Genomic DNA, 288,358 nt, shown 5'->3' with positions numbered 1-288,358 from the left:
ACACCTTTTCAGGATGGCCTGAGGCTTTCCCGTGTCGTACCACTAAAGCAGGGGAGGTAGTGAAAATGTTATTAAAAGAAATCATACCAAGATTTAGGGTACCAGAAGGGTTTTCTTCAGATAGGGGACCTCATTTTATAGCAGAAATAGTACAACAAATCTCAAAAATACTACAAATTAAATGGGACTTACATACCCCCTGGAGGCCACAATCCAGTGGAAAAGTGGAAAGAATGAATCAAACAATTAAGAGACAGGTAGGAAAATTGTGTCAGGAGACTCAGATGAAATGGACTGATGTTTTACCTCTGGCATTATTAAGAACCAGAATAACCCCAAGGGTTAGGGAGAAAGTTAGTCCATTTGAGATTCTGTATGGCAAACCTTACACTGTAAATTTAACTGGAAATGAAATTCAAATGCACGTTAAGGGTGATCAAATTTTAAGTGATTATCTCTTGTCTATGGCAAAGGTTCTTCTCTCCGTAGGTACATCCAGTTATACTTTTAGATTACACCCGAGTGAAAGCAGTACCTCGAGAGACGTGGAAAGCTGAACAAGTTCAACCTCTAAAGTTAAAAATATATAAAGATATATGAGATGTATTAGAAGCGAATCGGTTTTAAATTTAGATTGTATTCAGGGAAAAAATGCTTTAATCTGATTGTTAGGAATAGGGTTAATATTGTTGTTACGGTATCTCTGTAAAAATGATGTTCTCCTTAACAACCAGGGGAGAAATGTGGTGGTTAGTTTTTCTAGGTTACCTGAGCCAAACAATTAAAGGGAATCAGGAAGGATTTTGGAGTCACAATCTCCATTTGGAAGTAATTACGAAATCTATGAAGATAGTTAACCAGAGGGATTGCTGGGTGTGTACCCACTTCCCTGAACTTTCCAACAAGGGCTTCCCACTAATTGGAGTGCCTATGAAACAACGAAACAGGAATGGGAAGTCCAGAGGGTGACAGGAGATTATTATCAATGTATCCAAAGATGTAATAATAGTAATAAATGGTGGGAGAAAACTATACTTTATGGAAAGCAACCGATCAACTGTACTGGAGCCATTAAGGTAGGAGGTCATAAAGATTGCTCTCGGATACCTGAATAGGTTATAAGTGGCCAAGTAAGGAACTAAATGGGTGGCGTGTTCCAAAAGGTAGTGGATGGTATTGGTTGTGTGGAAACAAGGCACGAAAAGTGCTACCTCCTAATTGGTCAGGGACATGTACTTTAGGGGCAATAATCCCTAATGTTACTATAAGAAAAGAATTGAGTAATAAATACCAAAAATCCTGGCTAAGAACATTCATAAGGAGACAAAAGAGGGTCAATAATCCTTTAATAGATCGACCTACTAGGTTGCAGTCATTCGTAAGGTGGCTGTTTCCACAACTGGGAGTGAGTGAACTTGAAAAAGCAATAGTAAATATTTCAGCAGTTATTGAAAAAAATAGGGAATAAAACCTCTGATGCCACTGCAGCTTTACAAGAGGAGGTTTCAGAAATTGCGAAAATAACTACCCAAAACAGGATGGCTCTAGATATGTTATTGGCATCTCAGGGAGGAGTATGTACAATAATAAATACTAGTTGCTGTGTATATGTGGATCAAAGCGGGAGAATTTCTACCGATCTAAATGAAATCTGGAAGCAGACTGAAATCTTACATGGGGTTCAGAAAGAGGATACCTCTTTTGGATTTGAAGAAACATGGAAATGGTTGACTTCCTGGTTCCCTGACGTGAGCTCATGGGTTAGAAAGTGTTTAACAATTTTGGGAATGGTGTTAGTAGTTTTTGTATGCGTTTATGTAGTGATTCAATGCATTTGTAGATGTTGTACAAAATTAATATGGGAAAGATTTTAAAAGAGTGAGACTAATATGAAAATGATCATATAAGTCTCAAAGGGGGGAATTGTTACAAGACAACCCTGGGAAGCTCAGAAGGAATGCGTGAACTAGGTAGATTAGGATAACTTCTAACATTAAGTCTGAAGTGGTCTAGAGGTAGCCACTTAGGTAAAACTTGCTTCATGAGTAGCTAAATTTGCTGAAGCCTTAGGCCACACTCCTAGTTCAGTAAGAAAGGGCCCCAGAGCTGGTGCAGGCTGGAAAGATAAGGGAGTTACAAGCAGTTTGCATTCCTGTGCCCCACACTCCGAAAGGGAGGATGTCAAGGCTTTGAAATAAGGCCTGCTTGGGCACCAGGACCTTGGGAAGCAAAACCTCCTCTCACTGCTGAAACAATGTTAATTAAGGGGTCTGGACTATCTCCCCCTTGTCAGGACTTTGGGAGATAACACCTACTGTCCCTGCTGGGGCAGTGTTAATTGATCTCCCCTCATCAGGACCTTGGGAGACAGGGGTGGGACCCGGGGAATGAAGAAATCACTAACCAATCAGTGTAAAAGGGAAAATTGCAAATCTGGCAATTTGTTTGTATAAATGCTACTTGAAAAGTTGGGGGGGGGTTGTGTGTGCTTGATTTGTGGGAAACGACCGAGCACCCAGGCTTGTGCAACTCTGAAATAAATAAGCAAATGTCTCTCCTGAGTGTGTAATTATTGGCTTATTGCACACCAGGCAACGAATCCACTTTTCGGACAACAGCAGCAGCCTCAGTGCCTGATATACGAGGGGCAGGCCAGTGCCTGCTGGCTGTGCTTGTGAGGTCACAGCAGCCTCACAGCCACAGTGCTTAATAGGCGAGTGGCAGGATCCTGTAAGCCAGCTTTTTTTGTGAGGTTAGAGCACTCTCATTGCCTCATAGGCCAGTGGCAGACCCCTGTTTGCTGGCTGTGCTTGTGAAGTCAAAGCAGTCCCAGTGCCTGATACACCAGGGGCAGGGCCCTGGCTGCATTCTGTGCTTGTGAGGTCACATTTGTCTCAGTGCTTCACAAGGCAGTGGCAGTCCCCTGGCTGTGCTTGTGAGGTCACAGCAGCCTCCATGCCCTATACGCCAGTGGCAGGCCAATGGATGATGGCTGTGCTTGTGAGGTCACAATAACCTCAGGGCCTGATAGGCCAGTGTCAGCTTCCTGGGTGCTGGCTGTGCTTGTGAAGTCAAAGCAGTCCCAGTGCATCATACACCAGGGGCATCCCCTGGCTGCTGGCGGTGCTTGTGAGGTCACAGCAGCCTCAGTGCCTCCTAGGCCAGTGTCAGGCTCATGGCTGCTTTCTGTGCTTGTGAGGTCACAGCAGCCTGAGTGCCTACTAGGCCAGGGGCAGGCTCCTGGCTGCTCGCTGTGCTTGTGAGGTCACAGCAGCCTCAGTGCTTCTCAGGGCAGTGGCAGGCTCCTGGCTGCTGGCTGGGCTTGTCAGGTGACAGCAGCCTCCGTGCCTCCTAGGCCAGTGGCATGCTCCTGGCTGCTCCTGTGCTTGTGAGGTCACAGCAGCCTCTGTGCCTCCTAGGCCACTGGCTAGCTCATGGCTGCTGGCTGAGCTTGTGAGGTCACAGCAGCCTCAGTGCCTCATAAGCCAGTGGCAGGCCCCTGACTGCTGGCTGTGCTTGTGAGGTCAAAGCAGCCTCTGTGCCTCCTAGGCAGTGGCAGTCCCCTGGCTGCTGGTTGTGCTTTTGAGGTCACAGCAGCCTCAGTGCCTCCTATGGCAGTGGCAGGCTCCTGGCTGCTGGCTGTGCTTGGGACGTCACAGCAGCCTCCGTGCCTCCAAGGCCAGTGGCAGGCTCATGGTTGCTCCTGTGCTTGTGAGGTCACAGCAGCCTCAGTGCCTCCTAGGCCAGTGGCAGGCTCATGGCTGCTGGCTGTGCTTGTGAGGTCACAGCAGCCTCAGTGACTCATAGGTTAGTCTACAGCGCCCCCTGCTGGCTGTGTTTGTGAGGTCACAGCAGCCTCAGTGCCTCCGAGGACATTGTCAGGCTCATGGCTGCTGGCTGTGCTTGTGAGGTCACAGCAGCCTCCGTGCCCTTTATGGCAGTGGCAGGCCCGTGACAGTGTGCTGTGCTTGTGAATAATTTGTAGTACAGAGGATCCGACAATGAAGGATAATCCTCTTTTTGCGAATCTGAAGGGCTATAAAGACCTGCTCTCTCTTGGCATGGCTCGGGCAACAGTTTGTGGTTTTTTAGGGGCGGCACTAATTGCGGCCCGGTGGGGTAGGCAAGGTGATAAAAAGACCATTGAGTCCTTGGGAGAACACATAAGAAACTCCCAGAGTCGAGCCAAAGAGACAATCGAGTTCTTGCAAGACTCCCGGAGTCGAGCCAAAGAGACAGTTGAGTCTTTGCAAGAACAGGTAAGAAACTTGCAAAGTCAACTCACTGCGGAGCGCAACCATACTCAGCGGCTTCACATAATCTTATCAGACTCACTAGACCGAGAGAGAATCCTGCGGTCTGAATTGGAAGAAAACAGGCGGGGCGTTGATGATAGTGAACCGGGATTCTCGAATTTGGCCGAACTAGACGGAAAACAGGCATCTGATCTAAAATCCATATATCCAATTAAAGAATTAGAAGACAGCAGGAACTGCTTTTATCCTGGAGATGGGAATGTAGTAATGAGACCCTTGATTAAAACGGAAACCACTGATAATGGTCAGGGGGGTATTCAACGACGTACCACGCGTATTATCCCCTATTCCCCTCAGGACTTGGCTAAAATACAGGAAAAATACTCCCGGGGCTCCCGGGAAACTGAAACTGAGTATGTGTGGAGAGTCTCCCTCACCGGGGGGGATCGCATTCTGCTGAGCGAAGATGAAGCTAGAGGATATTGGGGACCCAGAGTCTTTCTAACCACAAATGATAACAGGGAACCATGGTCCTTGACCCAGAGGGTAGCCTACTGGGCAGGAGGATTAGACCCAATGGAAAGAGGAGACCCTTTTTCTATTAAAACACCCACAGCGGGCCACATTCTGGAAAGCGTGCAGAAAACTGCTTGCCTCCAATTGATGCATGACCGTTTGCTGCTTCCGCAGCAGCCCTCCCCCATGCAGTGTGTGGCAGACCCCGAGAGGTCACATCCTCTGATCAGGGGACTTCCTGATGCTTTAAAACTATATGCTGTTCAGCTGCAAGACCGATTACGAACTCCCCGACCGAGACGAAGGGGAGGCCCCCCCGACATGACTTGGGGGGAGGTGGCACAGGAGCTAATTAATTACGGAAGGCGTATGGGATTCACTGGCCGGGGGAAACAAAGCATAAAGCAGAAATAAGAAGAGTTGAGGAAAGTGGGAGGCAATATAAATCCCTGCAACACCCACATCCTGGGAAACCGGTACGGGTGTTGGATAGCAGGAGACAATTATTATGGGCAGAAGGCATTTCAAAGGGAATTCCCAGAGAAGTCATGGATAGGTTACCAACTCCCAACCTGGAAGGTTTGGTAAGAAGTTGGGACAGGATAAGGGGAACCCCATCTTCCTCAAACCCCAGAGTTCCTCCTCCCTTATCCCAAGACCCCGTCTGCACCCCAGGACTCTTAAAACGAACCCTGAGACCGCACAATCCCGGATGGGCGCGACGAATATCTGATGCAGTAACTAAAGTCAATGGACGATGGGGAGTAAATGGCTGCCCCAGACTCGCTGCTTTTTGCCCTAATCCTCCATCCCTCTTACCTGGGACTGGGGAGAATAAGAAACCGAGGAATCCCTTGTATTACCCAGGACAACCGGTTCTAGTGGACTTACCCACTGTGGGACAAATACCTCTAGTACTAAAAGCTTCAAAAAATCTGTATGCATGGGTAGCTACTGATGCCCATGGGAAAGATCATAGAATCCATGCCAGGTGGATCCTCCCTTCCTTTTAGGTCAACAATGTAAAAGGAAGAGGGCACTGGGGAAGACTTGTCTTATGTTGAGCTTGAGTGTCCTCAACGATACTACCTGTGGTAGTTATAACAGTTATTTTTATCATTTTTTGTAATTGTGTGCTGCGATCATAATTAGCTTTATTGTTGAAAACACAACAGCCAAGAATGGCATTCTTAACCTGTGTTGGAAAGATACTTCTTGTCTTAATGTGCTTATATGTGCTATGGCAAACCTACCACCAGAATACACTTCTGGGGCTTGGTATTGTGCCGGCCGAATAGGTGATGGGGCAACCACCTTCTTCAGCCCTCTGGGCAACAGAGATGCAACTTACTTTCAATTCCCACCAGGGATAAACAGGCCATTTGCTCAGGGCATTGGAGCTAAGAAGGGGCATTACTGGATATGCAGGCACACAGCATATACATTTTTACCCACGGGGTGGTTGGGAATTTGTTATATAGGGATTATCAGACCTTTGTTTTTCCTTTTGCCAGAAACAAGTGGACCTCGGTTAGGCATAAAGGTATATGATAACCTTGGAGACAGAAGTGTTGCCTGTAAGACGCGATCCATTAAGGGAAATTTGGGCGGGACGCAAAAATGGGGAAATAATCAGACTACAAGCGGCTCTAGAAATTATTACCAACAAAACCGCTGACACGATAGATCTTCTAACTTGGCAATCCCAACAGATGCGCACGGCAATCCTTCAGCACCACATGGTTTTTAGATTACCTGTTAGCTGAAGAGGGAGAAGTGTGTGGGAAATTAAATATTCCTAACTGTTGTTTGGAAATAGATGATGTAGGCGAAGTAGTTCTCCAGTTAACCAAAGATATCAGAAAAATAGCCCACGTCCCCGTCCAAACCTGGAATGGCTGGAGTGGCGATTTGTAGTCCTGGTTACTGGGGGCACCGTGGGTGAAACAGTTAATATTGTATTTGTTAGGTGCAGTTGCCGCCTTAATGTTCTTGTATAATTCCTTGCTTTGTTCAATTAATCGGACATGTTGTGTCAAATATGCAATTTGTTCCTACCACCTTGCCGGACGGCATAAAGAAAATCCGTGCCATCCATTGGCCGTGGCCAACCACAGTACCCATCATTTCCCAGTTTCTCCTGAAGGAGGAAATTGCATATTGACATCCACAGCGCATTTGCCAGCTGTTTTATGCCTATTGTAACAATCCTACCTCATTAACTCAGTTTTGATGTCTGTTTTGTAAAGTTAAATGTTGTTGAAGTTGTTAAAGAATAAGCTTGCATTGAGCAAGACCTCTGTTTAATCACTGTTAAGCACTTTATTTTTTACCCAAACCCATGTTGTTCCCACGACTTCCCCCCCGTCCCTAATTCTCTCTCCTTTCCTTCCTTGCTTGCTTGCTTGCTTTCTCTCTCTCTCTCTCCTGCTGCCAAGCTGCAATGTTGAGACACGGGGTGGTGTAGAGGACCGGTACTAAATGCGGTTTTGTCTTGACATTGCTGCTGCTGCTGCAAAGCTGCCGCTGCCAAGGTGTGTCGGGCAATGCCGCGCTGGCGCCCCCGGGAGCCGTCTGCGAAGTAAACAACCTCGTGCACCTGCACGGGGTAAAAAGGGTGCGAAAAGGGCAGAAGGGCGTCTCTAGGGCACGAACCGCACGTACTCATTTGCCATCTGTGCATGAGCAGGAGACCCCCAGATACCCCAGCCCATTTCTGGAAGGTTCCGAGAGGGCGGACTGCGCATGACGGTTAATCTGCATGGGAAGCGAGGAAGCACCTCCCAGAGGCCGGGCAAGAACCTATAAAAACTGCAGACTGTGTGAATGGGGGGGCTTGCTTGCGACGACTGAAGAACTCGAGCAGAGTCAGCGGAACCAGACGGGAGCTTCCCCCCTCTGCCCCCCCGCCCCGCCGCAAGGACTCCCAAAAGAAGAGGACCAACGGGACGCCGCTGGATCCACGGGTGGTGATATCTTTCTCTCTCTCTTCCCCTTTTCCTCTCTTTTTCCCTAAACGTGTGACGCGGGACATGTCTCGTTAGTTGATTCCATTTTGCCTTAATAAATCTTAAACTGGTTGGCTGGTGTCGTTTTCACCTTAATTGAGTGCAAGGGCATCACGAACTTGGTCGTTGGTCCTAAGGGGAGGGAGGTCGTCCTGAACGACTCCTTTCGGGCCGCGACACGTGTCTGATAGGTCACTGGCAGGCCCATAGCTGCTGGCTGTGCTTGTGAGGTCACAGCAGTCCTATAGCCTGATAGGCCAGTGGGATGGCTCCTGGCTGTTGGCTGTCCTTGTGAGGTCACAGCAGCCTCAGTGCCTGATAGGCCAGTTTGAGGCCAATGACTGCTGGGTGGGCTTGTGAGGTCACAGCAGCCTCAGTGCCTCATAGGCGAGAGAGAGGCCCCTGGCTGCTGGCTGTGTTTGTGAGTGTTAAAGAATAGTGAATTGAAACTCTCTAGAAATAGCTGCTTAGCACAACTTACATAAAACTTGCTTAGCATGAGTGGCTAGATTTGCTGAAGCCTTAGGCTGCATGTGGGAAAAGTAACGAATCTTTACCTAGTTTAATAAAAAATAGTGCCTCAGAGCTCATTCAGGCTGGGAAAATAAGGAAGCCACACGCAGTCTGCGCTCCTGTGTCTCCGACTCCGAGAGGGAAGACGCCAAAACAATTGGGAAAATAAGACCTTGGGAAACAGCCGCCAGACCCAACAAAAACAGAGGTACAACCATCATCAGAGACTGCAAAAAAACAAAAAAAAGGAGAAAACCAGCTTGCCTCAGAAAGATGATGAGACCCAATCAGGAGCAGGAGACCCCAGACCAAAAAATTACTATTGGGCTAACTACCGCGTGAGGGGTGGGAAATGGAAGTCGAAAAGACTATAATTACCCAGGATTTGTTTATGTTAGGGTCCCTCTTAGGAGGCACCCAGCTCGAGCTGTAATTACGGTACGCGCGTGATTAAAATTATCTGATTTGTTTTGATTTGCCTCTGAACTTTACTTGCGGGAACCTAGGGTTGAGCCCTGTTATGGTGGCCGACAGGCCTAATTTCCATAACAGTTTGGCACCCCACATGGGACCCTAGGCGACCACTGTTGGGGCCTCTCATCTCCAAACAATCATCTGGCGCCATCGGGTGAGTTCACCTGGGATCTTTGGCACCGAGAGGCACCGAGAAGGTGAGTCTTAAACTCCCGCCTAAATTCTAAATTCTGGTCTGGTAACAGTGCACTGAAAGGGTACGCGGACTGATCACCGTAAGGCGTACCAGGTGTGTGGGGGGGGTACGCGGGCTGGCCACTGTAAGGCATACCAGGGGGACAGGTAGGAGTCCCATCCCCAGGATTAGAGTGGGTTTTAAGTCCCAGCTCGGTCCGGCCGGAGGAGGGTTGTGCAGCCTGATCAGCATAAGGCGCACTGCAAAACTGTAAGACTGAAATCTAGAGTCACCGTGACTGGTGTGAGTGTAAACAGCACTGTGTGTTTGTGTGTGTGTGTGTGTGTGTGTGTGTGTGTGTGCGTGTAGCCTGGGAACCGATTGGGGCACCCGTCGGCTGAGAAGCCGCCTGCTGCGAAGGGACAGCAGTCCTAGCAGTTAAAGACTCGGGTGGTGTGAGTGCAGTTCCCAGAGAGCGAGAGAAAGAGAGGGAGAGAAATAGTGTGTGTGATCACACCAGCTACAGGGACTGGTGTTACCGGGAAGGAAGTGCACTGCCTGATTTGCTTAAGACGCACTTTTCAGGAACTCAGTATGGGAAATAATTTCGGCATAGAAAAGGGAACGCCCTTAGCCGAAATTTTGGTAAACTGGAGTAAGATTGATGGTACCAAAAATTTAGGGAGAAAAAGGTTAGTCCAACTATGTCAGGAGGATTGGCCGTTCCTGACTAAGGAAGGTAATCTGGCAGAGCGATGGCCACCCCAGGGGTCCTTCAGTTACCAGGAACTAACTTTCCTGCGTCATCATTTGCAGAATAGGTTCCCCAGACAAATGGATTACTGGTATGTATGGGACAACTGGGCATTTGCTAGACGAAAGGAGGCGCCTAGGAAAGAGAGACTCTTTCCTCAGAATGCTGTAAGTACCGCAGCTGCTGAAACGCTTGTGGAAACTATTCCACCCTATGCTCTACCCTCTGCTTCAGCTTCCCTACACCCCCACTTGCCTTCCGCCCCCGCCTTTCAAGCTCCTCTGGAAGGCCTTCCTGTGCCAGGAGTGCCCCCACCCGGTCTGGAAGGGGTACCTCGGGTCACCACAACACGAGTTTACCGACCCTGGAGACCCCAAGATTTAATTATATGGAGTCAACGGCTCCCCAGACTTAGGGATGATCCAGAAAGAGTGTTACAAATCATAAGGGGAATTATGCGGGCGTATGACCCTACCTGGGGAGATGTACAAATGCTCCTTGAATCTGTGTTCACTCCAGATGAAAGGTGCTCAATTTTGGATGCAAACCGCCGTTGGGCAGCAGAGGGGTGTGTTGGGGCTGCTCAAACAGCCTGGCCAGCTGTGGACCCCGGATGGAATCATAATGTAGATGCAGATTACAGGCAGTTGCAATTAGCCAGAGAGGGCTTAGAAGAAGCTATACGTTTGGCAGGACAAAAGACTGCAAATTGGTCTAAAGTAAGGGAGTGTCAGCAACAGGCAGAGGAACACCCCTCGGCTTTCTTTGCTAGGCTAATTAAGCAAGTCAGAATGTATGGGGGAGGACTAGACCCAGAAGCCGAGGCTAACAGGCCGCTAATGATTTCCACATTTGTAGACCAAGCAGCCCCGGACATTAGAAAGTAGTTTTCCAAACATGTTCCTGACTGGCCAGGAAAGCGAATGGATGAAATAATACGTTTAGCCACATTTGTGTATAATAGTCGAGAGGAGGAGAGGGCAAAAGAAAAGAGACAGCAAAAAAAAGAGGAAGTTAGTGTGTTAGCAGCTGTGTTAAGAGATGGATTTAGAGGACCCAGGGGGAGGGGACGTGAAAGAGCCAGGAGAGATAGATGGAACCAAAGTGAACGTGCTGTACAGTCAGGAGTTAATGATTGTTATTATTGTGGGGAACAAGGACACTGGCAGCAGGAGTGCCCAGTGAGGCCCCGTGTAGTTAGGAACAGAGGAACCGGCATGAGACAATCAAACACTAAGGAGGAGACCAGGCGATTCCCAGTCAATCCACAATGAGAGGAAACAGGAGACTCAGAAAATACTGTGGAAATTGGAGTAAATTTATGGGATGTAGATTTGGATTTTGAGGGTCACGTAATGGCAATACAGAAGGTTTAGAAGTTCCCTTTCTAGTGGATACTGGAGCCACCCTTTCCCTTTTAAATTTTGAGCCTAAAGGATGCAAATCATCAGATAAAATAGTGATGCAAGGAGTGATGGGAAAGGGCGAATGAATGTTATCTAAGCCCTTATTACTCACTATTGGGGGTAAAACAGTGTGGGGACATTTTATAATTTCCACAGACGCACCTATATGCCTTTTGGGGAGAGATCTCCTGCAAGCCTTGGATACTCAGATCTGCTTACAGCCGGAAGGGATAAAGCTAATAATTATGGGTTCGTGTGTTCTGGCTAAGACACCAGAACCAGAGTCAACTAATCTGCAAATTCCAACAGGTTTAGAATCAGTTTCTAAAAAATTATGGAGCTCTTCAGGAATGGATGTGGGACTACTGAAATCAGCCAGTCCAGTCTCGATAAAAACAAAGGGGGGATTGCCTCCTGCAGTTAAACAATATCCTATCCCAAAGGAAGCAGAGAAGAATATCCAAAAACAAACTGATCATTATCTGAAAATGGGTATCCTTAGAGTCTGTGAATCCCCATATAACACCCCAATTCTGCCAGTTAAAAAGAACAGGCAAGATGCTGATGGTGATCCAGAGTATCGCTTTGTACAAGACTTCAGGGCTATAAACCAACATGTAGTTGCTCCACATCCAGTAGTCCCCGACCCATCAACCATTTTACTACAGATACCCCACTGGGCAACTTATTTTACTGTGATTGACCTAACAGCAGCCTTTTTTAGTATACCGATAGCTGAAGATAGCCAAGATCTCTTTGCTTTCACTTGGAAGGGACAACAATTAACTTGGACAAGGCTGCCACAGGGATTTACTGGGTCTCCGACTGTTTTTTCGCGTATACTTAAAAATGACCTCTCAGATATCGAACTTCCAGGACATTCTGTATTAATACAATATGTAGATGATATGTTATTAGCAAGTAAAGATTATGAGACATGTTTGAAAGATACTGTTTCTCTATGTAACGCTCTTGCAGAAAAAGGGCATTGAGCATCTCTGTCTAAACTCCAGCTGTGTCAAAGAGAGGTAAAATATTTGGGTTTTATCTTAAGAGAAGGACACAGGTTAGTTGATCCAGAACGAGTAAAGACAATTCTTGATATGCCTCGTCCTGTAACAAAAAAACAGCTTAGGGGATTTTTAGGAGCTGTAGGATTCTGCCGACCGTGGATTCCGGGGTTAGCAGAACTTACTAAGCCTCTGGTACAGGCAACAAAAAAGGAGGAGATAGAGCCTTTGGCCTGGGGCCCAGAAAGGGAGAAAGCTTTTACATCTGTGAAAAAAGCGTTGGTTTCAGCCCCTGCTCTTGGGTTACCAGATTATAGCAAACTATTTGAATTATTTGTCCATGAGCGACAGGGAGTAGCAAGTGGGGTACTCACCCAAAAACTAGGCCCTCACCGTAGACCAGTGGCCTATTACTCCACGCAACTAGATGAGGTAGCTAAAGGCACTCCAGGACGCATCAGAGCAATAGCAGCTACTGCAGCTCTTACTGAAAAAAACACGACCTGTGGTTTTGGGTCATTCATTGACTGTGTATGTGCCACATGAAGTAGAACTGTTAATGAAGCAATATGCGACTCGAGCACTATCCCCACAGAGAGCTGACCGCTATGAACTGATAATACTGCATGCAGATAATGTGACTTTCAAAAGATGCAATATTTTGAATCCAGCAACCGGTAATTACAGCACACGTGTGATTAAAATTTAATTTGTTTTGATTTGGCTCTGAACTTTACTTGGGGGAACCTAGGGTCGAGCCCTGTTATGGTGGCCGACAAGCCTAATTTCCGTAACAGGCCGATGAGGCTGCAAAAAGGGCAGCATTATCCATGTCAGTGGCAGCATTAGTTCCAGAGAGAATGTTAAAAATGGAAATTCCAGTATACACTGAAAAAGAAAATAAATTAGCAGAAATACTGAAATGCATAAAAACTCCTGAAGGATGGTGGGTGACATCTACTGGACAGTGTGTGGTAACTTTGCCGATAATGAAGAAGCTGATGAAGCAAATACATGATAGTACCCACATGGGAGCTGAGGCATTGGTTGAAACAGTTAAAAGATTTGCTGTGGGAGTTAGTATGTTAATAATTGCAAAGGGTATTACACAAAAATGTGAAATCTGTCTTAGAAATAATCCCAGGATTCAGAAGAAGCCCCCCCAGGGGAAGTAAAAAGGGGCTTCATGCCTGGGGATTACTGGCAAATTGATTTTTCTGAATTACCAAGATGTAATGGATATAAATATTTGTTGGTAATTGTTGACACCTTTTCAGGATGGCCTGAGGCTTTCCCGTGTCGTACCACTAAAGCAGGGGAGGTAGTGAAAATGTTATTAAAAGAAATCATACCAAGATTTAGGGTACCAGAAGGGTTTTCTTCAGATAGGGGACCTCATTTTATAGCAGAAATAGTACAACAAATCTCAAAAATACTACAAATTAAATGGGACTTACATACCCCCTGGAGGCCACAATCCAGTGGAAAAGTGGAAAGAATGAATCAAACAATTAAGAGACAGGTAGGAAAATTGTGTCAGGAGACTCAGATGAAATGGACTGATGTTTTACCTCTGGCATTATTAAGAACCAGAATAACCCCAAGGGTTAGGGAGAAAGTTAGTCCATTTGAGATTCTGTATGGCAAACCTTACACTGTAAATTTAACTGGAAATGAAATTCAAATGCACGTTAAGGGTGATCAAATTTTAAGTGATTATCTCTTGTCTATGGCAAAGGTTCTTCTCTCCGTAGGTACATCCAGTTATACTTTTAGATTACACCCGAGTGAAAGCAGTACCTCGAGAGACGTGGAAAGCTGAACAAGTTCAACCTCTAAAGTTAAAAATATATAAAGATATATGAGATGTATTAGAAGCGAATCGGTTTTAAATTTAGATTGTATTCAGGGAAAAAATGCTTTAATCTGATTGTTAGGAATAGGGTTAATATTGTTGTTACGGTATCTCTGTAAAAATGATGTTCTCCTTAACAACCAGGGGAGAAATGTGGTGGTTAGTTTTTCTAGGTTACCTGAGCCAAACAATTAAAGGGAATCAGGAAGGATTTTGGAGTCACAATCTCCATTTGGAAGTAATTACGAAATCTATGAAGATAGTTAACCAGAGGGATTGCTGGGTGTGTACCCACTTCCCTGAACTTTCCAACAAGGGCTTCCCACTAATTGGAGTGCCTATGAAACAACGAAACAGGAATGGGAAGTCCAGAGGGTGACAGGAGATTATTATCAATGTATCCAAAGATGTAATAATAGTAATAAATGGTGGGAGAAAACTATACTTTATGGAAAGCAACCGATCAACTGTACTGGAGCCATTAAGGTAGGAGGTCATAAAGATTGCTCTCGGATACCTGAATAGGTTATAAGTGGCCAAGTAAGGAACTAAATGGGTGGCGTGTTCCAAAAGGTAGTGGATGGTATTGGTTGTGTGGAAACAAGGCACGAAAAGTGCTACCTCCTAATTGGTCAGGGACATGTACTTTAGGGGCAATAATCCCTAATGTTACTATAAGAAAAGAATTGAGTAATAAATACCAAAAATCCTGGCTAAGAACATTCATAAGGAGACAAAAGAGGGTCAATAATCCTTTAATAGATCGACCTACTAGGTTGCAGTCATTTGTAAGGTGGCTGTTTCCACAACTGGGAGTGAGTGAACTTGAAAAAGCAATAGTAAATATTTCAGCAGTTATTGAAAAAAATAGGGAATAAAACCTCTGATGCCACTGCAGCTTTACAAGAGGAGGTTTCAGAAATTGCGAAAATAACTACCCAAAACAGGATGGCTCTAGATATGTTATTGGCATCTCAGGGAGGAGTATGTACAATAATAAATACTAGTTGCTGTGTATATGTGGATCAAAGCGGGAGAATTTCTACCGATCTAAATGAAATCTGGAAGCAGACTGAAATCTTACATGGGGTTCAGAAAGAGGATACCTCTTTTGGATTTGAAGAAACATGGAAATGGTTGACTTCCTGGTTCCCTGACGTGAGCTCATGGGTTAGAAAGTGTTTAACAATTTTGGGAATGGTGTTAGTAGTTTTTGTATGCGTTTATGTAGTGATTCAATGCATTTGTAGATGTTGTACAAAATTAATATGGGAAAGATTTTAAAAGAGTGAGACTAATATGAAAATGATCATATAAGTCTCAAAGGGGGGAATTGTTACAAGACAACCCTGGGAAGCTCAGAAGGAATGCGTGAACTAGGTAGATTAGGATAACTTCTAACATTAAGTCTGAAGTGGTCTAGAGGTAGCCACTTAGGTAAAACTTGCTTCATGAGTAGCTAAATTTGCTGAAGCCTTAGGCCACACTCCTAGTTCAGTAAGAAAGGGCCCCAGAGCTGGTGCAGGCTGGAAAGATAAGGGAGTTACAAGCAGTTTGCATTCCTGTGCCCCACACTCCGAAAGGGAGGATGTCAAGGCTTTGAAATAAGGCCTGCTTGGGCACCAGGACCTTGGGAAGCAAAACCTCCTCTCACTGCTGAAACAATGTTAATTAAGGGGTCTGGACTATCTCCCCCTTGTCAGGACTTTGGGAGATAACACCTACTGTCCCTGCTGGGGCAGTGTTAATTGATCTCCCCTCATCAGGACCTTGGGAGACAGGGGTGGGACCCGGGGAATGAAGAAATCACTAACCAATCAGTGTAAAAGGGAAAATTGCAAATCTGGCAATTTGTTTGTATAAATGCTACTTGAAAAGTTGGGGGGGGGTTGTGTGTGCTTGATTTGTGGGAAACGACCGAGCACCCAGGCTTGTGCAACTCTGAAATAAATAAGCAAATGTCTCTCCTGAGTGTGTAATTATTGGCTTATTGCACACCAGGCAACGAATCCACTTTTCGGACAACAGCAGCAGCCTCAGTGCCTGATATACGAGGGGCAGGCCAGTGCCTGCTGGCTGTGCTTGTGAGGTCACAGCAGCCTCACAGCCACAGTGCTTAATAGGCGAGTGGCAGGATCCTGTAAGCCAGCTTTTTTTGTGAGGTTAGAGCACTCTCATTGCCTCATAGGCCAGTGGCAGACCCCTGTTTGCTGGCTGTGCTTGTGAAGTCAAAGCAGTCCCAGTGCCTGATACACCAGGGGCAGGGCCCTGGCTGCATTCTGTGCTTGTGAGGTCACATTTGTCTCAGTGCTTCACAAGGCAGTGGCAGTCCCCTGGCTGTGCTTGTGAGGTCACAGCAGCCTCCATGCCCTATACGCCAGTGGCAGGCCAATGGATGATGGCTGTGCTTGTGAGGTCACAATAACCTCAGGGCCTGATAGGCCAGTGTCAGCTTCCTGGGTGCTGGCTGTGCTTGTGAAGTCAAAGCAGTCCCAGTGCATCATACACCAGGGGCATCCCCTGGCTGCTGGCGGTGCTTGTGAGGTCACAGCAGCCTCAGTGCCTCCTAGGCCAGTGTCAGGCTCATGGCTGCTTTCTGTGCTTGTGAGGTCACAGCAGCCTGAGTGCCTACTAGGCCAGGGGCAGGCTCCTGGCTGCTCGCTGTGCTTGTGAGGTCACAGCAGCCTCAGTGCTTCTCAGGGCAGTGGCAGGCTCCTGGCTGCTGGCTGGGCTTGTCAGGTGACAGCAGCCTCCGTGCCTCCTAGGCCAGTGGCATGCTCCTGGCTGCTCCTGTGCTTGTGAGGTCACAGCAGCCTCTGTGCCTCCTAGGCCACTGGCTAGCTCATGGCTGCTGGCTGAGCTTGTGAGGTCACAGCAGCCTCAGTGCCTCATAAGCCAGTGGCAGGCCCCTGACTGCTGGCTGTGCTTGTGAGGTCAAAGCAGCCTCTGTGCCTCCTAGGCAGTGGCAGTCCCCTGGCTGCTGGTTGTGCTTTTGAGGTCACAGCAGCCTCAGTGCCTCCTATGGCAGTGGCAGGCTCCTGGCTGCTGGCTGTGCTTGGGACGTCACAGCAGCCTCCGTGCCTCCAAGGCCAGTGGCAGGCTCATGGTTGCTCCTGTGCTTGTGAGGTCACAGCAGCCTCAGTGCCTCCTAGGCCAGTGGCAGGCTCATGGCTGCTGGCTGTGCTTGTGAGGTCACAGCAGCCTCAGTGACTCATAGGTTAGTCTACAGCGCCCCCTGCTGGCTGTGTTTGTGAGGTCACAGCAGCCTCAGTGCCTCCGAGGACATTGTCAGGCTCATGGCTGCTGGCTGTGCTTGTGAGGTCACAGCAGCCTCCGTGCCCTTTATGGCAGTGGCAGGCCCGTGACAGTGTGCTGTGCTTGTGAATAATTTGTAGTACAGAGGATCTGACAATGAAGGATAATCCTCTTTTTGCGAATCTGAAGGGCTATAAAGACCTGCTCTCTCTTGGCATGGCTCGGGCAACAGTTTGTGGTTTTTTAGGGGCGGCACTAATTGCGGCCCGGTGGGGTAGGCAAGGTGATAAAAAGACCATTGAGTCCTTGGGAGAACACATAAGAAACTCCCAGAGTCGAGCCAAAGAGACAATCGAGTTCTTGCAAGACTCCCGGAGTCGAGCCAAAGAGACAGTTGAGTCTTTGCAAGAACAGGTAAGAAACTTGCAAAGTCAACTCACTGCGGAGCGCAACCATACTCAGCGGCTTCACATAATCTTATCAGACTCACTAGACCGAGAGAGAATCCTGCGGTCTGAATTGGAAGAAAACAGGCGGGGCGTTGATGATAGTGAACCGGGATTCTCGAATTTGGCCGAACTAGACGGAAAACAGGCATCTGATCTAAAATCCATATATCCAATTAAAGAATTAGAAGACAGCAGGAACTGCTTTTATCCTGGAGATGGGAATGTAGTAATGAGACCCTTGATTAAAACGGAAACCACTGATAATGGTCAGGGGGGTATTCAACGACGTACCACGCGTATTATCCCCTATTCCCCTCAGGACTTGGCTAAAATACAGGAAAAATACTCCCGGGGCTCCCGGGAAACTGAAACTGAGTATGTGTGGAGAGTCTCCCTCACCGGGGGGGATCGCATTCTGCTGAGCGAAGATGAAGCTAGAGGATATTGGGGACCCAGAGTCTTTCTAACCACAAATGATAACAGGGAACCATGGTCCTTGACCCAGAGGGTAGCCTACTGGGCAGGAGGATTAGACCCAATGGAAAGAGGAGACCCTTTTTCTATTAAAACACCCACAGCGGGCCACATTCTGGAAAGCGTGCAGAAAACTGCTTGCCTCCAATTGATGCATGACCGTTTGCTGCTTCCGCAGCAGCCCTCCCCCATGCAGTGTGTGGCAGACCCCGAGAGGTCACATCCTCTGATCAGGGGACTTCCTGATGCTTTAAAACTATATGCTGTTCAGCTGCAAGACCGATTACGAACTCCCCGACCGAGACGAAGGGGAGGCCCCCCCGACATGACTTGGGGGGAGGTGGCACAGGAGCTAATTAATTACGGAAGGCGTATGGGATTCACTGGCCGGGGGAAACAAAGCATAAAGCAGAAATAAGAAGAGTTGAGGAAAGTGGGAGGCAATATAAATCCCTGCAACACCCACATCCTGGGAAACCGGTACGGGTGTTGGATAGCAGGAGACAATTATTATGGGCAGAAGGCATTTCAAAGGGAATTCCCAGAGAAGTCATGGATAGGTTACCAACTCCCAACCTGGAAGGTTTGGTAAGAAGTTGGGACAGGATAAGGGGAACCCCATCTTCCTCAAACCCCAGAGTTCCTCCTCCCTTATCCCAAGACCCCGTCTGCACCCCAGGACTCTTAAAACGAACCCTGAGACCGCACAATCCCGGATGGGCGTGACGAATATCTGATGCAGTAACTAAAGTCAATGGACGATGGGGAGTAAATGGCTGCCCCAGACTCGCTGCTTTTTGCCCTAATCCTCCATCCCTCTTACCTGGGACTGGGGAGAATAAGAAACCGAGGAATCCCTTGTATTACCCAGGACAACCGGTTCTAGTGGACTTACCCACTGTGGGACAAATACCTCTAGTACTAAAAGCTTCAAAAAATCTGTATGCATGGGTAGCTACTGATGCCCATGGGAAAGATCATAGAATCCATGCCAGGTGGATCCTCCCTTCCTTTTAGGTCAACAATGTAAAAGGAAGAGGGCACTGGGGAAGACTTGTCTTATGTTGAGCTTGAGTGTCCTCAACGATACTACCTGTGGTAGTTATAACAGTTATTTTTATCATTTTTTGTAATTGTGTGCTGCGATCATAATTAGCTTTATTGTTGAAAACACAACAGCCAAGAATGGCATTCTTAACCTGTGTTGGAAAGATACTTCTTGTCTTAATGTGCTTATATGTGCTATGGCAAACCTACCACCAGAATACACTTCTGGGGCTTGGTATTGTGCCGGCCGAATAGGTGATGGGGCAACCACCTTCTTCAGCCCTCTGGGCAACAGAGATGCAACTTACTTTCAATTCCCACCAGGGATAAACGGGCCATTTGCTCAGGGCATTGGAGCTAAGAAGGGGCATTACTGGATATGCAGGCACACAGCATATACATTTTTACCCACGGGGTGGTTGGGAATTTGTTATATAGGGATTATCAGACCTTTGTTTTTCCTTTTGCCAGAAACAAGTGGACCTCGGTTAGGCATAAAGGTATATGATAACCTTGGAGACAGAAGTGTTGCCTGTAAGACGCGATCCATTAAGGGAAATTTGGGCGGGACGCAAAAATGGGGAAATAATCAGACTACAAGCGGCTCTAGAAATTATTACCAACAAAACCGCTGACGCGATAGATCTTCTAACTTGGCAATCCCAACAGATGCGCACGGCAATCCTTCAGCACCACATGGTTTTTAGATTACCTGTTAGCTGAAGAGGGAGAAGTGTGTGGGAAATTAAATATTCCTAACTGTTGTTTGGAAATAGATGATGTAGGCGAAGTAGTTCTCCAGTTAACCAAAGATATCAGAAAAATAGCCCACGTCCCCGTCCAAACCTGGAATGGCTGGAGTGGCGATTTGTAGTCCTGGTTACTGGGGGCACCGTGGGTGAAACAGTTAATATTGTATTTGTTAGGTGCAGTTGCCGCCTTAATGTTCTTGTATAATTCCTTGCTTTGTTCAATTAATCGGACATGTTGTGTCAAATATGCAATTTGTTCCTACCACCTTGCCGGACGGCATAAAGAAAATCCGTGCCATCCATTGGCCGTGGCCAACCACAGTACCCATCATTTCCCAGTTTCTCCTGAAGGAGGAAATTGCATATTGACATCCACAGCGCATTTGCCAGCTGTTTTATGCCTATTGTAACAATCCTACCTCATTAACTCAGTTTTGATGTCTGTTTTGTAAAGTTAAATGTTGTTGAAGTTGTTAAAGAATAAGCTTGCATTGAGCAAGACCTCTGTTTAATCACTGTTAAGCACTTTATTTTTTACCCAAACCCATGTTGTTCCCACGACTTCCCCCCCGTCCCTAATTCTCTCTCCTTTCCTTCCTTGCTTGCTTGCTTGCTTTCTCTCTCTCTCTCTCCTGCTGCCAAGCTGCAATGTTGAGACACGGGGTGGTGTAGAGGACCGGTACTAAATGCGGTTTTGTCTTGACATTGCTGCTGCTGCTGCAAAGCTGCCGCTGCCAAGGTGTGTCGGGCAATGCCGCGCTGGCGCCCCCGGGAGCCGTCTGCGAAGTAAACAACCTCGTGCACCTGCACGGGGTAAAAAGGGTGCGAAAAGGGCAGAAGGGCGTCTCTAGGGCACGAACCGCACGTACTCATTTGCCATCTGTGCATGAGCAGGAGACCCCCAGATACCCCAGCCCATTTCTGGAAGGTTCCGAGAGGGCGGACTGCGCATGACGGTTAATCTGCATGGGAAGCGAGGAAGCACCTCCCAGAGGCCGGGCAAGAACCTATAAAAACTGCAGACTGTGTGAATGGGGGGGCTTGCTTGCGACGACTGAAGAACTCAAGCAGAGTCAGCGGAACCAGACGGGAGCTTCCCCCCTCTGCCCCCCCGCCCCGCCGCAAGGACTCCCAAAAGAAGAGGACCAACGGGACGCCGCTGGATCCACGGGTGGTGATATCTTTCTCTCTCTCTTCCCCTTTTCCTCTCTTTTTCCCTAAACGTGTGACGCGGGACATGTCTCGTTAGTTGATTCCATTTTGCCTTAATAAATCTTAAACTGGTTGGCTGGTGTCGTTTTCACCTTAATTGAGTGCAAGGGCATCACGAACTTGGTCGTTGGTCCTAAGGGGAGGGAGGTCGTCCTGAACGACTCCTTTCGGGCCGCGACACGTGTCTGATAGGTCACTGGCAGGCCCATAGCTGCTGGCTGTGCTTGTGAGGTCACAGCAGTCCTATAGCCTGATAGGCCAGTGGGATGGCTCCTGGCTGTTGGCTGTCCTTGTGAGGTCACAGCAGCCTCAGTGCCTGATAGGCCAGTTTGAGGCCAATGACTGCTGGGTGGGCTTGTGAGGTCACAGCAGCCTCAGTGCCTCATAGGCGAGAGAGAGGCCCCTGGCTGCTGGCTGTGTTTGTGAGTGTTAAAGAATAGTGAATTGAAACTGTCTAGAAATAGCTGCTTAGCACAACTTACATAAAACTTGCTTAGCATGAGTGGCTAGATTTGCTGAAGCCTTAGGCTGCATGTGGGAAAAGTAACGAATCTTTACCTAGTTTAATAAAAAATAGTGCCTCAGAGCTCATTCAGGCTGGGAAAATAAGGAAGCCACACGCAGTCTGCGCTCCTGTGTCTCCGACTCCGAGAGGGAAGACGCCAAAACAATTGGGAAAATAAGACCTTGGGAAACAGCCGCCAGACCCAACAAAAACAGAGGTACAACCATCATCAGAGACTGCAAAAAAACAAAAAAAAGGAGAAAACCAGCTTGCCTCAGAAAGATGATGAGACCCAATCAGGAGCAGGAGACCCCAGACCAAAAAATTACTATTGGGCTAACTACCGCGTGAGGGGTGGGAAATGGAAGTCGAAAAGACTATAATTACCCAGGATTTGTTTATGTTAGGGTCCCTCTTAGGAGGCACCCAGCTCGAGCTGTAATTACGGTACGCGCGTGATTAAAATTATCTGATTTGTTTTGATTTGCCTCTGAACTTTACTTGCGGGAACCTAGGGTCGAGCCCTGTTATGGTGGCCGACAGGCCTAATTTCCATAACAGTTTGGCACCCCACATGGGACCCTAGGCGACCACTGTTGGGGCCTCTCATCTCCAAACAATCATCTGGCGCCATCGGGTGAGTTCACCTGGGATCTTTGGCACCGAGAGGCACCGAGAAGGTGAGTCTTAAACTCCCGCCTAAATTCTAAATTCTGGTCTGGTAACAGTGCACTGAAAGGGTACGCGGACTGATCACCGTAAGGCGTACCAGGTGTGTGGGGGGGGTACGCGGGCTGGCCACTGTAAGGCATACCAGGGGGACAGGTAGGAGTCCCATCCCCAGGATTAGAGTGGGTTTTAAGTCCCAGCTCGGTCCGGCCGGAGGAGGGTTGTGCAGCCTGATCAGCATAAGGCGCACTGCAAAACTGTAAGACTGAAATCTAGAGTCACCGTGACTGGTGTGAGTGTAAACAGCACTGTGTGTTTGTGTGTGTGTGTGTGTGTGTGTGTGTGAGTGCGTGTAGCCTGGGAACCGATTGGGGCACCCGTCGGCTGAGAAGCCGCCTGCTGCGAAGGGACAGCAGTCCTAGCAGTTAAAGACTCGGGTGGTGTGAGTGCAGTTCCCAGAGAGCGAGAGAAAGAGAGGGAGAGAAATAGTGTGTGTGATCACACCAGCTACAGGGACTGGTGTTACCGGGAAGGAAGTGCACTGCCTGATTTGCTTAAGACGCACTTTTCAGGAACTCAGTATGGGAAATAATTTCGGCATAGAAAAGGGAACGCCCTTAGCCGAAATTTTGGTAAACTGGAGTAAGATTGATGGTACCAAAAATTTAGGGAGAAAAAGGTTAGTCCAACTATGTCAGGAGGATTGGCCGTTCCTGACTAAGGAAGGTAATCTGGCAGAGCGATGGCCACCCCAGGGGTCCTTCAGTTACCAGGAACTAACTTTCCTGCGTCATCATTTGCAGAATAGGTTCCCCAGACAAATGGATTACTGGTATGTATGGGACAACTGGGCATTTGCTAGACGAAAGGAGGCGCCTAGGAAAGAGAGACTCTTTCCTCAGAATGCTGTAAGTACCGCAGCTGCTGAAACGCTTGTGGAAACTATTCCACCCTATGCGCTACCCTCTGCTTCAGCTTCCCTACACCCCCGCTTGCCTTCCGCCCCCGCCTTTCAAGCTCCTCTGGAAGGCCTTCCTGTGCCAGGAGTGCCCCCACCCGGTCTGGAAGGGGTACCTCGGGTCGCCACAACACGAGTTTACCGACCCTGGAGACCCCAAGATTTAATTATATGGAGTCAACGGCTCCCCAGACTTAGGGATGATCCAGAAAGAGTGTTACAAATCATAAGGGGAATTATGCGGGCGTATGACCCTACCTGGGGAGATGTACAAATGCTCCTTGAATCTGTGTTCACTCCAGATGAAAGGTGCTCAATTTTGGATGCAAACCGCCGTTGGGCAGCAGAGGGGTGTGTTGGGGCTGCTCAAACAGCCTGGCCAGCTGTGGACCCCGGATGGAATCATAATGTAGATGCAGATTACAGGCAGTTGCAATTAGCCAGAGAGGGCTTAGAAGAAGCTATACGTTTGGCAGGACAAAAGACTGCAAATTGGTCTAAAGTAAGGGAGTGTCAGCAACAGGCAGAGGAACACCCCTCGGCTTTCTTTGCTAGGCTAATTAAGCAAGTCAGAATGTATGGGGGAGGACTAGACCCAGAAGCCGAGGCTAACAGGCCGCTAATGATTTCCACATTTGTAGACCAAGCAGCCCCGGACATTAGAAAGTAGTTTTCCAAACATGTTCCTGACTGGCCAGGAAAGCGAATGGATGAAATAATACGTTTAGCCACATTTGTGTATAATAGTCGAGAGGAGGAGAGGGCAAAAGAAAAGAGACAGCAAAAAAAAGAGGAAGTTAGTGTGTTAGCAGCTGTGTTAAGAGATGGATTTAGAGGACCCAGGGGGAGGGGACGTGAAAGAGCCAGGAGAGATAGATGGAACCAAAGTGAACGTGCTGTACAGTCAGGAGTTAATGATGTTTGTTATTATTGTGGGGAACAAGGACACTGGCAGCAGGAGTGCCCAGTGAGGCCCCGTGTAGTTAGGAACAGAGGAACCGGCATGAGACAATCAAACACTAAGGAGGAGACCAGGCGATTCCCAGTCAATCCACAATGAGAGGAAACAGGAGACTCAGAAAATACTGTGGAAATTGGAGTAAATGTATGGGATGTAGATTTGGATTTTGAGGGTCACGTAATGGCAATACAGAAGGTTTAGAAGTTCCCTTTCTAGTGGATACTGGAGCCACCCTTTCCCTTTTAAATTTTGAGCCTAAAGGATGCAAATCATCAGATAAAATAGTGATGCAAGGAGTGATGGGAAAGGGCGAATGAATGTTATCTAAGCCCTTATTACTCACTATTGGGGGTAAAACAGTGTGGGGACATTTTATAATTTCCACAGACGCACCTATATGCCTTTTGGGGAGAGATCTCCTGCAAGCCTTGGATACTCAGATCTGCTTACAGCTGGAAGGGATAAAGCTAATAATTATGGGTTCGTGTGTTCTGGCTAAGACACCAGAACCAGAGTCAACTAATCTGCAAATTCCAACAGGTTTAGAATCAGTTTCTAAAAAATTATGGAGCTCTTCAGGAATGGATGTGGGACTACTGAAATCAGCCAGTCCAGTCTCGATAAAAACAAAGGGGGGATTGCCTCCTGCAGTTAAACAATATCCTATCCCAAAGGAAGCAGAGAAGAGTATCCAAAAACAAACTGATCATTATCTGAAAATGGGTATCCTTAGAGTCTGTGAATCCCCATATAACACCCCAATTCTGCCAGTTAAAAAGAACAGGCAAGATGCTGATGGTGATCCAGAGTATCGCTTTGTACAAGACTTCAGGGCTATAAACCAACATGTAGTTGCTCCACATCCAGTAGTCCCCGACCCATCAACCATTTTACTACAGATACCCCACTGGGCAACTTATTTTACTGTGATTGACCTAACAGCAGCCTTTTTTAGTATACCGATAGCTGAAGATAGCCAAGATCTCTTTGCTTTCACTTGGAAGGGACAACAATTAACTTGGACAAGGCTGCCACAGGGATTTACTGGGTCTCCGACTGTTTTTTCGCGTATACTTAAAAATGACCTCTCAGATATCGAACTTCCAGGACATTCTGTATTAATACAATATGTAGATGATATGTTATTAGCAAGTAAAGATTATGAGACGTTTGAAAGATACTGTTTCTCTATGTAACGCTCTTGCAGAAAAAGGGCATCGAGCATCTCTGTCTAAACTCCAGCTGTGTCAAAGAGAGGTAAAATATTTGGGTTTTATCTTAAGAGAAGGACACAGGTTAGTTGATCCAGAACGAGTAAAGACAATTCTTGATATGCCTCGTCCTGTAACAAAAAAACAGCTTAGGGGATTTTTAGGAGCTGTAGGATTCTGCCGACCGTGGATTCCGGGGTTAGCAGAACTTACTAAGCCTCTGGTACAGGCAACAAAAAAGGAGGAGATAGAGCCTTTGGCCTGGGGCCCAGAAAGGGAGAAAGCTTTTACATCTGTGAAAAAAGCGTTGGTTTCAGCCCCTGCTCTTGGGTTACCAGATTATAGCAAACTATTTGAATTATTTGTCCATGAGCGACAGGGAGTAGCAAGTGGGGTACTCACCCAAAAACTAGGCCCTCACCGTAGACCAGTGGCCTATTACTCCACGCAACTAGATGAGGTAGCTAAAGGCACTCCAGGACGCATCAGAGCAATAGCAGCTACTGCAGCTCTTACTGAAAAAAACACGACCTGTGGTTTTGGGTCATTCATTGACTGTGTATGTGCCACATGAAGTAGAACTGTTAATGAAGCAATATGCGACTCGAGCACTATCCCCACAGAGAGCTGACCGCTATGAACTGATAATACTGCATGCAGATAATGTGACTTTCAAAAGATGCAATATTTTGAATCCAGCAACCGGTAATTACAGCACACGTGTGATTAAAATTTAATTTGTTTTGATTTGGCTCTGAACTTTACTTGGGGGAACCTAGGGTCGAGCCCTGTTATGGTGGCCGACAAGCCTAATTTCCGTAACAGGCCGATGAGGCTGCAAAAAGGGCAGCATTATCCATGTCAGTGGCAGCATTAGTTCCAGAGAGACTGTTAAAAATGGAAATTCCAGTATACACTGAAAAAGAAAATAAATTAGCAGAAATACTGAAATGCATAAAAACTCCTGAAGGATGGTGGGTGACATCTACTGGACAGTGTGTGGTAACTTTGCCGATAATGAAGAAGCTGATGAAGCAAATACATGATAGTACCCACATGGGAGCTGAGGCATTGGTTGAAACAGTTAAAAGATTTGCTGTGGGAGTTAGTATGTTAATAATTGCAAAGGGTATTACACAAAAATGTGAAATCTGTCTTAGAAATAATCCCAGGATTCAGAAGAAGCCCCCCCAGGGGAAGTAAAAAGGGGCTTCATGCCTGGGGATTACTGGCAAATTGATTTTTCTGAATTACCAAGATGTAATGGATATAAATATTTGTTGGTAATTGTTGACACCTTTTCAGGATGGCCTGAGGCTTTCCCGTGTCGTACCACTAAAGCAGGGGAGGTAGTGAAAATGTTATTAAAAGAAATCATACCAAGATTTAGGGTACCAGAAGGGTTTTCTTCAGATAGGGGACCTCATTTTATAGCAGAAATAGTACAACAAATCTCAAAAATACTACAAATTAAATGGGACTTACATACCCCCTGGAGGCCACAATCCAGTGGAAAAGTGGAAAGAATGAATCAAACAATTAAGAGACAGGTAGGAAAATTGTGTCAGGAGACTCAGATGAAATGGACTGATGTTTTACCTCTGGCATTATTAAGAACCAGAATAACCCCAAGGGTTAGGGAGAAAGTTAGTCCATTTGAGATTCTGTATGGCAAACCTTACACTGTAAATTTAACTGGAAATGAAATTCAAATGCACGTTAAGGGTGATCAAATTTTAAGTGATTATCTCTTGTCTATGGCAAAGGTTCTTCTCTCCGTAGGTACATCCAGTTATACTTTTAGATTACACCCGAGTGAAAGCAGTACCTCGAGAGACGTGGAAAGCTGAACAAGTTCAACCTCTAAAGTTAAAAATATATAAAGATATATGAGATGTATTAGAAGCGAATCGGTTTTAAATTTAGATTGTATTCAGGGAAAAAATGCTTTAATCTGATTGTTAGGAATAGGGTTAATATTGTTGTTACGGTATCTCTGTAAAAATGATGTTCTCCTTAACAACCAGGGGAGAAATGTGGTGGTTAGTTTTTCTAGGTTACCTGAGCCAAACAATTAAAGGGAATCAGGAAGGATTTTGGAGTCACAATCTCCATTTGGAAGTAATTACGAAATCTATGAAGATAGTTAACCAGAGGGATTGCTGGGTGTGTACCCACTTCCCTGAACTTTCCAACAAGGGCTTCCCACTAATTGGAGTGCCTATGAAACAACGAAACAGGAATGGGAAGTCCAGAGGGTGACAGGAGATTATTATCAATGTATCCAAAGATGTAATAATAGTAATAAATGGTGGGAGAAAACTATACTTTATGGAAAGCAACCGATCAACTGTACTGGAGCCATTAAGGTAGGAGGTCATAAAGATTGCTCTCGGATACCTGAATAGGTTATAAGTGGCCAAGTAAGGAACTAAATGGGTGGCGTGTTCCAAAAGGTAGTGGATGGTATTGGTTGTGTGGAAACAAGGCACGAAAAGTGCTACCTCCTAATTGGTCAGGGACATGTACTTTAGGGGCAATAATCCCTAATGTTACTATAAGAAAAGAATTGAGTAATAAATACCAAAAATCCTGGCTAAGAACATTCATAAGGAGACAAAAGAGGGTCAATAATCCTTTAATAGATCGACCTACTAGGTTGCAGTCATTTGTAAGGTGGCTGTTTCCACAACTGGGAGTGAGTGAACTTGAAAAAGCAATAGTAAATATTTCAGCAGTTATTGAAAAAAATAGGGAATAAAACCTCTGATGCCACTGCAGCTTTACAAGAGGAGGTTTCAGAAATTGCGAAAATAACTACCCAAAACAGGATGGCTCTAGATATGTTATTGGCATCTCAGGGAGGAGTATGTACAATAATAAATACTAGTTGCTGTGTATATGTGGATCAAAGCGGGAGAATTTCTACCGATCTAAATGAAATCTGGAAGCAGACTGAAATCTTACATGGGGTTCAGAAAGAGGATACCTCTTTTGGATTTGAAGAAACATGGAAATGGTTGACTTCCTGGTTCCCTGACGTGAGCTCATGGGTTAGAAAGTGTTTAACAATTTTGGGAATGGTGTTAGTAGTTTTTGTATGCGTTTATGTAGTGATTCAATGCATTTGTAGATGTTGTACAAAATTAATATGGGAAAGATTTTAAAAGAGTGAGACTAATATGAAAATGATCATATAAGTCTCAAAGGGGGGAATTGTTACAAGACAACCCTGGGAAGCTCAGAAGGAATGCGTGAACTAGGTAGATTAGGATAACTTCTAACATTAAGTCTGAAGTGGTCTAGAGGTAGCCACTTAGGTAAAACTTGCTTCATGAGTAGCTAAATTTGCTGAAGCCTTAGGCCACACTCCTAGTTCAGTAAGAAAGGGCCCCAGAGCTGGTGCAGGCTGGAAAGATAAGGGAGTTACAAGCAGTTTGCATTCCTGTGCCCCACACTCCGAAAGGGAGGATGTCAAGGCTTTGAAATAAGGCCTGCTTGGGCACCAGGACCTTGGGAAGCAAAACCTCCTCTCACTGCTGAAACAATGTTAATTAAGGGGTCTGGACTATCTCCCCCTTGTCAGGACTTTGGGAGATAACACCTACTGTCCCTGCTGGGGCAGTGTTAATTGATCTCCCCTCATCAGGACCTTGGGAGACAGGGGTGGGACCCGGGGAATGAAGAAATCACTAACCAATCAGTGTAAAAGGGAAAATTGCAAATCTGGCAATTTGTTTGTATAAATGCTACTTGAAAAGTTGGGGGGGGGTTGTGTGTGCTTGATTTGTGGGAAACGACCGAGCACCCAGGCTTGTGCAACTCTGAAATAAATAAGCAAATGTCTCTCCTGAGTGTGTAATTATTGGCTTATTGCACACCAGGCAACGAATCCACTTTTCGGACAACAGCAGCAGCCTCAGTGCCTGATATACGAGGGGCAGGCCAGTGCCTGCTGGCTGTGCTTGTGAGGTCACAGCAGCCTCACAGCCACAGTGCTTAATAGGCGAGTGGCAGGATCCTGTAAGCCAGCTTTTTTTGTGAGGTTAGAGCACTCTCATTGCCTCATAGGCCAGTGGCAGACCCCTGTTTGCTGGCTGTGCTTGTGAAGTCAAAGCAGTCCCAGTGCCTGATACACCAGGGGCAGGGCCCTGGCTGCATTCTGTGCTTGTGAGGTCACATTTGTCTCAGTGCTTCACAAGGCAGTGGCAGTCCCCTGGCTGTGCTTGTGAGGTCACAGCAGCCTCCATGCCCTATACGCCAGTGGCAGGCCAATGGATGATGGCTGTGCTTGTGAGGTCACAATAACCTCAGGGCCTGATAGGCCAGTGTCAGCTTCCTGGGTGCTGGCTGTGCTTGTGAAGTCAAAGCAGTCCCAGTGCATCATACACCAGGGGCATCCCCTGGCTGCTGGCGGTGCTTGTGAGGTCACAGCAGCCTCAGTGCCTCCTAGGCCAGTGTCAGGCTCATGGCTGCTTTCTGTGCTTGTGAGGTCACAGCAGCCTGAGTGCCTACTAGGCCAGGGGCAGGCTCCTGGCTGCTCGCTGTGCTTGTGAGGTCACAGCAGCCTCAGTGCTTCTCAGGGCAGTGGCAGGCTCCTGGCTGCTGGCTGGGCTTGTCAGGTGACAGCAGCCTCCGTGCCTCCTAGGCCAGTGGCATGCTCCTGGCTGCTCCTGTGCTTGTGAGGTCACAGCAGCCTCTGTGCCTCCTAGGCCACTGGCTAGCTCATGGCTGCTGGCTGAGCTTGTGAGGTCACAGCAGCCTCAGTGCCTCATAAGCCAGTGGCAGGCCCCTGACTGCTGGCTGTGCTTGTGAGGTCAAAGCAGCCTCTGTGCCTCCTAGGCAGTGGCAGTCCCCTGGCTGCTGGTTGTGCTTTTGAGGTCACAGCAGCCTCAGTGCCTCCTATGGCAGTGGCAGGCTCCTGGCTGCTGGCTGTGCTTGGGACGTCACAGCAGCCTCCGTGCCTCCAAGGCCAGTGGCAGGCTCATGGTTGCTCCTGTGCTTGTGAGGTCACAGCAGCCTCAGTGCCTCCTAGGCCAGTGGCAGGCTCATGGCTGCTGGCTGTGCTTGTGAGGTCACAGCAGCCTCAGTGACTCATAGGTTAGTCTACAGCGCCCCCTGCTGGCTGTGTTTGTGAGGTCACAGCAGCCTCAGTGCCTCCGAGGACATTGTCAGGCTCATGGCTGCTGGCTGTGCTTGTGAGGTCACAGCAGCCTCCGTGCCCTTTATGGCAGTGGCAGGCCCGTGACAGTGTGCTGTGCTTGTGAATAATTTGTAGTACAGAGGATCCGACAATGAAGGATAATCCTCTTTTTGCGAATCTGAAGGGCTATAAAGACCTGCTCTCTCTTGGCATGGCTCGGGCAACAGTTTGTGGTTTTTTAGGGGCGGCACTAATTGCGGCCCGGTGGGGTAGGCAAGGTGATAAAAAGACCATTGAGTCCTTGGGAGAACACATAAGAAACTCCCAGAGTCGAGCCAAAGAGACAATCGAGTTCTTGCAAGACTCCCGGAGTCGAGCCAAAGAGACAGTTGAGTCTTTGCAAGAACAGGTAAGAAACTTGCAAAGTCAACTCACTGCGGAGCGCAACCATACTCAGCGGCTTCACATAATCTTATCAGACTCACTAGACCGAGAGAGAATCCTGCGGTCTGAATTGGAAGAAAACAGGCGGGGCGTTGATGATAGTGAACCGGGATTCTCGAATTTGGCCGAACTAGACGGAAAACAGGCATCTGATCTAAAATCCATATATCCAATTAAAGAATTAGAAGACAGCAGGAACTGCTTTTATCCTGGAGATGGGAATGTAGTAATGAGACCCTTGATTAAAACGGAAACCACTGATAATGGTCAGGGGGGTATTCAACGACGTACCACGCGTATTATCCCCTATTCCCCTCAGGACTTGGCTAAAATACAGGAAAAATACTCCCGGGGCTCCCGGGAAACTGAAACTGAGTATGTGTGGAGAGTCTCCCTCACCGGGGGGGATCGCATTCTGCTGAGCGAAGATGAAGCTAGAGGATATTGGGGACCCAGAGTCTTTCTAACCACAAATGATAACAGGGAACCATGGTCCTTGACCCAGAGGGTAGCCTACTGGGCAGGAGGATTAGACCCAATGGAAAGAGGAGACCCTTTTTCTATTAAAACACCCACAGCGGGCCACATTCTGGAAAGCGTGCAGAAAACTGCTTGCCTCCAATTGATGCATGACCGTTTGCTGCTTCCGCAGCAGCCCTCCCCCATGCAGTGTGTGGCAGACCCCGAGAGGTCACATCCTCTGATCAGGGGACTTCCTGATGCTTTAAAACTATATGCTGTTCAGCTGCAAGACCGATTACGAACTCCCCGACCGAGACGAAGGGGAGGCCCCCCCGACATGACTTGGGGGGAGGTGGCACAGGAGCTAATTAATTACGGAAGGCGTATGGGATTCACTGGCCGGGGGAAACAAAGCATAAAGCAGAAATAAGAAGAGTTGAGGAAAGTGGGAGGCAATATAAATCCCTGCAACACCCACATCCTGGGAAACCGGTACGGGTGTTGGATAGCAGGAGACAATTATTATGGGCAGAAGGCATTTCAAAGGGAATTCCCAGAGAAGTCATGGATAGGTTACCAACTCCCAACCTGGAAGGTTTGGTAAGAAGTTGGGACAGGATAAGGGGAACCCCATCTTCCTCAAACCCCAGAGTTCCTCCTCCCTTATCCCAAGACCCCGTCTGCACCCCAGGACTCTTAAAACGAACCCTGAGACCGCACAATCCCGGATGGGCGCGACGAATATCTGATGCAGTAACTAAAGTCAATGGACGATGGGGAGTAAATGGCTGCCCCAGACTCGCTGCTTTTTGCCCTAATCCTCCATCCCTCTTACCTGGGACTGGGGAGAATAAGAAACCGAGGAATCCCTTGTATTACCCAGGACAACCGGTTCTAGTGGACTTACCCACTGTGGGACAAATACCTCTAGTACTAAAAGCTTCAAAAAATCTGTATGCATGGGTAGCTACTGATGCCCATGGGAAAGATCATAGAATCCATGCCAGGTGGATCCTCCCTTCCTTTTAGGTCAACAATGTAAAAGGAAGAGGGCACTGGGGAAGACTTGTCTTATGTTGAGCTTGAGTGTCCTCAACGATACTACCTGTGGTAGTTATAACAGTTATTTTTATCATTTTTTGTAATTGTGTGCTGCGATCATAATTAGCTTTATTGTTGAAAACACAACAGCCAAGAATGGCATTCTTAACCTGTGTTGGAAAGATACTTCTTGTCTTAATGTGCTTATATGTGCTATGGCAAACCTACCACCAGAATACACTTCTGGGGCTTGGTATTGTGCCGGCCGAATAGGTGATGGGGCAACCACCTTCTTCAGCCCTCTGGGCAACAGAGATGCAACTTACTTTCAATTCCCACCAGGGATAAACGGGCCATTTGCTCAGGGCATTGGAGCTAAGAAGGGGCATTACTGGATATGCAGGCACACAGCATATACATTTTTACCCACGGGGTGGTTGGGAATTTGTTATATAGGGATTATCAGACCTTTGTTTTTCCTTTTGCCAGAAACAAGTGGACCTCGGTTAGGCATAAAGGTATATGATAACCTTGGAGACAGAAGTGTTGCCTGTAAGACGCGATCCATTAAGGGAAATTTGGGCGGGACGCAAAAATGGGGAAATAATCAGACTACAAGCGGCTCTAGAAATTATTACCAACAAAACCGCTGACGCGATAGATCTTCTAACTTGGCAATCCCAACAGATGCGCACGGCAATCCTTCAGCACCACATGGTTTTTAGATTACCTGTTAGCTGAAGAGGGAGAAGTGTGTGGGAAATTAAATATTCCTAACTGTTGTTTGGAAATAGATGATGTAGGCGAAGTAGTTCTCCAGTTAACCAAAGATATCAGAAAAATAGCCCACGTCCCCGTCCAAACCTGGAATGGCTGGAGTGGCGATTTGTAGTCCTGGTTACTGGGGGCACCGTGGGTGAAACAGTTAATATTGTATTTGTTAGGTGCAGTTGCCGCCTTAATGTTCTTGTATAATTCCTTGCTTTGTTCAATTAATCGGACATGTTGTGTCAAATATGCAATTTGTTCCTACCACCTTGCCGGACGGCATAAAGAAAATCCGTGCCATCCATTGGCCGTGGCCAACCACAGTACCCATCATTTCCCAGTTTCTCCTGAAGGAGGAAATTGCATATTGACATCCACAGCGCATTTGCCAGCTGTTTTATGCCTATTGTAACAATCCTACCTCATTAACTCAGTTTTGATGTCTGTTTTGTAAAGTTAAATGTTGTTGAAGTTGTTAAAGAATAAGCTTGCATTGAGCAAGACCTCTGTTTAATCACTGTTAAGCACTTTATTTTTTACCCAAACCCATGTTGTTCCCACGACTTCCCCCCCGTCCCTAATTCTCTCTCCTTTCCTTCCTTGCTTGCTTGCTTGCTTTCTCTCTCTCTCTCTCCTGCTGCCAAGCTGCAATGTTGAGACACGGGGTGGTGTAGAGGACCGGTACTAAATGCGGTTTTGTCTTGACATTGCTGCTGCTGCTGCAAAGCTGCCGCTGCCAAGGTGTGTCGGGCAATGCCGCGCTGGCGCCCCCGGGAGCCGTCTGCGAAGTAAACAACCTCGTGCACCTGCACGGGGTAAAAAGGGTGCGAAAAGGGCAGAAGGGCGTCTCTAGGGCACGAACCGCACGTACTCATTTGCCATCTGTGCATGAGCAGGAGACCCCCAGATACCCCAGCCCATTTCTGGAAGGTTCCGAGAGGGCGGACTGCGCATGACGGTTAATCTGCATGGGAAGCGAGGAAGCACCTCCCAGAGGCCGGGCAAGAACCTATAAAAACTGCAGACTGTGTGAATGGGGGGGCTTGCTTGCGACGACTGAAGAACTCAAGCAGAGTCAGCGGAACCAGACGGGAGCTTCCCCCCTCTGCCCCCCCGCCCCGCCGCAAGGACTCCCAAAAGAAGAGGACCAACGGGACGCCGCTGGATCCACGGGTGGTGATATCTTTCTCTCTCTCTTCCCCTTTTCCTCTCTTTTTCCCTAAACGTGTGACGCGGGACATGTCTCGTTAGTTGATTCCATTTTGCCTTAATAAATCTTAAACTGGTTGGCTGGTGTCGTTTTCACCTTAATTGAGTGCAAGGGCATCACGAACTTGGTCGTTGGTCCTAAGGGGAGGGAGGTCATCCTGAACGACTCCTTTCGGGCCGCGACACGTGTCTGATAGGTCACTGGCAGGCCCATAGCTGCTGGCTGTGCTTGTGAGGTCACAGCAGTCCTACAGCCTGATAGGCCAGTGGCAGACCCACAGCTGCTGGCTTTGCTTGTGAGGTCACAGCAGCCTCAGTGTCTTATAGGCCAGTGGCAGGCTCATGGCTGCTTTCTGTGCTTGTGAGGTCACAGCAGCCTCAGTGCTTCACAGGCCAGTGGCAGGCACGTGGCTGCTGGCTGTGCTTTTCAGGTTACAGAAGCTTCAGTGCCAGGTATGCCAGTTCGAGGCCAATGACTGCTGGGTGGGCTTGTGAGGTCAGAGAAGCCTCAGTGCCCTATAGGGCAGTGGCAGGCCCATAGCTGCTCACTGGGCTTCTGAGGTCACAGCAGCCTCCATGCCCTTTAGGGCAGTGGCAGGCCCCTGACTATTTACTGTGCTTCTGAGTTGACAGCAGCGTCAGCGCCTCATCAGGCAGTTGGAGGCCAATGGCTGCTGGCTGTGCTTGTGAGGTCACAGCAGCCTCAGTGCCTGACAGGCCCATGGGAGGCCAATGTCTGCTTGGTGTGCTTTTGAGGTCACAGCAGCCTCCGTGCCTCATAGGCCAGTGGCAGGCCCGAAGCTGCTGGCTGTGCTTGTAACGTCACAGCAGTCCTATTTCCTGATAGGCTTGTGGCAGGCCTCTGTCTGCTGGCTGCCTTTTGAGGTCACATTTGTCTCTGTACCTTATAGGGCAGTGGGAGGCCTCTGGCTCCTCGCTGTGCTTGTGAGGTCCCATCAGCCTCCTTTTCCTGTAGGCCAGAGGGAGGCCAATGGCTGCTTGGTGTGCTGGTGAGGTCAGAGCAAACTCAGTGCCTGTTTGGACAGTGGCAGGCCAATGGCTGCTGGCTGTGCTTGTGAGGTCACAGCAGCCTCCGTTCCCTATAGGCCAGTGGCAGGCCCATAGCTGCTGGCTGTGCTTGTGAGGTCACAGCAGTCCTAGTTCCTGATAGGGCCGTGGAAGGCCCCTGTGTGCTGGATGCCTTTTGAGGTCACATTTGTCTCTGTACCTTATAGGTCAGTGGGAGGCCCCTGGCTACTCGCTGTGCTTGTGAGGTCCCATCAGCCTCCTTTTCTTGTAGGCCAGTGGCAGACCAAATGCTGCTGGCTGTGCTTGTCAGGTCACAACACTCCTACAGCCTGATTGGCCAGCAGCAGGCCCCTGGCTGCTGGCTGTGCTTGTGAGGTCACAGCAGCCTCAGTGCCTCATAGCACAGTGGCAGGCCCATAGCTGCTGGCTGTGCTTGTGAGGTCACAGCAGCCTCAGTGCCCTATAGGGCAGTGGCAGGCCCTTGGCTGCTGCCTGGGCTCGTGAGGTCACAGCAGCCTCCGTTCCCTTTAGGCCAGTGGCAGGCCCCTGGCTACTGGCTGTGCTTGTCAGGTCACAGCAGTCCTATTGCCTGATAGGCAAGTGGCAGACCCACAGCTGCTGGCTTTGCTTGTGAGGTCACAGCAGCCTCAGTGTCTTATAGGGCAGTGGCAGGCCCCTGTCTGCTGGCTGTGCTTGTGAGGTCACAGCAGCCTCAGTGCTTCACAGGCCAGTGGCAGGCTCATGGCTGCTTTCTGTGCTTGTCAGGTCACAGTAGCCTCAGTGCTTCTCAGGGCAGTGGCAGGCTCCTGGCTGCTGGCTGTGCTTGTCAGGTGACAGCAGCCTGAGTGCCTCCTAGGCCAGTGGCATGCTCCTGGCTGCTCCTGTGCTTGTGAGGTCACAGCAGCCTCCATGCCTCCTTGGCCACTGGCTAGCTCATGGCTGCTGGCGGTGCTTGTGAGGTCACAGCAACCTCAGTGCCTCCTAAGCCAGTGGCAGGCCCCTGACTGCTGGCTGTGCTGGTGAGGTCACAGCAGCCTCAGTGCCTCCTAGGCCAGTGGCAGGCTCATGGCTGCTGGCTGTGTTTGTGAGGTCACAGCAGCCTCAGTGCCTCCAAGGCCAGTGGCAGGCTCTTGGCTGCTGGCTGTGCTTGTGAGGTCACAGCACCCTCAGTGCCTCATAGGGCAGTGGCAGGCTCATGGCTGCTGGCTGTGCTTGTGAGGTCACAGCAGCCTCAGTGCCTCCCAGGCGACTGGCAAGCTCATGGCTGCTGGCTGGGCTTGTGATGTCACAGCAGCCTCCGTGCCTGATAAGCCACTGGTAGGCTAATGGTTGCTAGGTGTGCTTGTGAGGTCACAGTAGCCTCAGTGCCTCCTAGGCCAGTGTCAGGCTCATGGCTGCTGGCCGAGCTTGTGAGGTCACAGCAGCCTCAGGGCCTCATAGGTTAGGGGCAAGCGCCCCCTTCTGTTTGTACTTGTCAGGTCACAACAGCCTCCGTGCCTCCTAGGCCAGTGACAGACCCACAGCTGCTGGCTGTGCTTGTAAGGTCACAGCAGTCCTATTTCCTGATAGGCCTGTGGCAGGCCTCTGTCTGCTGACTGCCTTTTGAGGTCATATTTGTCTCTGTATCTTATAGGGCAGTGGTAGGATCCTGGCTGCTGGCTGTGCTTGTGAGGTCACAGCAGCCTCAGTGCCTCCGAGGCCAGTGGCAGGCTCATGACTGCTTTCTGTGCTTGTGAGGTCACAGCAGCCTCCGTGCCTCAAAGGCCAGTGGCAGGCTCATGGCTGCTTTCTGTGCTTGTCAGGTCACAGCAGCCTCAGTGCTTCTCAGGGCAGTGGCAGGCTCCTGGCTGCTGGCTGTGCTTGTCAGATGACAGCAGCCTGAGTGCCTCCTAGGCCAGTGGCATGCTCCTGGCTGCTCCTGTGCTTGTGAGGTCACAGCAGCCTCCATGCCTCCTTGGCCACTGGCTAGCTCATGGCTGCTGGCGGTGCTTGTGAGGTCACAGCAACCTCAGTGCCTCCTAAGCCAGTGGCAGGCCCCTGACTGCTGGCTGTGCTGGTGAGGTCACAGCAGCCTCAGTGCCTCCGAGGCCAGTGGCAGGCTCATGGCTACTGGCTGTGCTTGTGAGGTCACAGCAGCCTCAGTGCCTCCAAGGCCAGTGGCAGGCTCTTGGCTGCTGGCTGTGCTTGTGAGGTCACAGCACCCTCAGTGCCCCATAGGACAGTGGCAGGCTCCTGGCTGCTGGCTGTGCTTGTGAGGTCACAGCAGCCTCAGTGCCTCCCAGGCGACTGGCAAGCTCATGGCTGCTGGCTGGGCTTGTGAGGTCACAGCAGCCTCAGGGCCTCATAGGTTAGGGGCAAGCGCTCCCTTCTGTTTGTGCTTGTCAGGTCACAGCAGCCTCCGTGCCTCGTAGGCCAGTGGCAGTCCCCTTCCTGCTGGTTGTGCTTTTGAGGTCACAGCAGCCTCAGTGCCTCCTATGGCAGTGGCAGGCTCCTGGCTGCTGGCTGTGCTGGTGAGGTCACAGCAGCCTGAGTGCCTCATAGGTTAGTCTACAGCGCCTCCTGCTGGCTGTGCTTGTGAGGTCACAGCAGCCTCAGTGCCTCCGAGGCCAGTGTCAGGCTCATGGCTGCTGGCTGAGCTTGGGAGGTCACAGCAGTCTGAGTGCCTCCTAGGCCAGTAGCAGGCTCCTGGCTGCTGGCTGTGCTTGTGAGGTCACAGCAGCCTCAGTGCCTCCGAGGCCAGTGTCAGGCTCATGGCTGCTGGCCGAGCTTGGGAGGTCACAGGAGCCTGAGTGCCTCCTAGGTCAGAAACAGGCTCCTGGCTGCTGGCTGTGCTTGTGAGGTCACAGCAGCCTCAGTGCCTCCGAGGCCAGTGTCAGGCTCATGGCTGCTGGCTGTGCTTGTGAGGTCACAGCAGCCTCAGTGCCTCCTAGGTCAGAAACAGGCTCCTGGCTGCTGGCTGTGCTTGGGAGGTCACAGCAGCCTCATTGCCTCCTAGGCCAGTGGCAGGCTCCTGGATGCTGGCTGTGCTTGTGAGGTCACAGCAGCCTCACTGCCTCCTACGCCAGTGTCAGGCTCCTGGCTGCTGGCTGCGCTTGTGAGGTCACAGCAGCCTCAGTGCCTCCTAGGCCAGTGGCAGGCCCATAGCTGCTGGCTGTGCTTGTCAGGTCACAGCAGTCCTATTCCTGATAGGCCCGTGGGAGGCCTCTGTCTGCTGGCTGCCTTTTGAGGTCACATTTGTCTCTGTACCTTATAGGGCAGTGGGAGACCGCTGGCTACTCGCTGTGCTTGTGAGGTCACATCAGCCTCCTTTTCCTGTAGGCCAGTGGCAGACCCACAGCTGCTGGCTTTGCTTGTGACGTCACAGCAGCCTCAGTGTCTTACAGGCAGTGGCAGGCTCATGGCTGCTGGCTGTGCTTGTGAGGTCACAGCAGCCTCCGTGCCTTTTATGGCAGTGGCAGGCTCGCGACAGTGTGCTGTGCTTGTGAGGTCAGATCAGTGTCAGCGCCTCATCGGGCAGTGGAAGGCCAATGGCTGCTGGCTGTGTTTGTTAGGTCACATCAGCCTCCGTTCCCTATAGGCCAGTGGCAGGCCCTTCACTGCTGGCTGTGCTTGTGAGCTCACAGCAGTGTCAGCGCCTCATCAGGCAGTGGCAGGCCCCTGGCTGCTGGCTGTGCTTGTGAGGTCACAGCAGTCTGAGTGACTGTTAGGCCAGTGGCAGGCCTCTGGCTGCTGGCTGATTTTGTGAGGTCACAGCAGCCTCAGTGCCTCATATGCCAGTGCGATGCCCTGGCTGCTGGCTGCTGGCTGTGCTTGTGAGGTCACAGCAGTCCTGTTGCCTGATAGGCCAGTGGCAGGCCCATGGCTGCTGGCTGCATTTTGAGGTCACCTTTGTCTTAGTGCCTCATTGGCCAGTGGGATGCCCATGGCTGCTGGCTGTACTTGTGATGTCACGGAAGTACCAGTGCCTGATAGGGCAGTGACAGCTCCATGCCTGCTGGCTGCGTTATGAGGTCACTTTTGTCTCGGGGCCTCATAGGGCAGTTGGATGCCCATGCCTGCTGGCCGTGCTTGTCAGGTCACAGCAGTCCTGTTGCCTGATAGGCCAGTTCAAGGCCAATGACTGCTGTGAGGTCAGAGAAGCCTCAGTGCCCTATAGGCCAGTGGGAGGCCCATAGCTGCTGGCTGTGCTTGTGAGGTCACAGCAGCCTCAGTGCCCTATAGGGCAGTTTCAGGCCCATACATGCTGGCTGTGCTTGTGAGGTCACAGCAGCCTCAGTGCTTCACAGGCCAATGGCAGGCCCCTGGCTGCTGGCTGTGCTTGTGAGGTCACAGCAGCCTCCGTGCCCTTTATGGCAGTGGCAGGCCCGTGACAGTGTGCTGTGCTTGTGAATAATTTGTAGTACAGAGGATCTGACAATGAAGGATAATCCTCTTTTTGAGAATCTGAAGGGCTATAAAGCCCTGCTCTCTCTTGGCATGGCTCGGGCAACAGTTTGTGGTGTTTTAGGGGCAGCACTAATTGCTGCCCGGTGGGGGAGGCAAGGTGATAAAAAGACCATTGAGTCCTTGGGAGAACACATAAGAAACTCCCAGAGTCGAGCCAAAGAGACAATCGAGTTCTTGCAAGACTCCCGGAGTCGAGCCAAAGAGACAGTTGAGTCTTTGCAAGAACAGGTAAGAAACTTGCAAAGTCAACTCACTGCGGAGCGCAACCTTACTCAGCGGCTTCACATAATCTTATCAGACTCACTAGACCGAGAGAGAATCCTGCGGTCTGAATTGGAAGAAAACAGGCGTGGGGTTAATGATAGTGAACCGGGATTCTCGAATTTGGCCGAACTAGACGGAAAACAGGCATCTGATCTAAAATCCATATATCCAATTAAAGAATTAGAAGACAGCAGGAACTGCTTTTATCCTGGAGATGGGAATGTAGTAATGAGACCCTTGATTAAAACGGAAACCACTGATAATGGTCAGGGGGGTATTCAACGACGTACCACGCGTATTATCCCCTATTCCCCTCAGGACTTGGCTAAAATACAGGAAAAATACTCCCGGGGCTCCCGGGAAACTGAAACTGAGTATGTGTGGAGAGTCTCCCTCACCGGGGGGGATCGCATTCTGCTGAGCGAAGATGAAGCTAGAGGATATTGGGGACCCAGAGTCTTTCTAACCACAAATGATAACAGGGAACCATGGTCCTTGACCCAGAGGGTAGCCTACTGGGCAGGAGGATTAGACCCAATGGAAAGAGGAGACCCTTTTTCTATTAAAACACCCACAGCGGGCCACATTCTGGAAAGCGTGCAGAAAACTGCTTGCCTCCAATTGATGCATGACCGTTTGCTGCTTCCGCAGCAGCCCTCCCCCATGCAGTGTGTGGCAGACCCCGAGAGGTTACATCCTCTGATCAGGGGACTTCCTGATGCTGTTCAGCTGCAAGACCGATTACGAACTCCCCGACTGAGACGAAGGGGAGGCCCCCCCGACATGACTTGGGGGGAGGTGGCACAGGAGCTAATTAATTACGGAAGGCGTATGGGATTCACTGGCCAGGGGGAAACAAAGCATAAAGCAGAAATAAGAAGAGTTGAGGAAAGTGGGAGGCAATATAAATCACTGCAACACCCACATCCTGGGAAACCGGTACGGGTGTTGGATAGCAGGAGACAATTATTATGGGCAGAAGGCATTTCAAAGGGAATTCCCAGAGAAGTCATGGATAGGTTACCAACTCCCAACCTGGAAGGTTTGGTAAGAAGTTGGGACAGGATAAGGGGAACCCCATCTTCCTCAAACCCCAAAGTTCCTCCTCCCTTATCCCAAGACCCCGTCTGCACCCCAGGACTCTTAAAACGAACCCTGAGACCGCACAATCCCGGATGGGCGTGACGAATATCTGATGCAGTAACTAAAGTCAATGGACGATGGGGAGTAAATGGCTGCCCCAGACTCGCTGCTTTTTGCCCTAATCCTCCATCCCTCTTACCTGGGACTGGGGAGAATAAGAAACCGAGGAATCCCTTGTATTACCCGGGATAACCGGTTCTAGTGGACTTACCCACTGTGGGACAAATACCTCTAGTACTAAAAGCTTCAAAAAATCTGTATGCATGGGTAGCTACTGATGCCCATGGGAAAGATCATAGAATCCATGCCAGGTGGATCCTCCCTTCCTTTTAGGTCAACAATGTAAAAGGAAGAGGACACTGGGGAAGAAGACTTGTCTTATGTTGAGCTTGAGTGTCCTCAACGATACTACCTGTGGTAGTTATAACAGTTATTTTTATCATTTTTTGTAATTGTGTGCTGCGATCATAATTAGCTTTATTGTTGAAAACACAACAGCCAAGAATGGCATTCTTAACTTGTGTTGGAAAGATACTTCTTGTCTTAATGTGCTTATATGTGCTATGGCAAACCTACCACCAGAATACACTTCTGGGGCTTGGTATTGTACCGGCCGAATAGGTGATGGGGCAACCACCTTCTTCAGCCCTCTGGGCAACAGAGATGCAACTTACTTTCAATTCCCACCAGGGATAAACGGGCCATTTGCTCAGGGCATTGGAGCTAAGAAGGGGCATTACTGGATATGCAGGCACACAGCATATACATTTTTACCCACGGGGTGGTTGGGAATTTGTTATATAGGGATTATCAGACCTTTGTTTTTCCTTTTGCCAGAAACAAGTGGACCTCGGTTAGGCATAAAGGTATATGATAACCTTGGAGACAGAAGTGTTGCCTGTAAGACGCGATCCATTAAGGGAAATTTGGGCGGGACGCAAAAATGGGGAAATAATCAGACTACAAGCGGCTCTAGAAATTATTACCAACAAAACCGCTGACACGATAGATCTTCTAACTTGGCAATCCCAACAGATGCGCACGGCAATCCTTCAGCACCACATGGTTTTTAGATTACCTGTTAGCTGAAGAGGGAGAAGTGTGTGGGAAATTAAATATTCCTAACTGTTGTTTGGAAATAGATGATGTAGGCGAAGTAGTTCTCCAGTTAACCAAAGATATCAGAAAAATAGCCCACGTCCCCGTCCAAACCTGGAATGGCTGGAGTGGCGATTTGTAGTCCTGGTTACTGGGGGCACCGTGGGTGAAACAGTTAATATTGTATTTGTTAGGTGCAGTTGCCGCCTTAATGTTCTTGTATAATTCCTTGCTTTGTTCAATTAATCGGACATGTTGTGTCAAATATGCAATTTGTTCCTACCACCTTGCCGGACGGCATAAAGAAAATCCGTGCCATCCATTGGCCGTGGCCAACCACAGTACCCATCATTTCCCAGTTTCTCCTGAAGGAGGAAATTGCATATTGACATCCACAGCGCATTTGCCAGCTGTTTTATGCCTATTGTAACAATCCTACCTCATTAACTCAGTTTTGATGTCTGTTTTGTAAAGTTAAATGTTGTTGAAGTTGTTAAAGAATAAGCTTGCATTGAGCAAGACCTCTGTTTAATCACTGTTAAGCACTTTATTTTTTACCCAAACCCATGTTGTTCCCACGACTTCCCCCCCGTCCCTAATTCTCTCTCCTTTCCTTCCTTGCTTGCTTGCTTGCTTTCTCTCTCTCTCTCTCCTGCTGCCAAGCTGCAATGTTGAGACACGGGGTGGTGTAGAGGACCGGTACTAAATGCGGTTTTGTCTTGACATTGCTGCTGCTGCTGCAAAGCTGCCGCTGCCAAGGTGTGTCGGGCAATGCCGCGCTGGCGCCCCCGGGAGCCGTCTGCGAAGTAAACAACCTCGTGCACCTGCACGGGGTAAAAAGGGTGCGAAAAGGGCAGAAGGGCGTCTCTAGGGCACGAACCGCACGTACTCATTTGCCATCTGTGCATGAGCAGGAGACCCCCAGATACCCCAGCCCATTTCTGGAAGGTTCCGAGAGGGCGGACTGCGCATGACGGTTAATCTGCATGGGAAGCGAGGAAGCACCTCCCAGAGGCCGGGCAAGAACCTATAAAAACTGCAGACTGTGTGAATGGGGGGGCTTGCTTGCGACGACTGAAGAACTCAAGCAGAGTCAGCGGAACCAGACGGGAGCTTCCCCCCTCTGCCCCCCCGCCCCGCCGCAAGGACTCCCAAAAGAAGAGGACCAACGGGACGCCGCTGGATCCACGGGTGGTGATATCTTTCTCTCTCTCTTCCCCTTTTCCTCTCTTTTTCCCTAAACGTGTGACGCGGGACATGTCTCGTTAGTTGATTCCATTTTGCCTTAATAAATCTTAAACTGGTTGGTTGGTGTCGTTTTCACCTTAATTGAGTGCAAGGGCATCACGAACTTGGTCGTTGGTCCTAAGGGGAGGGAGGTCGTCCTGAACGACTCCTTTCGGGCCGCGACACGTGTCTGATAGGTCACTGGCAGGCCCATAGCTGCTGGCTGTGCTTGTGAGGTCACAGCAGTCCTATAGCCTGATAGGCCAGTGGGATGGCTCCTGGCTGTTGGCTGTCCTTGTGAGGTCACAGCAGCCTCAGTGCCTGATAGGCCAGTTTGAGGCCAATGACTGCTGGGTGGGCTTGTGAGGTCACAGCAGCCTCAGTGCCTCATAGGCGAGAGAGAGGCCCCTGGCTGCTGGCTGTGTTTGTGAGTGTTAAAGAATAGTGAATTGAAACTGTCTAGAAATAGCTGCTTAGCACAACTTACATAAAACTTGCTTAGCATGAGTGGCTAGATTTGCTGAAGCCTTAGGCTGCATGTGGGAAAAGTAACGAATCTTTACCTAGTTTAATAAAAAATAGTGCCTCAGAGCTCATTCAGGCTGGGAAAATAAGGAAGCCACACGCAGTCTGCGCTCCTGTGTCTCCGACTCCGAGAGGGAAGACGCCAAAACAATTGGGAAAATAAGACCTTGGGAAACAGCCGCCAGACCCAACAAAAACAGAGGTACAACCATCATCAGAGACTGCAAAAAAACAAAAAAAAGGAGAAAACCAGCTTGCCTCAGAAAGATGATGAGACCCAATCAGGAGCAGGAGACCCCAGACCAAAAAATTACTATTGGGCTAACTACCGCGTGAGGGGTGGGAAATGGAAGTCGAAAAGACTATAATTACCCAGGATTTGTTTATGTTAGGGTCCCTCTTAGGAGGCACCCAGCTCGAGCTGTAATTACGGTACGCGCGTGATTAAAATTATCTGATTTGTTTTGATTTGCCTCTGAACTTTACTTGCGGGAACCTAGGGTCGAGCCCTGTTATGGTGGCCGACAGGCCTAATTTCCATAACAGTTTGGCACCCCACATGGGACCCTAGGCGACCACTGTTGGGGCCTCTCATCTCCAAACAATCATCTGGCGCCATCGGGTGAGTTCACCTGGGATCTTTGGCACCGAGAGGCACCGAGAAGGTGAGTCTTAAACTCCCGCCTAAATTCTAAATTCTGGTCTGGTAACAGTGCACTGAAAGGGTACGCGGACTGATCACCGTAAGGCGTACCAGGTGTGTGTGGGGGGTACGCGGGCTGGCCACTGTAAGGCATACCAGGGGGACAGGTAGGAGTCCCATCCCCAGGATTAGAGTGGGTTTTAAGTCCCAGCTCGGTCCGGCCGGAGGAGGGTTGTGCAGCCTGATCAGCATAAGGCGCACTGCAAAACTGTAAGACTGAAATCTAGAGTCACCGTGACTGGTGTGAGTGTAAACAGCACTGTGTGTTTGTGTGTGTGTGTGTGTGTGTGTGTGTGAGTGCGTGTAGCCTGGGAACCGATTGGGGCACCCGTCGGCTGAGAAGCCGCCTGCTGCGAAGGGACAGCAGTCCTAGCAGTTAAAGACTCGGGTGGTGTGAGTGCAGTTCCCAGAGAGCGAGAGAAAGAGAGGGAGAGAAATAGTGTGTGTGATCACACCAGCTACAGGGACTGGTGTTACCGGGAAGGAAGTGCACTGCCTGATTTGCTTAAGACGCACTTTTCAGGAACTCAGTATGGGAAATAATTTCGGCATAGAAAAGGGAACGCCCTTAGCCGAAATTTTGGTAAACTGGAGTAAGATTGATGGTACCAAAAATTTAGGGAGAAAAAGGTTAGTCCAACTATGTCAGGAGGATTGGCCGTTCCTGACTAAGGAAGGTAATCTGGCAGAGCGATGGCCACCCCAGGGGTCCTTCAGTTACCAGGAACTAACTTTCCTGCGTCATCATTTGCAGAATAGGTTCCCCAGACAAATGGATTACTGGTATGTATGGGACAACTGGGCATTTGCTAGACGAAAGGAGGCGCCTAGGAAAGAGAGACTCTTTCCTCAGAATGCTGTAAGTACCGCAGCTGCTGAAACGCTTGTGGAAACTATTCCACCCTATGCTCTACCCTCTGCTTCAGCTTCCCTACACCCCCGCTTGCCTTCCGCCCCCGCCTTTCAAGCTCCTCTGGAAGGCCTTCCTGTGCCAGGAGTGCCCCCACCCGGTCTGGAAGGGGTACCTCGGGTCGCCACAACACGAGTTTACCGACCCTGGAGACCCCAAGATTTAATTATATGGAGTCAACGGCTCCCCAGACTTAGGGATGATCCAGAAAGAGTGTTACAAATCATAAGGGGAATTATGCGGGCGTATGACCCTACCTGGGGAGATGTACAAATGCTCCTTGAATCTGTGTTCACTCCAGATGAAAGGTGCTCAATTTTGGATGCAAACCGCCGTTGGGCAGCAGAGGGGTGTGTTGGGGCTGCTCAAACAGCCTGGCCAGCTGTGGACCCCGGATGGAATCATAATGTAGATGCAGATTACAGGCAGTTGCAATTAGCCAGAGAGGGCTTAGAAGAAGCTATACGTTTGGCAGGACAAAAGACTGCAAATTGGTCTAAAGTAAGGGAGTGTCAGCAACAGGCAGAGGAACACCCCTCGGCTTTCTTTGCTAGGCTAATTAAGCAAGTCAGAATGTATGGGGGAGGACTAGACCCAGAAGCCGAGGCTAACAGGCCGCTAATGATTTCCACATTTGTAGACCAAGCAGCCCCGGACATTAGAAAGTAGTTTTCCAAACATGTTCCTGACTGGCCAGGAAAGCGAATGGATGAAATAATACGTTTAGCCACATTTGTGTATAATAGTCGAGAGGAGGAGAGGGCAAAAGAAAAGAGACAGCAAAAAAAAGAGGAAGTTAGTGTGTTAGCAGCTGTGTTAAGAGATGGATTTAGAGGACCCAGGGGGAGGGGACGTGAAAGAGCCAGGAGAGATAGATGGAACCAAAGTGAACGTGCTGTACAGTCAGGAGTTAATGATGTTTGTTATTATTGTGGGGAACAAGGACACTGGCAGCAGGAGTGCCCAGTGAGGCCCCGTGTAGTTAGGAACAGAGGAACCGGCATGAGACAATCAAACACTAAGGAGGAGACCAGGCGATTCCCAGTCAATCCACAATGAGAGGAAACAGGAGACTCAGAAAATACTGTGGAAATTGGAGTAAATGTATGGGATGTAGATTTGGATTTTGAGGGTCACGTAATGGCAATACAGAAGGTTTAGAAGTTCCCTTTCTAGTGGATACTGGAGCCACCCTTTCCCTTTTAAATTTTGAGCCTAAAGGATGCAAATCATCAGATAAAATAGTGATGCAAGGAGTGATGGGAAAGGGCAAATGAATGTTATCTAAGCCCTTATTACTCACTATTGGGGGTAAAACAGTGTGGGGACATTTTATAATTTCCACAGACGCACCTATATGCCTTTTGGGGAGAGATCTCCTGCAAGCCTTGGATACTCAGATCTGCTTACAGCCGGAAGGGATAAAGCTAATAATTATGGGTTCGTGTGTTCTGGCTAAGACACCAGAACCAGAGTCAACTAATCTGCAAATTCCAACAGGTTTAGAATCAGTTTCTAAAAAATTATGGAGCTCTTCAGGAATGGATGTGGGACTACTGAAATCAGCCAGTCCAGTCTCGATAAAAACAAAGGGGGGATTGCCTCCTGCAGTTAAACAATATCCTATCCCAAAGGAAGCAGAGAAGAATATCCAAAAACAAACTGATCATTATCTGAAAATGGGTATCCTTAGAGTCTGTGAATCCCCATATAACACCCCAATTCTGCCAGTTAAAAAGAACAGGCAAGATGCTGATGGTGATCCAGAGTATCGCTTTGTACAAGACTTCAGGGCTATAAACCAACATGTAGTTGCTCCACATCCAGTAGTCCCCGACCCATCAACCATTTTACTACAGATACCCCACTGGGCAACTTATTTTACTGTGATTGACCTAACAGCAGCCTTTTTTAGTATACCGATAGCTGAAGATAGCCAAGATCTCTTTGCTTTCACTTGGAAGGGACAACAATTAACTTGGACAAGGCTGCCACAGGGATTTACTGGGTCTCCGACTGTTTTTTCGCGTATACTTAAAAATGACCTCTCAGATATCGAACTTCCAGGACATTCTGTATTAATACAATATGTAGATGATATGTTATTAGCAAGTAAAGATTATGAGACATGTTTGAAAGATACTGTTTCTCTATGTAACGCTCTTGCAGAAAAAGGGCATCGAGCATCTCTGTCTAAACTCCAGCTGTGTCAAAGAGAGGTAAAATATTTGGGTTTTATCTTAAGAGAAGGACACAGGTTAGTTGATCCAGAACGAGTAAAGACAATTCTTGATATGCCTCGTCCTGTAACAAAAAAACAGCTTAGGGGATTTTTAGGAGCTGTAGGATTCTGCCGACCGTGGATTCCGGGGTTAGCAGAACTTACTAAGCCTCTGGTACAGGCAACAAAAAAGGAGGAGATAGAGCCTTTGGCCTGGGGCCCAGAAAGGGAGAAAGCTTTTACATCTGTGAAAAAAGCGTTGGTTTCAGCCCCTGCTCTTGGGTTACCAGATTATAGCAAACTATTTGAATTATTTGTCCATGAGCGACAGGGAGTAGCAAGTGGGGTACTCACCCAAAAACTAGGCCCTCACCGTAGACCAGTGGCCTATTACTCCACGCAACTAGATGAGGTAGCTAAAGGCACTCCAGGACGCATCAGAGCAATAGCAGCTACTGCAGCTCTTACTGAAAAAAACACGACCTGTGGTTTTGGGTCATTCATTGACTGTGTATGTGCCACATGAAGTAGAACTGTTAATGAAGCAATATGCGACTCGAGCACTATCCCCACAGAGAGCTGACCGCTATGAACTGATAATACTGCATGCAGATAATGTGACTTTCAAAAGATGCAATATTTTGAATCCAGCAACCGGTAATTACAGCACACGTGTGATTAAAATTTAATTTGTTTTGATTTGGCTCTGAACTTTACTTGGGGGAACCTAGGGTCGAGCCCTGTTATGGTGGCCGACAAGCCTAATTTCCGTAACAGGCCGATGAGGCTGCAAAAAGGGCAGCATTATCCATGTCAGTGGCAGCATTAGTTCCAGAGAGACTGTTAAAAATGGAAATTCCAGTATACACTGAAAAAGAAAATAAATTAGCAGAAATACTGAAATGCATAAAAACTCCTGAAGGATGGTGGGTGACATCTACTGGACAGTGTGTGGTAACTTTGCCGATAATGAAGAAGCTGATGAAGCAAATACATGGTAGTACCCACATGGGAGCTGAGGCATTGGTTGAAACAGTTAAAAGATTTGCTGTGGGAGTTAGTATGTTAATAATTGCAAAGGGTATTACACAAAAATGTGAAATCTGTCTTAGAAATAATCCCAGGATTCAGAAGAAGCCCCCCCAGGGGAAGTAAAAAGGGGCTTCATGCCTGGGGATTACTGGCAAATTGATTTTTCTGAATTACCAAGATGTAATGGATATAAATATTTGTTGGTAATTGTTGACACCTTTTCAGGATGGCCTGAGGCTTTCCCGTGTCGTACCACTAAAGCAGGGGAGGTAGTGAAAATGTTATTAAAAGAAATCATACCAAGATTTAGGGTACCAGAAGGGTTTTCTTCAGATAGGGGACCTCATTTTATAGCAGAAATAGTACAACAAATCTCAAAAATACTACAAATTAAATGGGACTTACATACCCCCTGGAGGCCACAATCCAGTGGAAAAGTGGAAAGAATGAATCAAACAATTAAGAGACAGGTAGGAAAATTGTGTCAGGAGACTCAGATGAAATGGACTGATGTTTTACCTCTGGCATTATTAAGAACCAGAATAACCCCAAGGGTTAGGGAGAAAGTTAGTCCATTTGAGATTCTGTATGGCAAACCTTACACTGTAAATTTAACTGGAAATGAAATTCAAATGCACGTTAAGGGTGATCAAATTTTAAGTGATTATCTCTTGTCTATGGCAAAGGTTCTTCTCTCCGTAGGTACATCCAGTTATACTTTTAGATTACACCCGAGTGAAAGCAGTACCTCGAGAGACGTGGAAAGCTGAACAAGTTCAACCTCTAAAGTTAAAAATATATAAAGATATATGAGATGTATTAGAAGCGAATCGGTTTTAAATTTAGATTGTATTCAGGGAAAAAATGCTTTAATCTGATTGTTAGGAATAGGGTTAATATTGTTGTTACGGTATCTCTGTAAAAATGATGTTCTCCTTAACAACCAGGGGAGAAATGTGGTGGTTAGTTTTTCTAGGTTACCTGAGCCAAACAATTAAAGGGAATCAGGAAGGATTTTGGAGTCACAATCTCCATTTGGAAGTAATTACGAAATCTATGAAGATAGTTAACCAGAGGGATTGCTGGGTGTGTACCCACTTCCCTGAACTTTCCAACAAGGGCTTCCCACTAATTGGAGTGCCTATGAAACAACGAAACAGGAATGGGAAGTCCAGAGGGTGACAGGAGATTATTATCAATGTATCCAAAGATGTAATAATAGTAATAAATGGTGGGAGAAAACTATACTTTATGGAAAGCAACCGATCAACTGTACTGGAGCCATTAAGGTAGGAGGTCATAAAGATTGCTCTCGGATACCTGAATAGGTTATAAGTGGCCAAGTAAGGAACTAAATGGGTGGCGTGTTCCAAAAGGTAGTGGATGGTATTGGTTGTGTGGAAACAAGGCACGAAAAGTGCTACCTCCTAATTGGTCAGGGACATGTACTTTAGGGGCAATAATCCCTAATGTTACTATAAGAAAAGAATTGAGTAATAAATACCAAAAATCCTGGCTAAGAACATTCATAAGGAGACAAAAGAGGGTCAATAATCCTTTAATAGATCGACCTACTAGGTTGCAGTCATTTGTAAGGTGGCTGTTTCCACAACTGGGAGTGAGTGAACTTGAAAAAGCAATAGTAAATATTTCAGCAGTTATTGAAAAAAATAGGGAATAAAACCTCTGATGCCACTGCAGCTTTACAAGAGGAGGTTTCAGAAATTGCGAAAATAACTACCCAAAACAGGATGGCTCTAGATATGTTATTGGCATCTCAGGGAGGAGTATGTACAATAATAAATACTAGTTGCTGTGTATATGTGGATCAAAGCGGGAGAATTTCTACCGATCTAAATGAAATCTGGAAGCAGACTGAAATCTTACATGGGGTTCAGAAAGAGGATACCTCTTTTGGATTTGAAGAAACATGGAAATGGTTGACTTCCTGGTTCCCTGACGTGAGCTCATGGGTTAGAAAGTGTTTAACAATTTTGGGAATGGTGTTAGTAGTTTTTGTATGCGTTTATGTAGTGATTCAATGCATTTGTAGATGTTGTACAAAATTAATATGGGAAAGATTTTAAAAGAGTGAGACTAATATGAAAATGATCATATAAGTCTCAAAGGGGGGAATTGTTACAAGACAACCCTGGGAAGCTCAGAAGGAATGCGTGAACTAGGTAGATTAGGATAACTTCTAACATTAAGTCTGAAGTGGTCTAGAGGTAGCCACTTAGGTAAAACTTGCTTCATGAGTAGCTAAATTTGCTGAAGCCTTAGGCCACACTCCTAGTTCAGTAAGAAAGGGCCCCAGAGCTGGTGCAGGCTGGAAAGATAAGGGAGTTACAAGCAGTTTGCATTCCTGTGCCCCACACTCCGAAAGGGAGGATGTCAAGGCTTTGAAATAAGGCCTGCTTGGGCACCAGGACCTTGGGAAGCAAAACCTCCTCTCACTGCTGAAACAATGTTAATTAAGGGGTCTGGACTATCTCCCCCTTGTCAGGACTTTGGGAGATAACACCTACTGTCCCTGCTGGGGCAGTGTTAATTGATCTCCCCTCATCAGGACCTTGGGAGACAGGGGTGGGACCCGGGGAATGAAGAAATCACTAACCAATCAGTGTAAAAGGGAAAATTGCAAATCTGGCAATTTGTTTGTATAAATGCTACTTGAAAAGTTGGGGGGGGGGTTGTGTGTGCTTGATTTGTGGGAAACGACCGAGCACCCAGGCTTGTGCAACTCTGAAATAAATAAGCAAATGTCTCTCCTGAGTGTGTAATTATTGGCTTATTGCACACCAGGCAACGAATCCACTTTTCGGACAACAGCAGCAGCCTCAGTGCCTGATATACGAGGGGCAGGCCAGTGCCTGCTGGCTGTGCTTGTGAGGTCACAGCAGCCTCACAGCCACAGTGCTTAATAGGCGAGTGGCAGGATCCTGTAAGCCAGCTTTTTTTGTGAGGTTAGAGCACTCTCATTGCCTCATAGGCCAGTGGCAGACCCCTGTTTGCTGGCTGTGCTTGTGAAGTCAAAGCAGTCCCAGTGCCTGATACACCAGGGGCAGGGCCCTGGCTGCATTCTGTGCTTGTGAGGTCACATTTGTCTCAGTGCTTCACAAGGCAGTGGCAGTCCCCTGGCTGTGCTTGTGAGGTCACAGCAGCCTCCATGCCCTATACGCCAGTGGCAGGCCAATGGATGATGGCTGTGCTTGTGAGGTCACAATAACCTCAGGGCCTGATAGGCCAGTGTCAGCTTCCTGGGTGCTGGCTGTGCTTGTGAAGTCAAAGCAGTCCCAGTGCATCATACACCAGGGGCATCCCCTGGCTGCTGGCGGTGCTTGTGAGGTCACAGCAGCCTCAGTGCCTCCTAGGCCAGTGTCAGGCTCATGGCTGCTTTCTGTGCTTGTGAGGTCACAGCAGCCTGAGTGCCTACTAGGCCAGGGGCAGGCTCCTGGCTGCTCGCTGTGCTTGTGAGGTCACAGCAGCCTCAGTGCTTCTCAGGGCAGTGGCAGGCTCCTGGCTGCTGGCTGGGCTTGTCAGGTGACAGCAGCCTCCGTGCCTCCTAGGCCAGTGGCATGCTCCTGGCTGCTCCTGTGCTTGTGAGGTCACAGCAGCCTCTGTGCCTCCTAGGCCACTGGCTAGCTCATGGCTGCTGGCTGAGCTTGTGAGGTCACAGCAGCCTCAGTGCCTCATAAGCCAGTGGCAGGCCCCTGACTGCTGGCTGTGCTTGTGAGGTCAAAGCAGCCTCTGTGCCTCCTAGGCAGTGGCAGTCCCCTGGCTGCTGGTTGTGCTTTTGAGGTCACAGCAGCCTCAGTGCCTCCTATGGCAGTGGCAGGCTCCTGGCTGCTGGCTGTGCTTGGGACGTCACAGCAGCCTCCGTGCCTCCAAGGCCAGTGGCAGGCTCATGGTTGCTCCTGTGCTTGTGAGGTCACAGCAGCCTCAGTGCCTCCTAGGCCAGTGGCAGGCTCATGGCTGCTGGCTGTGCTTGTGAGGTCACAGCAGCCTCAGTGACTCATAGGTTAGTCTACAGCGCCCCCTGCTGGCTGTGTTTGTGAGGTCACAGCAGCCTCAGTGCCTCCGAGGACATTGTCAGGCTCATGGCTGCTGGCTGTGCTTGTGAGGTCACAGCAGCCTCCGTGCCCTTTATGGCAGTGGCAGGCCCGTGACAGTGTGCTGTGCTTGTGAATAATTTGTAGTACAGAGGATCCGACAATGAAGGATAATCCTCTTTTTGCGAATCTGAAGGGCTATAAAGACCTGCTCTCTCTTGGCATGGCTCGGGCAACAGTTTGTGGTTTTTTAGGGGCGGCACTAATTGCTGCCCGGTGGGGTAGGCAAGGTGATAAAAAGACCATTGAGTCCTTGGGAGAACACATAAGAAACTCCCAGAGTCGAGCCAAAGAGACAATCGAGTTCTTGCAAGACTCCCGGAGTCGAGCCAAAGAGACAGTTGAGTCTTTGCAAGAACAGGTAAGAAACTTGCAAAGTCAACTCACTGCGGAGCGCAACCATACTCAGCGGCTTCACATAATCTTATCAGACTCACTAGACCGAGAGAGAATCCTGCGGTCTGAATTGGAAGAAAACAGGCGGGGCGTTGATGATAGTGAACCGGGATTCTCGAATTTGGCCGAACTAGACGGAAAACAGGCATCTGATCTAAAATCCATATATCCAATTAAAGAATTAGAAGACAGCAGGAACTGCTTTTATCCTGGAGATGGGAATGTAGTAATGAGACCCTTGATTAAAACGGAAACCACTGATAATGGTCAGGGGGGTATTCAACGACGTACCACGCGTATTATCCCCTATTCCCCTCAGGACCTGGCTAAAATACAGGAAAAATACTCCCGGGGCTCCCGGGAAACTGAAACTGAGTATGTGTGGAGAGTCTCCCTCACCGGGGGGGATCGCATTCTGCTGAGCGAAGATGAAGCTAGAGGATATTGGGGACCCAGAGTCTTTCTAACCACAAATGATAACAGGGAACCATGGTCCTTGACCCAGAGGGTAGCCTACTGGGCAGGAGGATTAGACCCAATGGAAAGAGGAGACCCTTTTTCTATTAAAACACCCACAGCGGGCCACATTCTGGAAAGCGTGCAGAAAACTGCTTGCCTCCAATTGATGCATGACCGTTTGCTGCTTCCGCAGCAGCCCTCCCCCATGCAGTGTGTGGCAGACCCCGAGAGGTCACATCCTCTGATCAGGGGACTTCCTGATGCTTTAAAACTATATGCTGTTCAGCTGCAAGACCGATTACGAACTCCCCGACCGAGACGAAGGGGAGGCCCCCCCGACATGACTTGGGGGGAGGTGGCACAGGAGCTAATTAATTACGGAAGGCGTATGGGATTCACTGGCCGGGGGAAACAAAGCATAAAGCAGAAATAAGAAGAGTTGAGGAAAGTGGGAGGCAATATAAATCCCTGCAACACCCACATCCTGGGAAACCGGTACGGGTGTTGGATAGCAGGAGACAATTATTATGGGCAGAAGGCATTTCAAAGGGAATTCCCAGAGAAGTCATGGATAGGTTACCAACTCCCAACCTGGAAGGTTTGGTAAGAAGTTGGGACAGGATAAGGGGAACCCCATCTTCCTCAAACCCCAGAGTTCCTCCTCCCTTATCCCAAGACCCCGTCTGCACCCCAGGACTCTTAAAACGAACCCTGAGACCGCACAATCCCGGATGGGCGCGACGAATATCTGATGCAGTAACTAAAGTCAATGGACGATGGGGAGTAAATGGCTGCCCCAGACTCGCTGCTTTTTGCCCTAATCCTCCATCCCTCTTACCTGGGACTGGGGAGAATAAGAAACCGAGGAATCCCTTGTATTACCCAGGACAACCGGTTCTAGTGGACTTACCCACTGTGGGACAAATACCTCTAGTACTAAAAGCTTCAAAAAATCTGTATGCATGGGTAGCTACTGATGCCCATGGGAAAGATCATAGAATCCATGCCAGGTGGATCCTCCCTTCCTTTTAGGTCAACAATGTAAAAGGAAGAGGGCACTGGGGAAGACTTGTCTTATGTTGAGCTTGAGTGTCCTCAACGATACTACCTGTGGTAGTTATAACAGTTATTTTTATCATTTTTTGTAATTGTGTGCTGCGATCATAATTAGCTTTATTGTTGAAAACACAACAGCCAAGAATGGCATTCTTAACCTGTGTTGGAAAGATACTTCTTGTCTTAATGTGCTTATATGTGCTATGGCAAACCTACCACCAGAATACACTTCTGGGGCTTGGTATTGTGCCGGCCGAATAGGTGATGGGGCAACCACCTTCTTCAGCCCTCTGGGCAACAGAGATGCAACTTACTTTCAATTCCCACCAGGGATAAACGGGCCATTTGCTCAGGGCATTGGAGCTAAGAAGGGGCATTACTGGATATGCAGGCACACAGCATATACATTTTTACCCACGGGGTGGTTGGGAATTTGTTATATAGGGATTATCAGACCTTTGTTTTTCCTTTTGCCAGAAACAAGTGGACCTCGGTTAGGCATAAAGGTATATGATAACCTTGGAGACAGAAGTGTTGCCTGTAAGACGCGATCCATTAAGGGAAATTTGGGCGGGACGCAAAAATGGGGAAATAATCAGACTACAAGCGGCTCTAGAAATTATTACCAACAAAACCGCTGACACGATAGATCTTCTAACTTGGCAATCCCAACAGATGCGCACGGAATCCTTCAGCACCACATGGTTTTTAGATTACCTGTTAGCTGAAGAGGGAGAAGTGTGTGGGAAATTAAATATTCCTAACTGTTGTTTGGAAATAGATGATGTAGGCGAAGTAGTTCTCCAGTTAACCAAAGATATCAGAAAAATAGCCCACGTCCCCGTCCAAACCTGGAATGGCTGGAGTGGCGATTTGTAGTCCTGGTTACTGGGGGCACCGTGGGTGAAACAGTTAATATTGTATTTGTTAGGTGCAGTTGCCGCCTTAATGTTCTTGTATAATTCCTTGCTTTGTTCAATTAATCGGACATGTTGTGTCAAATATGCAATTTGTTCCTACCACCTTGCCGGACGGCATAAAGAAAATCCGTGCCATCCATTGGCCGTGGCCAACCACAGTACCCATCATTTCCCAGTTTCTCCTGAAGGAGGAAATTGCATATTGACATCCACAGCGCATTTGCCAGCTGTTTTATGCCTATTGTAACAATCCTACCTCATTAACTCAGTTTTGATGTCTGTTTTGTAAAGTTAAATGTTGTTGAAGTTGTTAAAGAATAAGCTTGCATTGAGCAAGACCTCTGTTTAATCACTGTTAAGCACTTTATTTTTTACCCAAACCCATGTTGTTCCCACGACTTCCCCCCCGTCCCTAATTCTCTCTCCTTTCCTTCCTTGCTTGCTTGCTTGCTTTCTCTCTCTCTCTCTCCTGCTGCCAAGCTGCAATGTTGAGACACGGGGTGGTGTAGAGGACCGGTACTAAATGCGGTTTTGTCTTGACATTGCTGCTGCTGCTGCAAAGCTGCCGCTGCCAAGGTGTGTCGGGCAATGCCGCGCTGGCGCCCCCGGGAGCCGTCTGCGAAGTAAACAACCTCGTGCACCTGCACGGGGTAAAAAGGGTGCGAAAAGGGCAGAAGGGCGTCTCTAGGGCACGAACCGCACGTACTCATTTGCCATCTGTGCATGAGCAGGAGACCCCCAGATACCCCAGCCCATTTCTGGAAGGTTCCGAGAGGGCGGACTGCGCATGACGGTTAATCTGCATGGGAAGCGAGGAAGCACCTCCCAGAGGCCGGGCAAGAACCTATAAAAACTGCAGACTGTGTGAATGGGGGGGCTTGCTTGCGACGACTGAAGAACTCAAGCAGAGTCAGCGGAACCAGACGGGAGCTTCCCCCCTCTGCCCCCCCGCCCCGCCGCAAGGACTCCCAAAAGAAGAGGACCAACGGGACGCCGCTGGATCCACGGGTGGTGATATCTTTCTCTCTCTCTCTTCCCCTTTTCCTCTCTTTTTCCCTAAACGTGTGACGCGGGACATGTCTCATTAGTTGATTCCATTTTGCCTTAATAAATCTTAAACTGGTTGGCTGGTGTCGTTTTCACCTTAATTGAGTGCAAGGGCATCACGAACTTGGTCGTTGGTCCTAAGGGGAGGGAGGTCGTCCTGAACGACTCCTTTCGGGCCGCGACACGTGTCTGATAGGTCACTGGCAGGCCCATAGCTGCTGGCTGTGCTTGTGAGGTCACAGCAGTCCTACAGCCTGATAGGCCAGTGGCAGACCCACAGCTGCTGGCTTTGCTTGTGAGGTCACAGCAGCCTCAGTGTCTTATAGGCCAGTGGCAGGCTCATGGCTGCTTTCTGTGCTTGTGAGGTCACAGCAGCCTCAGTGCTTCACAGGCCAGTGGCAGGCACGTGGCTGCTGGCTGTGCTTTTCAGGTTACAGAAGCTTCAGTGCCAGGTATGCCAGTTCGAGGCCAATGACTGCTGGGTGGGCTTGTGAGGTCAGAGAAGCCTCAGTGCCCTATAGGGCAGTGGCAGGCCCATAGCTGCTCACTGGGCTTCTGAGGTCACAGCAGCCTCCATGCCCTTTAGGGCAGTGGCAGGCCCCTGACTATTTACTGTGCTTCTGAGTTGACAGCAGCGTCAGCGCCTCATCAGGCAGTTGGAGGCCAATGGCTGCTGGCTGTGCTTGTGAGGTCACAGCAGCCTCAGTGCCTGACAGGCCCATGGGAGGCCAATGTCTGCTTGGTGTGCTTTTGAGGTCACAGCAGCCTCCGTGCCTCATAGGCCAGTGGCAGGCCCGAAGCTGCTGGCTGTGCTTGTAACGTCACAGCAGTCCTATTTCCTGATAGGCTTGTGGCAGGCCTCTGTCTGCTGGCTGCCTTTTGAGGTCACATTTGTCTCTGTACCTTATAGGGCAGTGGGAGGCCTCTGGCTCCTCGCTGTGCTTGTGAGGTCCCATCAGCCTCCTTTTCCTGTAGGCCAGAGGGAGGCCAATGGCTGCTTGGTGTGCTGGTGAGGTCAGAGCAAACTCAGTGCCTGTTTGGACAGTGGCAGGCCAATGGCTGCTGGCTGTGCTTGTGAGGTCACAGCAGCCTCCGTTCCCTATAGGCCAGTGGCAGGCCCATAGCTGCTGGCTGTGCTTGTGAGGTCACAGCAGTCCTAGTTCCTGATAGGGCCGTGGAAGGCCCCTGTGTGCTGGATGCCTTTTGAGGTCACATTTGTCTCTGTACCTTATAGGTCAGTGGGAGGCCCCTGGCTACTCGCTGTGCTTGTGAGGTCCCATCAGCCTCCTTTTCTTGTAGGCCAGTGGCAGACCAAATGCTGCTGGCTGTGCTTGTCAGGTCACAACACTCCTACAGCCTGATTGGCCAGCAGCAGGCCCCTGGCTGCTGGCTGTGCTTGTGAGGTCACAGCAGCCTCAGTGCCTCATAGCACAGTGGCAGGCCCATAGCTGCTGGCTGTGCTTGTGAGGTCACAGCAGCCTCAGTGCCCTATAGGGCAGTGGCAGGCCCTTGGCTGCTGCCTGGGCTCGTGAGGTCACAGCAGCCTCCGTTCCCTTTAGGCCAGTGGCAGGCCCCTGGCTACTGGCTGTGCTTGTCAGGTCACAGCAGTCCTATTGCCTGATAGGCAAGTGGCAGACCCACAGCTGCTGGCTTTGCTTGTGAGGTCACAGCAGCCTCAGTGTCTTATAGGGCAGTGGCAGGCCCCTGTCTGCTGGCTGTGCTTGTGAGGTCACAGCAGCCTCAGTGCTTCACAGGCCAGTGGCAGGCTCATGGCTGCTTTCTGTGCTTGTCAGGTCACAGTAGCCTCAGTGCTTCTCAGGGCAGTGGCAGGCTCCTGGCTGCTGGCTGTGCTTGTCAGGTGACAGCAGCCTGAGTGCCTCCTAGGCCAGTGGCATGCTCCTGGCTGCTCCTGTGCTTGTGAGGTCACAGCAGCCTCCATGCCTCCTTGGCCACTGGCTAGCTCATGGCTGCTGGCGGTGCTTGTGAGGTCACAGCAACCTCAGTGCCTCCTAAGCCAGTGGCAGGCCCCTGACTGCTGGCTGTGCTGGTGAGGTCACAGCAGCCTCAGTGCCTCCTAGGCCAGTGGCAGGCTCATGGCTGCTGGCTGTGTTTGTGAGGTCACAGCAGCCTCAGTGCCTCCAAGGCCAGTGGCAGGCTCTTGGCTGCTGGCTGTGCTTGTGAGGTCACAGCACCCTCAGTGCCTCATAGGGCAGTGGCAGGCTCATGGCTGCTGGCTGTGCTTGTGAGGTCACAGCAGCCTCAGTGCCTCCCAGGCGACTGGCAAGCTCATGGCTGCTGGCTGGGCTTGTGATGTCACAGCAGCCTCCGTGCCTGATAAGCCACTGGTAGGCTAATGGTTGCTAGGTGTGCTTGTGAGGTCACAGTAGCCTCAGTGCCTCCTAGGCCAGTGTCAGGCTCATGGCTGCTGGCCGAGCTTGTGAGGTCACAGCAGCCTCAGGGCCTCATAGGTTAGGGGCAAGCGCCCCCTTCTGTTTGTACTTGTCAGGTCACAACAGCCTCCGTGCCTCCTAGGCCAGTGACAGACCCACAGCTGCTGGCTGTGCTTGTAAGGTCACAGCAGTCCTATTTCCTGATAGGCCTGTGGCAGGCCTCTGTCTGCTGACTGCCTTTTGAGGTCATATTTGTCTCTGTATCTTATAGGGCAGTGGTAGGATCCTGGCTGCTGGCTGTGCTTGTGAGGTCACAGCAGCCTCAGTGCCTCCGAGGCCAGTGGCAGGCTCATGACTGCTTTCTGTGCTTGTCAGGTCACAGCAGCCTCCGTGCCTCAAAGGCCAGTGGCAGGCTCATGGCTGCTTTCTGTGCTTGTCAGGTCACAGCAGCCTCAGTGCTTCTCAGGGCAGTGGCAGGCTCCTGGCTGCTGGCTGTGCTTGTCAGATGACAGCAGCCTGAGTGCCTCCTAGGCCAGTGGCATGCTCCTGGCTGCTCCTGTGCTTGTGAGGTCACAGCAGCCTCCATGCCTCCTTGGCCACTGGCTAGCTCATGGCTGCTGGCGGTGCTTGTGAGGTCACAGCAACCTCAGTGCCTCCTAAGCCAGTGGCAGGCCCCTGACTGCTGGCTGTGCTTGTGAGGTCACAGCAGCCTCAGTGCCTCCTAAGCCAGTGGCAGGCTCATGGCTACTGGCTGTGCTTGTGAGGTCACAGCAGCCTCAGTGCCTCCTAGGCCAGTGGCAGGCTCTTGGCTGCTGGCTGTGCTTGTGAGGTCACAGCAGCCTCAGTGCCCCATAGGGCAGTGGCAGGCTCATGGCTGCTGGCTGTGCTTGTGAGGTCACATCAGCCTCCTTTTCCTGTAGGCCAGTGGCAGACCCACAGCTGCTGGCTTTGCTTGTGACGTCACAGCAGCCTCAGTGTCTTACAGGCAGTGGCAGGCTCATGGCTGCTGGCTGTGCTTGTGAGGTCACAGCAGCCTCCGTGCCTTTTATGGCAGTGGCAGGCTCGCGACAGTGTGCTGTGCTTGTGAGGTCAGATCAGTGTCAGCGCCTCATCGGGCAGTGGAAGGCCAATGGCTGCTGGCTGTGTTTGTTAGGTCACATCAGCCTCCGTTCCCTATAGGCCAGTGGCAGGCCCTTCACTGCTGGCTGTGCTTGTGAGCTCACAGCAGTGTCAGCGCCTCATCAGGCAGTGGCAGGCCCCTGGCTGCTGGCTGTGCTTGTGAGCTCACAGCAGTCCTATTGCCTGATAGGTCTGTGGCAGGCCAATGGCTGCTGGCTGTGCTTGTGAGGTCACAGCAGTCTGAGTGACTGTTAGGCCAGTGGCAGGCCTCTGGCTGCTGGCTGATTTTGTGAGGTCACAGCAGCCTCAGTGCCTCATATGCCAGTGCGATGCCCTGGCTGCTGGCTGCTGGCTGTGCTTGTGAGGTCACAGCAGTCCTGTTGCCTGATAGGCCAGTGGCAGGCCCATGGCTGCTGGCTGCGTTTTGAGGTCACCTTTGTCTTAGTGCCTCATTGGCCAGTGGGATGCCCATGGCTGCTGGCTGTACTTGTGATGTCACGGAAGTACCAGTGCCTGATAGGGCAGTGACAGCTCCATGCCTGCTGGCTGCGTTATGAGGTCACTTTTGTCTCGGGGCCTCATAGGGCAGTTGGATGCCCATGCCTGCTGGCCGTGCTTGTCAGGTCACAGCAGTCCTGTTGCCTGATAGGCCAGTTCAAGGCCAATGACTGCTGTGAGGTCAGAGAAGCCTCAGTGCCCTATAGGCCAGTGGGAGGCCCATAGCTGCTGGCTGTGCTTGTGAGGTCACAGCAGCCTCAGTGCCCTATAGGGCAGTTTCAGGCCCATACATGCTGGCTGTGCTTGTGAGGTCACAGCAGCCTCAGTGCTTCACAGGCCAATGGCAGGCCCCTGGCTGCTGGCTGTGCTTGTGAGGTCACAGCAGCCTCCGTGCCCTTTATGGCAGTGGCAGGCCCGTGACAGTGTGCTGTGCTTGTGAATAATTTGTAGTACAGAGGATCTGACAATGAAGGATAATCCTCTTTTTGAGAATCTGAAGGGCTATAAAGCCCTGCTCTCTCTTGGCATGGCTCGGGCAACAGTTTGTGGTGTTTTAGGGGCAGCACTAATTGCTGCCCGGTGGGGGAGGCAAGGTGATAAAAAGACCATTGAGTCCTTGGGAGAACACATAAGAAACTCCCAGAGTCGAGCCAAAGAGACAATCGAGTTCTTGCAAGACTCCCGGAGTCGAGCCAAAGAGACAGTTGAGTCTTTGCAAGAACAGGTAAGAAACTTGCAAAGTCAACTCACTGCGGAGCGCAACCTTACTCAGCGGCTTCACATAATCTTATCAGACTCACTAGACCGAGAGAGAATCCTGCGGTCTGAATTGGAAGAAAACAGGCGTGGGGTTAATGATAGTGAACCGGGATTCTCGAATTTGGCCGAACTAGACGGAAAACAGGCATCTGATCTAAAATCCATATATCCAATTAAAGAATTAGAAGACAGCAGGAACTGCTTTTATCCTGGAGATGGGAATGTAGTAATGAGACCCTTGATTAAAACGGAAACCACTGATAATGGTCAGGGGGGTATTCAACGACGTACCACGCGTATTATCCCCTATTCCCCTCAGGACTTGGCTAAAATACAGGAAAAATACTCCCGGGGCTCCCGGGAAACTGAAACTGAGTATGTGTGGAGAGTCTCCCTCACCGGGGGGGATCGCATTCTGCTGAGCGAAGATGAAGCTAGAGGATATTGGGGACCCAGAGTCTTTCTAACCACAAATGATAACAGGGAACCATGGTCCTTGACCCAGAGGGTAGCCTACTGGGCAGGAGGATTAGACCCAATGGAAAGAGGAGACCCTTTTTCTATTAAAACACCCACAGCGGGCCACATTCTGGAAAGCGTGCAGAAAACTGCTTGCCTCCAATTGATGCATGACCGTTTGCTGCTTCCGCAGCAGCCCTCCCCCATGCAGTGTGTGGCAGACCCCGAGAGGTTACATCCTCTGATCAGGGGACTTCCTGATGCTGTTCAGCTGCAAGACCGATTACGAACTCCCCGACTGAGACGAAGGGGAGGCCCCCCCGACATGACTTGGGGGGAGGTGGCACAGGAGCTAATTAATTACGGAAGGCGTATGGGATTCACTGGCCAGGGGGAAACAAAGCATAAAGCAGAAATAAGAAGAGTTGAGGAAAGTGGGAGGCAATATAAATCCCTGCAACACCCACATCCTGGGAAACCGGTACGGGTGTTGGATAGCAGGAGACAATTATTATGGGCAGAAGGCATTTCAAAGGGAATTCCCAGAGAAGTCATGGATAGGTTACCAACTCCCAACCTGGAAGGTTTGGTAAGAAGTTGGGACAGGATAAGGGGAACCCCATCTTCCTCAAACCCCAGAGTTCCTCCTCCCTTATCCCAAGACCCCGTCTGCACCCCAGGACTCTTAAAACGAACCCTGAGACCGCACAATCCCGGATGGGCGCGACGAATATCTGATGCAGTAACTAAAGTCAATGGACGATGGGGAGTAAATGGCTGCCCCAGACTCGCTGCTTTTTGCCCTAATCCTCCATCCCTCTTACCTGGGACTGGGGAGAATAAGAAACCGAGGAATCCCTTGTATTACCCGGGATAACCGGTTCTAGTGGACTTACCCACTGTGGGACAAATACCTCTAGTACTAAAAGCTTCAAAAAATCTGTATGCATGGGTAGCTACTGATGCCCATGGGAAAGATCATAGAATCCATGCCAGGTGGATCCTCCCTTCCTTTTAGGTCAACAATGTAAAAGGAAGAGGACACTGGGGAAGAAGACTTGTCTTATGTTGAGCTTGAGTGTCCTCAACGATACTACCTGTGGTAGTTATAACAGTTATTTTTATCATTTTTTGTAATTGTGTGCTGCGATCATAATTAGCTTTATTGTTGAAAACACAACAGCCAAGAATGGCATTCTTAACTTGTGTTGGAAAGATACTTCTTGTCTTAATGTGCTTATATGTGCTATGGCAAACCTACCACCAGAATACACTTCTGGGGCTTGGTATTGTACCGGCCGAATAGGTGATGGGGCAACCACCTTCTTCAGCCCTCTGGGCAACAGAGATGCAACTTACTTTCAATTCCCACCAGGGATAAACGGGCCATTTGCTCAGGGCATTGGAGCTAAGAAGGGGCATTACTGGATATGCAGGCACACAGCATATACATTTTTACCCACGGGGTGGTTGGGAATTTGTTATATAGGGATTATCAGACCTTTGTTTTTCCTTTTGCCAGAAACAAGTGGACCTCGGTTAGGCATAAAGGTATATGATAACCTTGGAGACAGAAGTGTTGCCTGTAAGACGCGATCCATTAAGGGAAATTTGGGCGGGACGCAAAAATGGGGAAATAATCAGACTACAAGCGGCTCTAGAAATTATTACCAACAAAACCGCTGACACGATAGATCTTCTAACTTGGCAATCCCAACAGATGCGCACGGCAATCCTTCAGCACCACATGGTTTTTAGATTACCTGTTAGCTGAAGAGGGAGAAGTGTGTGGGAAATTAAATATTCCTAACTGTTGTTTGGAAATAGATGATGTAGGCGAAGTAGTTCTCCAGTTAACCAAAGATATCAGAAAAATAGCCCACGTCCCCGTCCAAACCTGGAATGGCTGGAGTGGCGATTTGTAGTCCTGGTTACTGGGGGCACCGTGGGTGAAACAGTTAATATTGTATTTGTTAGGTGCAGTTGCCGCCTTAATGTTCTTGTATAATTCCTTGCTTTGTTCAATTAATCGGACATGTTGTGTCAAATATGCAATTTGTTCCTACCACCTTGCCGGACGGCATAAAGAAAATCCGTGCCATCCATTGGCCGTGGCCAACCACAGTACCCATCATTTCCCAGTTTCTCCTGAAGGAGGAAATTGCATATTGACATCCACAGTGCATTTGCCAGCTGTTTTATGCCTATTGTAACAATCCTACCTCATTAACTCAGTTTTGATGTCTGTTTTGTAAAGTTAAATGTTGTTGAAGTTGTTAAAGAATAAGCTTGCATTGAGCAAGACCTCTGTTTAATCACTGTTAAGCACTTTATTTTTTACCCAAACCCATGTTGTTCCCACGACTTCCCCCCCGTCCCTAATTCTCTCTCCTTTCCTTCCTTGCTTGCTTGCTTGCTTTCTCTCTCTCTCTCTCCTGCTGCCAAGCTGCAATGTTGAGACACGGGGTGGTGTAGAGGACCGGTACTAAATGCGGTTTTGTCTTGACATTGCTGCTGCTGCTGCAAAGCTGCTGCTGCCAAGGTGTGTCGGGCAATGCCGCGCTGGCGCCCCCGGGAGCCGTCTGCGAAGTAAACAACCTCGTGCACCTGCACGGGGTAAAAAGGGTGCGAAAAGGGCAGAAGGGCGTCTCTAGGGCACGAACCGCACGTACTCATTTGCCATCTGTGCATGAGCAGGAGACCCCCAGATACCCCAGCCCATTTCTGGAAGGTTCCGAGAGGGCGGACTGCGCATGACGGTTAATCTGCATAGGAAGCGAGGAAGCACCTCCCAGAGGCCGGGCAAGAACCTATAAAAACTGCAGACTGTGTGAATGGGGGGGCTTGCTTGCGACGACTGAAGAACTCAAGCAGAGTCAGCGGAACCAGACGGGAGCTTCCCCCCTCTGCCCCCCCGCCCCGCCGCAAGGACTCCCAAAAGAAGAGGACCAACGGGACGCCGCTGGATCCACGGGTGGTGATATCTTTCTCTCTCTCTTCCCCTTTTCCTCTCTTTTTCCCTAAACGTGTGACGCGGGACATGTCTCGTTAGTTGATTCCATTTTGCCTTAATAAATCTTAAACTGGTTGGCTGGTGTCGTTTTCACCTTAATTGAGTGCAAGGGCATCACGAACTTGGTCGTTGGTCCTAAGGGGAGGGAGGTCGTCCTGAACGACTCCTTTCGGGCCGCGACACGTGTCTGATAGGTCACTGGCAGGCCCATAGCTGCTGGCTGTGCTTGTGAGGTCACAGCAGTCCTACAGCCTGATAGGCCAGTGGCAGACCCACAGCTGCTGGCTTTGCTTGTGAGGTCACAGCAGCCTCAGTGTCTTATAGGCCAGTGGCAGGCTCATGGCTGCTTTCTGTGCTTGTGAGGTCACAGCAGCCTCAGTGCTTCACAGGCCAGTGGCAGGCACGTGGCTGCTGGCTGTGCTTTTCAGGTTACAGAAGCTTCAGTGCCAGGTATGCCAGTTCGAGGCCAATGACTGCTGGGTGGGCTTGTGAGGTCAGAGAAGCCTCAGTGCCCTATAGGGCAGTGGCAGGCCCATAGCTGCTCACTGGGCTTCTGAGGTCACAGCAGCCTCCATGCCCTTTAGGGCAGTGGCAGGCCCCTGACTATTTACTGTGCTTCTGAGTTGACAGCAGCGTCAGCGCCTCATCAGGCAGTTGGAGGCCAATGGCTGCTGGCTGTGCTTGTGAGGTCACAGCAGCCTCAGTGCCTGACAGGCCCATGGGAGGCCAATGTCTGCTTGGTGTGCTTTTGAGGTCACAGCAGCCTCCGTGCCTCATAGGCCAGTGGCAGGCCCGAAGCTGCTGGCTGTGCTTGTAACGTCACAGCAGTCCTATTTCCTGATAGGCTTGTGGCAGGCCTCTGTCTGCTGGCTGCCTTTTGAGGTCACATTTGTCTCTGTACCTTATAGGGCAGTGGGAGGCCTCTGGCTCCTCGCTGTGCTTGTGAGGTCCCATCAGCCTCCTTTTCCTGTAGGCCAGAGGGAGGCCAATGGCTGCTTGGTGTGCTGGTGAGGTCAGAGCAAACTCAGTGCCTGTTTGGACAGTGGCAGGCCAATGGCTGCTGGCTGTGCTTGTGAGGTCACAGCAGCCTCCGTTCCCTATAGGCCAGTGGCAGGCCCATAGCTGCTGGCTGTGCTTGTGAGGTCACAGCAGTCCTAGTTCCTGATAGGGCCGTGGAAGGCCCCTGTGTGCTGGATGCCTTTTGAGGTCACATTTGTCTCTGTACCTTATAGGTCAGTGGGAGGCCCCTGGCTACTCGCTGTGCTTGTGAGGTCCCATCAGCCTCCTTTTCTTGTAGGCCAGTGGCAGACCAAATGCTGCTGGCTGTGCTTGTGAGGTCACAACACTCCTACAGCCTGATTGGCCAGCAGCAGGCCCCTGGCTGCTGGCTGTGCTTGTGAGGTCACAGCAGCCTCAGTGCCTCATAGCACAGTGGCAGACCCACAGCTGCTGGCTTTGCTTGTGAGGTCACAGCAGCCTCAGTGTCTTATAGGGCAGTGGCAGGCCCCTGTCTGCTGGCTGTGCTTGTGAGGTCACAGCAGCCTCAGTGCTTCACAGGCCAGTGGCAGGCTCATGGCTGCTTTCTGTGCTTGTCAGGTCACAGTAGCCTCAGTGCTTCTCAGGGCAGTGGCAGGCTCCTGGCTGCTGGCTGTGCTTGTCAGGTGACAGCAGCCTGAGTGCCTCCTAGGCCAGTGGCATGCTCCTGGCTGCTCCTGTGCTTGTGAGGTCACAGCAGCCTCCATGCCTCCTTGGCCACTGGCTAGCTCATGGCTGCTGGCGGTGCTTGTGAGGTCACAGCAACCTCAGTGCCTCCTAAGCCAGTGGCAGGCCCCTGACTGCTGACTGTGCTGGTGAGGTCACAGCAGCCTCAGTGCCTCCTAGGCCAGTGGCAGGCTCATGGCTGCTGGCTGTGTTTGTGAGGTCACAGCAGCCTCAGTGCCTCCAAGGCCAGTGGCAGGCTCTTGGCTGCTGGCTGTGCTTGTGAGGTCACAGCACCCTCAGTGCCTCATAGGGCAGTGGCAGGCTCATGGCTGCTGGCTGTGCTTGTGAGGTCACAGCAGCCTCAGTGCCTCCCAGGCGACTGGCAAGCTCATGGCTGCTGGCTGGGCTTGTGATGTCACAGCAGCCTCCGTGCCTGATAAGCCACTGGTAGGCTAATGGTTGCTAGGTGTGCTTGTGAGGTCACAGTAGCCTCAGTGCCTCCTAGGCCAGTGTCAGGCTCATGGCTGCTGGCCGAGCTTGTGAGGTCACAGCAGCCTCAGGGCCTCATAGGTTAGGGGCAAGCGCCCCCTTCTGTTTGTACTTGTCAGGTCACAACAGCCTCCGTGCCTCCTAGGCCAGTGACAGACCCACAGCTGCTGGCTGTGCTTGTGAGGTCACAGCAGTCCTATTTCCTGATAGGCCTGTGGCAGGCCTCTGTCTGCTGACTGCCTTTTGAGGTCATATTTGTCTCTGTATCTTATAGGGCAGTGGTAGGATCCTGGCTGCTGGCTGTGCTTGTGAGGTCACAGCAGCCTCAGTGCCTCCGAGGCCAGTGGCAGGCTCATGACTGCTTTCTGTGCTTGTGAGGTCACAGCAGCCTCCGTGCCTCAAAGGCCAGTGGCAGGCTCATGGCTGCTTTCTGTGCTTGTCAGGTCACAGCAGCCTCAGTGCTTCTCAGGGCAGTGGCAGGCTCCTGGCTGCTGGCTGTGCTTGTCAGATGACAGCAGCCTGAGTGCCTCCTAGGCCAGTGGCATGCTCCTGGCTGCTCCTGTGCTTGTGAGGTCACAGCAGCCTCCATGCCTCCTTGGCCACTGGCTAGCTCATGGCTGCTGGCGGTGCTTGTGAGGTCACAGCAACCTCAGTGCCTCCTAAGCCAGTGGCAGGCCCCTGACTGCTGGCTGTGCTTGTGAGGTCACAGCAGCCTCAGTGCCTCCTAAGCCAGTGGCAGGCTCATGGCTACTGGCTGTGCTTGTGAGGTCACAGCAGCCTCAGTGCCTCCTAGGCCAGTGGCAGGCTCTTGGCTGCTGGCTGTGCTTGTGAGGTCACAGCAGCCTCAGTGCCCCATAGGGCAGTGGCAGGCTCATGGCTGCTGGCTGTGCTTGTAAGGTCACAGCAGCCTCAGTGCCTCCCAGGCGACTGGCAAGCTCATGGCTGCTGGCTGGGCTTGTGAGGTCACAGCAGCCTCAGGGCCTCATAGGTTAGGGGCAAGCGCCCCCTTCTGTTTGTGCTTGTCAGGTCACAGCAGCCTCCGTGCCTCGTAGGCCAGTGGCAGTCCCCTTCCTGCTGGTTGTGCTTTTGAGGTCACAGCAGCCTCAGTGCCTCCTATGGCAGTGGCAGGCTCCTGGCTGCTGGCGTGCTGGTGAGGTCACAGCAGCCTGAGTGCCTCATAAGTTAGTCTACAGCGCCTCCTGCTGGCTGTGCTTGTGAGGTCACAGCAGCCTCAGTGCCTCCTAGGCCAGTGGCAGGCTCATGGCTGCTGGCTGAGCTTGGGAGGTCACAGCAGTCTGAGTGCCTCCTAGGCCAGTAGCAGGCTCCTGGCTGCTGGCTGTGCTTGTGAGGTCACAGCAGCCTCAGTGCCTCCTATGGCAGTGGCAGGCTCCTGGCTGCTGGCTGTGCTTGTGAGGTCACAGCAGCCTCAGTGCCTCATAAGTTCGTCTACAGCGCCTCCTGCTGGCTGTGCTTGTGAGGTCACAGCAGCCTCATTGCCTCCGAGGCCAGTGGCAGGCTCATGGCTGCTGGCTGTGCTTGTGAGGTCACAGCAGCCTCAGTGCCCCCTAGGCCAGTGGCAGGCTCATGGCTGCTGGCTGTGCTTGTGAGGTCACAGCAGCCTGAGTGCCTCCTTGGCCACTGGCTAGCTCATGGCTGCTGGCGGTGCTTGTGAGGTCACAGCAACCTCAGTGCCTTATAAGCCAGTGGCAGGCCCCTGACTGCTGGCTGTGCTTGTGAGGTCACAGCAGCCTCAGTGCCCCTGAGGCCAGTTGTATGCTCCTAGCTGCTGGCTGTGCTTGTGAGGTCACAGCAGCCTCAGTGCCTCCTAGGCCAGTGTCAGGCTCATGACTGCTTTCTGTGCTTGTGAGGTCACAGCAGCCTCCATGCCTCCTTGGCCACTGGCTAGCTCATGGCTGCTGGCGGTGCTTGTGAGGTCACAGCAACCTCAGTGCCTCCTAAGCCAGTGGCAGGCCCCTGACTGCTGGCTGTGCTTGTGAGGTCACAGCAGCCTCAGTGCCTCCTAGGCCAGTGGCAGGCTCTTGGCTGCTGGCTGTGCTTGTGAGGTCACAGCACCCTCAGTGCCCCATAGGACAGTGGCAGGCTCATGGCTGCTGGCTGTGCTTGTGAGGTCACAGCAGCCTCAGTGCCTCCCAGGCGACTGGCAAGCTCATGGCTGCTGGCTGGGCTTGTGAGGTCACAGCAGCCTCAGGGCCTCATAGGTTAGGGGCAAGCGCTCCCTTCTGTTTGTGCTTGTCAGGTCACAGCAGCCTCCGTGCCTCGTAGGCCAGTGGCAGTCCCCTTCCTGCTGGTTGTGCTTTTGAGGTCACAGCAGCCTCAGTGCCTCCTATGGCAGTGGCAGGCTCCTGGCTGCTGGCTGTGCTGGTGAGGTCACAGCAGCCTGAGTGCCTCATAAGTTAGTCTACAGCGCCTCCTGCTGGCTGTGCTTGTGAGGTCACAGCAGCCTCAGTGCCTCCGAGGCCAGTGTCAGGCTCATGGCTGCTGGCTGAGCTTGGGAGGTCACAGCAGTCTGAGTGCCTCCTAGGCCAGTAGCAGGCTCCTGGCTGCTGGCTGTGCTTGTGAGGTCACAGCAGCCTCAGTGCCTCCTACGGCAGTGGCAGGCTCCTGGCTGCTGGCTGTGCTTGTGAGGTCACAGCAGCCTCAGTGCCTCCGAGGCCAGTGTCAGGCTCATGGCTGCTGGCCGAGCTTGGGAGGTCACAGGAGCCTGAGTGCCTCCTAGGTCAGAAACAGGCTCCTGGCTGCTGGCTGTGCTTGTGAGGTCACAGCAGCCTCAGTGCCTCCTAGGCCAGTGGCAGGCTCATGGCTGCTGGCTGTGCTTGTGAGGTCACAGCAGCCTCAGTGCCTCCTAGGTCAGAAACAGGCTCCTGGCTGCTGGCTGTGCTTGGGAGGTCACAGCAGCCTCATTGCCTCCGAGGCCAGCGGCAGGCTCATGGCTGTTGGATGTGCTTGTGAGGTCACAGCAGCCTCATTGCCTCCGAAGCCAGCGGCAGGCTCATGGCTGCTGGCTGTGCTTGTGAGGTCACAGCAGCCTCAGTGCCTCCTAGGCCAGTGGCAGGCTCATGGCTGCTGGCTGTGCTTGTGAGGTCACAGTAGCCTGAGTGCCTCCTAGGCCGGTAGCAGGCTCACAGCTGCTGGCTGTGCTTGTGAGGTCACAGCAGCCTCAGTGCCTCCTAGGCCAGTGGCAGGCTCCTGGATGCTGACTGTGCTTGTGAGGTCACAGCAGCCTCACTGCCTCCTACGCCAGTGTCAGGCTCCTGGCTGCTGGCTGCGCTTGTGAGGTCACAGCAGCCTCAGTGCCTCCTAGGCCAGTGGCAGGCCCATAGCTGCTGGCTGTGCTTGTCAGGTCACAGCAGTCCTATTCCTGATAGGCCCGTGGGAGGCCTCTGTCTGCTGGCTGCCTTTTGAGGTCACATTTGTCTCTGTACCTTATAGGGCAGTGGGAGACCGCTGGCTACTCGCTGTGCTTGTGAGGTCACATCAGCCTCCTTTTCCTGTAGGCCAGTGGCAGACCCACAGCTGCTGGCTTTGCTTGTGACGTCACAGCAGCCTCAGTGTCTTACAGGCAGTGGCAGGCTCATGGCTGCTGGCTGTGCTTGTGAGGTCACAGCAGCCTCCGTGCCTTTTATGGCAGTGGCAGGCTCGCGACAGTGTGCTGTGCTTGTGAGGTCAGATCAGTGTCAGCGCCTCATCGGGCAGTGGAAGGCCAATGGCTGCTGGCTGTGTTTGTTAGGTCACATCAGCCTCCGTTCCCTATAGGCCAGTGGCAGGCCCTTCACTGCTGGCTGTGCTTGTGAGCTCACAGCAGTGTCAGCGCCTCATCAGGCAGTGGCAGGCCCCTGGCTGCTGGCTGTGCTTGTGAGCTCACAGCAGTCCTATTGCCTGATAGGTCTGTGGCAGGCCAATGGCTGCTGGCTGTGCTTGTGAGGTCACAGCAGTCTGAGTGACTGTTAGGCCAGTGGCAGGCCTCTGGCTGCTGGCTGATTTTGTGAGGTCACAGCAGCCTCAGTGCCTCATATGCCAGTGCGATGCCCTGGCTGCTGGCTGCTGGCTGTGCTTGTGAGGTCACAGCAGTCCTGTTGCCTGATAGGCCAGTGGCAGGCCCATGGCTGCTGGCTGCGTTTTGAGGTCACCTTTGTCTTAGTGCCTCATTGGCCAGTGGGATGCCCATGGCTGCTGGCTGTACTTGTGATGTCACGGAAGTACCAGTGCCTGATAGGGCAGTGACAGCTCCATGCCTGCTGGCTGCGTTATGAGGTCACTTTTGTCTCGGGGCCTCATAGGGCAGTTGGATGCCCATGCCTGCTGGCCGTGCTTGTCAGGTCACAGCAGTCCTGTTGCCTGATAGGCCACTTCAAGGCCAATGACTGCTGTGAGGTCAGAGAAGCCTCAGTGCCCTATAGGCCAGTGGGAGGCCCATAGCTGCTGGCTGTGCTTGTGAGGTCACAGCAGCCTCAGTGCCCTATAGGGCAGTTTCAGGCCCATACATGCTGGCTGTGCTTGTGAGGTCACAGCAGCCTCAGTGCTTCACAGGCCAATGGCAGGCCCCTGGCTGCTGGCTGTGCTTGTGAGGTCACAGCAGCCTCCGTGCCCTTTATGGCAGTGGCAGGCCCGTGACAGTGTGCTGTGCTTGTGAATAATTTGTAGTACAGAGGATCTGACAATGAAGGATAATCCTCTTTTTGAGAATCTGAAGGGCTATAAAGCCCTGCTCTCTCTTGGCATGGCTCGGGCAACAGTTTGTGGTGTTTTAGGGGCAGCACTAATTGCTGCCCGGTGGGGGAGGCAAGGTGATAAAAAGACCATTGAGTCCTTGGGAGAACACATAAGAAACTCCCAGAGTCGAGCCAAAGAGACAATCGAGTTCTTGCAAGACTCCCGGAGTCGAGCCAAAGAGACAGTTGAGTCTTTGCAAGAACAGGTAAGAAACTTGCAAAGTCAACTCACTGCGGAGCGCAACCTTACTCAGCGGCTTCACATAATCTTATCAGACTCACTAGACCGAGAGAGAATCCTGCGGTCTGAATTGGAAGAAAACAGGCGTGGGGTTAATGATAGTGAACCGGGATTCTCGAATTTGGCCGAACTAGACGGAAAACAGGCATCTGATCTAAAATCCATATATCCAATTAAAGAATTAGAAGACAGCAGGAACTGCTTTTATCCTGGAGATGGGAATGTAGTAATGAGACCCTTGATTAAAACGGAAACCACTGATAATGGTCAGGGGGGTATTCAACGACGTACCACGCGTATTATCCCCTATTCCCCTCAGGACTTGGCTAAAATACAGGAAAAATACTCCCGGGGCTCCCGGGAAACTGAAACTGAGTATGTGTGGAGAGTCTCCCTCACCGGGGGGGATCGCATTCTGCTGAGCGAAGATGAAGCTAGAGGATATTGGGGACCCAGAGTCTTTCTAACCACAAATGATAACAGGGAACCATGGTCCTTGACCCAGAGGGTAGCCTACTGGGCAGGAGGATTAGACCCAATGGAAAGAGGAGACCCTTTTTCTATTAAAACACCCACAGCGGGCCACATTCTGGAAAGCGTGCAGAAAACTGCTTGCCTCCAATTGATGCATGACCGTTTGCTGCTTCCGCAGCAGCCCTCCCCCATGCAGTGTGTGGCAGACCCCGAGAGGTTACATCCTCTGATCAGGGGACTTCCTGATGCTGTTCAGCTGCAAGACCGATTACGAACTCCCCGACTGAGACGAAGGGGAGGCCCCCCCGACATGACTTGGGGGGAGGTGGCACAGGAGCTAATTAATTACGGAAGGCGTATGGGATTCACTGGCCAGGGGGAAACAAAGCATAAAGCAGAAATAAGAAGAGTTGAGGAAAGTGGGAGGCAATATAAATCCCTGCAACACCCACATCCTGGGAAACCGGTACGGGTGTTGGATAGCAGGAGACAATTATTATGGGCAGAAGGCATTTCAAAGGGAATTCCCAGAGAAGTCATGGATAGGTTACCAACTCCCAACCTGGAAGGTTTGGTAAGAAGTTGGGACAGGATAAGGGGAACCCCATCTTCCTCAAACCCCAAAGTTCCTCCTCCCTTATCCCAAGACCCCGTCTGCACCCCAGGACTCTTAAAACGAACCCTGAGACCGCACAATCCCGGATGGGCGCGACGAATATCTGATGCAGTAACTAAAGTCAATGGACGATGGGGAGTAAATGGCTGCCCCAGACTCGCTGCTTTTTGCCCTAATCCTCCATCCCTCTTACCTGGGACTGGGGAGAATAAGAAACCGAGGAATCCCTTGTATTACCCGGGACAACCGGTTCTAGTGGACTTACCCACTGTGGGACAAATACCTCTAGTACTAAAAGCTTCAAAAAATCTGTATGCATGGGTAGCTACTGATGCCCATGGGAAAGATCATAGAATCCATGCCAGGTGGATCCTCCCTTCCTTTTAGGTCAACAATGTAAAAGGAAGAGGACACTGGGGAAGAAGACTTGTCTTATGTTGAGCTTGAGTGTCCTCAACGATACTACCTGTGGTAGTTATAACAGTTATTTTTATCATTTTTTGTAATTGTGTGCTGCGATCATAATTAGCTTTATTGTTGAAAACACAACAGCCAAGAATGGCATTCTTAACTTGTGTTGGAAAGATACTTCTTGTCTTAATGTGCTTATATGTGCTATGGCAAACCTACCACCAGAATACACTTCTGGGGCTTGGTATTGTACCGGCCGAATAGGTGATGGGGCAACCACCTTCTTCAGCCCTCTGGGCAACAGAGATGCAACTTACTTTCAATTCCCACCAGGGATAAACGGGCCATTTGCTCAGGGCATTGGAGCTAAGAAGGGGCATTACTGGATATGCAGGCACACAGCATATACATTTTTACCCACGGGGTGGTTGGGAATTTGTTATATAGGGATTATCAGACCTTTGTTTTTCCTTTTGCCAGAAACAAGTGGACCTCGGTTAGGCATAAAGGTATATGATAACCTTGGAGACAGAAGTGTTGCCTGTAAGACGCGATCCATTAAGGGAAATTTGGGCGGGACGCAAAAATGGGGAAATAATCAGACTACAAGCGGCTCTAGAAATTATTACCAACAAAACCGCTGACACGATAGATCTTCTAACTTGGCAATCCCAACAGATGCGCACGGCAATCCTTCAGCACCACATGGTTTTTAGATTACCTGTTAGCTGAAGAGGGAGAAGTGTGTGGGAAATTAAATATTCCTAACTGTTGTTTGGAAATAGATGATGTAGGCGAAGTAGTTCTCCAGTTAACCAAAGATATCAGAAAAATAGCCCACGTCCTCGTCCAAACCTGGAATGGCTGGAGTGGCGATTTGTAGTCCTGGTTACTGGGGGCACCGTGGGTGAAACAGTTAATATTGTATTTGTTAGGTGCAGTTGCCGCCTTAATGTTCTTGTATAATTCCTTGCTTTGTTCAATTAATCGGACATGTTGTGTCAAATATGCAATTTGTTCCTACCACCTTGCCGGACGGCATAAAGAAAATCCGTGCCATCCATTGGCCGTGGCCAACCACAGTACCCATCATTTCCCAGTTTCTCCTGAAGGAGGAAATTGCATATTGACATCCACAGCGCATTTGCCAGCTGTTTTATGCCTATTGTAACAATCCTACCTCATTAACTCAGTTTTGATGTCTGTTTTGTAAAGTTAAATGTTGTTGAAGTTGTTAAAGAATAAGCTTGCATTGAGCAAGACCTCTGTTTAATCACTGTTAAGCACTTTATTTTTTACCCAAACCCATGTTGTTCCCACGACTTCCCCCCCGTCCCTAATTCTCTCTCCTTTCCTTGCTTGCTTGCTTGCTTGCTTTCTCTCTCTCTCTCTCCTGCTGCCAAGCTGCAATGTTGAGACACGGGGTGGTGTAGAGGACCGGTACTAAATGCGGTTTTGTCTTGACATTGCTGCTGCTGCTGCAAAGCTGCCGCTGCCAAGGTGTGTTGGGCAATGCCGCGCTGGCGCCCCCGGGAGCCGTCTGCGAAGTAAACAACCTCGTGCACCTGCACGGGGTAAAAAGGGTGCAAAAAGGGCAGAAGGGCGTCTCTAGGGCACGAACCGCACGTACTCATTTGCCATCTGCGCATGAGCAGGAGACCCCCAGATACCCCAGCCCATTTCTGGAAGGTTCCGAGAGGGCGGACTGCGCATGACGGTTAATCTGCATGGGAAGCGAGGAAGCACCTCCCAGAGGCCGGGCAAGAACCTATAAAAACTGCAGACTGTGTGAATGGGGGGGCTTGCTTGCGACGACTGAAGAACTCGAGCAGAGTCAGCGGAACCAGACGGGAGCTTCCCCCCTCTGCCCCCCCGCCCCGCCGCAAGGACTCCCAAAAGAAGAGGACCAACGGGACGCCGCTGGATCCACGGGTGGTGATATCTTTCTCTCTCTCTCTTCCCCTTTTCCTCTCTTTTTCCCTAAACGTGTGACGCGGGACATGTCTCGTTAGTTGATTCCATTTTGCCTTAATAAATCTTAAACTGGTTGGCTGGTGTCGTTTTCACCTTAATTGAGTGCAAGGGCATCACGAACTTGGTCGTTGGTCCTAAGGGGAGGGAGGTCGTCCTGAACGACTCCTTTCGGGCCGCGACACGTGTCTGATAGGTCACTGGCAGGCCCATAGCTGCTGGCTGTGCTTGTGAGGTCACAGCAGTCCTATAGCCTGATAGGCCAGTGGGATGGCTCCTGGCTGTTGGCTGTCCTTGTGAGGTCATAGCAGCATCAGTGCCTCATAGGCCAAAGGGAGTCCCCTGGCTGCTGGCTTTGCTTGTGAGGTCACAGCAGCCTCAGTGTCTCATAGGGCAGTGGCAGGCCCCTGGCTGCTGGTTGTGCTTGTGAGGCCATGTTTGTCTCCGTGCTTCACAGTTCAGTGGCAGGCCCACAGCTGCTGCCTGTGCTTGTGAAGGCACAGGAGTCCTAGTTCCTCATACACCAGGGGCAGGCCCATGGCTGCTGGCTGTGCTTGTGAGGTCACAGCAGTATGAGTGCCTGATAGCCAGTGCGAGGTCCATAGCTGCTGGCTGTGCTTGTGAGGTCACAGCAGTCCTATTTCCTGATAGGCCCGTGGGAGGCCCCGTCTGCTGGCTGCCTTTTGAGGTCACATTTGTCTCTGTACCTTATAGGGCAAAGGCAGGCCTCTGGCTCCTCGCTGTGCTTGTGAGGTCACAGCAGCCTCAGTGCCCTATAGGCCAGTGGCAGGCCCATAGCTGCTGGCTGTGCTTGTGACGTCACAGCAGCCTCAGTGTCTTATAGGGCAGTTGGATGCCCATGCCTGCTGGCCGTGCTTGTGAGGTCACAGCAGCCTCAGTGCCTGATAGGCCAGTTTGAGGCCAATGACTGCTGGGTGGGCTTGTGAGGTCACAGCAGCCTCAGTGCCTCATAAGCGAGAGAGAGGCCCCTGGCTGCTGGCTGTGTTTGTGAGTGTTAAAGAATAGTGAATTGAAACTGTCTAGAAATAGCTGCTTAGCACAACTTACATAAAACTTGCTTAGCATGAGTGGCTAGATTTGCTGAAGCCTTAGGCTGCATGTGGGAAAAGTAACGAATCTTTACCTAGTTTAATAAAAAATAGTGCCTCAGAGCTCATTCAGGCTGGGAAAATAAGGAAGCCACACGCAGTCTGCGCTCCTGTGTCACCGACTCCGAGAGGGAAGACGCCAAAACAATTGGGAAAATAAGACCTTGGGAAACAGCCGCCAGACCCAACAAAAACAGAGGTACAACCATCATCAGAGACTGCAAAAAAACAAAAAAAAGGAGAAAACCAGCTTGCCTCAGAAAGATGATGAGACCCAATCAGGAGCAGGAGACCCCAGACCAAAAAATTACTATTGGGCTAACTACCGCGTGAGGGGTGGGAAATGGAAGTCGAAAAGACTATAATTACCCAGGATTTGTTTATGTTAGGGTCCCTCTTTGGAGGCACCCAGCTCGAGCTGTAATTACGGTACGCGCGTGATTAAAATTATCTGATTTGTTTTGATTTGGCTCTGAACTTTACTTGGGGGAACCTAGGGTCGAGCCCTGTTATGGTGGCCGACAGGCCTAATTTCCATAACAGTTTGGCACCCCAGATGGGACCCTAGGCGACCACTGTTGGGGCCTCTCATCTCCAAACAATCATCTGGCGCCATCGGGTGAGTTCACCTGGGATCTTTGGCAACGAGAGGCACCGAGAAGGTGAGTCTTAAACTCCCGCCTAAATTCTAAACTCTGGTCTGGTAACAGTGCACTGAAAGGGTACGCGGACTGATCACCGTAAGGCGTACCAGGTGTGTGTGGGGGGTACGCGGGCTGGCCACTGTAAGGCATACCAGGGGGACAGGTAGGAGTCCCATCCCCAGGGTTAGAGTGGGTTTTAAGTCCCAGCTCGGTCCGGCCGGAGGAGGGTTGTGCAGCCTGATCAGCATAAGGCGCACTGCAAAACTGTAAGACCGAAATCTAGAGTCACCGTGACTGGTGTGAGTGTAAACAGCACTGTGTGTTTGTGTGTGTGTGTGTGTGTGTGTGTGAGTGCGTGTAGCCTGGAAACCGATTGGGGCACCCGTCGGCTGAGAAGCCGCCTGCTGCGAAGGGACAGCAGTCCTAGCAGTTAAAGACGCAGGTGGTGTGAGTGCAGTTCCCAGAGAGCGAGAGAAAGAGAGGGAGAGAAATAGTGTGTGTGATCACACCAGCTACAGGGACTGGTGTTACCGGGAAGGAAGTGCACTGCCTGATTTGCTTAAGACGCACTTTTCAGGAACTCAATATGGGAAATAATTTCGGCATAGAAAAGGGGACGCCCTTAGCCGAAATTTTGGTAAACTGGAGTAAGATTGATGGTACCAAAAATTTAGGGAGAAAAAGGTTAGTCCAACTATGTCAGGAGGATTGGCCGTTCCTGACTAAGGAAGGTAATCTGGCAGAGCGATGGCCACCCCAGGGGTCCTTCAGTTACCAGGAACTAACTTTCCTGCATCATCATTTGCAGAATAGGTTCCCCAGACAAATGGATTACTGGTATGTATGGGACAACTGGGCATTTGCTAGATGAAAAGAGGCGCCTAGGAAAGAGAGACTCTTTCCTCAGAATGCTGTAAGTACCGCAGCTGCTGAAACGCTTGTGGAAACTATTCCACCCTATGCGCTACCCTCTGCTTCAGCTTCCCTACACCCCCGCTTGCCTTCCGCCCCCGCCTTTCAAGCTCCTCTGGAAGGCCTTCCTGTGCCAGGAGTGCCCCCACCCGGTCTGGAAGGGGTACCTCGGGTCGCCACAACACGAGTTTACCGACCCTGGAGACCCCAAGATTTAATTATATGGAGTCAACGGCTCCCCAGACTTAGGGATGATCCAGAAAGAGTGTTACAAATCATAAGGGGAATTATGCGGGCGTATGACCCTACCTGGGGAGATGTACAAATGCTCCTTGAATCTGTGTTCACTCCAGATGAAAGGTGCTCAATTTTGGATGCAAACCACCGTTGGGCAGCAGAGAGGGGTGTGTTGGGGCTGCTCAAACAGCCTGGCCAGCTGTGGACCCCGGATGGAATCATAATGTAGATGCAGATTACAGGCAGTTGCAATTAGCCAGAGAGGGCTTAGAAGAAGCTATACGTTTGGCAGGACAAAAGACTGCAAGTAAGGGAGTGTCAGCAACAGGCAGAGGAACACCCCTCGGCTTTCTTTGCTAGGCTAATTAAGCAAGTCAGAATGTATGGGGGAGGACTAGACCCAGAAGCCGAGGCTAACAGGCCGCTAATGATTTCCACATTTGTAGACCAAGCAGCCCCGGACATTAGAAAGTAGTTTTCCAAACATGTTCCTGACTGGCCAGGAAAGCGAATGGATGAAATAATACGTTTAGCCACATTTGTGTATAATAGTCGAGAGGAGGAGAGGGCAAAAGAAAAGAGACAGCAAAAAAAAGAGGAAGTTAGTGTGTTAGCAGCTGTGTTAAGAGATGGATTTAGAGGACCCAGGGGGAGGGGAGGTGAAAGAGCCAGGAGAGATAGATGGAACCAAAGTGAACGTGCTGTACAGTCAGGAGTTAATGATTGTTATTATTGTGGGGAACAAGGACACTGGCAGCAGGAGTGCCCAGTGAGGCCCCGTGTAGTTAGGAACAGAGGAACCGGCATGAGACAATCAAACACTAAGGAGGAGACCAGGCGATTCCCAGTCAATCCACAATGAGAGGAAACAGGAGACTCAGAAAATACTGTGGAAATTGGAGTAAATTTATGGGATGTAGTTTTGGATTTTGAGGGTCACGTAATGGCAATACTGAAGGTTTAGAAGTTCCCTTTCTAGTGGATACTGGAGCCACCCTTTCCCTTTTAAATTTTGAGCCTAAAGGATGCAAATCATCAGATAAAATAGCGATGCAAGGAGTGATGGGAAAGGGCGAATGAATGTTATCTAAGCCCTTATTACTCACTATTGAGGGTAAAACAGTGTGGGGACATTTTATAATTTCCACAGACGCACCTATATGCCTTTTGGGGAGAGATCTCCTGCAAGCCTTGGATACTCAGATCTGCTTACAGCCGGAAGGGATAAAGCTAATAATTATGGGTTCATGTGTTCTGGCTAAGACACCAGAACCAGAGTCAACTAATCTGCAAATTCCAACAGGTTTAGAATCAGTTTCTAAAAAATTATGGAGCTCTTCAGGAATGGATGTGGGACTACTGAAATCAGCCGGTCCAGTCTCGATAAAAACAAAGGGGGGATTGCCTCCTGCAGTTAAACAATATCCTATCCCAAAGGAAGCAGAGAAGAGTATCCAAAAACAAACTGATCATTATCTGAAAATGGGTATCCTTAGAGTCTGTGAATCCCCATATAACACCCCAATTCTGCCAGTTAAAAAGAACAGGCAAGATGCTGATGGTGATCCAGAGTATCGCTTTGTACAAGACTTCAGGGCTATAAACCAACATGTAGTTGCTCCACATCCAGTAGTCCCCGACCCATCAACCATTTTACTACAGATACCCCACTGGGCAACTTATTTTACTGTGATTGACCTAACAGCAGCCTTTTTTAGTATACCGATAGCTGAAGATAGCCAAGATCTCTTTGCTTTCACTTGGAAGGGACAACAATTAACTTGGACAAGGCTGCCACAGGGATTTACTGGGTCTCCGACTGTTTTTTCGCGTATACTTAAAAATGACCTCTCAGATATCGAACTTCCAGGACATTCTGTATTAATACAATATGTAGATGATTTGTTATTAGCAAGTAAAGATTATGAGACATGTTTGAAAGATACTGTTTCTCTGTGTAACGCTCTTGCAGAAAAAGGGCATCGAGCATCTCTGTCTAAACTCCAGCTGTGTCAAAGAGAGGTAAAATATTTGGGTTTTATCTTAAGAGAAGGACACAGGTTAGTTGATCCAGAACGAGTAAAGACAATTCTTGATATGCCTCGTACTGTAACAAAAAAACAGCTTAGGGGATTTTTAGGAGCTGTAGGATTCTGCCGACCGTGGATTCCGGGGTTAGCAGAATTTACTAAGCCTCTGGTACAGGCAACAAAAAAGGAGGAAATAGAGCCTTTGGCCTGGGGCCCAGAAAGGGAGAAAGCTTTTACATCTGTGAAAAAAGCGTTGGTTTCAGCCCCTGCTCTCGGGTTACCAGATTATAGCAAACTATTTGAATTATTTGTCCATGAGCGACAGGGAGTAGCAAGTGGGGTACTCACCCAAAAACTAGGCCCTCACCGTAGACCAGTGGCCTATTACTCCACGCAACTAGATGAGGTAGCTAAAGGCACTCCAGGACGCATCAGAGCAATAGCAGCTACTGCAGCTCTTATTGAAAAAAACACGACCTGTGGTTTTGGGTCATTCATTAACTGTGTATGTGCCACATGAAGTAGAACTGTTAATGAAGCAATATGCGACTCAAGCACTATCCCCACAGAGAGCTGACCGCTATGAACTGATAATACTGCATGCAGATAATGTGACTTTCAAAAGATGCAATATTTTGAATCCAGCAACGCTATTGCCTCAACCGGAGGACGGAGAGCCACATCATTCCTGTGAGCAGGTGGTCGTCAGCTCGAGCAAGCCCCGGGAGGACCTTAAAGATGAACCTTTGGAGAACCCGGACTTAGTTCTGTTTACAGATGGGTCATCCTATTATTTGGACGGAAGACGTCACTCCGGCTATGCTGTCACTAACGTCTTTGAGGTGCTCGAGGCCAATCCTTTGTCTCCATCAGTAAGTGCTCAAGGAGCAGAATTAATAGCATTGACCCAAGCAGCAAAAAATAGGTAAGAGCTTGCGGGTAAATATCTATACCGACTCTAAATATGCATTTGGAGTGTGTCATGCAACAGGGATGTTATGGAAAGAACGAGGATTCTTGCCGTCATCAGGAAAGAAATTAGCTAATGGAGAAGAAATACGTAATTTGCTGGAAGCAGTTCAACTGCCCAAAGAAATTGCGGTAATACACTGCCCAGCCCATACTAAAGACACTACAGAAATTAGCAGAGGAAATGCTCTAGCCAACGCTGCTGCGAGGGCTGCAGCTCAACAACCTCTGAGAGAATGTATGGGGGCAGTTCCAAGGATGGACCAGAGTGAGTGGCCAAACTTAATAGACCCCAAAACTATGTATGAAAAAGACTGCTCAGTGGAAGAGAAAAAACAATGGGAACAGTGGGAAGCAAAACAAAATGGTGACGGAATATGGACAATTGGGGAAAAACCAATTCTACCAAAAAAATATTTAATTACTATAGCTAGGTGGTTTCACGATAAAGCTCATGGGGGAGCCGAGGGAATAGCTAAACAGGTACAGAAAGTATGGGCTGCTCCAGGAATCTATGCAGCTGCTAGAAGAATAACAAATAGCTGCCCGACCTGCCAGAAGTTTTCAAATAACAAGCCAAGCTCAGATTTGGGGGGGACGACCATGGGCTTACTTCCCTTTCCAGAAGCTGCAAATAGCTTATGCAGATATGCCATCTGTCTATGGATAGAAACACTTGTTAGTGATAATAGATCAGTTATCAGGCTGGGTAGAAGCTTTTCCAACAAGAAAGGCTGACACAGGGGGAATGGTAAAAGCCTTACTGAAGGAAATCATACCCAGGTATGGGGTCCCAGAAGCCATTGATTCAGACAGGGGTGCCCATTTTACAGCAAGCATAATCAATCAGTTATGTAAATCGTTAGGAATAAAAAGAAACCTACATGCTCCTTATCACCCACAATCTTCAGGACAAGTAGAAAGAATGAATAGAACATTAAAAGAGAAAATAGCAAGAATATGCACACATGCTAGCCTAAAATGGCCAGAGGCATTAAACTTAGCTCTGTGGGATGTTCGAAATTCTCCACGGCAACCCATAGGACTACCACCAGCAGAAATTCTTTTTGGGAGACATTTAGCGATACCAGGGACTTATATCCCTGCTAAGACCAGCCTATTAGACGGAGATGAACGAGTAACACAATAGGTACTAGCCTTACAAGAACGGTTTAAGGCCTTGCAAAATCAGGCTCAGTGGTTTCAGCCGGTGCCATCAGACATTCAGGCACATGCTATACAGCCTGGAGATAAAGTGTTGATAAAGGTATTCTCGCGAAAAACAAAACTAGAACCAAAATGGGAAGGACCCTATACTGTATTGTTAAGTTCTTACTGCGCTGTTAAAATTCTAGGAAAAGAGAATTGGATTCACCACTCTCACGTGAAACGAGTGACAGTCCAAGAAGCAAACACAGCAGAGGTTGCAGCAGAACAGTGAAAACAACCACGTAAAGCTTGATGCTACTTTCTGTAACCTGTGGTCAAAGAACCTTAGAGTGGCCATGGTCCCAGGCCCGTGTTAAGTATACCAGAAGTATGAGATTAAGTTCTGATAAAAAACTTAAACCTCTCAACCCTGCTCATGCATGGAACTGAAGTATACTCAGAAAATGAATGGAACTGGGATAATACTAACCAACTTCCCCAACTCCTGGGAAGGACAGGAAAGGAAATAAAGATAGGGTGTCGAGTGATCAACGGGTCCACCCATGAGAAGGCAACTCAAATCTCTCTCACTAAAATCAAATCAAATGAAAAAGAAAGGAAAATTTGTGCCACTGAAAAACTGGATTGTTGGTACAATTTTACCTTAGAACAACCTGTTGTTATAGTTTGCCTGTGGGCTCACCACAATGTGGGACTATCATTTGAATTTAAAATAGACATTATTGAGCCCAGTACAGCAATACCTACCCTGACTACAATTATTTCCACCAATATAAATAACTCTGTTACCATGAAGAGTAAGAAAACCTTATCCCCACAAATCTTTGAAATTGGACCGTATGTGATTAGAAATACAGGCCAACAACGAGTGTTATTTAATCCATCATGGTCTCTCAAACGAGTAGAGCTATTAATGCAAATTATATCTCTACAATCAAACCGACCTGTTCACCATTCTTAGGTACGTCCTATGTGGGATGGACGGCGTGGTTACATAGGCGAACCCTCACCTCTCCAAAATGAACAAGGAGAGATGTGACCGGTATCATAGGAACAGGATTGGGAGTCCTAAACAGTATAGATGCTGAAGTACTCGTAAATAAACTGAGCACAACAACAAGTGACTTATACAGATTAAAACATCCATTGAGGTCTTCTCTATTAGCATTAGGAACTAACCAATGGCTTTCATCCGAGATATTACCTCAGTGGGAAAAAATGAATGAAAAAGATCACCACTTGATAGTGGATGCACTTGGGGAAGCCCAAATTAATATTTCCCTGGCCCTCAGTTGCATCCAAGCTCAACTGTGGATGCAATCTATGGCAGCAGCGATTATAAGGGAGGGGAAGAAGGCACTTTACCCACTGAAATTCGAAAGGTAATTTGGGATAATGTGACCGAATTTGAAAAGGAATTCCAATCCTGGTGGTATCTGGTCAATTTTACTTATGATCCTATCAACACTAAGGCCACAGCCTTTGTTTCAACAATACGTAATGCTCCAACATATACAATATATCCAATCATTGCGTTAGGATTAAATCACAATGGAGCTATACTCTATCCATTGGAACACAGAGTATGGGCCCAACGAAATGGAAATAAATGGCAAACTGTGGACGTTAGCGCATGTATTGTACAGGAACAGCAAGGGTTTATTTGTGAAAGTAATACCATCAAAGCCCAAGACATTTGTCTTGACACTGAGCAAAATGTTTGTCACTTTGAAATACACCCTGATGAAACACCTGCAACTATACTTGTATATATTGGGAGAGGGTGTGTACGTATGAGAACCTTTTGTAGTCTTATAGTTATAGATGGCATTGTAGTAGATATGAGTAATCATTGAAATATTTGTATTTGTAGCTTTACCAAAATCATGGGATGTGATTTCAATTATTCAGCTCCTATCACGTCTTATCAATTGTTACAATCTAATTATACATTAATTCAAAATTTACTACCTACTCCCATTGGGATGAATCTCACCCTGGTAAGGAAACTACTGCAACATGATGATTTGCATCGACTGCTAGAGCGCATCCGGAACAGTGGACAGAAAACTCTAATCACTGTTCACCATGATGCAAAAGAGATACATCATATCTTAGAAAGGGTAAAAAGGGACGGAGAACATCATGGCTGGGAAACTCTTCTAGGGTGGTCACCAACCACAACAGGGATTTATAATCATGTATTGCACCCGGTAGTAGTTGTGTTCAGTTTAACTGTGTTATGCCTATTGCTTACGATCATATTATATATAAGAGTATGGAAAGTGATAGTATGCCTCGAAAGACTTCAAGAACTCTGTTTAAAATATTAGCAGGGATGCTTCATAAAAACAAAGGGGGGAAACTGTTAAAGAATAGTGAATTGAAACTGTCTAGAAATGGCTGCTTAGCACAACTTACATAAAACTTGCTTAGCATGAGTGGCTAGATTTGCTGAAGCCTTAGGCCGTGCGTGGGAAAAGTAACGAATCTTTACTTAGTTTAATAAAAAATAGTGCCTCAGAGCTCGTTCAGGCTGGGAAGATAAGGGAGCCACACGCAGTCTGCGCACCTGTGTCACCGACTCCGAGAGGGAAGACGCCAAAACAATGGGGGAAAATAAGACCTTGGGAGGCAACCGCCAGACCCAACAAAAACAGAAGTACAACCGTCATCAGAGACTGCAAAAAAACAAGAATAAGGAGAAAACCAGCTTGCCTCAGAAAGACGATGAGACCCAATGAGGAGCAGGAGACCCCAGACCAAAAAATTACTATTGGTCTAACTATCGCGTGAGGGGTGGGAAATGGAAGTCGAAAAGACTATAATTACCCAGGATTTGTTTATGTTAGGGTCCCTCTTCGGAGGCACCCAGCTCGAGCTGTAATTACGGCACGCGTGTGATTAAAATTTACTTTGTTTTGATTTGGCTCTGAACTTTACTTGGGGGAACCTAGGGTCGAGCCCTGTTATGGTGGCCGACAAGCCTAATTTCCGTAACAGGCCGATGAGGCTGCAAAAAGGGCAGCATTATCCATGTCAGTGGCAGCATTAGTTCCAGAGAGACTGTTAAAAATGGAAATTCCAGTATACACTGAAAAAGAAAATAAATTAGCAGAAATACTGAAATGCATAAAAACTCCTGAAGGATGGTGGGTGACATCTACTGGACAGTGTGTGGTAACTTTGCCGATAATGAAGAAGCTGATGAAGCAAATACATGGTAGTACCCACATGGGAGCTGAGGCATTGGTTGAAACAGTTAAAAGATTTGCTGTGGGAGTTAGTATGTTAATAATTGCAAAGGGTATTACACAAAAATGTGAAATCTGTCTTAGAAATAATCCCAGGATTCAGAAGAAGCCCCCCCAGGGGAAGTAAAAAGGGGCTTCATGCCTGGGGATTACTGGCAAATTGATTTTTCTGAATTACCAAGATGTAATGGATATAAACATTTGTTGGTAATTGTTGACACCTTTTCAGGATGGCCTGAGGCTTTCCCGTGTCGTACCACTAAAGCAGGGGAGGTAGTGAAAATGTTATTAAAAGAAATCATACCAAGATTTAGGGTACCAGAAGGGTTTTCTTCAGATAGGGGACCTCATTTTATAGCAGAAATAGTACAACAAATCTCAAAAATACTACAAATTAAATGGGACTTACATACCCCCTGGAGGCCACAATCCAGTGGAAAAGTGGAAAGAATGAATCAAACAATTAAGAGACAGGTAGGAAAATTGTGTCAGGAGACTCAGATGAAATGGACTGATGTTTTACCTCTGGCATTATTAAGAACCAGAATAACCCCAAGGGTTAGGGAGAAAGTTAGTCCATTTGAGATTCTGTATGGCAAACCTTACACTGTAAATTTAACTGGAAATGAAATTCAAATGCACGTTAAGGGTGATCAAATTTTAAGTGATTATCTCTTGTCTATGGCAAAGGTTCTTCTCTCCGTAGGTACATCCAGTTATACTTTTAGATTACACCCGAGTGAAAGCAGTACCTCGAGAGACGTGGAAAGCTGAACAAGTTCAACCTCTAAAGTTAAAAATATATAAAGATATATGAGATGTATTAGAAGCGAATCGGTTTTAAATTTAGATTGTATTCAGGGAAAAAATGCTTTAATCTGATTGTTAGGAATAGGGTTAATATTGTTGTTACGGTATCTCTGTAAAAATGATGTTCTCCTTAACAACCAGGGGAGAAATGTGGTGGTTAGTTTTTCTAGGTTACCTGAGCCAAACAATTAAAGGGAATCAGGAAGGATTTTGGAGTCACAATCTCCATTTGGAAGTAATTACGAAATCTATGAAGATAGTTAACCAGAGGGATTGCTGGGTGTGTACCCACTTCCCTGAACTTTCCAACAAGGGCTTCCCACTAATTGGAGTGCCTATGAAACAACCAAACAGGAATGGGAAGTCCAGAGGGTGACAGGAGATTATTATCAATGTATCCAAAGATGTAATAATAGTAATAAATGGTGGGAGAAAACTATACTTTATGGAAAGCAACCGATCAACTGTACTGGAGCCATTAAGGTAGGAGGTTATAAAGATTGCTCTCGGATACCTGAATAGGTTATAAGTGGCCAAGTAAGGAACTAAATGGGTGGCGTGTTCCAAAAGGTAGTGGATGTTATTGGTTGTGTGGAAACAAGGCACGAAAAGTGCTACCTCCTAATTGGTCAGGGACATGTACTTTAGGGGCAATAATCCCTAATGTTACTATAAGAAAAGAATTGAGTAATAAATACCAAAAATCCTGGCTAAGAACATTCATAAGGAGACAAAAGAGGGTCAATAATCCTTTAATAGATCGACCTACTAGGTTGCAGTCATTCGTAAGGTGGCTGTTTCCACAACTGGGAGTGAGTGAACTTGAAAAAGCAATAGTAAATATTTCAGCAGTTATTGAAAAAAATAGGGAATAAAACCTCTGATGCCACTGCAGCTTTACAAGAGGAGGTTTCAGAAATTGCTAAAATAACTACCCAAAACAGGATGGCTCTAGAGATGTTATTGGCATCTCAGGGAGGAGTATGTACAGTAATAAATACTAGTTGCTGTGTATATGTGGATCAAAGCGGGAGAATTTCTACCGATCTAAATGAAATCTGGAAGCAGACTGAAATCTTACATGGGGTTCAGAAAGAGGATACCTCTTTTGGATTTGAAGAAACATGGAAATGGTTGACTTCCTGGTTCCCTGACGTGAGCTCATGGGTTAAAAAGTGTTTAACAATTTTGGGAATGGTGTTAGTAGTTTTTGTATGCGTTTATGTAGTGATTCAATGCATTTGTAGATGTTGTACAAAATTAATATGGGAAAGATTTTAAAAGAGTGAGACTAATATGAAAATGATCATATAAGTCTCAAAGGGGGGAATTGTTACAAGACAACCCTGGGAAGCTCAGAAGGAATGCGTGAACTAGGTAGATTAGGATAACTTCTAACATTAAGTCTGAAGTGGTCTAGAGGTAGCCACTTAGATAAAACTTGCTTCATGAGTAGCTAAATTTGCTGAAGCCTTAGGCCGCACTCCTAGTTCAGTAAGAAAGGGCCCCAGAGCTGGTGCAGGCTGGAAAGATAAGGGAGTTACAAGCAGGCTGCATTCCTGTGCCCCACACTCCGAAAGGGAGGATGTCAAGGCTTTGAAATAAGGCCTGCTTGGGCACCAGGACCTTGGGAAGCAAAACCTCCTCTCACTGCTGAAACAATGTTAATTAAGGGGTCTGGACTATCTCCCCCTTGTCAGGACTTTGGGAGATAACACCTACTGTCCCGGCTGGGGCAGTGTTAATTGATCTCCCCTCATCAGGACCTTGGGAGACAGGGTTGGGACCCGGGGAATGAAGAAATCACTAACCAATCAGTGTAAAAGGGAAAATTGCAAATCTGGCAATTTGTTTGTATAAATGCTACTTGAAAAGTTGGGGGGGGGGGTGTGCTTGATTTGTGGGAAACGACCGAGCACCCAGGCTTGTGCAACTCTGAAATAAATAAGCAAATGTCTCTCCTGAGTGTGTAATTATTGGCTTATTGCACACCGGGCAACGAATCCGCTTTTCGGACAACAGCAGCAGCCTCAGTGCCTGATATACGAGGGGCAGGCCAGTGCCTGCTGGCTGTGCTTGTGAGGTCACAGCAGCCTCCGTGCCCTATAGGCCAGTGGCAGGCCCATAGCTGCTGGCTGTGCTCGTGAGGTCACAGCAGTCCCATTGACTGATATGCCAGTGGGATGCCCAAGGCTGTTTGCTGTGCTTGTGAGGTCACATTTGTCTCAGTGCTTCACAGGCCAGTGGCAGGCTCCTGGCTGCTGGCTGTGCTCGTGAGGTCACAGCAGCCTCTGTGCCCTATAGGGCAGTGGCAGGCTCATGGCTGTTTGCTGTGCTTGTGAGCTCACAGCAGTCTGAGTGCCTGATAGCCAGTGGCAGACCCACAGCTGCTGGCTGTGCTTGTAACGTCACAGCAGTCCTATTGCCTGATAGGCCTGTGGCAGGCCTCTGTCTGCTGGCTGCCTTTTGAGGTCACATTTGTCTCTGTACCTTATAGGGCAGTGGGAGGCCCATGGCTGCTGACTCTGCTTGTGAGCTCACAGCAGCCTCACAGCCACAGTGCTTAATAGGCGAGTGGCAGGATCCTGTAAGCCAGCTTTTTTTGTGAGGTTAGAGCACTCTCATTGCCTCATAGGCCAGTGGCAGACCCCTGTTTGCTGGCTGTGCTTGTGAAGTCAAAGCAGTCCCAGTGCCTGATACACCAGGGGCAGGACCCTGGCTGCATTCTGTGCTTGTGAGGTCACATTTATCTCAGTGCTTCACAGGGCAGTGGCAGTCCCCTGGCTGTGCTTGTGAGGTCACAGCAGCCTCCATGCCCTATACGCCAGTGGCAGGCCAATGGATGATGGCTGTGCTTGTAAGGTCACAATAACCTCAGGGCCTGATAGGCCAGTGTCAGCTTCCTGGGTGCTGGCTGTGCTTGTGAAGTCAAAGCAGTCCCAGTGCATAATACACCAGGGGCATCCCCTGGCTGCTGGCGGTGCTTGTGAGGTCACAGCAGCCTCCGTGCCTCAAAGGCCAGTGGCAGGCTCATGGCTGCTGGCTGAGCTTGTGCGGTCACAGCAACCTCAGTGCCTCATAAGCCGCTGGCAGTCCCCTGACTGCTGGCTGTGCTTGTGAGGTCACAGCAGCCTCATTGCCTCCGAAGCCAGCGGCAGGCTCCTGGCTGCTGGCTGTGCTTGTGAGGTCACAGCAGCCTCAGTGCCTCATAAGCCAGTAGCAGGCTCCTGGCTGCTGGCTGTGCTTGTGACGTCACAGCAGCCTCAGTGCCTCCTACGACAGTGGCAGGCTGCTGGCTGCTGGCTGTGTTTGTGAGGTCACAGCAGCCTCAGTGCCTCCGAGGCCAGTGGCAGGCTCATGGCTGCTGGCTGTGCTTGTGAGGTCACAGCAGCCTGACTGCCTCCTAGGCCAGTGGCAGGCTCATGGTTGCTGGCTGTGCTTGTGAGGTCACAGCAGCCTCAGTGCCTCCTAGGCCAGTGGCAGGCTCCTGCCTGCTGGCTGTGCTTGTGACGTCACAGCAGCCTCAGTGACTCATAGGTTAGTCTACAGCGCCTCCTGCTGGCTGTGTTTGTGAGGTCACAGCACCCTCAGTGCCTCCTAGGCCAGTGTCAGGCTCATGGCTGCTGGCTGTCCTGCTGAGGTCACAGCAGCCTGAGTGCCTCTGAGGCCAGTGGCAGGATCATGGCTGCTGGCTGTGCTTGTGAGGTCACAGCAACCTCAGTGCCTCATAAGCCAGTGGCAGGCCCCTGACTGCTGGCTGTGCTTGTGAGGTCACAGCAGCTTGAGTGCCTCATAGGTTAGTCTACAGCGCCCCCAGCTGGCTGTGCTTGTGATGTCACAGCAGCCTGAGTGCCTCATAGGTTAGTCTACAGCGTACCCTGCTGGCTGTGCTTGTGAGGTCACAGCACCCTCAGTGCCTCATAAGCCACTGGCAGGCCCCTGACTGCTGGCTGTGCTGGTGAGGTCACAGCAGCCTTAGTGCCTCTGAGGCCAGTGGCAGGCTCATGGCTGCTGGCTGTGCTTGTGAGGTCACAGCAGCCTCAGTGCCTCCTAGGCCAGTAGCAGGCTCATGGCTGCTGGCTGTGCTGCTGAGGTCACAGCAGCCTCAGTGCCTCCTAGGTTAGTCTACAGGGCCCGCTGCTGGCTGTGCTTGTGAGGTCACAGCAGTCTCAGTGCCTCCTAGGCCAGTGGCATGCTCATAACTGCTGGCTGTGCTTGTGAGGTCACAGCAGCCTGACTGCCTGTGAGGCCAGCGGCAGGCTCCTGGCTGCTGGCTGTGCTTGTGAGGTCACAGCAGCCTCAGTGCCTCCTAGATTAGTCTACAGGGTCCGCTGCTGGCTGTGCTTGTGAGGTCACAGCAGCCTGAGTGGCTCCTAGGCCAGTGGCAGGCTCATGGCTGCTGGCTGTGCTTGGGATGTCACAGCAGCCTGAGTGCCTCCTAGGCCAGTGGCAGGCTCCTGGCTGCTGGCTGTGCTTGTGAGGTCACAGCAGCCTCAGTGCCTCCGAGGCCAGTGGCAGGCTCATTGCTGCTGGCTGTGCTTGTGACGTCACAGCAGCCCTAGTGCCTCCGAGGCGAGTAGCAGGCTCCTGGATGATGGCTGTGCTTTTTGGTCACAGCAGCCTGAGTGCGTACTAGGCCAGGGGCATGCATCTCGCTGCTGGCTGTGCTTGTGAGGTCACAGCAGCCTCAGTGCCTCTCAAGCCAGTGTCAGGTTCCTGGCTGCTGGCTGTGCTTGTGATATCACAGCAGCCTCAGTGCCTCTAAGGCCAGTGTCAGGCTCATGGCTGCTGGCTGTGCTTGGGAGGTCACAGCACCCTCAGTGCCTCATAGGTTAGTGTCCAGCGCCCCCTGCTGGCTGTGCCTGTGGTGTCACAGCAGCCTGAGTGCCTCTAAGGCCAGTGTCAGGCTCCTGGCTGCTGGCTGTGCTTGTGAGGTCACAGCAGCCTCTGTGCCTCATAAGTTAGTCTACAGGGCCCCCTGCTGGTTATGCTTGTGAGGTCACAGCACCCTCTGTGCCTGCTAGGCAAGTGTCAGGCTCATGGCTGCTGGCTGTGCTTGTGATGTCACAGTAGCCTCAGTGCCTCATAAGTTATTCTACAGGGCCCCCTGCTGGTTATGCTTGTGAGGTCACAGCACCCTCTGTGCCTGCTAGGCAAGTGTCAGGCTCCTGGCTGCTGGCTGTGCTTGCGATGTCACAGTAGCCTCAGTGCCTCATAAGTTAGTCTACAGGGCCCCCTGCTGGCTGTGCTTCTGAGTTGACAGCAGCGTCAGCGCCTCCTAGGGCAGTGGGAGGCTAATGGCGGCTGCCTGTGCTTGTGAGGTCACAGCAGCCTCCGTGCTGTATAGGCCAGTGGCAGGCCCATAGCTGCTGGCTGTGCTTGTGAGGTCACAGCAGTCCTATTGCCTGATAGGCTTGTGGCAGGCCCTTGGCTGCTGGCTGTGCTTGTGAGGTCACAACACTCCTACAGCCTGATAGGCCCGTGGGAGGCCCCATCTGCTGGCTGCCTTTTGAGGTCACATTTGTCTCTGTACCTTATAGGGCAATGGCAGGCCTCTGGCTCCTCGCTGTGCTTGTGAGGTCACAGCAGCCTCAGTGCCCTATAGGCCAGTGGCAGGCCCATAGCTGCTGGCTGTGCTTGTCAGGTCACAGCAGTCCTATTGCCTGACAGGCCAGTGGCAGACCCACAGCTGCTGGCTTTGCTTGTGACGTCACAGCAGCCTCAGTGTCTTATAGGGCAGTTGGATGTCCATGCCTGCTGGCCGTGCTTGTGAGGTCACAGCAGCCTCAGTGCCTGATAGACCAGTTCGAGGCCAATGACTGCTGGGTGGGCTTGTGAGGTCAGAGAAGCCTCAGTGCCCTATAGGGCAGTGGCAGGCCCCTGACTGTTTACTGTGCTTCTGAGTTGACAGCAGCGTCAGCGCCTCATTGGGCAGTGGGAGGCCCCTGGCTGCTGCCTGTGCTTGTGAGGTCACAGCAGCCTCCGTGCCTCATAGGCCAGTGGCAGGCCCAAAGCTGCTGTCTGTGCTTGTGAGGTCACAGCAGTCCCATGGCCCGATAGGCCAGTGGCAGGCCCATAGATGCTGGCTGTGCTTGTGAGGTCACAGCAGCCTCTGTGCCCTATAGGGCAGTGGCAGGCTCATGGCTGTTTGCTGTGCTTGTGAGCTCACAGCAGTCCCATTGCCTGATAGGCCAGTGTGACGCCATTGGCTGCTGGCTGTCCTTTTGAGCTCACAGCAGTCTGAGTGCCTGATAGCCAGTGGCAGACCCACAGCTGCTGGCTGTGCTCGTGAGGTCACAGCAGTCCCATTGCCTGATAGGCCAGTGCGAGGCCATTGGCTGCTGGCTGTCCTTTTCAGCTCACAGCAGTCTGAGTGACTGATAGGCCAGTGGCAGGCCTCTGCGTGCTGGCTGCATTTTGAGGTCACCTTGGTCTCAGTGCCTCATCAGGCAGTGGGATGCACATGGCTGCTGACTCTGCTTGTGAGCTCACAGAAGTACCAGTGCCTGATAGGCCACTGGCAGGCCCCAGGCGGCTTCCTGTCCTTGTCAGGTCACATCAGCCTCTGTGTCTGATAGGGAAGTGGAAGGTGTTGTAGAGGCCTCTGACTGCCTTTTATTGTGGTGCAGGGGCCTCCAAGTGCCTTTTTTTCGCGTTGTAGCAGCCCCTGAGTGCCTTTTTTTGCAGTGCAGGGTCCTCAGGGTGCATTTTTTGTGGTGCAGGGACCTCCAAGTGCCTTTATTTCCAGTGTACAGGCCTCCGAGTGCCTCTTTTTCCAGTGCAGGAGCCTCCGAGTGCCTTTCTTGGTGGTGCTGGGCCCCCCGAGTGCCTTGTTTCACATTGTAGCAGCCCCCAAGAGCCTTTGTTTGTGCTGTAGGGGCCACTGAGTGCCTTTTTTTGTGGTGTAGCGCCCTCCGAGTGCCTTTTTTTGCATTGTAGCAGCCTCCAAGTGCCTTTTTTTGTGCTGTAGGGGCCTCCGAGTGCCTTTCTCTGTGGTGTAGGGGCCTCCGAGTGCCATTTTTTCTGGTGAACAGGCCTGCAAGTGCCTCTTTTTCCAGTGCAGGAGCCTCCGAGTGCCTCTTTTGGTGGTGCCGGGCACTCCGAGTGCCTTGTTTCGCATTGTAGCAGCCCCCGAGTGCCTTTGTGCTGTCGGGGCCACCCAGTACCTTTTTTTGTGGTGTGGTCCTCTGAGTGCCTTTTTTTGTGCTGTAGTGGCCACCGAGTGCCTTTTTTTACAGTGTAGTGGCCTCCGAGGGCTTTTTTTTTTCCTCTGCAGGGGCCTCCGAGTGCCTTTGTCTGTGGTGTAGCGCCCTCCAATTGCCTTTTTTTGTGATGCAGCGGCCTGCAAGTGCCTATTTCTGCGGTGCAGGGGCCTCCGAGTGACTTTTTTTCATATGTAGGGGCATCCGAGGGCCCTTTTCCTGGCGGTGCAGGGCCCTCTGAGTGCTTTTTTTCATGGTGCAGTGATTTCCAAGTGCTTTTTCTTTGCAGTGGGGCCTCCGAGAGCCCTTTTTTTGCGGTGCAGGTCCTTCTGAGTGCCTTTTTTGCTGTGCAGTGGTCTCCGCGTGCCTTTTTTTGTGGTGCAGGTCCTCGCTCTGCTTGTGAGTTTGCTTCTGCCTCTGTGCTTGATAGGCCAGTGGCAGGGTCATGCCACCTGGCTTTGCTTGTGAGGATACTTGTGTCTGCATGCCGAAAAGGGCAGTGGCAGGCCCATGGTTGCTGGTTGTGTCTTACGATGTCACTTTGACCTGCATGCCATTGCATGCATGGCATGCATGGGCATGCACTGCCACGCCCATGGCTGCTGGTCTGCTTGGGTGTTCCCTTCTTTCTCCGTGTTTGATGCGCCATGGCAGGCCCAGAGCTGCTGGCTGTGCTTGTGAGGTCCCTTTGCCCTCAGTGCCTGATGAGGCACTCAGAGCGCCATGAGTCCTGCCTGCGCTTCTGAGCTCACTTCTGCCTCAGTGCCTGATTGGCAAGTGGCAGGCCACTGGCTGCTTGCTGAGGTAGTGAGGTCATTTTTACCAGCAGCCCTAAACTTAGCGCTACGGGATGTTCAGAATCCTCCGTGACAGCCTCTAAGACTATTGCCAGTAGAAATGGGACCAAGACATTACCCAAACTGAGAAGTCCAGTGTGTCACTAACTACAAATTGTAGTGACTCTCGCCTAGTGCCGGAGAGACGATTGCACTGAAAACTTCCGCCTTCCATTGCCCGGGTCCCGGCAGACCCCGGTGATGCGTTCTAACGAACGCTCTTGTAATGGGAGTGTAACTTGTAAGTCTACGCCATTAGTTCTACCCTGCACCCTCAGGAGCAGGCTTTCAACACTCTCTCCTGCTTTAACCACTTCCCCAATGCTCTCCATTTTAACTTTCCCTGCGGTCACTGCAGGAACAGCCCGACCATCTCCGCAGAGCTCCCACGCAGTTAAATCAACCGGAACACAAAAGTTACTGTTGAACCCTTTGTGGTCTCTAAAACCTGTAGCGTTACTCAGGCAAGAGAACATGTCTATGATTAAGCCATCCTGTCTGCCATTTTTAAATATAGCTTACACCACATGGATGGAATGGTTACGCAAGCGGACCTGAAGCGCCAAATGGCGAGAAAGAAAGGATGTCAGTGGTGTTACAGGGCCAGGATTAGGAGTTCTAAATAGCATCGATGCTGAGGCATTAGTGAATAAGCAAGTGCCACAAACAGAGATGTGTCTAGATTAGACAAAGCAAAGCCATTACGATCATCTCTGTTACCTCTTGGACGTAATCAACGGTGCTCCTCTCAGATTTCTACCTCAGTGGGAGCTCAAAGAAGGCAAGCTCATCAGCTTCCTTAGTTGCAGCAGGAGGCGCTCAAACTAATGTTTCTTTGGCGGTCCATTGTATCCAAGCCAAATGGACACAATCCGGACCAGTTGCAACAACTCGGGCAGGTGAGAAAGGGCTCCTACCCAGTGAAATTCGCAAAGCAGGACTCCTTCCAAAGGAGTTCAGTGTTAAGGAATCTTGGACTGCCACCATCTAGAGTTAATCAGAGTCAGGCTAGGGCAGCCCCATGACATTGCCTCCCGCACCCCCGGTCGACAATAACACCAGGCCTGTTCCCACCTTTCTCCTAAGAGTGTGAAACTGCTCAAACTCTCCCACCTATCAGTTCACATGGATCAGAGGTCTGGGCACACCAGGCTTGCCTCGGGCAATCCCACATGCCCAACCTCGCCATCCTCCCCTGTGGACACTTACACCACGTCCACTCACAGCTGCCTCCTAAGAATGCCCGCCTGCTCAGCTGCCTGTCCGAACAGCCGACGCTGACAGGCAAGAGCTGTTGCCAAGCAAGCTTGACCTGCATGCGCAGGGCAGCCCCATAGCACTTTCACAGCTGCCTTCCTCGCCGGTTGACACTTACAGCAGGGCTATTCCCTCCGAACGCCTAGGAGTGCCACACTGCTCCAATGCCTCCACTGACAGTCAGGGCTCACAGGCAGGAGCTAGTCCCAGCCAAGCTTCCCCTGCATGCCTAAGGCAGTCCCACAACAGGATAACGGCTTGCCTTCCTTTCCTGTCGACATTAACAGCACCGCTACTCCCGCCTTCCTCCTAGCAATGCCACGTTGCTCAAATGCCTGTCCAACGAGCAAGGGCTGCTGGGCAAGAGCGCAGGTATGCGAAACTAGCCTTGGGCAGCCCCACAAGATGTACCCATCTCGCCTTCCTCCCCCGTCAACAGTTACAGCAGGCGTACTCACAGCTTCCTCCTAAGAATGCCCAACTGCTCAGACGCCTGTCCGAACAGCAAGGGCCGCTAGGCAAGAGCTCTGGGCATGCCAAGCTTCCCTTTGCCAGCCCACAGCATATTCCCTGCTCTCTTCTAGGTGAGGGCCTTTTGGCCTTTACATCACGGCTACTCCCAACTTAGTCCTAAGAATGCCAAAATGCTCAGACGCCTTTGCGAGCAAGCAGGGCTCAAAAGCAAGAGCTCATCCCCACCACACAAAACCTGCTAAGCCACAGCAGGCCCACAACACGTTCACGGTTGCCTTCCTCTCCTGTCCACACTTAAAGGATGCGTACTCACGCCTTACTCTGAGGAGTGCCATATTGCGCAAATGCCTCTCTCACCTGTCAGTCCTCACAGGCAAGAATTCTGGACACGAGCTGGAAAAGAGCTTCTGGCAGCCGCACAGGATATGCGCAGCTCACCGTTCACGTGTGTCGCCGATCACACCAGGCGTACTCAGCGCTTCCTCAATGAATGCCAGAATAGTCAGTGGCGCGTCCGAGCAGCCAGGGCTCACAGGCAAGAGCCTTCATCCCTAACGCCACCGCACAATATGTTCCCGAGTGGCCATCCTCTCCTGGCAAAACAGAGGGGCTTGCTCGCTCTAAGTGTGGAGGGAAGAGGCGGGCAAACTGCGAACCTGTTGTAGAGCTGCCTCAGATATGCAGCTCAAGCCTGTGAGCGCTGGCTGTTCGGACAGCCGTCGGAGCAGTCTGTCGTGCTTAGGAAGAAGCTGTAACTGTCGACAGGGGAGGATGGTGAGCCCGGCTCGTTTTGTGGCCCTGCCAGAGACAATCTTCTCCTGCCCAGATCTCTTGCCTATGAGTGCCGGCTCTCCGGAGAAGCCTCTGAGCATCCTCTTAAGAGTAAGCATGGTGTAGTTGTTCATGGGGGAGGATGGCAAAATGTGACTACCTGTGGGGCTTCCAGAGACAAGCTTGTTATGCCAAGAACGCTCGCCTGTGAGTAATGACAGGGGAGAAAGGCATCTGAGCAGTGTGCCACTCCTAGCAGTAGGTTGGGAATTGGCGCGCTGTAACTGTCAGCAGGCGAAGAAGGCAAGCAAATGTCGATGGCGGAAGGATGGCGAGACGGGCTCATTTTGTTGTGCTCCCAGAGACAAGCTTGTCGTGGCCAGCGCTCTTGCCCGTGAGTGCCGGCTGCCAGACAGGTGTCTGAGCAGGCGAGCTTTCTAAAGCGTAAGCCTGGTGTAATTGTCGACAGGTCTCACAGGCAGGAGAGCTGGACCCCCCCACCCAGAATTGTTCTGCATGCTTAGGGCAGCCCAACAGCACATTCACGGCTCGCCTCCTTTGCCGGTCGACACTTACGAGCTTTCTTAAGAGTAAGCATGGTAGAATTGTCGGCAGGGGGCACAGGCAGGAGAGCTATCCAACCAAGCTTCCTTTTCATGCTTAGGGCAGCACCGCAACACATTCACAGCTGCCTTCCTCGCCGGTCGACACTTACAGCAGGGCTATTCCCTCCAGACGCCTAGGAGTGCCACACTGCTCAAGCGCCTCCACCGACAATCAGGGCTCACAGGCGGGAGCTAGTCCCAGCCAAGCTTCCCCTGCATGCCTAAGGCAGTCCCACAACAGGATAACAGCTTGCCTTCTTCTCCTGTCGACATTAAAAGCACGTCAGCATCCACCTTCCGCCTAGCAATGCCACATTGCTCAAATGCCTGTCCAACGAGCAAGGGCTGCTGGGCTTGCCTCGAGCAGCCCACAAGAGGTACCCATCTCACCTTCCTCCGCCGCCGACAAATACAGCATGCGTACTCACAGCTTCCTCCTAAGAATGCCAGAGTGCTCAGACGCCTGAGCGAACGACAAGTGCAGAGAGGTAATAGCTCTGGGCATGCCAAGCTTCCCTTTGGCAGCCCACAAAATATTCCCTTGCCCTCTTCCTAGGTGCGCCCCTTTTGGCCCTTTACACCACGGCTGCTCACAAGCCTTATTCCTGAGAATGCCGGCCGGCTCCGACACCCGTCGTGGCAGAAGTGGATTCAGAGGGGAGAGCTCTGGGCACCACAGGCTTGCCTCGGGCAGCCTGACCAAAAACGTCCAGGTCTCGCTTTCCTTCCCTGTGGACACTTACAGCAGGACTCTTCCCACCTCACTCCTGGGAGAGGCACAGGTAGCACATGTCTCTCCCACTTGTCGGCACTCACAGGCAAGAGCTCTGGGCACCCCAAACTGGCTTCCGACAGCCTCGCAAAAAGTCCCCCTCTCGCCATCCTTCCCCTCGATAAGAAGACCAGGCCAACTCAAAGCTTCCTCCTATGAATGCCAGAAGACTCAGATACAGCCAAGGCTCACAGGCAAGAGCTCTTCCCAAGCAAGCAGGCCCTTCATCCCTAAGGCCACCGCACAGCACGTTCGCAAGTGGCCTTCCTCTCCTGGCGCCACTTACAGCGGGGCTTGCTTGCACTAAGTGTGGCGAGGAGAGGCAGGCAAAGTGCACATCTGTTGTAGAGCCGCCTTAGATATGCAGCTCAGGTCTGTGAGTTCTGGTTATTCGGAAAGGTGTCAGAGCAGTCTGGCATTCTTAGGAGGAAGTTTTGAGTACGCCTGTTGCAATTGTCGAAGGGGAGGAGGGTGAGGTGGAGGTTTCTTGTGAGCTTCGAGAGACAAGCTTGTCATGTCCGGAGCGCTTGCCCGTGCGTACTGACGAGGAGAGAGCCGTTTGAGCAGTGTGGCACGCCTAGCAGTAAGGTGGAATAGGCCTGCTATACGTGCCGACAGGCAAAGAAAGGGACCCGGGAACGTATTAATTGGGCTGCCCTGAGCATGCGGAGCAAGCTTGCTGGGGCAGTGCTCTTCCTTGTGAGCGCAGTCGACAGTTACAGCAGGCTGAATCTTAAGAAAGCAAGCCTGCTCAGAAGCCTCTCTGGACTGGCGGCAGTCACAGGCGAGCGCTCTGGACACAACAAGTTCTTTCTGGCAGCTCCACAAGAAGTCCACCTCTCGCCTTCCTCCCCGTCGGCAATTACACCAGGCATACTCAGAGCTGCCTCCTAAGAATGCCAGACTGCTCAGACACCTGTCCGAACAGCCTGGGCTCTGGCCACCGCACAGCACGTTCCCGAGTGGCCGTTCTCTGCTGGCAGCACGTAAAGCGGGGCTTGCTTGTTCTAAGTGTGGAGAGAAGAGGTAGGCAAACTGCGAACCTGTTGGAGAGCCGCAGATCAACGTTGTGAGCTCTGGTTGTTCGGCCAGCCGTCCGAGCAGTCTGGCACTCCTAGGCGGAAGCTTTGAGTATGCCTGGTCTTATTATCGATGGGGAGGATGGCGAGACGGACTCGTGGCTGTGGGAAAAGACAAGGGAGAGACGTTTAAACAGTGTGGCACTCCTAGCAGTAAGGTGGGCATAGCCCTGTGTAATTGTCAACACAGGAGAAAGGCGAGACGGGGAACTTTTTGCGAGACTGCTCGAAGCAAGCTGGCCTGCCCAGAGCTCTTGCCTGTGAACACCTGCTGGTCCAAGAGGCATCAGAGCAGCCTGGCATTCTTAGGAAGAAGCTGTGCGTGTACTGTTGCAATTGTCGACGGGCGAGATGGAGGGGCTTCGAGAGACAAGCTTGTCGTGCCTAGAGCGCTTGCCTGTGTGTGCTGGAGAGGAGAGAGGTGTTTGAGCAGTGTGGCACTCCGAGCAGTAAAGTGGAATCGGCCTGCTGTATGTGTCGACGGGCAAAGAACGCGAGCCGGGAACGTGTTGTGGGACTGGGCTAAGCATGCGGAGCAAGCTTGGTGGGGCAGCTCTCTTGCCTGTGAGTGCAGTCGACAGTTACACCAGGCTGACTCCTAAGAAAACCATCCTCTCGGACGCCTGTCCAGAGAGCCGGCACTCATGGGCAAGAGGTCTGGGCACGCCAAGCTTGTCTCTGGCAGCCCTGCGAGACAACCCGGCTCTCCGTCGACACTTACAGCAGGCGTACTCAATGCCTCCTTCTAAGAATGCCAGACTTCTCAGACAACTGGCCGAACACCCAGGCCTCGCAGACGCTGTCGACACTGCAGTTGCATGGCACTGCTAGGCGTGCAACTCTGCTCAAACGTGTCTCTCGCCCCTGTCAGTACTCACAGTCAAGCGCTCTGGGCACGACAAGCTTGTCTCTCGAAGCTCTCCCCATCTCGCCATCCTCCCCGTGGCCATTTACACCACATCCACTCACAGCTTCCTCCAAAGAATGCCCGCCTGCTCTGCTGCCTGTACGAACAGCCAGCGCTCACAGGCAAGACCTCTGGGCAGGACAAGCTTCCATCTGGAAGCCCAGAAGAAGAGCCAAATTCCCATATTACCCTTGTTTGACAGGTATACAAGCCTTACTGCTGAGAATGCCAGCCTGCTCAGACAACTCTCCGAATAGAAAGGGGTTCAGAGGCAAGAACTCTGGGCACTCCAATTGTGCTTCCGGCAGCCTCGCGAAACGCCCCTTTCTCGCCATCCTCCCCCTCGATTGTAAAACCAGGCAGATTCAAATCTTCCTCTTATGAATGCCAAAATGCTCAGACGCCTGCCCGAACAGCCAGCGTTCACAGGCAAGAGCTCTTCCCCAAGCACGCTAGACCTTCATCCCTAAGGCAGCCGCACATGCCGTTCACGAGGGGGGCCTTCCCTCTCCTGGCGACACTTACAGCGGGGCTTGCTTACGCTGTGTGGAGGTAGGCAAAGTGCAAACGTGTTGTAGAGCCGCCTTCGATATGCAGCTCAAGCCTGTGAGCTCTGGCTGTTCAGACAGGCAGCTGAGCAGGCTGGCATTGTTAGGAGGAAGGCATGAGAACCCCTGGTGCAATTGTCGACGAGGGAGGATGGAGACTCAGCCTTGCCCATGGGCCGTCCCGAGACAAGCTTGGTGTGTCTAGAGCTCTTGCCCATGAGTGCCCGCTCTCCGGACAGGCATCCGAGCAAGCTTACTTTCTTAGGAGTCAGCCTGGTGTAACTGTCGACTGCGCTCACAGGCAAGAGAGCTGCCCCACCAAGCTTGCTCCGCATGCTCAGGGCAGCCCAACAACACCTTCCCGGCTCCCTTTCTTTGCCCGTCGGCACATACAGCAGGCCTATTCCCACCTTACTGCTCGCCGTGCCACACTGCTCAAACGCGTCTCTCCTCGCCAGTACTCACAGGCGAGCGCTCTGGAACTGACAAGCTTGTCTCTGGCCGCTCCACAAGACGAACCCGTCTCGCCATCCTCCCCATCGACAATTACACCAGGTGTCCTCATAGCTTCCTCCTTAGAATGCCAGACTGCTCATCTGCCTGTGCGAACAGCCAGCGCTCACAGACCCGAGCTGCATAGCTAAGCCAGCTCTCCAACAGTTTCGCAGTCTGCCTACCTCGTTTCCCAACACAGAGCAAGCAAGTTCCTCTGTAATCCCGCCAGGAGAGGACGGCCACTCCTGATTGTGTCGTGCGGCTGCCTTAGGGATGGAAGTCAAGCGTGCTTGGGAAAAGCTCTTGCCTTGGAGCCCTGGCTGCTGGGACAGGGGTCTGAGACCAGCAAGCTTTCATAGGAAAGAGCTCTGGGCATGCCACGCTTTCCTCAGGCAGCCCCGCAGAACGTGCCCTTGACTACCACCCCACATCGACCTGGTCGAAACACCACTTCTGCTCGCACCTTATTCTGAAGACTGCTAAAATACTCAGACACCTGTCCGAAAAGCAAAGGCTTACAGGCAAGCGCTCTGGGCCAGGACAGCTTGCTTCGGGCAGTTTCGCCAAAATTCCCAGTCTCGCCTTATTCGCCTGTCGACGATAACACAAGGCCTTTTCCACCTTACGCCTATTTGTTCTACACTGCTTAAACGCCTCTCCCACCTGTCAGAATGCACAGACAGGAGATCTGGGCACGCCAAGCTTGTCTTGCGCAGCCCCATCAGATGAGCCCGTCTCACCATCCTCCCCCTTGACAATTGCACCAGGCGTACTCACAACTTCCTCCTGAGAGTGCCAGACTGCTCTGACACCTTTCCGAATAGCCAGAGCTCACAGACTTGATCTGCATATCTAAGGCGGCTCTACAACAGCTTCGCACTTTGCCTACCCTCTTCTCTCCTCGCCACAGAGCCAGCAAGCCCCGATCTAATGTGTCGCCGGGATAGGAAGGCCCGCCCCCCCCCGCCAACATGCTGTGCAGTGGCCTTAGGGATGAAGGGCCAGCTTGCTTGGGAAGAGCACTTGCCTGTGAGCCCTGCCTGCTCGTACAGGCATCTGAGTCTTCTGGCATTCTTAGGCGGAAGCTTTGAGTTGGCCTGGTCTTATCGAGGGGGAGGATGACGAGAGGGGGACTTTTTGCGAGGCTGTCGAAAGCCAGTTTGGTGTGCCCAGAGCTCTTGCCTGTGAGTGCTGACAAGTGGGAGAGGCGGGTGATACCTGTGGCACGCCGAGGAGTGAGGTGGGAAGAGGCCTGCTATAAGTGTCCACAGGGACGGAAAGCGAGACCTGGATTTTTTGTCAGGCTGTCTGAGGCAAGCCTGTGGTGCCCAGAGCTCTCCCCTCTGAACCCATTTCTGCTCTTTGGACAGGCGTCTGAGCAGGCTGGCATTCTTAGGAGCAAGCCTTGTGTAATTGTCGACTGGGGAGGATGGTGCGATGGTATGTCTTCTGGAGCTGCCAGAAGCTCTTTTCCAGCTGGTGTCCAGAATTCTTGCTTGTGCGTACTGACGCGGAGAGAAGCATTTGAGCAGTGTGGCACTCCGAGCAGTAAGGTGGGAGTAGGCCTGCTGTAAGTGTTGACAGGCAAAGAAGGCGAGACGTGGACGCATTGTGGGCTGCCGTAAGCATGAAAACACGCTTGGTTGGCGTATCTCTTGCCTGTGAGCCCTGCTGACAATTACATCAGTTTTACGCCTTAGAAAGCTCGCCGAATTGGAGCCTGTCCGGACAGTGGGCAAGCATAGGCAAGAACACTGGGCACGACAAGCTTGTCTCTGGAAGCACAACAAAATCAGCCCATCTTGCCATCTTCCCCTGTTTCCACAAGACGTACTCACGCTTCCAGATTGCTCAGCTGGCGCTCCGAACAGCCAGGGTTCACAGGCCAGGAAGCTGCCCCCACCAAGCTTGCTTTTCATGCTTATGGCAGTTCCACAACACGATCACAGTTTGCCGTCTTCGCCTGCTGACACAGCCTGCCTGTTCCAACCTACTGCTAGGAAGGCCACACTGTTCAAACGCTTTTCTCTCCATCAGTATTCACAGGCGAGCGTTCTGGGCACAGGACAAGCCTGTCTCTGGCATCCCCACAGGACGTCCGCCTTTCGCCATCCTCCCCATGAACAATTACACCAGACTAACTCTTTAGAAATGTCGCCTAATCAGAACGTGCTCCAGAGAGCGAGCACTCACGGGCAAGAGCGCTGGGCACGACAAGCTTGTCTCTGGCAGTGCCACAAGACGAGACCGTCTCGCCATCTTCCCTCGTCGACAATTACACCAGGCGTATTCACAACTTCTTCCTAAGCACGACAGACTGTTCAGTGGCCCATCCGAACAGCCAGAGCTCATAGGTTCGATCAGCATAGCTAAGGCAGCCCTACCAGAATTTTGCTGTTTGCCTGCCTCTCCTCGCCACAATTAGAGCAAGCAAAGGCCGCTGTAAGTGGCGCCAGGAGAGGAAGGCCCACCTCGTGAACATGCTGTGCGGCGGCCTTAGGGATGAAGATCAAGCTTGCTTGGGAAGAGCACTTGCCTGTGAGCCCTCTCTGTTCGGACAGGTGTCTGAGTCTTCTAGCATTCTTAGGAGGAAGCTTTGAGTTGGCCTGGTCTTCTTATCAATGGAGGAGGATGGCGAGAGGGGACGTTTTGCGAGGCTGTCGGAAGCCAGTTTGGGGTGCCCAGAGCTCTTGCCTGTGAGTGCCGACAAGTGGGAGAGACATGTGCTACCTGTGCCTATCCCAGGAGTGAGGTGGGAAGAGTCCTGCTGTAAGTGTCCACAGGGAAGGAAAGCGAGACCTGGACGTTTTTGGTCAGGCTGCCCGAGGCAAGCCTGTGGTGCCCAGAGCTCTCCCCTCTGAATCCACTTCTGCCACGACGGGTGTCGGAGCCGGCCGGCATTCTCAGGAATAAGGCTTGTGAGCAGCCGTGGTGTAAAGGGCCAAAAGGGGCGCACCTAGGAAGAGGGCAAGGGAATATTTTGTGGGCTGCCAAAGGGAAGCTTGGCATGCCCAGAGCTATTACTTCTCTGCACTTGTTGTTCGCTCAGGCGTCTGAGCACTCTGGCATTCTTAGGAGGAAGCTGTGAGTACGCATGGTGTATTTGTCGACGGGGGAGGAAGGTGAGATGGGTACGTCTTGCGGGGCTGCCCAAGGCTACCCGGGGGTCTTGCCTAGCAGCCCTTGCTCGTTGGACAGGCATTTGAGCAACGTGGCATTGCTAGGAGGAAGGCGGGAGTAGCGGTGCTGTTAATGTCGACAGGAGAAGGCAAGCCGTTATCCTGTTGTGGGACTGCCTTAGGCATGCAGGGGAAGCTTGGCTTGGACTAGCTCCCGCCTGTGAGCCCTGATTGTCGGTGGAGGCGCTTGAGCAGTGTGGCACTCCTAGGCGTCTGGAGGGAATAGCCCTGCTGTAAGTGTCGACCGGCGAGGAAGGCAGCTGTGAACGCATTGCAGGGCTGCCCTAAGCATGCAGAGCAATTCTGGGGGAGTCCAGCTTTCTTGCCTCTGAGACCTGTCGACAATTACACCAGGCTTACGCTTTAGAAAGCTCGCCTGCTCAGACACCTGTCTGGCAGCCGGCACTCACGGGCAAGAGCGCTGGGCACGACAAGCTTGTCTCTGGGAGCACAACAAAATGAGCCCGTCTCGCCATCCTCCCCCGTCGACAATTACACCAGGCGTACTCACAGCTTCTGCCTAAGAATGCCAGACTGCTCACACGACTGTCCGAACACCCAGAGCTCACAGGCAAAAAAGATGCCCCAGCAAGCTTGCACTGCATGCTTAGGGCAGCTCCACAACACATTCACGACTTGCCTTCTTCGCAAGGCGTGAGTACGCATCCTTTAAGTGTGGACAGGAGAGGAAGGCAACCGTGAACGTGTTGTGGGCCTGCTGTGGCTTAGCAGGTTTTGTGTGGTGGGGATGAGCTCTTGCTTTTGAGCCCTGCTTGCTCGCAAAGGCGTCTGAGCATTTTGGCATTCTTAGGACTAAGTTGGGAGTAGCCGTGATGTAAAGGCCAAAAGGCCCTCACCTAGAAGAGAGCAGGGAATATGCTGTGGGCTGGCAAAGGGAAGCTTGGCATGCCCAGAGCTCTTGCCTAGCGGCCCTTGCTGTTCGGACAGGCGTCTGAGCAGTTGGGCATTCTTAGGAGGAAGCTGTGAGTACGCCTGCTGTAACTGTTGACGGGGGAGGAAGGCGAGATGGGTACATCTTGTGGGGCTGCCCAAGGCTAGTTTCGCATACCTGCGCTCTTGCCCAGCAGCCCTTGCTCGTTGGACAGGCATTTGAGCAACGTGGCATTGCTAGGAGGAAGGCGGGAGTAGCGGTGCTGTTAATGTCGACAGGAAAGGAAGGCAAGCCGTTATCCTGTTGTGGGACTGCCTTAGGCATGCAGGGGAAGCTTGGCTGGGACTAGCTCCTGCCTGTGAGCCCTGACTGTCAGTGGAGGCATTGGAGCAGTGTGGCACTCCTAGGCGTTCGGAGGGAATAGCCCTGCTGTAAGTGTCAACCGGCGAGGAAGGCAGCTGTGAAAGTGCTATGGGGCTGCCCTGCGCATGCAGGTCAAGCTTGCTTGGCAACAGCTCTTGCCTGTCAGCGTCGGCTGTTCGGACAGGCAGCTGAGCAGGCGGGCATTCTTAGGAGGCAGCTGTGAGTGGACGTGGTGTAAGTGTCCACAGGGGAGGATGGCGAGGTTGGGCATGTGGGATTGCCCGAGGCAAGCCTGGTGTGCCCAGACCTCTGATCCATGTGAACTGATAGGTGGGAGAGTTTGAGCAGTTTCACACTCTTAGGAGAAAGGTGGGAACAGGCCTGGTGTTATTGTCGACCGGGGGTGCGGGAGGCAATGTCATGGGGCTGCCCTAGCCTGACTCTGATTAACTCTAGATGGTGGCAGTCCAAGATTCCTTAACACTGAACTCCTTTGGAAGGAGTCCTGCTTTGCGAATTTCACTGGGTAGGAGCCCTTTCTCACCTGCCCGAGTTGTTGCAACTGGTCCGGATTGTGTCCATTTGGCTTGGATACAATGGACCGCCAAAGAAACATTAGTTTGAGCGCCTCCTGCTGCAACTAAGGAAGCTGATGAGCTTGCCTTCTTTGAGCTCCCACTGAGGTAGAAATCTGAGAGGAGCACCGTTGATTACGTCCAAGAGGTAACAGAGATGATCGTAATGGCTTTGCTTTGTCTAATCTAGACACATCTCTGTTTGTGGCACTTGCTTATTCACTAATGCCTCAGCATCGATGCTATTTAGAACTCCTAATCCTGGCCCTGTAACACCACTGACATCCTTTCTTTCTCGCCATTTGGCGCTTCAGGTCCGCTTGCGTAACCATTCCATCCATGTGGTGTAAGCTATATTTAAAAATGGCAGACAGGATGGCTTAATCATAGACATGTTCTCTTGCCTGAGTAACGCTACAGGTTTTAGAGACCACAAAGGGTTCAACAGTAACTTTTGTGTTCCGGTTGATTTAACTGCGTGGGAGCTCTGCGGAGATGGTCGGGCTGTTCCTGCAGTGACCGCAGGGAAAGTTAAAATGGAGAGCATTGGGGAAGTGGTTAAAGCAGGAGAGAGTGTTGAAAGCCTGCTCCTGAGGGTGCAGGGTAGAACTAATGGCGTAGACTTACAAGTTACACTCCCATTACAAGAGCGTTCGTTAGAACACATCACCGGGGTCTGCCGGGACCCGGGCAATGGAAGGCGGAAGTTTTCAGTGCAATCGTCTCTCCGGCACCAGGCGAGAGTCACTACAATTTGTAGTTAGTGACACACTGGACTTCTCAGTTTGGGTAATGTCTTGGTCCCATTTCTATCCGTATGGGATGCTCCTCCAGGGCTTTTGCCTCACCTTCAACGTGGTAGGCACTGCAACATGCTGTCAACTGTGTGGATGCGCTATTTGATACAAGTAGGAACAATAGCGTTCCTCATTTGCTTCCCAAATTGCTTCTCCTCGATTTTGGCTACAACACATTTTACTCGCAGGTTGTTTTTTTGCTAGGGCGGTTAAACAATACTCCAGTGCAAGCACAAATGTCATGACAACAACTAACAACACAAGCAAGTGTTACACGCCACACTTTGTAACATTTAATGTCCAGTACGGCTTAGCTCATGTGGTGCTTCCAAGAGCTTCCGGTCCACTCAGCCGCTTTACATCTGACTAGAGCCAATTTTCTTTACCTGGAAGTTTAACAGTGAAATAAGAATTCAACAATACAGTGTAGGGGCCTCCCGAGATTTGGTTGCACTTCAGACTTTCAGGTGACTATCTGTACCAACCCCTTATGTCCAGGCTGGATAGCGTGTGCTTGCACGTCACCTGGTACTGAGTGGGCCCACACTGAGCTTTTCCCCTGCCTTTTGTAAGTGTAATTCGCTCATCTCCACCCAAGCGGTTGCTTTTAGCCTGAGTTGCCCACTGTGGCTAAAGGTCTCCCCAAAAGAATTTCCACTGGCAATAGTCTTAGAGGCTGTCACGGAGGATTCTGAACATCCCATAGTGCTAAGTTTAGGGCTGCTGGTAAAAATGACCTCACTACCTCAGCAAGCAGCTATTGGCCTGCCACTTGCCAATCAGGCACTGAGGCAGAAGTGAGCTCAGAAGCGCAGGTAGGACTCATGGCGCTCTGAGTGCCTCATCAGGCACTGAGGTCAAAGGGACCTCACAAGCACAGCCAGCAGCTCTGGGCCTGCCATGGCACATCAAACACGGAGAAAGAAGGGAACACCCAAGCAGACCAGCAGCCATGGGCGTGGCAGTGCATGCCCATGCATGCAATGGCATGCAGGTCAAAGTGACATCATAAGGCACAACCAGCAACCATGGGCCTGCCACTGCCCTTTTTGGCATGGAGACACAAGTATCCTCACAAGCAAAGCCAGGAGGCATGGCCCTGCCACTGGCCTATCAAGCACAGAGGCAGAAGCAACCTCACAAGCAGAGCGAGGACTGATGGGCCTGACTGGCCTACCAGGCCGTGAGGCAGAAGTGACATGACTATCTCATCCAGCAGTGGTGGGCCTGACAATATCATTTCAGGCAGTACAGGTAAATACAGGTAAAGTGCTAACACAGAACGTTGAAGGACCATAACAGAAAAAAGGCACTTGGAGGCCTGAGCACTGGAAAAAAGGGCACTAGGAGGACATGCACTGCAAAAAATATGCACATGGAGGACACTATACTGGAAAAAAAGGCACTTTGGGAGCCTGCATCGCAAAAATAGGCACTTGGAGGCTGCTAGACTGGAAAAAAAGGCACTTAGATGCCCCTTCACTGCAAAAAAAGGCACTCAGACAGCAGTGCACCTCAAAAGGAGGCACTCGGAGGCCCCTGCACCACAAAAAAAGGCACCCGGACAACAGTGAATCACAAGAAAAGGCACTCGGAAGCCCCTACATCACAAAAAAAGGCACTTGGAGGCTAGTACACTGCAAAAAAAAAGGCACTCGGAGGACCATGCATGGCAAAAAAAGGCACTCGGTGGCCCCTACAGCACAAAAGAAGGCACTCGGGGGCTGCTACAATGTGAAACAAGGCACTCGGAGGCCCCTGAACCACAAGAAAAGGCACTTGGGGCCACTACACCACAAAAAAAGGTACATGGAGGACCACACACCCCAAAATAACAGCACTCGGAGGTCCCTGAACCACAAGAAAAGGCACTCGGTGGCTCCTACAGCACAAAAAAAGGCACTCGGGGGCTGCTACAATGTGAAACAAGGCACTCGGAGGGCCCTGCACCACCAAAAAAGGCACTCGGAGGCTCCTGCATTGGAAAAAGAGGCACTTGCAGGCCTGTACACTGGAAATAAAGGCACTTGGAGGCCCCTGCACTGGAAAGAGAAAGGCACTTGGAGGCCTGTACACTGGAAATAAAGGCACTCGGAGTCCCCTGCACCACAAAAAAAGGCACTCGGAAGCCCCTACACCACCAAAAAACGCACTTGGAGGCTAGTACACTGCAAAAAAATGCACCCTGTGGCTCCTACAGCACAAAAAAAGGCACTCAGTGGCCCCTACAGCACAAAAAAAGGCACTCGGAGGCTGCTACAATGCGAAAAAAAGGCACTCGGATCCTGCTACACCGGAAAAATAAGGCACTCGGAGGGCCCTGCACCACAAAAAAAGGTACTCGGAGGCTGCTACACCGTAGAGAAAGGCACTCGGAGGCCCCTGCACTGGAAAAAAAAGGCACTCGGAGGCCAGTGCACCCCAAAAAAGGCACTCGGAGGCTGCTACAATGCAAAAAAAGGCACTCGGAGGCCAGTGCACCCCAAAAAAAGGCACTCGGAGGCCTCTACACCACAATGAAAAGGCATTAGGAGGGCCTTACGCTGGCAAAAAAGGCACTAGGGGGCATCTACACTGCAAAAGAAGGCACTCGGAGGCCACTACACTGGAACAAAAGGCACTCGGAGGCCAGTGCACCACAAGAATAGGCACTTGGTGGCCTCTGAACCACAAGAAAAGGCACTCAGAGGCCTCCACACTGCAAAAAAAGGCACTCGGGGGCTGCTACAATGTGAAACAAGGCACTCGGAGGGCCCAGCACCACCACAAAAGGCACTCGGAGGCTCCTACACTGGAAAAAGAGGCACTTGCAGGCCTGTACACTGGAAAAAAAGGCACTCGGAGGCTCCTGCACCACAAAAGAAGGCACTCAGAGGCCCCTACACCACCAAGAAAGGCACTCGGTGGCCCCCACATTGCAAAAAAAGGCACTTGGAGGCTACTACACTGCAAATAAACGCACCCTGAGGCCCCTGCACCGCAAAAAAAGGCACTCGATGGCCCCTATGCTGGAAAGAAAGGCGCTCGGAGGGCCCTGCAGCACAAAAAAAGGCACTCGGCTGCCCCTACACTGGAAAAAAAGGCATTTGGTGGCCCCTACACCACAGAAAAAGGCACTCGGGGGCCGCTACAATGCAAAAAAAGGCACTCAGAGGCCCCTACACTGGAATAAAAGGTACTCGGAGGCCAGTGCACCACAAGAAAAGGCACTCGGTGGCCCCTGCACTGCCAAAAAAGTCAATCACAGGCCCCTGCACAGCAAAAAAAGGCACTCAGAGGCTGCTACAATGCAAAAAAAAGGCACTCGGAGGACCACACCACAAAAAAAGGTACTGGGTGGCCCCGACAGCACAAACAAAGGCACTCGGGGGCTGCTACAATGTGAAAAAGGCACTTGGAGGGCCCTGCACCACCAAAAAAGGCACTCGGAGGCCCCTGCACCACAAAAAAAGGCACTCAGAGGCCCCCACATTGCAAAAAAAGGCACTTGGAGGCTACTACACTGCAAAAAAATGCACCCAGAGGCCCCAGCACCTCAAAAAAAGGCACTCCGGTGCCCCTACACTGGAAAGAAAGGCACTCAGAGGGCCCTGCAGCACAAAAAAAGGCACTCAGCTGCCCTTACAGTGGAAAAACAGGCACTTGGAGGCCTCTACACCCCAGAAAAAAGCACTCAGTGGCCCCTACACTGGAAAAAAAGGCACTCGGAGGCCCCTACAGCACAAAAAAAGGCACTTGGGGGCTGCTACAATGCAAAAAAAGGCACTCGGAGGCCCCTGCAGCAGAAAGAAAGGCACTCGGCGTGCCCTGCACCAGAAGAAAAGGCACTCGGGGCCACTACACCACAAAAAAAAGATACATGGAGGACCACACACCCCAAAATAACAGCACTCGGAGGCCCCTACACCACAAGAAAAGGCACTCGGGGGCTGCTACAATGTGAAACAAGGCACTTGGAGGCCCCTGCACCACAAAAAAGGCACTTGGAGGCCCCTGCACCACAAAAAAAGGCACTCAGAGGCCTCTACAACACCTTCCACTTCCCTATCAGACACAGAGGCTGATGTGACCTGACAAGGACAGGAAGCCGCCTGGGGCCTGCCAGTGGCCTATCAGGCACTGGTACTTCTGTGAGCTCACAAGCAGAGTCAGCAGCCATGGGCATCCCACTGCCTGATGAGGCACTGAGACCAAGGTGACCTCAAAATGCAGCCAGCACGCAGAGGCCTGCCACTGGCCTATCAGTCACTCAGACTGCTGTGAGCTCAAAAGGACAGCCAGCAGCCAAAGGCCTCGCACTGGCCTATCAGGCAATGGGACTGCTGTGACCTCACGAGCACAGCCAGCAGCTGTGGGTCTGCCACTGGCTATCAGGCACTCAGACTGCTGTGAGCTTAAAAGGACAGCCAGCAGCCAATGGCCTCGCACTGGCCTATCAGGCAATGGGACTGCTGTGAGCTCACAAGGACAGCAAACAGCCATGAGCCTGCCACTGCCCTATAGGGCACAGAGGCTGCTGTGACCTCACGAGCACAGCCAGCAGCCAGGGGCCTCCCACTGCACTATAAGGTACAGAGACAAATGTGACCTCAAAAGGCAGCCAGCAGACAGAGGCCTCCCACGGGCCTATCAGGAATAGGACTGCTGTGACCTCACAAGCACAGCCAGCAGCCATGGGCCTGCCACTGGCCTATGAGGCACTGAGGCTGCTGTGACCTCACAAGCACAGTCAGCAGCCATTGGCCTGCTGCTGGCCTATCGGGAACGGAGGCTGCTGTGACCTGACAAGCACAGCCAGCAGCTATGGGCCTGCCACTGGCCTATCGGGCCATGGGACTGCTGTGACCTCACAAGCACAGACAGCAGCTTTGGGCCTGCCACTGGCCTATAAGGCACGGAGGCTGATGTCACCTCACAAGCACAGGCAGCAGCCAGGGGCCTCCCACTGCCCGATGAGGCGCTGACACTGCTGTCAACTCAGAAGCACAGTAAACAGTCAGGGGCCTGCCACTGCCCTGTAGGGCACTGAGGCTTCTCTGACCTCACAAGCCCACCCAGCAGTCATTGGCCTCGAACTGGCCTATCAGGCACTGAGGCTGCTGTGACCTCACAAGCACGGCCAGCAGGCATGGGCATCCAACTGCCCTATAAGACACTGAGGCTGCTGTGATGTCACAAGCAAAGCCAGCAGCTGTGGGTCTGCCACTGACCTGTCAGGCAATAAGACTGCTGTGACCTGACAAGCACAGCCAGCAGCTATGGGCCTGCCACTGGCCTATGAGGCACTGAGGCTGCTGTGACCTCACAAGCACAGCCAGCAGCCAGGGGCCTGCTGCTGGCCTATCAGGCTGTAGGAGTGTTGTGACCTCACAAGCACAGCCAGCAGCTATGGGCCTGCCACTGGCCTATACAGCACGGAGGCTGCTGTGACCTCACAAGCACAGGCAGCCGCCATTAGCCTCCCACTGCCCTAGGAGGCGCTGACGCTGCTGTCAACTCAGAAGCACAGCCAGCAGGGGGCGATGTAGACTAACTTATGAGGCACTGAGGCTGCTGTGACCTCACAAGCACAGCCAGCAGGGGGCGCTGGACACTAACCTATGAGGCACTCAGGCTGCTGTGACCTCACAAGCACAGCCAGCAGTCATGAGCCTGCCACTGGCCTAGGAGCCACTCAGGCTGATGTGACCTCACAAGCGCAGCCAGCAGCCAGGAGCCTGCCACTGGCCTAGGAGGCACTGAGGCTGCTGTGACCTCACAAGTACAGCCAGCAGCCAGGAGCCTGCCACTGGCCTCAGAGGCACTCAGGCTGCTGTGACCTCACAAGCACAGCCAGCAGCCATGAGCCTGACACTGGCCTCGGAGGCACTGAGGCTGCTGTGACCTCACAAGCACAGCCAGCAGGCACTGGCCTGCCCCTCGTATATCAGGCACTGAGGCTGCTGCTGTTGTCCGAAAAGCGGATTCGTTGCCCGGTGTGCAGTAAGCCAATAATTACACACTCAGGAGAGACATCTGCTTATTTATTTCAGAGTTGCACAAGCCTGGGTGCTCGGTCGTTTCCCACAAATCAAGCACACACAACCCCCCAACTTTTCAAGTAGCATTTATACAAACAAATTGCCAGATTTGCAATTTTCCCTTTTACACTGATTGGTTAGTGATTTCTTCATTCCCCGGGTCCCAACCCTGTCTCCCAAGGTCCTGATGAGGGGAGATCAATTAACACTGCCCCAGCAGGGACAGTAGGTGTTATCTCCCAAAGTCCTGACAAGGGGGAGATAGTCCAGACCCCTTAATTAACATTGTTTCAGCAGCGAGAGGAGGTTTTGCTTCCCAAGGTCCTGGTGCCCAAGCAGGCCTTATTTCAAAGCCTTGACATCCTCCCTTTCGGAGTGTGGGGCACAGGAATGCAGCCTGCTTGTAACTCCCTTATCTTTCCAGCCTGCACCAGCTCTGGGGCCCTTTCTTACTGAACTAGGAGTGCGGCCTAAGGCTTCAGCAAATTTAGCTACTCATGAAGCAAGTTTTATCTAAGTGGCTACCTCTAGACCACTTCAGACTTAATGTTAGAAGTTATCCTAATCTACCTAGTTCACGCATTCCTTCTGAGCTTCCCAGGGTTGTCTTGTAACAATTCCCCCCTTTGAGACTTATATGATCATTTTCATATTAGTCTCACTCTTTTAAAATCTTTCCCATATTAATTTTGTACAACATCTACAAATGCATTGAATCACTACATAAACGCATACAAAAACTACTAACACCATTCCCAAAATTGTTAAACACTTTTTAACCCATGAGCTCACGTCAGGGAACCAGGAAGTCAACCATTTCCATGTTTCTTCAAATCCAAAAGAGGTATCCTCTTTCTGAACCCCATGTAAGATTTCAGTCTGCTTCCAGATTTCATTTAGATCGGTAGAAATTCTCCCGCTTTGATCCACATATACACAGCAACTAGTATTTATTACTGTACATACTCCTCCCTGAGATGCCAATAACATCTCTAGAGCCATCCTGTTTTGGGTAGTTATTTTAGCAATTTCTGAAACCTCCTCTTGTAAAGCTGCAGTGGCATCAGAGGTTTTATTCCCTATTTTTTTCAATAACTGCTGAAATATTTACTATTGCTTTTTCAAGTTCACTCACTCCCAGTTGTGGAAACAGCCACCTTACAAATGACTGCAACCTAGTAGGTCGATCTATTAAAGGATTATTGACCCTCTTTTGTCTCCTTATGAATGTTCTTAGCCAGGATTTTTGGTATTTATTACTCAATTCTTTTCTTATAGTAACATTAGGGATTATTGCCCCTAAAGTACATGTCCCTGACCAATTAGGAGGTAGCACTTTTCGTGCCTTGTTTCCACACAACCAATACCATCCACTACCTTTTGGAACACGCCACCCATTTAGTTCCTTACTTGGCCACTTATAACCTATTCAGGTATCCGAGAGCAATCTTTATAACCTCCTACCTTAATGGCTCCAGTACAGTTGATCGGTTGCTTTCCATAAAGTATAGTTTTCTCCCACCATTTATTACTATTATTACATCTTTGGATACATTGATAATAATCTCCTGTCACACTCTGGACTTCCCATTCCTGTTTGGTTGTTTCATAGGCACTCCAATTAGTGGGAAGCCCTTGTTGGAAAGTTCAGGGAAGTGGGTACACACCCAGCAATCCCTCTGGTTAACTATCTTCATAGATTTCGTAATTACTTCCAAATGGAGATTGTGACTCCAAAATCCTTCCTGATTCCCTTTAATTGTTTGGCTCAGGTAACCTAGAAAAACTAACCACCACATTTCTCCCCTGGTTGTTAAGGAGAACATCATTTTTACACAGATACCGTAACAACAATATTAACCCTATTCCTAACAATCAGATTAAAGCATTTTTTCCCTGAATACAATCTAAATTTAAAACCGATTCGCTTCTAATACATCTCATATATCTTTATATATTTTTAACTTTAGAGGTTGAACTTGTTCAGCTTTCCACGTCTCTCGAGGTACTGCTTTCACTCGGGTGTAATCTAAAAGTATAACTGGATGTACCTACGGAGAGAAGAACCTTTGCCATAGACAAGAGATAATCACTTAAAATTTGATCACCCTTAACGTGCATTTGAATTTCATTTCCAGTTAAATTTACAGTGTAAGGTTTGCCATACAGAATCTCAAATGGACTAACTTTCTCCCTAACCCTTGGGGTTATTCTGGTTCTTAATAATGCCAGAGGTAAAACATCAGTCCATTTCATCTGAGTCTCCTGACACAATTTTCCTACCTGTCTCTTAATTGTTTGATTCATTCTTTCCACTTTTCCACTGGATTGTGGCCTCCAGGGGGTATGTAAGTCCCATTTAATTTGTAGTATTTTTGAGATTTGTTGTACTATTTCTGCTATAAAATGAGGTCCCCTATCTGAAGAAAACCCTTCTGGTACCCTAAATCTTGGTATGATTTCTTTTAATAACATTTTCACTACCTCCCCTGCTTTAGTGGTACGACACGGGAAAGCCTCAGGCCATCCTGAAAAGGTGTCAACAATTACCAACAAATATTTATATCCATTACATCTTGGTAATTCAGAAAAATCAATTTGCCAGTAATCCCCAGGCATGAAGCCCCTTTTTACTTCCCCTGGGGGGGGCTTCTTCTGAATCCTGGGATTATTTCTAAGACAGATTTCACATTTTTGTGTAATACCCTTTGCAATTATTAACATACTAACTCCCACAGCAAATCTTTTAACTGTTTCAACCAATGCCTCAGCTCCCATGTGGGTACTACCATGTATTTGCTTCATCAGCTTCTTCATTATCGGCAAAGTTACCACACACTGTCCAGTAGATGTCACCCACCATCCTTCAGGAGTTTTTATGCATTTCAGTATTTCTGCTGATTTATTTTCTTTTTCAGTGTATACTGGAATTTCCATTTTTAACAGTCTCTCTGGAACTAATGCTGCCACTGACATGGATAATGCTGCCCTTTTTGCAGCCTCATCGGCCTGTTACGGAAATTAGGCTTGTCGGCCACCATAACAGGGCTCGACCCTAGGTTCCCCCAAGTAAAGTTCAGAGCCAAATCAAAACAAAGTAAATTTTAATCACACGCGTGCCGTAATTACAGCTCGAGCTGGGTGCCTCCGAAGACCCTAACATAAACAAATCCTGGGTAATTATAGTCTTTTCGACTTCCATTTCCCACCCCTCACGCGATAGTTAGACCAATAGTAATTTTTTGGTCTGGGGTCTCCTGCTCCTCATTGGGTCTCATCGTCTTTCTGAGGCAAGCTGGTTTTCTCCTTATTCTTGTTTTTTTGCAGTCTCTGATGACGGTTGTACTTCTGTTTTTGTTGGGTCTGGCGGTTGCCTCCCAAGGTCTTATTTTCCCCCATTGTTTTGGCGTCTTCCCTCTCGGAGTCGGTGACACAGGTGCGCAGACTGCGTGTGGCTCCCTTATCTTCCCAGCCTGAACGAGCTCTGAGGCACTATTTTTTATTAAACTAAGTAAAGATTCGTTACTTTTCCCACGCACGGCCTAAGGCTTCAGCAAATCTAGCCACTCATGCTAAGCAAGTTTTATATAAGTTGTGCTAAGCAGCCATTTCTAGACAGTTTCAATTCACTATTCTTTAACAGTTTCCCCCCTTTGTTTTTATGAAGCATCCCTGCTAATATTTTAAACAGAGTTCTCGAAGTCTTTCGAGGCATACTATCACTTTCCATATTCTTATATATAATATGATCGTAAGCAATAGGCATAACACAGTTAAACTGAACACAACTACTACCGGGTGCAATACATGATTATAAATCCCTGTTGTGGTTGGTGACCACCCTAGAAGAGTTTCCCAGCCATGATGTTCTCCATCCCTTTTTACCCTTTCTAAGATATGATGTATCTCTTTTGCATCATGGTGAACAGTGATTAGAGTTTTCTGTCCACTGTTCCGGATGCGCTCTAGCAGTTGATGCAAATCATCATGTTGCAGTAGTTTCCTTACCAGGGTGAGATTCATCCCAATGGGAGTAGGTAGTAAATTTTGAATTAATGTATAATTAGATTGTAACAATTGATAAGACGTGATAGGAGCTGAATAATTGAAATCACATCCCATGATTTTGGTAAAGCTACAAATACAAATATTTCAATGATTACTCATATCTACTACAATGCCATCTATAACTATAAGACTACAAAAGGTTCTCATACATACACACCCTCTCCCAATATATACAAGTATAGTTGCAGGTGTTTCATCAGGGTGTATTTCAAAGTGACAAACATTTTGCTCAGTGTCAAGACAAATGTCTTGGGCTTTGATGGTATTACTTTCACAAATAAACCCTTGCTGTTCCTGTACAATACATGCGCTAACGTCCACAGTTTGCCATTTATTTCCATTTCGTTGGGTCCATACTCTGTGTTCCAATGGATAGAGTATAGCTCCATTGTGATTTAATCCTAACGCAATGATTGGATATATTGTATATGTTGGAGCATTACGTATTGTTGAAACAAAGGCTGTGGCCTCAGTGTTGATAGGATCATAAGTAAAATTGACCAGATACCACCAGGATTGGAATTCCTTTTCAAATTCGGTCACATTATCCCAAATTACCTTTCGAATTTCAGTGGGTAAAGTGCCTTCTTCCCCTCCCTTATAATCGCTGCTGCCATAGATTGCATCCACAGTTGAGCTTGGATGCAACTGAGGGCCAGGGAAATATTAATTTGGGCTTCCCCAAGTGCATCCACTATCAAGTGGTGATCTTTTTCATTCATTTTTTCCCACTGAGGTAATATCTCGGATGAAAGCCATTGGTTAGTTCCTAATGCTAATAGAGAAGACCTCAATGGATGTTTTAATCTGTATAAGTCACTTGTTGTTGTGCTCAGTTTATTTACGAGTACTTCAGCATCTATACTGTTTAGGACTCCCAATCCTGTTCCTATGATACCGGTCACATCTCTCCTTGTTCATTTTGGAGAGGTGAGGGTTCGCCTATGTAACCACGCCGTCCATCCCACATAGGACGTACCTAAGAATGGTGAACAGGTCGGTTTGATTGTAGAGATATAATTTGCATTAATAGCTCTACTCGTTTGAGAGACCATGATGGATTAAATAACACTCGTTGTTGGCCTGTATTTCTAATCACATACGGTCCAATTTCAAAGATTTGTGGGGATAAGGTTTTCTTACTCTTCATGGTAACAGAGTTATTTATATTGGTGGAAATAATTGTAGTCAGGGTAGGTATTGCTGTACTGGGCTCAATAATGTCTATTTTAAATTTAAATGACAGTCCCACATTGTGGTGAGCCCACAGGCAAACTATAACAACAGGTTGTTCTAAGGTAAAATTGTACCAACAATCCAGTTTTTCAGTGGCACAAATTTTCCTTTCTTTTTCATTTGATTTGATTTTAGTGAGAGAGATTTGAGTTGCCTTCTCATGGGTGGACCCGTTGATCACTCGACACCCTATCTTTATTTCCTTTCCTGTCCTTCCCAGGAGTTGGGGAAGTTGGTTAGTATTATCCCAGCTCCATTCATTTTCTGAGTATACTTCAGTTCCATGCATGACCAGGGCTGAGAGGTTTAAGTTTTTATCAGAACTTAATCCCATACTTCCGGTATACTTAACACGGGCCTGGGACCATGGCCACTCTAAGGTTCTTTGACCACAGCTTAGGGAAAGTAGCATTGCCAGGGTTTGAAACAGCAGGGTGCAGTAAAGGGAAAGAGATTTGTGTTAGTGAGGCGAGTCCGAACAGATTACCCTGGGGAAGTCGTGTATCCCATCGAGCTTTACGTGGTTGTTTTCACTGTTCTGCTGCAACCTCTGCTGTGTTTGCTTCTTGGACTGTCACTCGTTTCATGTGAGAGTGGTGAATCCAATTCTCTTTTCCTAGAATTTTAACAGCACAGTAAGAACTTAACAATACAGTATAGGGTCCTTCCCATTTTGGTTCTAGTTTTGTTTTTCGCGAGAATACCTTTATCAACACTTTATCTCCAGGCTGTATAGCATGTGCCTGAATGTCTGATGGCACTGGCTGAAACCACTGAGCCTGATTTTGCAAGGCCTTAAACCGTTCTTGTAAGGCTAGTACCTATTGTGTTACTCGTTCATCTCCGTCTAATAGGCTAGTCTTAGGAGGGATATAAGTCCCTGGTATCGCTAAATGTCTCCCAAAAAGAATTTCTGCTGGTGGTAGTCCTATGGGTTGCCGTGGAGAATTTCGAACATCCCACAGAGCTAAGTTTAATGCCTCTGGCCATTTTAGGCTAGCATGTGTGCATATTCTTGCTATTTTCTCTTTTAATGTTCTATTCATTCTTTCTACTTGTCCTGAAGATTGTGGGTGATAAGGAGCATGTAGGTTTCTTTTTATTCCTAACGATTTACATAACTGATTGATTATGCTTGCTGTAAAATGGGCACCCCTGTCTGAATCAATGGCTTCTGGGACCCCATACCTGGGTATGATTTCCTTCAGTAAGGCTTTTACCACTCCCCCTGTGTCAGCCTTTCTTGTTGGAAAAGCTTCTACCCAGCCTGATAACTGATCTACTATCACTAACAAGTGTTTGTATCCATAGACAGATGGCATATCTGCATAAGCTATTTGCAGCTTCTGGAAAGGGAAGTAAGCCCATGGTCGTCCCCCCCAAATCTGAGCTTGGCTTGTTATTTGAAAACTTCTGGCAGGTCGGGCAGCTATTTGTTATTCTTCTAGCAGCTGCATAGATTCCTGGAGCAGCCCATACTTTCTGTACCTGTTTAGCTATTCCCTCGGCTCCCCCATAAGCTTTATCGTGAAACCACCTAGCTATAGTAATTCAATATTTTTTTGGTAGAATTGGTTTTTCCCCAATTGTCCATATTCCGTCACCATTTTGTTTTGCTTCCCACTGTTCCCATTGTTTTTTCTCTTCCACTGAGCAGTCTTTTTCATACATAGTTTTGGGGTCTATTAAGTTTGGCCACTCACTCTGGTCCATCCTTGGAACTGCCCCCATACATTCTCTCAGAGGTTGTTGAGCTGCAGCCCTCGCAGCAGCGTTGGCTAGAGCATTTCCTCTGCTAATTTCTGTAGTGTCTTTAGTATGGGCTGGGCAGTGTATTACCGCAATTTCTTTGGGCAGTTGAACTGCTTCCAGCAAATTACGTATTTCTTCTCCATTAGCTAATTTCTTTCCTGATGACGGCAAGAATCCTCGTTCTTTCCATAACATCCCTGTTGCATGACACACTCCAAATGCATATTTAGAGTCGGTATAGATATTTACCTGCAAGCTCTTACCTATTTTTTGCTGCTTGGGTCAATGCTATTAATTCTGCTCCTTGAGCACTTACTGATGGAGACAAAGGATTGGCCTCGAGCACCTCAAAGACGTTAGTGACAGCATAGCCGGAGTGACGTCTTCCGTCCAAATAATAGGATGACCCATCTGTAAACAGAACTAAGTCCGGGTTCTCCAAAGGTTCATCTTTAAGGTCCTCCCGGGGCTTGCTCGAGCTGACGACCACCTGCTCACAGGAATGATGTGGCTCTCCGTCCTCCGGTTGAGGCAATAGCGTTGCTGGATTCAAAATATTGCATCTTTTGAAAGTCACATTATCTGCATGCAGTATTATCAGTTCATAGCGGTCAGCTCTCTGTGGGGATAGTGCTTGAGTCGCATATTGCTTCATTAACAGTTCTACTTCATGTGGCACATACACAGTTAATGAATGACCCAAAACCACAGGTCGTGTTTTTTTCAGTAAGAGCTGCAGTAGCTGCTATTGCTCTGATGCGTCCTGGAGTGCCTTTAGCTACCTCATCTAGTTGCGTGGAGTAATAGGCCACTGGTCTACGGTGAGGGCCTAGTTTTTGGGTGAGTACCCCACTTGCTACTCCCTGTCGCTCATGGACAAATAATTCAAATAGTTTGCTATAATCTGGTAACCCGAGAGCAGGGGCTGAAACCAACGCTTTTTTCACAGATGTAAAAGCTTTCTCCCTTTCTGGGCCCCAGGCCAAAGGCTCTATCTCCTCCTTTTTTGTTGCCTGTACCAGAGGCTTAGTAAGTTCTGCTAACCCCGGAATCCACGGTCGGCAGAATCCTACAGCTCCTAAAAATCCCCTAAGCTGTTTTTTTGTTACAGGACGAGGCATATCAAGAATTGTCTTTACTCGTTCTGGATCAACTAACCTGTGTCCTTCTCTTAAGATAAAACCCAAATATTTTACCTCTCTTTGACACAGCTGGAGTTTAGACAGAGATGCTCGATGCCCTTTTTCTGCAAGAGCGTTACATAGAGAAACAGTATCTTTCAAACATGTCTCATAATCTTTACTTGCTAATAACAAATCATCTACATATTGTATTAATGCAGAATGTCCTGGAAGTTCGATATCTGAGAGGTCATTTTTAAGTATACGCGAAAAAACAGTCGGAGACCCAGTAAATCCCTGTGGCAGCCTTGTCCAAGTTAATTGTTGTCCCTTCCAAGTGAAAGCAAAGAGATCTTGGCTATCTTCAGCTATCGGTATACTAAAAAAGGCTGCTCTTAGGTCAGTCACAGTAAAATAAGTTGCCCAGTGGGGTATCTGTAGTAAAATGGTTGATGGGTCGGGGACTACTGGATGTGGAGCAATTACATGTTGGTTTATAGCCCTTAAGTCTTGTACAAAGCGATACTCTGGATCACCATCAGCATCTTGCCTGTTCTTTTTAACTGGCAGAATTGGGGTGTTATATGGGGATTCACAGACTCTAAGGATACCCATTTTCAGATAATGATCAGTTTGTTTTTGGATACTCTTCTCTGCTTCCTTTGGGATAGGATATTGTTTAACTGCAGGAGGCAATCCCCCCTTTGTTTTTATCGAGACTGGACCGGCTGATTTCAGTAGTCCCACATCCATTCCTGAAGAGCTCCATAATTTTTTAGAAACTGATTCTAAACCTGTTGGAATTTGCAGATTAGTTGACTCTGGTTCTGGTGTCTTAGCCAGAACACATGAACCCATAATTATTAGCTTTATCCCTTCCGGCTGTAAGCAGATCTGAGTATCCAAGGCTTGCAGGAGATCTCTCCCCAAAAGGCATATAGGTGCGTCTGTGGAAATTATAAAATGTCCCCACACTGTTTTACCCTCAATAGTGAGTAATAAGGGCTTAGATAACATTCATTCGTCCTTTCCCATCACTCCTTGCATCACTATTTTATCTGATGATTTGCATCCTTTAGGCTCAAAATTTAAAAGGGAAAGGGTGGCTCCAGTATCCACTAGAAAGGGAACTTCTAAACCTTCTGTATTGCCATTACGTGACCCTCAAAATCCAAAACTACATCCCATAAATTTACTCCAATTTCCACAGTATTTTCTGAGTCTCCTGTTTCCTCTCATTGTGGATTGACTGGGAATCGCCTGGTCTCCTCCTTAGTGTTTGATTGTCTCATGCCGGTTCCTCTGTTCCTAACTACACGGGGCCTCACTGGGCACTCCTGCTGCCAGTGTCCTTGTTCCCCACAATAATAACAAACATCATTAACTCCTGACTGTACAGCACGTTCACTTTGGTTCCATCTATCTCTCCTGGCTCTTTCACGTCCCCTCCCCCTGGGTCCTCTAAATCCATCTCTTAACACAGCTGCTAACACTAACTTCCTCTTTTTTTTGCTGTCTCTTTTCTTTTGCCCTCTCCTCCTCTCGACTATTATACACAAATGTGGCTAAACGTATTATTTCATCCATTCGCTTTCCTGGCCAGTCAGGAACATGTTTGGAAAACTACTTTCTAATGTCCGGGGCTGCTTGGTCTACAAATGTGGAAATCATTAGCGGCCTGTTAGCCTCGGCTTCTGGGTCTAGTCCTCCCCCATACATTCTGACTTGCTTAATTAGCCTAGCAAAGAAAGCCGAGGGGTGTTCCTCTGCCTGTTGCTGACACTCCCTTACTTTAGACCAATTTGCAGTCTTTTGTCCTGCCAAACGTATAGCTTCTTCTAAGCCCTCTCTGGCTAATTGCAACTGCCTGTAATCTGCATCTACATTATGATTCCATCCGGGGTCCACAGCTGGCCAGGCTGTTTGAGCAGCCCCAACACACCCCTCTGCTGCCCAACGGCGGTTTGCATCCAAAATTGAGCACCTTTCATCTGGAGTGAACACAGATTCAAGGAGCATTTGTACATCTCCCCAGGTAGGGTCATACGCCCGCATAATTCCCCTTATGATTTGTAACACTCTTTCTGGATCATCCCTAAGTCTGGGGAGCCGTTGACTCCATATAATTAAATCTTGGGGTCTCCAGGGTCGGTAAACTCGTGTAGTGGCGACCCGAGGTACCCCTTCCAGACCGGGTGGGGGCACTCCTGGCACAGGAAGGCCTTCCAGAGGAGCTTGAAAGGCGGGGGCGGAAGGCAAGCGGGGGTGTAGGGAAGCTGAAGCAGAGGGTAGCGCATAGGGTGGAATAGTTTCCACAAGCGTTTCAGCAGCTGCGGTACTTACAGCATTCTGAGGAAAGAGTCTCTCTTTCCTAGGCGCCTCTTTTCATCTAGCAAATGCCCAGTTGTCCCATACATACCAGTAATCCATTTGTCTGGGGAACCTATTCTGCAAATGATGACGCAGGAAAGTTAGTTCCTGGTAACTGAAGGACCCCTGGGGTGGCCATCGCTCTGCCAGATTACCTTCCTTAGTCAGGAACGGCCAATCCTCCTGACATAGTTGGACTAACCTTTTTCTCCCTAAATTTTTGGTACCATCAATCTTACTCCAGTTTACCAAAATTTCGGCTAAGGGCGTCCCCTTTTCTATGCCGAAATTATTTCCCATATTGAGTTCCTGAAAAGTGCGTCTTAAGCAAATCAGGCAGTGCACTTCCTTCCCGGTAACACCAGTCCCTGTAGCTGGTGTGATCACACACACTATTTCTCTCCCTCTCTTTCTCTCGCTCTCTGGGAACTGCACTCACACCACCCGCGTCTTTAACTGCTAGGACTGCTGTCCCTTCGCAGCAGGCGGCTTCTCAGCCGACGGGTGCCCCAATCGGTTCCCAGGCTACACGCACTCACACACACACACACACACACACACAAACACACAGTGCTGTTTACACTCACACCAGTCACGGTGACTCTAGATTTCGGTCTTACAGTTTTGCAGTGCGCCTTATGCTGATCAGGCTGCACAACCCTCCTCCGGCCGGACCGAGCTGGGACTTAAAACCCACTCTAACCCTGGGGATGGGACTCCTACCTGTCCCCCTGGTATGCCTTACAGTGGCCAGCCCGCGTACCCCCCCACACACACACCTGGTACGCCTTACGGTGATCAGTCCGCGTACCCTTTCAGTGCACTGTTACCAGACCAGAATTTAGAATTTAGGCGGGAGTTTAAGACTCACCTTCTCGGTGCCTCTCGTTGCCAAAGATCCCAGGTGAACTCACCCGATGGCGCCAGATGATTGTTTGGAGATGAGAGGCCCCAACAGTGGTCGCCTAGGGTCCCATCTGGGGTGCCAAACTGTTATGGAAATTAGGCCTGTCGGCCACCATAACAGGGCTCGACCCTAGGTTCCCCCAAGTAAAGTTCAGAGCCAAATCAAAACAAATCAGATAATTTTAATCACGCGCGTACCGTAATTACAGCTCGAGCTGGGTGCCTCCGAAGAGGGACCCTAACATAAACAAATCCTGGGTAATTATAGTCTTTTCGACTTCCATTTCCCACCCCTCACGCGGTAGTTAGCCCAATAGTAATTTTTTGGTCTGGGGTCTCCTGCTCCTGATTGGGTCTCATCATCTTTCTGAGGCAAGCTGGTTTTCTCCTTTTTTTTGTTTTTTTGCAGTCTCTGATGATGGTTGTACCTCTGTTTTTGTTGGGTCTGGCGGCTGTTTCCCAAGGTCTTATTTCCCAATTGTTTTGGCGTCTTCCCTCTCGGAGTCGGTGACACAGGAGCGCAGACTGCGTGTGGCTTCCTTATTTTCCCAGCCTGAATGAGCTCTGAGGCACTATTTTTTATTAAACTAGGTAAAGATTCGTTACTTTTCCCACATGCAGCCTAAGGCTTCAGCAAATCTAGCCACTCATGCTAAGCAAGTTTTATGTAAGTTGTGCTAAGCAGCTATTTCTAGACAGTTTCAATTCACTATTCTTTAACACTCACAAACACAGCCAGCAGCCAGGGGCCTCTCTCTCGCCTATGAGGCACTGAGGCTGCTGTGACCTCACAAGCCCACCCAGCAGTCATTGGCCTCAAACTGGCCTATCAGGCACTGAGGCTGCTGTGACCTCACAAGCACGGCCAGCAGGCATGGGCATCCAACTGCCCTATAAGACACTGAGGCTGCTGTGACGTCACAAGCACAGCCAGCAGCTGTGGGTCTGCCACTGGCCTGTCAGGCAATAGGACTGCTGTGACCTGACAAGCACAGCCAGCAGCTATGGGCCTGCCACTGGCCTATAGGGCACTGAGGCTGCTGTGACCTCACAAGCACAGCGAGGAGCCAGAGGCCTGCCATTGCCCTATAAGGTACAGAGACAAATGTGACCTCAAAAGGCAGCCAGCAGACGGGGCCTCCCACGGGCCTATCAGGAAATAGGACTGCTGTGACCTCACAAGCACAGCCAGCAGCTATGGGCCTGCCACTGGCCTATGAGGCACTGAGGCTTCTCTGACCTCACAAGCACAACCAGCAGCTATGGACCTCGCACTGGCTATCAGGCACTCATACTGCTGTGACCTCACAAGCACAGCCAGCAGCCATGGGCCTGCCCCTGGTGTATGAGGAACTAGGACTCCTGTGCCTTCACAAGCACAGGCAGCAGCTGTGGGCCTGCCACTGAACTGTGAAGCACGGAGACAAACATGGCCTCACAAGCACAACCAGCAGCCAGGGGCCTGCCACTGCCCTATGAGACACTGAGGCTGCTGTGACCTCACAAGCAAAGCCAGCAGCCAGGGGACTCCCTTTGGCCTATGAGGCACTGATGCTGCTATGACCTCACAAGGACAGCCAACAGCCAGGAGCCATCCCACTGGCCTATCAGGCTATAGGACTGCTGTGACCTCACAAGCACAGCCAGCAGCTATGGGCCTGCCAGTGACCTATCAGACACGTGTCGCGGCCCGAAAGGAGTCGTTCAGGACGACCTCCCTCCCCTTAGGACCAACGACCAAGTTCGTGATGCCCTTGCACTCAATTAAGGTGAAAACGACACCAGCCAACCAGTTTAAGATTTATTAAGGCAAAATGGAATCAACTAACGAGACATGTCCCGCGTCACACGTTTAGGGAAAAAGAGAGGAAAAGGGGAAGAGAGAGAGAAAGATATCACCACCCGTGGATCCAGCGGCGTCCCGTTGGTCCTCTTCTTTTGGGAGTCCTTGCGGCGGGGCGGGGGGGCAGAGGGGGGAAGCTCCCGTCTGGTTCCGCTGACTCTGCTCGAGTTCTTCAGTCGTCGCAAGCAAGCCCCCCCATTCACACAGTCTGCAGTTTTTATAGGTTCTTGCCCGGCCTCTGGGAGGTGCTTCCTCGCTTCCCATGCAGATTAACCGTCATGCGCAGTCCGCCCTCTCGGAACCTTCCAGAAATGGGCTGGGGTATCTGGGGGTCTCCTGCTCATGCGCAGATGGCAAATGAGTACGTGCGGTTCGTGCCCTAGAGACGCCCTTCTGCCCTTTTCGCACCCTTTTTACCCCGTGCAGGTGCACGAGGTTGTTTACTTCGCAGACGGCTCCCGGGGGCGCCAGCGCGGCATTGCCCGACACACCTTGGCAGCGGCAGCTTTGCAGCAGCAGCAGCAATGTCAAGACAAAACCGCATTTAGTACCGGTCCTCTACACCACCCCGTGTCTCAACATTGCAGCTTGGCAGCAGGAGAGAGAGAGAGAGAAAGAAAGCAAGCAAGCAAGGAAGGAAAGGAGAGAGAATTAGGGACGGGGGGGAAGTCGTGGGAACAACATGGGTTTGGGTAAAAAATAAAGTGCTTAACAGTGATTAAACAGAGGTCTTGCTCAATGCAAGCTTATTCTTTAACAACTTCAACAACATTTAACTTTACAAAACAGACATCAAAACTGAGTTAATGAGGTAGGATTGTTACAATAGGCATAAAACAGCTGGCAAATGCGCTGTGGATGTCAATATGCAATTTCCTCCTTCAGGAGAAACTGGGAAATGATGGGTACTGTGGTTGGCCACGGCCAATGGATGGCACGGATTTTCTTTATGCCGTCCGGCAAGGTGGTAGGAACAAATTGCATATTTGACACAACATGTCCGATTAATTGAACAAAGCAAGGAATTATACAAGAACATTAAGGCGGCAACTGCACCTAACAAATACAATATTAACTGTTTCACCCACGGTGCCCCCAGTAACCAGGACTACAAATCGCCACTCCAGCCATTCCAGGTTTGGACGAGGACGTGGGCTATTTTTCTGATATCTTTGGTTAACTGGAGAACTACTTCGCCTACATCATCTATTTCCAAACAACAGTTAGGAATATTTAATTTCCCACACACTTCTCCCTCTTCAGCTAACAGGTAATCTAAAAACCATGTGGTGCTGAAGGATTGCCGTGCGCATCTGTTGGGATTGCCAAGTTAGAAGATCTATCGTGTCAGCGGTTTTGTTGGTAATAATTTCTAGAGCCGCTTGTAGTCTGATTATTTCCCCATTTTTGCGTCCCGCCCAAATTTCCCTTAATGGATCGCGTCTTACAGGCAACACTTCTGTCTCCAAGGTTATCATATACCTTTATGCCTAACCGAGGTCCACTTGTTTCTGGCAAAAGGAAAAACAAAGGTCTGATAATCCCTATATAACAAATTCCCAACCACCCCGTGGGTAAAAATGTATATGCTGTGTGCCTGCATATCCAGTAATGCCCCTTCTTAGCTCCAATGCCCTGAGCAAATGGCCCGTTTATCCCTGGTGGGAATTGAAAGTAAGTTGCACCTCTGTTGCCCAGAGGGCTGAAGAAGGTGGTTGCCCCATCACCTATTCGGCCGGTACAATACCAAGCCCCAGAAGTGTATTCTGGTGGTAGGTTTGCCATAGCACATGTAAGCACATTAAGACAAGAAGTATCTTTCCAACACAAGTTAAGAATGCCATTCTTGGCTGTTGTGTTTTCAACAATAAAGCTAATTATGATCGCAGCACACAATTACAAAAAATGATAAAAATAACTGTTATAACTACCACAGGTAGTATCGTTGAGGACACTCAAGCTCAACATAAGACAAGTCTTCTTCCCCAGTGCCCTCTTCCTTTTACATTGTTGACCTAAAAGGAAGGGAGGATCCACCTGGCATGGATTCTATGATCTTTCCCATGGGCATCAGTAGCTACCCATGCATACAGATTTTTTGAAGCTTTTAGTACTAGAGGTATTTGTCCCACAGTGGGTAAGTCCACTAGAACCGGTTGTCCTGGGTAATACAAGGGATTCCTCGGTTTCTTATTCTCCCCAGTCCCAGGTAAGAGGGATGGAGGATTAGGGCAAAAAGCAGCGAGTCTGGGGCAGCCATTTACTCCCCATCGTCCATTGACTTTAGTTACTGCATCAGATATTCGTCGCGCCCATCCGGGATTGTGCGGTCTCAGGGTTCGTTTTAAGAGTCCTGGGGTGCAGACGGGGTCTTGGGATAAGGGAGGAGGAACTTTGGGGTTTGAGGAAGATGGGGTTCCCCTTATCCTGTCCCAACTTCTTACCAAACCTTCCAGGTTGGGAGTTGGTAACCTATCCATGACTTCTCTGGGAATTCCCTTTGAAATGCCTTCTGCCCATAATAATTGTCTCCTGCTATCCAACACCCGTACCGGTTTCCCAGGATGTGGGTGTTGCAGTGATTTATATTGCCTCCCACTTTCCTCAACTCTTCTTATTTCTGCTTTATGCTTTGTTTCCCCCTGGCCAGTGAATCCCATACGCCTTCCGTAATTAATTAGCTCCTGTGCCACCTCCCCCCAAGTCATGTCGGGGGGGCCTCCCCTTCGTCTCGGTCGGGGAGTTCGTAATCGGTCTTGCAGCTGAACAGCATATTGTTTTAAAGCATCAGGAAGTCCCCTGATCAGAGGATGTGACCTCTCGGGGTCTGCCACACACTGCATGGGGGAGGGCTGCTGCAGAAGCAGCAAACGGTCATGCATCAATTGGAGGCAAGCAGTTTTCTGCACGCTTTCCAGAATGTGGCCCGCTGTGGGTGTTTTAATAGAAAAAGGGTCTCCTCTTTCCATTGGGTCTAATCCTCCTGCCCAGTAGGCTACCCTCTGGGTCAAGGACCATGGTTCCCTGTTATCATTTGTGGTTAGAAAGACTCTGGGTCCCCAATATCCTCTAGCTTCATCTTCGCTCAGCAGAATGCGATCCCCCCCGGTGAGGGAGACTCTCCACACATACTCAGTTTCAGTTTCCCGGGAGCCCCAGGAGTATTTTTCCTGTATTTTAGCCAAGTCCTGAGGGGAATAGGGGATAATACGCGTGGTACGTCGTTGAATACCCCCCTGACCATTATCAGTGGTTTCCGTTTTAATCAAGGGTCTCATTACTACATTCCCATCTCCAGGATAAAAGCAGTTCCTGCTGTCTTCTAATTCTTTAATTGGATATATGGATTTTAGATCAGATGCCTGTTTTCCGTCTAGTTCGGCCAAATTCGAGAATCCCGGTTCACTATCATTAACCCCCCGCCTGTTTTCTTCCAATTCAGACCGCAGGATTCTCTCTCGGTCTAGTGAGTCTGATAAGATTATGTGAAGCCGCTGAGTATGGTTGCGCTCCGCAGTGAGTTGACTTTGCAAGTTTCTTACCTGTTCTTGCAAAGACTCAACTGTCTCTTTGGCTCGACTCCGGGAGTCTTGCAAGAACTCGATTGTCTCTTTGGCTCGACTCTGGGAGTTTCTTATGTGTTCTCCCAAGGACTCAATGGTCTTTTTATCACCTTGCCTCCCCCACCGGGCAGCAATTAGTGCCGCCCCTAAAACACCACAAACTGTTGCCCGAGCCATGCCAAGAGAGAGCAGGGCTTTATAGCCCTTCAGATTCTCAAAAGAGGATTATCCTTCATTGTCAGATCCTCTGTACTACAAATTATTCACAAGCACAGCACACTGTCACGGGCCTGCCACTGCCATAAAGGGCACGGAGGCTGCTGTGACCTCACAAGCACAGCCAGCATGTATGGGCCTGAAACTGCCCTATAGGGCACTGAGGCTGCTGTGACCTCACAAGCACAGGCAGCAGCTATGGGCCTCCCACTGGCCTATAGGGCACTGAGGCTTCTCTGACCTCACAGCAGTCATTGGCCTTGAACTGGCCTATCAGGAATAGGACTGCTGTGACCTGACAAGCACGGCCAGCAGGCATGGGCATCCAACTGCCCTATGAGGCCCCGAGACAAACGTGACCTCATAACGCAGCCAGCAGGCATGGAGCTGTCACTGCCCTATCAGGCACTGGTACTTCCGTGACATCACAAGTACAGCCAGCAGCCATGGGCATCCCACTGGCCAATGAGGCACTAAGACAAAGGTGACCTCAAAATGCAGCCAGCAGCCATGGGCCTGCCACTGGCCTATCAGGCAACAGGACTGCTGTGACCTCACAAGCACAGCCAGCAGCCAGCAGCCAGGGCATCGCACTGGCATATGAGGCACTGAGGCTGCTGTGACCTCACAAGCACAGCCAGTAGCCAGGAGCCTGACACTGGCCTAGGAGGCAGTGAGGCTGCTGTGACCTCACAGTCACAGCCAGCAGCCAGGAGCCTGCCACTGGCCTAGGAGGCACTCAGGCTGCTGTGACGTCACAAGCACAGCCAGCAGCCAGGAGCCTGACACTGGCCTAGCAGGCACTGAGGCTGCTGTGACCTCACAAGCACATCCAACAGCCATGAGCCTGCCGCTGGCCTCGGAGGCAATGAGGCTGCTGTGACCTCCCAAGCACAGCCAGCAGCCATGAGCCTGCTACTGGCCTAGGAGGCACTGAGGCTGCTGTGACCTCACAAGCACAGCCAGTAGCCAGGAGCCTGCCACTGGCCTAGGAGGCACTGAGGCTGCTGTGACCTCACAAGCACAGCCAGCAGCCATGAGCCTGCCGCTGGCCTCGGAGGCAATGAGGCTGCTGTGACCTCCCAAGCACAGCCAGCAGCCATGAGCCTGCTACTGGCCTAGGAGGCACTGAGGCTGCTGTGACCTCACAAGCACAGCCAGTAGCCAGGAGCCTGCCACTGGCCTAGGAGGCACTGAGGCTGCTGTGACCTCACAAGCACAGCCAGCAGCCATGAGCCTGCCGCTGGCCTCGGAGGCAATGAGGCTGCTGTGACCTCCCAAGCACAGCCAGCAGCCATGAGCCTGCTACTGGCCTAGGAGGCACTGAGGCTGCTGTGACCTCACAAGCACAGCCAGCAGCCATGAGCCTGCTACTGGCCTAGGAGGCACTGAGGCTGCTGTGACCTCACAAGCACAGCCAGTAGCCAGGAGCCTGCCACTGGCCTAGGAGGCACTGAGGCTGCTGTGACCTCACAAGCACAGCCAGCAGCCATGAGCCTGCTGCTGGCCTCGGAGGCAATGAGGCTGCTGTGACCTCCCAAGCACAGCCAGCAGCCATGAGCCTGCTACTGGCCTAGGAGGCACTGAGGCTGCTGTGACCTCACCAGCACAGCCAGCAGCCAGGAGCCTGCCACTGGCCTAGGAGGCAGTGAGGCTGCTGTGACCTCACAGTCACAGCCAGCAGCCAGGAGCCTGCCACTGGCCTAGGAGGCACTCAGGCTGCTGTGACGTCACAAGCACAGCCAGCAGCCAGGAGCCTGACACTGGCCTAGCAGGCACTGACGCTGCTGTGACCTCACAAGCACACCCAGCAGCCATGAGCCTGCCGCTGGCCTCGGAGGCAATGAGGCTGCTGTGACGTCACAAGCACAGCCAGCAGCCAGGAGGCTGCCACTGGCCTAGCAGGCACTGAGGCTGCTGTGACCTCACAAGCACAGCCAGCAGCCATGAGCCTGCCACTGGCCTAGGAGGCACTGAGGCTGCTGTGACCTCACAAGCACAGCCAGCAGCCATGAGCCTGCCGCTGGCCTAGGAGGCACTGAGGCTGCTGTGACCTCACAAGCACAGCCAGCAGCCATGAGCCTGCCGCTGGCCTCGGAGGCAATGAGGCTGCTGTGACCTCACAGTCACAGCCAGCAGCCATGAGCCTGCCGCTGGCCTCGGAGGCAATGAGGCTGCTGTGACCTCACAAGCACAGCCAGCAGCCATGAGCCTGCCACTGGCCTCAGAGGCACTGAGGCTGCTGTGACCTCACAAGCACAGCCAGCAGGAGGCGCTGTAGACTAACTTATGAGGCACTGAGGCTGCTCTGACATCACCAGCACAACCAGCAGCCAGGAGCCTGCCACTGGCCTAGGAGGCACTGAGGCTGCTCTGACATCACCAGCACAACCAGCAGCCAGGAGCCTGCCACTGACATAGGAGGCACTGAGGCTACTGTGACCTCACAAGCACAGCCAGCAGCCATGAGCCTGCCACTGGCCTAGGAGGCACTGAGGCTGCTGTGACCTCACAAGCACAGCCAGCAGCCAGGAGCCTGCTACTGGCCTAGGAGGCACTCAGACTGCTGTGACCTCCCAAGCTCAGCCAGCAGCCAGGAGCCTGCCACTGCCATAGGAGGCACTGAGGCTGCTGTGACCTCAAAAGCACAACCAGCAGCCAGGGGACTGCCACTGGCCTAGGAGGCAGTGAGGCTGCTGTGACCTGACAAGCACAAACAGAAGGGGGCGCTTGCCCCTAACCTATGAGGCACTGAGGCTGCTGTGACCTCACAAGCCCAGCCAGCAGCCATGAGCTTGCTAGTCGCCTGGGAGGCACTGAGGCTGCTGTGACCTCACAAGCACAGCCAGCAGCCATGAGCCTGCCACTGGCCTAGGAGGCACTGAGGGTGCTGTGACCTCACAAGCACAGCCAGCAGCCAAGAGCCTGCCGCTGGCCTAGGAGGCACTGAGGCTGCTGTGACCTCACAAACACAGCCAGCAGCCATGAGCCTGCCACTGGCTTAGGAGGCACTGAGGCTGCTGTGACCTCAGCAGCACAGCCAGCAGTCAGGGGCCTGCCACTGGCTTAGGAGGCACTGAGGTTGCTGTGACCTCACAAGCACCGCCAGCAGCCATGAGCTAGCCAGTGGCCAAGGAGGCATGGAGGCTGCTGTGACCTCACAAGCACAGGAGCAGCCAGGAGCATGCCACTGGCCTAGGAGGCACTCAGGCTGCTGTCACCTGACAAGCACAGCCAGCAGCCAGGAGCCTGCCACTGCCCTGAGAAGCACTGAGGCTGCTGTGACCTCACAAGCACAGAAAGCAGTCATGAGCCTGACACTGGCCTAGGAGGCACTGAGGCTGCTGTGACCTCACCAGCACAGCCAGCAGCTAGGAGCCTACAACTGGCCTCAGGGGCACTGACGCTGCTGTGACCTCACAAGCACAGCCAGCAGTCAGGGGCCTGCCACTGGCTTATAAGGCACTGAGATTGCTGTGACCTCACAAGCACCGCCAGCAACCATGAGCCTGACACTGCCCTATGAGACACGGAGGCTGCTGTGACCTCACAAACACAGCCAGCAGCCAGGAGCCTGCCACTGGCCTAGGAGGCACTCAGGCTGCTGTGACCTCACCAGCACAGCCAGCAACCATGAGCCTGCCACTGGCCTCGGAGGCACTGAGGCTGCTGTGACCTCACAAGCACAGCCAGCAACCAGGATCCTGCCACTGCCCTATAAGATACAGAGACAAATATGACCTCAAAAGGCAGCCAGCAGACAGAGGCCTGCCACAGGCCTATCAGGAAATAGGACTGCTGTGACCTTACAAGCACAGCCAGCAGCCAGGAGCCTGCCACTGGCCTAGGAGGCACGGAGGCTGCTGTGACCTCAAAAGCACACCAAGCAGCCATTGGCCTCCCACGGACCTATCAGGCACTGAGGCTGCTGTGACCTCACAAGCACACCAAGCAGCCAAGGGCCTCCAACTGCCCTATAAGGCCCCAAGACAAACGTGACCTCATAACGCAGCCAGCAGGCATGGAGCTCTCACTGCCCAGTGAGGCACTATGACAAAGGTGACCTCAAAATGCAGCTAGCAGACAGAGGCGTGCCAGTGGCCTATCAGGCAACAGACCTGCTATGACCTCACAAGCACAGCCAGCAGCCAGCAGCAAGGGCATACCACTGGCCTATGAGGCACTGAGGCTGCTGTGACGTCACAAAAACAGCCAGCACCCAGAGGCCTGCCACTGGCCTATCAGTCACTCAGACTGCTGTGACGTCAACAGGACAGCCAGCAGCCATTGGCCTGCCACTGACCTATCAGGCAATAGGACTGCTGTGACGTCACAAGCACAGCCAGCAGCTGTGGGTCTGTCACTGGCCTATCAGGCAATAGGACTGCTGTGACCTGACAAGCACAAACAGAAGGGGGCGCTTGCCCCTAACCTATGAGGCCCTGAGGCTGCTGTGACCTCACAAGCACAGCCAGCAGCCATGAGCCTGCCACTGGCCTAGGAGGCACTGAGGCTGCTGTGACCTCACAAGCACAGCCAGCAGACAGGGGCTTGACACTGCCCTAGGAGGTACTGAGGCTACTGTGACCTCACAAGCACACCTAGCAACCATTAGCCTACCAGTGGCTTATGAGGCCCTGAGGCTGCTGTGACCTCACAAGCACAGCCAGCAGCTATGAGCCTGCCACTGTGCTATGAGGCACTGAGGCTGCTGTGACCTCACAAGCACAGCGAGTAGCCAGGGGACTCCCACTGACCTATAAGGTACAGAGACAAATGTGACCTCAAAAGGCATCCAGCACACAGGGGCCTTCCAGTCGCCTGGGAGGCACTGAGGCTGCTGTGACCTCACAAGCCCAGCCAGCAGCCATTGGCCTCGAACTGGCATACCTGGCACTGAAGCTTCTGTAACCTGAAAAGCACAGCCAGCAGCCACGTGCCTGCCACTGGCCTGTGAAGCACTGAGGCTGCTGTGACCTCACAAGCACAGCCAGCAGACAGGGGCCTGCCACTGCCCTATAAGACACTGAGGCTGCTGTGACCTCACAAGCAAAGCCAGCAGCTGTGGGTCTGCCACTGGCCTATCAGGCTGTAGGACTGCTGTGACCTCACAAGCACAGCCAGCAGCTATGGGCCTGCCACTGGCCTGTGAAGCACTGAGGCTGCTGTGACCTCACAAGCACAGACAGCAGCTATGGGCCTGCCACTGGCCTATGAGGCACTGAGGCTTCTCTGACCTCACAAGCACAACCAGCAGCTATGGACCTCGCACTGGCTATCAGGCACTCATACTGCTGTGACCTCACAAGCACAGCCAGCAGCCATGGGCCTGCCCCTGGTGTATGAGGAACTAGGACTCCTGTGCCTTCACAAGCACAGGCAGCAGCTGTGGGCCTGCCACTGAACTGTGAAGCACGGAGGCAAACATGGCCTCACAAGCACAACCAGCAGCCAGGGGCCTGCCACTGCCCTATGAGACACTGAGGCTGCTGTGACCTCACAAGCAAAGCCAGCAGCCAGGGGACTCCCTTTGGCCTATGAGGCACTGATGCTGCTATGACCTCACAAGGACAGCCAACAGCCAGGAGCCATCCCACTGGCCTATGAGGCTATAGGACTGCTGTGACCTCACAAGCACAGCCAGCAGCTATGGGCCTGCCAGTGACCTATCAGACACGTGTCGCGGCCCGAAAGGAGTCGTTCAGGACGACCTCCCTCCCCTTAGGACCAACGACCAAGTTCGTGATGCCCTTGCACTCAATTAAGGTGAAAACGACACCAGCCAACCAGTTTAAGATTTATTAAGGCAAAATGGAATCAACTAACGAGACATGTCCCGCGTCACACGTTTAGGGAAAAAGAGAGGAAAAGGGGAAGAGAGAGAGAGAAAGATATCACCACCCGTGGATCCAGCGGCGTCCCGTTGGTCCTCTTCTTTTGGGAGTCCTTGCGGCGGGGCGGGGGGGCAGAGGGGGGAAGCTCCCGTCTGGTTCCGCTGACTCTGCTCGAGTTCTTCAGTCGTCGCAAGCAAGCCCCCCCATTCACACAGTCTGCAGTTTTTATAGGTTCTTGCCCGGCCTCTGGGAGGTGCTTCCTCGCTTCCCATGCAGATTAACCGTCATGCGCAGTCCGCCCTCTCGGAACCTTCCAGAAATGGGCTGGGGTATCTGGGGGTCTCCTGCTCATGCGCAGATGGCAAATGAGTACGTGCGGTTCGTGCCCTAGAGACGCCCTTCTGCCCTTTTCGCACCCTTTTTACCCCGTGCAGGTGCACGAGGTTGTTTACTTCGCAGACGGCTCCCGGGGGCGCCAGCGCGGCATTGCCCGACACACCTTGGCAGCGGCAGCTTTGCAGCAGCAGCAGCAATGTCAAGACAAAACCGCATTTAGTACCGGTCCTCTACACCACCCCGTGTCTCAACATTGCAGCTTGGCAGCAGGAGAGAGAGAGAGAGAAAGAAAGCAAGCAAGCAAGGAAGGAAAGGAGAGAGAATTAGGGACGGGGGGGAAGTCGTGGGAACAACATGGGTTTGGGTAAAAAATAAAGTGCTTAACAGTGATTAAACAGAGGTCTTGCTCAATGCAAGCTTATTCTTTAACAACTTCAACAACATTTAACTTTACAAAACAGACATCAAAACTGAGTTAATGAGGTAGGATTGTTACAATAGGCATAAAACAGCTGGCAAATGCGCTGTGGATGTCAATATGCAATTTCCTCCTTCAGGAGAAACTGGGAAATGATGGGTACTGTGGTTGGCCACGGCCAATGGATGGCACGGATTTTCTTTATGCCGTCCGGCAAGGTGGTAGGAACAAATTGCATATTTGACACAACATGTCCGATTAATTGAACAAAGCAAGGAATTATACAAGAACATTAAGGCGGCAACTGCACCTAACAAATACAATATTAACTGTTTCACCCACGGTGCCCCCAGTAACCAGGACTACAAATCGCCACTCCAGCCATTCCAGGTTTGGACGAGGACGTGGGCTATTTTTCTGATATCTTTGGTTAACTGGAGAACTACTTCGCCTACATCATCTATTTCCAAACAACAGTTAGGAATATTTAATTTCCCACACACTTCTCCCTCTTCAGCTAACAGGTAATCTAAAAACCATGTGGTGCTGAAGGATTGCCGTGCGCATCTGTTGGGATTGCCAAATTAGAAGATCTATCGTGTCAGCGGTTTTGTTGGTAATAATTTCTAGAGCCGCTTGTAGTCTGATTATTTCCCCATTTTTGCGTCCCGCCCAAATTTCCCTTAATGGATCGCGTCTTACAGGCAACACTTCTGTCTCCAAGGTTATCATATACCTTTATGCCTAACCGAGGTCCACTTGTTTCTGGCAAAAGGAAAAACAAAGGTCTGATAATCCCTATATAACAAATTCCCAACCACCCCGTGGGTAAAAATGTATATGCTGTGTGCCTGCATATCCAGTAATGCCCCTTCTTAGCTCCAATGCCCTGAGCAAATGGCCCGTTTATCCCTGGTGGGAATTGAAAGTAAGTTGCACCTCTGTTGCCCAGAGGGCTGAAGAAGGTGGTTGCCCCATCACCTATTCGGCCGGTACAATACCAAGCCCCAGAAGTGTATTCTGGTGGTAGGTTTGCCATAGCACATGTAAGCACATTAAGACAAGAAGTATCTTTCCAACACAAGTTAAGAATGCCATTCTTGGCTGTTGTGTTTTCAACAATAAAGCTAATTATGATCGCAGCACACAATTACAAAAAATGATAAAAATAACTGTTATAACTACCACAGGTAGTATCGTTGAGGACACTCAAGCTCAACATAAGACAAGTCTTCTTCCCCAGTGCCCTCTTCCTTTTACACTGTTGACCTAAAAGGAAGGGAGGATCCACCTGGCATGGATTCTATGATCTTTCCCATGGGCATCAGTAGCTACCCATGCATACAGATTTTTTGAAGCTTTTAGTACTAGAGGTATTTGTCCCACAGTGGGTAAGTCCACTAGAACCGGTTGTCCTGGGTAATACAAGGGATTCCTCGGTTTCTTATTCTCCCCAGTCCCAGGTAAGAGGGATGGAGGATTAGGGCAAAAAGCAGCGAGTCTGGGGCAGCCATTTACTCCCCATCGTCCATTGACTTTAGTTACTGCATCAGATATTCGTCGCGCCCATCCGGGATTGTGCGGTCTCAGGGTTCGTTTTAAGAGTCCTGGGGTGCAGACGGGGTCTTGGGATAAGGGAGGAGGAACTTTGGGGTTTGAGGAAGATGGGGTTCCCCTTATCCTGTCCCAACTTCTTACCAAACCTTCCAGGTTGGGAGTTGGTAACCTATCCATGACTTCTCTGGGAATTCCCTTTGAAATGCCTTCTGCCCATAATAATTGTCTCCTGCTATCCAACACCCGTACCGGTTTCCCAGGATGTGGGTGTTGCAGTGATTTATATTGCCTCCCACTTTCCTCAACTCTTCTTATTTCTGCTTTATGCTTTGTTTCCCCCTGGCCAGTGAATCCCATACGCCTTCCGTAATTAATTAGCTCCTGTGCCACCTCCCCCCAAGTCATGTCGGGGGGGCCTCCCCTTCGTCTCGGTCGGGGAGTTCGTAATCGGTCTTGCAGCTGAACAGCATATTGTTTTAAAGCATCAGGAAGTCCCCTGATCAGAGGATGTGACCTCTCGGGGTCTGCCACACACTGCATGGGGGAGGGCTGCTGCAGAAGCAGCAAACGGTCATGCATCAATTGGAGGCAAGCAGTTTTCTGCACGCTTTCCAGAATGTGGCCCGCTGTGGGTGTTTTAATAGAAAAAGGGTCTCCTCTTTCCATTGGGTCTAATCCTCCTGCCCAGTAGGCTACCCTCTGGGTCAAGGACCATGGTTCCCTGTTATCATTTGTGGTTAGAAAGACTCTGGGTCCCCAATATCCTCTAGCTTCATCTTCGCTCAGCAGAATGCGATCCCCCCCGGTGAGGGAGACTCTCCACACATACTCAGTTTCAGTTTCCCGGGAGCCCCAGGAGTATTTTTCCTGTATTTTAGCCAAGTCCTGAGGGGAATAGGGGATAATACGCGTGGTACGTCGTTGAATACCCCCCTGACCATTATCAGTGGTTTCCGTTTTAATCAAGGGTCTCATTACTACATTCCCATCTCCAGGATAAAAGCAGTTCCTGCTGTCTTCTAATTCTTTAATTGGATATATGGATTTTAGATCAGATGCCTGTTTTCCGTCTAGTTCGGCCAAATTCGAGAATCCCGGTTCACTATCATTAACCCCCCGCCTGTTTTCTTCCAATTCAGACCGCAGGATTCTCTCTCGGTCTAGTGAGTCTGATAAGATTATGTGAAGCCGCTGAGTATGGTTGCGCTCCGCAGTGAGTTGACTTTGCAAGTTTCTTACCTGTTCTTGCAAAGACTCAACTGTCTCTTTGGCTCGACTCCGGGAGTCTTGCAAGAACTCGATTGTCTCTTTGGCTCGACTCTGGGAGTTTCTTATGTGTTCTCCCAAGGACTCAATGGTCTTTTTATCACCTTGCCTCCCCCACCGGGCAGCAATTAGTGCCGCCCCTAAAACACCACAAACTGTTGCCCGAGCCATGCCAAGAGAGAGCAGGGCTTTATAGCCCTTCAGATTCTCAAAAGAGGATTATCCTTCATTGTCAGATCCTCTGTACTACAAATTATTCACAAGCACAGCACACTGTCACGGGCCTGCCACTGCCATAAAGGGCACGGAGGCTGCTGTGACCTCACAAGCACAGCCAGCATGTATGGGCCTGAAACTGCCCTATAGGGCACTGAGGCTGCTGTGACCTCACAAGCACAGGCAGCAGCTATGGGCCTCCCACTGGCCTATAGGGCACTGAGGCTTCTCTGACCTCACAGCAGTCATTGGCCTTGAACTGGCCTATCAGGAATAGGACTGCTGTGACCTGACAAGCACGGCCAGCAGGCATGGGCATCCAACTGCCCTATGAGGCCCCGAGACAAACGTGACCTCATAACGCAGCCAGCAGGCATGGAGCTGTCACTGCCCTATCAGGCACTGGTACTTCCGTGACATCACAAGTACAGCCAGCAGCCATGGGCATCCCACTGGCCAATGAGGCACTAAGACAAAGGTGACCTCAAAATGCAGCCAGCAGCCATGGGCCTGCCACTGGCCTATCAGGCAACAGGACTGCTGTGACCTCACAAGCACAGCCAGCAGCCAGCAGCCAGGGCATCGCACTGGCATATGAGGCACTGAGGCTGCTGTGACCTCACAAGCACAGCCAGTAGCCAGGAGCCTGACACTGGCCTAGGAGGCAGTGAGGCTGCTGTGACCTCACAGTCACAGCCAGCAGCCAGGAGCCTGCCACTGGCCTAGGAGGCACTCAGGCTGCTGTGACGTCACAAGCACAGCCAGCAGCCAGGAGCCTGACACTGGCCTAGCAGGCACTGAGGCTGCTGTGACCTCACAAGCACAGCCAGCAGCCATGAGCCTGCTACCGGCCTAGGAGGCACTGAGGCTGCTGTGACCTCACAAGCACAGCCAGCAGCCATGAGCCTGCCACTGGCCTAGGAGGCACTGAGGCTGCTGTGACCTCACAAGCACAGCCAGCAGCCATGAGCCTGCCGCTGGCCTCGGAGGCAATGAGGCTGCTGTGACCTCACAAGCACATCCAACAGCCATGAGCCTGCCGCTGGCCTCGGAGGCAATGAGGCTGCTGTGACCTCCCAAGCCCAGCCAGCAGCCATGAGCCTGCTACTGGCCTAGGAGGCACTGAGGCTGCTGTGACCTCACAAGCACAGCCAGTAGCCAGGAGCCTGCCACTGGCCTAGGAGGCACTGAGGCTGCTGTGACCTCACAAGCACAGCCAGCAGCCATGAGCCTGCCGCTGGCCTCGGAGGCAATGAGGCTGCTGTGACCTCCCAAGCACAGCCAGCAGCCATGAGCCTGCTACTGGCCTAGGAGGCACTGAGGCTGCTGTGACCTCACAAGCACAGCCAGTAGCCAGGAGCCTGCCACTGGCCTAGGAGGCACTGAGGCTGCTGTGACCTCACAAGCACAGCCAGCAGCCATGAGCCTGCTGCTGGCCTCGGAGGCAATGAGGCTGCTGTGACCTCACAGTCACAGCCAGCAGCCAGGAGCCTGCTACTGGCCTAGGAGGCACTGAGGCTGCTGTGACCTCACAAGCACAGCCAGCAGCCAGGAGCCTGCCACTGGCCTAGGAGGCAGTGAGGCTGCTGTGACCTCACAGTCACAGCCAGCAGCCAGGAGCCTGCCACTGGCCTAGGAGGCACTCAGGCTGCTGTGACGTCACAAGCACAGCCAGCAGCCAGGAGCCTGACACTGGCCTAGCAGGCACTGAGGCTGCTGTGACCTCACAAGCACAGCCAGCAGCCATGAGCCTGCCACTGGCCTAGGAGGCACTGAGGCTGCTGTGACCTCACAAGCACAGCCAGCAGCCATGAGCCTGCCGCTGGCCTAGGAGGCACTGAGGCTGCTGTGACCTCACAAGCACAGCCAGCAGCCATGAGCCTGCCGCTGGCCTCGGAGGCAATGAGGCTGCTGTGACCTCACAAGCACATCCAACAGCCATGAGCCTGCCGCTGGCCTCGGAGGCAATGAGGCTGCTGTGACCTCACAAGCACAGCCAGCAGCCAGGAGCCTGCCACTGGCCTCAGAGGCACTGAGGCTGCTGTGACCTCACAAGCACAGCCAGCAGGAGGCGCTGTAGACTAACTTATGAGGCACTGAGGCTGCTCTGACATCACCAGCACAACCAGCAGCCAGGAGCCTGCCACTGGCCTAGGAGGCACTGAGGCTGCTGTGACCTCACAAGCACAGCCAGCAGCCAGGAGCCTGCCACTGGCCTCAGAGGCACTGAGGCTGCTGTGACCACACAAGCACAGGCAGCAGGAGGCGCTGTAGACTAACTTATGAGGCACTGAGGCTGCTGTGACATCACCAGCACAACCAGCAGCCAGGAGCCTGCCACTGCCATAGGAGGCACTGAGGGTGCTGTGACCTCACAAGCTCAGCCAGCAGCCAGGAGCCTGCGACTGGCCTAGGAGGCAGTGAGGCTGCTGTGACCTCACAAGCACATCCAACATCCATGAGCCTGCCACTGGCCTAGGAGGCACTCAGGCTGCTGTGACCTCACAAGCGCAGCCAGCAGCCAGGAGCCTGACACTGGCCTAGGAGGCACTGAGGCTGCTGTGACCTCACAGTCACAGCCAGCAGCCAGGAGCCTGCCACTGGCCTAGGAGGCACTCAGGCTGCTGTGACGTCACAAGCACAGCCAGCAGCCAGGAGCCTGCCACTAGCCTAGGAGGCACTGAGGCTGCTGTGACCACACAAGCACATCCAACAGCCATGAGCCTGCTACCAGCCTAGGAGGCACTGAGGCTGCTGTGACCTCACAAGCACAGCCAGCAGCCATGAGCCTGCCACTGGCCTTAGAGGCACTGAGGCTGCTGTGACCTCACAAGCACAGCCAGCAGCCATGAGCCTGCCGCTGGCCTCGGAGGCAATGAGGCTGCTGTGACCTCACAAGCACATCCAACAGCCATGAGCCTGCCGCTGGCCTCGGAGGCAATGAGGCTGCTGTGACCTCCCAAGCACAGCCAGCAGCCATGAGCCTGCTACTGGCCTAGGAGGCACTGAGGCTGCTGTGACCTCACAAGCACAGCCAGTAGCCAGGAGCCTGCAACTGGCCTAGGAGGCACTGAGGCTGCTGTGACCTCACAAGCACATCCAACATCCATGAGCCTGCCACTGGCCTAGGAGGCACTGAGGCTGCTGTGACCTCACAAGCACAGCCAGCAGGAGCGCTGTAGACTAACTTATGAGGCACTCAGGCTGCTGTGACCTCACCAGCACAGCCAGCAGCCAGGAGCCTGCCACTGGCCTAGGAGGCACTGAGGCTGCTGTGACCTCAAAAGCACAACCAGCAGCCAGGGGACTGCCACTGGCCTAGGAGGCAGTGAGGCTGCTGTGACCTGACAAGCACAAACAGAAGGGGGCGCTTGCCCCTAACCTATGAGGCCCTGAGGCTGCTGTGACCTCACAAGCCCAGCCAGCAGCCATGAGCTTGCCAGTCGCCTGGGAGGCACTGAGGCTGCTGTGACCTCACAAGCACAGCCAGCAGCCATGAGCCTGCCACTGGCCTAGGAGGCACTGAGGGTGCTGTGACCTCACAAGCACAGCCAGCAGCCAAGAGCCTGCCGCTGGCCTAGGAGGCACTGAGGCTGCTGTGACCTCACAAACACAGCCAGCAGCCATGAGCCTGCCACTGGCTTAGGAGGCACTGAGGCTGCTGTGACCTCAGCAGCACAGCCAGCAGTCAGGGGCCTGCCACTGGCTTAGGAGGCACTGAGGTTGCTGTGACCTCACAAGCACCGCCAGCAGCCATGAGCTAGCCAGTGGCCAAGGAGGCATGGAGGCTGCTGTGACCTCACAAGCACAGGAGCAGCCAGGAGCATGCCACTGGCCTAGGAGGCACTCAGGCTGCTGTCACCTGACAAGCACAGCCAGCAGCCAGGAGCCTGCCACTGCCCTGAGAAGCACTGAGGCTGCTGTGACCTCACAAGCACAGAAAGCAGTCATGAGCCTGACACTGGCCTAGGAGGCACTGAGGCTGCTGTGACCTCACCAGCACAGCCAGCAGCTAGGAGCCTACAACTGGCCTCAGGGGCACTGACGCTGCTGTGACCTCACAAGCACAGCCAGCAGTCAGGGGCCTGCCACTGGCTTATAAGGCACTGAGATTGCTGTGACCTCACAAGCACCGCCAGCAACCATGAGCCTGACACTGCCCTATGAGACACGGAGGCTGCTGTGACCTCACAAACACAGCCAGCAGCCAGGAGCCTGCCACTGGCCTAGGAGGCACTCAGGCTGCTGTGACCTCACCAGCACAGCCAGCAACCATGAGCCTGCCACTGGCCTCGGAGGCACTGAGGCTGCTGTGACCTCACAAGCACAGCCAGCAACCAGGATCCTGCCACTGCCCTATAAGATACAGAGACAAATATGACCTCAAAAGGCAGCCAGCAGACAGAGGCCTGCCACAGGCCTATCAGGAAATAGGACTGCTGTGACCTTACAAGCACAGCCAGCAGCCAGGAGCCTGCCACTGGCCTAGGAGGCACGGAGGCTGCTGTGACCTCAAAAGCACACCAAGCAGCCATTGGCCTCCCACGGACCTATCAGGCACTGAGGCTGCTGTGACCTCACAAGCACACCAAGCAGCCAAGGGCCTCCAACTGCCCTATAAGGCCCCAAGACAAACGTGACCTCATAACGCAGCCAGCAGGCATGGAGCTCTCACTGCCCAGTGAGGCACTATGACAAAGGTGACCTCAAAATGCAGCTAGCAGACAGAGGCGTGCCAGTGGCCTATCAGGCAACAGACCTGCTATGACCTCACAAGCACAGCCAGCAGCCAGCAGCAAGGGCATACCACTGGCCTATGAGGCACTGAGGCTGCTGTGACGTCACAAAAACAGCCAGCACCCAGAGGCCTGCCACTGGCCTATCAGTCACTCAGACTGCTGTGACGTCAACAGGACAGCCAGCAGCCATTGGCCTGCCACTGACCTATCAGGCAATAGGACTGCTGTGACGTCACAAGCACAGCCAGCAGCTGTGGGTCTGTCACTGGCCTAGGAGGCACGGAGGCTGCTGTGACCTGACAAGCACAAACAGAAGGGGGCGCTTGCCCCTAACCTATGAGGCCCTGAGGCTGCTGTGACCTCACAAGCACAGCCAGCAGCCATGAGCCTGCCACTGGCCTAGGAGGCACTGAGGCTGCTGTGACCTCACAAGCACAGCCAGCAGACAGGGGCTTGACACTGCCCTAGGAGGTACTGAGGCTACTGTGACCTCACAAGCACACCTAGCAACCATTAGCCTACCAGTGGCTTATGAGGCCCTGAGGCTGCTGTGACCTCACAAGCACAGCCAGCAGCTATGAGCCTGCCACTGTGCTATGAGGCACTGAGGCTGCTGTGACCTCACAAGCACAGCGAGTAGCCAGGGGCCTCCCACTGACCTATAAGGTACAGAGACAAATGTGACCTCAAAAGGCATCCAGCACACAGGGGCCTTCCAGTCGCCTGGGAGGCACTGAGGCTGCTGTGACCTCACAAGCACAGCCAGCAGCCATGAGCCTGCCACTGCCCTATGAGGCACTGAGGGTGCTGTGACCTCACAAGCACAGCCAGCAGCCAAGAGCCTGCCACTGGCCTCAGGAGCACTGAGCTGTGGGTCTGTCACTGGCCTAGGAGGCATGGAGGCTGCTGTGACCTCACAACACACAGCCAGCAGCCAGGGGCCTGCCACTGCCTGATGAGGCGCTGACACTGCTCTGACCTCACAAGCACAGCACACTGTCACGGGCCTGCCACTGCCATAAAGGGCACGGAGGCTGCTGTCACCTCACAAGCACAGGCAGCAGACAGGGGCCTGCCACTGCCCTATGAGACACTGAGGCTGCTGTGACCTCACAAGCAAAGCCAGCAGCTGTGGGTCTGCCACTTGCCTATCAGGCAATAGGACTGCTGTGACCTGACAAGCACAGCCAGCAGCTGTGGGCCTGCCACTAGCCTGTGAAGCACTGAGGCTGCTGTGACCTCACAAGCACAGACAGCAGACAGGGGCCTGCCACTGCCCCATAAGACACTGAGGCTGCTGTGACCTCACAACCAAAGCCAGCAGCTGTGGGTCTGCCCCTTCCCTATCAGGCAATAGGACTGCTGTGACCTGACAAGCACAGCCAGCAGCTATGGGCCTGCCACTGGCCTGTGAAGCATTGAGGCTGCTGTGACCTCACAAGCACAGACAGCAGACAGGGGCCTGCCACTGCCCTATAAGACACTGAGGCTGCTGTGACCTCACAAGCAAAGCCAGCAGCTGTGGGTCTGCCACTTGCCTATCAGGCAATAGGACTGCTGTGACCTGACAAGCACAGCCAGTAGCCAGGGGCCTGCCACTGGCCTAAAGGGAACGGAGGCTGCTGTGACCTCACAAGCACAGCCAGCAGCTATGGGCCTGCCACTGTGCTATGAGGCACTGAGGCTGCTGTGACCTCACAAGCACAGCGAGTAGCCAGGGGCCTCCCACTGACCTATAAGGTACAGAGACAAATGTGACCTCAAAAGGCATCCAGCACACAGGGGCCTTCCACGGCCCTATCAGGAACTAGGACTGCTGTGACCTCACAAGCACAGTCAGCAGCTTCGGGCCTGCCACTGGCCTATGAGGCACGGAGGCTGCTGTGACCTCAAAAGCACACCAAGCAGACATTGGCCTCCCATGGGCCTGTCAGGCACTGAGGCTGCTGTGACCTCACAAGCCCAGCCAGCAGCCATTGGCCTCGAACTGGCATACCTGGCACTGAAGCTTCTGTAACCTGAAAAGCACAGCCAGCAGCCACGTGCCTGCCACTGGCCTGTGAAGCACTGAGGCTGCTGTGACCTCACAAGCACAGCCAGCAGACAGGGGCCTGCCACTGCCCTATAAGACACTGAGGCTGCTGTGACCTCACAAGCAAAGCCAGCAGCTGTGGGTCTGCCACTGGCCTATCAGGCTGTAGGACTGCTGTGACCTCACAAGCACAGCCAGCAGCTATGGGCCTGCCACTGGCCTGTGAAGCACTGAGGCTGCTGTGACCTCACAAGCACAGACAGCAGCTATGGGCCTGCCACTGGCCTATGAGGCACTGAGGCTTCTCTGACCTCACAAGCACAACCAGCAGCTATGGACCTCGCACTGGCTATCAGGCACTCATACTGCTGTGATCTCACAAGCACAGCCAGCAGCCATGGGCCTGCCCCTGGTGTATGAGGAACTAGGACTCCTGTGCCTTCACAAGCACAGGCAGCAGCTGTGGGCCTGCCACTGAACTGTGAAGCACGGAGGCAAACATGGCCTCACAAGCACAACCAGCAGCCAGGGGCCTGCCACTGCCCTATGAGACACTGAGGCTGCTGTGACCTCACAAGCAAAGCCAGCAGCCAGGGGACTCCCTTTGGCCTATGAGGCACTGATGCTGCTATGACCTCACAAGGACAGCCAACAGCCAGGAGCCATCCCACTGGCCTATGAGGCTATAGGACTGCTGTGACCTCACAAGCACAGCCAGCAGCTATGGGCCTGCCAGTGACCTATCAGACACGTGTCGCGGCCCGAAAGGAGTCGTTCAGGACGACCTCCCTCCCCTTAGGACCAACGACCAAGTTCGTGATGCCCTTGCACTCAATTAAGGTGAAAACGACACCAGCCAACCAGTTTAAGATTTATTAAGGCAAAATGGAATCAACTAACGAGACATGTCCCGCGTCACACGTTTAGGGAAAAAGAGAGGAAAAGGGGAAGAGAGAGAGAGAAAGATATCACCACCCGTGGATCCAGCGGCGTCCCGTTGGTCCTCTTCTTTTGGGAGTCCTTGCGGCGGGGCGGGGGGGCAGAGGGGGGAAGCTCCCGTCTGGTTCCGCTGACTCTGCTCGAGTTCTTCAGTCGTCGCAAGCAAGCCCCCCCATTCACACAGTCTGCAGTTTTTATAGGTTCTTGCCCGGCCTCTGGGAGGTGCTTCCTCGCTTCCCATGCAGATTAACCGTCATGCGCAGTCCGCCCTCTCGGAACCTTCCAGAAATGGGCTGGGGTATCTGGGGGTCTCCTGCTCATGCGCAGATGGCAAATGAGTACGTGCGGTTCGTGCCCTAGAGACGACCTTCTGCCCTTTTCGCACCCTTTTTACCCCGTGCAGGTGCACGAGGTTGTTTACTTCGCAGACGGCTCCCGGGGGCGCCAGCGCGGCATTGCCCGACACACCTTGGCAGCGGCAGCTTTGCAGCAGCAGCAGCAATGTCAAGACAAAACCGCATTTAGTACCGGTCCTCTACACCACCCCGTGTCTCAACATTGCAGCTTGGCAGCAGGAGAGAGAGAGAGAGAAAGAAAGCAAGCAAGCAAGGAAGGAAAGGAGAGAGAATTAGGGACGGGGGGGAAGTCGTGGGAACAACATGGGTTTGGGTAAAAAATAAAGTGCTTAACAGTGATTAAACAGAGGTCTTGCTCAATGCAAGCTTATTCTTTAACAACTTCAACAACATTTAACTTTACAAAACAGACATCAAAACTGAGTTAATGAGGTAGGATTGTTACAATAGGCATAAAACAGCTGGCAAATGCGCTGTGGATGTCAATATGCAATTTCCTCCTTCAGGAGAAACTGGGAAATGATGGGTACTGTGGTTGGCCACGGCCAATGGATGGCACGGATTTTCTTTATGCCATCCGGCAAGGTGGTAGGAACAAATTGCATATTTGACACAACATGTCCGATTAATTGAACAAAGCAAGGAATTATACAAGAACATTAAGGCGGCAACTGCACCTAACAAATACAATATTAACTGTTTCACCCACGGTGCCCCCAGTAACCAGGACTACAAATTGCCACTCCAGCCATTCCATGTTTGGACGGGGACGTGGGCTATTTTTCTGATATCTTTGGTTAACTGGAGAACTACTTCGCCTACATCATCTATTTCCAAACAACAGTTAGGAATATTTAATTTCCCACACACTTCTCCCTCTTCAGCTAACAGGTAATCTAAAAACCATGTGGTGCTGAAGGATTGCCGTGCGCATCTGTTGGGATTGCCAAGTTAGAAGATCTATCGTGTCAGCGGTTTTGTTGGTAATAATTTCTAGAGCCGCTTGTAGTCTGATTATTTCCCCATTTTTGCGTCCCGCCCAAATTTCCCTTAATGGATCGCGTCTTACAGGCAACACTTCTGTCTCCAAGGTTATCATATACCTTTATGCCTAACCGAGGTCCACTTGTTTCTGGCAAAAGGAAAAACAAAGGTCTGATAATCCCTATATAACAAATTCCCAACCACCCCGTGGGTAAAAATGTATATGCTGTGTGCCTGCATATCCAGTAATGCCCCTTCTTAACTCCAATGCCCTGAGCAAATGGCCCGTTTATCCCTGGTGGGAATTGAAAGTAAGTTGCACCTCTGTTGCCCAGAGGGCTGAAGAAGGTGGTTGCCCCATCACCTATTTGGCCGGTACAATACCAAGCCCCAGAAGTGTATTCTGGTGGTAGGTTTGCCACAGCACATATAAGCACATTAAGACAAGAAGTATCTTTCCAACACAAGTTAAGAATGCCATTCTTGGCTGTTGTGTTTTCAACAATAAAGCTAATTATGATCGCAGCACACAATTACAAAAAATGATAAAAATAACTGTTATAACTACCACAGGTAGTATCGTTGAGGACACTCAAGCTCAACATAAGACAAGTCTTCTTCCCCAGTGCCCTCTTCCTTTTACATTGTTGACCTAAAAGGAAGGGAGGATCCACCTGGCATGGATTCTATGATCTTTCCCATGGGCATCAGTAGCTACCCATGCATACAGATTTTTTGAAGCTTTTAGTACTAGAGGTATTTGTCCCACAGTGGGTAAGTCCACTAGAACCGGTTGTCCCGGGTAATACAAGGGATTCCTCGGTTTCTTATTCTCCCCAGTCCCAGGTAAGAGGGATGGAGGATTAGGGCAAAAAGCAGCGAGTCTGGGGCAGCCATTTACTCCCCATCGTCCATTGACTTTAGTTACTGCATCAGATATTCGTCGCGCCCATCCGGGATTGTGCGGTCTCAGGGTTCGTTTTAAGAGTCCTGGGGTGCAGACGGGGTCTTGGGATAAGGGAGGAGGAACTTTGGGGTTTGAGGAAGATGGGGTTCCCCTTATCCTGTCCCAACTTCTTACCAAACCTTCCAGGTTGGGAGTTGGTAACCTATCCATGACTTCTCTGGGAATTCCCTTTGAAATGCCTTCTGCCCATAATAATTGTCTCCTGCTATCCAACACCCGTACCGGTTTCCCAGGATGTGGGTGTTGCAGTGATTTATATTGCCTCCCACTTTCCTCAACTCTTCTTATTTCTGCTTTATGCTTTGTTTCCCCCTGGCCAGTGAATCCCATACGCCTTCCGTAATTAATTAGCTCCTGTGCCACCTCCCCCCAAGTCATGTCGGGGGGGCCTCCCCTTCGTCTCGGTCGGGGAGTTCGTAATCGGTCTTGCAGCTGAACAGCATATTGTTTTAAAGCATCAGGAAGTCCCCTGATCAGAGGATGTGACCTCTCGGGGTCTGCCACACACTGCATGGGGGAGGGCTGCTGCGGAAGCAGCAAACGGTCATGCATCAATTGGAGGCAAGCAGTTTTCTGCACGCTTTCCAGAATGTGGCCCGCTGTGGGTGTTTTAATAGAAAAAGGGTCTCCTCTTTCCATTGGGTCTAATCCTCCTGCCCAGTAGGCTACCCTCTGGGTCAAGGACCATGGTTCCCTGTTATCATTTGTGGTTAGAAAGACTCTGGGTCCCCAATATCCTCTAGCTTCATCTTCGCTCAGCAGAATGCGATCCCCCCCCGGTGAGGGAGACTCTCCACACATACTCAGTTTCAGTTTCCCGGGAGCCCCGGGAGTATTTTTTCCGAAGTCCTGAGGGGAATAGGGGATCATACGCGTGGTACGTCGTTGAATACCCCCCTGACCATTGTCAGTGGTTTCCGTTTTAATCAAGGGTCTCATTACTACGTTCCCATCTCCAGGATAAAAGGAGTTCCTGCTGTCTTCTAATTCTTTAATTGGATATATGGATTTTAGATCAGATGCCTGTTTTCCGTCTAGTTCGGCCACATTCGAGAATCCCGGTTCACTATCATCAACCCCCCGCCTGTTTTCTTCCAATTCAGACCGCAGGATTCTCTCTCGGTCTAGTGAGTCCGATAAGATTATGTGAAGCCGCTGAGTATGGTTGCGCTCCGCAGTGAGTTGACTTTGCAAGTTTCTTACCTGTTCTTGCAAAGACTCAACTGTCTCTTTGGCTCGACTCCGGGAGTCTTGCAAGAACTCGATTGTCTCTTTGGCTTGACTCTGGGAGTTTCTTATGTGTTCTCCCAAGGACTCAATGGTCTTTTTATCACCTTGCCTCCCCCACCGGGCAGCAATTAGTGCCGCCCCTAAAACACCACAAACTGTTGCCTGAGCCATGCCAAGAGAGAGCAGGGCTTTATAGCCCTTCAGATTCTCAAAAGAGGATTATCCTTCATTGTCAGATCCTCTGTACTACAAATTATTCACAAGCACAGCACACTGTCACGGGCCTGCCACTGCCATAAAGGGCACGGAGGCTGCTGTGACCTCACAAGCACAGCCAGCAGCCAGGGGCCTGCCATTGGCCTGTGAAGCACTGAGGCTGCAGTGACCTCACAAATACAGCGAGGAGCAAGAGGCCTGCCATTGCCCTATAAGGTACAGAGACAAATGTGACCTCAAAAGGCAGCCAGCAGACAGAGGCCTGCCACGGGCCTATCAGGAAATAGGACTGCTGTGACCTTACAAGCACAGCCAGCAGCTATGGGCCTGCCACTGGCCTATGAGGCACTGAGGCTGCTATGACCTCAACAAGCACAGTCAGCAGCCAGGGGCCTGCTGCTGGCCTCTCAGGCTGTAGGAGTGTTGTGACCTGACAAGCACAGCCAGCAGCTATGGGCCTGCCACTGGCCTATAGGGTACAGAGGCTGATGTGACCTCACAAGCACAGCCAGCAGCCATTGGCCTGCCACTGTCCAAACAGGCACTGAGGCTGCTTTGACCTAACCAGCACACCAAGTAGCCACTGGCCTCCCTCTGGCCTACAGGAAAAGGAGGCTGCTGTGACCTCACAAGCACAGCCAGCAGCCAGGGGCCTCCCACTGCACTATAAGGTGCAGAGACAAATGTGACCTCAAAAGGCAGACAGAGGTCTGCCACTGGCCTATCAGGAAACAGGACTGCTGTGACCTTACAAGCACAGCCAGCAGCTTTGGGCCTGCCACTGGCTTATGATGCACTGAGGCGTCTATGACCCCCACAAGCACAGTCAGCAGCCAGGGGCCTGATGCTGGCCTCTCAGGCTGTAGGAGTGTTGTGACCTGACAAGCACAGCCAGCAGCTATGGGCCTGCCACTGGCCTACAGGAAAAGGAGGCTGATGGGACCTCACAAGCACAGCGAGTAGCCAGGGGCCTCCCACTGCCCTATAAGGTACAGAGACAAATGTGACCTCAAAAGGCAGCCAGCAGACAGAGGCCTGCCACAGGCCTATCAGGCAATAGGACTGCTGTGACGTTACAAGCACAGCCAGCAGCTGTGGGTCTGCCACTGGCTATCAGGCACTCAGACTGCTGTGAGCTCATAAGCACAGCAAACAGCCATGAGCCTGCCATTGCCCTATAGGGCACAGAGGCTGCTGTGACCTCACGAGCACAGCCAGCAGCCATTGGCCTGCCACTGGCCTGTGAAGCACTGAGACAAATGTGACCTCACAAGCACAGCAAACAGCCTTGGGCATCCCACTGGCATATCAGTCAATGGGACTGCTGTCACCTCACGAGCACAGCCAGCAGCTATGGGCCTGCCACTGGCCTATAGGGCATGGAGGCTGCTGTGACCTCACAAGCACAGCCAGCAGGCACTGGCCTGCCCCTCGTATATCAGGCACTGAGGCTGCTGCTGTTTTGCTTCCCAAGGTCCTGGTGCCCAAGCAGGCCTTATTTCAAAGCCTTGACATCCTCCCTTTCGGAGTGTGGGGCACAGGAATGCAGCCTGCTTGTAACTCCCTTATCTTTCCAGCCTGCACCAGCTCTGGGGCCCTTTCTTACTGAACTAGGAGTGCGGCCTAAGGCTTCAGCAAATTTAGCTACTCATGAAGCAAGTTTTATCTAAGTGGCTACCTCTAGACCACTTCAGACTTAATGTTAGAAGTTATCCTAATCTACCTAGTTCACGCATTCCTTCTGAGCTTCCCAGGGTTGTCTTGTAACAATTCCCCCCTTTGAGACTTATATGATCATTTTCATATTAGTCTCACTCTTTTAAAATCTTTCCCATATTAATTTTGTACAACATCTACAAATGCATTGAATCACTACATAAACGCATACAAAAACTACTAACACCATTCCCAAAACTGTTAAACACTTTTTAACCCATGAGCTCACGTCAGGGAACCAGGAAGTCAACCATTTCCATGTTTCTTCAAATCCAAAAGAGGTATCCTCTTTCTGAACCCCATGTAAGATTTCAGTCTGCTTCCAGATTTCATTTAGATCGGTAGAAATTCTCCCGCTTTGATCCACATATACACAGCAACTAGTATTTATTACTGTACATACTCCTCCCTGAGATGCCAATAACATCTCTAGAGCCATCCTGTTCTGGGTAGTTATTTTAGCAATTTCTGAAACCTCCTCTTGTAAAGCTGCAGTGGCATCAGAGGTTTTATTCCCTATTTTTTTCAATAACTGCTGAAATATTTACTATTGCTTTTTCAAGTTCACTCACTCCCAGTTGTGGAAACAGCCACCTTACGAATGACTGCAACCTAGTAGGTCGATCTATTAAAGGATTATTGACCCTCTTTTGTCTCCTTATGAATGTTCTTAGCCAGGATTTTTGGTATTTATTACTCAATTCTTTTCTTATAGTAACATTAGGGATTATTGCCCCTAAAGTACATGTCCCTGACCAATTAGGAGGTAGCACTTTTCGTGCCTTGTTTCCACACAACCAATACCATCCACTACCTTTTGGAACACGCCACCCATTTAGTTCCTTACTTGGCCACTTATAACCTATTCAGGTATCCGAGAGCAATCTTTATAACCTCCTACCTTAATGGCTCCAGTACAGTTGATCGGTTGCTTTCCATAAAGTATAGTTTTCTCCCACCATTTATTACTATTATTACATCTTTGGATACATTGATAATAATCTCCTGTCACCCTCTGGACTTCCCATTCCTGTTTGGTTGTTTCATAGGCACTCCAATTAGTGGGAAGCCCTTGTTGGAAAGTTCAGGGAAGTGGGTACACACCCAGCAATCCCTCTGGTTAACTATCTTCATAGATTTCGTAATTACTTCCAAATGGAGATTGTGACTCCAAAATCCTTCCTGATTCCCTTTAATTGTTTGGCTCAGGTAACCTAGAAAAACTAACCACCACATTTCTCCCCTGGTTGTTAAGGAGAACATCATTTTTACACAGATACCGTAACAACAATATTAACCCTATTCCTAACAATCAGATTAAAGCATTTTTTCCCTGAATACAATCTAAATTTAAAACCGATTCGCTTCTAATACATCTCATATATCTTTATATATTTTTAACTTTAGAGGTTGAACTTGTTCAGCTTTCCACGTCTCTCGAGGTACTGCTTTCACTCGGGTGTAATCTAAAAGTATAACTGGATGTACCTACGGAGAGAAGAACCTTTGCCATAGACAAGAGATAATCACTTAAAATTTGATCACCCTTAACGTGCATTTGAATTTCATTTCCAGTTAAATTTACAGTGTAAGGTTTGCCATACAGAATCTCAAATGGACTAACTTTCTCCCTAACCCTTGGGGTTATTCTGGTTCTTAATAATGCCAGAGGTAAAACATCAGTCCATTTCATCTGAGTCTCCTGACACAATTTTCCTACCTGTCTCTTAATTGTTTGATTCATTCTTTCCACTTTTCCACTGGATTGTGGCCTCCAGGGGGTATGTAAGTCCCATTTAATTTGTAGTATTTTTGAGATTTGTTGTACTATTTCTGCTATAAAATGAGGTCCCCTATCTGAAGAAAACCCTTCTGGTACCCTAAATCTTGGTATGATTTCTTTTAATAACATTTTCACTACCTCCCCTGCTTTAGTGGTACGACACGGGAAAGCCTCAGGCCATCCTGAAAAGGTGTCAACAATTACCAACAAATGTTTATATCCATTACATCTTGGTAATTCAGAAAAATCAATTTGCCAGTAATCCCCAGGCATGAAGCCCCTTTTTACTTCCCCTGGGGGGGCTTCTTCTGAATCCTGGGATTATTTCTAAGACAGATTTCACATTTTTGTGTAATACCCTTTGCAATTATTAACATACTAACTCCCACAGCAAATCTTTTAACTGTTTCAACCAATGCCTCAGCTCCCATGTGGGTACTACCATGTATTTGCTTCATCAGCTTCTTCATTATCGGCAAAGTTACCACACACTGTCCAGTAGATGTCACCCACCATCCTTCAGGAGTTTTTATGCATTTCAGTATTTCTGCTAATTTATTTTCTTTTTCAGTGTATACTGGAATTTCCATTTTTAACAGTCTCTCTGGAACTAATGCTGCCACTGACATGGATAATGCTGCCCTTTTTGCAGCCTCATCGGCCTGTTACGGAAATTAGGCTTGTCGGCCACCATAACAGGGCTCGACCCTAGGTTCCCCCAAGTAAAGTTCAGAGCCAAATCAAAACAAAGTAAATTTTAATCACACGCGTGCCGTAATTACAGCTCGAGCTGGGTGCCTCCGAAGAGGGACCCTAACATAAACAAATCCTGGGTAATTATAGTCTTTTCGACTTCCATTTCCCACCCCTCACGCGATAGTTAGACCAATAGTAATTTTTTGGTCTGGGGTCTCCTGCTCCTCATTGGGTCTCATCGTCTTTCTGAGGCAAGCTGGTTTTCTCCTTATTCTTGTTTTTTTGCAGTCTCTGATGACGGTTGTACTTCTGTTTTTGTTGGGTCTGGCGGTTGCCTCCCAAGGTCTTATTTTCCCCCATTGTTTTGGCGTCTTCCCTCTCGGAGTCGGTGACACAGGTGCGCAGACTGCGTGTGGCTCCCTTATCTTCCCAGCCTGAACGAGCTCTGAGGCACTATTTTTTATTAAACTAAGTAAAGATTCGTTACTTTTCCCACGCACGGCCTAAGGCTTCAGCAAATCTAGCCACTCATGCTAAGCAAGTTTTATATAAGTTGTGCTAAGCAGCCATTTCTAGACAGTTTCAATTCACTATTCTTTAACAGTTTCCCCCCTTTGTTTTTATGAAGCATCCCTGCTAATATTTTAAACAGAGTTCTCGAAGTCTTTCGAGGCATACTATCACTTTCCATACTCTTATATATAATATGATCGTAAGCAATAGGCATAACACAGTTAAACTGAACACAACTACTACCGGGTGCAATACATGATTATAAATCCCTGTTGTGGTTGGTGACCACCCTAGAAGAGTTTCCCAGCCATGATGTTCTCCGTCCCTTTTTACCCTTTCTAAGATATGATGTATCTCTTTTGCATCATGGTGAACAGTGATTAGAGTTTTCTGTCCACTGTTCCGGATGCGCTCTAGCAGTCGATGCAAATCATCATGTTGCAGTAGTTTCCTTACCAGGGTGAGATTCATCCCAATGGGAGTAGGTAGTAAATTTTGAATTAATGTATAATTAGATTGTAACAATTGATAAGACGTGATAGGAGCTGAATAATTGAAATCACATCCCATGATTTTGGTAAAGCTACAAATACAAATATTTCAATGATTACTCATATCTACTACAATGCCATCTATAACTATAAGACTACAAAAGGTTCTCATACGTACACACCCTCTCCCAATATATACAAGTATAGTTGCAGGTGTTTCATCAGGGTGTATTTCAAAGTGACAAACATTTTGCTCAGTGTCAAGACAAATGTCTTGGGCTTTGATGGTATTACTTTCACAAATAAACCCTTGCTGTTCCTGTACAATACATGCGCTAACGTCCACAGTTTGCCATTTATTTCCATTTCGTTGGGCCCATACTCTGTGTTCCAATGGATAGAGTATAGCTCCATTGTGATTTAATCCTAACGCAATGATTGGATATATTGTATATGTTGGAGCATTACGTATTGTTGAAACAAAGGCTGTGGCCTTAGTGTTGATAGGATCATAAGTAAAATTGACCAGATACCACCAGGATTGGAATTCCTTTTCAAATTCGGTCACATTATCCCAAATTACCTTTCGAATTTCAGTGGGTAAAGTGCCTTCTTCCCCTCCCTTATAATCGCTGCTGCCATAGATTGCATCCACAGTTGAGCTTGGATGCAACTGAGGGCCAGGGAAATATTAATTTGGGCTTCCCCAAGTGCATCCACTATCAAGTGGTGATCTTTTTCATTCATTTTTTCCCACTGAGGTAATATCTCGGATGAAAGCCATTGGTTAGTTCCTAATGCTAATAGAGAAGACCTCAATGGATGTTTTAATCTGTATAAGTCACTTGTTGTTGTGCTCAGTTTATTTACGAGTACTTCAGCATCTATACTGTTTAGGACTCCCAATCCTGTTCCTATGATACCGGTCACATCTCTCCTTGTTCATTTTGGAGAGGTGAGGGTTCGCCTATGTAACCACGCCGTCCATCCCACATAGGACGTACCTAAGAATGGTGAACAGGTCGGTTTGATTGTAGAGATATAATTTGCATTAATAGCTCTACTCGTTTGAGAGACCATGATGGATTAAATAACACTCGTTGTTGGCCTGTATTTCTAATCACATACGGTCCAATTTCAAAGATTTGTGGGGATAAGGTTTTCTTACTCTTCATGGTAACAGAGTTATTTATATTGGTGGAAATAATTGTAGTCAGGGTAGGTATTGCTGTACTGGGCTCAATAATGTCTATTTTAAATTCAAATGATAGTCCCACATTGTGGTGAGCCCACAGGCAAACTATAAAAACAGGTTGTTCTAAGGTAAAATTGTACCAACAATCCAGTTTTTCAGTGGCACAAATTTTCCTTTCTTTTTCATTTGATTTGATTTTAGTGAGAGAGATTTGAGTTGCCTTCTCATGGGTGGACCCGTTGATCACTCGACACCCTATCTTTATTTCCTTTCCTGTCCTTCCCAGGAGTTGGGGAAGTTGGTTAGTATTATCCCAGCTCCATTCATTTTCTGAGCATACTTCAGTTCCATGCATGAGCAGGGTTGAGAGGTTTAAGTTTTTATCAGAACTTAATCTCATACTTCCGGTATACTTAACACGGGCCTGGGACCATGGCCACTCTAAGGTTCTTTGACCACAGGTTACAGAAAGTAGCATCAAGCTTTACGTGGTTGTTTTCACTGTTCTGCTGCAACCTCTGCTGTGTTTGCTTCTTGGACTGTCACTCGTTTCACGTGAGAGTGGTGAATCCAATTCTCTTTTCCTAGAATTTTAACAGCGCAGTAAGAACTTAACAATACAGTATAGGGTCCTTCCCATTTTGGTTCTAGTTTTGTTTTTCGCGAGAATACCTTTATCAACACTTTATCTCCAGGCTGTATAGCATGTGCCTGAATGTCTGATGGCACCGGCTGAAACCACTGAGCCTGATTTTGCAAGGCCTTAAACCGTTCTTGTAAGGCTAGTACCTATTGTGTTACTCGTTCATCTCCGTCTAATAGGCTGGTCTTAGCAGGGATATAAGTCCCTGGTATCGCTAAATGTCTCCCAAAAAGAATTTCTGCTGGTGGTAGTCCTATGGGTTGCCGTGGAGAATTTCGAACATCCCACAGAGCTAAGTTTAATGCCTCTGGCCATTTTAGGCTAGCATGTGTGCATATTCTTGCTATTTTCTCTTTTAATGTTCTATTCATTCTTTCTACTTGTCCTGAAGATTGTGGGTGATAAGGAGCATGTAGGTTTCTTTTTATTCCTAACGATTTACATAACTGATTGATTATGCTTGCTGTAAAATGGGCACCCCTGTCTGAATCAATGGCTTCTGGGACCCCATACCTGGGTATGATTTCCTTCAGTAAGGCTTTTACCATTCCCCCTGTGTCAGCCTTTCTTGTTGGAAAAGCTTCTACCCAGCCTGATAACTGATCTATTATCACTAACAAGTGTTTCTATCCATAGACAGATGGCATATCTGCATAAGCTATTTGCAGCTTCTGGAAAGGGAAGTAAGCCCATGGTCGTCCCCCCCAAATCTGAGCTTGGCTTGTTATTTGAAAACTTCTGGCAGGTCGGGCAGCTATTTGTTATTCTTCTAGCAGCTGCATAGATTCCTGGAGCAGCCCATACTTTCTGTACCTGTTTAGCTATTCCCTCGGCTCCCCCATGAGCTTTATCGTGAAACCACCTAGCTATAGTAATTAAATATTTTTTTGGTAGAATTGGTTTTTCCCCAATTGTCCATATTCCGTCACCATTTTGTTTTGCTTCCCACTGTTCCCATTGTTTTTTCTCTTCCACTGAGCAGTCTTTTTCATACATAGTTTTGGGGTCTATTAAGTTTGGCCACTCACTCTGGTCCATCCTTGGAACTGCCCCCATACATTCTCTCAGAGGTTGTTGAGCTGCAGCCCTCGCAGCAGCGTTGGCTAGAGCATTTCCTCTGCTAATTTCTGTAGTGTCTTTAGTATGGGCTGGGCAGTGTATTACCGCAATTTCTTTGGGCAGTTGAACTGCTTCCAGCAAATTACGTATTTCTTCTCCATTAGCTAATTTCTTTCCTGATGACGGCAAGAATCCTCGTTCTTTCCATAACATCCCTGTTGCATGACACACTCCAAATGCATATTTAGAGTCGGTATAGATATTTACCCGCAAGCTCTTACCTATTTTTTGCTGCTTGGGTCAATGCTATTAATTCTGCTCCTTGAGCACTTACTGATGGAGACAAAGGATTGGCCTCGAGCACCTCAAAGACGTTAGTGACAGCATAGCCGGAGTGACGTCTTCCGTCCAAATAATAGGATGACCCATCTGTAAACAGAACTAAGTCCGGGTTCTCCAAAGGTTCATCTTTAAGGTCCTCCCGGGGCTTGCTCGAGCTGACGACCACCTGCTCACAGGAATGATGTGGCTCTCCGTCCTCCGGTTGAGGCAATAGCGTTGCTGGATTCAAAATATTTGCATCTTTTGAAAGTCACATTATCTGCATGCAGTATTATCAGTTCATAGCGGTCAGCTCTCTGTGGGGATAGTGCTTGAGTCGCATATTGCTTCATTAACAGTTCTACTTCATGTGGCACATACACAGTCAATGAATGACCCAAAACCACAGGTCGTGTTTTTTTCAATAAGAGCTGCAGTAGCTGCTATTGCTCTGATGCGTCCTGGAGTGCCTTTAGCTACCTCATCTAGTTGCGTGGAGTAATAGGCCACTGGTCTACGGTGAGGGCCTAGTTTTTGGGTGAGTACCCCACTTGCTACTCCCTGTCGCTCATGGACAAATAATTCAAATAGTTTGCTATAATCTGGTAACCCGAGAGCAGGGGCTGAAACCAACGCTTTTTTCACAGATGTAAAAGCTTTCTCCCTTTCTGGGCCCCAGGCCAAAGGCTCTATTTCCTCCTTTTTTGTTGCCTGTACCAGAGGCTTAGTAAATTCTGCTAACCCCGGAATCCACGGTCGGCAGAATCCTACAGCTCCTAAAAATCCCCTAAGCTGTTTTTTTGTTACAGTACGAGGCATATCAAGAATTGTCTTTACTCGTTCTGGATCAACTAACCTGTGTCCTTCTCTTAAGATAAAACCCAAATATTTTACCTCTCTTTGACACAGCTGGAGTTTAGACAGAGATGCTCGATGCCCTTTTTCTGCAAGAGCGTTACATAGAGAAACAGTATCTTTCAAACATGTCTCATAATCTTTACTTGCTAATAACAAATCATCTACATATTGTATTAATACAGAATGTCCTGGAAGTTCGATATCTGAGAGGTCATTTTTAAGTATACGCGAAAAAACAGTCGGAGACCCAGTAAATCCCTGTGGCAGCCTTGTCCAAGTTAATTGTTGTCCCTTCCAAGTGAAAGCAAAGAGATCTTGGCTATCTTCAGCTATCGGTATACTAAAAAAGGCTGCTGTTAGGTCAATCACAGTAAAATAAGTTGCCCAGTGGGGTATCTGTAGTAAAATGGTTGATGGGTCGGGGACTACTGGATGTGGAGCAACTACATGTTGGTTTATAGCCCTTAAGTCTTGTACAAAGCGATACTCTGGATCACCATCAGCATCTTGCCTGTTCTTTTTAACTGGCAGAATTGGGGTGTTATATGGGGATTCACAGACTCTAAGGATACCCATTTTCAGATAATGATCAGTTTGTTTTTGGATACTCTTCTCTCTTCCTTTGGGATAGGATATTGTTTAACTGCAGGAGGCAATCCCCCCTTTGTTTTTATCGAGACTGGACTGGCTGATTTCAGTAGTCCCACATCCATTCCTGAAGAGCTCCATAATTTTTTAGAAACTGATTCTAAACCTGTTGGAATTTGCAGATTAGTTGACTCTGGTTCTGGTGTCTTAGCCAGAACACATGAACCCATAATTATTAGCTTTATCCCTTCCGGCTGTAAGCAGATCTGAGTATCCAAGGCTTGCAGGAGATCTCTCCCCAAAAGGCATATAGGTGCGTCTGTGGAAATTATAAAACGTCCCCACACTGTTGTACCCCCAATAGTGAGTAATAAGGGCTTAGATAACATTCATTCGCCCTTTCCCATCACTCCTTGCATCACTATTTTATCTGATGATTTGCATCCTTTAGGCTCAAAATTTAAAAGGGAAAGGGTGGCTCCAGTATCCACTAGAAAGGGAACTTCTAAACCTTCAGTATTGCCATTACGTGACCCTCAAAATCCAAAACTACATCCCATAAATTTACTCCAATTTCCACAGTATTTTCTGAGTCTCCTGTTTCCTCTCATTGTGGATTGACTGGGAATCGCCTGGTCTCCTCCTTAGTGTTTGATTGTCTCATGCCGGTTCCTCTGTTCCTAACTACACGGGGCCTCACTGGGCACTCCTGCTGCCAGTGTCCTTGTTCCCCACAATAATAACAAACATCATTAACTCCTGACTGTACAGCATGTTCGCTTTGACTCCATCTCTCCTGGCTCTTTCACCTCCCCTCCCCCTGGGTCCTCTAAATCCATCTCTTAACACAGCTGCTAACACACTAACTTCCTCTTTTTTTTGCTGTCTCTTTTCTTTTGCCCTCTCCTCCTCTCGACTATTATACACAAATGTGGCTAAACGTATTATTTCATCCATTCGCTTTCCTGGCCAGTCAGGAACATGTTTGGAAAACTACTTTCTAATGTCCGGGGCTGCTTGGTCTACAAATGTGGAAAACATTAGCGGCCTGTTAGCCTCGGCTTCTGGGTCTAGTCCTCCCCCATACGTTCTGACTTGCTTAATTAGCCTAGCAAAGAAAGCCGAGGGGTGTTCCTCTGACTGTTGCTGACACTCCCTTACTTGCAGTCTTTTGTCCTGCCAAACGTATAGCTTCTTCTAAGCCCTCTCTGGCTAATTGCAACTGCCTGTAATCTGCATCTACATTATGATTCCATCCGGGGTCCACAGCTGGCCAGGCTGTTTGAGCAGCCCCAACACCCCTCTCTGCTGCCCAACGGCGGTTTGCATCCAAAATTGAGCACCTTTCATCTGGAGTGAACACAGATTCAAGGAGCGTTTGTACATCTCCCCAGGTAGGGTCATACGCCCCCACAATTCCCCTTAATTGGGCACTTTTCTCTCGCTCCCTGGGAACCGCAGTCACACCACCCGAGTCTTTAACTGCTAGGACTACTGTCCCTTGGCAGCGGGCAGCTTTTCAGCCGATGGGTGCCCCAATCGGTTCCCAGGCTACACGCACTCACACACACACACACACACACACACAAACACACAGTGCTGTTTACACTCACACCAGTCACGGTGACTCTAGATTTCGGTCTTACAGTTTTGCAGTGCGCCTTATGCTGATCAGGCTGCGCACCCCTCCTCCAGCCAGACCGAGCTGGGACTTAGACCCACTCTGACCCTGGGGATGGGACTCACGCCCGTCCCCCTGGTACGCCTTATGGTGGCCAGTCCTCATACCCCCTTCAGTGCACTGTTACCAGACCAGAATTTAGAATTTAGGCGGGAGTTTAAGACTCACCTTCTCGGTGCCTCTCGTTGCCAAAGATCCCAGGTGAACTCACCCGATGGTGCCAGATGATCGTTTGGAGATGAGAAGCCCGACAGTGGTCGCCTAGGGTCCCATCTGGGGTGCCAAACTATTATGGAAAATAGGCTTGTCGGCCACCATAACAGGGCTCGACCCTAGGTTCCCGCAGAAAAGTTCAGAGTCAAATCAAAACAAATTAGATAATTTTAATAATGCGCATGCCGTAATTACAGCTCGAGCTGGGTGCCTCCGAAGAGGGACCCCAACATAAACAAATTCTGGGTAATTATAGTCTTTTCGACTTCCATTTCCCACCCTCACGTGATAGTTAGCCCAATAGTAATGTTTTGGTCTGGGGTCTCCTGCTCCTCATTGGGTCTCATCGTCTTTCTGAGGCAAGCTGGTTTTCTCCTTATTCTTGTTTGGCTGCTGGCTGTACTTGTGATGTCACGGAAGTACCAGTGCCTGATAGGCCAGTGACAGCTCCACGCCTGCTGGCTGCGTTATGAGGTCACGTTTGTCTCGGGGCCTCATAGGGCAGTTGGAAGCCCATGCCTGCTGGCTGTGCTTGTGAGGTCACAGCAGTCCTGTTGCCTGATAGGCCAGTTCGAGGCCAATGACTGCTGGGTGGGCTTATGAGTTCAGAGAAGCCTCAGTGCCCTATAGGGCAGTGGCAGGCCCATAGCTGCTACCTGGGCTTGTGAGGTCACAGCAGCCTCCATGCCCTTGAGGGCAGTGGCAGGCCCCTGACTGTTTATTGTGCTTCTGAGTTGACAGCAGCGCCAGCACCTGACTGGGCAGTTGGAGGCCAATGGCTGCTGCCTGTGCTTGTGAGGTCAAATCAGCCTCCGGGCTGTATAGGCTAGTGGCAGGCCCTTGGCTGTTGGCTGTGCTTGTGAGGTCACAGCAGCCTCAGTGCCCTATAGGGCAGTGGCAGGCCCCTAGCTGCTGGCTGTGCTTGGGAGGTCACAGCAGCCGCAGGGCTTCACAGGCCACTAGCAGGCCCCTGGCTACTCGCTGTGCTTGTGAGGTCACAACACTCCTACAGCCTGACAGTCCAGTGGCAGACCCACAGCTGCTGGCTTTGCTTGTGAGGTCACAGCAGCCTCAGTGTCTTATAGGGCAGTGGCAGGCCCCTGGCTGCTGGCTGTGCTTGTGAGGTCACAGCAGTCCTACAGCCTGACAGTCCAGTGGCAGGCACGCAGCTGCTGGCTTTGCTTGTGAGGTCACAGCAGCCTCAGTGTCTTATAGGGCAGTGGCAGGCCCCTGGCTGCTGGCTGTGCTTGTGAGGTCAAATCAGCCTCCGTGCCCTTTCTGGCAGTGTCAGCCCCGTGACAGTGCACTCTGCTTGTGAGGTCAGAGCCTCATCGGGCAGTGGAAGGCCAATGGCTACTGGCTGTGCTTGTGAGGTCACAGCAGCCTCCTTTTCCTGTAGGCCAGAGGGAGGCCAATGGCTGCTTGGTGTGCTGGTTAGGTCAAAGCAGCCTCAGTGCCTGTTTGGACAGTGGCAGGCCCATAGCTGCTGGCTGTGCTTGTCAGGTCACAACACTCCTACAGCCTGAGAGGCCAGCAGCAGGCCCCTGGCTGCTGACTGTGCTTGTTGAGGTCATAGCAGCCTCAGTGCCTCATAGGCCAGTGGCAGGCCCATAGCTGCTGGCTGTGCTTGTAAGGTCACAGCAGTCCTATTTCCTGATAGGCCCGTGGCAGGCCTCTGTCTGCTGGCTGCCTTTTGAGGTCACATTTGTCTCTGTACCTTATAGGGCAATGGCAGGCCTCTTGCTCCTCGCTGTATTTGTGAGGTCACTGCAGCCTCAGTGCTTCACAGGCCAATGGCAGGCCCCTGGCTGCTGGCTGTGCTTGTGAGGTCACAGCAGCCTCCGTGCCCTTTATGGCAGTGGCAGGCCCGTGACAGTGTGCTGTGCTTGTGAATAATTTGTAGTACAGAGGATCTGACAATGAAGGATAATCCTCTTTTGAGAATCTGAAGGGCTATAAAGCCCTGCTCTCTCTTGGCATGGCTCGGGCAACAGTTTGTGGTGTTTTAGGGGCGGCACTAATTGCTGCCCGGTGGGGGAGGCAAGGTGATAAAAAGACCATTGAGTCCTTGGGAGAACACATAAGAAACTCCCAGAGTCAAGCCAAAGAGACAATCGAGTTCTTGCAAGACTCCCGGAGTCGAGCCAAAGAGACAGTTGAGTCTTTGCAAGAACAGGTAAGAAACTTGCAAAGTCAACTCACTGCGGAGCGCAACCATACTCAGCGGCTTCACATAATCTTATCAGACTCACTAGACCGAGAGAGAATCCTGCGGTCTGAATTGGAAGAAAACAGGCGGGGGGTTAATGATAGTGAACCGGGATTCTCGAATGTGGCCGAACTAGACGGAAAACAGGCATCTGATCTAAAATCCATATATCCAATTAAAGAATTAGAAGACAGCAGGAACTCCTTTTATCCTGGAGATGGGAACGTAGTAATGAGACCCTTGATTAAAACGGAAACCACTGACAATGGTCAGGGGGGTATTCAACGACGTACCACGCGTATGATCCCCTGTTCCCCTCAGGACTTCGGAAAAATACTCCCGGGGCTCCCGGGAAACTGAAACTGAGTATGTGTGGAGAGTCTCCCTCACCGGGGGGTGGATCGCATTCTGCTGAGCGAAGATGAAGCTAGAGGATATTGGGGACCCAGAGTCTTTCTAACCACAAATGATAACAGGGAACCATGGTCCTTGACCCAGAGGGTAGCCTACTGGGCAGGAGGATTAGACCCAATGGAAAGAGGAGACCCTTTTTCTATTAAAACACCCACAGCGGGCCACATTCTGGAAAGCGTGCAGAAAACTGCTTGCCTCCAATTGATGCATGACCGTTTGCTGCTTCTGCAGCAGCCCTCCCCCATGCAGTGTGTGGCTGACCCCGAGAGGTTACATCCTCTGATCAGGGGACTTCCTGATGCTTTAAAACTATATGCTGTTCAGCTGCAAGACCGATTACGAACTCCCCGACCGAGACGAAGGGGAGGCCCCCCCGACATGACTTGGGGGGAGGTGGCACAGGAGCTAATTAATTACGGAAGGCGTATGGGATTCACTGGCCAGGGGGAAACAAAGCATAAAGCAGAAATAAGAAGAGTTGAGGAAAGTGGGAGGCAATATAAATCACTGCAACACCCACATCCTGGGAAACCGGTACGGGTGTTGGATAGCAGGAGACAATTATTATGGGCAGAAGGCATTTCAAAGGGAATTCCCAGAGAAGTCATGGATAGGTTACCAACTCCCAACCTGGAAGGTTTGGTAAGAAGTTGGGACAGGATAAGGGGAACCCCATCTTCCTCAAACCCCAAAGTTCCTCCTCTCTTATCCCAAGACCCCGTCTGCACCCCAGGACTCTTAAAACGAACCCTGAGACCGCACAATCCCGGATGGGCGCGACGAATATCTGATGCAGTAACTAAAGTCAATGGACGATGGGGAGTAAATGGCTGCCCCAGACTCGCTGCTTTTTGCCCTAATCCTCCATCCCTCTTACCTGGGACTGGGGAGAATAAGAAACCGAGGAATCCCTTGTATTACCCGGGACAACCGGTTCTAGTGGACTTACCCACTGTGGGACAAATACCTCTAGTACTAAAAGCTTCAAAAAATCTGTATGCATGGGTAGCTACTGATGCCCATGGGAAAGATCATAGAATCCATGCCAGGTGGATCCTCCCTTCCTTTTAGGTCAACAGTGTAAAAGGAAGAGGACACTGGGGAAGAAGACTTGTCTTATGTTGAGCTTGAGTGTCCTCAACGATACTACCTGTGGTAGTTATAACAGTTATTTTTATCATTTTTTGTAATTGTGTGCTGCGATCATAATTAGCTTTATTGTTGAAAACACAACAACCAAGAATGGCATTCTTAACTTGTGTTGGAAAGATACTTCTTGTCTTAATGTGCTTATATGTGCTATGGCAAACCTACCACCAGAATACACTTCTGGGGCTTGGTATTGTACCGGCCGAATAGGTGATGGGGCAACCACCTTCTTCAGCCCTCTGGGCAACAGAGGTGCAACTTACTTTCAATTCCCACCAGGGATAAACGGGCCATTTGCTCAGGGCATTGGAGCTAAGAAGGGGCATTACTGGATATGCAGGCACACAGCATATACATTTTTACCCACGGGGTGGTTGGGAATTTGTTATATAGGGATTATCAGACCTTTGTTTTTCCTTTTGCCAGAAACAAGTGGACCTCGGTTAGGCATAAAGGTATATGATAACCTTGGAGACAGAAGTGTTGCCTGTAAGACGCGATCCATTAAGGGAAATTTGGGCGGGACGCAAAAATGGGGAAATAATCAGACTACAAGCGGCTCTAGAAATTATTACCAACAAAACCGCTGACACGATAGATCTTCTAACTTGGCAATCCCAACAGATGCGCACGGCAATCCTTCAGCACCACATGGTTTTTAGATTACCTGTTAGCTGAAGAGGGAGAAGTGTGTGGGAAATTAAATATTCCTAACTGTTGTTTGGAAATAGATGATGTAGGCGAAGTAGTTCTCCAGTTAACCAAAGATATCAGAAAAATAGCCCACGTCCCCGTCCAAACATGGAATGGCTGGAGTGGCAATTTGTAGTCCTGGTTACTGGGGGCACCGTGGGTGAAACAGTTAATATTGTATTTGTTAGGTGCAGTTGCCGCCTTAATGTTCTTGTATAATTCCTTGCTTTGTTCAATTAATCGGACATGTTGTGTCAAATATGCAATTTGTTCCTACCACCTTGCCGGACGGCATAAAGAAAATCCGTGCCATCCATTGGCCGTGGCCAACCACAGTACCCATCATTTCCCAGTTTCTCCTGAAGGAGGAAATTGCATATTGACATCCACAGCGCATTTGCCAGCTGTTTTATGCCTATTGTAACAATCCTACCTCATTAACTCAGTTTTGATGTCTGTTTTGTAAAGTTAAATGTTGTTGAAGTTGTTAAAGAATAAGCTTGCATTGAGCAAGACCTCTGTTTAATCACTGTTAAGCACTTTATTTTTTACCCAAACCCATGTTGTTCCCACGACTTCCCCCCCGTCCCTAATTCTCTCTCCTTTCCTTCCTTGCTTGCTTGCTTGCTTTCTCTCTCTCTCTCTCCTGCTGCCAAGCTGCAATGTTGAGACACGGGGTGGTGTAGAGGACCGGTACTAAATGCGGTTTTGTCTTGACATTGCTGCTGCTGCTGCAAAGCTGCCGCTGCCAAGGTGTGTCGGGCAATGCTGCGCTGGCGCCCCCGGGAGCCGTCTGCGAAGTAAACAACCTCGTGCACCTGCACGGGGTAAAAAGGGTGCGAAAAGGGCAGAAGGTCGTCTCTAGGGCACGAACCGCACGTACTCATTTGCCATCTGCGCATGAGCAGGAGACCCCCAGATACCCCAGCCCATTTCTGGAAGGTTCCGAGAGGGCGGACTGCGCATGACGGTTAATCTGCATGGGAAGCGAGGAAGCACCTCCCAGAGGCCGGGCAAGAACCTATAAAAACTGCAGACTGTGTGAATGGGGGGGCTTGCTTGCGACGACTGAAGAACTCGAGCAGAGTCAGCGGAACCAGACGGGAGCTTCCCCCCTCTGCCCCCCCGCCCCGCCGCAAGGACTCCCAAAAGAAGAGGACCAACGGGACGCCACTGGATCCACGGGTGGTGATATCTTTCTCTCTCTCTCTTCCCCTTTTCCTCTCTTTTTCCCTAAACGTGTGACGCGGGACATGTCTCGTTAGTTGATTCCATTTTGCCTTAATAAATCTTAAACTGGTTGGCTGGTGTCGTTTTCACCTTAATTGAGTGCAAGGGCATCACGAACTTGGTCGTTGGTCCTAAGGGGAGGGAGGTCGTCCTGAACGACTCCTTTCGGGCCGCGACACGTGTCTGATAGGTCACTGGCAGGCCCATAGCTGCTGGCTGTGCTTGTGAGGTCACAGCAGTCCTACAGCCTGATAGGCCAGTGGCAGACCCACAGCTGCTGGCTTTGCTTGTGAGGTCACAGCAGCCTCAGTGTCTTATAGGGCAGTGGCAGGCCCCTGTCTGCTGGCTGTGCTTGTGAGGTCACAGCAGCCTCAGTGCTTCACAGGCCAGTGGCAGGCACGTGGCTGCTGGCTGTGCTTTTCAGGTTACAGAAGCTTCAGTGCCAGGTATGCCAGTTCGAGGCCAATGACTGCTGGGTGGGCTTGTGAGGTCAGAGAAGCCTCAGTGCCCTATAGGGCAGTGGCAGGCCCATGGCTGCTGGCTGTGCTTGTGAGGTCACAGCAGCCTCCATGCCCTTTAGGGCAGTGGCAGGCCCCTGACTATTTACTGTGCTTCTGAGTTGACAGCAGCGTCAGCGCCTCATCAGGCAGTTGGAGGCCAATGGCTGCTGGCTGTGCTTGTGAGGTCACAGCAGCCTCAGTGCCTGACAGGCCCATGGGAGGCCAATGTCTGCTTGGTGTGCTTTTGAGGTCACAGCAGCCTCCGTGCCTCATAGGCCAGTGGCAGGCCCGAAGCTGCTGGCTGTGCTTGTAACGTCACAGCAGTCCTATTTCCTGATAAGCCTGTGGCAGGCCTCTGTCTGCTGGCTGCCTTTTGAGGTCACATTTGTCTCTGTACCTTATAGGGCAGTGGGAGGCCTCTGGCTCCTCGCTGTGCTTGTGAGGTCCCATCAGCCTCCTTTTCCTGTAGGCCAGAGGGAGGCCAATGGCTGCTTGGTGTGCTGGTGAGGTCAGAGCAAACTCAGTGCCTGTTTGGACAGTGGCAGGCCAATGGCTGCTGGCTGTGCTTGTGAGGTCACAGCAGCCTCCGTTCCCTATAGGCCAGTGGCAGGCCCATAGCTGCTGGCTGTGCTTGTGAGGTCACAGCAGTCCTAGTTCCTGATAGGGCCGTGGAAGGCCCCTGTGTGCTGGATGCCTTTTGAGGTCACATTTGTCTCTGTACCTTATAGGTCAGTGGGAGGCCCCTGGCTACTCGCTGTGCTTGTGAGGTCCCATCAGCCTCCTTTTCTTGTAGGCCAGTGGCAGACCAAATGCTGCTGGCTGTGCTTGTCAGGTCACAACACTCCTACAGCCTGATTGGCCAGCAGCAGGCCCCTGGCTGCTGGCTGTGCTTGTGAGGTCACAGCAGCCTCAGTGCCTCATAGGCCAGTGGCAGGCCCATAGCTGCTGGCTGTGCTTGTGAGGTCACAGCAGCCTCAGTGCCCTATAGAGCAGTGGCAGGCCCTTGGCTGCTGCCTGGGCTCATGAGGTCACAGCAGCCTCCGTTCCCTTTAGGCCAGTGGCAGGCCCCTGGCTACTGGCTGTGCTTGTCAGGTCACAGCAGTCCTATTGCCTGATAGGCAAGTGGCAGACCCACAGCTGCTGGCTTTGCTTGTGAGGTCACAGCAGCCTCAGTGTCTTATAGGGCAGTGGCAGGCCCCTGGCTGCTGGCTGTGCTTGTGAGGTCACAGCAGCCTCAGTGCTTCACAGGCCAGTGGCAGGCTCATGGCTGCTTTCTGTGCTTGTCAGGTCACAGCAGCCTCAGTGCTTCTCAGGGCAGTGGCAGGCTCCTGGCTGCTGGCTGTGCTTGTCAGGTGACAGCAGCCTGAGTGCCTCCTAGGCCAGTGGCATGCTCCTGGCTGCTCCTGTGCTTGTGAGGTCACAGCAGCCTCCATGCCTCCTTGGCCACTGGCTAGCTCATGGCTGCTGGCGGTGCTTGTGAGGTCACAGCAACCTCAGTGCCTCCTAAGCCAGTGGCAGGCCCCTGACTGCTGGCTGTGCTGGTGAGGTCACAGCAGCCTCAGTGCCTCCTAGGCCAGTGGCAGGCTCATGGCGGCTGGCTGTGTTTGTGAGGTCACAGCAGCCTCAGTGCCTCCAAGGCCAGTGGCAGGCTCTTGGCTGCTGGCTGTGCTTGTGAGGTCACAGCACCCTCAGTGCCTCATAGGGCAGTGGCAGGCTCATGGCTGCTGGCTGTGCTTGTGAGGTCACAGCAGCCTCAGTGCCTCCCAGGCGACTGGCAAGCTCATGGCTGCTGGCTGGGCTTGTGATGTCACAGCAGCCTCCGTGCCTGATAAGCCACTGGTAGGCTAATGGTTGCTAGGTGTGCTTGTGAGGTCACAGTAGCCTCAGTGCCTCCTAGGCCAGTGTCAGGCTCATGGCTGCTGGCTGTGCTTGTGAGGTCACAGCAGCCTCAGGGCCTCATAGGTTAGGGGCAAGCGCCCCCTTCTGTTTGTACTTGTCAGGTCACAACAGCCTCCGTGCCTCCTAGGCCAGTGACAGACCCACAGCTGCTGGCTGTGCTTGTAAGGTCACAGCAGTCCTATTTCCTGATAGGCCTGTGGCAGGCCTCTGTCTGCTGACTGCCTTTTGAGGTCATATTTGTCTCTGTATCTTATAGGGCAGTGGTAGGATCCTGGCTGCTGGCTGTGCTTGTGAGGTCACAGCAGCCTCAGTGCCTCCGAGGCCAGTGGCAGGCTCATGACTGCTTTCTGTGCTTGTGAGGTCACAGCAGCCTCCGTGCCTCAAAGGCCAGTGGCAGGCTCATGGCTGCTTTCTGTGCTTGTCAGGTCACAGCAGCCTCAGTGCTTCTCAGGGCAGTGGCAGGCTCCTGGCTGCTGGCTGTGCTTGTCAGGTGACAGCAGCCTGAGTGCCTCCTAGGCCAGTGGCATGCTCCTGGCTGCTCCTGTGCTTGTGAGGTCACAGCAGCCTCAGTGCCTCCTAAGCCAGTGGCAGGCCCCTGACTGCTGGCTGTGCTGGTGAGGTCACAGCAGCCTCAGTGCCTCCTAAGCCAGTGGCAGGCTCATGGCTACTGGCTGTGCTTGTGAGGTCACAGCAGCCTCAGTGCCTCCTAGGCCAGTGGCAGGCTCTTGGCTGCTGGCTGTGCTTGTGAGGTCACAGCACCCTCAGTGCCCCATAGGGCAGTGGCAGGCTCATGGCTGCTGGCTGTGCTTGTGAGGTCACAGCAGCCTCAGTGCCTCCCAGGCGACTGGCAAGCTCATGGCTGCTGGCTGGGCTTGTGAGGTCACAGCAGCCTCAGGGCCTCATAGGTTAGGGGCAAGCGCCCCCTTCTGTTTGTGCTTGTCAGGTCACAGCAGCCTCCGTGCCTCGTAGGCCAGTGGCAGTCCCCTTCCTGCTGGTTGTGCTTTTGAGGTCACAGCAGCCTCAGTGCCTCCTATGGCAGTGGCAGGCTCCTGGCTGCTGGCTGTGCTGGTGAGGTCACAGCAGCCTCAGTGCCTCATAAGTTAGTCTACAGCGCCTCCTGCTGGCTGTGCTTGTGAGGTCACAGCAGCCTCAGTGCCTCCTAGGCCAGTAGCAGGCTCCTGGCTGCTGGCTGTGCTTGTGAGGTCACAGCAGCCTCAGTGCCTCCTATGGCAGTGGCAGGCTCCTGGCTGCTGGCTGTGCTTGTGAGGTCACAGCAGCCTCAGTGCCTCATAAGTTAGTCTACAGCGCCTCCTGCTGGCTGTGCTTGTGAGGTCACAGCAGCCTCATTGCCTCCGAGGCCAGTGGCAGGCTCATGGCTGCTGGCTGTGCTTGTGAGGTCACAGCAGCCTCAGTGCCCCCTAGGCCAGTGGCAGGCTCATGGCTGCTGGCTGTGCTTGTGAGGTCACAGCAGCCTGAGTGCCTCCTAGGTCACTGGCTAGCTCATGGCTGCTGGCGGTGCTTGTGAGGTCACAGCAACCTCAGTGCCTTATAAGCCAGTGGCAGGCCCCTGACTGCTGGCTGTGCTTGTGAGGTCACAGCAGCCTCAGTGCCCCTGAGGCCAGTTGTATGCTCCTAGCTGCTGGCTGTGCTTGTGAGGTCACAGCAGCCTCAGTGCCTCCTAGGCCAGTGTCAGGCTCATGACTGCTGCCTGTGCTTGTGAGGTCACAGCAGCCTCCATGCCTCCTTGGCCACTGGCTAGCTCACGGCTGCTGGCTGTGCTTGTGAGGTCACAGCAACCTCAGTGCCTCCTAAGCCAGTGGCAGGCCCCTGACTGCTGGCTGTGCTGGTGAGGTCACAGCAGCCTCAGTGCCTCCGAGGCCAGTGGCAGGCTCATGGCTACTGGCTGTGCTTGTGAGGTCACAGCAGTGTCAGCGCCTCATCAGGCAGTGGAAGGCCCCTGGCTGCTGGCTGTGCTTGTGAGCTCACAGCAGTGTCAGCGCCTCATCAGGCAGTGGAAGGCCCCTGGCTGCTGGCTGTGCTTGTGAGCTCACAGCAGTCCTATTGCCTGATAGGTCTGTGGCAGGCCAATGGCTGCTGGCTGTGCTTGTGAGGTCACAGCAGTCTGAGTGACTGATAGGCCAGTGGCAGGCCTCTGGGTGCTGGCTGATTTTGTGAGGTCACAGCAGCCTCAGTGCCTCATATGCCAGTGCGATGCCCTGGCTGCTGGCTGCTGGCTGTGCTTGTGAGGTCACAGCAGTCCTGTTGCCTGATAGGCCAGTGGCAGGCCCATGGCTGCTGGCTGCGTTTTGAGGTCACCTTTGTCTTAGTGCCTCATTGGCCAGTGGGATGCCCATGGCTGCTGGCTGTACTTGTGATGTCACGGAAGTACCAGTGCCTGATAGGGCAGTGACAGCTCCATGCCTGCTGGCTGCGTTATGAGGTCACTTTTGTCTCGGGGCCTCATAGGGCAGTTGGATGCCCATGCCTGCTGGCCGTGCTTGTCAGGTCACAGCAGTCCTGTTGCCTGATAGGCCAGTTCAAGGCCAATGACTGCTGTGAGGTCAGAGAAGCCTCAGTGCCCTATAGGCCAGTGGGAGGCCCATAGCTGCTGGCTGTGCTTGTGAGGTCACAGCAGCCTCAGTGCCCTATAGGGCAGTTTCAGGCCCATACATGCTGGCTGTGCTTGTGAGGTCACAGCAGCCTCAGTGCTTCACAGGCCAATGGCAGGCCCCTGGCTGCTGGCTGTGCTTGTGAGGTCACAGCAGCCTCCGTGCCCTTTATGGCAGTGGCAGGCCCGTGACAGTGTGCTGTGCTTGTGAATAATTTGTAGTACAGAGGATCTGACAATGAAGGATAATCCTCTTTTTGAGAATCTGAAGGGCTATAAAGCCCTGCTCTCTCTTGGCATGGCTCGGGCAACAGTTTGTGGTGTTTTAGGGGCAGCACTAATTGCTGCCCGGTGGGGGAGGCAAGGTGATAAAAAGACCATTGAGTCCTTGGGAGAACACATAAGAAACTCCCAGAGTCGAGCCAAAGAGACAATCGAGTTCTTGCAAGACTCCCGGAGTCGAGCCAAAGAGACAGCTGAGTCTTTGCAAGAACAGGTAAGAAACTTGCAAAGTCAACTCACTGCGGAGCGCAACCTTACTCAGCGGCTTCACATAATCTTATCAGACTCACTAGACCGAGAGAGAATCCTGCGGTCTGAATTGGAAGAAAACAGGCGTGGGGTTAATGATAGTGAACCGGGATTCTCGAATTTGGCCGAACTAGACGGAAAACAGGCATCTGATCTAAAATCCATATATCCAATTAAAGAATTAGAAGACAGCAGGAACTGCTTTTATCCTGGAGATGGGAATGTAGTAATGAGACCCTTGATTAAAACGGAAACCACTGACAATGGTCAGGGGGTATTCAACGACGTACCACGCGTATTATCCCCTATTCCCCTCAGGACTTGGCTAAAATACAGGAAAAATACTCCCGGGGCTCCCGGGAAACTGAAACTGAGTATGTGTGGAGAGACTCCCTCACCGGGGGGGATAGCATTCTGCTGAGCGAAGATGAAGCTAGAGGATATTGGGGACCCAGAGTCTTTCTAACCACAAATGATAACAGGGAACCATGGTCCTTGACCCAGAGGGTAGCCTACTGGGCAGGAGGATTAGACCCAATGGAAAGAGGAGACCCTTTTTCTATTAAAACACCCACAGCGGGCCACATTCTGGAAAGCGTGCAGAAAACTGCTTGCCTCCAATTGATGCATGACCGTTTGCTGCTTCCGCAGCAGCCCTCCCCCATGCAGTGTGTGGCAGACCCCGAGAGGTTACATCCTCTGATCAGGGGACTTCCTGATGCTGTTCAGCTGCAAGACCGATTACGAACTCCCCGACCGAGACGAAGGGGAGGCCCCCCCAACATGACTTGGGGGGAGGTGGCACAGGAGCTAATTAATTACGGAAGGCGTATGGGATTCACTGGCCAGGGGGAAACAAAGCATAAAGCAGAAATAAGAAGAGTTGAGGAAAGTGGGAGGCAATATAAATCACTGCAACACCCACATCCTGGGAAACCGGTACGGGTGTTGGATAGCAGGAGACAATTATTATGGGCAGAAGGCATTTCAAAGGGAATTCCCAGAGAAGTCATGGATAGGTTACCAACTCCCAACCTGGAAGGTTTGGTAAGAAGTTGGGACAGGATAAGGGGAACCCCATCTTCCTCAAACCCCAAAGTTCCTCCTCCCTTATCCCAAGACCCCGTCTGCACCCCAGGACTCTTAAAACGAACCCTGAGACCGCACAATCCCGGATGGGCGCGACGAATATCTGATGCAGTAACTAAAGTCAATGGACGATGGGGAGTAAATGGCTGCCCCAGACTCGCTGCTTTTTGCCCTAATCCTCCATCCCTCTTACCTGGGACTGGGGAGAATAAGAAACCGAGGAATCCCTTGTATTACCCGGGACAACCGGTTCTAGTGGACTTACCCACTGTGGGACAAATACCTCTAGTACTAAAAGCTTCAAAAAATCTGTATGCATGGGTAGCTACTGATGCCCATGGGAAAGATCATAGAATCCATGCCAGGTGGATCCTCCCTTCCTTTTAGGTCAACAGTGTAAAAGGAAGAGGACACTGGGGAAGAAGACTTGTCTTATGTTGAGCTTGAGTGTCCTCAACGATACTACCTGTGGTAGTTATAACAGTTATTTTTATCATTTTTTGTAATTGTGTGCTGCGATCATAATTAGCTTTATTGTTGAAAACACAACAGCCAAGAATGGCATTCTTAACCTGTGTTGGAAAGATACTTCTTGTCTTAATGTGCTTATATGTGCTATGGCAAACCTACCACCAGAATACACTTCTGGGGCTTGGTATTGTACCGGCCAAATAGGTGATGGGGCAACCACCTTCTTCAGCCCTCTGGGCAACAGAGATGCAACTTACTTTCAATTCCCACCAGGGATAAACGGGCCATTTGCTCAGGGCATTGGAGCTAAGAAGGGGCATTACTGGATATGCAGGCACACAGCATATACATTTTTACCCACGGGGTGGTTGGGAATTTGTTATATAGGGATTATCAGACCTTTGTTTTTCCTTTTGCCAGAAACAAGTGGACCTCGGTTAGGCATAAAGGTATATGATAACCTTGGAGACAGAAGTGTTGCCTGTAAGACGCGATCCATTAAGGGAAATTTGGGCGGGACGCAAAAATGGGGAAATAATCAGACTACAAGCGGCTCTAGAAATTATTACCAACAAAACCGCTGACACGATAGATCTTCTAACTTGGCAATCCCAACAGATGCGCACGGCAATCCTTCAGCACCACATGGTTTTTAGATTACCTGTTAGCTGAAGAGGGAGAAGTGTGTGGGAAATTAAATATTCCTAACTGTTGTTTGGAAATAGATGATGTAGGCGAAGTAGTTCTCCAGTTAACCAAAGATATCAGAAAAATAGCCCACGTCCTCGTCCAAACCTGGAATGGCTGGAGTGGCGATTTGTAGTCCTGGTTACTGGGGGCACCGTGGGTGAAACAGTTAATATTGTATTTGTTAGGTGCAGTTGCCGCCTTAATGTTCTTGTATAATTCCTTGCTTTGTTCAATTAATCGGACATGTTGTGTCAAATATGCAATTTGTTCCTACCACCTTGCCGGACGGCATAAAGAAAATCCGTGCCATCCATTGGCCGTGGCCAACCACAGTACCCATCATTTCCCAGTTTCTCCTGAAGGAGGAAATTGCATATTGACATCCACAGCGCATTTGCCAGCTGTTTTATGCCTATTGTAACAATCCTACCTCATTAACTCAGTTTTGATGTCTGTTTTGTAAAGTTAAATGTTGTTGAAGTTGTTAAAGAATAAGCTTGCATTGAGCAAGACCTCTGTTTAATCACTGTTAAGCACTTTATTTTTTACCCAAACCCATGTTGTTCCCACGACTTCCCCCCCGTCCCTAATTCTCTCTCCTTTCCTTCCTTGCTTGCTTGCTTTCTTTCTCTCTCTCTCTCTCCTGCTGCCAAGCTGCAATGTTGAGACACAGGGTGGTGTAGAGGACCGGTACTAAATGCGGTTTTGTCTTGACATTGCTGCTGCTGCTGCAAAGCTGCCGCTGCCAAGGTGTGTTGGGCAATGCCGCGCTGGCGCCCCCGGGAGCCGTCTGCGAAGTAAACAACCTCGTGCACCTGCACGGGGTAAAAAGGGTGCGAAAAGGGCAGAAGGGCGTCTCTAGGGCACGAACCGCACGTACTCATTTGCCATCTGCGCATGAGCAGGAGACCCCCAGATACCCCAGCCCATTTCTGGAAGGTTCCGAGAGGGCGGACTGCGCATGACGGTTAATCTGCATGGGAAGCGAGGAAGCACCTCCCAGAGGCCGGGCAAGAACCTATAAAAACTGCAGACTGTGTGAATGGGGGGGCTTGCTTGCGACGACTGAAGAACTCGAGCAGAGTCAGCGGAACCAGACGGGAGCTTCCCCCCTCTGCCCCCCCGCCCCGCCGCAAGGACTCCCAAAAGAAGAGGACCAACGGGACGCCGCTGGATCCACGGGTGGTGATATCTTTCTCTCTCTCTCTTCCCCTTTTCCTCTCTTTTTCCCTAAACGTGTGACGCGGGACATGTCTCGTTAGTTGATTCCATTTTGCCTTAATAAATCTTAAACTGGTTGGCTGGTGTCGTTTTCACCTTAATTGAGTGCAAGGGCATCACGAACTTGGTCGTTGGTCCTAAGGGGAGGGAGGTCGTCCTGAACGACTCCTTTCGGGCCGCGACACGTGTCTGATAGGTCACTGGCAGGCCCATAGCTGCTGGCTGTGCTTGTGAGGTCACAGCAGTCCTATAGCCTCATAGGCCAGTGGGATGGCTCCTGGCTGTTGGCTGTCCTTGTGAGGTCATAGCAGCATCAGTGCCTCATAGGCCAAAGGGAGTCCCCTGGCTGCTGGCTTTGCTTGTGAGGTCACAGCAGCCTCAGTGTCTCATAGGGCAGTGGCAGGCCCCTGGCTGCTGGTTGTGCTTGTGAGGCCATGTTTGTCTCCGTGCTTCACAGTTCAGTGGCAGGCCCACAGCTGCTGCCTGTGCTTGTGAAGGCACAGGAGTCCTAGTTCCTCATACACCAGGGGCAGGCCCATGGCTGCTGGCTGTGCTTGTGAGGTCACAGCAGTATGAGTGCCTGATAGCCAGTGCGAGGTCCATAGCTGCTGGCTGTGCTTGTGAGGTCACAGCAGTCCTATTTCCTGATAGGCCCGTGGGAGGCCCCGTCTGCTGGCTGCCTTTTGAGGTCACATTTGTCTCTGTACCTTATAGGGCAATGGCAGGCCTCTGGCTCCTCGCTGTGCTTGTGAGGTCACAGCAGCCTCAGTGCCCTATAGGCCAGTGGCAGGCCCATAGCTGCTGGCTGTGCTTGTGACGTCACAGCAGCCTCAGTGTCTTATAGGGCAGTTGGATGCCCATGCCTGCTGGCCGTGCTTGTGAGGTCACAGCAGCCTCAGTGCCTGATAGGCCAGTTTGAGGCCAATGACTGCTGGGTGGGCTTGTGAGGTCACAGCAGCCTCAGTGCCTCATAGGCGAGAGAGAGGCCCCTGGCTGCTGGCTGTGTTTGTGAGTGTTAAAGAATAGTGAATTGAAACTGTCTAGAAATAGCTGCTTAGCACAACTTACATAAAACTTGCTTAGCATGAGTGGCTAGATTTGCTGAAGCCTTAGGCTGCATGTGGGAAAAGTAACGAATCTTTACCTAGTTTAATAAAAAATAGTGCCTCAGAGCTCATTCAGGCTGGGAAAATAAGGAAGCCACACGCAGTCTGCGCTCCTGTGTCACCGACTCCGAGAGGGAAGACGCCAAAACAATTGGGAAAATAAGACCTTGGGAAACAGCCGCCAGACCCAACAAAAACAGAGGTACAACCATCATCAGAGACTGCAAAAAAACAAAAAAAAGGAGAAAACCAGCTTGCCTCAGAAAGATGATGAGACCCAATCAGGAGCAGGAGACCCCAGACCAAAAAATTACTATTGGGCTAACTACCGCGTGAGGGGTGGGAAATGGAAGTCGAAAAGACTATAATTACCCAGGATTTGTTTATGTTAGGGTCCCTCTTCGGAGGCACCCAGCTCGAGCTGTAATTACGGTACGCGCGTGATTAAAATTATCTGATTTGTTTTGATTTGGCTCTGAACTTTACTTGGGGGAACCTAGGGTCGAGCCCTGTTATGGTGGCCGACAGGCCTAATTTCCATAACAGTTTGGCACCCCAGATGGGACCCTAGGCGACCACTGTTGGGGCCTCTCATCTCCAAACAATCATCTGGCGCCATCGGGTGAGTTCACCTGGGATCTTTGGCAACGAGAGGCACCGAGAAGGTGAGTCTTAAACTCCCGCCTAAATTCTAAATTCTGGTCTGGTAACAGTGCACTGAAAGGGTACGCGGACTGATCACCGTAAGGCGTACCAGGTGTGTGTGTGGGGGGGTACGCGGGCTGGCCACTGTAAGGCATACCAGGGGGACAGGTAGGAGTCCCATCCCCAGGGTTAGAGTGGGTTTTAAGTCCCAGCTCGGTCCGGCCGGAGGAGGGTTGTGCAGCCTGATCAGCATAAGGCGCACTGCAAAACTGTAAGACCGAAATCTAGAGTCACCGTGACTGGTGTGAGTGTAAACAGCACTGTGTGTTTGTGTGTGTGTGTGTGTGTGTGTGTGAGTGCGTGTAGCCTGGGAACCGATTGGGGCACCCGTCGGCTGAGAAGCCGCCTGCTGCGAAGGGACAGCAGTCCTAGCAGTTAAAGACGCGGGTGGTGTGAGTGCAGTTCCCAGAGAGCGAGAGAAAGAGAGGGAGAGAAATAGTGTGTGTGATCACACCAGCTACAGGGACTGGTGTTACCGGGAAGGAAGTGCACTGCCTGATTTGCTTAAGACGCACTTTTCAGGAACTCAATATGGGAAATAATTTCGGCATAGAAAAGGGGACGCCCTTAGCCGAAATTTTGGTAAACTGGAGTAAGATTGATGGTACCAAAAATTTAGGGAGAAAAAGGTTAGTCCAACTATGTCAGGAGGATTGGCCGTTCCTGACTAAGGAAGGTAATCTGGCAGAGCGATGGCCACCCCAGGGGTCCTTCAGTTACCAGGAACTAACTTTCCTGCGTCATCATTTGCAGAATAGGTTCCCCAGACAAATGGATTACTGGTATGTATGGGACAACTGGGCATTTGCTAGATGAAAAGAGGCGCCTAGGAAAGAGAGACTCTTTCCTCAGAATGCTGTAAGTACCGCAGCTGCTGAAACGCTTGTGGAAACTATTCCACCCTATGCGCTACCCTCTGCTTCAGCTTCCCTACACCCCCGCTTGCCTTCCGCCCCCGCCTTTCAAGCTCCTCTGGAAGGCCTTCCTGTGCCAGGAGTGCCCCCACCCGGTCTGGAAGGGGTACCTCGGGTCGCCACAACACGAGTTTACCGACCCTGGAGACCCCAAGATTTAATTATATGGAGTCAACGGCTCCCCAGACTTAGGGATGATCCAGAAAGAGTGTTACAAATCATAAGGGGAATTATGCGGGCGTATGACCCTACCTGGGGAGATGTACAAATGCTCCTTGAATCTGTGTTCACTCCAGATGAAAGGTGCTCAATTTTGGATGCAAACCACCGTTGGGCAGCAGAGGGGTGTGTTGGGGCTGCTCAAACAGCCTGGCCAGCTGTGGACCCCGGATGGAATCATAATGTAGATGCAGATTACAGGCAGTTGCAATTAGCCAGAGAGGGCTTAGAAGAAGCTATACGTTTGGCAGGACAAAAGACTGCAAGTAAGGGAGTGTCAGCAACAGGCAGAGGAACACCCCTCGGCTTTCTTTGCTAGGCTAATTAAGCAAGTCAGAATGTATGGGGGAGGACTAGACCCAGAAGCCGAGGCTAACAGGCCGCTAATGATTTCCACATTTGTAGACCAAGCAGCCCCGGACATTAGAAAGTAGTTTTCCAAACATGTTCCTGACTGGCCAGGAAAGCGAATGGATGAAATAATACGTTTAGCCACATTTGTGTATAATAGTCGAGAGGAGGAGAGGGCAAAAGAAAAGAGACAGCAAAAAAAAGAGGAAGTTAGTGTGTTAGCAGCTGTGTTAAGAGATGGATTTAGAGGACCCAGGGGGAGGGGAGGTGAAAGAGCCAGGAGAGATAGATGGAACCAAAGTGAACGTGCTGTACAGTCAGGAGTTAATGATTGTTATTATTGTGGGGAACAAGGACACTGGCAGCAGGAGTGCCCAGTGAGGCCCCGTGTAGTTAGGAACAGAGGAACCGGCATGAGACAATCAAACACTAAGGAGGAGACCAGGCGATTCCCAGTCAATCCACAATGAGAGGAAACAGGAGACTCAGAAAATACTGTGGAAATTGGAGTAAATTTATGGGATGTAGTTTTGGATTTTGAGGGTCACGTAATGGCAATACTGAAGGTTTAGAAGTTCCCTTTCTAGTGGATACTGGAGCCACCCTTTCCCTTTTAAATTTTGAGCCTAAAGGATGCAAATCATCAGATAAAATAGCGATGCAAGGAGTGATGGGAAAGGGCGAATGAATGTTATCTAAGCCCTTATTACTCACTATTGAGGGTAAAACAGTGTGGGGACATTTTATAATTTCCACAGACGCACCTATATGCCTTTTGGGGAGAGATCTCCTGCAAGCCTTGGATACTCAGATCTGCTTACAGCCGGAAGGGATAAAGCTAATAATTATGGGTTCATGTGTTCTGGCTAAGACACCAGAACCAGAGTCAACTAATCTGCAAATTCCAACAGGTTTAGAATCAGTTTCTAAAAAATTATGGAGCTCTTCAGGAATGGATGTGGGACTACTGAAATCAGCCGGTCCAGTCTCGATAAAAACAAAGGGGGGATTGCCTCCTGCAGTTAAACAATATCCTATCCCAAAGGAAGCAGAGAAGAGTATCCAAAAACAAACTGATCATTATCTGAAAATGGGTATCCTTAGAGTCTGTGAATCCCCATATAACACCCCAATTCTGCCAGTTAAAAAGAACAGGCAAGATGCTGATGGTGATCCAGAGTATCGCTTTGTACAAGACTTAAGGGCTATAAACCAACATGTAGTTGCTCCACATCCAGTAGTCCCCGACCCATCAACCATTTTACTACAGATACCCCACTGGGCAACTTATTTTACTGTGATTGACCTAACAGCAGCCTTTTTTAGTATACCGATAGCTGAAGATAGCCAAGATCTCTTTGCTTTCACTTGGAAGGGACAACAATTAACTTGGACAAGGCTGCCACAGGGATTTACTGGGTCTCCGACTGTTTTTTCGCGTATACTTAAAAATGACCTCTCAGATATCGAACTTCCAGGACATTCTGTATTAATACAATATGTAGATGATTTGTTATTAGCAAGTAAAGATTATGAGACATGTTTGAAAGATACTGTTTCTCTATGTAACGCTCTTGCAGAAAAAGGGCATCGAGCATCTCTGTCTAAACTCCAGCTGTGTCAAAGAGAGGTAAAATATTTGGGTTTTATCTTAAGAGAAGGACACAGGTTAGTTGATCCAGAACGAGTAAAGACAATTCTTGATATGCCTCGTCCTGTAACAAAAAAACAGCTTAGGGGATTTTTAGGAGCTGTAGGATTCTGCCGACCGTGGATTCCGGGGTTAGCAGAATTTACTAAGCCTCTGGTACAGGCAACAAAAAAGGAGGAGATAGAGCCTTTGGCCTGGGGCCCAGAAAGGGAGAAAGCTTTTACATCTGTGAAAAAAGCGTTGGTTTCAGCCCCTGCTCTCGGGTTACCAGATTATAGCAAACTATTTGAATTATTTGTCCATGAGCGACAGGGAGTAGCAAGTGGGGTACTCACCCAAAAACTAGGCCCTCACTGTAGACCAGTGGCCTATTACTCCACGCAACTAGATGAGGTAGCTAAAGGCACTCCAGGATGCATCAGAGCAACAGCAGCTACTGCAGCTCTTATTGAAAAAAACACGACCTGTGGTTTTGGGTCATTCATTGACTGTGTATGTGCCACATGAAGTAGAACTGTTAATGAAGCAATATGCGACTCAAGCACTATCCCCACAGAGAGCTGACCGCTATGAACTGATAATACTGCATGCAGATAATGTGACTTTCAAAAGATGCAATATTTTGAATCCAGCAACGCTATTGCCTCAACCGGAGGACGGAGAGCCACATCATTCCTGTGAGCAGGTGGTCGTCAGCTCGAGCAAGCCCCGGGAGGACCTTAAAGATGAACCTTTGGAGAACCCGGACTTAGTTCTGTTTACAGATGGGTCATCCTATTATTTGGACGGAAGACGTCACTCCGGCTATGCTGTCACTAACGTCTTTGAGGTGCTCGAGGCCAATCCTTTGTCTCCATCAGTAAGTGCTCAAGGAGCAGAATTAATAGCATTGACCCAAGCAGCAAAAAATAGGTAAGAGCTTGCAGGTAAATATCTATACCGACTCTAAATATGCATTTGGAGTGTGTCATGCAACAGGGATGTTATGGAAAGAACGAGGATTCTTGCCGTCATCAGGAAAGAAATTAGCTAATGGAGAAGAAATACGTAATTTGCTGGAAGCAGTTCAACTGCCCAAAGAAATTGCGGTAATACACTGCCCAGCCCATACTAAAGACACTACAGAAATTAGCAGAGGAAATGCTCTAGCCAACGCTGCTGCGAGGGCTGCAGCTCAACAACCTCTGAGAGAATGTATGGGGGCAGTTCCAAGGATGGACCAGAGTGAGTGGCCAAACTTAATAGACCCCAAAACTATGTATGAAAAAGACTGCTCAGTGGAAGAGAAAAAACAATGGGAACAGTGGGAAGCAAAACAAAATGGTGACGGAATATGGACAATTGGGGAAAAACCAATTCTACCAAAAAAATATTGAATTACTATAGCTAGGTGGTTTCACGATAAAGCTCATGGGGGAGCCGAGGGAATAGCTAAACAGGTACAGAAAGTATGGGCTGCTCCAGGAATCTATGCAGCTGCTAGAAGAATAACAAATAGCTGCCCGACCTGCCAGAAGTTTTCAAATAACAAGCCAAGCTCAGATTTGGGGGGGGGGACGACCATGGGCTTACTTCCCTTTCCAGAAGCTGCAAATAGATTATGCAGATATGCCATCTGTCTATGGATACAAACACTTGTTAGTGATAGTAGATCAGTTATCAGGCTGGGTAGAAGCTTTTCCAACAAGAAAGGCTGACACAGGGGGAGTGGTAAAAGCCTTACTGAAGGAAATCATACCCAGGTATGGGGTCCCAGAAGCCATTGATTCAGACAGGGGTGCCCATTTTACAGCAAGCATAATCAATCAGTTATGTAAATCGTTAGGAATAAAAAGAAACCTACATGCTCCTTATCACCCACAATCTTCAGGACAAGTAGAAAGAATGAATAGAACATTAAAAGAGAAAATAGCAAGAATATGCACACATGCTAGCCTAAAATGGCCAGAGGCATTAAACTTAGCTCTGTGGGATGTTCGAAATTCTCCACGGCAACCCATAGGACTACCACCAGCAGAAATTCTCTTTGGGAGACATTTAGCGATACCAGGGACTTATATCCCTGCTAAGACCAGCCTATTAGACGGAGATGAACGAGTAACACAATACGTACTAGCCTTACAAGAACGGTTTAAGGCCTTGCAAAATCAGGCTCAGTGGTTTCAGCCAGTGCCATCAGACATTCAGGCACATGATATACAGCCTGGAGATAAAGTGTTGATAAAGGTATTCTCGCGAAAAACAAAACTAGAACCAAAATGGGAAGGACCCTATACTGTATTGTTAAGTTCTTACTGCGCTGTTAAAATTCTAGGAAAAGAGAATTGGATTCACCACTCTCACGTGAAACGAGTGACAGTCCAAGAAGCAAACACAGCAGAGGTTGCAGCAGAACAGTGAAAACAACCACGTAAAGCTCGATGGGATACACGACTTCCCCAGGGTAATCTGTTCGGACTCGCCTCACTAACACAAATCTCTTTCCCTTTACTGTACCCTGCTGTTTCAAACCCTGGCAATGCTACTTTCCCTAAGCTGTGGTCAAAGAACCTTAGAGTGGCCATGGTCCCAGGCCCGTGTTAAGTATACCGGAAGTATGGGATTAAGTTCTGATAAAAACTTAAACCTCTCAGCCCTGGTCATGCATGGAACTGAAGTATACTCAGAAAATGAATGGAGCTGGGATAATACTAACCAACTTCCCCAACTCCTGGGAAGGACAGGAAAGGAAATAAAGATAGGGTGTCGAGTGATCAACGGGTCCACCCATGAGAAGGCAACTCAAATCTCTCTCACTAAAATCAAATCAAATGAAAAAGAAAGGAAAATTTGTGCCACTGAAAAACTGGATTGTTGGTACAATTTTACCTTAGAACAACCTGTTTTTATAGTTTGCCTGTGGGCTCACCACAATGTGGGACTGTCATTTAAATTTAAAATAGACATTATTGAGCCCAGTACAGCAATACCTACCCTGACTACAATTATTTCCACCAATATAAATAACTCTGTTACCATGAAGAGTAAGAAAACCTTATCCCCACAAATCTTTGAAATTGGACCGTATGTGATTAGAAATACAGGCCAACAACGAGTGTTATTTAATCCATCATGGTCTCTCAAACGAGTAGAGCTATTAATGCAAATTATATCTCTACAATCAAACCGACCTGTTCACCATTCTTAGGTACGTCCTATGTGGGATGGACGGCGTGGTTACATAGGCGAACCCTCACCTCTCCAAAATGAACAAGGAGAGATGTGACCGGTATCATAGGAACAGGATTGGGAGTCCTAAACAGTATAGATGCTGAAGTACTCGTAAATAAACTGAGCACAACAACAAGTGACTTATACAGATTAAAACATCCATTGAGGTCTTCTCTATTAGCATTAGGAACTAACCAATGGCTTTCATCCGAGATATTACCTCAATGGGAAAAAATGAATGAAAAAGATCACCACTTGATAGTGGATGCACTTGGGGAAGCCCAAATTAATATTTCCCTGGCCCTCAGTTGCATCCAAGCTCAACTGTGGATGCAATCTATGGCAGCAGCGATTATAAGGGAGGGGAAGAAGGCACTTTACCCACTGAAATTCGAAAGGTAATTTGGGATAATGTGACCGAATTTGAAAAGGAATTCCAATCCTGGTGGTATCTGGTCAATTTTACTTATGATCCTATCAACACTGAGGCCACAGCCTTTGTTTCAACAATACGTAATGCTCCAACATATACAATATATCCAATCATTGCGTTAGGATTAAATCACAATGGAGCTATACTCTATCCATTGGAACACAGAGTATGGGCCCAACGAAATGGAAATAAATGGCAAACTGTGGACGTTAGCGCATGTATTGTACAGGAACAGCAAGGGTTTATTTGTGAAAGTAATACCATCAAAGCCCAAGACATTTGTCTTGACACTGAGCAAAATGTTTGTCACTTTGAAATACACCCTGATGAAACACCTGCAACTATACTTGTATATATTGGGAGAGGGTGTGTATGTATGAGAACCTTTTGTAGTCTTATAGTTATAGATGGCATTGTAGTAGATATGAGTAATCATTGAAATATTTGTATTTGTAGCTTTACCAAAATCATGGGATGTGATTTCAATTATTCAGCTCCTATCACGTCTTATCAATTGTTACAATCTAATTATACATTAATTCAAAATTTACTACCTACTCCCATTGGGATGAATCTCACCCTGGTAAGGAAACTACTGCAACATGATGATTTGCATCAACTGCTAGAGCGCATCCGGAACAGTGGACAGAAAACTCTAATCACTGTTCACCATGATGCAAAAGAGATACATCATATCTTAGAAAGGGTAAAAAGGGATGGAGAACATCATGGCTGGGAAACTCTTCTAGGGTGGTCACCAACCACAACAGGGATTTATAATCATGTATTGCACCCGGTAGTAGTTGTGTTCAGTTTAACTGTGTTATGCCTATTGCTTACGATCATATTATATATAAGAGTATGGAAAGTGATAGTATGCCTTGAAAGACTTCGAGAACTCTGTTTAAAATATTAGCAGGGATGCTTCATAAAAACAAAGGGGGGAAACTGTTAAAGAATAGTGAATTGAAATTGTCTAGAAATGGCTGCTTAGCACAACTTATATAAAACTTGCTTAGCATGAGTGGCTAGATTTGCTGAAGCCTTAGGCCGTGCGTGGGAAAAGTAATGAATCTTTACTTAGTTTAATAAAAAATAGTGCCTCAGAGCTCGTTCAGGCTGGGAAGATAAGGGAGCCACACGCAGTCTGCGCACCTGTGTCACCGACTCCGAGAGGGAAGACGCCAAAACAATGGGGGAAAATAAGACCTTGGGAGGCAACCGCCAGACCCAACAAAAACAGAAGTACAACCGTCATCAGAGACTGCAAAAAAACAAGAATAAGGAGAAAACCAGCTTGCCTCAGAAAGATGATGAGACCCAATCAGGAGCAGGAGACCCCAGACCAAAAAATTACTATTGGTCTAACTATCGCGTGAGGGGTGGGAAATGGAAGTCGAAAAGACTATAATTACCCAGGATTTGTTTATGTTAGGGTCCCTCTTCGGAGGCACCCAGCTCGAGCTGTAATTACGGCACACGTGTGATTAAAATTTACTTTGTTTTGATTTGGCTCTGAACTTTACTTGGGGGAACCTAGGGTCGAACTCTGTTATGGTGGCCGACAAGCCTAATTTCCGTAACAGGCCGATGAGGCTGCAAAATTATCCATGTCAGTGGCAGCATTAGTTCCAGAGAGACTGTTAAAAATGGAAATTCCAGTATACACTGAAAAAGAAAATAAATTAGCAGAAATACTGAAATGCATAAAAACTCCTGAAGGATGGTGGGTGACATCTACTGGACAGTGTGTGGTAACTTTGCCGATAATGAAGAAGCTGATGAAGCAAATACATGGTAGTACCCACATGGGAGCTGAGGCATTGGTTGAAACAGTTAAAAGATTTGCTGTGGGAGTTAGTATGTTAATAATTGCAAAGGGTATTACACAAAAATGTGAAATCTGTCTTAGAAATAATCCCAGGATTCAGAAGAAGCCCCCCCAGGGGAAGTAAAAAGGGGCTTCATGCCTGGGGATTACTGGCAAATTGATTTTTCTGAATTACCAAGATGTAATGGATATAAACATTTGTTGGTAATTGTTGACACCTTTTCAGGATGGCCTGAGGCTTTCCCGTGTCGTACCACTAAAGCAGGGGAGGTAGTGAAAATGTTATTAAAAGAAATCATACCAAGATTTAGGGTACCAGAAGGGTTTTCTTCAGATAGGGGACCTCATTTTATAGCAGAAATAGTACAACAAATCTCAAAAATACTACAAATTAAATGGGACTTACATACCCCCTGGAGGCCACAATCCAGTGGAAAAGTGGAAAGAATGAATCAAACAATTAAGAGACAGGTAGGAAAATTGTGTCAGGAGACTCAGATGAAATGGACTGATGTTTTACCTCTGGCATTATTAAGAACCAGAATAACCCCAAGGGTTAGGGAGAAAGTTAGTCCATTTGAGATTCTGTATGGCAAACCTTACACTGTAAATTTAACTGGAAATGAAATTCAAATGCACGTTAAGGGTGATCAAATTTTAAGTGATTATCTCTTGTCTATGGCAAAGGTTCTTCTCTCCGTAGGTACATCCAGTTATACTTTTAGATTACACCCGAGTGAAAGCAGTACCTCGAGAGACGTGGAAAGCTGAACAAGTTCAACCTCTAAAGTTAAAAATATATAAAGATATATGAGATGTATTAGAAGCGAATCGGTTTTAAATTTAGATTGTATTCAGGGAAAAAATGCTTTAATCTGATTGTTAGGAATAGGGTTAATATTGTTGTTACGGTATCTGTGTAAAAATGATGTTCTCCTTAACAACCAGGGGAGAAATGTGGTGGTTAGTTTTTCTAGGTTACCTGAGCCAAACAATTAAAGGGAATCAGGAAGGATTTTGGAGTCACAATCTCCATTTGGAAGTAATTACGAAATCTATGAAGATAGTTAACCAGAGGGATTGCTGGGTGTGTACCCACTTCCCTGAACTTTCCAACAAGGGCTTCCCACTAATTGGAGTGCCTATGAAACAACCAAACAGGAATGGGAAGTCCAGAGTGTGACAGGAGATTATTATCAATGTATCCAAAGATGTAATAATAGTAATAAATGGTGGGAGAAAACTATACTTTATGGAAAGCAACCGATCAACTGTACTGGAGCCATTAAGGTAGAAGGTTATAAAGATTGCTCTCGGATACCTGAATAGGTTATAAGTGGCCAAGTAAGGAACTAAATGGGTGGCGTGTTCCAAAAGGTAGTGGATGGTATTGGTTGTGTGGAAACAAGGCACGAAAAGTGCTACCTCCTAATTGGTCAGGGTCATGTACTTTAGGGGCAATAATCCCTAATGTTACTATAAGAAAAGAATTGAGTAATAAATACCAAAAATCCTGGCTAAGAACATTCATAAGGAGACAAAAGAGGGTCAATAATCCTTTAATAGATCGACCTGCTAGGTTGCAGTCATTCGTAAGGTGGCTGTTTCCACAACTGGGAGTGAGTGAACTTGAAAAAGCAATAGTAAATATTTCAGCAGTTATTGAAAAAAATAGGGAATAAAACCTCTGATGCCACTGCAGCTTTACAAGAGGAGGTTTCAGAAATTGCTAAAATAACTACCCAAAACAGGATGGCTCTAGAGATGTTATTGGCATCTCAGGGAGGAGTATGTACAGTAATAAATACTAGTTGCTGTGTATATGTGGATCAAAGCGGGAGAATTTCTACCGATCTAAATGAAATCTGGAAGCAGACTGAAATCTTACATGGGGTTCAGAAAGAGGATACCTCTTTTGGATTTGAAGAAACATGGAAATGGTTGACTTCCTGGTTCCCTGACGTGAGCTCATGGGTTAAAAAGTGTTTAACAATTTTGGGAATGGTGTTAGTAGTTTTTGTATGCGTTTATGTAGTGATTCAATGCATTTGTAGATGTTGTACAAAATTAATATGGGAAAGATTTTAAAAGAGTGAGACTAATATGAAAATGATCATATAAGTCTCAAAGGGGGGAATTGTTACAAGACAACCCTGGGAAGCTCAGAAGGAATGCGTGAACTAGGTAGATTAGGATAACTTCTAACATTAAGTCTGAAGTGGTCTAGAGGTAGCCACTTAGATAAAACTTGCTTCATGAGTAGCTAAATTTGCTGAAGCCTTAGGCCGCACTCCTAGTTCAGTAAGAAAGGGCCCCAGAGCTGGTGCAGGCTGGAAAGATAAGGGAGTTACAAGCAGGCTGCATTCCTGTGCCCCACACTCCGAAAGGGAGGATGTCAAGGCTTTGAAATAAGGCCTGCTTGGGCACCAGGACCTTGGGAAGCAAAACCTCCTCTCGCTGCTGAAACAATGTTAATTAAGGGGTCTGGACTATCTCCCCCTTGTCAGGACTTTGGGAGATAACACCTACTGTCCCTGCTGGGGCAGTGTTAATTGATCTCCCCTCATCAGGACCTTGGGAGACAGGGTTGGGACCCGGGGAATGAAGAAATCACTAACCAATCAGTGTAAAAGGGAAAATTGCAAATCTGGCAATTTGTTTGTATAAATGCTACTTGAAAAGTTGGGGGGGGGGGGTGTGCTTGATTTGTGGGAAACGACCGAGCACCCAGGCTTGTGCAACTCTGAAATAAATAAGCAAATGTCTCTCCTGAGTGTGTAATTATTGGCTTACTGCACACCGGGCAACGAATCCGCTTTTCAGACAACAGCAGCAGCCTCTGTGCCTGATATACGAGGGGCAGGCCAGTGCCTGCTGGCTGTGCTTGTGAGGTCACAGCAGCCTCCGTGCCCTATAGGCCAGTGGCAGGCCCATAGCTGCTGGCTGTGCTCGTGAGGTCACAGCAGTCCCATTGACTGATATGCCAGTGGGATGCCCAAGGCTGTTTGCTGTGCTTGTGAGGTCACATTTGTCTCAGTGCTTCACAGGCCAGTGGCAGGCTCCTGGCTGCTGGCTGTGCTCGTGAGGTCACAGCAGCCTCTGTGCCCTATAGGGCAGTGGCAGGCTCATGGCTGTTTGCTGTGCTTGTGAGCTCACAGCAGTCTGAGTGCCTGATAGCCAGTGGCAGACCCACAGCTGCTGGCTGTGCTTGTAACGTCACAGCAGTCCTATTGCCTGATAGGCCTGTGGCAGGCCTCTGTCTGCTGGCTGCCTTTTGAGGTCACATTTGTCTCTGTACCTTATAGGGCAGTGGGAGGCCCATGGCTGCTGACTCTGCTTGTGAGCTCACAGCAGCCTCACAGCCACAGTGCTTAATAGGCGAGTGGCAGGATCCTGTAAGCCAGCTTTTTTTGTGAGGTTAGAGCACTCTCATTGCCTCATAGGCCAGTGGCAGACCCCTGTTTGCTGGCTGTGCTTGTGAAGTCAAAGCAGTCCCAGTGCCTGATACACCAGGGGCAGGACCCTGGCTGCATTCTGTGCTTGTGAGGTCACATTTATCTCAGTGCTTCACAGGGCAGTGGCAGTCCCCTGGCTGTGCTTGTGAGGTCACAGCAGCCTCCATGCCCTATACGCCAGTGGCAGGCCAATGGATGATGGCTGTGCTTGTAAGGTCACAATAACCTCAGGGCCTGATAGGCCAGTGTCAGCTTCCTGGGTGCTGGCTGTGCTTGTGAAGTCAAAGCAGTCCCAGTGCATAATACACCAGGGGCATCCCCTGGCTGCTGGCGGTGCTTGTGAGGTCACAGCAGCCTCCGTGCCTCAAAGGCCAGTGGCAGGCTCATGGCTGCTGGCTGAGCTTGTGAGGTCACAGCAACCTCAGTGCCTCATAAGCCGCTGGCAGTCCCCTGACTGCTGGCTGTGCTTGTGAGGTCACAGCAGCCTCAGTGCTTCCTAGGCCAGTAGCAGGCTCCTGGCTGCTGGCTGTGCTTGTGAGGTCACAGCAGCCTCAGTGCCTCATAAGCCAGTAGCAGGCTCCTGGCTGCTGGCTGTGCTGGTGATGTCACAGCAGCCTCAGTGCTTCCTAGGCCAGTGGCAGGCTCCTGGCTGCTGGCTGTGCTTGTGAGGTCACAGCAGCCTCAGTGCTTCCTAGGCCAGTGGCAGGCTCCTGCCTGCTGGCTGTGCTTGTGACGTCACAGCAGCCTCAGTGCCTCCTACGACAGTGGCAGGCTGCTGGCTGCTGGCTGTGTTTGTGAGGTCACAGCAGCCTCAGTGCCTCCGAGGCCAGTGGCAGGCTCATGGCTGCTGGCTGTGCTTGTGAGGTCACAGCAGCCTGACTGCCTCCTAGGCCAGTGGCAGGCTCATGGTTGCTGGCTGTGCTTGTGAGGTCACAGCAGCCTGACTGCCTCCTAGGCCAGTGGCAGGCTCCTGCCTGCTGGCTGTGCTTGTGACGTCACAGCAGCCTCAGTGACTCATAGGTTAGTCTACAGCGCCTCCTGCTGGCTGTGTTTGTGAGGTCACAGCACCCTCAGTGCCTCCTAGGCCAGTGTCAGGCTCATGGCTGCTGGCTGTGCTGCTGAGGTCACAGCAGCCTGAGTGCCTCTGAGGCCAGTGGCAGGATCATGGCTGCTGGCTGTGCTTGTGAGGTCACAGCAACCTCAGTGCCTCATAAGCCAGTGGCAGGCCCCTGACTGCTGGCTGTGCTTGTGATGTCACAGCAGCCTGAGTGCCTCATAGGTTAGTCTACAGCGCCTCCTGCTGGCTGTGCTTGTGAGGTCACAGCAGCCTGAGTGCCTCCTAGGCCAGTAGCAGGCTCATGGCTGCTGGCTGTGCTGCTGAGGTCACAGCAGCCTCAGTGCCTCCTAGGTTAGTCTACAGGGCCCGCTGCTGGCTGTGCTTGTGAGGTCACAGCAGCCTCAGTGCCTCCTAGGCCAGTGGCATGCTCATAACTGCTGGCTGTGCTTGTGAGGTCACAGCAGCCTGACTGCCTGTGAGGCCAGCGGCAGGCTCCTGGCTGCTGGCTGTGCTTGTGAGGTCACAGCAGCCTCAGTGCCTCCTAGGTTAGTCTACAGGGTCCGCTGCTGGCTGTGCTTGTGAGGTCACAGCAGCCTCAGTACCTCCTAGGTCAGAAACAGGCTCCTGGCTGCTGGCTGTGCTTGGGAGGTCACAGCAGCCTCATTGCCTCCGAGGCCAGCGGCAGGCTCATGGCTGCTGGCTGAGCTTGGGAGGTCACAGCAGCCTCATTGCCTCCGAGGCCAGCGGCAGGCTCATGGCTGCTGGCTGTGCTTGTGAGGTCACAGCAGCCTCATTGCCTCCTAGGCCAGTGGCAGGCTCATGGCTGCTGGCTGTGCTTGTGAGGTCACAGTAGCCTGAGTGCCTCCTAGGCCGGTAGCAGGCTCACAGCTGCTCGCTGTGCTTGTGAGGTCACAGCAGCCTCAGTGCCTCCTAGGCCAGTGGCAGGCTCCTGGCTGCTGGCTGTGCTTGTGAGGTCACAGCAGCCTCTGTGCCTCCTAGGCCAGTGGCAGGCTCCTGGCTGCTGGCTGTGCTTGTGAGGTCACAGCAGCCTCACTGCCTCCTACGCCAGTGTCAGGCTCCTGGCTGCTGGCTGCGCTTGTGAGGTCACAGCAGCCTCAGTGCCTCCTAGGCCAGTGGCAGGCCCATAGCTGCTGGCTGTGCTTGTCAGGTCACAGCAGTCCTATTCCTGATAGGCCCGTGGGAGGCCTCTGTCTGCTGGCTGCCTTTTGAGGTCACATTTGTCTCTGTACCTTATAGGGCAGTGGGAGGCCGCTGGCTACTCGCTGTGCTTGTGAGGTCACATCAGCCTCCTTTTCCTGTAGGCCAGTGGCAGACCCACAGCTGCTGGCTTTGCTTGTGACGTCACAGCAGCCTCAGTGTCTTACAGGCAGTGGCAGGCTCATGGCTGCTGGCTGTGCTTGTGAGGTCACAGCAGCCTCCATGCCTCCTTGGCCACTGGCTAGCTCATGGCTGCTGGCGGTGCTTGTGAGGTCACAGCAACCTCAGTGCCTCCTAGGTCAGAAACAGGCTCCTGGCTGCTGGCTGTGCTTGGGAGGTCACAGCAGCCTCAGTGCCTCGTAGGCCAGTGGCAGTCCCCTTCCTGCTGGTTGTGCTTTTGAGGTCACAGCAGCCTCAGTGCCTCCTATGGCAGTGGCAGGCTCCTGGCTGCTGGCTGTGCTGGTGAGGTCACAGCAGCCTGAGTGCCTCATAAGTTAGTCTACAGCGCCTCCTGCTGGCTGTGCTTGTGAGGTCACAGCAGCCTCAGTGCCTCCGAGGCCAGTGTCAGGCTCATGGCTGCTGGCTGTGCTTGTGAGGTCACAGCAGCCTCAGTGCCTCCGAGGCCAGTGTCAGGCTCATGGCTGCTGGCTGAGCTTGGGAGGTCACAGCAGTCTGAGTGCCTCCTAGGCCAGTGGCAGGCTCCTGGCTGCTGGCTGTGACTGTGAGGTCACAGCAGCCTCAGTGCCTCCTACGGCAGTGGCAGGCTCCTGGCTGCTGGCTGTGCTTGTGAGGTCACAGCAGCCTCAGTGCCTCCGAGGCCAGTGTCAGGCTCATGGCTGCTGGCCGAGCTTGGGAGGTCACAGCAGCCTGAGTGCCTCCTAGGTCAGAAACAGGCTCCTGGCGGCTGGCTGTGCTTGTGAGGTCACAGCAGCCTCAGTGCCTCCGAGGCCAGTGTCAGGCTCATGGCTGCTGGCCGAGCTTGGGAGGTCACAGCAGCCTCAGTACCTCCTAGGTCAGAAACAGGCTCCTGGCTGCTGGCTGTGCTTGGGAGGTCACAGCAGCCTCATTGCCTCCGAGGCCAGCGGCAGGCTCATGGCTGTTGGATGTGCTTGTGAGGTCACAGCAGCCTCATTGCCTCCGAGGCCAGCGGCAGGCTCATGGCTGCTGGCTGTGCTTGTGAGGTCACAGCAGCCTCAGTGCCTCCTAGGCCAGTGGCAGGCTCATGGCTGCTGGCTGTGCTTGTGAGGTCACAGTAGCCTGAGTGCCTCCTAGGCCGGTAGCAGGCTCACAGCTGCTGGCTGTGCTTGTGAGGTCACAGCAGCCTCAGTGCCTCCTAGGCCAGTGGCAGGCTCCTGGCTGCTGGCTGTGCTTGTGAGGTCACAGCAGCCTCACTGCCTCCTACGCCAGTGTCAGGCTCCTGGCTGCTGGCTGCGCTTGTGAGGTCACAGCAGCCTCAGTGCCTCCTAGGCCAGTGGCAGGCCCATAGCTGCTGGCTGTGCTTGTCAGGTCACAGCAGTCCTATTCCTGATAGGCCCGTGGGAGGCCTCTGTCTGCTGGCTGCCTTTTGAGGTCACATTTGTCTCTGTACCTTATAGGGCAGTGGGAGACCGCTGGCTACTCGCTGTGCTTGTGAGGTCACATCAGCCTCCTTTTCCTGTAGGCCAGTGGCAGACCCACAGCTGCTGGCTTTGCTTGTGACGTCACAGCAGCCTCAGTGTCTTACAGGCAGTGGCAGGCTCATGGCTGCTGGCTGTGCTTGTGAGGTCACAGCAGCCTCCGTGCCTTTTATGGCAGTGGCAGGCTCGCGACAGTGTGCTGTGCTTGTGAGGTCAGATCAGTGTCAGCGCCTCATCGGGCAGTGGAAGGCCAATGGCTGCTGGCTGTGTTTGTGAGGTCACATCAGCCTCCGTTCCCTATAGGCCAGTGGCAGGCCCTTCACTGCTGGCTGTGCTTGTGAGCTCACAGCAGTGTCAGCGCCTCATCAGGCAGTGGAAGGCCCCTGGCTGCTGGCTGTGCTTGTGAGCTCACAGCAGTGTCAGCGCCTCATCAGGCAGTGGAAGGCCCCTGGCTGCTGGCTGTGCTTGTGAGCTCACAGCAGTCCTATTGCCTGATAGGTCTGTGGCAGGCCAATGGCTGCTGGCTGTGCTTGTGAGGTCACAGCAGTCTGAGTGACTGATAGGCCAGTGGCAGGCCTCTGGGTGCTGGCTGATTTTGTGAGGTCACAGCAGCCTCAGTGCCTCATATGCCAGTGCGATGCCCTGGCTGCTGGCTGCTGGCTGTGCTTGTGAGGTCACAGCAGTCCTGTTGCCTGATAGGCCAGTGGCAGGCCCATGGCTGCTGGCTGCGTTTTGAGGTCACCTTTGTCTTAGTGCCTCATTGGCCAGTGGGATGCCCATGGCTGCTGGCTGTACTTGTGATGTCACGGAAGTACCAGTGCCTGATAGGGCAGTGACAGCTCCATGCCTGCTGGCTGCGTTATGAGGTCACTTTTGTCTCGGGGCCTCATAGGGCAGTTGGATGCCCATGCCTGCTGGCCGTGCTTGTCAGGTCACAGCAGTCCTGTTGCCTGATAGGCCAGTTCAAGGCCAATGACTGCTGTGAGGTCAGAGAAGCCTCAGTGCCCTATAGGCCAGTGGGAGGCCCATAGCTGCTGGCTGTGCTTGTGAGGTCACAGCAGCCTCAGTGCCCTATAGGGCAGTTTCAGGCCCATACATGCTGGCTGTGCTTGTGAGGTCACAGCAGCCTCAGTGCTTCACAGGCCAATGGCAGGCCCCTGGCTGCTGGCTGTGCTTGTGAGGTCACAGCAGCCTCCGTGCCCTTTATGGCAGTGGCAGGCCCGTGACAGTGTGCTGTGCTTGTGAATAATTTGTAGTACAGAGGATCCGACAATGAAGGATAATCCTCTTTTTGCGAATCTGAAGGGCTATAAAGACCTGCTCTCTCTTGGCATGGCTCGGGCAACAGTTTGTGGTTTTTTAGGGGCGGCACTAATTGCTGCCCGGTGGGGTAGGCAAGGTGATAAAAAGACCATTGAGTCCTTGGGAGAACACATAAGAAACTCCCAGAGTCGAGCCAAAGAGACAATCGAGTTCTTGCAAGACTCCCGGAGTCGAGCCAAAGAGACAGCTGAGTCTTTGCAAGAACAGGTAAGAAACTTGCAAAGTCAACTCACTGCGGAGCGCAACCTTACTCAGCGGCTTCACATAATCTTATCAGACTCACTAGACCGAGAGAGAATCCTGCGGTCTGAATTGGAAGAAAACAGGCGTGGGGTTAATGATAGTGAACCGGGATTCTCGAATTTGGCCGAACTAGACGGAAAACAGGCATCTGATCTAAAATCCATATATCCAATTAAAGAATTAGAAGACAGCAGGAACTGCTTTTATCCTGGAGATGGGAATGTAGTAATGAGACCCTTGATTAAAACGGAAACCACTGATAATGGTCAGGGGGTATTCAACGACGTACCACGCGTATTATCCCCTATTCCCCTCAGGACTTGGCTAAAATACAGGAAAAATACTCCCGGGGCTCCCGGGAAACTGAAACTGAGTATGTGTGGAGAGTCTCCCTCACCGGGGGGGATCGCATTCTGCTGAGCGAAGATGAAGCTAGAGGATATTGGGGACCCAGAGTCTTTCTAACCACAAATGATAACAGGGAACCATGGTCCTTGACCCAGAGGGTAGCCTACTGGGCAGGAGGATTAGACCCAATGGAAAGAGGAGACCCTTTTTCTATTAAAACACCCACAGCGGGCCACATTCTGGAAAGCGTGCAGAAAACTGCTTGCCTCCAATTGATGCATGACCGTTTGCTGCTTCTGCAGCAGCCCTCCCCCATGCAGTGTGTGGCTGACCCCGAGAGGTTACATCCTCTGATCAGGGGACTTCCTGATGCTTTAAAACTATATGCTGTTCAGCTGCAAGACCGATTACGAACTCCCCGACCGAGACGAAGGGGAGGCCCCCCCAACATGACTTGGGGGGAGGTGGCACAGGAGCTAATTAATTACGGAAGGCGTATGGGATTCACTGGCCAGGGGGAAACAAAGCATAAAGCAGAAATAAGAAGAGTTGAGGAAAGTGGGAGGCAATATAAATCCCTGCAACACCCACATCCTGGGAAACCGGTACGGGTGTTGGATAGCAGGAGACAATTATTATGGGCAGAAGGCATTTCAAAGGGAATTCCCAGAGAAGTCATGGATAGGTTACCAACTCCCAACCTGGAAGGTTTGGTAAGAAGTTGGGACAGGATAAGGGGAACCCCATCTTCCTCAAACCCCAAAGTTCCTCCTCTCTTATCCCAAGACCCCGTCTGCACCCCAGGACTCTTAAAACGAACCCTGAGACCGCACAATCCCGGATGGGCGCGACGAATATCTGATGCAGTAACTAAAGTCAATGGACGATGGGGAGTAAATGGCTGCCCCAGACTCGCTGCTTTTTGCCCTAATCCTCCATCCCTCTTACCTGGGACTGGGGAGAATAAGAAACCGAGGAATCCCTTGTATTACCCGGGACAACCGGTTCTAGTGGACTTACCCACTGTGGGACAAATACCTCTAGTACTAAAAGCTTCAAAAAATCTGTATGCATGGGTAGCTACTGATGCCCATGGGAAAGATCATAGAATCCATGCCAGGTGGATCCTCCCTTCCTTTTAGGTCAACAGTGTAAAAGGAAGAGGACACTGGGGAAGAAGACTTGTCTTATGTTGAGCTTGAGTGTCCTCAACGATACTACCTGTGGTAGTTATAACAGTTATTTTTATCATTTTTTGTAATTGTGTGCTGCGATCATAATTAGCTTTATTGTTGAAAACACAACAACCAAGAATGGCATTCTTAACTTGTGTTGGAAAGATACTTCTTGTCTTAATGTGCTTATATGTGCTATGGCAAACCTACCACCAGAATACACTTCTGGGGCTTGGTATTGTACCGGCCAAATAGGTGATGGGGCAACCACCTTCTTCAGCCCTCTGGGCAACAGAGATGCAACTTACTTTCAATTCCCACCAGGGATAAACGGGCCATTTGCTCAGGGCATTGGAGCTAAGAAGGGGCATTACTGGATATGCAGGCACACAGCATATACATTTTTACCCACGGGGTGGTTGGGAATTTGTTATATAGGGATTATCAGACCTTTGTTTTTCCTTTTGCCAGAAACAAGTGGACCTCGGTTAGGCATAAAGGTATATGATAACCTTGGAGACAGAAGTGTTGCCTGTAAGACGCGATCCATTAAGGGAAATTTGGGCGGGACGCAAAAATGGGGAAATAATCAGACTACAAGCGGCTCTAGAAATTATTACCAACAAAACCGCTGACACGATAGATCTTCTAACTTGGCAATCCCAACAGATGCGCACGGCAATCCTTCAGCACCACATGGTTTTTAGATTACCTGTTAGCTGAAGAGGGAGAAGTGTGTGGGAAATTAAATATTCCTAACTGTTGTTTGGAAATAGATGATGTAGGCGAAGTAGTTCTCCAGTTAACCAAAGATATCAGAAAAATAGCCCACGTCCCCGTCCAAACATGGAATGGCTGGAGTGGCAATTTGTAGTCCTGGTTACTGGGGGCACCGTGGGTGAAACAGTTAATATTGTATTTGTTAGGTGCAGTTGCCGCCTTAATGTTCTTGTATAATTCCTTGCTTTGTTCAATTAATCGGACATGTTGTGTCAAATATGCAATTTGTTCCTACCACCTTGCCGGACGGCATAAAGAAAATCCGTGCCATCCATTGGCCGTGGCCAACCACAGTACCCATCATTTCCCAGTTTCTCCTGAAGGAGGAAATTGCATATTGACATCCACAGCGCATTTGCCAGCTGTTTTATGCCTATTGTAACAATCCTACCTCATTAACTCAGTTTTGATGTCTGTTTTGTAAAGTTAAATGTTGTTGAAGTTGTTAAAGAATAAGCTTGCATTGAGCAAGACCTCTGTTTAATCACTGTTAAGCACTTTATTTTTTACCCAAACCCATGTTGTTCCCACGACTTCCCCCCCGTCCCTAATTCTCTCTCCTTTCCTTCCTTGCTTGCTTGCTTGCTTTCTCTCTCTCTCTCTCCTGCTGCCAAGCTGCAATGTTGAGACACGGGGTGGTGTAGAGGACCGGTACTAAATGCGGTTTTGTCTTGACATTGCTGCTGCTGCTGCAAAGCTGCCGCTGCCAAGGTGTGTCGGGCAATGCTGCGCTGGCGCCCCCGGGAGCCGTCTGCGAAGTAAACAACCTCGTGCACCTGCACGGGGTAAAAAGGGTGCGAAAAGGGCAGAAGGTCGTCTCTAGGGCACGAACCGCACGTACTCATTTGCCATCTGCGCATGAGCAGGAGACCCCCAGATACCCCAGCCCATTTCTGGAAGGTTCCGAGAGGGCGGACTGCGCATGACGGTTAATCTGCATGGGAAGCGAGGAAGCACCTCCCAGAGGCCGGGCAAGAACCTATAAAAACTGCAGACTGTGTGAATGGGGGGGCTTGCTTGCGACGACTGAAGAACTCGAGCAGAGTCAGCGGAACCAGACGGGAGCTTCCCCCCTCTGCCCCCCCGCCCCGCCGCAAGGACTCCCAAAAGAAGAGGACCAACGGGACGCCGCTGGATCCACGGGTGGTGATATCTTTCTCTCTCTCTCTTCCCCTTTTCCTCTCTTTTTCCCTAAACGTGTGACGCGGGACATGTCTCGTTAGTTGATTCCATTTTGCCTTAATAAATCTTAAACTGGTTGGCTGGTGTCGTTTTCACCTTAATTGAGTGCAAGGGCATCACGAACTTGGTCGTTGGTCCTAAGGGGAGGGAGGTCGTCCTGAACGACTCCTTTCGGGCCGCGACACGTGTCTGATAGGTCACTGGCAGGCCCATAGCTGCTGGCTGTGCTTGTGAGGTCACAGCAGTCCTATAGCCTGATAGGCCAGTGGGATGGCTCCTGGCTGTTGGCTGTCCTTGTGAGGTCACAGCAGCCTCAGTGCTTCACAGGCCAGTGGCAGGCCCATAGCTGCTGGCTGTGCTTGTGAGGTCACAGCAGTCCTACAGCCTGATAGGCCAGTGGCAGACCCACAGCTGCTGGCTTTGCTTGTGAGGTCACAGCAGCCTCAGTGTCTTATAGGGCAGTGGCAGGCCCCTGTCTGCTGGCTGTGCTTGTGAGGTCACAGCAGCCTCAGTGCTTCACAGGCCAGTGGCAGGCACGTGGCTGCTGGCTGTGCTTTTCAGGTTACAGAAGCTTCAGTGCCAGGTATGCCAGTTCGAGGCCAATGACTGCTGGGTGGGCTTGTGAGGTCAGAGAAGCCTCAGTGCCCTATAGGGCAGTGGCAGGCCCATGGCTGCTGGCTGTGCTTGTGAGGTCACAGCAGCCTCCATGCCCTTTAGGGCAGTGGCAGGCCCCTGACTATTTACTGTGCTTCTGAGTTGACAGCAGCGTCAGCGCCTCATCAGGCAGTTGGAGGCCAATGGCTGCTGGCTGTGCTTGTGAGGTCACAGCAGCCTCAGTGCCTGACAGGCCCATGGGAGGCCAATGTCTGCTTGGTGTGCTTTTGAGGTCACAGCAGCCTCCGTGCCTCATAGGCCAGTGGCAGGCCCGAAGCTGCTGGCTGTGCTTGTAACGTCACAGCAGTCCTATTTCCTGATAGGCTTGTGGCAGGCCTCTGTCTGCTGGCTGCCTTTTGAGGTCACATTTGTCTCTGTACCTTATAGGGCAGTGGGAGGCCTCTGGCTCCTCGCTGTGCTTGTGAGGTCCCATCAGCCTCCTTTTCCTGTAGGCCAGAGGGAGGCCAATGGCTGCTTGGTGTGCTGGTGAGGTCAGAGCAAACTCAGTGCCTGTTTGGACAGTGGCAGGCCAATGGCTGCTGGCTGTGCTTGTGAGGTCACAGCAGCCTCCGTTCCCTATAGGCCAGTGGCAGGCCCATAGCTGCTGGCTGTGCTTGTGAGGTCACAGCAGTCCTAGTTCCTGATAGGGCCGTGGAAGGCCCCTGTGTGCTGGATGCCTTTTGAGGTCACATTTGTCTCTGTACCTTATAGGTCAGTGGGAGGCCCCTGGCTACTCGCTGTGCTTGTGAGGTCCCATCAGCCTCCTTTTCTTGTAGGCCAGTGGCAGACCAAATGCTGCTGGCTGTGCTTGTCAGGTCACAACACTCCTACAGCCTGATTGGCCAGCAGCAGGCCCCTGGCTGCTGGCTGTGCTTGTGAGGTCACAGCAGCCTCAGTGCCTCATAGCACAGTGGCAGGCCCATAGCTGCTGGCTGTGCTTGTGAGGTCACAGCAGCCTCAGTGCCCTATAGGGCAGTGGCAGGCCCTTGGCTGCTGCCTGGGCTCATGAGGTCACATCAGCCTCCGTTCCCTTTAGGCCAGTGGCAGGCCCCTGGCTACTGGCTGTGCTTGTCAGGTCACAGCAGTCCTATTGCCTGATAGGCAAGTGGCAGACCCACAGCTGCTGGCTTTGCTTGTGAGGTCACAGCAGCCTCAGTGTCTTATAGGGCAGTGGCAGGCCCCTGGCTGCTGGCTGTGCTTGTGAGGTCACAGCAGCCTCAGTGCTTCACAGGCCAGTGGCAGGCTCATGGCTGCTTTCTGTGCTTGTCAGGTCACAGCAGCCTCAGTGCTTCTCAGGGCAGTGGCAGGCTCCTGGCTGCTGGCTGTGCTTGTCAGGTGACAGCAGCCTGAGTGCCTCCTAGGCCAGTGGCATGCTCCTGGCTGCTCCTGTGCTTGTGAGGTCACAGCAGCCTCCATGCCTCCTTGGCCACTGGCTAGCTCATGGCTGCTGGCGGTGCTTGTGAGGTCACAGCAACCTCAGTGCCTCCTAAGCCAGTGGCAGGCCCCTGACTGCTGGCTGTGCTGGTGAGGTCACAGCAGCCTCAGTGCCTCCTAGGCCAGTGGCAGGCTCATGGCGGCTGGCTGTGTTTGTGAGGTCACAGCAGCCTCAGTGCCTCCAAGGCCAGTGGCAGGCTCTTGGCTGCTGGCTGTGCTTGTGAGGTCACAGCACCCTCAGTGCCTCATAGGGCAGTGGCAGGCTCATGGCTGCTGGCTGTGCTTGTGAGGTCACAGCAGCCTCAGTGCCTCCCAGGCGACTGGCAAGCTCATGGCTGCTGGCTGGGCTTGTGATGTCACAGCAGCCTCCGTGCCTGATAAGCCACTGGTAGGCTAATGGTTGCTAGGTGTGCTTGTGAGGTCACAGTAGCCTCAGTGCCTCCTAGGCCAGTGTCAGGCTCATGGCTGCTGGCTGTGCTTGTGAGGTCACAGCAGCCTCAGGGCCTCATAGGTTAGGGGCAAGCGCCCCCTTCTGTTTGTACTTGTCAGGTCACAACAGCCTCCGTGCCTCCTAGGCCAGTGGCAGGCCCCTGACTGCTGGCTGTGCTGGTGAGGTCACAGCAGCCTCAGTGCCTCCTAGGCCAGTGGCAGGCTCATGGCGGCTGGCTGTGCTGGTGAGGTCACAGCAGCCTCAGTGCCTCCTAGGCCAGTGGCAGGCTCATGGCGGCTGGCTGTGTTTGTGAGGTCACAGCAGCCTCAGTGCCTCCAAGGCCAGTGGCAGGCTCTTGGCTGCTGGCTGTGCTTGTGAGGTCACAGCACCCTCAGTGCCTCATAGGGCAGTGGCAGGCTCATGGCTGCTGGCTGTGCTTGTGAGGTCACAGCAGCCTCAGTGCCTCCCAGGCGACTGGCAAGCTCATGGCTGCTGGCTGGGCTTGTGATGTCACAGCAGCCTCCGTGCCTGATAAGCCACTGGTAGGCTAATGGTTGCTAGGTGTGCTTGTGAGGTCACAGTAGCCTCAGTGCCTCCTAGGCCAGTGTCAGGCTCATGGCTGCTGGCTGTGCTTGTGAGGTCACAGCAGCCTCAGGGCCTCATAGGTTAGGGGCAAGCGCCCCCTTCTGTTTGTACTTGTCAGGTCACAACAGCCTCCGTGCCTCCTAGGCCAGTGACAGACCCACAGCTGCTGGCTGTGCTTGTAAGGTCACAGCAGTCCTATTTCCTGATAGGCCTGTGGCAGGCCTCTGTCTGCTGACTGCCTTTTGAGGTCATATTTGTCTCTGTATCTTATAGGGCAGTGGTAGGATCCTGGCTGCTGGCTGTGCTTGTGAGGTCACAGCAGCCTCAGTGCCTCCGAGGCCAGTGGCAGGCTCATGACTGCTTTCTGTGCTTGTGAGGTCACAGCAGCCTCCGTGCCTCAAAGGCCAGTGGCAGGCTCATGGCTGCTTTCTGTGCTTGTCAGGTCACAGCAGCCTCAGTGCTTCTCAGGGCAGTGGCAGGCTCCTGGCTGCTGGCTGTGCTTGTCAGGTGACAGCAGCCTGAGTGCCTCCTAGGCCAGTGGCATGCTCCTGGCTGCTCCTGTGCTTGTGAGGTCACAGCAGCCTCCATGCCTCCTTGGCCACTGGCTAGCTCATGGCTGCTGGCGGTGCTTGTGAGGTCACAGCAACCTCAGTGCCTCCTAAGCCAGTGGCAGGCCCCTGACTGCTGGCTGTGCTGGTGAGGTCACAGCAGCCTCAGTGCCTCCTAAGCCAGTGGCAGGCTCATGGCTACTGGCTGTGCTTGTGAGGTCACAGCAGCCTCAGTGCCTCCTAGGCCAGTGGCAGGCTCTTGGCTGCTGGCTGTGCTTGTGAGGTCACAGCACCCTCAGTGCCCCATAGGGCAGTGGCAGGCTCATGGCTGCTGGCTGTGCTTGTGAGGTCACAGCAGCCTCAGTGCCTCCCAGGCGACTGGCAAGCTCATGGCTGCTGGCTGGGCTTGTGAGGTCACAGCAGCCTCAGGGCCTCATAGGTTAGGGGCAAGCGCCCCCTTCTGTTTGTGCTTGTCAGGTCACAGCAGCCTCCGTGCCTCGTAGGCCAGTGGCAGTCCCCTTCCTGCTGGTTGTGCTTTTGAGGTCACAGCAGCCTCAGTGCCTCCTATGGCAGTGGCAGGCTCCTGGCTGCTGGCTGTGCTGGTGAGGTCACAGCAGCCTCAGTGCCTCATAAGTTAGTCTACAGCGCCTCCTGCTGGCTGTGCTTGTGAGGTCACAGCAGCCTCAGTGACTCCTAGGCCAGTAGCAGGCTCCTGGCTGCTGGCTGTGCTTGTGAGGTCACAGCAGCCTCAGTGCCTCCTATGGCAGTGGCAGGCTCCTGGCTGCTGGCTGTGCTTGTGAGGTCACAGCAGCCTCAGTGCCTCATAAGTTAGTCTACAGCGCCTCCTGCTGGCTGTGCTTGTGAGGTCACAGCAGCCTCATTGCCTCCGAGGCCAGTGGCAGGCTCATGGCTGCTGGCTGTGCTTGTGAGGTCACAGCAGCCTCAGTGCCCCCTAGGCCAGTGGCAGGCTCATGGCTGCTGGCTGTGCTTGTGAGGTCACAGCAGCCTGAGTGCCTCCTAGGTCACTGGCTAGCTCATGGCTGCTGGCGGTGCTTGTGAGGTCACAGCAACCTCAGTGCCTTATAAGCCAGTGGCAGGCCCCTGACTGCTGGCTGTGCTTGTGAGGTCACAGCAGCCTCAGTGCCCCTGAGGCCAGTTGTATGCTCCTAGCTGCTGGCTGTGCTTGTGAGGTCACAGCAGCCTCAGTGCCTCCTAGGCCAGTGTCAGGCTCATGACTGCTGCCTGTGCTTGTGAGGTCACAGCAGCCTCCATGCCTCCTTGGCCACTGGCTAGCTCACGGCTGCTGGCTGTGCTTGTGAGGTCACAGCAACCTCAGTGCCTCCTAAGCCAGTGGCAGGCCCCTGACTGCTGGCTGTGCTGGTGAGGTCACAGCAGCCTCAGTGCCTCCGAGGCCAGTGGCAGGCTCATGGCTACTGGCTGTGCTTGTGAGGTCACAGCAGTGTCAGCGCCTCATCAGGCAGTGGAAGGCCCCTGGCTGCTGGCTGTGCTTGTGAGCTCACAGCAGTGTCAGCGCCTCATCAGGCAGTGGAAGGCCCCTGGCTGCTGGCTGTGCTTGTGAGCTCACAGCAGTCCTATTGCCTGATAGGTCTGTGGCAGGCCAATGGCTGCTGGCTGTGCTTGTGAGGTCACAGCAGTCTGAGTGACTGATAGGCCAGTGGCAGGCCTCTGGGTGCTGGCTGATTTTGTGAGGTCACAGCAGCCTCAGTGCCTCATATGCCAGTGCGATGCCCTGGCTGCTGGCTGCTGGCTGTGCTTGTGAGGTCACAGCAGTCCTGTTGCCTGATAGGCCAGTGGCAGGCCCATGGCTGCTGGCTGCGTTTTGAGGTCACCTTTGTCTTAGTGCCTCATTGGCCAGTGGGATGCCCATGGCTGCTGGCTGTACTTGTGATGTCACGGAAGTACCAGTGCCTGATAGGGCAGTGACAGCTCCATGCCTGCTGGCTGCGTTATGAGGTCACTTTTGTCTCGGGGCCTCATAGGGCAGTTGGATGCCCATGCCTGCTGGCCGTGCTTGTCAGGTCACAGCAGTCCTGTTGCCTGATAGGCCAGTTCAAGGCCAATGACTGCTGTGAGGTCAGAGAAGCCTCAGTGCCCTATAGGCCAGTGGGAGGCCCATAGCTGCTGGCTGTGCTTGTGAGGTCACAGCAGCCTCAGTGCCCTATAGGGCAGTTTCAGGCCCATACATGCTGGCTGTGCTTGTGAGGTCACAGCAGCCTCAGTGCTTCACAGGCCAATGGCAGGCCCCTGGCTGCTGGCTGTGCTTGTGAGGTCACAGCAGCCTCCGTGCCCTTTATGGCAGTGGCAGGCCCGTGACAGTGTGCTGTGCTTGTGAATAATTTGTAGTACAGAGGATCTGACAATGAAGGATAATCCTCTTTTTGAGAATCTGAAGGGCTATAAAGCCCTGCTCTCTCTTGGCATGGCTCGGGCAACAGTTTGTGGTGTTTTAGGGGCAGCACTAATTGCTGCCCGGTGGGGGAGGCAAGGTGATAAAAAGACCATTGAGTCCTTGGGAGAACACATAAGAAACTCCCAGAGTCGAGCCAAAGAGACAATCGAGTTCTTGCAAGACTCCCGGAGTCGAGCCAAAGAGACAGCTGAGTCTTTGCAAGAACAGGTAAGAAACTTGCAAAGTCAACTCACTGCGGAGCGCAACCTTACTCAGCGGCTTCACATAATCTTATCAGACTCACTAGACCGAGAGAGAATCCTGCGGTCTGAATTGGAAGAAAACAGGCGTGGGGTTAATGATAGTGAACCGGGATTCTCGAATTTGGCCGAACTAGACGGAAAACAGGCATCTGATCTAAAATCCATATATCCAATTAAAGAATTAGAAGACAGCAGGAACTGCTTTTATCCTGGAGATGGGAATGTAGTAATGAGACCCTTGATTAAAACGGAAACCACTGACAATGGTCAGGGGGTATTCAACGACGTACCACGCGTATTATCCCCTATTCCCCTCAGGACTTGGCTAAAATACAGGAAAAATACTCCCGGGGCTCCCGGGAAACTGAAACTGAGTATGTGTGGAGAGACTCCCTCACCGGGGGGGATAGCATTCTGCTGAGCGAAGATGAAGCTAGAGGATATTGGGGACCCAGAGTCTTTCTAACCACAAATGATAACAGGGAACCATGGTCCTTGACCCAGAGGGTAGCCTACTGGGCAGGAGGATTAGACCCAATGGAAAGAGGAGACCCTTTTTCTATTAAAACACCCACAGCGGGCCACATTCTGGAAAGCGTGCAGAAAACTGCTTGCCTCCAATTGATGCATGACCGTTTGCTGCTTCCGCAGCAGCCCTCCCCCATGCAGTGTGTGGCAGACCCCGAGAGGTTACATCCTCTGATCAGGGGACTTCCTGATGCTGTTCAGCTGCAAGACCGATTACGAACTCCCCGACCGAGACGAAGGGGAGGCCCCCCCAACATGACTTGGGGGGAGGTGGCACAGGAGCTAATTAATTACGGAAGGCGTATGGGATTCACTGGCCAGGGGGAAACAAAGCATAAAGCAGAAATAAGAAGAGTTGAGGAAAGTGGGAGGCAATATAAATCACTGCAACACCCACATCCTGGGAAACCGGTACGGGTGTTGGATAGCAGGAGACAATTATTATGGGCAGAAGGCATTTCAAAGGGAATTCCCAGAGAAGTCATGGATAGGTTACCAACTCCCAACCTGGAAGGTTTGGTAAGAAGTTGGGACAGGATAAGGGGAACCCCATCTTCCTCAAACCCCAAAGTTCCTCCTCCCTTATCCCAAGACCCCGTCTGCACCCCAGGACTCTTAAAACGAACCCTGAGACCGCACAATCCCGGATGGGCGCGACGAATATCTGATGCAGTAACTAAAGTCAATGGACGATGGGGAGTAAATGGCTGCCCCAGACTCGCTGCTTTTTGCCCTAATCCTCCATCCCTCTTACCTGGGACTGGGGAGAATAAGAAACCGAGGAATCCCTTGTATTACCCGGGACAACCGGTTCTAGTGGACTTACCCACTGTGGGACAAGTACCTCTAGTACTAAAAGCTTCAAAAAATCTGTATGCATGGGTAGCTACTGATGCCCATGGGAAAGATCATAGAATCCATGCCAGGTGGATCCTCCCTTCCTTTTAGGTCAACAATGTAAAAGGAAGAGGGCACTGGGGAAGAAGACTTGTCTTATGTTGAGCTTGAGTGTCCTCAACGATACTACCTGTGGTAGTTATAACAGTTATTTTTATCATTTTTTGTAATTGTGTGCTGCGATCATAATTAGCTTTATTGTTGAAAACACAACAGCCAAGAATGGCATTCTTAACCTGTGTTGGAAAGATACTTCTTGTCTTAATGTGCTTATATGTGCTATGGCAAACCTACCACCAGAATACACTTCTGGGGCTTGGTATTGTACCGGCCAAATAGGTGATGGGGCAACCACCTTCTTCAGCCCTCTGGGCAACAGAGATGCAACTTACTTTCAATTCCCACCAGGGATAAACGGGCCATTTGCTCAGGGCATTGGAGCTAAGAAGGGGCATTACTGGATATGCAGGCACACAGCATATACATTTTTACCCACGGGGTGGTTGGGAATTTGTTATATAGGGATTATCAGACCTTTGTTTTTCCTTTTGCCAGAAACAAGTGGACCTCGGTTAGGCATAAAGGTATATGATAACCTTGGAGACAGAAGTGTTGCCTGTAAGACGCGATCCATTAAGGGAAATTTGGGCGGGACGCAAAAATGGGGAAATAATCAGACTACAAGCGGCTCTAGAAATTATTACCAACAAAACCGCTGACACGATAGATCTTCTAACTTGGCAATCCCAACAGATGCGCACGGCAATCCTTCAGCACCACATGGTTTTTAGATTACCTGTTAGCTGAAGAGGGAGAAGTGTGTGGGAAATTAAATATTCCTAACTGTTGTTTGGAAATAGATGATGTAGGCGAAGTAGTTCTCCAGTTAACCAAAGATATCAGAAAAATAGCCCACGTCCTCGTCCAAACCTGGAATGGCTGGAGTGGCGATTTGTAGTCCTGGTTACTGGGGGCACCGTGGGTGAAACAGTTAATATTGTATTTGTTAGGTGCAGTTGCCGCCTTAATGTTCTTGTATAATTCCTTGCTTTGTTCAATTAATCGGACATGTTGTGTCAAATATGCAATTTGTTCCTACCACCTTGCCGGACGGCATAAAGAAAATCCGTGCCATCCATTGGCCGTGGCCAACCACAGTACCCATCATTTCCCAGTTTCTCCTGAAGGAGGAAATTGCATATTGACATCCACAGCGCATTTGCCAGCTGTTTTATGCCTATTGTAACAATCCTACCTCATTAACTCAGTTTTGATGTCTGTTTTGTAAAGTTAAATGTTGTTGAAGTTGTTAAAGAATAAGCTTGCATTGAGCAAGACCTCTGTTTAATCACTGTTAAGCACTTTATTTTTTACCCAAACCCATGTTGTTCCCACGACTTCCCCCCCGTCCCTAATTCTCTCTCCTTTCCTTCCTTGCTTGCTTGCTTTCTTTCTCTCTCTCTCTCTCCTGCTGCCAAGCTGCAATGTTGAGACACAGGGTGGTGTAGAGGACCGGTACTAAATGCGGTTTTGTCTTGACATTGCTGCTGCTGCTGCAAAGCTGCCGCTGCCAAGGTGTGTTGGGCAATGCCGCGCTGGCGCCCCCGGGAGCCGTCTGCGAAGTAAACAACCTCGTGCACCTGCACGGGGTAAAAAGGGTGCGAAAAGGGCAGAAGGTCGTCTCTAGGGCACGAACCGCACGTACTCATTTGCCATCTGCGCATGAGCAGGAGACCCCCAGATACCCCAGCCCATTTCTGGAAGGTTCCGAGAGGGCGGACTGCGCATGACGGTTAATCTGCATGGGAAGCGAGGAAGCACCTCCCAGAGGCCGGGCAAGAACCTATAAAAACTGCAGACTGTGTGAATGGGGGGGCTTGCTTGCGACGACTGAAGAACTCGAGCAGAGTCAGCGGAACCAGACGGGAGCTTCCCCCCTCTGCCCCCCCGCCCCGCCGCAAGGACTCCCAAAAGAAGAGGACCAACGGGACGCCGCTGGATCCACGGGTGGTGATATCTTTCTCTCTCTCTCTTCCCCTTTTCCTCTCTTTTTCCCTAAACGTGTGACGCGGGACATGTCTCGTTAGTTGATTCCATTTTGCCTTAATAAATCTTAAACTGGTTGGCTGGTGTCGTTTTCACCTTAATTGAGTGCAAGGGCATCACGAACTTGGTCGTTGGTCCTAAGGGGAGGGAGGTCGTCCTGAACGACTCCTTTCGGGCCGCGACACGTGTCTGATAGGTCACTGGCAGGCCCATAGCTGCTGGCTGTGCTTGTGAGGTCACAGCAGTCCTATAGCCTCATAGGCCAGTGGGATGGCTCCTGGCTGTTGGCTGTCCTTGTGAGGTCATAGCAGCATCAGTGCCTCATAGGCCAAAGGGAGTCCCCTGGCTGCTGGCTTTGCTTGTGAGGTCACAGCAGCCTCAGTGTCTCATAGGGCAGTGGCAGGCCCCTGGCTGCTGGTTGTGCTTGTGAGGCCATGTTTGTCTCCGTGCTTCACAGTTCAGTGGCAGGCCCACAGCTGCTGCCTGTGCTTGTGAAGGCACAGGAGTCCTAGTTCCTCATACACCAGGGGCAGGCCCATGGCTGCTGGCTGTGCTTGTGAGGTCACAGCAGTATGAGTGCCTGATAGCCAGTGCGAGGTCCATAGCTGCTGGCTGTGCTTGTGAGGTCACAGCAGTCCTGTTTCCTGATAGGCCCGTGGGAGGCCCCGTCTGCTGGCTGCCTTTTGAGGTCACATTTGTCTCTGTACCTTATAGGGCAATGGCAGGCCTCTGGCTCCTCGCTGTGCTTGTGAGGTCACAGCAGCCTCAGTGCCCTATAGGCCAGTGGCAGGCCCATAGCTGCTGGCTGTGCTTGTGACGTCACAGCAGCCTCAGTGTCTTATAGGGCAGTTGGATGCCCATGCCTGCTGGCCGTGCTTGTGAGGTCACAGCAGCCTCAGTGCCTGATAGGCCAGTTTGAGGCCAATGACTGCTGGGTGGGCTTGTGAGGTCACAGCAGCCTCAGTGCCTCATAGGCGAGAGAGAGGCCCCTGGCTGCTGGCTGTGTTTGTGAGTGTTAAAGAATAGTGAATTGAAACTGTCTAGAAATAGCTGCTTAGCACAACTTACATAAAACTTGCTTAGCATGAGTGGCTAGATTTGCTGAAGCCTTAGGCTGCATGTGGGAAAAGTAACGAATCTTTACCTAGTTTAATAAAAAATAGTGCCTCAGAGCTCATTCAGGCTGGGAAAATAAGGAAGCCACACGCAGTCTGCGCTCCTGTGTCACCGACTCCGAGAGGGAAGACGCCAAAACAATTGGGAAAATAAGACCTTGGGAAACAGCCGCCAGACCCAACAAAAACAGAGGTACAACCATCATCAGAGACTGCAAAAAAACAAAAAAAAGGAGAAAACCAGCTTGCCTCAGAAAGATGATGAGACCCAATCAGGAGCAGGAGACCCCAGACCAAAAAATTACTATTGGGCTAACTACCGCGTGAGGGGTGGGAAATGGAAGTCGAAAAGACTATAATTACCCAGGATTTGTTTATGTTAGGGTCCCTCTTCGGAGGCACCCAGCTCGAGCTGTAATTACGGTACGCGCGTGATTAAAATTATCTGATTTGTTTTGATTTGGCTCTGAACTTTACTTGGGGGAACCTAGGGTCGAGCCCTGTTATGGTGGCCGACAGGCCTAATTTCCATAACAGTTTGGCACCCCAGATGGGACCCTAGGCGACCACTGTTGGGGCCTCTCATCTCCAAACAATCATCTGGCGCCATCGGGTGAGTTCACCTGGGATCTTTGGCAACGAGAGGCACCGAGAAGGTGAGTCTTAAACTCCCGCCTAAATTCTAAATTCTGGTCTGGTAACAGTGCACTGAAAGGGTACGCGGACTGATCACCGTAAGGCGTACCAGGTGTGTGTGTGGGGGGGTACGCGGGCTGGCCACTGTAAGGCATACCAGGGGGACAGGTAGGAGTCCCATCCCCAGGGTTAGAGTGGGTTTTAAGTCCCAGCTCGGTCCGGCCGGAGGAGGGTTGTGCAGCCTGATCAGCATAAGGCGCACTGCAAAACTGTAAGACCGAAATCTAGAGTCACCGTGACTGGTGTGAGTGTAAACAGCACTGTGTGTTTGTGTGTGTGTGTGTGTGTGTGTGTGAGTGCGTGTAGCCTGGGAACCGATTGGGGCACCCGTCGGCTGAGAAGCCGCCTGCTGCGAAGGGACAGCAGTCCTAGCAGTTAAAGACGCGGGTGGTGTGAGTGCAGTTCCCAGAGAGCGAGAGAAAGAGAGGGAGAGAAATAGTGTGTGTGATCACACCAGCTACAGGGACTGGTGTTACCGGGAAGGAAGTGCACTGCCTGATTTGCTTAAGACGCACTTTTCAGGAACTCAATATGGGAAATAATTTCGGCATAGAAAAGGGGACGCCCTTAGCCGAAATTTTGGTAAACTGGAGTAAGATTGATGGTACCAAAAATTTAGGGAGAAAAAGGTTAGTCCAACTATGTCAGGAGGATTGGCCGTTCCTGACTAAGGAAGGTAATCTGGCAGAGCGATGGCCACCCCAGGGGTCCTTCAGTTACCAGGAACTAACTTTCCTGCGTCATCATTTGCAGAATAGGTTCCCCAGACAAATGGATTACTGGTATGTATGGGACAACTGGGCATTTGCTAGATGAAAAGAGGCGCCTAGGAAAGAGAGACTCTTTCCTCAGAATGCTGTAAGTACCGCAGCTGCTGAAACGCTTGTGGAAACTATTCCACCCTATGCGCTACCCTCTGCTTCAGCTTCCCTACACCCCCGCTTGCCTTCCGCCCCCGCCTTTCAAGCTCCTCTGGAAGGCCTTCCTGTGCCAGGAGTGCCCCCACCCGGTCTGGAAGGGGTACCTCGGGTCGCCACAACACGAGTTTACCGACCCTGGAGACCCCAAGATTTAATTATATGGAGTCAACGGCTCCCCAGACTTAGGGATGATCCAGAAAGAGTGTTACAAATCATAAGGGGAATTATGCGGGCGTATGACCCTACCTGGGGAGATGTACAAATGCTCCTTGAATCTGTGTTCACTCCAGATGAAAGGTGCTCAATTTTGGATGCAAACCACCGTTGGGCAGCAGAGGGGTGTGTTGGGGCTGCTCAAACAGCCTGGCCAGCTGTGGACCCCGGATGGAATCATAATGTAGATGCAGATTACAGGCAGTTGCAATTAGCCAGAGAGGGCTTAGAAGAAGCTATACGTTTGGCAGGACAAAAGACTGCAAGTAAGGGAGTGTCAGCAACAGGCAGAGGAACACCCCTCGGCTTTCTTTGCTAGGCTAATTAAGCAAGTCAGAATGTATGGGGGAGGACTAGACCCAGAAGCCGAGGCTAACAGGCCGCTAATGATTTCCACATTTGTAGACCAAGCAGCCCCGGACATTAGAAAGTAGTTTTCCAAACATGTTCCTGACTGGCCAGGAAAGCGAATGGATGAAATAATACGTTTAGCCACATTTGTGTATAATAGTCGAGAGGAGGAGAGGGCAAAAGAAAAGAGACAGCAAAAAAAAGAGGAAGTTAGTGTGTTAGCAGCTGTGTTAAGAGATGGATTTAGAGGACCCAGGGGGAGGGGAGGTGAAAGAGCCAGGAGAGATAGATGGAACCAAAGTGAACGTGCTGTACAGTCAGGAGTTAATGATTGTTATTATTGTGGGGAACAAGGACACTGGCAGCAGGAGTGCCCAGTGAGGCCCCGTGTAGTTAGGAACAGAGGAACCGGCATGAGACAATCAAACACTAAGGAGGAGACCAGGCGATTCCCAGTCAATCCACAATGAGAGGAAACAGGAGACTCAGAAAATACTGTGGAAATTGGAGTAAATTTATGGGATGTAGTTTTGGATTTTGAGGGTCACGTAATGGCAATACTGAAGGTTTAGAAGTTCCCTTTCTAGTGGATACTGGAGCCACCCTTTCCCTTTTAAATTTTGAGCCTAAAGGATGCAAATCATCAGATAAAATAGCGATGCAAGGAGTGATGGGAAAGGGCGAATGAATGTTATCTAAGCCCTTATTACTCACTATTGAGGGTAAAACAGTGTGGGGACATTTTATAATTTCCACAGACGCACCTATATGCCTTTTGGGGAGAGATCTCCTGCAAGCCTTGGATACTCAGATCTGCTTACAGCCGGAAGGGATAAAGCTAATAATTATGGGTTCATGTGTTCTGGCTAAGACACCAGAACCAGAGTCAACTAATCTGCAAATTCCAACAGGTTTAGAATCAGTTTCTAAAAAATTATGGAGCTCTTCAGGAATGGATGTGGGACTACTGAAATCAGCCGGTCCAGTCTCGATAAAAACAAAGGGGGGATTGCCTCCTGCAGTTAAACAATATCCTATCCCAAAGGAAGCAGAGAAGAGTATCCAAAAACAAACTGATCATTATCTGAAAATGGGTATCCTTAGAGTCTGTGAATCCCCATATAACACCCCAATTCTGCCAGTTAAAAAGAACAGGCAAGATGCTGATGGTGATCCAGAGTATCGCTTTGTACAAGACTTAAGGGCTATAAACCAACATGTAGTTGCTCCACATCCAGTAGTCCCCGACCCATCAACCATTTTACTACAGATACCCCACTGGGCAACTTATTTTACTGTGATTGACCTAACAGCAGCCTTTTTTAGTATACCGATAGCTGAAGATAGCCAAGATCTCTTTGCTTTCACTTGGAAGGGACAACAATTAACTTGGACAAGGCTGCCACAGGGATTTACTGGGTCTCCGACTGTTTTTTCGCGTATACTTAAAAATGACCTCTCAGATATCGAACTTCCAGGACATTCTGTATTAATACAATATGTAGATGATTTGTTATTAGCAAGTAAAGATTATGAGACATGTTTGAAAGATACTGTTTCTCTATGTAACGCTCTTGCAGAAAAAGGGCATCGAGCATCTCTGTCTAAACTCCAGCTGTGTCAAAGAGAGGTAAAATATTTGGGTTTTATCTTAAGAGAAGGACACAGGTTAGTTGATCCAGAACGAGTAAAGACAATTCTTGATATGCCTCGTCCTGTAACAAAAAAACAGCTTAGGGGATTTTTAGGAGCTGTAGGATTCTGCCGACCGTGGATTCCGGGGTTAGCAGAATTTACTAAGCCTCTGGTACAGGCAACAAAAAAGGAGGAGATAGAGCCTTTGGCCTGGGGCCCAGAAAGGGAGAAAGCTTTTACATCTGTGAAAAAAGCGTTGGTTTCAGCCCCTGCTCTCGGGTTACCAGATTATAGCAAACTATTTGAATTATTTGTCCATGAGCGACAGGGAGTAGCAAGTGGGGTACTCACCCAAAAACTAGGCCCTCACTGTAGACCAGTGGCCTATTACTCCACGCAACTAGATGAGGTAGCTAAAGGCACTCCAGGATGCATCAGAGCAACAGCAGCTACTGCAGCTCTTATTGAAAAAAACACGACCTGTGGTTTTGGGTCATTCATTGACTGTGTATGTGCCACATGAAGTAGAACTGTTAATGAAGCAATATGCGACTCAAGCACTATCCCCACAGAGAGCTGACCGCTATGAACTGATAATACTGCATGCAGATAATGTGACTTTCAAAAGATGCAATATTTTGAATCCAGCAACGCTATTGCCTCAACCGGAGGACGGAGAGCCACATCATTCCTGTGAGCAGGTGGTCGTCAGCTCGAGCAAGCCCCGGGAGGACCTTAAAGATGAACCTTTGGAGAACCCGGACTTAGTTCTGTTTACAGATGGGTCATCCTATTATTTGGACGGAAGACGTCACTCCGGCTATGCTGTCACTAACGTCTTTGAGGTGCTCGAGGCCAATCCTTTGTCTCCATCAGTAAGTGCTCAAGGAGCAGAATTAATAGCATTGACCCAAGCAGCAAAAAATAGGTAAGAGCTTGCAGGTAAATATCTATACCGACTCTAAATATGCATTTGGAGTGTGTCATGCAACAGGGATGTTATGGAAAGAACGAGGATTCTTGCCGTCATCAGGAAAGAAATTAGCTAATGGAGAAGAAATACGTAATTTGCTGGAAGCAGTTCAACTGCCCAAAGAAATTGCGGTAATACACTGCCCAGCCCATACTAAAGACACTACAGAAATTAGCAGAGGAAATGCTCTAGCCAACGCTGCTGCGAGGGCTGCAGCTCAACAACCTCTGAGAGAATGTATGGGGGCAGTTCCAAGGATGGACCAGAGTGAGTGGCCAAACTTAATAGACCCCAAAACTATGTATGAAAAAGACTGCTCAGTGGAAGAGAAAAAACAATGGGAACAGTGGGAAGCAAAACAAAATGGTGACGGAATATGGACAATTGGGGAAAAACCAATTCTACCAAAAAAATATTGAATTACTATAGCTAGGTGGTTTCACGATAAAGCTCATGGGGGAGCCGAGGGAATAGCTAAACAGGTACAGAAAGTATGGGCTGCTCCAGGAATCTATGCAGCTGCTAGAAGAATAACAAATAGCTGCCCGACCTGCCAGAAGTTTTCAAATAACAAGCCAAGCTCAGATTTGGGGGGGGGGACGACCATGGGCTTACTTCCCTTTCCAGAAGCTGCAAATAGATTATGCAGATATGCCATCTGTCTATGGATACAAACACTTGTTAGTGATAGTAGATCAGTTATCAGGCTGGGTAGAAGCTTTTCCAACAAGAAAGGCTGACACAGGGGGAGTGGTAAAAGCCTTACTGAAGGAAATCATACCCAGGTATGGGGTCCCAGAAGCCATTGATTCAGACAGGGGTGCCCATTTTACAGCAAGCATAATCAATCAGTTATGTAAATCGTTAGGAATAAAAAGAAACCTACATGCTCCTTATCACCCACAATCTTCAGGACAAGTAGAAAGAATGAATAGAACATTAAAAGAGAAAATAGCAAGAATATGCACACATGCTAGCCTAAAATGGCCAGAGGCATTAAACTTAGCTCTGTGGGATGTTCGAAATTCTCCACGGCAACCCATAGGACTACCACCAGCAGAAATTCTCTTTGGGAGACATTTAGCGATACCAGGGACTTATATCCCTGCTAAGACCAGCCTATTAGACGGAGATGAACGAGTAACACAATACGTACTAGCCTTACAAGAACGGTTTAAGGCCTTGCAAAATCAGGCTCAGTGGTTTCAGCCAGTGCCATCAGACATTCAGGCACATGATATACAGCCTGGAGATAAAGTGTTGATAAAGGTATTCTCGCGAAAAACAAAACTAGAACCAAAATGGGAAGGACCCTATACTGTATTGTTAAGTTCTTACTGCGCTGTTAAAATTCTAGGAAAAGAGAATTGGATTCACCACTCTCACGTGAAACGAGTGACAGTCCAAGAAGCAAACACAGCAGAGGCTGCAGCAGAACAGTGAAAACAACCACGTAAAGCTCGATGGGATACACGACTTCCCCAGGGTAATCTGTTCGGACTCGCCTCACTAACACAAATCTCTTTCCCTTTACTGTACCCTGCTGTTTCAAACCCTGGCAATGCTACTTTCCCTAAGCTGTGGTCAAAGAACCTTAGAGTGGCCATGGTCCCAGGCCCGTGTTAAGTATACCGGAAGTATGGGATTAAGTTCTGATAAAAACTTAAACCTCTCAGCCCTGGTCATGCATGGAACTGAAGTATACTCAGAAAATGAATGGAGCTGGGATAATACTAACCAACTTCCCCAACTCCTGGGAAGGACAGGAAAGGAAATAAAGATAGGGTGTCGAGTGATCAACGGGTCCACCCATGAGAAGGCAACTCAAATCTCTCTCACTAAAATCAAATCAAATGAAAAAGAAAGGAAAATTTGTGCCACTGAAAAACTGGATTGTTGGTACAATTTTACCTTAGAACAACCTGTTGTTATAGTTTGCCTGTGGGCTCACCACAATGTGGGACTGTCATTTAAATTTAAAATAGACATTATTGAGCCCAGTACAGCAATACCTACCCTGACTACAATTATTTCCACCAATATAAATAACTCTGTTACCATGAAGAGTAAGAAAACCTTATCCCCACAAATCTTTGAAATTGGACCGTATGTGATTAGAAATACAGGCCAACAACGAGTGTTATTTAATCCATCATGGTCTCTCAAACGAGTAGAGCTATTAATGCAAATTATATCTCTACAATCAAACCGACCTGTTCACCATTCTTAGGTACGTCCTATGTGGGATGGACGGCGTGGTTACATAGGCGAACCCTCACCTCTCCAAAATGAACAAGGAGAGATGTGACCGGTATCATAGGAACAGGATTGGGAGTCCTAAACAGTATAGATGCTGAAGTACTCGTAAATAAACTGAGCACAACAACAAGTGACTTATACAGATTAAAACATCCATTGAGGTCTTCTCTATTAGCATTAGGAACTAACCAATGGCTTTCATCCGAGATATTACCTCAGTGGGAAAAAATGAATGAAAAAGATCACCACTTGATAGTGGATGCACTTGGGGAAGCCCAAATTAATATTTCCCTGGCCCTCAGTTGCATCCAAGCTCAACTGTGGATGCAATCTATGGCAGCAGCGATTATAAGGGAGGGGAAGAAGGCACTTTACCCACTGAAATTCGAAAGGTAATTTGGGATAATGTGACCGAATTTGAAAAGGAATTCCAATCCTGGTGGTATCTGGTCAATTTTACTTATGATCCTATCAACACTGAGGCCACAGCCTTTGTTTCAACAATACGTAATGCTCCAACATATACAATATATCCAATCATTGCGTTAGGATTAAATCACAATGGAGCTATACTCTATCCATTGGAACACAGAGTATGGGCCCAACGAAATGGAAATAAATGGCAAACTGTGGACGTTAGCGCATGTATTGTACAGGAACAGCAAGGGTTTATTTGTGAAAGTAATACCATCAAAGCCCAAGACATTTGTCTTGACACTGAGCAAAATGTTTGTCACTTTGAAATACACCCTGATGAAACACCTGCAACTATACTTGTATATATTGGGAGAGGGTGTGTATGTATGAGAACCTTTTGTAGTCTTATAGTTATAGATGGCATTGTAGTAGATATGAGTAATCATTGAAATATTTGTATTTGTAGCTTTACCAAAATCATGGGATGTGATTTCAATTATTCAGCTCCTATCACGTCTTATCAATTGTTACAATCTAATTATACATTAATTCAAAATTTACTACCTACTCCCATTGGGATGAATCTCACCCTGGTAAGGAAACTACTGCAACATGATGATTTGCATCAACTGCTAGAGCGCATCCGGAACAGTGGACAGAAAACTCTAATCACTGTTCACCATGATGCAAAAGAGATACATCATATCTTAGAAAGGGTAAAAAGGGATGGAGAACATCATGGCTGGGAAACTCTTCTAGGGTGGTCACCAACCACAACAGGGATTTATAATCATGTATTGCACCCGGTAGTAGTTGTGTTCAGTTTAACTGTGTTATGCCTATTGCTTACGATCATATTATATATAAGAGTATGGAAAGTGATAGTATGCCTTGAAAGACTTCGAGAACTCTGTTTAAAATATTAGCAGGGATGCTTCATAAAAACAAAGGGGGGAAACTGTTAAAGAATAGTGAATTGAAATTGTCTAGAAATGGCTGCTTAGCACAACTTATATAAAACTTGCTTAGCATGAGTGGCTAGATTTGCTGAAGCCTTAGGCCGTGCGTGGGAAAAGTAATGAATCTTTACTTAGTTTAATAAAAAATAGTGCCTCAGAGCTCGTTCAGGCTGGGAAGATAAGGGAGCCACACGCAGTCTGCGCACCTGTGTCACCGACTCCGAGAGGGAAGACGCCAAAACAATGGGGGAAAATAAGACCTTGGGAGGCAACCGCCAGACCCAACAAAAACAGAAGTACAACCGTCATCAGAGACTGCAAAAAAAACAAGAATAAGGAGAAAACCAGCTTGCCTCAGAAAGATGATGAGACCCAATCAGGAGCAGGAGACCCCAGACCAAAAAATTACTATTGGTCTAACTATCGCGTGAGGGGTGGGAAATGGAAGTCGAAAAGACTATAATTACCCAGGATTTGTTTATGTTAGGGTCCCTCTTCGGAGGCACCCAGCTCGAGCTGTAATTACGGCACACGTGTGATTAAAATTTACTTTGTTTTGATTTGGCTCTGAACTTTACTTGGGGGAACCTAGGGTCGAACTCTGTTATGGTGGCCGACAAGCCTAATTTCCGTAACAGGCCGATGAGGCTGCAAAATTATCCATGTCAGTGGCAGCATTAGTTCCAGAGAGACTGTTAAAAATGGAAATTCCAGTATACACTGAAAAAGAAAATAAATTAGCAGAAATACTGAAATGCATAAAAACTCCTGAAGGATGGTGGGTGACATCTACTGGACAGTGTGTGGTAACTTTGCCGATAATGAAGAAGCTGATGAAGCAAATACATGGTAGTACCCACATGGGAGCTGAGGCATTGGTTGAAACAGTTAAAAGATTTGCTGTGGGAGTTAGTATGTTAATAATTGCAAAGGGTATTACACAAAAATGTGAAATCTGTCTTAGAAATAATCCCAGGATTCAGAAGAAGCCCCCCCAGGGGAAGTAAAAAGGGGCTTCATGCCTGGGGATTACTGGCAAATTGATTTTTCTGAATTACCAAGATGTAATGGATATAAACATTTGTTGGTAATTGTTGACACCTTTTCAGGATGGCCTGAGGCTTTCCCGTGTCGTACCACTAAAGCAGGGGAGGTAGTGAAAATGTTATTAAAAGAAATCATACCAAGATTTAGGGTACCAGAAGGGTTTTCTTCAGATAGGGGACCTCATTTTATAGCAGAAATAGTACAACAAATCTCAAAAATACTACAAATTAAATGGGACTTACATACCCCCTGGAGGCCACAATCCAGTGGAAAAGTGGAAAGAATGAATCAAACAATTAAGAGACAGGTAGGAAAATTGTGTCAGGAGACTCAGATGAAATGGACTGATGTTTTACCTCTGGCATTATTAAGAACCAGAATAACCCCAAGGGTTAGGGAGAAAGTTAGTCCATTTGAGATTCTGTATGGCAAACCTTACACTGTAAATTTAACTGGAAATGAAATTCAAATGCACGTTAAGGGTGATCAAATTTTAAGTGATTATCTCTTGTCTATGGCAAAGGTTCTTCTCTCCGTAGGTACATCCAGTTATACTTTTAGATTACACCCGAGTGAAAGCAGTACCTCGAGAGACGTGGAAAGCTGAACAAGTTCAACCTCTAAAGTTAAAAATATATAAAGATATATGAGATGTATTAGAAGCGAATCGGTTTTAAATTTAGATTGTATTCAGGGAAAAAATGCTTTAATCTGATTGTTAGGAATAGGGTTAATATTGTTGTTACGGTATCTGTGTAAAAATGATGTTCTCCTTAACAACCAGGGGAGAAATGTGGTGGTTAGTTTTTCTAGGTTACCTGAGCCAAACAATTAAAGGGAATCAGGAAGGATTTTGGAGTCACAATCTCCATTTGGAAGTAATTACGAAATCTATGAAGATAGTTAACCAGAGGGATTGCTGGGTGTGTACCCACTTCCCTGAACTTTCCAACAAGGGCTTCCCACTAATTGGAGTGCCTATGAAACAACCAAACAGGAATGGGAAGTCCAGAGTGTGACAGGAGATTATTATCAATGTATCCAAAGATGTAATAATAGTAATAAATGGTGGGAGAAAACTATACTTTATGGAAAGCAACCGATCAACTGTACTGGAGCCATTAAGGTAGAAGGTTATAAAGATTGCTCTCGGATACCTGAATAGGTTATAAGTGGCCAAGTAAGGAACTAAATGGGTGGCGTGTTCCAAAAGGTAGTGGATGGTATTGGTTGTGTGGAAACAAGGCACGAAAAGTGCTACCTCCTAATTGGTCAGGGTCATGTACTTTAGGGGCAATAATCCCTAATGTTACTATAAGAAAAGAATTGAGTAATAAATACCAAAAATCCTGGCTAAGAACATTCATAAGGAGACAAAAGAGGGTCAATAATCCTTTAATAGATCGACCTGCTAGGTTGCAGTCATTCGTAAGGTGGCTGTTTCCACAACTGGGAGTGAGTGAACTTGAAAAAGCAATAGTAAATATTTCAGCAGTTATTGAAAAAAATAGGGAATAAAACCTCTGATGCCACTGCAGCTTTACAAGAGGAGGTTTCAGAAATTGCTAAAATAACTACCCAAAACAGGATGGCTCTAGAGATGTTATTGGCATCTCAGGGAGGAGTATGTACAGTAATAAATACTAGTTGCTGTGTATATGTGGATCAAAGCGGGAGAATTTCTACCGATCTAAATGAAATCTGGAAGCAGACTGAAATCTTACATGGGGTTCAGAAAGAGGATACCTCTTTTGGATTTGAAGAAACATGGAAATGGTTGACTTCCTGGTTCCCTGACGTGAGCTCATGGGTTAAAAAGTGTTTAACAATTTTGGGAATGGTGTTAGTAGTTTTTGTATGCGTTTATGTAGTGATTCAATGCATTTGTAGATGTTGTACAAAATTAATATGGGAAAGATTTTAAAAGAGTGAGACTAATATGAAAATGATCATATAAGTCTCAAAGGGGGGAATTGTTACAAGACAACCCTGGGAAGCTCAGAAGGAATGCGTGAACTAGGTAGATTAGGATAACTTCTAACATTAAGTCTGAAGTGGTCTAGAGGTAGCCACTTAGATAAAACTTGCTTCATGAGTAGCTAAATTTGCTGAAGCCTTAGGCCGCACTCCTAGTTCAGTAAGAAAGGGCCCCAGAGCTGGTGCAGGCTGGAAAGATAAGGGAGTTACAAGCAGGCTGCATTCCTGTGCCCCACACTCCGAAAGGGAGGATGTCAAGGCTTTGAAATAAGGCCTGCTTGGGCACCAGGACCTTGGGAAGCAAAACCTCCTCTCGCTGCTGAAACAATGTTAATTAAGGGGTCTGGACTATCTCCCCCTTGTCAGGACTTTGGGAGATAACACCTACTGTCCCTGCTGGGGCAGTGTTAATTGATCTCCCCTCATCAGGACCTTGGGAGACAGGGTTGGGACCCGGGGAATGAAGAAATCACTAACCAATCAGTGTAAAAGGGAAAATTGCAAATCTGGCAATTTGTTTGTATAAATGCTACTTGAAAAGTTGGGGGGGGGGTGTGTGCTTGATTTGTGGGAAACGACCGAGCACCCAGGCTTGTGCAACTCTGAAATAAATAAGCAAATGTCTCTCCTGAGTGTGTAATTATTGGCTTACTGCACACCGGGCAACGAATCCGCTTTTCAGACAACAGCAGCAGCCTCTGTGCCTGATATACGAGGGGCAGGCCAGTGCCTGCTGGCTGTGCTTGTGAGGTCACAGCAGCCTCCGTGCCCTATAGGCCAGTGGCAGGCCCATAGCTGCTGGCTGTGCTCGTGAGGTCACAGCAGTCCCATTGACTGATATGCCAGTGGGATGCCCAAGGCTGTTTGCTGTGCTTGTGAGGTCACATTTGTCTCAGTGCTTCACAGGCCAGTGGCAGGCTCCTGGCTGCTGGCTGTGCTCGTGAGGTCACAGCAGCCTCTGTGCCCTATAGGGCAGTGGCAGGCTCATGGCTGTTTGCTGTGCTTGTGAGCTCACAGCAGTCTGAGTGCCTGATAGCCAGTGGCAGACCCACAGCTGCTGGCTGTGCTTGTAACGTCACAGCAGTCCTATTGCCTGATAGGCCTGTGGCAGGCCTCTGTCTGCTGGCTGCCTTTTGAGGTCACATTTGTCTCTGTACCTTATAGGGCAGTGGGAGGCCCATGGCTGCTGACTCTGCTTGTGAGCTCACAGCAGCCTCACAGCCACAGTGCTTAATAGGCGAGTGGCAGGATCCTGTAAGCCAGCTTTTTTTGTGAGGTTAGAGCACTCTCATTGCCTCATAGGCCAGTGGCAGACCCCTGTTTGCTGGCTGTGCTTGTGAAGTCAAAGCAGTCCCAGTGCCTGATACACCAGGGGCAGGACCCTGGCTGCATTCTGTGCTTGTGAGGTCACATTTATCTCAGTGCTTCACAGGGCAGTGGCAGTCCCCTGGCTGTGCTTGTGAGGTCACAGCAGCCTCCATGCCCTATACGCCAGTGGCAGGCCAATGGATGATGGCTGTGCTTGTAAGGTCACAATAACCTCAGGGCCTGATAGGCCAGTGTCAGCTTCCTGGGTGCTGGCTGTGCTTGTGAAGTCAAAGCAGTCCCAGTGCATAATACACCAGGGGCATCCCCTGGCTGCTGGCGGTGCTTGTGAGGTCACAGCAGCCTCCGTGCCTCAAAGGCCAGTGGCAGGCTCATGGCTGCTGGCTGAGCTTGTGAGGTCACAGCAACCTCAGTGCCTCATAAGCCGCTGGCAGTCCCCTGACTGCTGGCTGTGCTTGTGAGGTCACAGCAGCCTCAGTGCTTCCTAGGCCAGTAGCAGGCTCCTGGCTGCTGGCTGTGCTTGTGAGGTCACAGCAGCCTCAGTGCCTCATAAGCCAGTAGCAGGCTCCTGGCTGCTGGCTGTGCTGGTGATGTCACAGCAGCCTCAGTGCTTCCTAGGCCAGTGGCAGGCTCCTGGCTGCTGGCTGTGCTTGTGAGGTCACAGCAGCCTCAGTGCTTCCTAGGCCAGTGGCAGGCTCCTGCCTGCTGGCTGTGCTTGTGACGTCACAGCAGCCTCAGTGCCTCCTACGACAGTGGCAGGCTGCTGGCTGCTGGCTGTGTTTGTGAGGTCACAGCAGCCTCAGTGCCTCCGAGGCCAGTGGCAGGCTCATGGCTGCTGGCTGTGCTTGTGAGGTCACAGCAGCCTGACTGCCTCCTAGGCCAGTGGCAGGCTCATGGTTGCTGGCTGTGCTTGTGAGGTCACAGCAGCCTGACTGCCTCCTAGGCCAGTGGCAGGCTCCTGCCTGCTGGCTGTGCTTGTGACGTCACAGCAGCCTCAGTGACTCATAGGTTAGTCTACAGCGCCTCCTGCTGGCTGTGTTTGTGAGGTCACAGCACCCTCAGTGCCTCCTAGGCCAGTGTCAGGCTCATGGCTGCTGGCTGTGCTGCTGAGGTCACAGCAGCCTGAGTGCCTCTGAGGCCAGTGGCAGGATCATGGCTGCTGGCTGTGCTTGTGAGGTCACAGCAACCTCAGTGCCTCATAAGCCAGTGGCAGGCCCCTGACTGCTGGCTGTGCTTGTGATGTCACAGCAGCCTGAGTGCCTCATAGGTTAGTCTACAGCGCCCCCAGCTGGCTGTGCTTGTGATGTCACAGCAGCCTGAGTGCCTCATAGGTTAGTCTACAGCGTACCCTGCTGGCTGTGTTTGTGAGGTCACAGCAGCCTGAGTGCCTCCTAGGCCAGTGTCAGGCGCATAGCTGCTGGCTGTGCTTGTGAGGTCACAGCACCCTCAGTGCCTCATAAGCCACTGGCAGGCCCCTGACTGCTGGCTGTGCTGGTGAGGTCACAGCAGCCTTAGTGCCTCTGAGGCCAGTGGCAGGCTCATGGCTGCTGGCTGTGCTTGTGAGGTCACAGCAGCCTGAGTGCCTCCTAGGCCAGTAGCAGGCTCATGGCTGCTGGCTGTGCTGCTGAGGTCACAGCAGCCTCAGTGCCTCCTAGGTTAGTCTACAGGGCCCGCTGCTGGCTGTGCTTGTGAGGTCACAGCAGCCTCAGTGCCTCCTAGGCCAGTGGCATGCTCATAACTGCTGGCTGTGCTTGTGAGGTCACAGCAGCCTGACTGCCTGTGAGGCCAGCGGCAGGCTCCTGGCTGCTGGCTGTGCTTGTGAGGTCACAGCAGCCTCAGTGCCTCCTAGGTTAGTCTACAGGGTCCGCTGCTGGCTGTGCTTGTGAGGTCACAGCAGCCTGAATGGCTCCTAGGCCAGTGGCAGGCTCATGGTTGCTGGCTGTGCTTGGGATGTCACAGCAGCCTGAGTGCCTCCTAGGCCAGTAGCAGGCTCCTGGCTGCTGGCTGTGCTTGTGAGGTCACAGCAGCCTCAGTGCCTCCGAGGCCAGTGGCAGGCTCATTGCTGCTGGCTGTGCTTGTGACGTCACAGCAGCCTCAGTGCCTCCGAGGCGAGTAGCAGGCTCCTGGATGATGGCTGTGCTTTTTGGTCACAGCAGCCTGAGTGCGTACTAGGCCAGGGGCATGCTCCTGGCTCCTCGCTGTGCTTGTGATATCACAGCAGCCTCAGTGCCTCTAAGGCCAGTGTCAGGCTCATGGCTGCTGGCTGTGCTTGGGAGGTCACAGCACCCTCAGTGCCTCATAGGTTAGTGTCCAGCGCCCCCTGCTGGCTGTGCCTGTGGTGTCACAGCAGCCTGAGTGCCTCTAAGGCCAGTGTCAGGCTCCTGGCTGCTGGCTGTGCTTGTGAGGTCACAGCAGCCTCTGTGCCTCATAAGTTAGTCTACAGGGCCCCCTGCTGGTTATGCTTGTGAGGTCACAGCACCCTCTGTGCCTGCTAGGCAAGTGTCAGGCTCCTGGCTGCTGGCTGTGCTTGCGATGTCACAGTAGCCTCAGTGCCTCATAAGTTAGTCTACAGGGCCCCCTGCTGGCTGTGCTTCTGAGTTGACAGCAGCGTCAGCGCCTCCTAGGGCAGTGGGAGGCTAATGGCGGCTGCCTGTGCTTGTGAGGTCACAGCAGCCTCCGTGCTGTATAGGCCAGTGGCAGGCCCATAGCTGCTGGCTGTGCTTGTGAGGTCACAGCAGTCCTATTGCCTGATAGGCTTGTGGCAGGCCCTTGGCTGCTGGCTGTGCTTGTGAGGTCACAACACTCCTACAGCCTGATAGGCCCGTGGGAGGCCCCATCTGCTGGCTGCCTTTTGAGGTCACATTTGTCTCTGTACCTTATAGGGCAATGGCAGGCCTCTGGCTCCTCGCTGTGCTTGTGAGGTCACAGCAGCCTCAGTGCCCTATAGGCCAGTGGCAGGCCCATAGCTGCTGGCTGTGCTTGTCAGGTCACAGCAGTCCTATTGCCTGACAGGCCAGTGGCAGACCCACAGCTGCTGGCTTTGCTTGTGACGTCACAGCAGCCTCAGTGTCTTATAGGGCAGTTGGATGTCCATGCCTGCTGGCCGTGCTTGTGAGGTCACAGCAGCCTCAGTGCCTGATAGACCAGTTCGAGGCCAATGACTGCTGGGTGGGCTTGTGAGGTCAGAGAAGCCTCAGTGCCCTATAGGGCAGTGGCAGGCCCCTGACTGTTTACTGTGCTTCTGAGTTGACAGCAGCGTCAGCGCCTCATTGGGCAGTGGGAGGCCCCTGGCTGCTGCCTGTGCTTGTGAGGTCACAGCAGCCTCCGTGCCTCATAGGCCAGTGGCAGGCCCAAAGCTGCTGCCTGTGCTTGTGAGGTCACAGCAGTCCCATGGCCCGATAGGCCAGTGGCAGGCCCATAGATGCTGGCTGTGCTTGTGAGGTCACAGCAGCCTCTGTGCCCTATAGGGCAGTGGCAGACCCACAGCTGCTGGCTGTGCTCGTGAGGTCACAGCAGTCCCATTGCCTGATAGGCCAGTGCGAGGCCATTGGCTCCTGGCTGTCCTTTTGAGCTCACAGCAGTCTGAGTGACTGATAGGCCAGTGGCAGGCCTCTGCGTGCTGGCTGCATTTTGAGGTCACCTTGGTCTCAGTGCCTCATCAGGCAGTGGGATGCCCATGGCTGCTGACTCTGCTTGTGAGCTCACAGAAGTACCAGTGCCTGATAGGCCACTGGCAGGCCCCAGGCGGCTTCCTGTCCTTGTCAGGTCACATCAGCCTCTGTGTCTGATAGGGAAGTGGAAGGTGTTGTAGAGGCCTCTGACTGCCTTTTATTGTGGTGCAGGGGCCTCGAAGTGCCTTTTTTTCGCGTTGTAGCAGGCCCTGAGTGCCTTTTTTTGCAGTGCAGGGTCCTCAGGGTGCATTTTTTGTGGTGCAGGGACCTCCAAGTGCCTTTATTTCCAGTGTACAGGCCTCCGAGTGCCTCTTTTTCCAGTGCAGGAGCCTCCGAGTGCCTTTCTTGGTGGTGCTGGGCCCCCGAGTGCCTTGTTTCACATTGTAGCAGCCCCCAAGAGCCTTTGTTTGTGCTGTAGGGGCCACTGAGTGCCTTTTTTTGTGGTGTAGCGCCCTCCGAGTGCCTTTTTTTGCATTGTAGCAGCCTCCAAGTGCCTTTTTTGTGGTGCACTGGCCTCCGAGTGCCTTTTTTTCCAGTACAGGGGCCTCCGAGTGCCTTTCTCTACGGTGTAGCAGCCTCCGAGTGCCTTTTTTTGTGGTGCAGGGCCCTGCGAGTGCCTTTTTTTCCGGTGCAGGGGCCTCAGGGTGCATTTTTTTTGCAGTGTAGTAGCCTCCAAGTGCCTTTTTTTCAGTGCACTGGGCTCCGAGTGCCCTTTTTTGCAGTGTGGAGGCCTCTGAGTGCCTTTTTTTGAGGTGCGGGAGCCTCCGAGTGCCTTTATTTCCAGTGTAGGGGCCTCCGAGTGCCTTTTTTTTGCATTGTAGCAGCCCCCAAGTGCCTTTTTTTGTGCTGTAGGGGCCTCCGAGTGCCTTTCTCTGTGGTGTAGGGGCCTCCGAGTGCCATTTTTTCTGGTGAACAGGCCTGCAAGTGCCTCTTTTTCCAGTGCAGGAGCCTCCGAGTGCCTCTTTTGGTGGTGCCGGGCACTCCGAGTGCCTTGTTTCGCATTGTAGCAGCCCCCGAGTGCCTTTGTGCTGTCGGGGCCACCCAGTACCTTTTTTTGTGGTGTGGTCCTCTGAGTGCCTTTTTTTGTGCTGTAGTGGCCACCGAGTGCCTTTTTTTACAGTGTAGTGGCCTCCGAGGGCTTTTTTTTTCCTCTGCAGGGGCCTCCGAGTGCCTTTGTCTGTGGTGTAGCGCCCTCCAATTGCCTTTTTTTGTGATGCAGCGGCCTGCAAGTGCCTATTTCTGCGGTGCAGGGGCCTCCGAGTGACTTTTTTTCATATGTAGGGGCATCCGAGGGCCCTTTTCCTGGCGGTGCAGGGCCCTCTGAGTGCTTTTTTTCATGGTGCAGTGATTTCCAAGTGCTTTTTCTTTGCAGTGGGGCCTCCGAGAGCCCTTTTTTTGCGGTGCAGGTCCTTCTGAGTGCCTTTTTTGCTGTGCAGTGGTCTCCGCGTGCCTTTTTTTGTGGTGCAGGTCCTCGCTCTGCTTGTGAGTTTGCTTCTGCCTCTGTGCTTGATAGGCCAGTGGCAGGGTCATGCCACCTGGCTTTGCTTGTGAGGATACTTGTGTCTGCATGCCGAAAAGGGCAGTGGCAGGCCCATGGTTGCTGGTTGTGTCTTACGATGTCACTTTGACCTGCATGCCATTGCATGCATGGCATGCATGGGCATGCACTGCCACGCCCATGGCTGCTGGTCTGCTTGGGTGTTCCCTTCTTTCTCCGTGTTTGATGCGCCATGGCAGGCCCAGAGCTGCTGGCTGTGCTTGTGAGGTCCCTTTGACCTCAGTGCCTGATGAGGCACTCAGAGCGCCATGAGTCCTGCCTGCGCTTCTGAGCTCACTTCTGCCTCAGTGCCTGATTGGCAAGTGGCAGGCCACTGGCTGCTTGCTGAGGTAGTGAGGTCATTTTTACCAGCAGCCCTAAACTTAGCGCTACGGGATGTTCAGAATCCTCCGTGACAGCCTCTAAGACTATTGCCAGTAGAAATGGGACCAAGACATTACCCAAACTGAGAAGTCCAGTGTGTCACTAACTACAAATTGTAGTGACTCTCGCCTGGTGCCGGAGAGACGATTGCACTGAAAACTTCCGCCTTCCATTGCCCGGGTCCCGGCAGACCCCGGTGATGCGTTCTAACGAACGCTCTTGTAATGGGAGTGTAACTTGTAAGTCTACGCCATTAGTTCTACCCTGCACTCTCAGGAGCAGGCTTTCAACACTCTCTCCTGCTTTAACCACTTCCCCAATGCTCTCCATTTTAACTTTCCCTGCGGTCACTGCAGGAACAGCCCGACCATCTCCGCAGAGCTCCCACGCAGTTAAATCAACCGGAACACAAAAGTTACTGTTGAACCCTTTGTGGTCTCTAAAACCTGTAGCGTTACTCAGGCAAGAGAACATGTCTATGATTAAGCCATCCTGTCTGCCATTTTTAAATATAGCTTACACCACATGGATGGAATGGTTACGCAAGCGGACCTGAAGCGCCAAATGGCGAGAAAGAAAGGATGTCAGTGGTGTTACAGGGCCAGGATTAGGAGTTCTAAATAGCATCGATGCTGAGGCATTAGTGAATAAGCAAGTGCCACAAACAGAGATGTGTCTAGATTAGACAAAGCAAAGCCATTACGATCATCTCTGTTACCTCTTGGACGTAATCAACGGTGCTCCTCTCAGATTTCTACCTCAGTGGGAGCTCAAAGAAGGCAAGCTCATCAGCTTCCTTAGTTGCAGCAGGAGGAGCTCAAACTAATGTTTCTTTGGCGGTCCATTGTATCCAAGCCAAATGGACACAATCCGGACCAGTTGCAACAACTCGGGCAGGTGAGAAAGGGCTCCTACCCAGTGAAATTCGCAAAGCAGGACTCCTTCCAAAGGAGTTCAGTGTTAAGGAATCTTGGACTGCCACCATCTAGAGTTAATCAGAGTCAGGCTAGGGCAGCCCCATGACATTGCCTCCCGCACCCCCGGTCGACAATAACACCAGGCCTGTTCCCACCTTTCTCCTAAGAGTGTGAAACTGCTCAAACTCTCCCACCTATCAGTTCACATGGATCAGAGGTCTGGGCACACCAGGCTTGCCTCGGGCAATCCCACATGCCCAACCTCGCCATCCTCCCCTGTGGACACTTACACCACGTCCACTCACAGCTGCCTCCTAAGAATGCCCGCCTGCTCAGCTGCCTGTCCGAACAGCCGACGCTGACAGGCAAGAGCTGTTGCCAAGCAAGCTTGACCTGCATGCGCAGGGCAGCCCCATAGCACTTTCACAGCTGCCTTCCTCGCCGGTTGACACTTACAGCAGGGCTATTCCCTCCGAACGCCTAGGAGTGCCACACTGCTCCAATGCCTCCACTGACAGTCAGGGCTCACAGGCAGGAGCTAGTCCCAGCCAAGCTTCCCCTGCATGCCTAAGGCAGTCCCACAACAGGATAACGGCTTGCCTTCCTTTCCTGTCGACATTAACAGCACCGCTACTCCCGCCTTCCTCCTAGCAATGCCACGTTGCTCAAATGCCTGTCCAACGAGCAAGGGCTGCTGGGCAAGAGCGCAGGTATGCGAAACTAGCCTTGGGCAGCCCCACAAGATGTACCCATCTCGCCTTCCTCCCCCGTCAACAGTTACAGCAGGCGTACTCACAGCTTCCTCCTAAGAATGCCCAACTGCTCAGACGCCTGTCCGAACAGCAAGGGCCGCTAGGCAAGAGCTCTGGGCATGCCAAGCTTCCCTTTGCCAGCCCACAGCATATTCCCTGCTCTCTTCTAGGTGAGGGCCTTTTGGCCTTTACATCACGGCTACTCCCAACTTAGTCCTAAGAATGCCAAAATGCTCAGACGCCTTTGCGAGCAAGCAGGGCTCAAAAGCAAGAGCTCATCCCCACCACACAAAACCTGCTAAGCCACAGCAGGCCCACAACACGTTCACAGTTGCCTTCCTCTCCTGTCCACACTTAAAGGCTGCGTACTCACGCCTTACTCTGAGGAGTGCCATATTGCGCAAACGCCTCTCTCACCTGTCAGTCCTCACAGGCAAGAATTCTGGACACGAGCTGGAAAAGAGCTTCTGGCAGCCGCACAGGATATGCGCAGCTCACCGTTCACGTGTGTCGCCGATCACACCAGGCGTACTCAGCGCTTCCTCAATGAATGCCAGAATAGTCAGTGGCGCGTCCGAGCAGCCAGGGCTCACAGGCAAGAGCCTTCATCCCTAACGCCACCGCACAATATGTTCCCGAGTGGCCATCCTCTCCTGGCAAAACAGAGGGGCTTGCTCGCTCTAAGTGTGGAGGGAAGAGGCGGGCAAACTGCGAACCTGTTGTAGAGCTGCCTCAGATATGCAGCTCAAGCCTGTGAGCGCTGGCGGTTCGGACAGCCGTCGGAGCAGTCTGTCATGCTTAGGAAGAAGCTGTAACTGTCGACAGGGGAGGATGGTGAGCCCGGCTCGTTTTGTGGCCCTGCCAGAGACAATCTTCTCCTGCCCAGATCTCTTGCCTATGAGTGCCGGCTCTCCGGAGAAGCCTCTGAGCACCCTCTTAAGAGTAAGCATGGTGTAGTTGTTCATGGGGGAGGATGGCAAAATGTGACTACCTGTGGGGCTTCCAGAGACAAGCTTGTTATGCCAAGAACGCTCGCCTGTGAGTAATGACAGGGGAGAAAGGCATCTGAGCAGTGTGCCACTCCTAGCAGTAGGTTGGGAATTGGCGCGCTGTAACTGTCAGCAGGCGAAGAAGGCAAGCAAATGTCGATGGCGGAAGGATGGCGAGACGGGCTCATTTTGTTGTGCTCCCAGAGACAAGCTTGTCGTGGCCAGCGCTCTTGCCCGTGAGTGCCGGCTGCCAGACAGGTGTCTGAGCAGGCGAGCTTTCTAAAGCGTAAGCCTGGTGTAATTGTCGACAGGTCTCACAGGCAGGAGAGCTGGACCCCCCCACCCAGAATTGTTCTGCATGCTTAGGGCAGCCCAACAGCACATTCACGGCTCGCCTCCTTTGCCGGTCGACACTTACGAGCTTTCTTAAGAGTAAGCATGGTAGAATTGTCGGCAGGGGGCACAGGCAGGAGAGCTATCCAACCAAGCTTCCTTTTCATGCTTAGGGCAGCACCGCAACACATTCACAGCTGCCTTCCTCGCCGGTCGACACTTACAGCAGGGCTATTCCCTCCAGACGCCTAGGAGTGCCACACTGCTCAAGCGCCTCCACCGACAATCAGGGCTCACAGGCGGGAGCTAGTCCCAGCCAAGCTTCCCCTGCATGCCTAAGGCAGTCCCACAACAGGATAACAGCTTGCCTTCTTCTCCTGTCGACATTAAAAGCACGTCAGCATCCACCTTCCGCCTAGCAATGCCACATTGCTCAAATGCCTGTCCAACGAGCAAGGGCTGCTGGGCTTGCCTCGAGCAGCCCACAAGAGGTACCCATCTCACCTTCCTCCGCCGCCGACAAATACAGCATGCGTACTCACAGCTTCCTCCTAAGAATGCCAGAGTGCTCAGACGCCTGAGCGAACGACAAGTGCAGAGAGGTAATAGCTCTGGGCATGCCAAGCTTCCCTTTGGCAGCCCACAAAATATTCCCTTGCCCTCTTCCTAGGTGCGCCCCTTTTGGCCCTTTACACCACGGCTGCTCACAAGCCTTATTCCTGAGAATGCCGGCCGGCTCCGACACCCGTCGTGGCAGAAGTGGATTCAGAGGGGAGAGCTCTGGGCACCACAGGCTTGCCTCGGGCAGCCTGACCAAAAACGTCCAGGTCTCGCTTTCCTTCCCTGTGGACACTTACAGCAGGACTCTTCCCACCTCACTCCTGGGATAGGCACAGGTAGCACATGTCTCTCCCACTTGCCAGCACTCACAGGCAAGAGCTCTGGGCACCCCAAATTGGCTTCCGACAGCCTCGCAAAAAGTCCCCCTCTCGTCATCCTTCCCCTCGATAAGAAGACCAGGCCAACTCAAAGCTTCCTCCTATGAATGCCAGAAGACTCAGATACAGCTAAGGCTCACAGGCAAGAGCTCTTCCCAAGCAAGCAGGCCCTTCATCCCTAAGGCCACCGCACAGCACGTTCGCAAGTGGCCTTCCTCTCCTGGCGCCACTTACAGCGGGGCTTGCTTGCACTAAGTGTGGCGAGGAGAGGCAGGCAAAGTGCACATCTGTTGTAGAGCCGCCTTAGATATGCAGCTCAGGTCTGTGAGTTCTGGTTATTCGGAAAGGTGTCAGAGCAGTCTGGCATTCTTAGGAGGAAGTTTTGAGTACGCCTGTTGCAATTGTCGAAGGGGAGGAGGGTGAGGTGGAGGTTTCTTGTGAGCTTCGAGAGACAAGCTTGTCATGTCCGGAGCGCTTGCCCGTGCGTACTGACGAGGAGAGAGCCGTTTGAGCAGTGTGGCACGCCTAGCAGTAAGGTGGAATAGGCCTGCTATACGTGCCGACAGGCAAAGAAAGGGACCCGGGAACGTATTAATTGGGCTGCCCTGAGCATGCGGAGCAAGCTTGCTGGGGCAGTGCTCTTCCTTGTGAGCGCAGTCGACAGTTACAGCAGGCTGAATCTTAAGAAAGCAAGCCTGCTCAGACGCCTCTCTGGACTGGCGGCAGTCACAGGCGAGCGCTCTGGACACAACAAGCTTCTTTCTGGCAGCTCCACAAGAAGTCCACCTCTCGCCTTCCTCCCCGTCGGCAATTACACCAGGCATACTCAGAGCTGCCTCCTAAGAATGCCAGACTGCTCAGACACCTGTCCGAACAGCCTGGGCTCTGGCCACCGCACAGCACGTTCCCGAGTGGCCGTTCTCTGCTGGCAGCACGTAAAGCGGGGCTTGCTTGTTCTAAGTGTGGCGAGAAGAGGTAGGCAAACTGCGAACCTGTTGGAGAGCCGCAGATCAACGTTGTGAGCTCTGGTTGTTCGGCCAGCCGTCCGAGCAGTCTGGCACTCCTAGGCGGAAGCTTTGAGTATGCCTGGTCTTATTATCGATGGGGAGGATGGCGAGACGGACTCGTGGCTGTGGGAAAAGACAAGGGAGAGACGTTTAAACAGTGTGGCACTCCTAGCAGTAAGGTGGGCATAGCCCTGTGTAATTGTCAACACAGGAGAAAGGCGAGACGGGGAACTTTTTGCGAGACTGCTCGAAGCAAGCTGGCCTGCCCAGAGCTCTTGCCTGTGAACGCCTGCTGGTCCAAGAGGCATCAGAGCAGCCTGGCATTCTTAGGAAGAAGCTGTGCGTGTACTGTTGCAATTGTCGACGGGCGAGATGGAGGGGCTTCGAGAGACAAGCTTGTCGTGCCTAGAGCGCTTGCCTGTGTGTGCTGGCGAGGAGAGAGGTGTTTGAGCAGTGTGGCACTCCGAGCAGTAAAGTGGAATCGGCCTGCTGTATGTGTCTACGGGCAAAGAACGCGAGCCGGGAACGTGTTGTGGGACTGGGCTAAGCATGCGGAGCAAGCTTGGTGGGGCAGCTCTCTTGCCTGTGAGTGCAGTCGACAGTTACACCAGGCCGACTCCTAAGAAAACCATCCTCTCGGACGCCTGTCCAGAGAGCCGGCACTCATGGGCAAGAGGTCTGGGCACGACAAGCTTGTCTCTGGCAGCCCTGCGAGACAACCCGGCTCTCCGTCGACACTTACAGCAGGCGTACTCAATGCCTCCTTCTAAGAATGCCAGACTTCTCAGACAACTGGCCGAACACCCAGGCCTCGCAGACGCTGTCGACACTGCAGTTGCATGGCACTGCTAGGCGTGCAACTCTGCTCAAACGTGTCTCTCGCCCCTGTCAGTACTCACAGTCAAGCGCTCTGGGCACGACAAGCTTGTCTCTCGAAGCTCTCCCCATCTCGCCATCCTCCCCGTGGCCATTTACACCACATCCACTCACAGCTTCCTCCAAAGAATGCCCGCCTGCTCTGCTGCCTGTACGAACAGCCAGCGCTCACAGGCAAGACCTCTGGGCAGGACAAGCTTCCATCTGGAAGCCCAGAAGAAGAGCCAAATTCCCATATTACCCTTGTTTGACAGGTATACAAGCCTTACTGCTGAGAATGCCAGCCTGCTCAGACAACTCTCCGAATAGAAAGGGGTTCAGAGGCAAGAACTCTGGGCACTCCAATAGTGCTTCCGGCAGCCTCGCGAAACGCCCCTTTCTCGCCATCCTCCCCCTCGATTGTAAAACCAGGCAGATTCAAATCTTCCTCTTATGAATGCCAAAATGCTCAGACGCCTGCCCGAACAGCCAGCGTTCACAGGCAAGAGCTCTTCCCCAAGCACGCTAGACCTTCATCCCTAAGGCAGCCGCACATGCCGTTCACGAGGGGGGCCTTCCCTCTCCTGGCGACACTTACAGCGGGGCTTGCTTACGCTGTGTGGAGGTAGGCAAAGTGCAAACGTGTTGTAGAGCCGCCTTCGATATGCAGCTCAAGCCTGTGAGCTCTGGCTGTTCAGACAGGCAGCTGAGCAGGCTGGCATTGTTAGGAGGAAGGCGTGAGAACCCCTGGTGCAATTGTCGACGAGGGAGGATGGAGACTCAGCCTTGCCCATGGGCCGTCCCGAGACAAGCTTGGTGTGTCTAGAGCTCTTGCCCATGAGTGCCCGCTCTCCGGACAGGCATCCGAGCAAGCTTACTTTCTTAGGAGTCAGCCTGGTGTAACTGTCGACTGCGCTCACAGGCAAGAGAGCTGCCCCACCAAGCTTGCTCCGCATGCTCAGGGCAGCCCAACAACACCTTCCCGGCTCCCTTTCTTTGCCCGTCGGCACATACAGCAGGCCTATTCCCACCTTACTGCTCGCCGTGCCACACTGCTCAAACGCGTCTCTCCTCGCCAGTACTCACAGGCGAGCGCTCTGGAACTGACAAGCTTGTCTCTGGCCGCTCCACAAGACGAACCCGTCTCGCCATCCTCCCCATCGACAATTACACCAGGTGTCCTCATAGCTTCCTCCTTAGAATGCCAGACTGCTCATCTGCCTGTGCGAACAGCCAGCGCTCACAGACCCGAGCTGCATAGCTAAGCCAGCTCTCCAACAGTTTCGCAGTCTGCCTACCTCGTTTCCCAACACAGAGCAAGCAAGTTCCTCTGTAATCCCGCCAGGAGAGGACGGCCACTCCTGATTGTGTCCTGCGGCTGCCTTAGGGATGGAAGTCAAGCGTGCTTGGGAAAAGCTCTTGCCTTGGAGCCCTGGCTGCTGGGACAGGGGTCTGAGACCAGCAAGCTTTCATAGGAAAGAGCTCTGGGCATGCCACGCTTTCCTCAGGCAGCCCCGCAGAACGTGCCCTTGACTACCACCCCACATCGACCTGGTCGAAACACCACTTCTGCTCGCACCTTATTCTGAAGACTGCTAAAATACTCAGACACCTGTCCGAAAAGCAAAGGCTTACAGGCAAGCGCTCTGGGCCAGGACAGCTTTCTTCGGGCAGTTTCGCCAAAATTCCCAGTCTCGCCTTATTCGCCTGTCGACGATAACACAAGGCCTTTTCCACCTTACGCCTATTTGTTCTACACTGCTTAAACGCCTCTCCCACCTGTCAGAATGCACAGACAGGAGATCTGGGCACGCCAAGCTTGTCTTGCGCAGCCCCATCAGATGAGCCCGTCTCACCATCCTCCCCCTTGACAATTGCACCAGGCGTACTCACAACTTCCTCCTGAGAGTGCCAGACTGCTCTGACACCTTTCCGAATAGCCAGAGCTCACAGACTTGATATGCATATCTAAGGCGGCTCTACAACAGCTTCGCACTTTGCCTACCCTCTTCTCTCCTCGCCACAGAGCCAGCAAGCCCCGATCTATGTGTCGCCGGGATAGGAAGGCCCGCCCCCGCCAACATGCTGTGCAGTGGCCTTAGGGATGAAGGGCCAGCTTGCTTGGGAAGAGCACTTGCCTGTGAGCCCTGCCTGCTCGTACAGGCATCTGAGTCTTCTGGCATTCTTAGGCGGAAGCTTTGAGTTGGCCTGGTCTTATCGAGGGGGAGGATGACGAGAGGGGGACTTTTTGCGAGGCTGTCGAAAGCCAGTTTGGTGTGCCCAGAGCTCTTGCCTGTGAGTGCTGACAAGTGGGAGAGGCGGGTGATACCTGTGGCACGCCGAGGAGTGAGGTGGGAAGAGGCCTGCTATAAGTGTCCACAGGGACGGAAAGTGAGACCTGGATTTTTTGTCAGGCTGTCTGAGGCAAGCCTGTGGTGCCCAGAGCTCTCCCCTCTGAACCCATTTCTGCTCTTTGGACAGGCGTCTGAGCAGGCTGGCATTCTTAGGAGCAAGCCTTGTGTAATTGTCGACTGGGGAGGATGGTGCGATGGTATGTCTTCTGGAGCTGCCAGAAGCTCTTTTCCAGCTGGTGTCCAGAATTCTTGCTTGTGCGTACTGACGCGGAGCGAAGCATTTGAGCAGTGTGGCACTCCGAGCAGTAAGGTGGGAGTAGGCCTGCTGTAAGTGTTGACAGGCAAAGAAGGCGAGACGTGGACGCATTGTGGGCTGCCGTAAGCATGAAAACACGCTTGGTTGGCGTATCTCTTGCCTGTGAGCCCTGCTGACAATTACATCAGTTTTACGCCTTAGAAAGCTCGCCGAATTGGAGCCTGTCCGGACAGTGGGCAAGCATAGGCAAGAACACTGGGCACGACAAGCTTGTCTCTGGAAGCACAACAAAATCAGCCCATCTTGCCATCTTCCCCTGTTTCCACAAGACGTACTCACGCTTCCAGATTGCTCAGCTGGCGCTCCGAACAGCCAGGGTTCACAGGCCAGGAAGCTGCCCCCACCAAGCTTGCTTTTCATGCTTATGGCAGTTCCACAACACGATCACAGTTTGCCGTCTTCGCCTGCTGACACAGCCTGCCTGTTCCAACCTACTGCTAGGAAGGCCACACTGTTCAAACGCTTTTCTCTCCATCAGTATTCACAGGCGAGCGTTCTGGGCACAGGACAAGCCTGTCTCTGGCATCCCCACAGGACGTCCGCCTTTCGCCATCCTCCCCATGAACAATTACACCAGACTAACTCTTTAGAAATGTCGCCTAATCAGAACCTGCTCCAGAGAGCGAGCACTCACGGGCAAGAGCGCTGGGCACGACAAGCTTGTCTCTGGCAGTGCCACAAGACGAGACCGTCTCGCCATCTTCCCTCGTCGACAATTACACCAGGCGTATTCACAACTTCTTCCTAAGCACGACAGACTGTTCAGTGGCCCATCCGAACAGCCAGAGCTCATAGGTTCGATCAGCATAGCTAAGGCAGCCCTACCAGAATTTTGCTGTTTGCCTGCCTCTCCTCGCCACAATTAGAGCAAGCAAAGGCCGCTGTAAGTGGCGCCAGGAGAGGAAGGCCCACCTCGTGAACATGCTGTGCGGCGGCCTTAGGGATGAAGATCAAGCTTGCTTGGGAAGAGCACTTGCCTGTGAGCCCTCTCTGTTCGGACAGGTGTCTGAGTCTTCTAGCATTCTTAGGAGGAAGCTTTGAGTTGGCCTGGTCTTCTTATCAATGGAGGAGGATGGCGAGAGGGGACGTTTTGCGAGGCTGTCGGAAGCCAGTTTGGGGTGCCCAGAGCTCTTGCCTGTGAGTGCCGACAAGTGGGAGAGACATGTGCTACCTGTGCCTATCCCAGGAGTGAGGTGGGAAGAGTCCTGCTGTAAGTGTCCACAGGGAAGGAAAGCGAGACCTGGACGTTTTTGGTCAGGCTGCCCGAGGCAAGCCTGTGGTGCCCAGAGCTCTCCCCTCTGAATCCACTTCTGCCACGACGGGTGTCGGAGCCGGCCGGCATTCTCAGGAATAAGGCTTGTGAGCAGCCGTGGTGTAAAGGGCCAAAAGGGGCGCACCTAGGAAGAGGGCAAGGGAATATTTTGTGGGCTGCCAAAGGGAAGCTTGGCATGCCCAGAGCTATTACCTCTCTGCACTTGTCGTTCGCTCAGGCGTCTGAGCACTCTGGCATTCTTAGGAGGAAGCTGTGAGTACTCATGCTGTATTTGTCGGCGGCGGAGGAAGGTGAGATGGGTATCTCTTGTGGGGCTGCTCGAGGCAAGCCCAGCAGCCCTTGCTCGTTGGACAGGCATTTGAGCAATGTGGCATTGCTAGGCGGAAGGTGGATGCTGACGTGCTTTTAATGTCGACAGGAGAAGAAGGCAAGCTGTTATCCTGTTGTGGGACTGCCTTAGGCATGCAGGGGAAGCTTGGCTGGGACTAGCTCCCGCCTGTGAGCCCTGATTGTCGGTGGAGGCGCTTGAGCAGTGTGGCACTCCTAGGCGTCTGGAGGGAATAGCCCTGCTGTAAGTGTCGACCGGCGAGGAAGGCAGCTGTGAATGTGTTGCGGTGCTGCCCTAAGCATGAAAAGGAAGCTTGGTTGGATAGCTCTCCTGCCTGTGCCCCCTGCCGACAATTCTACCATGCTTACTCTTAAGAAAGCTCGTAAGTGTCGACCGGCAAAGGAGGCGAGCCGTGAATGTGCTGTTGGGCTGCCCTAAGCATGCAGAACAATTCTGGGTGGGGGGTCCAGCTCTCCTGCCTGTGAGACCTGTCGACAATTACACCAGGCTTACGCTTTAGAAAGCTCGCCTGCTCAGACACCTGTCTGGCAGCCGGCACTCACGGGCAAGAGCGCTGGCCACGACAAGCTTGTCTCTGGGAGCACAACAAAATGAGCCCGTCTCGCCATCCTTCCGCCATCGACATTTGCTTGCCTTCTTCGCCTGCTGACAGTTACAGCGCGCCAATTCCCAACCTACTGCTAGGAGTGGCACACTGCTCAGATGCCTTTCTCCCCTGTCATTACTCACAGGCGAGCGTTCTTGGCATAACAAGCTTGTCTCTGGAAGCCCCACAGGTAGTCACATTTTGCCATCCTCCCCCATGAACAACTACACCATGCTTACTCTTAAGAGGGTGCTCAGAGGCTTCTCCGGAGAGCCGGCACTCATAGGCAAGAGATCTGGGCAGGAGAAGATTGTCTCTGGCAGGGCCACAAAACGAGCCGGGCTCACCATCCTCCCTGTCGACAGTTACAGCAGGCGTACTCAGCTTCTTCCTAAGCACGCCAGACTGCTCCGACGGCTGTCCGAACAGCCAGCGCTCACAGGCTTGAGCTGCATATCTGAGGCAGCTCTACAACAGGTTCGCAGTTTGCCCGCCTCTTCCCTCCACACTTAGAGCGAGCAAGCCCCTCTGTTTTGCCAGGAGAGGATGGCCACTCGGGAACATATTGTGCGGTGGCGTTAGGGATGAAGGCTCTTGCCTGTGAGCCCTGGCTGCTCGGACGCGCCACTGACTATTCTGGCATTCATTGAGGAAGCGCTGAGTATGCCTGGTGTGATCGGCGACACACGTGAACGGTGAGCTGCGCATATCCTGTGCGGCTGCCAGAAGCTCTTTTCCAGCTCGTGTCCAGAATTCTTGCCTGTGAGGACTGACAGGTGAGAGAGGCATTTGCGCAATATGGCACTCCTCGGAGTAAGGCGTGAGTACGCAGCCTTTAAGTGTGGACAGGAGAGGAAGGCAACTGTGAACGTGTTGTGGGCCTGCTGTGGCTTAGCAGGTTTTGTGTGGTGGGGATGAGCCCTTGCTTTTGAGCCCTGCTTGCTCTCAAAGGCGTCTGAGCATTTTGGCATTCTTAGGACTAAGTTGGGAGTAGCCGTGATGTAAAGGTCCAAAAGGCCCTCACCTAGAAGAGAGCAGGGAATATGCTGTGGGCTGGCAAAGGGAAGCTTGGCATGCCCAGAGCTCTTGCCTAGCGGCCCTTGCTGTTCGGACAGGCGTCTGAGCAGTTGGGCATTCTTAGGAGGAAGCTGTGAGTACGCCTGCTGTAATTGTTGACGGGGGAGGAAGGCGAGATGGGTACACCTTGTGGGGCTGCCCAAGGCTAGTTTCGCATACCTGCGCTCTTGCCCAGCAGCCCTTGCTCGTTGGACAGGCATTTGAGCAATGTGGCATTGCTAGGAGGAAGGCGGGAGTAGCGGTGCTGTTAATGTCGACAGGAAAGGAAGGCAAGCCGTTATCCTGTTGTGGGACTGCCTTAGGCATGCAGGGGAAGCTTGGCTGGGACTAGCTCCTGCCTGTGAGCCCTGACTGTCAGTGGAGGCATTGGAGCAGTGTGGCACTCCTAGGCGTTCGGAGGGAATAGCCCTGCTGTAAGTGTCAACCGGCAAGGAAGGCAGCTGTGAAAGTGCTATGGGGCTGCCCTGCGCATGCAGGTCAAGCTTGCTTGGCAACAGCTCTTGCCTGTCAGCGTCGGCTGTTCAGACAGGCAGCTGAGCAGGCGGGCATTCTTAGGAGGCAGCTGTGAGTGGACGTGGTGTAAGTGTCCACAGGGGAGGATGGCGAAATTGGGCATGTCTTGTGGGATTGCCCGAGGCAAGCCTGGTGTGCCCAGACCTCTGATCCATGTGAACTGATAGGTGGGAGAGTTTGAGCAGTTTCACACTCTTAGGAGAAAGGTGGGAACAGGCCTGGTGTTATTGTCGACCGGGGGTGCGGGAGGCAATGTCATGGGGCTGCCCTAGCCTGACTCTGATTAACTCTAGATGGTGGCAGTCCAAGATTCCTTAACACTGAACTCCTTTGGAAGGAGTCCTGCTTTGCGAATTTCACTGGGTAGGAGCCCTTTCTCACCTGCCCGAGTTGTTGCAACTGGTCCGGATTGTGTCCATTTGGCTTGGATACAATGGACCGCCAAAGAAACATTAGTTTGAGCTCCTCCTGCTGCAACTAAGGAAGCTGATGAGCTTGCCTTCTTTGAGCTCCCACTGAGGTAGAAATCTGAGAGGAGCACCGTTGATTACGTCCAAGAGGTAACAGAGATGATCGTAATGGCTTTGCTTTGTCTAATCTAGACACATCTCTGTTTGTGGCACTTGCTTATTCACTAATGCCTCAGCATCGATGCTATTTAGAACTCCGAATCCTGGCCCTGTAACACCACTGACATCCTTTCTTTCTCGCCATTTGGCGCTTCAGGTCCGCTTGCGTAACCATTCCATCCATGTGGTGTAAGCTATATTTAAAAATGGCAGACAGGATGGCTTAATCATAGACATGTTCTCTTGCCTGAGTAACGCTACAGGTTTTAGAGACCACAAAGGGTTCAACAGTAACTTTTGTGTTCCGGTTGATTTAACTGCGTGGGAGCTCTGCGGAGATGGTCGGGCTGTTCCTGCAGTGACCGCAGGGAAAGTTAAAATGGAGAGCATTGGGGAAGTGGTTAAAGCAGGAGAGAGTGTTGAAAGCCTGCTCCTGAGAGTGCAGGGTAGAACTAATGGCGTAGACTTACAAGTTACACTCCCATTACAAGAGCGTTCGTTAGAACGCATCACCGGGGTCTGCCGGGACCCGGGCAATGGAAGGCGGAAGTTTTCAGTGCAATCGTCTCTCCGGCACCAGGCGAGAGTCACTACAATTTGTAGTTAGTGACACACTGGACTTCTCAGTTTGGGTAATGTCTTGGTCCCATTTCTACTGGCAATAGTCTTAGAGGCTGTCACGGAGGATTCTGAACATCCCGTAGCGCTAAGTTTAGGGCTGCTGGTAAAAATGACCTCACTACCTCAGCAAGCAGCCAGTGGCCTGCCACTTGCCAATCAGGCACTGAGGCAGAAGTGAGCTCAGAAGCGCAGGCAGGACTCATGGCGCTCTGAGTGCCTCATCAGGCACTGAGGGCAAAGGGACCTCACAAGCACAGCCAGCAGCTCTGGGCCTGCCATGGCGCATCAAACACGGAGAAAGAAGGGAACACCCAAGCAGACCAGCAGCCATGGGCGTGGCAGTGCATGCCCATGCATGCCATGCATGCAATGGCATGCAGGTCAAAGTGACATCGTAAGACACAACCAGCAACCATGGGCCTGCCACTGCCCTTTTCGGCATGCAGACACAAGTATCCTCACAAGCAAAGCCAGGTGGCATGACCCTGCCACTGGCCTATCAAGCACAGAGGCAGAAGCAAACTCACAAGCAGAGCGAGGACCTGCACCACAAAAAAAGGCACGCGGAGACCACTGCACAGCAAAAAAGGCACTCAGAAGGACCTGCACCGCAAAAAAAGGGCTCTCGGAGGCCCCACTGCAAAGAAAAAGCACTTGGAAATCACTGCACCATGAAAAAAAGCACTCAGAGGGCCCTGCACCGCCAGGAAAAGGGCCCTCGGATGCCCCTACATATGAAAAAAAGTCACTCGGAGGCCCCTGCACCGCAGAAATAGGCACTTGCAGGCCGCTGCATCACAAAAAAAGGCAATTGGAGGGCGCTACACCACAGACAAAGGCACTCGGAGGCCCCTGCAGAGGAAAAAAAAAAGCCCTCGGAGGCCACTACACTGTAAAAAAGGCACTCGGTGGCCACTACAGCACAAAAAAAGGCACTCAGAGGACCACACCACAAAAAAAGGTACTGGGTGGCCCCGACAGCACAAAGGCACTCGGGGGCTGCTACAATGCGAAACAAGGCACTCGGAGTGCCCGGCACCACCAAAAGAGGCACTCGGAGGCTCCTGCACTGGAAAAAGAGGCACTTGCAGGCCTGTTCACCAGAAAAAATGGCACTCGGAGGCCCCTACACCACAGAGAAAGGCACTCGGAGGCCCCTACAGCACAAAAAAAGGCACTTGGGGGCTGCTACAATGCAAAAAAAAGGCACTCGGAGGCCCCTACACTGGAAATAAAGGCACTCGGAGGCTCCCGCACCTCAAAAAAAGGCACTCAGAGGCCTCCACACTGCAAAAAAGGGCACTCGGAGCCCAGTGCACTGAAAAAAAGGCACTTGGAGGCTACTACACTGCAAAAAAAATGCACCCTGAGGCCCCTGCACCGGAAAAAAAGGCACTCGCAGGGCCCTGCACCACAAAAAAAGGCACTCGGAGGCTGCTACACTGTAGAGAAAGGCACTCGGAGGCCCCTGTACTGGAAAAAAAGGCACTCGGAGGCCCCTGTACTGGAAAAAAAGGCACTCGGAGGCTGCTACAATGCAAAAAAAAGGCACTCGGAGGGCGCTACACCACAAAAAAAGGCACTCAGTGGCCCCTACAGCACAAACAAAGGCTCCTGGGGGCTGCTACAATGTGAAACAAGGCACTCGGGGGGCCCAGCACCACCAAGAAAGGCACTCGGAGGCTCCTGCACTGGAAAAAGAGGCACTCGGAGGCCTGTACACTGGAAATAAAGGCACTTGGAGGTCCCTGCACCACAAAAAATGCACCCTGAGGACCCTGCACTGCAAAAAAAGGCACTCAGGGCCTGCTACAATGCGAAAAAAAGGCACTTGGAGGCCCCTGCACCACAATAAAAGGCAGTCAGAGGCCTCTACAACACCTTCCACTTCCCTATCAGACGCAGAGGCTGATGTGACCTGACAAGGACAGGAAGCCGCCTGGGGCCTGCCAGTGGCCTATCAGGCACTGGTACTTCTGTGAGCTCACAAGCAGAGTCAGCAGCCATGGGCATCCCACTGCCTGATGAGGCACTGAGACCAAGGTGACCTCAAAATGCAGCCAGCACGCAGAGGCCTGCCACTGGCCTATCAGTCACTCAGACTGCTGTGAGCTCAAAAGGACAGCCAGCAGCCAATGGCCTCGCACTGGCCTATCAGGCAATGGGACTGCTGTGACCTCACAGGCACAGACAGCAGCTTTGGGCCTGCCACTGGCCTATGAGGCACGGAGGCTGCTGTGACCTCACAAGCACAGGCAGCAGCCAGGGGCCTCCCACTGCCCAATGAGGCGCTGACGCTGCTGTCAACCCAGAAGCACAGTAAACAGTCAGGGGCCTGCCACTGCCCTATAGGGCACTGAGGCTTCTCTGACCTCACAAGCCCACCCAGCAGTCATTGGCCTCGAACTGGTCTATCAGGCACTGAGGCTGCTGTGACCTCACAAGCACGGCCAGCAGGCATGGGCATCCAACTGCCCTATAAGACACTGAGGCTGCTGTGACGTCACAAGCAAAGCCAGCAGCTGTGGGTCTGCCACTGGCCTGTCAGGCAATAGGACTGCTGTGACCTGACAAGCACAGCCAGCAGCTATGGGCCTGCCACTGGCCTATAGGGCACTGAGGCTGCTGTGACCTCACAAGCACAGCGAGGAGCCAGAGGCCTGCCATTGCCCTATAAGGTACAGAGACAAATGTGACCTCAAAAGGCAGCCAGCAGATGGGGCCTCCCACGGGCCTATCAGGCTGTAGGAGTGTTGTGACCTGACAAGCACAGCCAGCAGCTATGGGCCTGCCTCTGGCTTACAGGAAAAGGAGGCTGATGGCACCTCACAAGCACAGCCAGCAGCCAAGGGCCTGCCACAAGCCTATCAGGCAATAGGACTGCTGTGACCTCACAAGCACAGCCAGCAGCTATGGGCCTGCCACTGGCCTATACAGCACGGAGGCTGCTGTGACCTCACAAGCACAGGCAGCCGCCATTAGCCTCCCACTGCCCTAGGAGGCGCTGACGCTGCTGTCAACTCAGAAGCACAGCCAGCAGTGGCCCTGTAGAATAACTTATGAGGCAATGAGGCTACTGTGACATCACAAGCACAGCCAGCAGCCAGGAGCCTGACACTTGCCTAGCAGGCACAGAGGGTGCTGTGACCTCATAAGCATAACCAGCAGGGGGCCCTGTAGAATAACTTATGAGGCACTGAGGCTACTGTGACATCACAAGCACAGCCAGCAGCCATGAGCCTGACACTTGCCTAGCAGGCACAGAGGGTGCTGTGACCTCACAAGCATAACCAGCAGGGGGCCCTGTAGACTAACTTATGAGGCACAGAGGCTGCTGTGACCTCACAAGCACAGCCAGCAGCCAGGAGCCTGCCACTGGCCTTAGAGGCACTCAGGCTGCTGTGACACCACAGGCACAGCCAGCAGGGGGCGCTGGACACTAACCTATGAGGCACTGAGGGTGCTGTGACCTCCCAAGCACAGCCAGCAGCAATGAGCCTGACACTGGCCTTAGAGGCACTGAGGCTGCTGTGATATCACAAGCACAGCCAGCAGCCAGGAGCCTGACACTGGCTTGAGAGGCACTGAGGCTGCTGTGACGTCACAAGCACAGCCAGCAGCCAGGAGCATGCCCCTGGCCTAGTACGCACTCAGGCTGCTGTGACCAAAAAGCACAGCCATCATCCAGGAGCCTGCTACTCGCCTCGGAGGCACTGAGGCTGCTGTGCCGTCACAAGCACAGCCAGCAGCAATGAGCCTGCCACTGGCCTCGGAGGCACTGAGGCTGCTGTGACCTCACAAGCACAGCCAGCAGCCAGGAGCCTGCTACTGGCCTAGGAGGCACTCAGGCTGCTGTGACCTCACAAGCACAGCCAGCAGCGGGCCCTGTAGACTAACCTAGGAGGCACTGAGGCTGCTGTGACCTCAGCAGCACAGCCAGCAGCCATGAGCCTGCTACTGGCCTAGGAGGCACTGAGGCTGCTGTGACCTCACAAGCACAGCCAGCAGCCATGAGCCTGCCACTGGCCTCGGAGGCACTAAGGCTGCTGTGACCTCACCAGCACAGCCAGCAGCCAGGAGCCTGCTACTGGCCTAGGAGGCACTCAGGATGCTGTGACGTCACAAGCACAGCCAGCAGCCAGGAGCCTGCCACTGGCCTCGGAGGCACTGAGGCTGCTGTGACGTCAAAAGCACAGCCAGCAGCCAGGAGCCTGACACTGGCCTAGGAGGCACTGAGGGTGCTGTGACCTCACCAGTACAGCCAGCAGTCAGGGGCCTGCCACTGGCTTATGAGGCACTGAGGTTGCTGTGACCTCACAAGCACAGCCAGCAGCCATGAGCCTGCCACTGGCCTCAGAGGCACTCAGGCTGCTGTGACCTCAGCAGCACAGCCAGCAGCCATGAGCCTGACACTGGCCTAGGAGGCACTGAGGGTGCTGTGACCTCACAAACACAGCCAGCAGGAGGCGCTGTAGACTAGCCTATGAGTCACTGAGGCTGCTGTGACCTCACAAGCACAGCCAGCAGGCAGGAGCCTGCCACTGGCCTAGGAGGCAGTCAGGCTGCTGTGACCTCACAAGCACAGCCAGCAACCATGAGCCTGCCACTGGCCTAGGAGGCAGTCAGGCTGCTGTGACCTCACAAGCACAGCCAGCAGCCATGAGCCTGCCACTGGCCTCGGAGGCACTGAGGCTGCTGTGACCTCACAAACACAGCCAGCAGCCAGCAGCCTGCCACTGTCGTAGGAGGCACTGAGGGTGCTGTGACGTCACAAGCACAGCCAGCAGGCAGGAGCCTGCCACTGGCCTAGGAAGCACTGAGGCTGCTGTGACCTCACAAGCACAGCCAGCAGCCAGGAGCCTGCCACTGGCCTAGGAAGCACTGAGGCTGCTGTGACATCACCAGCACAGCCAGCAGCCAGGAGCCTGCTACTGGCTTATGAGGCACTGAGGCTGCTGTGACCTCACAAGCTCAGCCAGCAGCCATGAGCCTGCCACTGGCCTTTGAGGCACGGAGGCTGCTGTGACCTCACAAGCACCGCCAGCAGCCAGGGGATGCCCCTGGTGTATTATGCACTGGGACTGCTTTGACTTCACAAGCACAGCCAGCACCCAGGAAGCTGACACTGGCCTATCAGGCCCTGAGGTTATTGTGACCTTACAAGCACAGCCATCATCCATTGGCCTGCCACTGGCGTATAGGGCATGGAGGCTGCTGTGACCTCACAAGCACAGCCAGGGGACTGCCACTGCCCTGTGAAGCACTGAGATAAATGTGACCTCACAAGCACAGAATGCAGCCAGGGTCCTGCCCCTGGTGTATCAGGCACTGGGACTGCTTTGACTTCACAAGCACAGCCAGCAAACAGGGGTCTGCCACTGGCCTATGAGGCAATGAGAGTGCTCTAACCTCACAAAAAAAGCTGGCTTACAGGATCCTGCCACTCGCCTATTAAGCACTGTGGCTGTGAGGCTGCTGTGAGCTCACAAGCAGAGTCAGCAGCCATGGGCCTCCCACTGCCCTATAAGGTACAGAGACAAATGTGACCTCAAAAGGCAGCCAGCAGACAGAGGCCTGCCACAGGCCTATCAGGCAATAGGACTGCTGTGACGTTACAAGCACAGCCAGCAGCTGTGGGTCTGCCACTGGCTATCAGGCACTCAGACTGCTGTGAGCTCACAAGCACAGCAAACAGCCATGAGCCTGCCACTGCCCTATAGGGCACAGAGGCTGCTGTGACCTCACGAGCACAGCCAGCAGCCAGGAGCCTGCCACTGGCCTGTGAAGCACTGAGACAAATGTGACCTCACAAGCACAGCAAACAGCCTTGGGCATCCCACTGGCATATCAGTCAATGGGACTGCTGTGACCTCACGAGCACAGCCAGCAGCTATGGGCCTGCCACTGGCCTATAGGGCACGGAGGCTGCTGTGACCTCACAAGCACAGCCAGCAGGCACTGGCCTGCCCCTCGTATATCAGGCACAGAGGCTGCTGCTGTTGTCTGAAAAGCGGATTCGTTGCCCGGTGTGCAGTAAGCCAATAATTACACACTCAGGAGAGACATTTGCTTATTTATTTCAGAGTTGCACAAGCCTGGGTGCTCGGTCGTTTCCCACAAATCAAGCACACCCCCCCCCCCCCCAACTTTTCAAGTAGCATTTATACAAACAAATTGCCAGATTTGCAATTTTCCCTTTTACACTGATTGGTTAGTGATTTCTTCATTCCCCGGGTCCCAACCCTGTCTCCCAAGGTCCTGATGAGGGGAGATCAATTAACACTGCCCCAGCAGGGACAGTAGGTGTTATCTCCCAAAGTCCTGACAAGGGGGAGATAGTCCAGACCCCTTAATTAACATTGTTTCAGCAGCGAGAGGAGGTTTTGCTTCCCAAGGTCCTGGTGCCCAAGCAGGCCTTATTTCAAAGCCTTGACATCCTCCCTTTCGGAGTGTGGGGCACAGGAATGCAGCCTGCTTGTAACTCCCTTATCTTTCCAGCCTGCACCAGCTCTGGGGCCCTTTCTTACTGAACTAGGAGTGCGGCCTAAGGCTTCAGCAAATTTAGCTACTCATGAAGCAAGTTTTATCTAAGTGGCTACCTCTAGACCACTTCAGACTTAATGTTAGAAGTTATCCTAATCTACCTAGTTCACGCATTCCTTCTGAGCTTCCCAGGGTTGTCTTGTAACAATTCCCCCCTTTGAGACTTATATGATCATTTTCATATTAGTCTCACTCTTTTAAAATCTTTCCCATATTAATTTTGTACAACATCTACAAATGCATTGAATCACTACATAAACGCATACAAAAACTACTAACACCATTCCCAAAATTGTTAAACACTTTTTAACCCATGAGCTCACGTCAGGGAACCAGGAAGTCAACCATTTCCATGTTTCTTCAAATCCAAAAGAGGTATCCTCTTTCTGAACCCCATGTAAGATTTCAGTCTGCTTCCAGATTTCATTTAGATCGGTAGAAATTCTCCCGCTTTGATCCACATATACACAGCAACTAGTATTTATTACTGTACATACTCCTCCCTGAGATGCCAATAACATCTCTAGAGCCATCCTGTTTTGGGTAGTTATTTTAGCAATTTCTGAAACCTCCTCTTGTAAAGCTGCAGTGGCATCAGAGGTTTTATTCCCTATTTTTTCAATAACTGCTGAAATATTTACTATTGCTTTTTCAAGTTCACTCACTCCCAGTTGTGGAAACAGCCACCTTACGAATGACTGCAACCTAGCAGGTCGATCTATTAAAGGATTATTGACCCTCTTTTGTCTCCTTATGAATGTTCTTAGCCAGGATTTTTGGTATTTATTACTCAATTCTTTTCTTATAGTAACATTAGGGATTATTGCCCCTAAAGTACATGACCCTGACCAATTAGGAGGTAGCACTTTTCGTGCCTTGTTTCCACACAACCAATACCATCCACTACCTTTTGGAACACGCCACCCATTTAGTTCCTTACTTGGCCACTTATAACCTATTCAGGTATCCGAGAGCAATCTTTATAACCTTCTACCTTAATGGCTCCAGTACAGTTGATCGGTTGCTTTCCATAAAGTATAGTTTTCTCCCACCATTTATTACTATTATTACATCTTTGGATACATTGATAATAATCTCCTGTCACACTCTGGACTTCCCATTCCTGTTTGGTTGTTTCATAGGCACTCCAATTAGTGGGAAGCCCTTGTTGGAAAGTTCAGGGAAGTGGGTACACACCCAGCAATCCCTCTGGTTAACTATCTTCATAGATTTCGTAATTACTTCCAAATGGAGATTGTGACTCCAAAATCCTTCCTGATTCCCTTTAATTGTTTGGCTCAGGTAACCTAGAAAAACTAACCACCACATTTCTCCCCTGGTTGTTAAGGAGAACATCATTTTTACACAGATACCGTAACAACAATATTAACCCTATTCCTAACAATCAGATTAAAGCATTTTTTCCCTGAATACAATCTAAATTTAAAACCGATTCGCTTCTAATACATCTCATATATCTTTATATATTTTTAACTTTAGAGGTTGAACTTGTTCAGCTTTCCACGTCTCTCGAGGTACTGCTTTCACTCGGGTGTAATCTAAAAGTATAACTGGATGTACCTACGGAGAGAAGAACCTTTGCCATAGACAAGAGATAATCACTTAAAATTTGATCACCCTTAACGTGCATTTGAATTTCATTTCCAGTTAAATTTACAGTGTAAGGTTTGCCATACAGAATCTCAAATGGACTAACTTTCTCCCTAACCCTTGGGGTTATTCTGGTTCTTAATAATGCCAGAGGTAAAACATCAGTCCATTTCATCTGAGTCTCCTGACACAATTTTCCTACCTGTCTCTTAATTGTTTGATTCATTCTTTCCACTTTTCCACTGGATTGTGGCCTCCAGGGGGTATGTAAGTCCCATTTAATTTGTAGTATTTTTGAGATTTGTTGTACTATTTCTGCTATAAAATGAGGTCCCCTATCTGAAGAAAACCCTTCTGGTACCCTAAATCTTGGTATGATTTCTTTTAATAACATTTTCACTACCTCCCCTGCTTTAGTGGTACGACACGGGAAAGCCTCAGGCCATCCTGAAAAGGTGTCAACAATTACCAACAAATGTTTATATCCATTACATCTTGGTAATTCAGAAAAATCAATTTGCCAGTAATCCCCAGGCATGAAGCCCCTTTTTACTTCCCCTGGGGGGGCTTCTTCTGAATCCTGGGATTATTTCTAAGACAGATTTCACATTTTTGTGTAATACCCTTTGCAATTATTAACATACTAACTCCCACAGCAAATCTTTTAACTGTTTCAACCAATGCCTCAGCTCCCATGTGGGTACTACCATGTATTTGCTTCATCAGCTTCTTCATTATCGGCAAAGTTACCACACACTGTCCAGTAGATGTCACCCACCATCCTTCAGGAGTTTTTATGCATTTCAGTATTTCTGCTAATTTATTTTCTTTTTCAGTGTATACTGGAATTTCCATTTTTAACAGTCTCTCTGGAACTAATGCTGCCACTGACATGGATAATTTTGCAGCCTCATCGGCCTGTTACGGAAATTAGGCTTGTCGGCCACCATAACAGAGTTCGACCCTAGGTTCCCCCAAGTAAAGTTCAGAGCCAAATCAAAACAAAGTAAATTTTAATCACACGTGTGCCGTAATTACAGCTCGAGCTGGGTGCCTCCGAAGAGGGACCCTAACATAAACAAATCCTGGGTAATTATAGTCTTTTCGACTTCCATTTCCCACCCCTCACGCGATAGTTAGACCAATAGTAATTTTTTGGTCTGGGGTCTCCTGCTCCTCATTGGGTCTCATCGTCTTTCTGAGGCAAGCTGGTTTTCTCCTTATTCTTGTTTTTTTGCAGTCTCTGATGACGGTTGTACTTCTGTTTTTGTTGGGTCTGGCGGTTGCCTCCCAAGGTCTTATTTTCCCCCATTGTTTTGGCGTCTTCCCTCTCGGAGTCGGTGACACAGGTGCGCAGACTGCGTGTGGCTCCCTTATCTTCCCAGCCTGAACGAGCTCTGAGGCACTATTTTTTATTAAACTAAGTAAAGATTCGTTACTTTTCCCACGCACGGCCTAAGGCTTCAGCAAATCTAGCCACTCATGCTAAGCAAGTTTTATATAAGTTGTGCTAAGCAGCCATTTCTAGACAATTTCAATTCACTATTCTTTAACAGTTTCCCCCCTTTGTTTTTATGAAGCATCCCTGCTAATATTTTAAACAGAGTTCTCGAAGTCTTTCAAGGCATACTATCACTTTCCATACTCTTATATATAATATGATCGTAAGCAATAGGCATAACACAGTTAAACTGAACACAACTACTACCGGGTGCAATACATGATTATAAATCCCTGTTGTGGTTGGTGACCACCCTAGAAGAGTTTCCCAGCCATGATGTTCTCCATCCCTTTTTACCCTTTCTAAGATATGATGTATCTCTTTTGCATCATGGTGAACAGTGATTAGAGTTTTCTGTCCACTGTTCCGGATGCGCTCTAGCAGTTGATGCAAATCATCATGTTGCAGTAGTTTCCTTACCAGGGTGAGATTCATCCCAATGGGAGTAGGTAGTAAATTTTGAATTAATGTATAATTAGATTGTAACAATTGATAAGACGTGATAGGAGCTGAATAATTGAAATCACATCCCATGATTTTGGTAAAGCTACAAATACAAATATTTCAATGATTACTCATATCTACTACAATGCCATCTATAACTATAAGACTACAAAAGGTTCTCATACATACACACCCTCTCCCAATATATACAAGTATAGTTGCAGGTGTTTCATCAGGGTGTATTTCAAAGTGACAAACATTTTGCTCAGTGTCAAGACAAATGTCTTGGGCTTTGATGGTATTACTTTCACCAATAAACCCTTGCTGTTCCTGTACAATACATGCGCTAACGTCCACAGTTTGCCATTTATTTCCATTTCGTTGGGCCCATACTCTGTGTTCCAATGGATAGAGTATAGCTCCATTGTGATTTAATCCTAACGCAATGATTGGATATATTGTATATGTTGGAGCATTACGTATTGTTGAAACAAAGGCTGTGGCCTCAGTGTTGATAGGATCATAAGTAAAATTGACCAGATACCACCAGGATTGGAATTCCTTTTCAAATTCGGTCACATTATCCCAAATTACCTTTCGAATTTCAGTGGGTAAAGTGCCTTCTTCCCCTCCCTTATAATCGCTGCTGCCATAGATTGCATCCACAGTTGAGCTTGGATGCAACTGAGGGCCAGGGAAATATTAATTTGGGCTTCCCCAAGTGCATCCACTATCAAGTGGTGATCTTTTTCATTCATTTTTTCCCATTGAGGTAATATCTCGGATGAAAGCCATTGGTTAGTTCCTAATGCTAATAGAGAAGACCTCAATGGATGTTTTAATCTGTATAAGTCACTTGTTGTTGTGCTCAGTTTATTTACGAGTACTTCAGCATCTATACTGTTTAGGACTCCCAATCCTGTTCCTATGATACCGGTCACATCTCTCCTTGTTCATTTTGGAGAGGTGAGGGTTCGCCTATGTAACCACGCCGTCCATCCCACATAGGACGTACCTAAGAATGGTGAACAGGTCGGTTTGATTGTAGAGATATAATTTGCATTAATAGCTCTACTCGTTTGAGAGACCATGATGGATTAAATAACACTCGTTGTTGGCCTGTATTTCTAATCACATACGGTCCAATTTCAAAGATTTGTGGGGATAAGGTTTTCTTACTCTTCATGGTAACAGAGTTATTTATATTGGTGGAAATAATTGTAGTCAGGGTAGGTATTGCTGTACTGGGCTCAATAATGTCTATTTTAAATTTAAATGACAGTCCCACATTGTGGTGAGCCCACAGGCAAACTATAACAACAGGTTGTTCTAAGGTAAAATTGTACCAACAATCCAGTTTTTCAGTGGCACAAATTTTCCTTTCTTTTTCATTTGATTTGATTTTAGTGAGAGAGATTTGAGTTGCCTTCTCATGGGTGGACCCGTTGATCACTCGACACCCTATCTTTATTTCCTTTCCTGTCCTTCCCAGGAGTTGGGGAAGTTGGTTAGTATTATCCCAGCTCCATTCATTTTCTGAGTATACTTCAGTTCCATGCATGACCAGGGCTGAGAGGTTTAAGTTTTTATCAGAACTTAATCCCATACTTCCGGTATACTTAACACGGGCCTGGGACCATGGCCACTCTAAGGTTCTTTGACCACAGCTTAGGGAAAGTAGCATTGCCAGGGTTTGAAACAGCAGGGTGCAGTAAAGGGAAAGAGATTTGTGTTAGTGAGGCGAGTCCGAACAGATTACCCTGGGGAAGTCGTGTATCCCATCGAGCTTTACGTGGTTGTTTTCACTGTTCTGCTGCAACCTCTGCTGTGTTTGCTTCTTGGACTGTCACTCGTTTCACGTGAGAGTGGTGAATCCAATTCTCTTTTCCTAGAATTTTAACAGCGCAGTAAGAACTTAACAATACAGTATAGGGTCCTTCCCATTTTGGTTCTAGTTTTGTTTTTCGCGAGAATACCTTTATCAACACTTTATCTCCAGGCTGTATATCATGTGCCTGAATGTCTGATGGCACTGGCTGAAACCACTGAGCCTGATTTTGCAAGGCCTTAAACCGTTCTTGTAAGGCTAGTACGTATTGTGTTACTCGTTCATCTCCGTCTAATAGGCTGGTCTTAGCAGGGATATAAGTCCCTGGTATCGCTAAATGTCTCCCAAAGAGAATTTCTGCTGGTGGTAGTCCTATGGGTTGCCGTGGAGAATTTCGAACATCCCACAGAGCTAAGTTTAATGCCTCTGGCCATTTTAGGCTAGCATGTGTGCATATTCTTGCTATTTTCTCTTTTAATGTTCTATTCATTCTTTCTACTTGTCCTGAAGATTGTGGGTGATAAGGAGCATGTAGGTTTCTTTTTATTCCTAACGATTTACATAACTGATTGATTATGCTTGCTGTAAAATGGGCACCCCTGTCTGAATCAATGGCTTCTGGGACCCCATACCTGGGTATGATTTCCTTCAGTAAGGCTTTTACCACTCCCCCTGTGTCAGCCTTTCTTGTTGGAAAAGCTTCTACCCAGCCTGATAACTGATCTACTATCACTAACAAGTGTTTGTATCCATAGACAGATGGCATATCTGCATAATCTATTTGCAGCTTCTGGAAAGGGAAGTAAGCCCATGGTCGTCCCCCCCCCCAAATCTGAGCTTGGCTTGTTATTTGAAAACTTCTGGCAGGTCGGGCAGCTATTTGTTATTCTTCTAGCAGCTGCATAGATTCCTGGAGCAGCCCATACTTTCTGTACCTGTTTAGCTATTCCCTCGGCTCCCCCATGAGCTTTATCGTGAAACCACCTAGCTATAGTAATTCAATATTTTTTTGGTAGAATTGGTTTTTCCCCAATTGTCCATATTCCGTCACCATTTTGTTTTGCTTCCCACTGTTCCCATTGTTTTTTCTCTTCCACTGAGCAGTCTTTTTCATACATAGTTTTGGGGTCTATTAAGTTTGGCCACTCACTCTGGTCCATCCTTGGAACTGCCCCCATACATTCTCTCAGAGGTTGTTGAGCTGCAGCCCTCGCAGCAGCGTTGGCTAGAGCATTTCCTCTGCTAATTTCTGTAGTGTCTTTAGTATGGGCTGGGCAGTGTATTACCGCAATTTCTTTGGGCAGTTGAACTGCTTCCAGCAAATTACGTATTTCTTCTCCATTAGCTAATTTCTTTCCTGATGACGGCAAGAATCCTCGTTCTTTCCATAACATCCCTGTTGCATGACACACTCCAAATGCATATTTAGAGTCGGTATAGATATTTACCTGCAAGCTCTTACCTATTTTTTGCTGCTTGGGTCAATGCTATTAATTCTGCTCCTTGAGCACTTACTGATGGAGACAAAGGATTGGCCTCGAGCACCTCAAAGACGTTAGTGACAGCATAGCCGGAGTGACGTCTTCCGTCCAAATAATAGGATGACCCATCTGTAAACAGAACTAAGTCCGGGTTCTCCAAAGGTTCATCTTTAAGGTCCTCCCGGGGCTTGCTCGAGCTGACGACCACCTGCTCACAGGAATGATGTGGCTCTCCGTCCTCCGGTTGAGGCAATAGCGTTGCTGGATTCAAAATATTGCATCTTTTGAAAGTCACATTATCTGCATGCAGTATTATCAGTTCATAGCGGTCAGCTCTCTGTGGGGATAGTGCTTGAGTCGCATATTGCTTCATTAACAGTTCTACTTCATGTGGCACATACACAGTCAATGAATGACCCAAAACCACAGGTCGTGTTTTTTTCAATAAGAGCTGCAGTAGCTGCTGTTGCTCTGATGCATCCTGGAGTGCCTTTAGCTACCTCATCTAGTTGCGTGGAGTAATAGGCCACTGGTCTACAGTGAGGGCCTAGTTTTTGGGTGAGTACCCCACTTGCTACTCCCTGTCGCTCATGGACAAATAATTCAAATAGTTTGCTATAATCTGGTAACCCGAGAGCAGGGGCTGAAACCAACGCTTTTTTCACAGATGTAAAAGCTTTCTCCCTTTCTGGGCCCCAGGCCAAAGGCTCTATCTCCTCCTTTTTTGTTGCCTGTACCAGAGGCTTAGTAAATTCTGCTAACCCCGGAATCCACGGTCGGCAGAATCCTACAGCTCCTAAAAATCCCCTAAGCTGTTTTTTTGTTACAGGACGAGGCATATCAAGAATTGTCTTTACTCGTTCTGGATCAACTAACCTGTGTCCTTCTCTTAAGATAAAACCCAAATATTTTACCTCTCTTTGACACAGCTGGAGTTTAGACAGAGATGCTCGATGCCCTTTTTCTGCAAGAGCGTTACATAGAGAAACAGATCTTTCAAACATGTCTCATAATCTTTACTTGCTAATAACAAATCATCTACATATTGTATTAATACAGAATGTCCTGGAAGTTCGATATCTGAGAGGTCATTTTTAAGTATACGCGAAAAAACAGTCGGAGACCCAGTAAATCCCTGTGGCAGCCTTGTCCAAGTTAATTGTTGTCCCTTCCAAGTGAAAGCAAAGAGATCTTGGCTATCTTCAGCTATCGGTATACTAAAAAAGGCTGCTGTTAGGTCAATCACAGTAAAATAAGTTGCCCAGTGGGGTATCTGTAGTAAAATGGTTGATGGGTCGGGGACTACTGGATGTGGAGCAACTACATGTTGGTTTATAGCCCTTAAGTCTTGTACAAAGCGATACTCTGGATCACCATCAGCATCTTGCCTGTTCTTTTTAACTGGCAGAATTGGGGTGTTATATGGGGATTCACAGACTCTAAGGATACCCATTTTCAGATAATGATCAGTTTGTTTTTGGATACTCTTCTCTGCTTCCTTTGGGATAGGATATTGTTTAACTGCAGGAGGCAATCCCCCCTTTGTTTTTATCGAGACTGGACCGGCTGATTTCAGTAGTCCCACATCCATTCCTGAAGAGCTCCATAATTTTTTAGAAACTGATTCTAAACCTGTTGGAATTTGCAGATTAGTTGACTCTGGTTCTGGTGTCTTAGCCAGAACACATGAACCCATAATTATTAGCTTTATCCCTTCCGGCTGTAAGCAGATCTGAGTATCCAAGGCTTGCAGGAGATCTCTCCCCAAAAGGCATATAGGTGCGTCTGTGGAAATTATAAAATGTCCCCACACTGTTTTACCCTCAATAGTGAGTAATAAGGGCTTAGATAACATTCATTCGCCCTTTCCCATCACTCCTTGCATCACTATTTTATCTGATGATTTGCATCCTTTAGGCTCAAAATTTAAAAGGGAAAGGGTGGCTCCAGTATCCACTAGAAAGGGAACTTCTAAACCTTCAGTATTGCCATTACGTGACCCTCAAAATCCAAAACTACATCCCATAAATTTACTCCAATTTCCACAGTATTTTCTGAGTCTCCTGTTTCCTCTCATTGTGGATTGACTGGGAATCGCCTGGTCTCCTCCTTAGTGTTTGATTGTCTCATGCCGGTTCCTCTGTTCCTAACTACACGGGGCCTCACTGGGCACTCCTGCTGCCAGTGTCCTTGTTCCCCACAATAATAACAATCATTAACTCCTGACTGTACAGCACGTTCACTTTGGTTCCATCTATCTCTCCTGGCTCTTTCACCTCCCCTCCCCCTGGGTCCTCTAAATCCATCTCTTAACACAGCTGCTAACACACTAACTTCCTCTTTTTTTTGCTGTCTCTTTTCTTTTGCCCTCTCCTCCTCTCGACTATTATACACAAATGTGGCTAAACGTATTATTTCATCCATTCGCTTTCCTGGCCAGTCAGGAACATGTTTGGAAAACTACTTTCTAATGTCCGGGGCTGCTTGGTCTACAAATGTGGAAATCATTAGCGGCCTGTTAGCCTCGGCTTCTGGGTCTAGTCCTCCCCCATACATTCTGACTTGCTTAATTAGCCTAGCAAAGAAAGCCGAGGGGTGTTCCTCTGCCTGTTGCTGACACTCCCTTACTTGCAGTCTTTTGTCCTGCCAAACGTATAGCTTCTTCTAAGCCCTCTCTGGCTAATTGCAACTGCCTGTAATCTGCATCTACATTATGATTCCATCCGGGGTCCACAGCTGGCCAGGCTGTTTGAGCAGCCCCAACACACCCCTCTGCTGCCCAACGGTGGTTTGCATCCAAAATTGAGCACCTTTCATCTGGAGTGAACACAGATTCAAGGAGCATTTGTACATCTCCCCAGGTAGGGTCATACGCCCGCATAATTCCCCTTATGATTTGTAACACTCTTTCTGGATCATCCCTAAGTCTGGGGAGCCGTTGACTCCATATAATTAAATCTTGGGGTCTCCAGGGTCGGTAAACTCGTGTAGTGGCGACCCGAGGTACCCCTTCCAGACCGGGTGGGGGCACTCCTGGCACAGGAAGGCCTTCCAGAGGAGCTTGAAAGGCGGGGGCGGAAGGCAAGCGGGGGTGTAGGGAAGCTGAAGCAGAGGGTAGCGCATAGGGTGGAATAGTTTCCACAAGCGTTTCAGCAGCTGCGGTACTTACAGCATTCTGAGGAAAGAGTCTCTCTTTCCTAGGCGCCTCTTTTCATCTAGCAAATGCCCAGTTGTCCCATACATACCAGTAATCCATTTGTCTGGGGAACCTATTCTGCAAATGATGACGCAGGAAAGTTAGTTCCTGGTAACTGAAGGACCCCTGGGGTGGCCATCGCTCTGCCAGATTACCTTCCTTAGTCAGGAACGGCCAATCCTCCTGACATAGTTGGACTAACCTTTTTCTCCCTAAATTTTTGGTACCATCAATCTTACTCCAGTTTACCAAAATTTCGGCTAAGGGCGTCCCCTTTTCTATGCCGAAATTATTTCCCATATTGAGTTCCTGAAAAGTGCGTCTTAAGCAAATCAGGCAGTGCACTTCCTTCCCGGTAACACCAGTCCCTGTAGCTGGTGTGATCACACACACTATTTCTCTCCCTCTCTTTCTCTCGCTCTCTGGGAACTGCACTCACACCACCCGCATCTTTAACTGCTAGGACTGCTGTCCCTTCGCAGCAGGCGGCTTCTCAGCCGACGGGTGCCCCAATCGGTTCCCAGGCTACACGCACTCACACACACACACACACACACACACAAACACACAGTGCTGTTTACACTCACACCAGTCACGGTGACTCTAGATTTCGGTCTTACAGTTTTGCAGTGCGCCTTATGCTGATCAGGCTGCACAACCCTCCTCCGGCCGGACCGAGCTGGGACTTAAAACCCACTCTAACCCTGGGGATGGGACTCCTACCTGTCCCCCTGGTATGCCTTACAGTGGCCAGCCCGCGTACCCCCCCCCACACACACCTGGTACGCCTTACGGTGATCAGTCCGCGTACCCTTTCAGTGCACTGTTACCAGACCAGAATTTAGAATTTAGGCGGGAGTTTAAGACTCACCTTCTCGGTGCCTCTCGTTGCCAAAGATCCCAGGTGAACTCACCCGATGGCGCCAGATGATTGTTTGGAGATGAGAGGCCCCAACAGTGGTCGCCTAGGGTCCCATCTGGGGTGCCAAACTGTTATGGAAATTAGGCCTGTCGGCCACCATAACAGGGCTCGACCCTAGGTTCCCGCAAGTAAAGTTCAGAGCCAAATCAAAACAAATCAGATAATTTTAATCACGCGCGTACCGTAATTACAGCTCGAGCTGGGTGCCTCCGAAGAGGGACCCTAACATAAACAAATCCTGGGTAATTATAGTCTTTTCGACTTCCATTTCCCACCCCTCACGCGGTAGTTAGCCCAATAGTAATTTTTTGGTCTGGGGTCTCCTGCTCCTGATTGGGTCTCATCATCTTTCTGAGGCAAGCTGGTTTTCTCCTTTTTTTTGTTTTTTTGCAGTCTCTGATGATGGTTGTACCTCTGTTTTTGTTGGGTCTGGCGGCTGTTTCCCAAGGTCTTATTTTCCCAATTGTTTTGGCGTCTTCCCTCTCGGAGTCGGTGACACAGGAGCGCAGACTGCGTGTGGCTTCCTTATTTTCCCAGCCTGAATGAGCTCTGAGGCACTATTTTTTATTAAACTAGGTAAAGATTCGTTACTTTTCCCACATGCAGCCTAAGGCTTCAGCAAATCTAGCCACTCATGCTAAGCAAGTTTTATGTAAGTTGTGCTAAGCAGCTATTTCTAGACAGTTTCAATTCACTATTCTTTAACACTCACAAACACAGCCAGCAGCCAGGGGCCTCTCTCTCGCTTATGAGGCACTGAGGCTGCTGTGACCTCACAAGCCCACCCAGCAGTCATTGGCCTCAAACTGGCCTATCAGGCACTGAGGCTGCTGTGACCTCACAAGCACGGCCAGCAGGCATGGGCATCCAACTGCCCTATAAGACACTGAGGCTGCTGTGACGTCACAAGCACAGCCAGCAGCTATGGGCCTGCCACTGGCCTATAGGGCACTGAGGCTGCTGTGACCTCACAAGCACAGCGAGGAGCCAGAGGCCTGCCATTGCCCTATAAGGTACAGAGACAAATGTGACCTCAAAAGGCAGCCAGCAGACGGGGCCTCCCACGGGCCTATCAGGAAATAGGACTGCTGTGACCTCACAAGCACAGCCAGCAGCTATGGACCTCGCACTGGCTATCAGGCACTCATACTGCTGTGACCTCACAAGCACAGCCAGCAGCCATGGGCCTGCCCCTGGTGTATGAGGAACTAGGACTCCTGTGCCTTCACAAGCACAGGCAGCAGCTGTGGGCCTGCCACTGAACTGTGAAGCACGGAGACAAACATGGCCTCACAAGCACAACCAGCAGCCAGGGGCCTGCCACTGCCCTATGAGACACTGAGGCTGCTGTGACCTCACAAGCAAAGCCAGCAGCCAGGGGACTCCCTTTGGCCTATGAGGCACTGATGCTGCTATGACCTCACAAGGACAGCCAACAGCCAGGAGCCATCCCACTGGCCTATGAGGCTATAGGACTGCTGTGACCTCACAAGCACAGCCAGCAGCTATGGGCCTGCCAGTGACCTATCAGACACGTGTCACGGCCCGAAAGGAGTCGTTCAGGACGACCTCCCTCCCCTTAGGACCAACGACCAAGTTCGTGATGCCCTTGCACTCAATTAAGGTGAAAACGACACCAGCCAACCAGTTTAAGATTTATTAAGGCAAAATGGAATCAACTAACGAGACATGTCCCGCGTCACACGTTTAGGGAAAAAGAGAGGAAAAGGGGAAGAGAGAGAGAGAAAGATATCACCACCCGTGGATCCAGCGGCGTCCCGTTGGTCCTCTTCTTTTGGGAGTCCTTGCGGCGGGGCGGGGGGGCAGAGGGGGGAAGCTCCCGTCTGGTTCCGCTGACTCTGCTCGAGTTCTTCAGTCGTCGCAAGCAAGCCCCCCCATTCACACAGTCTGCAGTTTTTATAGGTTCTTGCCCGGCCTCTGGGAGGTGCTTCCTCGCTTCCCATGCAGATTAACCGTCATGCGCAGTCCGCCCTCTCGGAACCTTCCAGAAATGGGCTGGGGTATCTGGGGGTCTCCTGCTCATGCGCAGATGGCAAATGAGTACGTGCGGTTCGTGCCCTAGAGACGACCTTCTGCCCTTTTCGCACCCTTTTTACCCCGTGCAGGTGCACGAGGTTGTTTACTTCGCAGACGGCTCCCGGGGGCGCCAGCGCGGCATTGCCCGACACACCTTGGCAGCGGCAGCTTTGCAGCAGCAGCAGCAATGTCAAGACAAAACCGCATTTAGTACCGGTCCTCTACACCACCCCGTGTCTCAACATTGCAGCTTGGCAGCAGGAGAGAGAGAGAGAGAAAGCAAGCAAGCAAGCAAGGAAGGAAAGGAGAGAGAATTAGGGACGGGGGGGAAGTCGTGGGAACAACATGGGTTTGGGTAAAAAATAAAGTGCTTAACAGTGATTAAACAGAGGTCTTGCTCAATGCAAGCTTATTCTTTAACAACTTCAACAACATTTAACTTTACAAAACAGACATCAAAACTGAGTTAATGAGGTAGGATTGTTACAATAGGCATAAAACAGCTGGCAAATGCGCTGTGGATGTCAATATGCAATTTCCTCCTTCAGGAGAAACTGGGAAATGATGGGTACTGTGGTTGGCCACGGCCAATGGATGGCACGGATTTTCTTTATGCCGTCCGGCAAGGTGGTAGGAACAAATTGCATATTTGACACAACATGTCCGATTAATTGAACAAAGCAAGGAATTATACAAGAACATTAAGGCGGCAACTGCACCTAACAAATACAATATTAACTGTTTCACCCACGGTGCCCCCAGTAACCAGGACTACAAATCGCCACTCCAGCCATTCCAGGTTTGGACGAGGACGTGGGCTATTTTTCTGATATCTTTGGTTAACTGGAGAACTACTTCGCCTACATCATCTATTTCCAAACAACAGTTAGGAATATTTAATTTCCCACACACTTCTCCCTCTTCAGCTAACAGGTAATCTAAAAACCATGTGGTGCTGAAGGATTGCCGTGCGCATCTGTTGGGATTGCCAAGTTAGAAGATCTATCGTGTCAGCGGTTTTGTTGGTAATAATTTCTAGAGCTGCTTGTAGTCTGATTATTTCCCCATTTTTGCGTCCCGCCCAAATTTCCCTTAATGGATCGCGTCTTACAGGCAACACTTCTGTCTCCAAGGTTATCATATACCTTTATGCCTAACCGAGGTCCACTTGTTTCTGGCAAAAGGAAAAACAAAGGTCTGATAATCCCTATATAACAAATTCCCAACCACCCCGTGGGTAAAAATGTATATGCTGTGTGCCTGCATATCCAGTAATGCCCCTTCTTAGCTCCAATGCCCTGAGCAAATGGCCCGTTTATCCCTGGTGGGAATTGAAAGTAAGTTGCACCTCTGTTGCCCAGAGGGCTGAAGAAGGTGGTTGCCCCATCACCTATTTGGCCGGTACAATACCAAGCCCCAGAAGTGTATTCTGGTGGTAGGTTTGCCATAGCACATATAAGCACATTAAGACAAGAAGTATCTTTCCAACACAGGTTAAGAATGCCATTCTTGGCTGTTGTGTTTTCAACAATAAAGCTAATTATGATCGCAGCACACAATTACAAAAAATGATAAAAATAACTGTTATAACTACCACAGGTAGTATCGTTGAGGACACTCAAGCTCAACATAAGACAAGTCTTCTTCCCCAGTGCCCTCTTCCTTTTACATTGTTGACCTAAAAGGAAGGGAGGATCCACCTGGTATGGATTCTATGATCTTTCCCATGGGCATCAGTAGCTACCCATGCATACAGATTTTTTGAAGCTTTTAGTACTAGAGGTATTTGTCCCACAGTGGGTAAGTCCACTAGAACCGGTTGTCCCGGGTAATACAAGGGATTCCTCGGTTTCTTATTCTCCCCAGTCCCAGGTAAGAGGGATGGAGGATTAGGGCAAAAAGCAGCGAGTCTGGGGCAGCCATTTACTCCCCATCGTCCATTGACTTTAGTTACTGCATCAGATATTCGTCGCGCCCATCCGGGATTGTGCGGTCTCAGGGTTCGTTTTAAGAGTCCTGGGGTGCAGACGGGGTCTTGGGATAAGGGAGGAGGAACTTTGGGGTTTGAGGAAGATGGGGTTCCCCTTATCCTGTCCCAACTTCTTACCAAACCTTCCAGGTTGGGAGTTGGTAACCTATCCATGACTTCTCTGGGAATTCCCTTTGAAATGCCTTCTGCCCATAATAATTGTCTCCTGCTATCCAACACCCGTACCGGTTTCCCAGGATGTGGGTGTTGCAGTGATTTATATTGCCTCCCACTTTCCTCAACTCTTCTTATTTCTGCTTTATGCTTTGTTTCCCCCTGGCCAGTGAATCCCATACGCCTTCCGTAATTAATTAGCTCCTGTGCCACCTCCCCCCAAGTCATGTCGGGGGGGCCTCCCCTTCGTCTCGGTCGGGGAGTTCGTAATCGGTCTTGCAGCTGAACAGCATATAGTTTTAAAGCATCAGGAAGTCCCCTGATCAGAGGATGTAACCTCTCGGGGTCAGCCACACACTGCATGGGGGAGGGCTGCTGCAGAAGCAGCAAACGGTCATGCATCAATTGGAGGCAAGCAGTTTTCTGCACGCTTTCCAGAATGTGGCCCGCTGTGGGTGTTTTAATAGAAAAAGGGTCTCCTCTTTCCATTGGTCTAATCCTCCTGCCCAGTAGGCTACCCTCTGGGTCAAGGACCATGGTTCCCTGTTATCATTTGTGGTTAGAAAGACTCTGGGTCCCCAATATCCTCTAGCTTCATCTTCGCTCAGCAGAATGCGATCCCCCCCGGTGAGGGAGACTCTCCACACATACTCAGTTTCAGTTTCCCGGGAGCCCCGGGAGTATTTTTCCGAAGTCCTGAGGGGAATAGGGGATCATACGCGTGGTACGTCGTTGAATACCCCCCTGACCATTGTCAGTGGTTTCCGTTTTAATCAAGGGTCTCATTACTACGTTCCCATCTCCAGGATAAAAGGAGTTCCTGCTGTCTTCTAATTCTTTAATTGGATATATGGATTTTAGATCAGATGCCTGTTTTCCGTCTAGTTCGGCCACATTCGAGAATCCCGGTTCACTATCATCAACCCCCCGCCTGTTTTCTTCCAATTCAGACCGCAGGATTCTCTCTCGGTCTAGTGAGTCCGATAAGATTATGTGAAGCCGCTGAGTATGGTTGCGCTCCGCAGTGAGTTGACTTTGCAAGTTTCTTACCTGTTCTTGCAAAGACTCAACTGTCTCTTTGGCTCGACTCCGGGAGTCTTGCAAGAACTCGATTGTCTCTTTGGCTTGACTCTGGGAGTTTCTTATGTGTTCTCCCAAGGACTCAATGGTCTTTTTATTACCTTGCCTCCCCCACCGGGCAGCAATTAGTGCCGCCCCTAAAACACCACAAACTGTTGCCTGAGCCATGCCAAGAGAGAGCAGGGCTTTATAGCCCTTCAGATTCTCAAAAGAGGATTATCCTTCATTGTCAGATCCTCTGTACTACAAATTATTCACAAGCACAGCACACTGTCACGGGCCTGCCACTGCCATAAAGGGCACGGAGGCTGCTGTGACCTCACAAGCACAGCCAGCAGCCAGGGGCCTGCCATTGGCCTGTGAAGCACTGAGGCTGCAGTGACCTCACAAATACAGCGAGGAGCAAGAGGCCTGCCATTGCCCTATAAGGTACAGAGACAAATGTGACCTCAAAAGGCAGCCAGCAGACAGAGGCCTGCCACGGGCCTATCAGGAAATAGGACTGCTGTGACCTTACAAGCACAGCCAGCAGCTATGGGCCTGCCACTGGCCTATGAGGCACTGAGGCTGCTATGACCTCAACAAGCACGCCAAGCAGCCATTGGCCTCCCTCTGGCCTACAGGAAAAGGAGGCTGCTGTGACCTCACAAGCACAGCCAGCAGCCATTGGCCTTCCACTGCCCGATGAGGCTCTGACCTCACAAGCAGAGTGCACTGTCACGGGGCTGACACTGCCAGAAAGGGCACGGAGGCTGATTTGACCTCACAAGCACAGCCAGCAGCCAGGGGCCTGCCACTGCCCTATAAGACACTGAGGCTGCTGTGACCTCACAAGCAAAGCCAGCAGCTGTGGGTCTGCCACTGGACTGTCAGGCTGTAGGAGTGTTGTGACCTCACAAGCACAGCGAGTAGCCAGGGGCCTGCTAGTGGCCTGTGAAGCCCTGCGGCTGCTGTGACCTCCCAAGCACAGCCAGCAGCTAGGGGCCTGCCACTGCCCTATAGGGCACTGAGGCTGCTGTGACCTCACAAGCACAGCCAACAGCCAAGGGCCTGCCACTAGCCTATACAGCCCGGAGGCTGATTTGACCTCACAAGCACGGGCAGCAGCCATTGGCCTCCAACTGCCCAGTCAGGTGCTGGCGCTGCTGTCAACTCAGAAGCACAATAAACAGTCAGGGGCCTGCCACTGCCCTCAAGGGCATGGAGGCTGCTGTGACCTCACAAGCCCAGGTAGCAGCTATGGGCCTGCCACTGCCCTATAGGGCACTGAGGCTTCTCTGACCTCATAAGCCCACCCAGCAGTCATTGGCCTCGAACTGGCCTATCAGGCAACAGGACTGCTGTGACCTCACAAGCACAGCCAGCAGGCATGGGCTTCCAACTGCCCTATGAGGCCCCGAGACAAACGTGACCTCATAACGCAGCCAGCAGGCGTGGAGCTGTCACTGGCCTATCAGGCACTGGTACTTCCGTGACATCACAAGTACAGCCAGCAGCCAAACAAGAATAAGGAGAAATCCAGCTTGCCTCAGAAAGACGATGAGACCCAATGAGGAGCAGGAGACCCCAGACCAAAACATTACTATTGGTCTAACTATCACGTGAGGGTGGGAAATGGAAGTCGAAAAGACTATAATTACCCAGAATTTGTTTATGTTGGGGTCCCTCTTCGGAGGCACCCAGCTCGAGCTGTAATTACGGCATGCGCATTATTAAAATTATCTAATTTGTTTTGATTTGACTCTGAACTTTTCTGCGGGAACCTAGGGTCGAGCCCTGTTATGGTGGCCGACAAGCCTATTTTCCATAATAGTTTGGCACCCCAGATGGGACCCTAGGCGACGACTGTCGGGCTTCTCATCTCCAAACGATCATCTGGCACCATCGGGTGAGTTCACCTGGGATCTTTGGCAACGAGAGGCACCGAGAAGGTGAGTCTTAAACTCCCGCCTAAATTCTAAATTCTGGTCTGGTAACAGTGCACTGAAGGGGGTACGAGGACTGGCCACCATAAGGCGTACCAGGGGGACGGGTAGGAGTCCCATCCCCAGGGTTAGAGTGGGTCTAAGTCCCAGCTCGGTCTGGCTGGAGGAGGGGTGCGCAGCCTGATCAGCATAAGGCGCACTGCAAAACTGTAAGACCGAAATCTAGAGTCACCGTGACTGGTGTGAGTGTAAACAGCACTGTGTGTTTGTGTGTGTGTGTGTGTGTGTGAGTGCGTGTAGCCTGGGAACCGATTGGGGCACCCATCGGCTGAAAAGCTGCCCGCTGCCAAGGGACAGCAGTCCTAGCAGTTAAAGACGCGGGTGGTGTGACTGTGGTTCCCAGGGAGCGAGAGAAAAGTGCCCAATTAAGGGGAATTGTGGGGGCGTATGACCCTACCTGGGGAGATGTACAAACGCTCCTTGAATCTGTGTTCACTCCAGATGAAAGGTGCTCAAGTTTGGATGCAAACCGCCGTTGGGCAGCAGAGAGGGGTGTTGGGGCTGCTCAAACAGCCTGGCCAGCTGTGGACCCCGGATGGAATCATAATGTAGATGCAGATTACAGGCAGTTGCAATTAGCCAGAGAGGGCTTAGAAGAAGCTATACGTTTGGCAGGACAAAAGACTGCAAGTAAGGGAGTGTCAGCAACAGGCAGAGGAACACCCCTTGGCTTACTTTGCTAGGCTAATTAAGCAAGTCAGAACGTATGGGGGAGGACTAGACCCAGAAGCCGAGGCTAACAGGCCGCTAATGTTTTCCACATTTGTAGACCAAGCAGCCCCGGACATTAGAAAGTAGTTTTCCAAACATGTTCCTGACTGGCCAGGAAAGCGAATGGATGAAATAATACGTTTAGCCACATTTGTGTATAATAGTCGAGAGGAGGAGAGGGCAAAAGAAAAGAGACAGCAAAAAAAAGAGGAAGTTAGTGTGTTAGCAGCTGTGTTAAGAGATGGATTTAGAGGACCCAGGGGGAGGGGAGGTGAAAGAGCCAGGAGAGATAGATGGAACCAAAGTGAACGTGCTGTACAGTCAGGAGTTAATGATTGTTATTATTGTGGGGAACAAGGACACTGGCAGCAGGAGTGCCCAGTGAGGCCCCGTGTAGTTAGGAACAGAGGAACCGGCATGAGACAATCAAACACTAAGGAGGAGACCAGGCGATTCCCAGTCAATCCACAATGAGAGGAAACAGGAGACTCAGAAAATACTGTGGAAATTGGAGTAAATTTATGGGATGTAGTTTTGGATTTTGAGGGTCACGTAATGGCAATACTGAAGGTTTAGAAGTTCCCTTTCTAGTGGATACTGGAGCCACCCTTTCCCTTTTAAATTTTGAGCCTAAAGGATGCAAATCATCAGATAAAATAGCGATGCAAGGAGTGATGGGAAAGGGCGAATGAATGTTATCTAAGCCCTTATTACTCACTATTGGGGGTAAAACAGTGTGGGGACGTTTTATAATTTCCACAGACGCACCTATATGCCTTTTGGGGAGAGATCTCCTGCAAGCCTTGGATACTCAGATCTGCTTACAGCCGGAAGGGATAAAGCTAATAATTATGGGTTCATGTGTTCTGGCTAAGACACCAGAACCAGAGTCAACTAATCTGCAAATTCCAACAGGTTTAGAATCAGTTTCTAAAAAATTATGGAGCTCTTCAGGAATGGATGTGGGACTACTGAAATCAGCCAGTCCAGTCTCGATAAAAACAAAGGGGGGATTGCCTCCTGCAGTTAAACAATATCCTATCCCAAAGGAAGCAGAGAAGAGTATCCAAAAACAAACTGATCATTATCTGAAAATGGGTATCCTTAGAGTCTGTGAATCCCCATATAACACCCCAATTCTGCCAGTTAAAAAGAACAGGCAAGATGCTGATGGTGATCCAGAGTATCGCTTTGTACAAGACTTAAGGGCTATAAACCAACATGTAGTTGCTCCACATCCAGTAGTCCCTGACCCATCAACCATTTTACTACAGATACCCCACTGGGCAACTTATTTTACTGTGATTGACCTAACAGCAGCCTTTTTTAGTATACCGATAGCTGAAGATAGCCAAGATCTCTTTGCTTTCACTTGGAAGGGACAACAATTAACTTGGACAAGGCTGCCACAGGGATTTACTGGGTCTCCGACTGTTTTTTCGCGTATACTTAAAAATGACCTCTCAGATATCGAACTTCCAGGACATTCTGTATTAATACAATATGTAGATGATTTGTTATTAGCAAGTAAAGATTATGAGACATGTTTGAAAGATACTGTTTCTCTGTGTAACGCTCTTGCAGAAAAAGGGCATCGAGCATCTCTGTCTAAACTCCAGCTGTGTCAAAGAGAGGTAAAATATTTGGGTTTTATCTTAAGAGAAGGACACAGGTTAGTTGATCCAGAACGAGTAAAGACAATTCTTGATATGCCTCATCCTGTAACAAAAAAACAGCTTAGGGGATTTTTAGGAGCTGTAGGATTCTGCCGACCGTGGATTCCGGGGTTAGCAGAATTTACTAAGCCTCTGGTACAGGCAACAAAAAAGGAGGAGATAGAGCCTTTGGCCTGGGGCCCAGAAAGGGAGAAAGCTTTTACATCTGTGAAAAAAGCATTGGTTTCAGCCCCTGCTCTCGGGTTACCAGATTATAGCAAACTATTTGAATTATTTGTCCATGAGCGACAGGGAGTAGCAAGTGGGGTACTCACCCAAAAACTAGGCCCTCACCGTAGACCAGTGGCCTATTACTCCACGCAACTAGATGAGGTAGCTAAAGGCACTCCAGGACGCATCAGAGCAACAGCAGCTACTGCAGCTCTTATTGAAAAAAACACGACCTGTGGTTTTGGGTCATTCATTGACTGTGTATGTGCCACATGAAGTAGAACTGTTAATGAAGCAATATGCGACTCAAGCACTATCCCCACAGAGAGCTGACCGCTATGAACTGATAATACTGCATGCAGATAATGTGACTTTCAAAAGATGCAATATTTTGAATCCAGCAACGCTATTGCCTCAACCGGAGGACGGAGAGCCACATCATTCCTGTGAGCAGGTGGTCGTCAGCTCGAGCAAGCCCCGGGAGGACCTTAAAGATGAACCTTTGGAGAACCCGGACTTAGTTCTGTTTACAGATGGGTCATCCTATTATTTGGACGGAAGACGTCACTCCGGCTATGCTGTCACTAACGTCTTTGAGGTGCTCGAGGCCAATCCTTTGTCTCCATCAGTAAGTGCTCAAGGAGCAGAATTAATAGCATTGACCCAAGCAGCAAAAAATAGGTAAGAGCTTGCAGGTAAATATCTATACCGACTCTAAATATGCATTTGGAGTGTGTCATGCAACAGGGATGTTATGGAAAGAACGAGGATTCTTGCCGTCATCAGGAAAGAAATTAGCTAATGGAGAAGAAATACGTAATTTGCTGGAAGCAGTTCAACTGCCCAAAGAAATTGCGGTAATACACTGCCCAGCCCATACTAAAGACACTACAGAAATTAGCAGAGGAAATGCTCTAGCCAACGCTGCTGCGAGGGCTGCAGCTCAACAACCTCTGAGAGAATGTATGGGGGCAGTTCCAAGGATGGACCAGAGTGAGTGGCCAAACTTAATAGACCCCAAAACTATGTATGAAAAAGACTGCTCAGTGGAAGAGAAAAAACAATGGGAACAGTGGGAAGCAAAACAAAATGGTGATGGAATATGGACAATTGGGGAAAAACCAATTCTACCAAAAAAATATTTAATTACTATAGCTAGGTGGTTTCACGATAAAGCTCATGGGGGAGCCGAGGGAATAGCTAAACAGGTACAGAAAGTATGGGCTGCTCCAGGAATCTATGCAGCTGCTAGAAGAATAACAAATAGCTGCCCGACCTGCCAGAAGTTTTCAAATAACAAGCCAAGCTCAGATTTGGGGGGGACGACCATGGGCTTACTTCCCTTTCCAGAAGCTGCAAATAGCTTATGCAGATATGCCATCTGTCTATGGATAGAAACACTTGTTAGTGATAATAGATCAGTTATCAGGCTGGGTAGAAGCTTTTCCAACAAGAAAGGCTGACACAGGGGGAATGGTAAAAGCCTTACTGAAGGAAATCATACCCAGGTATGGGGTCCCAGAAGCCATTGATTCAGACAGGGGTGCCCATTTTACAGCAAGCATAATCAATCAGTTATGTAAATCGTTAGGAATAAAAAGAAACCTACATGGTCCTTATCACCCACAATCTTCAGGACAAGTAGAAAGAATGAATAGAACATTAAAAGAGAAAATAGCAAGAATATGCACACATGCTAGCCTAAAATGGCCAGAGGCATTAAACTTAGCTCTGTGGGATGTTCGAAATTCTCCACGGCAACCCATAGGACTACCACCAGCAGAAATTCTTTTTGGGAGACATTTAGCGATACCAGGGACTTATATCCCTGCTAAGACCAGCCTATTAGACGGAGATGAACGAGTAACACAATAGGTACTAGCCTTACAAGAACGGTTTAAGGCCTTGCAAAATCAGGCTCAGTGGTTTCAGCCGGTGCCATCAGACATTCAGGCACATGCTATACAGCCTGGAGATAAAGTGTTGATAAAGGTATTCTCGCGAAAAACAAAACTAGAACCAAAATGGGAAGGACCCTATACTGTATTGTTAAGTTCTTACTACGCTGTTAAAATTCTAGGAAAAGAGAATTGGATTCACCACTCTCACGTGAAACGAGTGACAGTCCAAGAAGCAAACACAGCAGAGGTTGCAGCAGAACAGTGAAAACAACCACGTAAAGCTTGATGCTACTTTCTGTAACCTGTGGTCAAAGAACCTTAGAGTGGCCATGGTCCCAGGCCCGTGTTAAGTATACCGGAAGTATGGGATTAAGTTCTGATAAAAACTTAAACCTCTCAACCCTGCTCATGCATGGAACTGAAGTATACTCAGAAAATGAATGGAACTGGGATAATACTAACCAACTTCCCCAACTCCTGGGAAGGACAGGAAAGGAAATAAAGATAGGGTGTCGAGTGATCAACGGGTCCACCCATGAGAAGGCAACTCAAATCTCTCTCACTAAAATCAAATCAAATGAAAAAGAAAGGAAAATTTGTGCCACTGAAAAACTGGATTGTTGGTACAATTTTACCTTAGAACAACCTGTTTTTATAGTTTGCCTGTGGGCTCACCACAATGTGGGACTATCATTTGAATTTAAAATAGACATTATTGAGCCCAGTACAGCAATACCTACCCTGACTACAATTATTTCCACCAATATAAATAACTCTGTTACCATGAAGAGTAAGAAAACCTTATCCCCACAAATCTTTGAAATTGGACCGTATGTGATTAGAAATACAGGCCAACAACGAGTGTTATTTAATCCATCATGGTCTCTCAAACGAGTAGAGCTATTAATGCAAATTATATCTCTACAATCAAACCGACCTGTTCACCATTCTTAGGTACGTCCTATGTGGGATGGACGGCGTGGTTACATAGGCGAACCCTCACCTCTCCAAAATGAACAAGGAGAGATGTGACCGGTATCATAGGAACAGGATTGGGAGTCCTAAACAGTATAGATGCTGAAGTACTCGTAAATAAACTGAGCACAACAACAAGTGACTTATACAGATTAAAACATCCATTGAGGTCTTCTCTATTAGCATTAGGAACTAACCAATGGCTTTCATCCGAGATATTACCTCAGTGGGAAAAAATGAATGAAAAAGATCACCACTTGATAGTGGATGCACTTGGGGAAGCCCAAATTAATATTTCCCTGGCCCTCAGTTGCATCCAAGCTCAACTGTGGATGCAATCTATGGCAGCAGCGATTATAAGGGAGGGGAAGAAGGCACTTTACCCACTGAAATTCGAAAGGTAATTTGGGATAATGTGACCGAATTTGAAAAGGAATTCCAATCCTGGTGGTATCTGGTCAATTTTACTTATGATCCTATCAACACTAAGGCCACAGCCTTTGTTTCAACAATACGTAATGCTCCAACATATACAATATATCCAATCATTGCGTTAGGATTAAATCACAATGGAGCTATACTCTATCCATTGGAACACAGAGTATGGGCCCAACGAAATGGAAATAAATGGCAAACTGTGGACGTTAGCGCATGTATTGTACAGGAACAGCAAGGGTTTATTTGTGAAAGTAATACCATCAAAGCCCAAGACATTTGTCTTGACACTGAGCAAAATGTTTGTCACTTTGAAATACACCCTGATGAAACACCTGCAACTATACTTGTATATATTGGGAGAGGGTGTGTATGTATGAGAACCTTTTGTAGTCTTATAGTTATAGATGGCATTGTAGTAGATATGAGTAATCATTGAAATATTTGTATTTGTAGCTTTACCAAAATCATGGGATGTGATTTCAATTATTCAGCTCCTATCACGTCTTATCAATTGTTACAATCTAATTATACATTAATTCAAAATTTACTACCTACTCCCATTGGGATGAATCTCACCCTGGTAAGGAAACTACTGCAACATGATGATTTGCATCGACTGCTAGAGCGCATCCGGAACAGTGGACAGAAAACTCTAATCACTGTTCACCATGATGCAAAAGAGATACATCATATCTTAGAAAGGGTAAAAAGGGACGGAGAACATCATGGCTGGGAAACTCTTCTAGGGTGGTCACCAACCACAACAGGGATTTATAATCATGTATTGCACCCGGTAGTAGTTGTGTTCAGTTTAACTGTGTTATGCCTATTGCTTACGATCATATTATATATAAGAGTATGGAAAGTGATAGTATGCCTCGAAAGACTTCGAGAACTCTGTTTAAAATATTAGCAGGGATGCTTCATAAAAACAAAGGGGGGAAACTGTTAAAGAATAGTGAATTGAAACTGTCCAGAAATGGCTGCTTAGCACAACTTACATAAAACTTGCTTAGCATGAGTGGCTAGATTTGCTGAAGCCTTAGGCCGTGCGTGGGAAAAGTAACGAATCTTTACTTAGTTTAATAAAAAATAGTGCCTCAGAGCTCGTTCAGGCTGGGAAGATAAGGGAGCCACACGCAGTCTGCGCACCTGTGTCACCGACTCCGAGAGGGAAGACGCCAAAACAATGGGGGAAAATAAGACCTTGGGAGGCAACCGCCAGACCCAACAAAAACAGAAGTACAACCGTCATCAGAGACTGCAAAAAAACAAGAATAAGGAGAAAACCAGCTTGCCTCAGAAAGACGATGAGACCCAATGAGGAGCAGGAGACCCCAGACCAAAAAATTACTATTGGGCTAACTACCGCGTGAGGGGTGGGAAATGGAAGTCGAAAAGACTATAATTACCCAGGATTTGTTTATGTTAGGGTCCCTCTTCGGAGGCACCCAGCTCGAGCTGTAATTATGGCACACGTGTGATTAAAATTTAATTTGTTTTGATTTGGCTCTGAACTTTACTTGGGGGAACCTAGGGTCGAACTCTGTTATGGTGGCCGACAAGCCTAATTTCCGTAACAGGCCGATGAGGCTGCAAAATTATCCATGTCAGTGGCAGCATTAGTTCCAGAGAGAATGTTAAAAATGGAAATTCCAGTATACACTGAAAAAGAAAATAAATTAGCAGAAATACTGAAATGCATAAAAACTCCTGAAGGATGGTGGGTGACATCTACTGGACAGTGTGTGGTAACTTTGCCGATAATGAAGAAGCTGATGAAGCAAATACATGGTAGTACCCACATGGGAGCTGAGGCATTGGTTGAAACAGTTAAAAGATTTGCTGTGGGAGTTAGTATGTTAATAATTGCAAAGGGTATTACACAAAAATGTGAAATCTGTCTTAGAAATAATCCCAGGATTCAGAAGCCCCCCCAGCGGAAGTAAAAAGGGGCTTCATGCCTGGGGATTACTGGCAAATTGATTTTTCTGAATTACCAAGATGTAATGGATATAAATATTTGTTGGTAATTGTTGACACCTTTTCAGGATGGCCTGAGGCTTTCCCGTGTCGTACCACTAAAGCAGGGGAGGTAGTGAAAATGTTATTAAAAGAAATCATACCAAGATTTAGGGTACCAGAAGGGTTTTCTTCAGATAGGGGACCTCATTTTATAGCAGAAATAGTACAACAAATCTCAAAAATACTACAAATTAAATGGGACTTACATACCCCCTGGAGGCCACAATCCAGTGGAAAAGTGGAAAGAATGAATCAAACAATTAAGAGACAGGTAGGAAAATTGTGTCAGGAGACTCAGATGAAATGGACTGATGTTTTACCTCTGGCATTATTAAGAACCAGAATAACCCCAAGGGTTAGGGAGAAAGTTAGTCCATTTGAGATTCTGTATGGCAAACCTTACACTGTAAATTTAACTGGAAATGAAATTCAAATGCACGTTAAGGGTGATCAAATTTTAAGTGATTATCTCTTGTCTATGGCAAAGGTTCTTCTCTCCGTAGGTACATCCAGTTATACTTTTAGATTACACCCGAGTGAAAGCAGTACCTCGAGAGACGTGGAAAGCTGAACAAGTTCAACCTCTAAAGTTAAAAATATATAAAGATATATGAGATGTATTAGAAGCGAATCGGTTTTAAATTTAGATTGTATTCAGGGAAAAAATGCTTTAATCTGATTGTTAGGAATAGGGTTAATATTGTTGTTACGGTATCTGTGTAAAAATGATGTTCTCCTTAACAACCAGGGGAGAAATGTGGTGGTTAGTTTTTCTAGGTTACCTGAGCCAAACAATTAAAGGGAATCAGGAAGGATTTTGGAGTCACAATCTCCATTTGGAAGTAATTACGAAATCTATGAAGATAGTTAACCAGAGGGATTGCTGGGTGTGTACCCACTTCCCTGAACTTTCCAACAAGGGCTTCCCACTAATTGGAGTGCCTATGAAACAACCAAACAGGAATGGGAAGTCCAGAGGGTGACAGGAGATTATTATCAATGTATCCAAAGATGTAATAATAGTAATAAATGGTGGGAGAAAACTATACTTTATGGAAAGCAACCGATCAACTGTACTGGAGCCATTAAGGTAGGAGGTTATAAAGATTGCTCTCGGATACCTGAATAGGTTATAAGTGGCCAAGTAAGGAACTAAATGGGTGGCGTGTTCCAAAAGGTAGTGGATGGTATTGGTTGTGTGGAAACAAGGCACGAAAAGTGCTACCTCCTAATTGGTCAGGGACATGTACTTTAGGGGCAATAATCCCTAATGTTACTATAAGAAAAGAATTGAGTAATAAATACCAAAAATCCTGGCTAAGAACATTCATAAGGAGACAAAAGAGGGTCAATAATCCTTTAATAGATCGACCTACTAGGTTGCAGTCATTCGTAAGGTGGCTGTTTCCACAACTGGGAGTGAGTGAACTTGAAAAAGCAATAGTAAATATTTCAGCAGTTATTGAAAAAAATAGGGAATAAAACCTCTGATGCCACTGCAGCTTTACAAGAGGAGGTTTCAGAAATTGCTAAAATAACTACCCAAAACAGGATGGCTCTAGAGATGTTATTGGCATCTCAGGGAGGAGTATGTACAGTAATAAATACTAGTTGCTGTGTATATGTGGATCAAAGCGGGAGAATTTCTACCGATCTAAATGAAATCTGGAAGCAGACTGAAATCTTACATGGGGTTCAGAAAGAGGATACCTCTTTTGGATTTGAAGAAACATGGAAATGGTTGACTTCCTGGTTCCCTGACGTGAGCTCATGGGTTAAAAAGTGTTTAACAATTTTGGGAATGGTGTTAGTAGTTTTTGTATGCGTTTATGTAGTGATTCAATGCATTTGTAGATGTTGTACAAAATTAATATGGGAAAGATTTTAAAAGAGTGAGACTAATATGAAAATGATCATATAAGTCTCAAAGGGGGGAATTGTTACAAGACAACCCTGGGAAGCTCAGAAGGAATGCGTGAACTAGGTAGATTAGGATAACTTCTAACATTAAGTCTGAAGTGGTCTAGAGGTAGCCACTTAGATAAAACTTGCTTCATGAGTAGCTAAATTTGCTGAAGCCTTAGGCCGCACTCCTAGTTCAGTAAGAAAGGGCCCCAGAGCTGGTGCAGGCTGGAAAGATAAGGGAGTTACAAGCAGGCTGCATTCCTGTGCCCCACACTCCGAAAGGGAGGATGTCAAGGCTTTGAAATAAGGCCTGCTTGGGCACCAGGACCTTGGGAAGCAAAACCTCCTCTCACTGCTGAAACAATGTTAATTAAGGGGTCTGGACTATCTCCCCCTTGTCAGGACTTTGGGAGATAACACCTACTGTCCCTGCTGGGGCAGTGTTAATTGATCTCCCCTCATGAGGACCTTGGGAGACAGGGGTGGGACCCGGGGAATGAAGAAATCACTAACCAATCAGTGTAAAAGGGAAAATTGCAAATCTGGCAATTTGTTTGTATAAATGCTACTTGAAAAGTTGGGGGGGGGTGTGTGTGCTTGATTTGTGGGAAACGACCGAGCACCCAGGCTTGTGCAACTCTGAAATAAATAAGCAAATGTCTCTCCTGAGTGTGTAATTATTGGCTTATTGCACACCGGGCAACGAATCCGCTTTTCGGACAACAGCAGCAGCCTCAGTGCCTGATATACGAAGGGCAGGCCAGTGCCTGCTGGCTGTGCTTGTGAGGTCACAGCAGCCTCAGTGCCTCCGAGGCCAGTGGCAGGCCCATAGCTGCTGGCTGTGCTCGTGAGGTCACAGCAGTCCCATTGACTGATATGCCAGTGGGATGCCCAAGGCTGTTTGCTGTGCTTGTGAGGTAACATTTGTCTCAGTGCTTCACAGGCCAGTGGCAGGCTCCTGGCTGCTGGCTGTGCTCGTGAGGTCACAGCAGCCTCTGTGCCCTATAGGGCAGTGGCAGGCTCATGGCTGTTTGCTGTGCTTGTGAGCTCACAGCAGTCTGAGTGCCTGATAGCCAGTGGCAGACCCACAGCTGCTGGCTGTGCTTGTAACATCACAGCAGTCCTATTGCCTGATAAGCCTGTGGCAGGCCTCTGTCTGCTGGCTGCCTTTTGAGGTCACATTTGTCTCTGTACCTTATAGGGCAGTGGGAGGCCCCTGGCTGCTGGCTGTGCTTGTGAGGTCACAGCAGCCTCCTTTTCCTGTAGGCCAGAGGGAGGCCAATGGCTGCTTGGTGTGCTGGTTAGGTCAAAGCAGCCTCAGTGCCTGTTTGGACAGTGGCAGGCCAATGGCTGCTGGCTGTGCTTGTGAGGTCACATCAGCCTCTGTACCCTATAGGCCAGTGGCAGGCCCATAGCTGCTGGCTGTGCTTGTCAGGTCACAACACTCCTACAGCCTGAGAGGCCAGCAGCAGGCCCCTGGCTGCTGACTGTGCTTGTTGAGGTCACAGCAGCCTCCGTGCCTCATAGGCCAGTGGCAGGCCCATAGCTGCTGGCTGTGCTTGTAAGGTCACAGCAGTCCTATTTCCTGATAGGCCCATGGCAGGCCTCTGTCTGCTGGCTGCCTTTTGAGGTCACATTTGTCTCTGTACCTTATAGGGCAATGGCAGGCCTCTTGCTCCTCGCTGTATTTGTGAGGTCACTGCAGCCTCAGTGCTTCACAGGCCAATGGCAGGCCCCTGGCTGCTGGCTGTGCTTGTGAGGTCACAGCAGCCTCAGTGCCCTATAGGGCAGTTTCAGGCCCATATCTGCTGGCTGTGCTTGTGAGGTCACAGCAGCCTCAGTGCTTCACAGGCCAATGGCAGGCCCCTGGCTGCTGGCTGTGCTTGTGAGGTCACAGCAGCCTCCGTGCCCTTTATGGCAGTGGCAGGCCCGTGACAGTGTGCTGTGCTTGTGAATAATTTGTAGTACAGAGGATCTGACAATGAAGGATAATCCTCTTTTGAGAATCTGAAGGGCTATAAAGCCCTGCTCTCTCTTGGCATGGCTCAGGCAACAGTTTGTGGTGTTTTAGGGGCGGCACTAATTGCTGCCCGGTGGGGGAGGCAAGGTGATAAAAAGACCATTGAGTCCTTGGGAGAACACAGAAGAAACTCCCAGAGTCAAGCCAAAGAGACAATCGAGTTCTTGCAAGACTCCCGGAGTCGAGCCAAAGAGACAGTTGAGTCTTTGCAAGAACAGGTAAGAAACTTGCAAAGTCAACTCACTGCGGAGCGCAACCATACTCAGCGGCTTCACATAATCTTATCGGACTCACTAGACCGAGAGAGAATCCTGCGGTCTGAATTGGAAGAAAACAGGCGGGGGGTTGATGATAGTGAACCGGGATTCTCGAATGTGGCCGAACTAGACGGAAAACAGGCATCTGATCTAAAATCCATATATCCAATTAAAGAATTAGAAGACAGCAGAAACTCCTTTTATCCTGGAGATGGGAACGTAGTAATGAGACCCTTGATTAAAACGGAAACCACTGACAATGGTCAGGGGGGTATTCAACGACGTACCACGCGTATGATCCCCTATTCCCCTCAGGACTTCGGAAAAATACTCCCGGGGCTCCCGGGAAACTGAAACTGAGTATGTGTGGAGAGTCTCCCTCACCGGGGGGGGATCGCATTCTGCTGAGCGAAGATGAAGCTAGAGGATATTGGGGACCCAGAGTCTTTCTAACCACAAATGATAACAGGGAACCATGGTCCTTGACCCAGAGGGTAGCCTACTGGGCAGGAGGATTAGACCCAATGGAAAGAGGAGACCCTTTTTCTATTAAAACACCCACAGCGGGCCACATTCTGGAAAGCGTGCAGAAAACTGCTTGCCTCCAATTGATGCATGACCGTTTGCTGCTTCCGCAGCAGCCCTCCCCCATGCAGTGTGTGGCAGACCCCGAGAGGTTACATCCTCTGATCAGGGGACTTCCTGATGCTGTTCAGCTGCAAGACCGATTACGAACTCCCCGACTGAGACGAAGGGGAGGCCCCCCCAACATGACTTGGGGGGAGGTGGCACAGGAGCTAATTAATTACGGAAGGCGTATGGGATTCACTGGCCAGGGGGAAACAAAGCATAAAGCAGAAATAAGAAGAGTTGAGGAAAGTGGGAGGCAATATAAATCCCTGCAACACCCACACCCTGGGAAACCGGTACGGGTGTTGGATAGCAGGAGACAATTATTATGGGCAGAAGGCATTTCAAAGGGAATTCCCAGAGAAGTCATGGATAGGTTACCAACTCCCAACCTGGAAGGTTTGGTAAGAAGTTGGGACAGGATAAGGGGAACCCCATCTTCCTCAAACCCCAAAGTTCCTCCTCCCTTATCCCAAGACCCCGTCTGCACCCCAGGACTCTTAAAACGAACCCTGAGACCGCACAATCCCGGATGGGCGTGACGAATATCTGATGCAGTAACTAAAGTCAATGGACGATGGGGAGTAAATGGCTGCCCCAGACTCGCTGCTTTTTGCCCTAATCCTCCATCCCTCTTACCTGGGACTGGGGAGAATAAGAAACCGAGGAATCCCTTGTATTACCCGGGACAACCGGTTCTAGTGGACTTACCCACTGTGGGACAAATACCTCTAGTACTAAAAGCTTCAAAAAATCTGTATGCATGGGTAGCTACTGATGCCCATGGGAAAGATCATAGAATCCATGCCAGGTGGATCCTCCCTTCCTTTTAGGTCAACAATGTAAAAGGAAGAGGGCACTGGGGAAGAAGACTTGTCTTATGTTGAGCTTGAGTGTCCTCAACGATACTACCTGTGGTAGTTATAACAGTTATTTTTATCATTTTTTGTAATTGTGTGCTGCGATCATAATTAGCTTTATTGTTGAAAACACAACAGCCAAGAATGGCATTCTTAACCTGTGTTGGAAAGATACTTCTTGTCTTAATGTGCTTATATGTGCTATGGCAAACCTACCACCAGAATACACTTCTGGGGCTTGGTATTGTACCGGCCAAATAGGTGATGGGGCAACCACCTTCTTCAGCCCTCTGGGCAACAGAGATGCAACTTACTTTCAATTCCCACCAGGGATAAACGGGCCATTTGCTCAGGGCATTGGAGCTAAGAAGGGGCATTACTGGATATGCAGGCACACAGCATATACATTTTTACCCACGGGGTGGTTGGGAATTTGTTATATAGGGATTATCAGACCTTTGTTTTTCCTTTTGCCAGAAGCAAGTGGACCTCGGTTAGGCATAAAGGTATATGATAACCTTGGAGACAGAAGTGTTGCCTGTAAGACGCGATCCATTAAGGGAAATTTGGGCGGGACGCAAAAATGGGGAAATAATCAGACTACAAGCGGCTCTAGAAATTATTACCAACAAAACCGCTGACACGATAGATCTTCTAACTTGGCAATCCCAACAGATGCGCACGGCAATCCTTCAGCACCACATGGTTTTTAGATTACCTGTTAGCTGAAGAGGGAGAAGTGTGTGGGAAATTAAATATTCCTAACTGTTGTTTGGAAATAGATGATGTAGGCGAAGTAGTTCTCCAGTTAACCAAAGATATCAGAAAAATAGCCCACGTCCTCGTCCAAACCTGGAATGGCTGGAGTGGCGATTTGTAGTCCTGGTTACTGGGGGCACCGTGGGTGAAACAGTTAATATTGTATTTGTTAGGTGCAGTTGCCGCCTTAATGTTCTTGTATAATTCCTTGCTTTGTTCAATTAATCGGACATGTTGTGTCAAATATGCAATTTGTTCCTACCACCTTGCCGGACGGCATAAAGAAAATCCGTGCCATCCATTGGCCGTGGCCAACCACAGTACCCATCATTTCCCAGTTTCTCCTGAAGGAGGAAATTGCATATTGACATCCACAGCGCATTTGCCAGCTGTTTTATGCCTATTGTAACAATCCTACCTCATTAACTCAGTTTTGATGTCTGTTTTGTAAAGTTAAATGTTGTTGAAGTTGTTAAAGAATAAGCTTGCATTGAGCAAGACCTCTGTTTAATCACTGTTAAGCACTTTATTTTTTACCCAAACCCATGTTGTTCCCACGACTTCCCCCCCGTCCCTAATTCTCTCTCCTTTCCTTCCTTGCTTGCTTGCTTGCTTTCTCTCTCTCTCTCTCCTGCTGCCAAGCTGCAATGTTGAGACACGGGGTGGTGTAGAGGACCGGTACTAAATGCGGTTTTGTCTTGACATTGCTGCTGCTGCTGCAAAGCTGCCGCTGCCAAGGTGTGTCGGGCAATGCCGCGCTGGCGCCCCCGGGAGCCGTCTGCGAAGTAAACAACCTCGTGCACCTGCACGGGGTAAAAAGGGTGCGAAAAGGGCAGAAGGTCGTCTCTAGGGCACGAACCGCACGTACTCATTTGCCATCTGCGCATGAGCAGGAGACCCCCAGATACCCCAGCCCATTTCTGGAAGGTTCCGAGAGGGCGGACTGCGCATGACGGTTAATCTGCATGGGAAGCGAGGAAGCACCTCCCAGAGGCCGGGCAAGAACCTATAAAAACTGCAGACTGTGTGAATGGGGGGGGCTTGCTTGCGACGACTGAAGAACTCGAGCAGAGTCAGCGGAACCAGACGGGAGCTTCCCCCCTCTGCCCCCCCGCCCCGCCGCAAGGACTCCCAAAAGAAGAGGACCAACGGGACGCCGCTGGATCCACGGGTGGTGATATCTTTCTCTCTCTCTCTTCCCCTTTTCCTCTCTTTTTCCCTAAACGTGTGACGCGGGACATGTCTCGTTAGTTGATTCCATTTTGCCTTAATAAATCTTAAACTGGTTGGCTGGTGTCGTTTTCACCTTAATTGAGTGCAAGGGCATCACGAACTTGGTCGTTGGTCCTAAGGGGAGGGAGGTCGTCCTGAACGACTCCTTTCGGGCCGCGACACGTGTCTGATAGGTCACTGGCAGGCCCATAGCTGCTGGCTGTGCTTGTGAGGTCACAGCAGTCCTATAGCCTGATAGGCCAGTGGGATGGCTCCTGGCTGTTGGCTGTCCTTGTGAGGTCATAGCAGCATCAGTGCCTCATAGGCCAAAGGGAGTCCCCTGGCTGCTGGCTTTGCTTGTGAGGTCACAGCAGCCTCAGTGTCTCATAGGGCAGTGGCAGGCCCCTGGCTGCTGGTTGTGCTTGTGAGGCCATGTTTGTCTCCGTGCTTCACAGTTCAGTGGCAGGCCCACAGCTGCTGCCTGTGCTTGTGAAGGCACAGGAGTCCTAGTTCCTCATACACCAGGGGCAGGCCCATGGCTGCTGGCTGTGCTTGTGAGGTCACAGCAGTATGAGTGCCTGATAGCCAGTGCGAGGTCCATAGCTGCTGGTTGTGCTTGTGAGGTCAGAGAAGCCTCAGTGCCTCATAGGCCAGTGGCAGGCCCATAGCTGCTGGCTGTGCTTGTGAGGTCACAGCAGTCCTATTTCCTGATAGGCCCGTGGGAGGCCCCGTCTGCTGGCTGCCTTTTGAGGTCACATTTGTCTCTGTACCTTATAGGGCAATGGCAGGCCTCTGGCTCCTCGCTGTGCTTGTGAGGTCACAGCAGCCTCAGTGCCCTATAGGCCAGTGGCAGGCCCATAGCTGCTGGCTGTGCTTGTCAGGTCACAGCAGTCCTATTGCCTGACAGGCCAGTGGCAGACCCACAGCTGCTGGCTTTGCTTGTGACGTCACAGCAGCCTCAGTGTCTTATAGGGCAGTTGGATGCCCATGCCTGCTGGCCGTGCTTGTGAGGTCACAGCAGCCTCAGTGCCTGATAGGCCAGTTTGAGGCCAATGACTGCTGGGTGGGCTTGTGAGGTCACAGCAGCCTCAGTGCCTCATAGGCGAGAGAGAGGCCCCTGGCTGCTGGCTGTGTTTGTGAGTGTTAAAGAATAGTGAATTGAAACTGTCTAGAAATAGCTGCTTAGCACAACTTACATAAAACTTGCTTAGCATGAGTGGCTAGTTTTGCTGAAGCCTTAGGCTGCATGTGGGAAAAGTAACGAATCTTTACCTAGTTTAATAAAAAATAGTGCCTCAGAGCTCATTCAGGCTGGGAAAATAAGGAAGCCACACGCAGTCTGCGCTCCTGTGTCACCGACTCCGAGAGGGAAGACGCCAAAACAATTGGGAAAATAAGACCTTGGGAAACAGCCGCCAGACCCAACAAAAACAGAGGTACAACCGTCATCAGAGACTGCAAAAAAACAAAAAAAAAGGAGAAAACCAGCTTGCCTCAGAAAGATGATGAGACCCAATCAGGAGCAGGAGACCCCAGACCAAAAAATTACTATTGGGCTAACTACCGCGTGAGGGGTGGGAAATGGAAGTCGAAAAGACTATAATTACCCAGGATTTGTTTATGTTAGGGTCCCTCTTCGGAGGCACCCAGCTCGAGCTGTAATTACGGTACGCGCGTGATTAAAATTATCTGATTTGTTTTGATTTGGCTCTGAACTTTACTTGGGGGAACCTAGGGTCGAGCCCTGTTATGGTGGCCGACAGGCCTAATTTCCATAACAGTTTGGCACCCCAGATGGGACCCTAGGCGACCACTGTTGGGGCCTCTCATCTCCAAACAATCATCTGGCGCCATCGGGTGAGTTCACCTGGGATCTTTGGCAACGAGAGGCACCGAGAAGGTGAGTCTTAAACTCCCGCCTAAATTCTAAATTCTGGTCTGGTAACAGTGCACTGAAAGGGTACGCGGACTGATCACCGTAAGGCGTACCAGGTGTGTGTGTGGGGTACGCGGGCTGGCCACTGTAAGGCATACCAGGGGGACAGGTAGGAGTCCCATCCCCAGGGTTAGAGTGGGTTTTAAGTCCCAGCTCGGTCCGGCCGGAGGAGGGTTGTGCAGCCTGATCAGCATAAGGCGCACTGCAAAACTGTAAGACCGAAATCTAGAGTCACCGTGACTGGTGTGAGTGTAAACAGCACTGTGTGTTTGTGTGTGTGTGTGTGTGTGTGTGTGTGTGAGTGCGTGTAGCCTGGGAACCGATTGGGGCACCCGTCGGCTGAGAAGCCGCCTGCTGCGAAGGGACAGCAGTCCTAGCAGTTAAAGACGCGGGTGGTGTGAGTGCAGTTCCCAGAGAGCGAGAGAAAGAGAGGGAGAGAAATAGTGTGTGTGATCACACCAGCTACAGGGACTGGTGTTACCGGGAAGGAAGTGCACTGCCTGATTTGCTTAAGACGCACTTTTCAGGAACTCAATATGGGAAATAATTTCGGCATAGAAAAGGGGACGCCCTTAGCCGAAATTTTGGTAAACTGGAGTAAGATTGATGGTACCAAAAATTTAGGGAGAAAAAGGTTAGTCCAACTATGTCAGGAGGATTGGCCGTTCCTGACTAAGGAAGGTAATCTGGCAGAGCGATGGCCACCCCAGGGGTCCTTCAGTTACCAGGAACTAACTTTCCTGCGTCATCATTTGCAGAATAGGTTCCCCAGACAAATGGATTACTGGTATGTATGGGACAACTGGGCATTTGCTAGATGAAAAGAGGCGCCTAGGAAAGAGAGACTCTTTCCTCAGAATGCTGTAAGTACCGCAGCTGCTGAAACGCTTGTGGAAACTATTCCACCCTATGCGCTACCCTCTGCTTCAGCTTCCCTACACCCCCGCTTGCCTTCCGCCCCCGCCTTTCAAGCTCCTCTGGAAGGCCTTCCTGTGCCAGGAGTGCCCCCACCCGGTCTGGAAGGGGTACCTCGGGTCGCCACAACACGAGTTTACCGACCCTGGAGACCCCAAGATTTAATTATATGGAGTCAACGGCTCCCCAGACTTAGGGATGATCCAGAAAGAGTGTTACAAATCATAAGGGGAATTATGCGGGCGTATGACCCTACCTGGGGAGATGTACAAATGCTCCTTGAATCTGTGTTCACTCCAGATGAAAGGTGCTCAAGTTTGGATGCAAACCGCCGTTGGGCAGCAGAGGGGTGTGTTGGGGCTGCTCAAACAGCCTGGCCAGCTGTGGACCCCGGATGGAATCATAATGTAGATGCAGATTACAGGCAGTTGCAATTAGCCAGAGAGGGCTTAGAAGAAGCTATACGTTTGGCAGGACAAAAGACTGCAAATTGGTCTAAAGTAAGGGAGTGTCAGCAACAGGCAGAGGAACACCCCTCGGCTTTCTTTGCTAGGCTAATTAAGCAAGTCAGAATGTATGGGGGAGGACTAGACCCAGAAGCCGAGGCTAACAGGCCGCTAATGATTTCCACATTTGTAGACCAAGCAGCCCCGGACATTAGAAAGTAGTTTTCCAAACATGTTCCTGACTGGCCAGGAAAGCGAATGGATGAAATAATACGTTTAGCCACATTTGTGTATAATAGTCGAGAGGAGGAGAGGGCAAAAGAAAAGAGACAGCAAAAAAAAGAGGAAGTTAGTGTGTTAGCAGCTGTGTTAAGAGATGGATTTAGAGGACCCAGGGGGAGGGGAGGTGAAAGAGCCAGGAGAGATAGATGGAACCAAAGTGAACGTGCTGTACAGTCAGGAGTTAATGATGTTTGTTATTATTGTGGGGAACAAGGACACTGGCAGCAGGAGTGCCCAGTGAGGCCCCGTGTAGTTAGGAACAGAGGAACCGGCATGAGACAATCAAACACTAAGGAGGAGACCAGGCGATTCCCAGTCAATCCACAATGAGAGGAAACAGGAGACTCAGAAAATACTGTGGAAATTGGA

Source organism: Dromaius novaehollandiae, unplaced genomic scaffold, assembly GCF_036370855.1.
Source record: "Dromaius novaehollandiae isolate bDroNov1 unplaced genomic scaffold, bDroNov1.hap1 HAP1_SCAFFOLD_78, whole genome shotgun sequence".
Taxonomy (NCBI): domain Eukaryota; kingdom Metazoa; phylum Chordata; class Aves; order Casuariiformes; family Dromaiidae; genus Dromaius; species Dromaius novaehollandiae.
Note: the sequence above shows the minus strand (reverse complement) of the source record.